This window comes from Borostomias antarcticus (genome assembly GCF_949987555.1).
Source record: "Borostomias antarcticus genome assembly, chromosome: 23".
Lineage (NCBI taxonomy): Eukaryota > Metazoa > Chordata > Actinopteri > Stomiiformes > Stomiidae > Borostomias > Borostomias antarcticus.
The window spans coordinates 10504643-10793000 of record NC_140256.1 but is presented as its reverse complement, the minus strand read 5'-3'; the positions used below and the strand labels follow the sequence as shown (position 1 = coordinate 10793000).

Sequence of the window (288358 nt, the reverse complement as noted above, 5' to 3'; positions counted from 1 at the left end):
TTAGATTGTGTGTTAATAATAATTTGTGATTTCGGTGTAAATTAATGAGTGTTGTGTTTTGTTTTAATTCTTTGACCGTTCTGCAAAAGCACTGTGAGATTTCACTGTATAGGCCTACATATAATAGCCTACCAACAAATCCATGACCATTTCATCATTTGGTGATTGCGGTCACCTCAATTCTACAGTTGGATCTGTGTTAGTGCGCTAGATGGAGAGTGCTGCGGAGAGGGGGTTGTAGTCCGTGTCCCTGGTGTCTGTATCCATATCGCCAGCGGCGCGCACACCCAACAGTGCTGTTGTCACTATTATGGCACCAACGCGCTGGTCGAACTCGGACAACGGTGGGCATGCCGGCCCCCCTCCAGTAGCCTGCATCATCTCCTCAAGATTAAACATTCACGACTCCTTTATTTGTCACATGCAGCCTAATGTCCAGTCACAGTGAAATGTTGCTGCCGGTTCCAAGGTTATGGTCATTAGGCTACAGATGAAACTCTAATACTCAATTTACAAATGACACAATAAGGACCATTTCTATACAGTATCTAGATAAGATCAGATAAGTAGGGTACCTCTTTTGTCAACTGCTAGCGTTGACAGCTGTGTAGGCTATATAGCCTACATTTTTGTAGACTGTAGGCTTAAATATTGTATTCTATCACGTTGACATTTTGCACTGTTCTGCCTCGCTATGTTTATGCACCAAGGCAAATTTGTCATAGTAGGAGGCCTACTTGGCTGAATTAAAATCAGATTTTGATTGCCTATGCTGGATTCGAAACGCACCTGACACAACCCCACCTAAACCATTATGCTATCGAAAAGCTGGCGAGTCGTGTGCGCGAATGGCTGGTATGCATTCAGAGAAGTGACATCCTTATATGGGGCTGGCGGGGAGTTTACCTATGCTAATTCATGTGAGCGGCCACAAGCTTTGAACTTGAGAAACCACGAGATTCGCAGGCAGGTGCGAACTCTTCCAGCGGTTTACGAACACGTCGTGAATTAGACGGGAGCTTTCCTTAGAACCTTTCTTAGGAAGAAATTTAAGAACAGAACTTAAATATTGGTGAATGAGGCCCAATCTCTTTCATAATGATACAGTATAATGCCCTGCTGTGTAAAGCACACTTCTTACACCACTGTGTCTTATGGTAACATAACAGGTTTTGGAGCATATGAGCACATCTAAATGCATGAACAATGGTGCACTTTTATGACTGTAAATTAGTGTTTGGCTGCGAGTGCGTGTGTGTGTGTGTGTGTGTGTGTGGGTCAACCCAGCTGTGTGTGTGTTTGCAACTCAGTTGTGTGTGTGTTTGTTTGTTTGTATGCGGTGTGAGTCACTAGACAGTTTCATAGTTCATGAGGTTCTCTTTAGCACAGTCAGCAGTATGCTGATGCTTTCCACCCTGCCCCGATAACTGCACGTTGAGATCACATTCCACGGCTAACTCTGAATTGCTATAGAAAGCCAGTGGTGTTGTCATGCCAAATAGTGTCCGGACACTATTTGGAATGACAGTGTCATATTGTAGGCACTAACGGATGCTAACTCTCCTCCAGTTTGTTGCAGAGAATCGCGTTCATTCATGGTAATTTTCCAAAATAGCGTTACGTATAGCTGCTGCGCAGCAATGAGTTGGAGCTGGGCATTTTGCAGAGGAAGAGGGAGGAAGAAGAGGAGGAGACAAATCACAAATACATGAGGGTCTCTGCTGGGATCCTCATTATTTAGAACTTCTCAAATTAAAAATATCTGCCTGAAATCCACACAGTACAATGCCTGAGTAGGCATTTATTATGCATCACCCAGGGCTTGAACCCACAATCCCAAGGGAAAGTAATGTTCTTGTTGACCTACCTGCCTAGTGAGAAGCTGGCAATTTGTAGTAATGGGCGAAAATGAATGAACAAATATTTTTGAACGACTCTTATTAGTGTCCAATACGCACTGTACAATCTGTCGAACGTCCGAGTACTACTGCCCAACCCACTCCCTGCTTGCTGCTCTGCTCTAAGCTTGTGACTCCTCTCTGCTGGCTTTAGTAGCCTAGAATCTGCCTGGCTGGCATCTCTGAACGAGAACCAAACAAACAAAAAAGTAGCTAGATTTGTCGCTAGTCGCTTTTCATGAAATAAGTCGCCAGGGGGGTCTGGGAAGTCGCTAAGTTGGCATCACTGGGTGGGGCAGTTAGATGTTAGGTTGAGGACCTCGTTAGGGGAGAGGGGAGAAAAGTGGGATAAGGTGGAACGAGGAGAGGGGGGGGGGGGCGGAGAGGGTGGGGAGGTGAGGTTGGTGCACAAAGCGTTGACCGGGGGATGGGGGAAAGAGGATCTGATATTGTTAATGTAACTTTCTTGTCAAGGAAGTTGACAAAATCGTCTGGGAAAAGGGAGGAGTTGAGAGTAGGAGGTGGGGGCTGGACAAGCCCCCAGGATTCGAAATCTAAAGTGAAGGCCTATTGAACCGCGCCATCTTGGCTAGATTTGTAGTCATTCTGCTATTTCCGGTGACTTTTGTACTTGCGCAGTTGTGCTTTTCTGTCCTACGCGCGTCCACGCACGTTCCCGGCTCTCCCCGCTTTGATTTAGCAATGAAAACCGGCTTGCATATTAAACTGTTTTTGTCAAATATATCCATTGGAGAAATTATTTTTTCATCCAGGCATCTTAGTTTTAACAGGTTAAATATAACTGAACATGTTTTGTTTGCTAGTAGATGGTATTCATTCCGTTCGCGATAACGTTATTGCAGCCAGGCTAAATTCCTCCAGGGAGCCAGTGACCGGCGAGTTGAAGAGCTTCACTCCCCGCCAGCAGGAGCTTTGGCCGCTGCTACCGCATCTCGGATAACACGCTGAGTTCGTGGCTGCTATTTCACATTCGCCCTTGATCAATCCCAATACCGATCCATGGTAATAATGAATCAATCGTTCAGATCGGCAGTGCTGCATGCATGTTACAACATCATTGTTAGCTTTATTAACATAACCATAGACTGAAACCATAAACATTTATCTCTCTAACGTTAGGCTATCCATCTTACACCAGTCGGCCATTCGATAGCTAGAAGCGGTGCCAACGTTGACCGTGGACGTGGACGCGCGTAGGACAGAAGTACAACTGCGCAAGTACAAAAGTCACCGGAAGGCCAGAAAAGCACAACTGCGCAAGTACAAAAGTCACCGGAAATGGTCAAATGACTACAAATTTGCCAAGATGGCGCGGTTCAATAGGGCTTCATTGTTGATAGCGGTCAGTGAATGGAGTGGCTGTATCCAGTTCTATTAAAACATCCATGGGGCTGGAGTAGTGAAGAGAAGGTTTCAAATTGTTTTTAGGACTGGAAGCAGATGTTAGAATTTTATAGAGAAAGAAATCAGCTTTAGTAGCAGATAGGTAGGAGGAGAATGTGGAAAGAATAGATTGGAAATTGAGAAGGTCCTCTGAGAGTCTGCCTTTTCTCCATTCACGCTCAGCTATTCTCAGGCTCCGTCTATCAGTACGCACTGAGTCCGACAGCCATGGGGCAGGTGGAGTTGGGCGTGCTGGCCTGGAGGTGAGAGGACAGAGATTGTCCAGAGAAGAGGAAAGAGTAGAGAGGAGAAGATCAGTGACAGTATCAGAGGGTAGGAGAGAAAATGATTCAGGCAGGGAGGGCAGAGGTAATGGCAGAGGAAAGGTCAGTAGGGGAAAGCGAGCGGAGGTGGCTAGGAGTAGTAACCATGTGGGTAGGAGGAGGAATTACGGGGGAAGAGGAGAGGGAGTAGGACATGAAATAGTGGTCAGAGAGATGGAGGGGAGTGACAGAGAGGTTAGTGGTGGAACAGTGTCTAGTGAAGATGAGATCCAGCTGGTTGCCAGCTTTGTGAGTTGGAGGAGAAGAAGAGGTGAAGATCGAGGAAGGAGAGGAAAGAGAGAAGAGGTTCCAATTTATCACTCTGGCGCCAAGAAGGATCAGTGCGGATCCATCATCAGGGAAGTGCGAAACTAGTGTATCAAGCTCCTCCAGGAACTCACCAAGGGGGCCTGGTGGGCGATACACAACAGCACTGGTGAACTTGATTGGATACGTGACAGAGACAGCATGGAATTCAAAAGAGGGCGCCGAGAAGGATGAGTGCGTCGCCGAGAAGGATCAGTGCGGACCCATCATCAGGGAAGTGCAAAACTAGTGTATCAAGCTCCTCCAGGAACTCACCAAGGGGGTCGGGGAAAACTGTGGAATAGGATGCATAGCCTGAGACAGCCGACCGGCAATTCCAGACTCCCCCTGTCACCACATGCTCACTATGAGTTGAGACAGTAGGATAGATGAGGTTAGAGGGGTAACGGAGTCTGGGGGTGACCCAATGTCTGCGTGACCCCCGGAGAGGGGACACAACAGGAATTGGATGCAAACACATAGTGATAACAAAACAGGTACAGAAGTAAATGTAGACATACTACTTTCTTGACAGTCTTTCTTGACAAAGTCACTCTTGAATAAGTTGCCCAGTGCCTTTGGTCGCCCTAGCATTTGGTCACTGTTCAGGAATTTACATCCAAACACCCAGGAATTTACATCCAAACACCTTAAACCTTTGTCCTCTCACTCCTTTTGTAATTCATCACCTCCCCCAAATATTCACATAGCTGTGCTAACATACAAAATGGCTTCCAGAAGGCCATCTGTCTACAATAGAATAACCATCCTTTGTCCCCAATTGCCGCCCTTTTTCTCATGTCACATGTCTGTACTCTTGGCCACGCCTGCCATTTCATATGATGTACAATGCAGTAGCCAATCACATCCTGGAAAGACCTTACCTGTGTTTTGACTGCATATAAGCCACAGCAGAAGACCAAACGGGCACTTCGCTGACTAACCACTCGTTGTTCAGGAAGTCCTTGCGCTCGTATGTTTTTCACAATAAACCAGACTTAACCTTTTGAGCGAATCTTGGTAAATCCTTTTTGACTAGATCAGTTATATTACTATCACATCACCCTAGCCTTTGGTTGCTCTAGCCTTCTGTCGCACGCCAGAGGGGGCTGTCGCCGTCTAGGGCAGCAGTGTGTAAGGTATGTTGCCGCTGATTGCTAATCGTCTGTCAGGAGAGTAGGCCACTCCTTCAGGGCAGTCACCGGGGGCAATTAATCTATCATAGAGAGAAACTAACTCTCACAATAGAATTGACTATCAAAGCAGGTTCACAACGGCATTGACGACTAGCACTACCTAAGAAAATTATAAGTAGTACATTTTAGTTCAGTCTGTAGATGTTTTTCTTACTGATTGCAGATCGAGTGCAGGGGTGCTCAATCAGAGACAATGCTGGTCAATCCTCCATCCAATCAAATCTCATGGAATGAGATGTCACTGTTGCACTATAGGAGTGTGGGTAGTGTATTTCTGCTCAATTTGACAGTAATAGTTTAAGGGGACAGAATGAGTACAGAATTCAAAATACTGTCAAAAATTCAGATTTTGAGAAACAATTCAGAAAATGTGCACACTATCTACAGTACCATGTAATGAAAATGTTCTTTTTTCATGAGCATTGGAGATTTATTGAGCAAGAATTTGCAGTAGCTGGATACAGTACTGTTTACAGTAAAACATTTTGATGCAGTGTGGGCTCATTTTTTAATATTTCAAAAATCCAGAATGGAGAGTTTGTGGAGTACGAAGATGCTGTGTAGCAAATGTGGTGTCAATTGACCAACACATGTTGGAGGAGATAGGTTTAAGAAAAAATTAGGGATGGACTTCATAATTCCTGCCAGTTAAAAGCATATGGTAGTTTTTGCTAATTTGGGTCTGTACACCACACTTGATTTGTTATGAATTTTCAAAGTTTTAACCTTTAGATGGTAGCTACCATCAGGACTTTTGGCCCACAATGTCAGTTCAGGACTTGTGCCATATAGGACTGGACCTGTCTGATCCCATTCTTGATAGATTTACAGTAGCTACTTTTCTTGTTAGATTTAAAGCTTTCTTTTTATCTCGTGAAACAAGACATCAAGGTTTCGGAAGCCTGTTTTTCTTTCAGAGGGTAAGTTTAAAGATTAAAAATAATTCTCTATGGGAATAATAACTGAAGGAACTGGACATTAGTTTGACCGTGTGTCATGACAAGATGAAACTTCACACTGAGATATGCACAGTTCACCTATTGATGCTTAGGCCTGCATAGTGTACATGTGTACTAGGTCTGGAGTTTGTTGTGTGGCCTTGAAGAAAAGCATTACATTTGTAGTAGTAAGTAACACAGCAAGTGTTGCTTTCATACCCGCAAAGCACCGCTTTAATTAAATCTAATTGTATCTTTGTGTGGTTTCATTATAACAACTCCACCACCCTCAAATAGTTGCCTGACAATATCTCAACTCCAGCAACATCAAATTGCTGTCTGTCGCCTCCTGTCCATATGTCGAAGTGACCTTGGGTAAAACACTGAACCCCAAATTGCTCCCAATGAGCAGGCTAGCGCCTTGCATGGCAGCTGCCGCCATTGATGTGTGAATGTGTGTGTGAATGGGTGAATGAGAGGCCATTGTAAAGTGCTTTGGATAAAAGCGCTGTATAAGTGCAGTCCATTTACCATTTACAATTTAGAACTACCGCATATGCATACTTAACGCTCATGCATTGCTGTGCCCTGTAAACCAGTGTTGATATCAGATTCTTGAAGAGAATAAAATAAAGGATTAATAAGTACTTTCAAACAGAATGGCTTGTTAGTTGCATGAGTCTCAAGCAACTTCACATGCAGAGGTTTTGGGAATCATTGCAATCGTTTCTCCCTTCATAAACAAACATACAAGCAAACATTCATTTGCTTATCCACAACCCCGTTTGTTGCTCTGTACTGTGCTGGTCAAAGTAAATAGAGTGATATATCACTGCACATTTTCATCTTCCTATAAGCATGGAGGACTGTCATTTAATTTGGTATGCATATATTTTACATGCCATGGGGTGGAATCTAATACTATATCCTCCTGTTCAACACTGTGCTGTAGGAGCTCTTTCAAAAATAACTGTTTTTTTTATTTTTCAGTCATAAGTGTTTTTTATGCAAATGTTTTTACGGTAACTAGGGCTGTCGAAGCCAACAGGTGTGGTGGACTGGGATGTATGAATCATTTAAAGAAATAGCACTCAATTACATGTTTCACTCATGTTTGGGTCAGACGTACAGTTTGTCAGAGAGACATTTAGCCAGCTGGCCTGAATTGTTATTGGTTGAGATATACTAGATAGTTCTATGCTTTATTGAATCCCAGGGAGTAATTGTTGTATTAGATTAATGAAAACCTTATGCAGATAGGCTAGTGGTGGGTTTTTGTCCCTATGACATTGACAACCTAATGTCCTGCGTCTTAGAAATGTCAAAAGCACCTTTCTTTTTTTTATGAACACACATTGTTCCTCCCTAATACGGTATGATATGACATGGAAAATGAAGCACATTTGATAAACCAATGGGATTTCCTCCCCATGAATCTCCATTTATTCCAGTAGCCAAGTGGAACATCCGATCTGTGCTTGTGTGAGATGAAATAACCACAAGGTGGTAGTAGTCCATTTCATTAAGGGGGAAACGGAAGTGCTTTGTGTATGGCTGCATTACAATGCATCTGTGTATTGAACCAAATGAACCAACAGTGACACTGTCCACATAGCCATTTGGTTCATTTTAATAATTTCATCAAGACCAACTTCAGTTCTTTGATGTCCTCTCGGACAGTGCCATCCACTCCAAATACAGGCATTCTGAAAAGTTGGCCTCCTCAGAATGACCTACCACCCATTATATTGTGTTTAATTCATAGGTACAGTATAGCACATCCTGTCAGGGAGAAAATGTCAAAATGTCTATCAGCATTTCCTACCTGACGTGCTAACCATGAATTATGGTAAATGGACTGCACTTACTGTATATAGCGCTTTTCCACCTTAGCGGCACTCAAAGCACTTTACAATGGCCTCTCATTCACCCATTCGCACACACATTCACACATCAATGACGGTAGCTGCCATGCAAGACGCTAACCTGCTCATTGGGAGCAATTTGGGGTTAGGTGAATTGCTCAAGGACACTTCGACATGTGGACAGTCCGAGCTGGGATTCGAACCACTGACCCTTCGATCATTGAACGACCCGCTGTACCAACTGAGCTACAGCCGGCCCTAGAATTAAGCGCAATAAAAAAAAAAAAACATTCACATTTAATGGGTTTTAGGACATTCTGATAGACATTTCCTGCTTGACAGGATGTGCTGAATTGAACATAACATAATCATCATTATGTCATCCTGAGGAGGTAGGCCAACTTTTCAGAATACCGGCTGAGAACAAAATCAGTCACCCATTTAGCTATCATCATCATCATCCTTAGCTATCATCATTAGCAATTTTTTTCCTGGCCTTTCAAGAAGTCCCAGACTAGGCTTATATGTCCCGATTAATGCTCTGTATTTTATATTTTGTAGGCTATAATGTATGAATTGGAATTATCACAAGGTTTCGCCTTGACTCTTATATAGATTAGCAGATGAACTTTGGTAGGCATAGCTTCCTATTTGTTAATATTAGATTGGGGTAAAATGATTATGACGTTTGTTATATTAAAACATAATTTATTTTACTTTACAAATTAGCAATTGATGCGCGCAACATCAATTAAAGGACATGTTCGGAATTAACATTATAAGCCATGTACAGGTATAATGTATAAGTAAGGGATAATACACAACAAGGTATGCTGTTATAGAAAAATAATGCCTGATGCGTAAGCTAATAACCCCATGAGGCAAACCTGATCGGAAGCATCCTTTGTGGCGATTTTTTTTCCAGAACATTAATGGATACCAGTGACCACTCTGTGAGTTTCCTGTCTTTGAAAGCAAGAGTTTATGGTGTTTTTGAGGGACTTTGTCTATGTGCCTCAATGGATCCATTGAGTGTGTTAGCGGCGTTAGTGCACCACATTGTGCTATATTCTGAACCTGTCCCTTGTAACCGATACTCTACAAAGGTATTGTTTCATTGTTTTCAGAATGAAAAGGCAATACTTCCACTCTCTATGTTGTGATTTGGGCCGGGTCCGCCCCGGCTCGGCCCCTGCTCCCGGTCTGGACCCGCGTTCCTGCCCTGGACCCCCGATTTGCCCCGGACCCCTGGTTCGCCCCGGACCCCTGGTCCACTCTGCTCGCTCCTGGTCCAGACCCTCGCCCCTGCCCGGGCCCCTGGTTCACCCTGCTCACCCCCTGATCCTGGCCCTGAGCTCCTGTGCCCCCTGGACCTTCCTGGACCCTGAGCACCTCTCCCGGTGACTGCCCCTGCACTGCCCCCAGAGACTATTGTACACTTTGTCACTTGGTTTTGTTCTACCTCCTTGTGTGTTTGGTCTTGTGTTCGTTGTCTTGTCTTCTATGTTGGTTTGTGTCTTCCCAGCCCCAGCTCTAGACACCTGTCCCCTCACTAGTCTCACGTCACTCAAGTCCCTCCTCTCCTGGCCCTTTAGTTCCCCCCTCTGCTTCTGCCCGGTCCCTTTCCCTGTCCCAGCCTCGTTCCCCGTTCCCTTCCATTGTGTCCTTGTTCCTGTGTCCTTGTGTTGGTGTCTTGTTGGAATCCCTCCATGTCCTTGTCTGGGTGATTGTCTGCACCTGTGTCTCGTTATGTCTTGTTGCACACCTGTACATTGTTCCTTGATTGTTCTCCCAGTATATATGCCCTCCTGTTTCCTTTGTTCTCTGTCGGTTCATTGTTAGTGCGTGTTTCCCCTGTGTTTCCTCCCGGTATTATTTGGAAATTAAAACCCATATTTTGAACCTGAGCTGCTTGCCTTCGGTCTGCTTTTGGGTCCCGCCTCAAACCCTAACACTCTAGCCCTAAACCTGTTTTGTATTTCAATGAAAATTACAATATGCATTCTGCTGCATTCTGATTAGCAAGATTCTGATCTATGGCAAGAGTATACTACTCTAAATCACTGATTTCTTAAAGCATGAGGGGAAATATTGAACAAATTTGTTGAGACAGAACACCCAAGTCTGTATAGAAAGACCCTGAAACCAGCATAAATTACTGTATGTAAAAAACCCTCATTTCTCCTCCAATGTGGCCTAATTCTTTGTACCTGTGGGAGCTGCTGAATCTGAAACAGATCCTCCATCTCCCATTCTTCCATGCATGCACAGGCGAGGGTTATGAATACAGCGACAGAACATAAATTTGAGCTTGTACAAGTGTGACCCTTGACACAGCAAGTAGGAACAAGGGTGGCTTAAGACTGTTAGACTTTTAGAGAGATTTAGAGGGTTATGTAAAGCATTTTTCAGTGGCACTTACTGAAATCTAAACACTGAAATCTCAATACAATCTCACAGGTTTTTGGACCACTGTAAAATCAACCCTTAAACCTCATAATATGACATTTCAGAAACTAACTCCTCACCCCTATGTGCTAATAGCCATTCTACGATAGCTGTAAATGCAAATGCAGCTGGTTATTAGAATCATTTTCCTTTCATCATCATCATCATCAGAGATGCAATCAGAATGTTTACTGCTCATCAAACCCCCATATGGTTGCCCACTCATTATTGTCTTTATGAAGACTAATGGGATGTTTCTTCTACAATACCTCAGCATGGTACATTGCTCTGCTATTACTGTAAGAAGCATTAGGGCTGTGATACAGAGATTGCCCCTTCCTTTTCCATGCTTCTGTACACATCAACTGAATAGTGGGATTTCACATTCAGGTACAGTACAGTGATGTCATGTATGGATGCATTGTCTGTAATGTGATAATCCCAGTCTGTATATGTGCATTAGAGTATGGATCCATAATAGTAATATGCCCTAAAGACACTTTCTATTCAATGGGCATTTCCACATAATCCCTTTAACATTTTTGTTCTGGATGTACTGTATCAATACTGTATATAAAAAAATATCGCCATATCCTTCCATATTGTTATTAGGTCAGTGAAACATGCCTGTGTCTTAATTGATGTGGCATTTTTGTTTTGTTTGAATTGAGCCCTCACTTCTGAGAGCAGTTCTCATTTACTATGTGTGCATAAGAAAAACATCAAACCAGGCTGCAGGGTGTATGGACTCAGAGCTTGATACAGTATGCAAAGAGGCACAGCGAGGCAACAGTAAGCCATAAACATGCAAATTTAGGAGAGTGTAAGAGCTACTTATCTCTACCCCCCCCCCCCAAAAAAGTGTGACATCAAAAAGGGCTTTGCGTTGTGTAAAGCCAGGGAACAGAGGCAGGAGTTAGCAGGAATGGTGGATGGTGGGGAATGTGAAGTGAATGTGTTGTGGCTTTTCCCTTCCGTCCACATCTAATCAAATATTAAAGGGGTATTTTGATTGGAATAACATAATCATCACTACTGCCATTAACATATAAAGTGTACACTTTCAATAGAATAATGCCTGTGCCCAGGGCCAGAATACTGTTTATGGATGCTCCCTAGACCTTCAAACTCTTATAAGCTTGAGTGTTTGTGTGTGTGGTGTGAAATACTACTACTAACTGTCCCTTTTATATTTTAGTGATGGGACCAACCCTGTCCACCATTTAAATGCAAAATATGAGAGATTATCCGGTGCGGTTACTATAAGGTAAGGGTGTCCACAATATGGTAGCAGGTTCTGACAACACTATGATTTGTGAACGTCCTTGAGCTTCACATTAGGCCTCATATATCAAACATCAACACAAACCAGAAAGGAGATGTATCCACTGCAGGGGAAAAACAACAATCTGCCACATCATTTGACTTGCACATAGCGTGCCTGCATGAAACTAACCGATCACATGGCAATGAATCACCATCGCAGACGGAAGCTTCCGGACCAAACTAGCATTAATATTGCATGTTCCACCTTTACAGCAGGCCATTCATCATGTGTCAAGGAATTGCCCACATGATGCCACATTTACAATGTGTTTCTAACGCGGCCAAGGCAGGCAGGCATGGACAAAGCCAGACAGTCCTGCCCCTGGAAACTACAATATTATAGCCTGCAGTTAGCCATGACAGGATCACACCCTCTCAACCATGTCCCGATGAGTCTTACATGGTCAGGATGACGGTATTGTGTTGGTGATGGTGGACATTCCGCAGCAACCCACCAAGAGCCCTGCAGTGTTTTGTTAGTCTAGACTTTATGCACTTTGCTCATCTGTTTACTTCAGTTACTCTAGATACCTCTCTTGTGGCCTCTCTCTCACCTTGACCACAGGGGTGCACAGGAACATCATTGGATCTGTGCTAGGGTCATAAACCTGAGACAATCATAATAAAACAGCTATGTGTACATGTAGAGAAAGGGCCCACCATTAGATTAGAACCCGTATTGCAAAAGGTCTAAAACTTGAAATGGATATTGAGTTTACCCCCTGGAGATTTTTGATGAAAGTATCTTAGCTGGAAATCAAAGTGCTTAGTTGTTGTTGCTGGCAGCTGCTACGGAAATTAGTTTAGAGGCAACCTCACAGATTCCCTCTGCTCCACACCTGCCTGAGAGAGATATGGATCAAGATAGAGAGTGGGGATGGAGAGAATGATAGGTGCTTGTATGAGAGAGAGAGAGAGAGAGAGAACAAGGAGTGGAAACTGGCTGTGCGGTGGGTACTCCTGGGTATTCTGAAGAACCCTGTGAAGTTGGGGAGGTTGAGGTCACTAAAACCTCTCTCACTTCCTTTTGCTGCAAGCTCACTGACCAGCTGTATACTCTAGAATGTGATGGGAGTTCAAACAGATTTCCTTTCACGTTTATAGAGCCCCCTGCCCTCCCTTATTCCATTATTCGTCTAGACTCCCAACTGTCTATGAGCACCATACTAAAAAAACTAAAACAAAGAGTGAGACAGAACTTTTTTTTTCTAGACATCACATAGCTGGTTCTAGCTTTATAAGGAATTTGATTTGTTGTATATAAAATACCAAGCTTTCAACTGAAGGGTGCATAACTATGTCTGAGAGATGGAGAGGGGTCAGAGTGATATATATATAAATATACCTTTATTTGCCCTTTGATTACAGGCTGAGACTGCCCACAGAGGCTCTCTAAAGCAACATGTTCACCCCATTAGCTAGCAAATGGTGGTACTCAACCACTTGGGGAGTTGGCAGGGCAGACTAAATTGCAGCACAATGCATTCATGTATTTGTCCTCCTTTCTGCATCTTCATCTTGCTTATGCATTCATTTTTATCATTGGTAAAATTGTTAAAAACTGTAAATGTCTTTAAAATAGTGGTATTTTCCTGAGCAATGCATACAGTACCTTATAATGGATGGAGATCCAATTAAGACTTGTAAGTGCATTGTGATGTTATGCTGACATTAGGCTCGACACTAGAATCAGACAGAACAGCCAATCTTTACGAGATAACATCTGCTAAACAATGGATTGTCAGTATTCATCCCTGTAAGGCCATGTCTTTTTAACCTTCACAGATTCATGATCTGAAAATATGGTTCCATCTTTAAAATGTGGAATGAGTTGAAGCAACATATCTGTTTGCTATCTGTCTGTTAGCTACAGTATGTCAAAATACTGTACTACTGTAGGTAGTTATATCTGGCCCACACTGACTTGACACTGATGATTTTAAAGCTGTTTTGTAGTGATCAATTTTATGGAAAATCAAATTAATATTTAATCTAGTCCTGTGGAATGTAGGGTCATTTATTCTTCAGCTTCAGTATGGTGCATCTCTTGTTGGTACTCTAGTTGATATTCAACATTGGGTTGGTCCTTAGTCAGTATCTCACTGACGAACAGACAGTCTACGTGCCTGCCTGGATTCAGCAAGCAACAAAAAAAAATACTTGGCATGTTAAGCTCAGGAATGTGTATGAATAAGTTATGAACGAACAAACAGATCCACATCATAGACATCTTCCTCTTCCACAGGGCTGAGGCGTGCTGGGTGCTCTCACATTCATCCTCCACTCATACATCTTCAAAAAACCTTCTCCTCTGTTCTCTATTTCTGCTCTGTTTCTCTATTGGCTCCACAGAGAGAGAACACTTGTTTTGGTGTTTGCTCTCTAGCCTGATCTCCAGGTAGATACCTCATACTGTATCATCAAGATCAATCTGCTCTGGTCTGTGTGAGAGCTATAGTCAAGCAGCCTGCTTCATCTGGGGATTCCACGGCCAAGGTTCATGGAATACTGTAAGGTCCATATTGAACATTTCACAACTTCAATGCTTAAAGTCCTTTAAATATGGCCTCTATGCAAAATGAAGTAGCTCTCTCTCCAAGGTACACTCTTGGAAGTAAAGAGCTCCTCAGTCCTAGCAAATTATTAAACTCGCAAACATTGCATTTTCTTTTTAAATTCTCTAAACACCAACAAGTCAAGTTGCCTCATTCGTATATTTCTAGAAATGTTACCGGTTTCAGGAATCAAGTCTTCAGTTTATGTCCCTTGTAACTAATTAATTAAGATAAAGCTAACTGCCCTGCACCATTTCCTAATTGATCTGTTTTGCCCCTGTGTCGTCACCTCAGAGTTAATCATGAACTTCTGGTTTCACTGGTCTGGCTGAGACCCATCAATTCACTGTCTCTGCTATGGACGGTCCTCTTACAGTCTGCAGTGAGCAACATATTACAGGAAATACTCCTGAAGGAATCAATAGCTCCATATCTTCCCCCCGGCCATGAGATGATAGTGAGCAATCCTCTGTGGGAGGAGAGCTGGCTCCCAGAAGTCAGGTCGAGCGAGAAACTCGCCAAGGCTCCCCTCTGGGTTGATGGGCTCTTCTTTACTAGGGTCAGCCAGGGCAGGTTATTGATATCCTGTGTGTTCTTTACTGTGATTACAGTGTAACTGAACTGTCGATAATGAACCGAACATGGGAGGCTGGGCTGTCTTATATACAAGGTAATCTGAGAGAGGTCACTGCCTCATCAAGTCTTTTAAAGAGGTCTCGGACCACCGTGCTGTTTAGATTAACATGAGGGTTTGATAAAGAACATCCTGTTCTAAGTGTAATAAATTGGAATAGTTGGCAACCAATGACCCACGTTTTTCTTCCCAGACACTATTCTGTAAAACTGTTCATGGGTTAGAAAGTTAATGTAGCCTATTGCTGCGGTTGCTTCATAGATTTCATGCTTTACATTTAGCTCTCGCCTTGTATTTAATTCATGTTGGATCCTAGTTGAACTAGCAAGGGAAATCAGACATACTGTGTGTATGTTGATCGACTCATACTGGGATACTCATACAACAATCCCACTCAACATGGGATACCAATTATTCAGTCTTTGTAGGAGAACAGGTCATTTGCTAGTCTGTTTACACAGGTGTGAGTTACAGTGGGGTATTAATTCATATAAAAACTCATATTCTAGTTCATCATGATGATCCATCCAGTATTGCTTTGAGCACTAGATGACTCTTTTGCTGAACAGCTGGAAAGGAATGGGCCTCTCTCTCCAGTAAATACTGCTGTAAGTAAAGATGCTAAGGTGTATCATCATCAAACAAAAGCGAGCAGCTCCCATTCAGGACTATGCAATATATCTTTTATAAAACGGTGTTTTCCTTTTGCATCTGTTTCGATAGAACCACCCTCCTCTGTAGGGGTTGGAGCGTTAATTCCCACAGTGACACGCTTGCGTGAGCAAAGACTTTCATATCAGCCCCCTCTACCCAGGACATGGAGATTCTCCCCATGTGATAGCCGACTGGGGACCCACGCAGCACAGAGCCTAGCCATTTACATATCATCTATCTTGTGTTTACACTGACCCCATTTATCACTGAAGACAACTCTATAGATGGGTTTTTCTTCAGTGTTGGTCATATTAATCAAGAGCAAATCAAATAAGAAAAAAAGGACATCAAAAACATGTAAATACGGGGGGTATAAGCTTCTCATCTGAGTGGAGAGAGGCCACGTCTAGAGTAAATATTGCATGCAGATAAAGTGTAAAGGTAAGCAGAAAAGGCAAGGGTAGCAAGGCCTGTTGGCAGAAAGAGGGTTCCACACACACAGCGTTTTGGACCAGTGTGTTGTACTAGATTATACAGGGAGGGGGGTGACAAGAAATGTAAAAGGCTATCTTCTGGTACGGACATTGTTGTCCAAAGTAAGAGGAAAAAACAAGTCCTGGTGAGGACATGGGTGCCCGGAGTGAGAGAAAAACAAGTCAGACAATAACTGTAGGTGTGCAGTAGTAGTAATAGCAGGTGTGCAGTACTGTAGGTCCCCCACCCAATTTACACTGTCCAGTACCACAGTTTCTGCACTGAGCGCTGTTGCTGCTGTATTGATACGGCAATGAAGAGTACCCTCTATTTTGATTTTATTTTATTAAGGATACCCCATTAGCTAGTGTTAATTAAAACATACAATGATCAATACAAAAACAAAGACACCACTTAGAATAATAAGTTAACCTGAAATATAAAGTAGTAAAACCCAAGTAAACATAACCTGCAAGCGATATTACAGTCTCAGGTGAAGTTTGAGTTTACTTTTAAAAACCCTTTTACTATCGTTGCTACGGATATTATGAGGCAGGCTGTTCCATAGAGACAGATCTATAAATAAATGATCTCAACAATGCATTCCTCTTGGACGAGGGAGCACAATCTGACCATCCCTTGAGCCCCTCGTGTTGTGATCATGCACAGTACTACTTTACAAAATTGCTCAAACAAAAAGACAGGAGTTCCACCACTTGTTACTCAAGTGTTAGAACAAGTGTTAACAAGTTACCTTGTTAGGGTTATGATCACTAGGGATCATAACCCTAACTCCCTAACCCTAACCCACAGTTCAAACTTATTTTTTCTTGACAGACAACTGTTCAGATAGACCTGCTGTGATCTTGAGGATAAATAACTCTTTATCCACATTAGATCAGAGTGATTAAAACCATAACTTAAGTTTCCCAATTAAGAGAGAGTGGTCAATAACATCAAATGCTGTGCTGAAATCTAACATCACAGCTCCTACGAGCAGTTATCTATTGCTTTCAGCCAGTCATCCATTATGTATATAAGAGCAGTGTACGTAGTGGCCAGCTCTATATGCATGCTGATATTCTGTTGTTGTTTTATAAATTTCAAAATAATCCTGAATTTGAGTATAAACACATTTCTCCATTATTTTACTTAAAACAGGTAGGCTGCTTATTGGTCTAGAGTTTACCTCATTAAAGGCATATTTAATATCCTTATGGGTGATTAAATGGACTGAGATGAAATGTGAAAGGAGCTGTGCCTCTTGCTGGGGAGGTTGGCTCAACTGAACGGATGACCTTAGGGCTATAGTGTGGAGGTTGTGATGACCCAAGGGGCAGGGAAAGTAGAGTCCCTCTGGAGACTGTGTTTAAGAACAATACCTCCCACGGTTACTGTCGCAAATCATATTTTCATTTTTTATTTATCCATCCCCTCCAGATGTTTTGAAAATCTTTAAACTTATAATCAAAGACAATCACACGCGCACACACACACACAAACACACACACACACACACACACACACACACACACACACACACACAGCACAGTCCCCTTGGCACCCACTAGTGTGATGTTGAAGTGTTCTCCCAGGAGTGTGAAAACAGTGGGAGAGGAGAAAAAAGACATTACAAGGGTTATGCTGTGCTGTAGAATATGATGCTGCATTATTTCCTTTAGGGCTACCTTCTGGTTTAAAGTCAGGTGTTAATTTATCAACGACATTGAGTAAATGAGTTTCAGTAACTCAAACCATTAGCTACACCTGCCAATCTGGCTTGTATAGTTGGCTACTTGAGAAGGTGGCATAAATATCCACCTGATCTTACCTGGCATTGACCTCTTTTGATTAAGAACATAGCAAATTGCATACTGTCTACATATTAGTGACTACACTCCATGCGCACACACATACACACACACGAGCGTGCATGCATGTACACACGCACGCACATACTGTACACACATACTCTTTTTTCCAAAAACAAGAAAAGAAAAAGAAACCATTAGTTTTATGAGTACATTATAAAATAACTTCTATTAACGATGATGATATTTAAAAAAAGTGTACCTAATGTTCTAATAATTTTTTAGGGCCTCTGTCAGTCACAGGCCCTTAGAATCATCATCCTAACTTTTCTCCCCCATGTGGCGCCACTGCAGCGTCAATACTCCTTTTGGGAATACAGTGGAAATTCACTGAATCCTTCTCAATATTCATACAGTATGTTCTTAGCAAAGCCACACAGAACAATGAGTAGGCATCCTACTGCTGTTCACCAATTAATCTTACACTGTTGATAACCTCCCATCAAGAGGGTAGTCTAGTAGAATTTCAATGTCCCCACTTTGGCAGTAGGCTGGTGTGTGACGTGAGTCTTCCTTCAAGGTGTCAGTGTGGGGAGGCTTGCGTTCACTCAGACACACAACAGAGACAGCCAGGGACAACTCTCCTGGGTGGAAACAGTTAGAAACAATGAGTAACACTGCAGACAACACCATGCCAGACTCACTCAAAGGAAACAGACGGAAACTCTCAGAGCTCTAGGATAAAATGCATGTGTGGGCAGAGACTGAGAGGGTGCAGAGAGAGAGGGGTGTGGGGGGGGGGGTTCCAGACGGCTCCCTTAGAATTCAAAGAACTAAGTCAGTCAAACTCATAAGGAACTCTGGTTCTTTTGATCACTCAGTCCAACAGCTCAGGAAATGGGGACAATAGGACTTAAGAGAGGTGACGGTCCAAATGGCCACACATGGCGTGTAATTACTTTGTGTACTTTGGCAAACCAGTTTCACTCTATGAACCTGAGTAGCATCTTATTCAAAACCGGCCCTTGAGGTCCAGAACACATTTGAGATGGAAATACCGAATACCCATTTGGTTCTACAGCATACATTTCCCTTTCTCTCTCTCTGCTTTGAATGGTAAAAAAAAAAATGCAGGTAGACATAAGGCAAGGTAAAGCTATCATGAGAGGCCTATATTGACAAACAACCCTCATAGTTCTTGAACTCAAGTGAACATCATTACTATGCCGAAGCTGTATTTTGCAATTGTTCAGTGCAATGTACATTTGAACACATCTTTGTTACACAAGTAACACACATTGAGTAGCAAATCAATGGTTGATATTGCTATTATATAACCTTTTATCTCGTATTTACTGAGAGACCTAAACCCTGTGTTTAGCAGACTGTTTAGATAAGATCCATATCAAGCCATCCCACATCCCTGGTATGCCTAATCAATAAAACATTTAGTTTACAAAGCACTGGAGTCATAAAAGCAAAAAGCTCTGTGTGTGTGCATGTTTGTGTGTGTGTGAGTATGTGTGTTGATTTGTGTACATGTGTGTCCTTTACAATTGATTGCTCTCACATTTTTTTCATTTAATATTATGTGGAGCATAATATGGACCATATGGAGGAATAACTAGCAAATGTGCAATTAACGGTGGTAAAGATGCAGAACAAAACTATTAATCTGCATTTGTTTGTCTGTTCACTTCGTGCATGCCCCCCTGAGGTTTCGGGTTGCTGTGGATACGGATGTGGGTGGTACATGTGAATGTGGAGCTCTTACCTGTGGAGACAAAATACCCTGATGGTTGGCATGGTTCGTGCAGCCCAAGTTGTATGAATATTAAGTTGTGTTCTTGTCCTTGCCATGAATGATATATGAACAGCTGATGACCAGAGAATTATTCCTGTCTGTGACGGGTCCATGTGGGATGTTCTGTTTCTGAATACTGAGCTGGTTGAGCCTCATCTCAAATACAGAACGCAGTAAGAGAGAAAGGAATATGTCTGCAATGTGTCTGCAATAGGAATTAATCTGCATAATGTGGGATATGGAACAATTCAAGCTGCTGAACTTCTTTTGACTTTTTACTGCCAATTATCATGAACTGAGCATAATGTGCTGATGTCATGCCTTTGTAATTGAGAAATATGTGAACTATATGAATGGATGATTTGTGATATGAATGGATCGTTTAATGTGTTTCATATGAACAGATTTGTATACATTCTCTGAGGAGGCACATTGTGTGAAAAAAAAAAACGCAAAAAAATACAAAACACTGAACAAGGTGGCTGACTGGGGATAGCCGAGAGTATAAGAGCACCTGCCCTGTAATCCAAGCATCCCAGGTTTGAAACTACTGTAGTCTCCGGAGGCAGTTGTTTTCCACCCATAATGCTTTGCTGAACCGCCAGCGGACTAACAGGCTTCCTGTTGATATAAACAGAAAGGGACCGAAGCTAAAATCTGTCTGTCAGCTGTATCCGTCTGTGTCCGGTTGTGCCCAGTAATCAACATAAGAGCTCTATCATCAACATAACATTCCATTTTAAGTTCCACGTAGGCAAACTCATGATTTGTTGGGAAAGTTATCTGTCTTTGGAGAACCAGTTCCGGAGCATGCAATACGAATACAATGATAACAGAGTGTTATCAATATATATTATTTGAACATCAGATAACTGTAGATTGACAGTTTTTTAAACTTTATGTAGTTTAGGTGCTTTTATCCTGGAGTTTGATTTGTTTAGAAAAGTCTTCCAAGAAAAAATAAAATGTCTCAGAAGTTTACCCCATTCATACCATTTGTGTTAAAACAACTGTATCGCCAACGTTTCTACAGCATAGCGAGGAAACAGAAACAGTCTTCACTTGCTTAATGGAATCTGTTTAGAAGGTCATGTGGCTGAAACATCGGCTGTATCCCAAATGGTAGGCTGCTGCCTTGCTGTCTAGCGAGGCAGTATCCTTTGGAGGCAGTGTTTTTGTCTGAAGTTGCCTGGAAAGGAGTCTGGATTGAGACAGACTTCCAAGGAAACAATGCGTAAGAACGTCATGATGTCATGTCGCTAAATACCTGTCGGTCAATCATCACTTAAGTATCATTCTGGAAAAAGTATTTTCTGTGTAACAGAACATCAGTTGTCAAAATGAAAAGCCAACAAACTGGTTGTTATGCTGGCCAGCTAACGTGTTCACAAATAAATGCTTGTCTAATATGTTAGCCTAGTATTTGACTAGCTGTAGCCATCATGAATGGTCCTAGCTTCAGATGAAAGAACAAGTTTGTTTTTTTGTAAAGACAACAATATAGTAAGCTAATTACTTTAACTACGTAGCTAGCTAAAGATATTGGTCCCCAAATCATTTTACAACTTGTTTACCTATTTGTTCCAACATTTCTGTCAAACCCCACAGGTATCTAGGTAACTGACATAGCCTAGCTAACTAATGTAGCCTAGCTAACGTTAGCCTTCAGAAGAGGAAAACAAATGTCAGATCAGATATATAAACTGGCTATTTTGATAAACTGGACATATTTTGGGAATCTACATGGTTACTTTCTCGCCTGAAAACATATTCAAACTTCATAAAGTGAAATATTCACAGTCATGGAGACAAAATTCAGTGTTTCCCATACCTTAATTCATCCATGCCGCGCGGTCTGCTATGGATGCATCTGTCCCGCCATAGCTGCAAAATTTTGGTTATCAACAGTGGCGATTGCTCCTATAAGCCAGGATAAGCCTGGCTTACCCATACAAATCCAAATAACACTTGATTTTTGCGCTTACTTTCAGTGAAAGAAGGCATGGAATGAAGGCACGGAAATCGACTTTAAAGCAATACATAGCGTTTTCTCTGGTTTTCTCGGAACTGCGTCCCCACAGGCTCTGCGAGTAAGTGCACTGTCGTACTGTCGTAACGTTATCAGATTGTCTTTTTTCTTTTTCTGGCGTCCTCTGTGATGTTTCACTTCGGTTTTCTCACCTCCACCATGATATCATTTCTTGTCTTTGAAATTGAGAGTTTAACATGTTTTTTGAATGATTTTCAAGATGCCCATCCATTGTATGACCAAAACGGTGGTAGAGCAATTATCAACTTTCTCGAAAATGCTAGCTTTGTCAACGTTTTGATCTGAATCATTGTACAGTAGGACCCCACTCATCCGAACTTCAGAGATCCGAACCTCCCGGTCTACCGGACAGGCTTAAATTTTTGTTTTTTTTTGCCTGCTATCTGGTTACTGGTGGGATTTTCATTACAGTACTGTATCCTACTGTGAATAAAAACAGAACTGTATGTAGACCTACATGTTGCCTGTAGGCTGTAGCCTACTGTCACGTTTCATTTCTTTGTTACTCTAATGTCGAGCATAAAACGCAAACGAGTCTGCTGCGCGAGAGCTGCATTCCTTGGTAGCCAGAAAGCGCGTCAGCAACCTGAAGCAGCATCGAGTCATTTTTCGTTCCCAGTTAATGGACTTCAGGAACACAGACGTGTTGTGAGCATGTAGATTAGCCTATACAATACTAGACCTACTGTATTTGTTAAATAATAGCCTACAGCCTAGGCCACGTTAGCCTACATCGGTTGTTTTAGAGACTTTCTTTTAGGCTACAATAGCCTAAGACACGACAACTTGTCTGTCATTTCATTTATTTATTTATTGATTATAATTTGCTCTAATTGTTCTAATGTTGGGTTGTTTTTAGGCTATACATTTTGTTCTACAAATACAGTAGTCTATCGATGCAGCGTACGCCTCATTTGAGAATAAAGTACTGTATTTGATCAAAGCACGCACTCAATTGGAAATTCGGTTATTTTATTATAGGCTACTGTAGGTCTATTATAGGCTAGGCTGTATGAGTTTAGTTGGCTATTTGATTGCAATTTTGATGCATTTTCACAAGTAATTAAGGTTATTTATCGGTCTATTATGAGTCTATATGGAACAAGTATACCACTTATTGAATTTGGTGCATTTTAACATAAGTTTCAGTCATCCGGACATTTCAGAGATACGAACGACCTTCGGTCCCGTTGGGTTCGGATAAGTGGAGTCCAACTGTATATGATCAGAAGTAACCCTAAAACAGGGCTAAACATGCATTTTCCTTTTACTATTCCTTTAAAGTCCCGTCTCGTTTACCATGATTTGTGTATGACTATTTCTTTGCCATCCCCTTTCATAACCAAATGTGGTCCGATGACTAAATTGCTATGGCTTCTTGATTTTGCTCTCAAAGTGCGCCAAATTGATGCATTTAAATTAACAATGTTAAAAATGTTCTCCCGGGGGCGCATTTTGCACATTTTCTGCACTCGCTGTCTATTGCCTGAATGGACGTATACACTTTGATTGATTACTTTATTGATCCTCCAAGGAGGAAATTTAAATAGTCATCATCGCATAAAATACAAAAAATACAACAAAAAAACACTTACGAAGTGCAACATACACACACACACACACAACAGACATTTACATTCCCAAGTCGCATTCCTCCGGGGCATCAAGAAAATGCTAAAACACAATCACTAAGAACCCAATGTACAGTCACTAAAACAACAATCTGCAATATAGAAAATAAAAAACCCTCTCAAGTGGCCTATACATACCGCCCATGTGTACTGTTAAGTAGCCTAATGGCCAACGGCACAAAGGATTTCCTAAAGCGCTCAGTAGAGCACTTTGGTAATAGCAGCACTAAACAAGCTGCTCAGACCACTGAGCACACCATGCAGAGGATGGTCCTCATGGTCAAGTACAAGTACTCAACTTTGGTGCGACTGTTGTTTTTACACCAACGGTATGAATGGGGTAAACTTTCTGTGAGACATTTTTGTGTATGTACAGTACTCCGCCTACGCACCTGTCACTGAGACTTGATTCAGGTGTGCCAGAGACTTTACTTTCTTTTAAAACACATACAGATGTGGGAACATAAGAATGTAACTTGACCCGCGGTATTCTAACAGGCGCTTTACGGCATTCCGCACCACCGCTCGCCTGCCCATAGGGGCGCAGTAATACCACTCATTGACCCATTGCTGTAGCTCATCGCGCACATTAGATGAGCCTACCGTTCTCAAACTCTCTGTTCTCTGTCTGGTTGTAATTTAATTATTACGAACAAAGCCTATCTATTTATAGTTTATATCTCTGTAACTGTCGCCGGGTCTATATCTGTTAACTGTCGGGACAAGTAGAAGTTTAATACATTAGGCTAACTGAGTGTTCTCATATGGAACATGGCATCAGGACGAGTAAGATGGCTAACGGAGATGACCAGAGATGTGTTTGAAATGGTTCACTCACTCCCTATTCCCTATTACCATGGATGTATTGAGTGCGACTCATAGTGAACTACATGGGGAATGATTTAACAGTTTTGGGACACTACATGGAATGTAACTGCGTAAGACATTCATGACTCAAACAAGCAGACGCGCCGATCACTGGTGGCAGCAGGTTGAAATATCAGGTAGTATTCAGGTTCCATGTTTAGTTGAATGATAAATCCCATATAAATGGTTGGAATTCTAATGATGTGCAAGTGTGATTTTGTCAACTTTAGTGCTGTCTGCTAATAGCAGGCTGTGAAGCTGCACGATAAGACCGTGATAGCAAGTTAGCTCACGACAGCAGCTTCCATAATATTAACGGTAGCTGTCTCTGGCTAAAAAGCAGATAGCTAACTTTACAACGATGATTCCTGTAGCTATTTTGATTTTGATGCTATTAGTTCAACTTCTGTTTCTCGGGCAGGAACGGAGACGAACTCGCATTAGCAGCAAAGCAGCTAGAGGAATGATCTTTACATTAGCTAACTGCTTTAGCTACTGATAGCTACCGTCTTCTTCACTTCTCCTTCGGTAAAACATGACACCGTTGTGTTGTGGTATTGTGGAGGGCTTAGGCAGAAGCAGGAAGAGAAACCACTTTTGCCCTATATAAGTAAAATAATGGTCTCATAAGCATTTTTCGATTGTAAAATTGTGTTCACTTGTTTTAGTTTGCAAACATATGCAATTTTCTTAGCATATCTACTGGCTACATGATAACATAGCTTTCAAGTTTCGTGCGAGCAAGTCGTGCAAGACAAATTATTTTGCCTCTTAACTTTTGTCAAACCCCCTGGTTCCAGTCAAGTGGATTATAGGCTATAGGCTACTTTCGTTTACAATGACGTTACCTTATGAACACAAATAGCTTAACCTATAGGCCTACATAAAAACAATAGCCTAAAACCATGTTTATTTACAATGTATTTTCTTTCATTGATAGCATGCCAATAGTTAGGGTGAGGAAAACGACGCGCAGTCTCTTTAGCCCTGAGACCATCAGGCATATTGCGCTCCTTTCGCGCCCTCTTATATCCTAGCACGAACATTACAGTTGATAATAGTGAAGGACGTGCAAGTTGTTTGTCATAAAATGTGGAATCTCTATCTCTATTAATTTCGGAGTAAATGGAATCAAACCAAAAAGTGCAACTTTTGACCCGGTTCTCCCCTACACACCAGTTAGCTAGCAACTACGTGGACACAGGCTGATCTACTATACGGAATTGGACCGAGGAGTGTTCTCATATGGAACTAGGCCAACTGGAGGATGTCGCGTCTGGGGAGGCTCTGCGTCTCTCCACCAGTCCCCAGCGAGTCCAAGCTCCCCCAATGAATAATACTTATTTATAATAGCCTACGTAGCGCGAAACTGTGCATATAATAGGCTGTAGCCAGCGCGAAACTGCGCATTCCCTATAGCCGTTCATGGAACGGCTGGCGGCCGGTATAAATAAATAAAAACATACACGATATTTTCTTATTTGAATGATCTTGAATATATATATATATTCAAGATCATTCAAATAACAAAATATTGTGTATATTGTGCATGTGCACGCACTCACTGTCAAACCTGCCGCTATCTATGCACAAGATAGTTAATGTCCGGATATGATTGGCAATGAGTGATCTTTACTCATGGCGACTATGTCAATTTTGTATGGATCCACAAGTCGATCAAGCTTATTTTTTACTGCGCTCAGACTTGGCTACATTAGCTTGTGCCCCGTCTTCAAATTTACTTCCGGGGTTTACGAGTAGCCTACCAGTTGAATGCGTTTCAGAAACAAAACGCAAAACCCCCACGTTCACCACATCTTTACTAACAAATATATTTACAATACTGTTATTTTGCGCATTTGACCTAACAGCCACCACGTCTTGACCCGACGTCAGTTACCGAGATAGATAGGCTACTGTAGGCCTAGATATAGGTGTTCGTTATAATTAAATTACATCCAGATGGAGAAAACATGTGTTTGAGAACAAGGTAATAATAACAATTAAACGTTATTTGTATAGCACCTTTCATACAGATAAGTTCAGCTCAAAGTGCTTTACAACAGAGCATTTAAATTAAAGAATGTGAAACTTAATGATGCTTCATTCGTAGACTATAGGAGAAAAACACTGAGCCCAGCCTGCTAAATCTACTCAAAGACGCCACCTGGCGGTGGTGCATCACTAAAACGAAATAACACCCGTCTGAAATCCCACGAGATTTCCAACGGGATTTCCTTGCCAAATACCGCGAAGGTGAAATGCTGCAGCATGTGACATTTCTAACTTCCCACATCTGTACCTTTTGCTACGTTCAGGCCTTGGGTCCACACTAGACCCTAGTGCTATCAACCTCCTCAATATAGCTAGGTAAACAGTTGTATGAAGTATATACTGTAGCTGTAATGTATGCTTATCTACTGTAAAATATGTACTGTATTATTGTGGAATGTGAGTGAGTATGCTGTTTATTTATTTATTGTACCAATTGTGTTGAGGACCAAAGACAAATTTCCAACCTTGGCTGAACAATAAAATTGAATCTTATCTTATTTAAAATCTTCCTATCAATAATAAGTAGTGGATTTCTACAGCTCCATCCACAAGCAAATGCATTAATTACCCTGAAGCCTCTATCGTCCTGCTGCTGTTTTCCAAATCAATAAAGGAAAAAAAGAAGCTGATTTTCGGAGGCTTACCCTCCTCAAAGACGCCCCTTAAATTGGAACGGAAAAATGTCAAGTGTGGTTCCTTGCAAAAAAGGGATGGGAAATTGAAAATCCTCTCTTTCCCTATAGCCAACAGAGCTCCTCATTGCCAGACACATCCTCAGCCAAGACGATTGCTAAACCACTGAATTATTTGCATATTCCCCATGGGTACATAAACATCATTGTTTCATGCCTGGCTGGGCAAAAATGTGCGGAAACATTCCATGACAGCTATCATATTACAGTATGTGTGGATGGCTGCAGTGGTTACAGTATGTGTGGATGGCTGCAGACAGTGCATGCGGAGGAAATGGCAGGTCAGGACTAGGCTGAGGGCAGTATCCACCAGGGATGTATATATATATATATAGATCCACCTCCTGGGGTCAATATAACTATCATTCCAGCGTTGGTGCGCACTGTTTTGTGATTTTGCACTGTTCCGTCTAGTCCTTGCACCCTGTCTAATGTTGTCTACCCATCAGTGTTATGCACCAACTGACAGAACAAATTACTAGTACAGTATGTGTAAAAACTACCTGGCAATAAAACTGATTCTGATTGTCAACCTACTCTATAAACATGTGTTCTCTCAATGGTGTGGGTTTGTAAAAGCCATTGTTCTCTGTCAATACCAGTTTAAACAGTCTCTGCCGTTCACTGAGATGTGACGGTATTTGGTTGTCTAACAAAACAAGCTGCTTGTTTCCATTATCCACAAAGTCCTTCGTCTGAAACATGTGGTCATGAAGGACAAGGCTTTTGGCCTGAAGGAGCTTTTCATTCTCTCACAAAAACTAGTAGGACTCAACCACATTTTTGGGGTTGCTCATTGGTCTTGTACCCAGGATTCTATCCAGGTCGTCAAACCATGTGAATTTGTGTTTTTTGTCCCCCGAGCCAAGCCTACCACTTTTCGGTGGAACATCACACACATTTATGTCTGTGCACTCAATTGCCCTTTTTCCAGCTTATCACTGAATAATTTGAAGACCTCTTTATTCTTGTGTTACATTACATTACAGTGATTTAGCAGACACTTTTATCCAAAGTGACTCACAATAATTGCATTTAATGTAGGTAGTTAGTGTACTACTTGCCAGAACACAAGTGCTTCTCCCTTCTAAACCGGTGACTAAAAGCATAATCTAGTGCTAAAGCCAAAGTGCAAGAGTAGCAATGTGTTTCCACAAGCAGCTGTGAAATATTATCGTCAGCCCATGTGATCACATTTTTTTATTTTATTTGTTGCATTGGACACTGGAAACTCAGGAGGTATTCCATCCATTCCTGGCGATTTCCCTTTCTGCATGCTGGATACTGCATCTTTTAGTTCACGCAGAGAGATGATCTCTGCTAAGATATTAGCGTCTCCCTCCGATAACTTAGGAAGGTTTAAACTAGACAGGAAGGCATCACACTTGTCCTTGTTAAGAGCTGCATCTGATTGATAGAAAATGTTCTAAAGGTTTCATTGATTTGTAAAGGGTCTGTGGTAATATCCCCGTCATTTGACCTAATTGTCATGGCTAGTAGGTGACTTGGTCTAGAACTTTGAAAATAATAAAGTTGTCTCGTTCTGTGAATAAGAAATTCTGATCTTTGTTTCAAGATAGCATTTATCTCCCTTTTGACCAATTCGTATTTCATAGCCAAGTGTTCTGAGAAGCCTGCAGGCAGAGCCAGATGTTCAAATTCGTCCTCCAATTTCTGTAGCCTTGTAGATTGTGCCTTGTGAAGGTTAGAGGCAAATACTGTAGAATTGCTCCTTATGAGACCCTTCACAGCATCCCATAATATTCTATTATCGTCCACAGAGCCCACGTTAAACTCTAAAAACTCAGATAGTTTTTTTATGAACTGAGACCTAAATTCCTCATTTTCTAGAAGAGTGGTGTTGAAGCGCCATCTGGCTGCATCGTTTTGGTATCGGTATCAAACTCAAGGTATCGAAAAATATATTGTATCGAAAAACTTTGAACGATACCCAGCCCTAGTCAGCAAGTGTGTCTCCTTTAGAAGAGCAATGTCAGTATTCTTTCTTAGCAGTAGATTCAAATGTTGAGTGGCTGTGTAATACTGTCCCATCAGGTCCCATTCCCCTTCCCACCCTAAAAAAAAACCCTCCCCTTCCTTGCCCAGCACCCACCCCGTGCAAGGGTGCGTGGGCCTAAACTCCCTCCCCCCTCCCCATAACTATAACCCGTGATCATGGATGGCTTGGGGCGAGCTGCAGAGCCTCTGCTCATACTTCCCAATAATATACAAATGTATAACACTGTTTATCCCTTCACATAGTCTACCAAAGACAGAAGAGATAATAAAAAAAAGAGAAAAAGAAAGAAAAAAAACAAGAAAGTCAAACCAAGTTACTTACTCTGCCCAATAGCAGAAATAACAGGTTGAAGCCTGATAGTCTACTGTATACTCGGTTCAGGCAGAACATATCAGGCTCAATTGTTCAGTCTCAATAGTTCTTGTACCTGGTCAGGTTAGCTGATTGAGAAAGTCCTCAGCTACTCTTGGGTCTTCAAAGTCGTGGTTATCCGATCCATTCTTCACCCTCAGTTTAGCTGGATAGAGAAGGGCCCAGTGCCCGAGAGAAGGCCCGGCGACGTTGAAGTGTGTGGGCGCTATAGTCAGGGTAGAATCTTAGTTGTTTGCTGTCTACAGAGGGGGGTTTCTTCCTGGCAGCCGGGAGAAAAGCGTCTCTCGTTGTGTAGCGCAGGGAGCTGAAAATCAGGGTGCGAGGTCTGTCCCTTGTGTCCCGACCATTGTAAATCCTGTGAGCTTGCATGACTTCCAGCTCGCTCTCAAGAGATGGGAACCACCCCAATAGGGTTCTATTGAGATACTGGACCACGTTCGAGCCCTGCACACCTTCCTTCAGCCCTACAAGGCGAATGTTACAGCGCCTGTTTCTGTCCTCCAAGTCCGCTAGTTTGGTCTCCAGTCTCTGCAACCGTTCTTCGTGTTTCTCAATGCTCTTTGCATTTCCAGCTGTCGTTTTTCAGTGCCTTAATTGCAGCATTGTTTTCAGCAGTGGAATTTGTAAACAATGTTAACTGCACCTGTAAAGCATCTAGCTTAGATTCTAACTTATTGTCTGAACTTTTCATCTGACCTTATATCTCCTTCAGACGCGGTTCTAGTAATTGAATCACCAGTTCGGCAGTAGTCACAGCTGTGTTCATTGCTGCGGAGGTTGATCGAGTGTCCTTTTTGCCTTTAACGTCAGTACTCATAGTTTGTGGTAGCGCGTCAACAAACTAGAATTAATTCAGATCACTTTGAAGGGATAAAATACGAATAAGTAGGAAAGTTTGGCAGAGTGCGAGGTTCTACGCCGCCATCTTGTCCAACCGATCACATGGGTCTATCCGTCAGCCCATATTTCTAGAAGAACCATCACCTCATCGTTCCCCCACATTTGTCTATGACTCATTTTCCTGTTAGTTACTGACAGGCTGACTCTGACAATAAGATAAAATCTGATTAATTTAAATAATCCCTGGGGGGATTTGGGCGTTACTGCAGCTACTATACAGAATAGATCAGAGAACAGATTATACATCAGAATAAAGAATAGACATAGAAGAGTACAAAAAAACATCTATATCATATAAAATATAGAATATTTACATACATACAATCTGTACAGATATGTCTAATATATACATATTCTGTACATGGTGACGTTGGAGCAAGGTTATAATAGTTTTGCATTTTTCATTAGTTTTTATTTTCGTTTAGTTTTGACTTTTTTTTTCCATTCCAGTTTAGTTTTAGTTAGTTTTCAAAGCTGGTTTTCTAGTTTAGTTTAGTTTCTATTTTTTGAAAATGCTTAGTTTTAGTTTAGTTTTTATTAGTTTCAGTATTAGTTTTAGTTTTGTAAAGGGGTGAGATTCACGAAGGTCAGAAAAAGTATTTTACGCAACAAATTCTAAATTTTTTAAATCAGTATTGTAAAGAACTGTACATCCAGAAATACTGACATAAAAAACAAAGGTTTTAAACAACCTTTAAACATATTTCCTTTGTATACGTGACGTGTGTGTTAATGATTGTCTGTTATGGTCTGTAATTGACCCCAATCACACAACTCAGAGGCAGCAGTCACAGAAAGCCAAAACGGCACATTTATTAAGGTGAAATAAGCTCAATCTCAATGGTAAGCCCGGAGCAAGAACCAAAAGAATACACTCACTCAGTGTTCATAACGTAGTTAAAGTGGGGTGTCCACCGTTATCAACAGAACAACTCCTATATGGAGCAAACAATATGAACTCGCACTGAACAAAGTCTCTTAAACACTCACTTACAACCTATGAGTATGCATGTCTGTCTGCGTGTTGTGTGTGTGTGTGTGTGTGTGTGTGTGTGTGTTTGTGTGTGTGTGGCGGAGTAGAAAGAGAGATAGGTGTCCTTCAGTCAAGCAACAACTTCTTGTTGATCTTCAGGAACACACGCTGCTCGAGAGATGTTGTCGTTCTGTTTCTCAGCCCAGATGAGAGCAGTCCACACACACTGAAGATTCGCTCCACAAAGGCTTGAGAGGCAGGGGCACTAACCAGATCCTGTGCCACAGGGGCAAGCTTTGGATAGACAGCTTCTCTTGATCTCCAGAACTGCAATGGTGTCTCATTAAACACACCCTGTTTGACATCGTTGACATACTTTTTCATTTCAGTCAACACACTATTGTTCACAGGCTCATTTGTGGATGATGTGTTGACCTCTATACGGGATGCAAGGAAGCGGTATTTCTGAAGGACAGAAGGAGAGGCTCCTGTTGAAGATTGAGTGGCCTGGCCACTTCCAGTGGCAGCATCATGCTGAGAGGCAGTTGCTGGGTTATACTGAGCTGCCAGGCTCAGCACATGGGATTGTGCTGCCCTCCTCAGTAGCACTGTGTCTGGTGACTGAAGGATAAGCGAAACACCTGGATCCATTAGGCAGGCAGCTGCTGGTGTAGCATCAAACTGTGTGGAATCAGGGTTAAGCATGCAAGCGAAACGTTCCCGCAAGGATTTCAGCAGCACTTGAGCTAACTGTTTCCCAACACCAGTCGTCATCAGGTGTGCCTCAAGGTTGAGGAGGCATGGCACTACTTGTGAGAGTGACTGGCTGTCACTCTGAAGCTGGTCTGTGTGGATGGCAAAGGGCTCAAGCAGGTTGTTAAGGTTCTCCAGCTTAGCCCAATCGCTTGTGAGAAGTGTGTCGATGCCCAAGTCCTCAAGTACTTGGTTTAGTTCAGCTTTGGTCTCCAGCAGTCTTTTCAACATATCAAAGGTGCTGTTCCAGCGTGTGCTACAATCCCGGATCAGAGTTTTGCCACACTTCTTCATCATTTCTTCATTTGCCACTGATGATTTCCTCACAGCGTGTACCAGCCTCCTTGCTCTCGTGATGACTGCATCAGCACTTGGGTGCTTCATGGCATCTTTCAGTACAAGCTGAAGGGTGTGGGCCAGGCATGGCATCCTCTGGAACTTGTTGTTCTCCCCATGGTCTGGCAGTTCAAGCTCTGAGCAAAACAAAAATAGAAAAAAGACAAACAAAATGTAACAATAAAATTTTAAATGCACAAAAATACCTAAACAGTTACAATCCAACTTGAGCCATGCATTTGACTGAATCAAAAACATTTATGAACTAGAAATTAACTAAATTTCTAGTTTGTGTGTCCCTCTTGGCTTTGGTATACTATATGTAAAGCGCTTTGAGAACCTTGAAAAGCGCTGTATAAATCAAATGCATTATTATTATTATTATTATTATTGAATGGCAACAAAGTCAATCTCCCATCTTCTTGACTGCCTGTCATAAAAAGAACAACCAAAAGGTGGCGCAGTTGATTATAACCCATAGGCTACTACAAGACGCCCAGTAACAAAAGCTCTAATTTACTTCACTTTGTTTTGACACAGCTGTGTCATTCATAGTTCATGTGGAATGGAATGACACATTTTTTACTTTTCAACTGTGCACATGCACTAATTAAAGCAGAGACTGATGGGCACGTAGCGAGTGACGTTATGTGTGTCGACAGTGTTCACCTGGGCAAATGTGACCCACCCTCTGCGCTTAATAATAATAATAATAATAATGCATTTGATTTATATAGCGCTTTTAAGGTACAGTAGCCTACTCAAAGTGCTTTACATAGACAAAACAGCTATACAATATTTACAATAAAATGAGTATGAAAATTATAAATGGGATTCTTATGATCTTATCTAGTGTTAAAGCAGAGACTAATGGGCACGTAGCGCGTGACGTTATGTGTGTTGACAATGACAATGCGACATTTTATAGGCTATCCAAAATAAAATCGTACATTATTAAGACAAAAAACATATTTCACTAATACTATAGGCCTACTCACCGAGACCTCCATTCTCCTCGCCCTCCGAATCTTCCTCCGACTCGGAGTCTGACTCCATCAATCCATCCTCGCCATCTTCAGCGACTGTTGGTTGATCCTGGCTGAGCGCTTGCTCTCGCCTTCTGTCCCTAAGAAGGTGCATGGCCTTGACTATGTTGGAGCCGTTATCTGTCACAATGAGCAGCACCTTGTCTTCTTCTATACCCCATGCATCTAATGTCTGATCAATGCAGCGTGCAATGGAATCTCCGGTGTGTGGGTGCTCCAGTCGGTGCACGTTGAGCAGAGCATGGTGAACTTGGCCTCCGGGAGGATGGTAAAAACAAGCTGACACACCCATGAAAGACGCTGTTAATCCTCTCTTGCTCCAACCATCTACACATAGTGTCAGCTTCCTCGCATCTCTTACGATCTCTTTCAGTTTCTGTTTTGCTGTATCCATCTTGCCCCCGATAAGGTTGTTGACTCTTGCAGCTCCAGGTGTTTTGAACTTTGGTTCAAGTGAAGTGCTGAACTTTCTGAAGGCAGTCGACTCGCACAGTCGCGTAGACATCCCAGTCTCGATAAACATGTGCACCAATGCTTCCTCCCGCTTCCTGTGTTCCTGCGTATTTACTGACCAGTAGCTATTGCCTCGCCGTTGTTGGAAGCACTGCTGGAGTGTTTTCTGGATGGTTCCGTCGTGCTCCATGCTCGCGTCTGACTCTGGCCTTGGGTTAGCTTCTGCTGTGCGGGAGGGGGACGGCCCGCTCTCCCTGGCCTTTTCGAGGTAAGCCTCGTTAGCCTTACTGTGATAGCTTTTCAAATGTACTTTCAGGTTTGTGGGATTTTTACCTTTGATGAACGACCCACACACTTTGTCACCTTCTACTATACACAGGCATTTGCTTCGGTTTGTCACGCTGTCATGCTCAAAATAATCCCAAATTGGGCTATGGCGCTTCCTCCCTAATCTCGCCGCCATGGTCTCCGTCGCCTAGGCTTCCATGCTATGCGGAACAATCGATCAGATAAAAAAAAATTAAATAAATGTATAGGCCTGCCGTAACCTAAAGACGAAAACGAAAGACATTTTGTCGATTATTTTATTTTATTTTCGTTCGTTTTGTAAACACACAATACAGTTTTAGTTAGTTTTAGTTTTTTGTTTAAGACTCGTTTTTATTTTTATTTCAGTTTACGAAAATGTTTTTTCACATCTAGTTTCGTTTTTCGCTTTGTTTTCGTTTACGATAATAACCCTGCGTTGGAGGGGGGTGGGGGGGTGCGCTCAGACACTGTTATAGAGTCTGATGGCTGGCACAAAGGGATGCCTGAACCGCTCTGTTTTGCACCTGGGAGGGAGGACCCTGTGGCTGAAGGTACTCCTCATGTGCCCCATGTGTCATCATAGAGGGGATGGAAGCAGTTGTCCAGGATGAACTTCAGTTTGTCCCTCATCCTCCTCTCCACCACAGCCCCCAGACTGTTTAGTTGTTGCCCCTTGACAGAGATGGCCTTCCTCACCAGCGTGTTCAGTTTGTGTGCCTCCCAGACCTGATGCTGCCTTCCCAGCAAACCACAGCAAAGAACAGACATAGCCGCCTGCTACACACATCAAAGGACCTGAGCCTCCTAAGGAAGAACAGTCTGCTCTGCTCTTTCCTATAGAAGGGCCCTTGAGCAGTTGCCCCAACCAAAACGAAACTCGAACCAGAAGGCCTTGGGATATGACTGGAGACACGTTTTGGCGCTAGAAATTTGGAGCTGAATTCTAGTGTAATGGGCAGATCCAGAGGCTTTTGAAAAAAACTATAGGAATAGACCTACACTGTAATGCTGGGTCCACTTCACAATACAAAAATCAAACGGATGATTTACGAGTTTCAGCTATATAGTAGGTCTATCTAGTTGGATACTATAGCCTAGTAAAAATCAACTTCGAAATAATAATAACAGGAGTCACGAAGGAACAGTTGATGCATGGAGAGAAGGAGAGCAATACTGTCAGAGGCACAAACCCAAATTAAGAATACAATATTTAAGCTGACACCACCAGTACAAATGACAGCAGTTCAGCACCACTACAGTATAAGCCACAACACACTGGACTCAATTGCCGCTTAGCACACTGTTTCCTAGCGCCTGCTGTTGATTTCTCAAGTTCACGCTCTCGAACCTGATTAAATCAAGAGCAGACAGCGCAAATTGACAGTCACATGAATGGCGGAACAATCATAATCATAATTGTTTTGATTGGATAAACTGTCCCAATGTTAAAATGTCATACTGTATCTTTGTGATCGCTTTTAGATATTGGTGGTTTCCATGTACTTATTTTAATGTAGTAATTATTTTATCAATCAGACGCTGGATTTCTTGAGTATGCTAGTTTTGAGTCTCAGTTGGGAATGGACACTGATAGCTAGTGCTAGCGCGTTGGCTACGGAGACGCTGCTAACAACACCGGCTACGGTGACGCTGTCGGCCTAGTCTGGGAAACATCAGAAACAGAATGTTTTCACTGTGTGCCATCTGTGCCTTAAACGTGCTTAACGGAGGTTATTCCACCGCAGCAAGCCTACTCGTTGGGCCGTTGCTGGTCAGTCTCTTTCCCAGACCCCTACACAGTAGGGGTGCACTGATCTTGAATTTTCATGGCTGATCCGATTTCCGATTGTTCAAATGGCCGATTCCGATACCGATAGCCAAATTTATTATTATTATTTTTGGGGTTTCTTTTTCTAAAAAGCAGGCAACAAACAAACACTAAGTAACAGTTTATTACATTTTTAAAAGCCAAATTTGCCTCAAAACAGCTTGCTTGCTCTGATTACTTGCTTCAGTTCAAACAAATCTGAAGCCTTAATAAAATAAAATAACAAATATGAATCATATTTTCTTTTAAAAATAAAGTATTTTCTTTTAAATTAAAATGTTAATTATGTCATGACAAAAATGGCATGAGGAACTTATGGACCATTGGCAATGGCCATTAGGCCTACTGTAATCTTGAACTATACAGTATTAGTGTAACTATAACTATAACATGACTTGTCAGTCACACACACACACAGTCAGTCAGATTTGATTTGGTCTTGACTTCCGTAAGCCAGAATCCTTTTACCTGGCCTACAATGTTAAATGAATGACGAGCTAGTAAGACCGTTGTCAACGGACCGTAACGTGGACTGTATTTTCATGAGGACTGTAGGGGGCGACGGAGCACTACCAAAATGCTAAACACGGATGAAAATTAAGCGATATGGCAGAATATAAGATGCAAAGTCAAAAACAGTCTGAAAGTCGAATTCTGTGCTTTCTTTCACTGAAAGAAGGGACACAAATCAAGTTTTATTTGGATTTGTATGGGTAAGCCAGGCTTACCCTGGCTTATTCAAGATTCAAGATTCAAACAACTTTATTGATCCCAGAGGGCAATTCATTTGAGGCTTGTACCATCCACAGATAAAACACAGCAAGAAACTATATCATTCGTATCAAAAACATAAGAGGAAATACGATGTACGAGGTCAGAAAATTCCTGGGAATTAAAATTGGCTAAATCCGGGAAAATCGGAAACACTAGTTCTGACAGAGCGTTTGGCAGGTAGGTAAAGAGAATAAAGAATAAAATAAAATGTGTCCGTTTAGAAATATTTTCAGGTAGATGACTCATTCCATAGAGGAGTTCCAAACTGGCCTTCATAACTGGGGAAAAGGAGGTGACACACGCCATCATGACCAAATACCCAGTGTGCAGGCCTCATTGATCAAGGATGTCTCCTCCCTTGTCAATGTGATGGAAGACCTTGGCAACCCCTTTGAGGAAGAACGCCTGGATCTGATTGTCCTAGACTCCAAGAAAATTGCAGGGCTTGAGGCTGTTGAAACAATCCATCAGGTGAAGCAGATTGGTCAAGAACAGTTTTAGGCATTCACTCGGGACTGCCTAGTGGAGAGAACCAAGCCAATCTACTGTACCATGTCCTCAGAAGAAACAAGTTGATGGTGTTTGGCTCTTCCACCCCAAGAAAGTTGATCAAAGGGAAGCAGCAGATAGTTTCTCTGAAGAATGACATGCAACTCTTCTCACGGCTATACATAGGTTGTCAGACAAGGGATGGAAACCTTGATGTGTTCTTTCAACATGAAAACCAGGCATGCCCTCCTGCATTGTCTGCTGGACGAAATCTCCGCCTTGGTGTGAAGAGTGATCTCCTTTCATGCTTAGAAGACATTGCCAATGCCAGCTGTGAAGTTCTTAAAGCCAGCTGCATCATTCTTGATGGAGCAGCCATCGTCCAGATGTTAAAACCAGCTGCATCCAAGAATTTTGAGGAGTATGCCACATATGTCTTCATACCGTTCATCTCCACAAAGCTTCAAGTTGCATCCCGTCTGAACCTGGTATGGGGCCGCTACATTCCTGACTCTAAATGCCCCTACACAAACAAAGTGTAGAAAAGGGGTGCGGCAACGTGTGGTGGCAGCTTTCCCAAGAAACTGTCAGAATTTCCTCCGTGTTGAAGATAGAGCTGTTCATATACCTGTCAGAAGCTCTGCTTAATTGCTTTGACCAGGGGGACAAGCAGCTCGTAATCACTGATGGAGAGGGAGTCCGCAGCAAACCCACACTACTAGACCTGTCATCAATTACACCATGCACCCATGAGGAAGCGGACACTCGCATGCTTCTACATGCATCCCATGCCGTCCAACATGGCCACTCCAGGATTCTGATCAGAACTGTTGACACCGATGTTGTGGTATTGACTGTGTCACTCGCCCAAAAACTGCAACTGGAAAATCAACTGTGGCTGGCTTTTTGAACCGGCAAGAGCTTCCGCTACCTAGCCGCCCATGAACTGGCTGTGGGATTAGGACCTGAAAAATTGCATGCCCTTCCAATGTTTCATGCTCTCACTGGGTGTGACACTGTCAACCGAATACTGCTGCCAGGGACTCAGCGATGTACTTCTCCATGGCCAAGCACTCAGGGGCAGTGAGGGAGAAGAGACGTCCACGGGGTGGCATAGTACCAGGGAGAAGGTCTACGGCACAGTCGTACGCATGATGCGGAGGGAGGGAGGAGGCGCGGTGCTTGCTGAAAACCTCCAGATAGACTGAGGGGACAGTAGACGGGTCAGGGGATTCATCGAGGCAGGAGGAACAATGGGAGGGGAGACGAGAGCTGACCTCAAGCAATGCTGGTGGCAGAATGAACTCCAACACGTCATGGCACCGGTGGCCCAGTTGATAGTCGGATTGTGTTTTTACAACCAGGGCAGACCCAGCACTATTGCTGTAACCAGGGAGTCCAACAGACAGAACTGGATAGTCTCATGATGGTTCCTGGAGACACAGACCCCGTTTACACCTTGCATTAAAATGCGTTTTTGGTGATCAGATTGCAAACTGATCGTTCTAAACCACATGAAAGTACAGGTGTAAATGCACCCAAAACGTTTTGAGGACGGATTGCGATCCAATCGGCCAAACCACCTCCGGAGGTGGTCAGGGACGCATTTCGACCACATTTAATAAAAGTGTAAATTGGAATGTGTTTTTAATCCACATATCAACAACGTGGGCGGAAATACGTAGCCATTGGCACGTGCCGGTTCCAGACCAGAAAGGAGAAGGCTTCCATGGCAGCTAGCAAGAAAGCTTTAAATTGGATCCTGGTCAAGGTTGTCCAGACGAGACAAAAAGTGTCTACTCTCAATTTGGTCGGGCGAAAATATTCAAGCACAAACAGGATGTGACGTTCGATTGTCAGCTGGATAGAGTCGATCGGATCTCAAACGGATCGGGTTGAAGATACTCGAAACACATATGTGACAGCGGCTGGTGATTTGGTCCGCAACTCGGCAAACCCTGAAATGCGCTAGGGGGCAAAATGAATCAAAAAACGTTTTTTTTCGTTTTTTGTTTTTTTGTGTATTACCAAAGTTGAAGTTGTGAAGAACCTACTTACTATAACAGACAACAGTTTTAGGTTCACGAAATACGTTTAATTAGTCTGCAAACTAAGCTAGTTTTTAGCTGATTTCGAGCCGGGCTTGGGGGCGGGCAGATCGATTAGCATGATTTGGTTTCATTGGCTATTGCTTCCGGGTTCTCCGCCCCCCACCCTTCCCAAACAACACGCCGGCTTTGTTTACATTCAGTCCCAACTAACCATGGATGCTACAGCTTTTGCTAAAGAGAAGACGGGGATGGCATCCAGGGCATGGAAAGAGTTTTAAGAGCAGCTAAAACTCCAGCAGAGCAGGACTCGTTCGTACACGGAGTTTTATTCTTGATGACCTGTGATACAGAGATGACTGTATCAGCAAAGCAAGTTGCTACCAAGCGCAGAGTTGCGTCGAACGAGGTACCAGATTCACACCACCGCCAAGCATTCTGCTTTGCTTTGGGGTAAGCTGATCTTTATACTATCTGTGCTGTTTACATTACATTAACGTTAGTCGTTTAGCAGAAGCTCCTTTCTAAACAAGTGACTAAGTCTAGCTAGCATAAAGGCACTAGCACTAACTAACAAAGGCTAGCTAGCTAACGTTAGCTAACATGCTAGTTAGCTGAGCTAGCCCTTTGTTCCTAAACTAGCCAGCTAGTCTATTTAATCAACACATTCTGGTACTATTTTATCTATATGGAGTGCCAGTACTGTGGGCAATAGTTTAATGTACTTTCTTCCTTCTATTCTATTGCAGTTTTGATGCTGAGAGACCTGGCATGGTTGTGGCCAGAGAACACCGTGATGCACCGGCAGTCGAGTTTCAGCTGCTGCGCAAGCCTGATGTCCAGCCCCCCAGAGAAGGTCTTCTTGTGCAAGCCCCACCCGGACTGGACATGGCCAGACAGACGTATCTCTTTGACAAGATCAGAGAGTTCTGCTCTGATGAGGGACGAGACGTCACATGTCCCCCGCCAAACTCCACAGCAGCTCAGAACAAGACTGTCCGCTTGTAGATTCACTGCAGATCATCAGGACGGACAGCACTGCAGGAGAAAGGCCACAGCCTTTCCTGTTTTCCTGTTTGTATACTGAAGCGTTGCTTGTTCTCTTGCACAGACTTGCCCACACTTGCACAGACTGCATTGTTAGAATATTGAATACTGAGCTGAGTACTGTTGTTATTACCTTGAGTACTGAGCTGGGGACTGTTATTACTTTGTTGTACACTTGATCACAATGAACACTATGCACCTTATCTATAAAACAGACAACTGACTGTACACTTTAACACTTAGACTGTTGCCATTTTTTGTACACTTAAATACTTATGCTTGTACTTTATATCATGTATGTGACAATAAAGAACGTTAAATTTGAACTTCATCTTATATTGTTCTTAACTGCATTCACAACACAAGATTAATACTGACTCAAAGAGTGTGGGGTCATCAGTGAGAGAGCACCTCACTTGGCAGCCACTCTCAGGTAATACCCCAAGTTGACAGCCACTCTGACAGATAATGACAGATCGTCCAGTGGGGGAGTGGCTGGGGGTGGGGTTACCAGGCTATTGTTCACGCCCATTACCTGGCAGTCAGAGGTGTGAAAATGTTGGAGAACTTTGGAGGGAGATTTCTCAGCTAAGTTGATTTGGCAGTACTAGCATTCAAATAAGCATATCTTCTTCAAATATGTTCAGATTTCAATGTATGAGACCTCATTTGAAAGCTTACAATCTGCACTTACACAATCTGTAAAAAACTGAAAAATGAAAATGCCTAGTTGAGGACCAAATTACCAGCGGCGGTCACATATTAATGCCAGGTGTAAATGTAATCAGGCTAAATCATTATCTAGATACAATCTCGATACGAGACGCATTTTAATGCAAGGTGTAAACGGGGTCACAGATGCTTAATGGGACAGTGTGGTGAGTGACAGAACCTAAAACCCTCCCGTCCAGGGCACAGACCTCTAGCGGAGACTCAGTGGGCACAGTGGTAATGTCGACTAGGGCAGAGTCAATGAAACATTTGTTGGCTCCTGAATCTACAAAAGCATGCAGGGACTGGACCTGGGTCTTCCAAGTGAGGGTGGCAGGGAGATAGGAACGGGGGCGAAGGGGTACAGTCTAGGATCGGCTCAGCAGTATTCCCCCAACTACTGATGAGCCTGCTCTTTTACTGGATTGGAATATGCAATGTGACCGGGATGACCACAGTAGAAACATAATTTCATCCTAAAATGGCATTCTTTCTCCTCATTGGAAAGCCTGGTGCGTCCCAGTTGCATGGGCTCAACTGGAGAGGCAGGTGAGTTGGCTTATTGCTAGGCCAACCGGTGTAGGTGGGCTTGGATTCTCTCTGACAAATTTGTGGAAAAACGGAAGTCGAGTACACCTAGTAGTAGAGCGAGCTCCCCTCGCCCGCTCACGAGATAATTCCTGAAGCCGGTTATCAATGCGGATAGCCAAGTCAATAAAAGCATTGAGAGTGTCAGGAATGCCTCTCGTTGCCAGCTCATCCTTCAGATTGTCAGCGAGACCTCCCTGGAAGAGCGTGAGGAGAGGACCCACGCCCCAGCCAACTTCAGTAACTAGGGTGCGAAAGTCAATGGCATAATCCGCAACACTGCGATAACCTTGACGGATGGTCGTAAGTCTCCTAGCCGCCTCATGACCGGGTGGTCAAAAACCTTCTTCATCTCAGCCGTAAACATAGTGATATCGAAACACAAATCCATCTCCTGATCCCAAGCCGCAGAGGCCCAGGAGAGCGCTAGCCCTGTAAGGAGTGAAATAATGAACGCTACCTTGGAGCGGTCTGTGGGAAAACAGGAGGACTGCAGTTCCAAAGCCAGTGTGCACTGGGTGAGGAATCCCTGACACTTTCTCGGATTACCATCATAGCGCTCTGGAGGATGCAGACGGATCTCTCTCCGGACTGGTGGAAGAGGGTGACTTGTAGCAGAGGGAGATGCCAGCACCTCAGGAGAGGCTGTAGGTGCCAGAGGTAAGCGCTGCTGGACCGTCATGTTTAGAGTTTGCATTTGCTGACCAAGCGCCTGAATGGCTGCAGCGATATTGTGTAGGTCCTGCGTGTTCTGTCTCACCAGGGCTCCTTGGTTAGTCAGTGCAAGACGAAGCTGCGTAATCTCTGCTAGAGCGGAGTGGAGCTGGTCCATCTCTGCTGGATCCATAACTGGTTCGGTTGTACTGTAATGATCACAAAAATATGATCCAGTGGTGCAGAGAACAGGCGTGAGACAAGGTCTGATGCAACCACAAAAAAATTGATTTTAATCCAAAATACCGGTAACCAAACACTCAGACAGACTGACAACTGAACACTGAACGATAAGACACCACAGGTTAAATACACAGGGGGACAATGAGATGATAGAAGACAGCTGGAGACACCCAGGGACACCCAGTGATGACAGGAGTGAAGACAGCTGGTAGCAGTGAAGGAACAGAAGGTGAGGGAAACAGGAGGACCTCTGCTGGACCTGGGGAGAAACACAAGAGGGGGACACATGAGGGATGAGACAGGGAAAAAAACAGAATGGGAGGCACAACCATGACACAACCGTGTCTAGTGGTAGGCCTATAAACACATGTCTCTCTTCCAAGAACCTACAGATCCAACCACAGACCTAACGGAGTATCTGTCACAAATTACTAGCTGCTTCTACTTAGACTATTTGAACCATGACTGACTTCTATCCAATAGTGGCACAACCTTGAATCACCAAAACAAACACACAGGACAGTTATCTTACAAAACTATAATTTTTTATTGCAAAATCATTAAGATATTTACACATTATAAAAACACTATTAAAATTACCCATGGATAGAGACCGCTGGCATAATGCTACCCCGTGCATACAGGCCCCATCCCTCACTAATCGTTTCCCCCACGCACATCTAGCGTAAGCTACCGCTCGTAATTACATGTGACACTACAATACACCCCATTGCAATGGGCACACACTCGGGTTAAGTCCACTTAAACCACGGCACACACACACACGCACTCACATCAGGAGAAAAGGGGGAGACCTCAACTGTGCTGGCCAGCTTTAATGCTGGAGGGGACTATGGTAATTTGAATTTTTCTGTACTCAGTTTTTACATCACTTAGACATTTTTGCCATTTTTACTCAATAATTCTCTCGAAATGAATTAAAACCACAACTTTTTAGGGCGGGTTGTCAGAAAAGAATGTATGCAAGTAATCTTTAAGTTTATTTTAAATTTTTTACCTAAAACATATAAACTTAACCAAAGGGACACAAAAAAAACAAGCGTCACGTGACCCATATACAGTGCATTCGTAACTAATTCAATAAATAACTGATGGTTGATTAATAGAAAATGATTGGGCTACAAATAGATAAAATGGTTAAGTAGTATATGTCAGTTCAGCAGTATATCAGCTATCTAACTGAAGAAGCCACGACGGACACAGGCCCATTGCTAGGAACAGGGGGCGCTGCCAGCAGGCGAGACAAAAAACTGGCGGAGGGTGTCCCGGACACGATTGGCTTCAAGATATCCACGGTTCCCCTGAAGAGGCCTGACCCTGTGCAGAATGGGCTGAGCTGACTCCTCATCAACATCACCACCGTCTTCAACATCATCTCCATCATCACCTTCGCCGGCAACACCTTCACCTTCTCCATCACTTGGCCGCAGGAAATTGCACATGACACAGGTGGCCTTGATGACAAGGTCGACCGTGCTTGGCATCAGCTGAATCCTATGTTGGTAGACCCTCCAACGCTGAACGAGGATCCCAAACGCATTTTCGGAAATGCGCCGTGCTCGGGATAGGCGGAGGTTGTAGACCCGCTTATCCTCAGGTAGGCGCTTCCCCGAATATGGCTTCATGATGTAGGACTTGAGCGGGAAGGCATCATCTGCCACAATGGTGAAAGGGAGGTCTCCCAGCTCTGGTGCTGACTCCAGTGGGGCAGGGGATGGCACATTCAAGGAACCAGCTGCAAAGGCCCTCCCGAGAGCAGAGTTGGCAAATATTCCCCCGTCACTGTTGCTGCCATAGGCTCCAACATCCACGGCCAGGAACCTGTAATTAATAGCCTATCGTTAACATTTGACATTTTAACATGTTAAAACACCATTTTTGAGACTGCTATGATATGCTCAACTTTGGTTGATTTTTTAGTTTTGAGGAATTTGAGTCCGACTACGATAATGGACCTGGTTATTGAGACCCATCCCTACCTGTAATCTGCATCAACCAGGGCAAGAAGCACAATCAATCAATCAATCAATCAATCAAAGCTTTATTTGTATAGCGCATTTCATACCCAGAGGCAACACAATGAGCTTTACAGAGAACAAGGGAGGTGGGCAGACGTCCAGAGGGAAGCAAAAAAACAGTAATCACCCGGGGGCCAGATAAGTGAGCTGTAAAAATTCTTCCCTGACCCCTCTCAACAAGGTGATCGAGCAAGCTCCTGGAGTATGTTTGTCTACCGGCTAAGAACATTTATAAAGCAATAAATAACATTAAATTACATTTTCAGAGTAAGAGAGGCTAATAACATCATAGGAGAGACATGGCAAACACTGGTGTATGTCTGTGTGTGCGTGAATGTGCCTAGGGCCCAGATAGAGGCAGGGGTCAGGGGTAGGATTGGGGTAGGAAAAGGATACGGACCCGGGTTAGGGTGAGGGGAAGGGGATCTGAGCCCAGGAAATGGGAAATTTCTAAAAAAAAAAAAGCATGGGAAATTTCTAACTTCCCACATCTGTACTTCTTTTCACTGCTCCCATGGAGGACTATGTCCAAGTCATGCCAAACACCTACAAATATTTGGATTGCCATACATTTCACAGGAGAGCATACTGAGACTGAGAAGATTACACCCTGTACTTCCCGTCTCGGAAAAGCACGTTATCATAATTTTTCCAATGCATTCACAGGTGCCCCATTGAGTTCCAGTGTAGACCAGTGAGAGCCTGCAAAAACTGCATCTAGCTCATTACTGAACGATCAGTGAAATTACAGTCTCTATGTTTCAGGTTCATGGTAGACAGACCACAAATAGGGCTAAATGTCCAAAATACAGTAGCACACTACGCCTTTAATGGCCTCCCCAGGTGGGGGTTAAGAAGTTAACTTACACCTCTTAAAAAGAAAACAATCCACTCTCTGCTATAAACTGTATTTTCACTCCTTACACTCTCTTTCCTAGTGTCCTGTGTATCATTTATATCCAGCATTAGATGCATTGTTATACTGTAGCTGCTGGTACCGGAAAATGTGCTGTGTGTGCACTCACAGACACAGAAACACTCATACATGTACATGCAGGCGCAGGTCTGTGAGATTAATGGTGCCACTTAGTTCCACACAATCCAAGCCCAGGTAATCCCTTCATTTGCTGCAAAATGGAGCTTTAAAGCCATTACCTCTGAATGGTGTCTATATGTTCCCCATACAGTTGTGTTTCCACCTCCAGACATTTTTGAATGAGAAGGGTGTTCAGTGACTGACAATGAGAGCAGTAAGGATTTGAAGAGCACATATTTATATAAACACTGTTTAAGAACCAAAACATTGAATTGCACTAATTGAAGCATAACCAGTTCCTCTGAATGAAAACCAAAAACAGCTTTCCCCTGCTCCCTTTGGAGCTGACATTTAAATACACACATACACACACACACACACAAACACACACACACAAACTTACACATGCACGCACACACACACATACACACACACACACAGCACACACTATCTGTCACACACACACACACATTTTGAAATCACTTGCTCAACTGGGAGTCTTTGGGTTATGATGAGCACTTTCCCTTTGAGAGCAGTGGTCTTGACATTAATGTCAAGTCCAAAGGCCTTTCCCTCTGTTCTCTAGACTTCACCAAGCTATGATGTATCAAATCATAAACATTTTGTGGAGTAAGAGTTACAGACAACCATGACATAATTTGTTCTCCTCTGACCTTCACAGCGTGTCGATTCTGGTGCTTAGTTTGGCAGGGATGGCCAAGGTTCACAGTCTTGGTCTCAATGTTTTAGTAGAACAGTGAGTCACATGAGTATGCACTGTCTCAGTCACAGACATTACAGCTACCCTGTGGTACACGGAAAAATACAAAATCAATGGCTAATGTCTTAGTGACTCAAGTCCAGTTCAAGATATTTGTGGTAGGCTACAGATTGCAGCTTTTTACAGACAATTGTCTAGACTAAAGTTAGAAGGGCACATTAGCAATTGTATAGTATGGTGATTATTGTTAGTACACAACATCTCTATTTCCAAGCTTGCAGGCTACATTACTTTGAATGTCTTAATTGGAAGACAAATACAATAGAGATGTGAGAAAAATAAATAAAGTGAATAAATCCACTAGGGCTCTTCATCAGTTTTGACAGTTCAGAGTGCTAGCCTGTTGTATGCCCCAGGAGATAAGTGGCCTCTGCTGTTATCGGTTGCTAACTTACTCCAAATAAAAAGTGCCTGCATGCAGATTTAAATGCAAATTAAATCAAACACACTTTTATTCACTGAAGAGAATGTCAAAAACAATGATCTTTCTAATATTTGGCTCATTCATTCACAGTCTTTACAATGTACAATAGAGGCCTTTGGCTTGTTTAGGCCTGAATTGATCACCTTGTCTGAAGATGGCGGATCCTGTTCTCTCGCACCTCATTGATGATCATCAGGGTTGGGGAGGAGGACGAGGGGGAGGATATGTTCATAACTCACCCAGTCGTGCTGTAAATCTTGCTGTCTCATGCGGGTGCATGGTATATTGATCTTTGTGCTATAAGAAATATTGTCCTCCCAACCCATTCCCCTTTGTTGAAATATGGCCTTGTGATGTAGAAAATGAGTCGCAGAGGCCTTCGGAAAGATGCAAGGCCACTGTAGCCAGGTCCCACCGCAAAGGCCTGGTTCCTCCCACTTTATGAACCTCTGCATTGTCATCATAGGAACAGAAAAAAGCAATGACCAAATAACCAAAGAAACATGTAAACAAACCTCACAGAAGAATAGGCATGAAAGAAGAAAGAAATCCAATTAATTAAATTGACACCCCACTAGGCTTCCTTTTACATAGCGTCTTTTCTGTTTGAGTTAACTGGAGCCTGAGTCTCTCTGACATGCTCCTTGGTCGATAGCAGCTTCATACGTTTGTGTAACGCTTGGGGAAATTTTCTTCAAGCATTGACACATTGTATTGAGTTTCTATCACGAAAATAAAAACAAAAATGGATGTACAGCATGTAACCACAATTGTGTGAATTGTGTAATTGTTTTCAACACAAACTGAAATGTTTGGATAGTCTTTGTGTACACTAAATTATTATGTATTGTATTCACACCTACTGCTTCTCTCACTGGATGTAATATTAGTGGTTTGATTATCTTTGGTGGAGTGAAATCCTGAAACTCGCTTCATGATTTTCCAGTAAGAGGGTTGTTTTGTCAGAACCAAAAGTCAAAGAATGTACTGAATAATACCACTTAATATCTATTATTTTAATATTTTAGGTTAGTGACCTTAGATTAAATATCACAATACCACATATTAAAAATACAGTATATGCAACAACATGATCAGTTGGTTTGTAGTTCTGTGTAACATCAGATGCCAATAAGCAAAATATGCACCGATGAGAAAATAAATAGGGTCATATATTTCTAGATAACTCATTTGAATATAATGAGATATGCCTCTATTTATAATGAGATGGTGAGCACAGACACTCCATACACACTGCCGGTCATGCCTAAAATGATTTTACCACTGTATTATGCATTCAGTCAGACTGACAAAAAGCTTCAGAGCGGAACGTCACCTAACCATAGTTGACTTAGTCAGCAAACTCAGCCAGATATAATTTCCAACCCCAGTTTAAATTGAAAATACAGGTTTTTGGGTCTGGTGATGCTGGCCAAGTGTTTCAAGAGGCTCATTCCCTTGGCTGCACTGCATACACAGTGGAAACAGATGGGCAGGGGCGAGCAGTGGCAGATCGCCCCTATTATGGTTACACGGTGGTGAGGTACGGAAAATGTTCCTCCCAGGAACACATAGGAGTCCACATAGTTCACTTAGACGATTCCTACATCTGAAATCAAGGCTTCTTCCAATGTCCATATCCTTACATTTAGAGCATGAAACGCTAGAAGAGGACTATGGAGTGAAAGTGATATTTTCTTGCATTTCAGCTATACAGTATAACACCTTCATCACAGGCATTTAGTTTATCTCCAGTGACAGAAAATGTAATATTTACTTTCATCACAGTCAAAATCATTATCTATACCATAGCTCACCGTATACGTTATATTTATGATGCAATGACGAGAGAATAAGCAAAATAAAAAGGAAGTACAGTATATGGACACAAGCTGATGCCAGCGGTATCAGTCTACTGGAACTACGAGTGGAGAGAACAGAGGAATGGGTGTGCCAGCCCCAGGAACAGAACACTGCACTGTGAGTCCCAATGCGCAGGGAATGGGTGGGTACTATACAATATTCTCTTTGGAATTAATTCAGTGTCTCTGCTGCAAGAGTATCTAATTTGGTCCTGCATGCCTCCCTTCCACTTTCTATCTGTCCTTCGGCTCTCCCCCCCCTCCTTCCATATTCTCTCGCTACCTCTCTTTCCTTCTCCCCTATTTCTCCCTCTGCCTAAGGCCTTTGTTAGACTGTTGAGTGGTGAATGTGGCAGAGGGAGGGAGGGATGACTTAAACATAATTCAAGAGGCCTGATTGGGAAGACGAGCACAACGACCTGTAGACTTGGGAGATGACACAGAATGAGTGGATTTGAAAAACCTTTTTGGAAATGGAGAGAGAGAGAGAGAGAGAGAGAGAGCATGCACAATGTCTCTGTCTCTGAATGGCAGCACCAAGCAGGACCGGAAGGCCTGCAGAGAGTGGTACGGTTAGCTGAACATATCACCTATCTCTGTACTTAACTCAGTAGCTATACTCAGCAAAACAGCACCTTATATTTATACTCGTTAGAATATACATATCTATATACTGTAAATAAACATGTGAATATACTTATAATATATTCTACTGTATACATAATATACATACATCTCTCTAGATTCATACATATACTTATCTATTTAACTCAACTGCACAATCTCATCTGCTCTCTCAGTACATCCCATTCCTTTTATGTATATATTTAGCTTTTGGTATATATATCGTATTTTTATGTACTTACTTTTTTGTCATGCCCCCGCCTCGCCAGCCCTGCCTTCATCAGGCTACCACGGCCTCTGACTCTCACACTGACTCGGATTCTCCTGGTACATCCCAGAGGGCGCAGCGGGAACTTTGCTCTCACCAGTCTCAGCCACGAGCCGGGTGCGCTCCCACTCCAAACCTGCCTGACTTCACCAATCAGCCTCAGCCACGAGCCGGGCATGTTCCCACTTCACAACTGCCTGGCATCTCCAATCAACCCATCTTAGCCAGGTTAAGAAGCCGGGCTACTCAGCAGTCGGTGCCAGATCGTTGACCAACCTAGTGGGTATCACGTCTCTATCTATAACTTAACCTGCCTTTATCCAAGCCCTACCTCACACTTTTTGTTTTTCTTCATCCTAGTCTGACCTCCCTGCCACTGCCTGAACCTTGCCTGACTGGAGAACCACGTAACACGTTGCCTGAACCCCACACCTGTCTGACTGCCACGTTCCTGCCTGACCCTTGCCTGTTCGACTACCACGTCCCTGCCTGACCCTCGCCTGGCCCTTGCCTGTTCGACTACCACGTCCCTGCCTGACCCTCGCCTGGCCCTTGCCTGTACGACTATCACGTCCCTGCCTGACCCTCGCCTGTCTAACTGCACCGTTCCTGCCTGACCCTTGCCTGTCCAATAAACGTGCCCCAACGTGGGCTTGTCCCCCTACGCCTATCCGGTCTGCTCTTGGGTCCTCCTCCACTAGCCCTAACACTTTTTTATACCTGGCTTATTGTACACGTTTTAGGAGCTAGAGGAAAAACATTTCACTGCATTGTACTCATATGATACCATGGCTCCAACCTGTCTGGAAAGGCCAGTGAGCGATATCTCTGATTGGAATTCCAACCAGGCCAATCAGTGTCCTTTGAATGCCATTTCAAATGCTGTGATTGGTCAGATGAACTAATCGCTGTTCGGCAATGTCCATTTCGGAAAATGGCTGCAATGGGAGCTTGTTCAGACTGAATAATGAAGTGAAACGAAATGCAATTCAGTCTGAGTGTCAGGCTACTGGTATGATGTGGCATGTGACAAATTGTTCTTGAACTTTCAGAGAGAGAGAGAGAGAACAGCGGTCTATCTACCCTCATCCTTAATTCATATAGAAGTTAACCTTACAGCTTTTGGCAGTGCTGAGAGAATGCTCAGGGCATGTCAAAGCATATTGCCGTTAGCCAATAACTTCTGAAATCACACAATCTCAACTCCATTTAATATACTGGTCTCCAAATCCTCCTTCTCTTTTTGCAGTGTATGCCCGCTCAGAAAGGAATGTGCTCAGTATGGATACTCTTTTCCATTCTTAGTGATAGAGTAACGACACAAACCCATGCAGTTCACAGTCAAAATGCATGAAGGTTTCTATTCTTATTGTGGATATAATAAAAACTGCAATGCTGGGGAGAAACTGGGTAAGGTCACTCTGTTTTCCAGTTGGTTGCTCATCTTAAATTGGTCCCAGTTTGTCCTAATGAGGATGGATGGAGCAGAGGTAGGACTCAGTGGTCTGAGCCCAGCCTCTCACCTGGTCCAAAGGAGACAAGGTCAGGGAAGAGAGAGAACCAACCATGTTTACACTTTATTCTATCTTTCACCTATACAGTACAACCGGAAAAAATGTGTTTGTGAACACCGTACTGTTGCGAACGTCAGAGATAGTGAGAACAATTCAGAGGGGGAAAAAGTGTATTTTGAGTTAACTGAATTATTCTAGTGGTATTCTATTCTAATGGTTTACTAGACAATAGCAGGGTGTGTGTGTGTGTGTGTGGATGTGGCTAGAATAAGTAACTGCATGGTCTCCAGTTACCAGCCCAACCTTGCCCATCTGTGTCCAAATGACACAGTTTGACACCATGCAATACATATGCCAAAATCCTTTTTAGCATGCAATGTATAAACCCAAATCAGAGTTTGTAGTTGGTAGTTCACCTGGAAACTGATTCACGATTCAAGAGGGGGAATATATTTGCCAGCGCTTTCGGGGGGGTGTTGGGTGGGTCAAACAACTTTGAGAAGACAACACTGAGTGCAAAACTAGCTAGTGAAACTAGCTAACAACACCGTTTTACTAGTAACTAGCTAACAACAACACTAGCTAGCGAACTACCTACCATTCTTACTGCGTAGCTACTGTTCTTATTAGCTAGTGTTAGCACTTAGCCAAGGGCTCCCTACTGTACAAACTGTTCTTATTAGCTAGTGTTAACTAGCTACAGTCACAGCTAGAATACCTAGCTAGCTATAGCTATTCACAGTGTACACAAGAACCATCCACGTCAACACAGGGGTTACACATGGCCACAGAGATCAGACTTATCGCATATCACAATACCCTAACAGTGCAGGGGAATTCACCATTCGCTAAGCCACACCCCCGGAATGCAGACTGGCCAGTCACAGCACAGTACTGAACAGGCTACGACAGAGGTCTGACACTTTTGTGGCGACGCTCCGTTGACTCCAATGTAAAAGTTTAACATTTTCTTAATTTTCAAGCTGGTTTTGTGGACCTTTACCTCGCTATAAAAACACTGTGCATGGGGCACTTGTAATAGTGATACCTGACCCTGAAAGGTTGGAAGGAAGTATATGTTTTTTTCCCATTTCCAAAACCAATCAAACCCTGAAAAGTGTAAGCTGTGGATAAAGCTATGTGAACGTCCTCATCCAGTTGAACCCCTCAAAGATCAACAGGCACAGCCTTTTCTGCTCCAAGGTCATTAATTACTTTTAACGGTAAAATAATGTTATGCTGTTTTTAGCAGATGTTAGCCTGTTAACCTAAATTACCTTAAGGTACGCTACTACATAGGCCCTATGGCTAGCTAGCTATCTGTGGCACTAGCAAACTTAGCCAGCTAACAGCTCATTTACTACTGAATGTAATGTTATATAGGCCTACTGCTTTTGCTTCTTAATGATTGTAATATTGAATGGAGACCTACCCAGCTTTACAGGAACAGTGATGCTCCTTAATGTCGTTGGCCTCTGAGTCGCCAGCTGGTGCAGTGGTCCACTTTCACTTTGTGGCTCAGTGGTAGAGTGGGTCGTCCAATGATCATAGGGTCGGCGGTTCGAATCCTGCTTCCTCCTGTCCACATGTCGTTCTTGGGCAAGACACTGAACCCCAAATTGTTCCCAATGAGCAGGCTAGTACCTTGCAGGGCAGCTGCCGCCATTGGTGGGTGAATGAGAGACCATTGTAAAGCGCTTTGGATAAAAGCGCTATATGACACTATTGGTCCATTTACCATTCTATCTTTATTTCATTACCGTGATTTTGTTGCTGAGTCAGTTTGACATCCTGAATATATCCTTCAAATGCATATGGTAGACCCTTTTGTCTGAAATTGCTTTTTTGTTTTTCCAAAAATGAAGACACTATTTCTCCAGGGAGTGCAGTTAACGACAGTGGGAGCGCCATGCTGGCTCCAAAAGCTTGTCGGACAACAGTAACTAAGGGGGGTGGGCCTTAGCAAAGGGTGAATTGCTCAATGCTTGCTGCCCACACTCCTTCCACACGTGCGTGCTATGTGGACCACCGGCTGCAACCAGGTTTAACTAGATGGGGTAGGCTACAGCTACAGCTTTGTAGAAGGTAGTTCCCATAACTGCAGAGACCCTAACCCTAAACCTAAGCCTAACCTTAACCCAACCCTATAGCCTAACCTTAACCCTAAACCTAACCCTAACCTTTACCCTAACCTTAACTTTACCCTAAACGTAACCCTAACCTTAAAGTCGCACTGAAATGAAAAAAGCGTTCTGTCCCATTTTGGTTCACATAATTGGTCATAGTGTTCACCTATTCAACGATGTATGCCAAAGAATTTAAAAAATTCTACTTTTGTTGTAATCTTATATAAATGTACATAATTTCTTACTTCCTGGAAAACGGTAGGTCACGTGCAATGACGACAACAGGTACCTTAGATTTTAGGCCAATAATCTCACGACATCCACCTGTCAATCAACGCTATCCTTCTATCGAATCTGTCCAAAGTTCTTAAAATGCGTCCACTTGTCAATGTTCCAATCAAATTCCTCTAAACGCATGTCCCACCCTCATAGCTTGTTTGCGTCGGAAATACGTCAAACTACGGAAGTTAGATGATCTCAAACGTCTGTTTCAGTGCGACTTTAACCCTAAACGGCCTCTGCATCTATGGGAACTATCCTTTACTGCCTTTCTACACCAGGCCATAGCTGTACCCGATCTAGCCATGAACCTGCAACCCAATCTTGGCATTTGGATTGCACGCAGAATTCGACGTCGGCATACTGTATGTATTGCATGGTGGTAAAGCATGCGATTTGGACGCAGATGAGCTGGTTATACAGAGGTAAGGCAAGCCGACAGTTGGCACTGTAGGAGTCTGGATGATTTATTGTTTGTCTTGACCAAGTCTTTATCTACTTTACTCACTGGATCTTTCTCATGATTAGGCTACATCTCAGTTCTAAGCATCTCAAGGTCAAATTGATAACACTGTCAATGATGGCAACGGCTTCCATAGTGTGATACGTGTTCTGTTCTTTTTTTCTGAGTGGTTATTGTAGACATGGGGAGAGTGTTCTTTTGGATAAACTATAGAGCAGGGGTCTCAAGCTCAAATTGGCTTGGGGACACTGCTGTTATTGCCATCTCATAAGGAGGGACACTTAAACGTTCAAGTACTACTACTGTAACCATAAGAAAGTACAATATTTCTGAAAATGACATTTTTTATTTCCATAACTAGACTCACGAGTCAGTCTCTAAATGTTGCAAGACTATTCCATAACTAACATTTTCATCATACAAATTCAAACAGCAGTTTCTATATCGTACATTTTTACATAGGCTATTTTAACAGTTAGTGCAAATATTTTTTTCCTTACTTTTATTTTATCTTGAATAGCCTACATTTGTACTTTATTCTATTTGATGTGCATCACTACTGTAAGCCTGCCCTGGACCTGTACTTATTAAAGATCAAGTTTGCTTCAATTTCTTGCCAGACACTACTTGAATAGCCTACTGTCCATTTGTACAGTAGCATAATTTGCATAGGGTGCATGGGTTCTGTGAACCCACGGGCCCCCTAGAGGATATATTGCAGCGGGAAAAAAGGCGGGTGGGTTGAGTTCAACGATTGAAGCACATGAAAGCAGGGCTATTAATTAGGTAAATATGAACATAGCCTACATGTAAAATCAATAACATCAATGAATAAATACACTGAACCATTCTATGTTAGGCTATGTCCCTATCCACATTTTGCACATTCAACCAATTATTATAGCCTTGGATTATTAGGCTTATAGCCTTTACCATGACATGTTGCCTCTGAGCGAATTGAGTGAAAATACCGCATAGCCCATTGAGCCTAGTGATTTGTCTTTACATTAGTATGGCTATACTATTTGTTGTGGAGTTCTAGCACCTACTACTGGTGACTACGTACGTAGCCTAACTGCAGTTGATGCCTGGAAGTGCTGTGTCATGTTTAGTCTGGTCTCGTCCTTATGATAAAGAACACGTCTTTTGTTATCCCCGGTCCTCGTTCTTATGTAGAAATATGTTTATATAGCTCCAGTATATCACAGCTATATGTTGGTACAAATTAAGATAAATTCAATAGGCTATTTTAATGGATATATTATTAGAAACATATTTTGATTGACAGACAGGCTAGTGGCCCCTTTGAGGTGAAAAAAACAACATGGGAATAAAAGTTACCTACGCCCCTGCATTTGTAGGCTACTATTCTATTTCTTGTCAGACACTTATCTTGAAAGACTGCTGAGGCGTTAGCCCTCTCAGCTGCATGGCTCGTTTTGTCCTCTCGTCTCCCTACGACTCATACTGTTCTCCATGGTTAGTAATGAATGATGCTTGACATTATATTCCTTTAGAATGTCTTTTTCTTGCATGTCAGGCCGGTAGCATTTACATTGAACTCCACAAAAAATGCTGCAATGTCCATCTTTCTTGAAACTGTCTGATCGAGCTAGCTAACTACCTTTAGCTGAATTGGCTCAGTTGCTGGTTAGCGATGAGAGGCGGAGTCCCAGCCCAGTTGATAACCCTCCCTTGCAGTTTTGGGGGATGCAACGGTCGGCTGGGATCCTGCCTCTCGTAGCTAACCAGCAACTGGTCAGTGGACTGTACCAGGCAGACTATGTTATGTCTGAATCAAATAAATAACGTTATCAAACAAGCTTGGGAACTAACTGGCTAGCATAATTGAAGCATAACAATCCAACGCCTAACTCCCCCAAAAGAACCCCTCCACTGCACAAGCTTCTCACCATGCCCAATAATAATAAGCACAAGCTACTGAGTGCAACGTTAGCCCTGCTAACGGAGAGAATGAATTTGGAGGAGAGGGTTGCAGCTGGTGCTATTATTATCAAAGCCATTCCAGTTTGTATTATACAGAAAGGTGAGGATCGAGCCTGCTGGATGACCAACTCCAATGCCTGGCTAGCTCAATATTGTTGTAAATTTAACATGAACCTTATGCGAGCCGGAGCCCGTCACTTTCACTGGATGACTCGAGTAGCATGCTACATTTATCTCGCATACTAAACATGTTTTTTGTGGAGTAGTATGTACTAAATAGCATGTAGTATGCGAGTTGCAGTACAGTATGTACTACATAGTATGTAGCATTTAGTATGGACATTCGGACACAGCCTATATTTTTGACATCGTGTCGTGGGCCGGATGGAAGGGTGAGGCGAGCCAGAAATGGCCCGCGGGCTGGGAGTTTGAGACCCCTGAGACATGCTGTATTGTAGACTATGGCAGTTTGTTCGACTGTAGGCCTACTGTATGTATGTGGGAGGGAAGGGTGACCTGAGACTGAGGCCCACCGAGAAAATGCATGCAATGCAAAACACATACATTTGAAGACAAATGGAAGATGGACAAATTACCCATGGGATAAATCATATCAATAAAGATATATAAATTCAGTTATAGTGATTTATTCAGATTTAGTTAGGCCTATAATCAATATGAATCATGAGGTGTCTACTTCAAGGTCATAAACCCAAGGGCGTAGGTTTGCGTATGGACGGTCGGGACATGTCCCTACCAACATTTTGGGAGGCCCAAATTGTCCCTACCAACTTTTAAGCAACCTTGTTCGCATTATGGGCAACAAGCCCATTTAATGCTCATTTCATCTTCACTGTTATGAAGCACTTTGGGCTGCAATTCTTGTGATGAAAGTTGCTATAGCCTACAGTTTATTAAAACAAGCCCATAAAAGCTGCACAAGCTGGCCATATGAACCTGTATTTGTCCTCTTGTCATTTTCGGCAAATAATGTCTGAGATTCTAAATTTTGGGGAAGAGTAGTATATAGAAAGAGCACTTACTGAAAAACATCTATAAATAGTAAACCATACATAGTAAACCAGAATTTTGCTGTGATCTCATCCTTTCCAGAGCTGTGTTCACCTGTGGTCTGAAGTATAGGCTAGTTTAGATTGCAGACCATACCACTGATATGACAACCAGAGATTGCACATATTTTGTCTCCAGATTCTGTATAAAGGATACACAGGGATTGCCACAATTCTTATTTAGTGATTTTTTTTTTTTATTGAAAACTGAAAATTGGGCATCACCGATCACAACTGAAAATTATTAACCCCCATCAATGGACCCCCGTATTTTTTGGCAGGGGAGGGGGGGTTCAAGTGAGGACACCCTGGATGTGTTTGGGAGGGACGGTGGATCGGACGTGGATGTGCCTGCGAGGGATGGTTGATCAGACGTGGATGTGCCTGGGAGGGACAGTGGATTGGACCTGGATGTGCCCGGGAGGGAAGATAGATCTGGACTGGCCTTGATGGTGGGGTTTCGACGTGCATGATGCAATGAGGACAGGTGGAGTCAAATATGGTTTTGACCCCAGTGCCTCATGCATGCCATCATAGAAGCTCCAAGTAGCAGGGGTTTCCTCTCCCTGGTCAGTCCCAGAGCCAGTTGGTGGAGCTCTCAGCTCCTAAAACAAACGGTGGCATTAGATATCTGCAGCATCTAGAAGGCTATATTCATGTGAAACAAATTTACTGTGTACTTCTTAAAATTCTCCCATTTCTTTGAGGCCTGATTTGGACTTGCCTGACCCTCCAGGTTCATTTTTTTTATGATGAAGTTGTTAAGAAATATGTCCGGGACGATAGTTAAAATGTTTTGGTCAGAATGAGTGCTGTGTGGCCCCTCCAATCACTCCACATCTTACCAAGTAGGCCTACACATCATTTGGCAAGTCCTGGGATACAATCACCCAATTAATCTTCTTACAAGGAATCTTAAACATTAAGGTGTTTTTGGTTGTAGGCCTAATCAGTGAAATGGAACAAGTGAAACTTTGCTTATTGTTTTGGAATAAGATGCATTTCTCTAAAAACAAGTCACTTGGCCTATATCTCACTGAAATGTTGCTTGTTGGTTGAGTGTCTACATTACGTCTAAAAAAGATGTGTTTTGTGGTGAGTGGCAGGCCATTCATGGACTAAACCAATGAAAATAAATAATGCTTCTTTAGTGCTGTTTCTTTTTTGTTTGTGGAAGACTTTTCATTTTCCATTCTTAGTTTGATCAGCTGTTTAGTCTGAACAACAGTCCCAGTAAATATCCACCACTTTACATTACAATCAAATAAACATAATCTACCGTTTTCTGAACTGGAGAACGGAATTTGGTGCGAAATACAATGCAAATGCCGTATAATTAGTGAGGAACTTACATTTGTACGGCGTGTCTTCCATTTCGGACAATAAACACAGCTGCACATGTGAATCGAGCCTGCATCAGTGCAGACTCGCTACCGAGGGTGTTATAAGCCACTTCCACTCGGCACTAATTGGTTTCGGATGGTACTTAATATGGCACGGCCAACGCGTGGACGCACCAACCGAGGGGGAGTGCATAGGGCGAGGGAAGAGGAGCTGGATTCGGAAACCACCCTCGTTCCATTGTCCTTGCAAGATTTACCGCCCTTTCTCGTCTCACGTGTCTCAACTCTTGACCATTGTTGATGATGTCTGTCATTTAATATGACGTGTACAGATGGGTTAGCCAATCACATCCCTGGAAGCGTCATACCTGTGTATTGCTTGAATATAAGGCCACGCAAGACCAGACTGCGGCACTTCTGTTGGATACCACTCACGTGCATTATCCTGAAGTCCTTGCGCTCGTATGTTTTCTCAATAAATCAGACTTAACCTCTTTGAGCGAACCTTGGCAAATCTTTTTACTTTCGATCAGATTTAATTCCACTACAGTTGGCGACGAGTTGTGAAGAGGGACGACTGCTGTGTTGGTTCGACTGGAGTGGCGACAACGAGGTAGCAGACGTGCAGTCTTTTCGAAAGCTATGGAAATTCTTCCCTCTTTGCATCTATTCGCATCGGTTTGGGGAAGTCCGCCTCGTTGCTCCACTCGGCTGAGCTCACGGTACGTTGAGAACGAATCCTCTGTTTGAGGGTGGTATTTGCCTTGTTTTCGTTTCGGATTGTGTTGGTCTGGCATGTTGTTTTGAAAACAAACCTTATTAAACTTATCAAGCTGTTTCTCAAAAGATTTACTCCTGTTTATGTTTATGTACCACTGGCACAAAAACCTGGGGTTTAACTGAAAAGAAACTGGAATGTGTTTATGTTGTATTTAAACTCTGACCATGCAGCTCTGTCTGTGCGTCTGATAGACACACAGAGACAGCTGTATGATGGAACACAAGGTGTTCCATTACTTCACTTGCGACTTCTGAGTTTGTTAACAGAGGAGACAGGCATGGGACCGGAGGTGGAGATGGAGGCTACCCGGCCTGCTTCCCTACAGATGGGTGACACCTGTGGTTCGTGGGATGCATGGCCAACTGTGACCCCACGTCGCCCGGCTCACTGTGGGCGAGAGACTGCTGATAACCATTCCTGACGCAAAAAGAGAGGTTCCTGCATCACACCAAGCCTGGGATTGGGTCCTGATCTGCGACCTGGGGCCGTACCAGATTCAACTCCAATCACATCCCTGGAAGCGTCATACCTGTGTATTGCTTGAATATAAGGCTGCGCAAGACCAGACTGCAGCACTTCTGTTGGATACCACTCACATGCGTTATCATGAAGTCCTTGTGCTCGTATGTTTTCTGAATAAATCAGACTTAACCTCTTTGAGCGAACCTTGGCAAATCTTTTTACTTTCGATCAGATTTAATTCCACTACGTTATAGCGTTCCACTCTTACGACAGAGCCGTGTTCTAGTATTGCATGTTATGTTTGACGTGCTGCTGCTGACGTCACGTTGTGCGTCAACCTGGTCTCACCCGGCAGACTTCAGAATTCAACGTTTGTCCATCGCCTCCAAACGTCATTTCTAGACGGCATCATACAACTCCAAACGTCATTTCTAGGCGGCATCATACAAATGATGCAAATAACGTATATGCGTGGAGGCGCTCGGGCAGCGAGCATTGAGCAGGGGTATTGCGATATGCGGAGCGCGCCCACTAAGCGCCGTCCAAGTAGTTCCACTCCTGGGTCCAGTTTCGTAAATTTGCCTGATCCCTGTGTCCACGTTAGAACACGAGCTATAAGAACAGTAGCTAATGCTAGCTAATAATAATGACATTAAGGGACCAACTCACATTCCACACAAGCAGTGACAAGATCAGGTTAAGACTGCTGTTGGAAAACGATGGGCTGACATTAGCAGGAGCTCTTAACCTAGCAGTCCAGGTTGAATCTGCGTTGGAATGTGCGGCTAGTTTGTCAACCTCTCCCAACCCTAACACACCAGCACAGGCTCCGAGCACGCTCAGTCCACAGGTGCCTCTCCTCCACGTGAGTGCAGTCAACAGCTGGGATAGTGTACTACTAGCCTCTCGGTCACATGACTGCTCACCCCAGCCGTGCGGGAATGGTGGCTCTTCTACACACAATTCAAGAGCTCAGACCTGCCCTGCCCGTGGTTAAACATGCTCCAACTGCGGAAAGCTAAACCACTTCCACAAACTCTGTAGACTTGCCCCAGCTAAAGTCTCCCAGCCACCAACCATAATCATCCACAATGTAAGCTCAGTGCCCCTCCTTCTAGACACTGGAGCCACAGTATCCCTACTGAACTTGGCGACATACTCACAGTTCTTCTCTCACAAGCCACTAGGGCCACCAACCTCCACCCTGCGTGGCTATGCCAACTGAGATTGACATTGTGTGCTCCCTCCAGCTGCCTGTGAAGTATGGGGAGAAGACACTGCCAGTCTTCAGGTTCAATATTGCATGACACAGGGCCAACCTCCTCAGCCTTGGCCTCTTCAATGGACTTGGCTTCTGCCTGTTGGACACCGCAGGCATGGAGGTGTCCAACATTCACACCGTTGCCATCCCCTGGCAGCAACAGTAGTCCGTGCTGTTCAGTGGCCTCCGGGTTTTCGCTCACCAGCCCCTGCTAGACCCGAAGGTGACACCTGTCATTCAGCCCCTGCGCTGCTCCCCCCTGGCTCTCCGCGATGACATATCCACTGAGCTACAGAACATGCTCAATGGCGACATCATTGAGCAGGTGCAGCGCATCGCCCCGGATCTCCAACTTGGTGGTGGCGAAAAAGAAGTCAGGGGGGCTGTGACTCTGCATGGACCTGAGAGCTGTAAACAAGGCCATCATTCCGGACAAATACCCCCTGCCAATGACAGAGGAGCTCACCGCGCAGTTCCATGGGTCCACTGTCTTCTCAAAACTGGATCTTCGCCAGGGCTACCTCCAAGTGCCCCTACACCCAGAGAGTCGCAACATCACCCCGTTCATCACCCACAAAGGTCTTCAGCTAACAACTTATGGCTTTTGGCCTAAGCTCCACTCCCAGTTGCTCCAAGTGTCCTTTGGGCGCATATCAATCACTGAAAAACGGCATCAGGGCTCACCTGGCACAAGGGTGCACACTCACCACCGGTCTCCGACAGACGCTGCTGCATTACCCGGCCACTCACCATGCCACCACAGGAGTCTCTCCAGCCTCCCTCATGCTGGTGCGGGAGCTTCAGCTGCCTCTGGACATACCGACTCAGGCTCCAGTCCACCCGGTTCAAGCCACAGTCTCCATACACCCGCGTCCGATGAAGAACCGAGTATCACTCCTAGGTTGAGTGGGGAGGGGGGAGGTTGAGTGTAGGGGTGGGGGGGTGCTACACCTGGCACTGTAGTGGCAGTGCTATGTTCTATGTTCCATTTTCACGACAGCCATGTTCTAGTATTGCATGTGACGTTTGACGTGTTGCTTCTGACGGTTGTGCGTCCACTTGTTTTTGTGAATGTGAGATTCATTAAATGGAGTAAGCTCCAACTATAGCCTACGCTGCAGTAGCGGTTATTTTACATAATATTATGAAGAGCAGGAAGGTCAAGTTCACCCTACTTCTTTTATCCGGGAGTGATATGCATGTAAGCTGAAATCCAAGTCGACTGAGGATTTCCAGAGAAAGAGGGTGCTTTGGAAGAGCTAAACTTGGGGAACGGTTTTCATCAGTGAGCAGATCAGGGCCAGTGGAAGATAAAAGTGAGCGAGGATGAGGGGAAGGGTTGATCATCATTTAGCTTAGGTCCCACCCCGCCGGTCCCGCGTTGCTCTTAGTAACACGTGCAGAGAGGAGCAGGGGTTTGTCTATCAGTGAGACAGCGCCCCAGCCGGAATGCTGTGACCGACCGTGTAGCGTTCTCCTCCCTCGCCACTGTTTGTACACACGCACACACACACACACACACTCTATCTCACTCTCTCTCTCTCTCTCTCTCTCTATTTTTCCCACCCCCTCTCTCTGACACACGCGCACACTCGTTGAGACCGTCTGCCTGGGACCAGCACGCACGCACATTCTCTCTCCGCTCTCGCATCGCGCGCCACTGCGGTAAGGGGAAGCAGCGCTGGCACTGGCACTTAATTCAACACGACATCACAGGTAGTGCCGGACTGCTCACTACTTTCTCCCGGGAAAATAAGAGGACTTTAGTGACGGGTTTAAGGAGGTGATAAGAGCAGCTCTGAAATAGCCTAATTGTCTGTGGCTTATAGTGCGAGAAGAACGGGAGAACTTGCGTCTTTTGCTCGGCGATTTCACACATTCCATAACCTTGGAAGTGAGACCCGCTATTTGAGAGGATGGGACCGTTACTCTATTCCATCTTCCTCTGTGTGAGCGCCGCTGTCCCGCAGTATGTGAGAGGTAAGTGGAAGAGCGGTTTTTAGGCTACTGTTGACGTGGAATGTCGAGAGCAGTTATCCTTTGTAGCTTGAGTGATTTGTGTTATCACAGGGTTTTATCTAAAATTGGCATTAATTAATGTTTCAGGAGGTGGCCAACGCTAAGCCTACTGTCATATACTAATCAGGTAATAAGCTACTGTTAGGTACACTAAACATACGGTGTGATCTGACCATCTTAGCATGGCGATAATGAAGCCGATATGTTAGGAATAAGCAGTCTCCAGTTGGAGCTATGATCCATGTGCTTTTTTCTCTTTTTCGATCTAATCTGGGTAAAAGTAGCCGTAACATAATTTTAACCTACATTAGTGGACAGTCATCTAGCCTAGGCTATTATACGATTTTAGGCTATAGCGCGGGTAAATTATTTCAGGTAGATTAATGTCAAGTAGCTGACGGACAGCGCCACATGCGAATGTTATTGATAACCAATAATCTTGGAAGATCGTCCCACATGGTTGTCTATCTTACATATGTTAGCCTATTAATTGGTTGCCTCATGTGAGTTGACAAAACACCTTTTTGTAGTCACTATCTGCCCAAGACGTCATTTTAAAGTAGACAGCAGTCTAAGACATTTGACATTTTTCATTATGATTGGAAGAATTGTGTGTTAGGCCTACACCAGCACCACTGTGGATGAAAGACTAAGGAGATGAGAGCAACAACACATTCCTTATCAGAATGTGATCAGATTGAGATTAGGCTACTTCTCTACCGATGCCTGGGCCAATCGTTATTTTCACTGCATCATGAGTCTGGTTACACTATAGGGGCAATTCGGGATGACATCATAGGCCAGAGCTCTTTAAGGGCTCGATGGTACTGTTGGATGTGAAACAACCCCCTTCCGAGTTTGATGTTAATTGGTTGCAGAGAAGATTTGGTTGAGGGTAAGTCGTGAGTCATCAACAAGCAAGAAAACATTTCTCATCACATTGTTGTCAGTGCATTGTTGATCATCTTACAATATCACTACGGATCTTCAAGCCAAGCTATACATTTAAGTGTGAGTATAATAACTGACTGAAGTAGGTTACTCTAAATCTAACCACATGCTGATTATAGGCATTGATGTCGGGTGTTTGTATGGCTTGTTCTGTGTTAAATGTTTTCATTATAGGCTTGTATGTGAATAAGATGGTGGATACTGGGAAAAACAGCTGTAGATGTGGGTCATGTAGACTATTCCTTCCTGTCTCTAGTCACCCACGGTAGCCCTAGGTATCAGCGGTGTCAGGCAGACAGGCTCCAGTCCCTCTTGTGAAGCTGTGCCTGGAGAGGAGATTGCTGGCCCTCCCTGTCAGCTTCCAGCGTCTGCGCTTACAAGACATAATACTCCCTCCTAGGTCGGCATAATCAACGCAGAGCCGAGCTACCTTGGGTCTACTTGTTTTAAGGCTTAGTGAGTTAAAAATACACCCAGAATGAGTTCTTCAATTAATCATATCCCACTTAGATTTCTGGAAGAATACAGTGGGGTTTTGCCCATCTGGTTACTGTCTTTGCTCTTCCGCTGTCTGAAAGGGAATGGAGTTGGGGTAGTTGATGTTGTCTCATATTGGTCTCTCCTCTATATGCCCTCAGCAGGGTTAGTAAAATAATCACATGTTCAGTCAGGTGGACTGGAATCATGAGCAATTCATCAAATGTAACAGTTTCTGCATATACTGTACTGTAGGAGCATTTGAGAATGATTAATTCATCTTCTTACAGGAGCAGAACCACTCAAAAGCACTCAAAGGTCGCAAGGCCTTCTAGAGAAACTGTGCCACAGCACAGCCCACTAATCAGTGCAATATCCCAGGTGTCATTGGCCATGATTTCCAGCTCCAAGTTTGGAAGTTAGATCTGGTTTTAATCTTGAGAGACAAGCTGTGGAACCACACATCAGTTTGGGTGTGAATGAAAACTAAGACAGGCACTCAGTAATCTCAGATCCTTTCATGATTTTTTCGCCGATTGTCCACTTATCCCTCTGTCCCCCAAGATAGTAGGTGTCTTTGAAAATAATTATTACAAACACTCCATTGCGAATGTCACAGGGCAGGTCTGTCCACTGAAACTAATCGATAGGCCTGAAACATATGCCTTCAGGTAAAACTGTCTGCATTGTTCTGTGTCAGTGTGCAATACATCACTTCCTCTGTTTGCTTCCCGGGGCTGATCCCCACCCATTGTCTGCGTACCAGCCTGCCACACAGGACCGGCTCCATGACTGAGAGTTGCACCCGCAGAGTTGACACCTTTTTCTATGGAGACACGTTTGTGTTTGGGCGCGTGTGTGTGTGTGCGCGACGCGTGCGTGCCTGCGTGTATGTGTGCGTGCTTGGCTTGCATGTGTGTGGATGCATGTATAACTATATTGTGACAAGTTATATTAAACTCATGGGTCTATTTATTGTTGGGTTTACAACATTTCCAATTAAACAAATAAAGAGCCACTTCCAGAAAACACAGCCATCTGGACTGGACATGTGATAACCAAATTTTAGTGAATCATCATGGAGCGTGTTTACAGCGGATGTTATTATAGTGACTTAAGGTGTTGATCTCGGCAAATGATGAACAGAAGATGAACAGGCCTCCTGGTTTAAAATGGCAGTTATTATCAACAGGTTACTAAAGTATTTAAACAGGTTATATGTGGTGTTGGTCTTCATATGGGCATGGAGGTGGTAGCTATAACCAGCCCAGATATTGCAGTCTAGAGTGACCTGTTATCACTGTGAAGATCAAGGAGACTACATGATGGGTAGATCATGTATTTCACCGCCCAATTCACCGCCATCCAGGATTACGCAAAAACTATAAGACCGAAACTTGGTGGAGGGATGTAGCATGGGCCACCTTAGAAACTATTAATTTTTGGAACAGATCTGAATCACAGGGAAGATCCACAAGCCGTTTCCTGGTTTGTATGTAAGCAGGATTATGCAAAAACTACCAGACTGATTTTCATGAAACTCGTTGGAGGAGTGTAGCATAGACCAACATAGAACCCTTACATTTTGGAGCGGATCTGAATTACAGGGCCGGTCCACAAGCCACCCAAACACGTCCGGCCATTCACCCCCATTCATTTTTTGGACCAGGATTATGCAAAAACTACCAGACCGATTTTCATGAAGCTCAGTGGAAGGATGTAGTGTGGGCCAACTTAGAGCTCATAAAATTTTGGAGCGGATCCAAATCACGGGGCGGGTCCACAAACTGCCCAAACGTGGCTGGCTATCCACCTCCATTTATTTTTTAGACCAAGTTTACACTAAAACTTCTAGACTTATTTTCATGAAACTCAGTGGAGGGGTGTAGCATTGGTCACTTAACAGCACATTAAATTCTTGAATGGTTCTGAATGACAGGGTGAGTCCACGAGCGGCCCAAACACGGCCGGGTTGGCCATTCACCGCCATTCATTTTTTGGACTAGGATTACACAAAAACTACCTGATCACTTTTCATGAAACTCGGTGGAGGGGCGTAGAACGGGTGGAGGGGTTTGGCACGGGCCAATTTAGAATCCATTAAATTTTAGCGCGCACAGAACCACAAAATGAATTTGGTGCATTCGGTGCAATGTGCTCTCTGAGCACCATTTCTAGTTATCCATGGTTATCCATGCATAGTAAGACACATGAGGCTTAAATGTATGCAGATCATAGTCATCCATCCAAAAGCCCTTTAGATTTTCCAGTATTTCTCTGAAGGTCATGGCTGATGTACAGGTCGCTTTTAATAAACTAATCTTGCAGTCTACCCCTCTGCCCTTCACTCTCGCTTCAAATGGCATGGTCTTCAATCAGCACCGGGGGGTCAGACCTCTCTGAGATCATCAGCCACGATAACCACACAAACCTTGGGCTGCGACTGTGCGACGCCCCACACATATGGAGATGCAACATGGACCTATTCACAAAACAGGAAGGAATATTTGATCAAGTGAGTTTGGCTGTGCTCATTGGTGGGGTTTGATTTGATTGCACCCTTCATTGTCAGCGCACATGCTATTTTATCCTATTAATATTTGGAGGGGAGCTCATTAGTCTCCCATGCTGTCAGGCTTATGGCTGTGGAGGTATTCATCTTTGCTGTGAACTTGTCCCTCTTGTCTTCCCTACCTCTCCTGGCTGACGTATTGGAATGGTACCAGAGGGTGAGTGAAATATTACATGTGCGTATGTAAAGGTCAAGGACACTAAGGGTGAATTGCTGTTGTGAAATGGGCATCAAATTAGAAACAGATGACCTCAATGCAGGGAGTGCATATGAACAACACTGTATGAACAGCCTTTACTGTATAGTCATAGAACTCTAGGCATAGAAAGCTGTTTATAATGGCACTCTACCTGCATCTCCCAACATGAGGAAGCACAATTGAGTTTTAAAAAATACAGGATACAAAATGCCCACCCTCTGCCCTGTGGGAGAAGCATTTTTAGACCTGTCCAGCTTGAAAATAAATCAATGCCTGCTATTTGAAGATCCTACAGTAGCAACATCGAATTAAGTGTTCAGGATATCAAGTGGTACAGCAATGGGTCCATCACCAGAAGCAATGTGTCTATTCATGCTTGGTTGTGGCAGTAACCCCACTCTAATAATGGCAATGGCTTGACTCACGCTATGACTCTGTAAAGCTGGACAGAAATGGTGAACCATTAGGATACAGCCCCTTTGTTAAGTATTTTTTAACTTTGCAGGTGCTCACAGCACAGATCATGAGAAATGTGGCTGGGATTAAGCAAGATGAATGACAACCACTGGGTCCAGGTCAGCCAGCCGTGGCCTCTAATCTCTGAACTATAATCTATAATTATAATTATGCATTAGCCCTTAGGGAACACATTCTTTATCTCTTAGGACACACTGAGACACACTTTGTTATATAACAACATTGCTGGTGTTACTATTATGAATAGCACTGTAATTAATATATAATCATTCTATAGAAAACCACATAACAATGCTACTAACTGTATGTGAAGAAAATTGTTAGAAAAAAAGAGTGAGACTAGAAAGGGTGCTCAGAGAGCACAGGGCTTCACACATTGATGCATTTTGTTGGGGTAACTCAGTTGAAATGATTAAAATCACGCTGTTTATATGTAATAGCTTACTGCAAGATCCAGGCTAAGAAAATGTTTTTTTTTCTAATAGTGAATGAGAATCAATATTATTTTGTTTTACATGCATAGAAAGATGTCTGCTTAAACAGCAAATAAATAAAGTTGATAACTATCTATCTAAAGGTGATTTGGCTCCTCATTGTAACAAAGAGAAAATATCAGGAATTATATGATTTGTATGTAATACCACAGGATCCAGGCTAAAGAAAAAAATTCCAAATACAGTGTTTATCTGATTTGTTTTTCATGAATCAGATTGGTTGTTTAAACAGCAAATAAAGTTGATATCTACAGTAAGTTGATATCTTAAGCTGACTTGACTCGTCATAGTTCTCTAAAAAAAAACAAAAAAAACAACATCTCCATCAGCATGCAAACCCGGGACGAAAAATCATTGCTGCAAAGCCCTCGACCACCAGGCAGTTCGTGTGACCTGGCAGAAGATGTACAGTAAGGATGAAGTGAGGGGAATAGTACAAGTATGGACACATTTTGTTTTTGTCACTCGCGTATCCACCCAGTGATTCAGGTATCATATGATTTATATGTAAAACCACAGGATCCAGACTAAAAAAAACATTAATTTTCCTAATACAGTGTCTGTTTTGTTTCTCATGAATCAGATTTTATTTTGTTTTACATGCATAGAAAAAATAATAATTGTCTGCTTAAACAGCAAATAAAGTTGATATCTAAAGCTGATTAGACTCCTCATTGTAATGAAGAGCCAACGTTCTCTAAAAAAAAAAAAATTCTCGATCAGGACACAAACCCGTGATAAAAAATAATTCCTGCAAAGCCTTAACCACTCGGCCACCAGGTAGTACAGTAGATGGTTTTCTTTTAATTCATATATCCGCCCAGTGATTCTGATCCGCTCAAAAATGTATTGAGTTCTAAGGCAGCCCAAGCTACACCCCTCCACCAAGTTTCGTGAAAATCGCTGCTGTAGTTTTTGTGTAATCCTGCTAAGTAACGAACTAACAAACACATGTGACTGAAAATATATAGCTCCGCCTGACGGTCGCCACGCAGAGCTAATAAGGGACCACAACACAGACACAAATTGTTCAAAGCCATTTGAGGTTTCTGGTCAGTGCTATCTGTTAAGGCCTTGGTTGTGTTTGGGAGATTAAAGTTGCACTTTCATTCTCAGGAGATTAGAGTTTTGCTTGTGATTTAACTTTCATATGTTCTTAAGAAGCTAGCGCTCGGCATTGGAAAGCCAAGTTAGGATAAAATTATTACGCTAAAAAAGGCAAGAGAGAACAACTTGAAGGTCCATGTCTGGGTCTTAACGTGATTATTTTTGTAAGATAAAACTGAAATGTCCACGATCTCTGAACTAGATCAAGACATACCCCCAGTGATAAACAGGAACATGCCTGAGTGAAGAGTACACCAAGATTAATTTTTTTAAATTTTTTATTATGGATGAAATGAGTCCAGGTTCTTTAAGATCTTACCACTGACTTGTCCCAGGAGATAAAAAAAAAAAAAAGAAGATGGATTCAATCTTTATCAGGCTCTCCCAACAGCCTACAGTATATGGGGTCATTTTCTCTTCAGGACCATTGTAAACAGACAAACAGTAACCATCGTTACTGTCCTTCCCTACACTCTCTCTAACCCTTGTATCTTCCCCTTCTCTCACTAGCCCCCCCCCCCCCCCCCCCCCTTAAGTTGCTTTCTCTCAGCCAGCGCTCCCAGCGTGATGTTGTTAGGACGTTAAGTGCATTATGCACAGGCAATATCCCAGGATTGTCTCTGCATCTCATTCCCAGACTCACGAGCTCCTGGTTCACAGCATTTTCCATGCACTGTTAACTTGGTGTGATTGGGGCTGTGACTGTATAGTATGTGAATGCACATGCTATTGGATATCAACCCACATACAAATATAACACATAAACAGATATGCACGCACGCGCACACACACACACACACACACACGCACACACACACACAGTATTATAGAGAGATGTGTGTGTGTGCGTCTCTGCGTGTGTGTTATGTTGGTATGTTTCATGCAGCCGTTTTCAACTTTAATGCTTTGAGAGGTAACCCAGAAATGTCATCTTACAAATAAGAAGTTAGTCTAGGCAGTATTCCTCTTGTGTTTTGCACATTAAGACGTCACTGTAAATCCAAAATGCCTCACTCATTCCGCTATACACATTCAAAAATTTTATTAATTCCCTTGAGATGCATCATCTCGTTTTCGAGGGGGTCCTCTAACACTAACAGAGTAGAAACATTTCAATAAAACACATTTGGATCAAACAAACAATATACAACACAAGACAATTAATATTGACAAAGACATACACATACAGGCTCTCACTTCATCCCAAACCCCTCCCATAGCATCCATTCCAAAGATTATCTGCGGTATATATCTTCCTTAAAATAAATTGTGAAATAAAAGTAATAAAATTAATATATAAATATAGTAAGGAAAAAGATACAGTACATGCAATCAAAAGCAAGAACAAGTAGATTTAAGGTAAGTTAGCAACAATATCTGATGTAGGGACAACAAAAAAGCGGTTTTGAGTGTGTCTGAGTAGGACGATGTAAATGGAACCTAAAGTTGTTTCAGGTTTAAAGGATAGTTAAAGTAAATACATTTGAAGACAAAAAGCAACCAATGAAAATGTCTTCTAGAGTGAAGTGGTAAGTGGTATTGCAATATGCGGAGTGCGTCCACTTAGCGCTGCCCGAGTAGGTCCACTCCAGGGTCCAGTTTCGTAAATTAGCCTGATCCCTGTGTCTACGTCTAGCCCCTGTGTGGATAATGCTTGTGTACATTGTGAATAGCTAGCTAGCTTGCTCGTATTCTAATGCTAGCTAACACTAGGATGCTAGCTAACGCTAAGATACTAGCTAGCTAGCTAACGCTAAGACGCTAGCTAATGTTTAACACTAGGACGCTAGCTAGCTAATGCAAACAGTAGCTTTAAGAATAGTAGCTAACGCTAGCTAATAAATAACAGTAAGAATGAGAGCTAGTTCACTAGCTAGTGATGTTGTTTGCTACTGTAGTTTTTTTTTTTTGCCCAGGTTCTATCTCTAAGTTTGAAAAGATAAATCAAATCAGGATTAATCCATGGTAAATGTCTAACTTTAACTTTCATTGTCTTCAACGGGGCATGTTTATCAATAACAGTAATGAATTCACTCAAAATAAAATTACATGCATCTTCAATATAAGGTATCAACTGAAATCTATCCCAGTCTATTGCAATAACATCTAGACACATGGAATCATCCCTTACATTTCTCATTCCATCACTTTCTAACTTTTTCATGTACACAATGCTAAGTATGTCTATGAGAAGAATATTGATTGGAGAGACTGGAGTGTGTGTGTGTGTGTGTGTGTGTGTGTGTGTGTGTGTGTGTGTGTGTGTGTGTTTGGGTGTGGGTGAATGTGCACATGTTCTTTGAAGAAACTGGAGCCATGATGCATGTTGTCAGCATGTACAGTGTTGAATGTGTAAGTGGAGTGGGCTTTTCTAGTTTAGATTGATCTATGGTGGTATGGTTTGTTTGGTCTAAAATGTAAGCAGTTATTCAAAAGTAGGCCTAAGTGCCAGTAGTAAATTAAAATATTTTGGGTTAAAATACGTAATGTAATAGAATCTCATGCGATTTCAACTTTCTGTCGGACAAAAAATATGAAATGAAAACAACAATGTTTGTAAAAAATGTTTGGGAAAAAAAGGAAAAGGGAAGAAAGGCCTGCAACAGGATGGTATGATGACATAACCTATATTTAAAATGTGTCCATAACACAGTTTGTTTCTCTTCAGGAGTATGTTCTTGAAACACAGTCACTGCCTCCCTCTGCTGTCTGTATAGAGTTAGTGGATCTGCTCAATGCATTTTACACAGTCTAAAACAAGCCCCAAAAGAGCTACTAAACACCTCAAGCTCTGAACCCTAATTTAGAAAGTAGACAGGCTCCTGAATAGAACAGACAATACTTTTACTGAGACACCAAGCATAGTTTTTGTATACAAAGAAAAATATACTTGGTGTATACACGGTGGTGGGCTCTGGTACATATGGGATAGACAAAAGAATGCATGCACGCCAAACACTGGTCAAGTTAATAACAAAAAATATTACACTGAAGACAGGTGTGATTTGCTATCTTAAGTCCAGCGGTGTTAGATTACCCAAGGGAGAATTGCCAGAGAACAAGTTAGGCAGGGGCTGTGTGTGTGGAAACTCCCTGGATGTGTGTGGAGCAATGGTTGGATATCTCTCACCTTCATACCAAAAACAGAAACATCCGAAGTAGATGGAAAATGAGAATTTTCAAATAAATATTTTATTTGTTATGCCTGGCTATTGAAGAAATGCCGATCAGTGGGAAATGTTAGGATTCTGAAGGGAGTTAACAAAGCTTGGGGATAATAAGTCTTTATATTTTCAGGTTCCTTTGAAACATTTCCATTTGAAAGGCACCTACTCTTCTCTGGGGCGGCGTCACTCTCACTTGATTTGAATGGTAATTTTATTTTCAGTTTTGTTGAAAAGCCTTGCACTATGTATTGTAACTTGGTCTTCATTTTCTTTTAAACTGTTGCACAACAGTGTGTGGTGTGTTCTGTCTGGACATCACACATCCCCAGGCAGAGGTGCATACACAGCACAGGAACTCTGTCCTCACAGCAGAGAGGATAAAGCCTTCAGATATTTTTGCATCTTTTGGTCTTCTGCTAGTCCTTCTACACCCCAGGTCTCTCTCTCAATCTCTCTCTCTCTCTCTCTCTCTACTCTTCCCATTCTCTCTCAGATCATCCCTTGTTCCTGAGAATGTTTCTCAGTCCAGGAATCCATCATCACAAAATGAATATGATTCATTTGTAAATGGAGGTGTCACTGTTATGATTAAAATCAAATCGGGAGGGCTATGTATGGAAAGGTGGAAATTGTATTTCTCAATTGCACATTCCTCTGATAAATGTAATAAACAGCCTGATGTACAAATATAGCAATTCACTTCCCTAAACCAAATCCCAGTCCTCTGTGTTATAAAATGAAGTTTTCTGAAAATACTATATAGAAGTGAGGAGAGAAATGAGTGTGGGCTGGTGTTTGCACCACAGAGGATGGCCTTGCATATCCACTGTCTTCTGTAATAAACAAGTGCATGTTAAACATGTTGTCCCCCAGCCACAATGCATTAAAGTGGAAACATGCTATTTTCATGAATATGAAATGTTTTAAGTGTTATTAATTTCATGTGCATAGTATTTTACTCCCAGAGCTGTAAAATCTGTGTGAAAAGTAGAAGGCTCCCGAGCACTTTCTTTCAATTCTGGAAATCCAGAAAACTGCACAAATGACTCTCCTCAATTGGATATGATAATATTAGCATTTAGGACAAGCAACTCACGCTCTGAACTCTGCATAAAGCAAGATGTACTTGGCAATGGGAAAAATGAACTGTGGTGAGTACTCCATAGTGTTGGACACAAACCCGTTAGGCTCTACAATCATCATACATCAATTGTGTTGTTGTGCCCTATTTTTGCCAGACCTTCGGAAACACAAGACACATTTCTTTATCAAATGTAATTGAAAACATCAATTCGGTGTGTTGGGAATTAGACATCTCAGAAATAAAACTGTTTGTGAGGAGTCATTTCTGATTCATTGAAAATGAATGCATGATATTTAGTCAACCATTTAATGCTATACCATGAATACAAAAGAAACTGCATAAAGCAAGATGTACTTGGCAATGGGCAAAATTAACTGTGGTGAGTACTCCCAAGTGGGGGTCTCTGGTACATGTGTGACAGACAGATGCACTGACTAACTAACTGACTGACTAACTAACTAACTAACTAACTAACTAACTTACTAACTAACTAACTAACTAACTAAATATCATGCAAGGGTTGATCTAAAGTCTTCCATCTGATTTAATAGGAGTCATTTCTGATTAATTGAAAATGAATGCATGATATTTAGTCAACCATTTCATGCTATACCATAAATACAAAATAAACTGCATAAAGCAATATGTACTTGGCAATGGGCAACATTAATTGTGGTGAGTACTCCCAAGTGGGGGTCTCTGGTACATGTGTGAGAGACAGATGCAATGACTAACTAACTAACTAACTGACTGACTAACTAACTATCTAACTAACTAACTAACTAACTAACTAACTAACTAACTAACTAACTAACTAACATGCAAGGGTTGATCTAAAGTCTTCCATCTGATTTAATCGGGTGAGGGACAAGTACCTCTTGAGGCATTGCACTGCATTCTCTCAGTCTTCATAGACTACCTAGAAGATCCTTAAGGTAACACTTCTGTATTAATTATTTTGTTCATTCCTCTTTTGGAAAAGTACTATATTTGCCAAGCCAGGTGGCTCTACAGACTTCTCACTGTATTATTCACTAGCCTAGTGTTTGAGGAGTATGAAATATTCACCAGCATGTTCTGTTGAATCTCGTTCCAGCTGCAGTAGGTAGGCCCGCATTACCTAAGTATTCTCTTCACACACTCACAGGCCTCAGAGGCTAAGACTGATCACATGTGTTCTCAGAGCGCTCTAATTATATCACATCACTTCTTAATGTATTGCTTGGCAAGGTGCAGCAGCTTGCATCGTGATGTAGTTTGATGGCAGGAACAAAATGCTGTAAGTAAGACACTTTGTTTTTGTGTACATGTTTGTTTTGAGCATACACATGTTTTGGCTTGCCTTCTGCGTTTTCGTACAGGTATGTCTGCGTGTAACATACTGTAAGTCCATCCAGGGATGCATGTGTTTTTGTGTGACTAGCACAAGCTTGATAGAATAAAATAAATCAAAGTTAATCTACAGTAGCCTATTAGTTCCTAATACTAGATCCGGTAACACTATTCAAGCGCATTCTAGCTCCAAAAATGGTAATCTGTTAAAGGAACTATATATAGTTCACATGTGAAGCTACAGTGGCAAACTACAGGGAGAGAATGGCGTGTCAGGTGGTGTGACGGGACACTGGCAGGAGTACAGTAGATGCCACATCTGTGACATTGATATGGAAGTATTGTATAATCGCTAGTAACATTTGTTGGAGGGACAACTAAGACAATGTTTCAAAACCTGTTCCTTGAGGAGTCGGATGGTGGGTTTTTCTAGCCAAAACCACACAATTGCAAGTACTTGATTTTTAAAATCATTTTACAGCAGTGGAGAAATGTGATGGCTTATTTGGATAGCGGAGAATGTATTGTAAAATGGATACACATATTTTTTCAGTCTTCATGGTTTACCACGTGTTACTGTTACTGTTTCTGTGTCTTCGATATGCTGTCATATTCATCTACAAGAGGTGGGGTGGGTCATCTATCTCATGTTCCTAAATATGTATTTTACCCTTTACAATTACATTGTTGGACACAAACCAGTTAGACTCTACAATCATCATACTTCAATTGTGTTGTTGTGCCTTATTTTTGCCAGACCTTCGGAAACACAATTTCTTCATCAAATTTAATTGAAAACATCAATTTGGTGTGTTGTGAATCAGACTTATCAGAAATTAAACTGTTTGTGAGGAGTCATTTCTGATTCATTCAAAATGAATGTGTGATATTTAGTCAACCATTTAATGCTATACCATGAATACTAATCAATCTTAGATTTTCTGCTGCAGTATGCAATGCATCTCCCCACAGCTCCTCCCCCCAGCCCCCGGTCCCTCATCAGTGTGTATTCAAATCAGATGTGAGATTCATCTCATCACAACTGGGGCACAAGGAGGAATCTGGGAAATCTTGTCTTGGAGAGATAGAGGTACAATAGGTGTGAGGCGTCCATGTTTTTGATAAGTTTAGCTGGCTCCCCTGGCTCAGACCTAAAGTAGAGCATCTGAAATGAGAGAGAGATGAGGAGTGTGCTGCAGAGGGATGAGAACAGTGGCAGAGTGCCATGTTTGATATGGTCAGGTCCAGGATCTGAGATCAGCAGGGGAGTGACTTAAAGGACGGGGTTGAATAGGATGTTATACTGTACATTTGATGGATGCATGACAGCAGGTATAGGGAAAATGATGCTCCTGCCATTTTACAGTGGGAACAACATGGTTTAAAGATATGTATTATCAAGTGAGAGGATAACACTCCCTTGATGTCCCAGGCGTTAAAAGGAGTATACGTTAAAGGGGGTACATTTAACTTACATTACAGTCATTATCAACACTCACCATCTGACTCATCCTTTTTTTTTGTGATCAGTGTTTTAATGAATTTCATTGACAAATAAAAACATGAGTGTAATGTTGTTGTTTTTTGTTGTTGTTTTGTTTGGGTGTATATGTGTAGATGTTTTATGTATTTATGTTTTTTATTCTTACTCATCCTAAGCTTTCTCGTGAAGATATAAATTAGTCCTAGATAAATTGGCAGAGAGTGATACTGTCACACATTCGCCGTCCCTCGTTGCTGTATGCCCAGTTGGCAGTGGAAAAATGCAGGGACACTTCATTGTGAACTTGAGGTGTTGGTTGACAGCCACTGACAACAAACCTTTGGACTCGCTTGAAATGTTTCTTTACCTGTGTGAAGGGTATAATGCTTTCTTTCAATTTATATCATTTGGAGTTTATTTTGAACTAAGTAGATAATCAGAGAGATAAGAGGGATAATGTATTGTATACTGTTCTTCTTCAGATCTACTATACTCCATCCCCATATTCAAATTCCATGAGTTTCATGAAAAATGTGTCCTGATTAATAACTATGTAACATAAAAAGATAAACTGCATATTTTCATTGCTTATTTTACACTATGATTGCAAGCTCAACATATATATAAACCTCAGGAAAATAGTCTTGTCTCCAACAAATTGCTATTTATAATGCATAGTATAGGTTTGCATCAGGCCCTGTCGGGCTCGGGCCGGGTAGGGCTACTTTTTAAAATAAATAATTTGGGCTTGTGCCGGATTGTGCACGGTTCGGATGGAAAAGTGAGCAAGAAGAGCAGTGACAGCGTCGGCGATTGAAGAATTGAAGCAGAAAATAGCAAAGGCTTCTAAAAATACCGAATGAGACTGGGAGGTCTAGCTTGTGGAAGGAACCTAATTGTGAGTAATTCTGATGTATTATTATAAGTTAGGCTATTTGCTGGTTTTTGAGTCTGTCACAAAATGCTGCGCTGTGCACTCTCCGTCAATGTGTGACTGTGACTAGTGATTTATTGTGTTATTACTGTTTTTTGATAATTGCTGTTATGAAGGTATTTACTGGTGTGGGGCCGCCGCTGCCCTGTTCTGCTGTGTTTTAAGGCCTATATGGCTTGTGTGAGTAAAGTTGTGACTGGGGGTATTTGTATCGTGTGTGTCAGTTGGAAGGAAGTTTCAAGATAGCCTTCGATACGTGTTAAATTTTTTATTGGCCTAGTTAATTAATTTACTCCCCATATTCGCAAAACTGTGACGCAAAGCTTTATGGAATTGCAGCATATCCCGCACTGCGTGTGTGTGTAACATTAGCCTGTGTTTGTATTATAAATCAAAAATAAAAGAATCATGTTAAGCCCATGCTGCCACTGTGTCTTTCAGCACTATTTCTAGTATATCTAACAGTCAGGAATGTATTTTGGGTTTTGACTCAGGCTCGGGCTTCAAATGTTTCATTATAGGCAGGCTTATTGCCAGGCTGGGCCTGGGCTTAATTTACAGGCCCATGCAGACCCCTAATGCATAGGACTCACTGGAGTCATGGACCCTAATAAAAATACAGTAGAGCCTGCTACCTCTGATAATCGAGAGAAATGTATTGTCTATTTGTGCAGTATCTATAATATACCAGGCCACATTAGGTTCAATACCAAGAAGCATGTATTCATCCATGTTCTAGGTTACACAGTAAGCCCCTGAACCCGGCAAACCCTGAGTGCATTATCGCTTCCCCTGGCCTGTGATGAGGTGAAGTATTGATCTCTTCCACAGACCAAAGCCCTCTATGTACCTCTGAAGGGCTTAGAGCGAGCCCTGGAGAAGACCAGGCGCTGCACCGTAATGAGGGCTATAGAGGTTACCACAGGCAGGCACCAGCTAAGTCTTAACAAGAAATGAAACCTTTACTCTCAGAGGAAAAGTGGATGGCTGGACAACCTTCATTCCGTATCCCTTCCTTCCACTCTTTGCTTGAACTCTGGGCCTAACCACACAGATTTTGTCCATTTTGGGTCTTCTAGACTTTTAGGTTTTCCCACTTGGAAAGTAATTTTGATTCAATCTTGGCTTTAAGGAAGGAAAGTAGTGAAGGTCCTCCCAAGTGGATGGAAGCACTTATCAGACAAAGTGCTCACTGGCTAAGCTAACTCTGACCAGGAGGATGGGGGGTCTCTGGCTGAGAACAGACCCCCCAATCCCTTTGAATGGTTTGGATGTAGACTTGAAGATTTTTGTGGCCACTGAATTGGTCTAATGACGTGGAACCCAAGGAGAAGGAAGTGTGTGCACAAGTTTGAAGTTCAAGTGATAATTTGGCTCAAGAGAGAAGCCACCTATCTCACAGAGACCGAAGAACAACCACACCACAGTGATTATGGGCTTTCGTTAAGTCCCAAACCTCACTGTGCCTCAACCATGACTACAGCGGTTTTGGTTTGAGAATGTTAGGAGGTGAGGTCATGATGACTACAGGAGAGGAAACAGTAGCATAGTTGTAACCATCATCTTCTGTCTGGTCCAGTTTCGGATGACGAAGAGCATCCATTTAAAAAGGATGAATATCACACAGCATTGTGACCTGAAGGCTCTTGCCACATGAGTCATATCAGTGTATTTTTTCTCGGTTTGAAATGTATCAGTCATCAAAGTCTGAACTCTCAGTGTTAATCCATACGGCAGTTTGGAGTTGTTAGTCGTGGATCAGATGTAGATGCTGCACAGATGTGTTTAACCCAGAGTAGGGGGGCGAGTTTAAAGGATGGCCCCCGGTGATTCACTGTCCTCCCAGCAAAACCAAAGGCACTTCTTATCTTCAAATCCTAGCAAGTGTACACAGCAGATCGATCTCTCTCTGGACTGTGGCTCTCTCAGAAGCAACAGAGCTGTTCTGAGCTGAACGACCGGCCTGCTGCCACTCATTGATACCTGCTACGGCTGTCGCATGTTTGACATGTCTTTTACTGTATTCTTCCTCTTTTGTCTTTTCTCTTGTCTTTTCAATTTCCCTTCCTCTTTGCATTGTTTTCTGGTGCCTTTGTGCACATACTGCCTTGTTCGGACCACAGTGTCTGTCTTTCATATTGGCCTGCGGTTCCAAGGCTTTTTCAGTATTTTCTAAATATTTTGCAACTCTCTTCTTTCTGTCACTCTCTCTCTCTTTCTCTCTCTCTCTCTCTCTCTCTCTCTCTCTCTCTCTCTCTCTTTCTCTCGTATTCTCTCTCCCTTGCCTGTGGCCAAGCCAAGCTCATTCCCTGCAGCCATTACATCCAATTAGCAGGAGAAGTAGTCTTCCCCCCCCTTCCTTCCACCATGTGGAATACAATGGGATGAGTCAGACTTTTCTGTTCTTTGATGAGAACAATGCTCTATTCACAAGGCCTCATTCTGTTCTATCATGGTTGTCACTTTGTGAATTATAGAGACATATGAAATTATGGAGTAACACAGATATAAAATGTGGTGTGAGAGATTCTACTGATATTTTCCCTAGTGAACTATTCAGCCTAGAGAAAGTGGTTTGAGGGTTGTGGTTACTATTTCAGAATGGCTTGGTTGAGGTACAGCACTGGGGTTCTGCAGCCATTGAAAAGAGAGTGTTTGTGACCAAAACAGTCATATTAGTTTTATTTAACCCCTTGGCTATCTTCCTGTGTTTTTGTCTTCCTGTTTTCTACAGGGGAAGTGTGTGAGCCAAACCCTAGTGAGAAGGAAGCTGCCTGTCTCAGTGCTCAGGCTGATGTGGCCTTCTCATTTGAGTGATTTCTTAGGGCCCAAGTGTGCTGGTAGTGTAGAGGTTGGTAAGTGAGTGAGATCAACCCCCCTGGAATAACACAGGTGTGATCTTTGATTGCGTGTGCATCAATTAAGTCACTCAACCCCATAGCAGACTCTAGCAGGCCGTGTCGCTGTTTGTGGAATGAGTCTGGCAGGACACGGGCATCTGTCAGTGTGGTATCAGTGGTGTCATATGTAACTGTTTGCAGGTGGTGAGGTATGTTCCCTTTTTGCATTGTTTAGATGGTATCCCATCTGGCGTGTGACAGCTTGGCTCTTCTGCTCATTCCAGGCCTCCCGCTCTTCCTCCGCCCCTCTGCTAGGTTGGCACACTGGCATCCCTACTCACATGCTTCTGTTAGCTCTTTCTGTCTATCCCTCCAGCTCCTTTTTTCTTTATCTGTCTCTCACTCACTCACTCACTCACTCACTCACTCACTCACTCACTCACTCACTCACTCACTCACTCACTCACTCACTCACTCAATCACTCACTCATGCAGGCATGCAATCACTGACTGACTTAATTTGTCTCTCACTCACACTCACGCACACACACATACACACACACACACACACACACACACACACACACACACACACACACACACACACATATGCACCCCTCTTCCCTCTACACCTCCATGTGCTGCACTGTTTTATTTACACATGCTGTACTGTACAGCTTTAAAAGTCATGAAAAAGTAATATGAGAGAAGCTGTTTTGACCCGACCACATGTTCACCAGAATGGCAACTGTGACTTTTAAAGAAGAGAGCAGCAGCTGACTGACATTTGCATAAGGGCTTTTTACAAGTTTTTATGCAATGAAAGCAATATGGCCCCTGCTCTGTTCTCTCTTAATGTGGGTTTCTTTTGCACAACGTGCATTTGGAAACATACTATTGCAGAAAGTAATTTAAGAATACTGCTGAACAGCACAAAAGCTACTGTGTAACATTTGTCCCGTATATCAGGGGATGTGCAGAGCTTTCTGACAGATTCACAGCTCTGCTCCAGATGAATGTGAGCTTTTAGACCTTGACATGCCATTTACATATGTGAGGTTGAGAAGAGAATGTGCCCACTGTACTGTAACAGAATATGAGCCAAGTAATCAGATGTTAAACCCGGATGGTAAAAGCTGGAGAGGATGTCAGGTCTTAAAATCTGATGCCCCAACAGGATGTTTACATCCCACCAACATTGCTAATGAACACTTCCACACTGACTGACGCTATTGGCTTTACACTGACACACTTTGGAATTGTATTTAGAAAATACATAATTGACTGGAAATGCAGGACAACGATCACACAAGACTGGGAAAAGCTTCTGTGTCAAACCATTTCCTTAGTCTATATGAGATATCTGATATGTTTGGAATTGCAATTTACGTAATAGTTACATAAGTTGCAATTGCAAACATGAGAGGCTATCTCATAAAGACTTGGACAATGTACATATTGACAAAGTTATGTTTTATTTCACCCTACTGAAGATTAATGAGTCCCAAAATGGTTGGTGTAAAAAGCTATTTTACATTTCAAACCATTTTTCCCTCCATTTGACCCTGGCATGCTTTACAATTGGAAAATAACCCCAAGCCAATTAAAATGTTTTTTTTAACATCCTTACTTTCAAAGCATTATTGTCTGTTCACAAGTTTTAAAGACATGTAATGAATGTCTAATTGAAGCCAGATGTGTAACGAGAGAGACTCCCAGCTCATTCTTTAAAGAACAGCTTTTTTCTCCAAGCCACATGTCAACATAGAAGCCAGTAATTTGTGGAGTGTTTTACCCATCACTGCTGTAGGGCTGACAAAATGAGAAAGTGGGGAATGGATGAAGACTTAACTAGACGGAGCAGCATAGTGTCATATTCCCTGCAATACTAAGAGGAAGTCATCTGTATCTGAGGGGAGGGGTATGAGCAAAGGGGTTCTTTTGATGGCACACTATGATCATTGGTCACGTCATGTTGTCATGGGCAGGGGTGTTATCTGAAGTGCCTTAGATACAGTACTTCCCCTTGACTGTGTGACCATCTCCAGCTTACCATCACACAGTTACAATAGTGTATATAGCCGACAGTACATGTAGCTCCCCTCTTCTTTGTTCATTATTTGCTGTAGCTGTGCATGGTCCCTGGTGTTGTCCTGTGCCAACTTGTAAGTCTGTAAGGTTGTAATCTTTGCTTTTTGTTGAGTGTATACCTTGGTTTTATTGTTGGCTCTGCCCAGCGACCGCTGGAGGAGGGTATATTTTCAGTCATGTTATTTCGTTCGTTCGTTCGGTCATCACTGGGCGAATACACAAATTAAAAGAAAACAACATTAGCCATATTTGGACCGGCTTCCTTCCCTTTATATCTACTTTCTGCTTGTTTACAATACTGCCAGTGGCCAAACGGTAATGTATCAGTCTAGCAATGTGTCGATGCGGGTTTGGTTCCGGGTTCGTCTTTTGATATCAACTTTTTTTTTGTTGTTGCTATTGTTGCTTTTTTGTTTACAGCCAATATTGTCTTATGTTTCTATGCATGTAAAACAAAATAATATCTGATTCCTGAAAAACAAATCAGATAAACACTGTATTAGTTAAAGTGACATGTTCTTAGCCTGGATCCTGTGGTATTAGCCTACATATAAATCATAAGCTACCTGCACATCTGGGCTGAGGTTTTGCCCCTTGAGTGTCAGGTTTCACTAATTATGTGTTCTTTTTAATTTGAGTGTTGAAGCTAACAAAGGCCAGGTCCAGCCTGGGTTCTGTGCGTGGCTGGCTTGTTTCTGTGCAGAACTGGTAGGACGGAAGCTAGCCATGCCACTGAAATAGCTGTGAATTGAAATGACATGAAATAATGTCTGATAAATAAAGATGGGTCTTTTCACCTGGACACATCAGTTCCAACGCTTCCAATTCTAATCCAGCACAATAAGGGATAGCCATTTAGCTCATGAGCTCACAACAACTACCAGCAGCTTCCATAATATCAATGGTTGCGGTCAATCAATCAATCAATCAATCAATCAATCAATCAATCAATCAATCAATCAATCAATCAATCAATCAATGCTTTATTTGTATAGTGCATTTCATACCAAGAGCAGAGAACAAGGGAGGTGGGCATACGTCCCACCCTTATATTCCAGAGGGAAGCAGAAAACCAGTGGCTAAAGCAGTTACATTGATGATTCTTGTAACGTTAGCTATTTGCTGCTGTTGGTTCAACTTCTTTTTCTGGACAAAGGTAAGGGATAAACCCAGATAACACAAGGCCAGCAGACCTACATTGGGTCCCCAATGGACAAGCTGGCGGACGTCCGGCCGAATCCACTGGCGGGTTCCTGGCCATTTGCACATCGAATGGCAAGCGGACCTCCGGCAGATTATAAGCGTCAGGGACAGCGGTCCGCTAGTAATCCGCAATGCTCCCGCTATTGCTCCACCACCATTCCACCAGTAGTTTATTGTCTATATCCTAGGCCCATTGGCCCTAGGCTTATGGATTTCTATTGCTAAATTAACTTACTCTGAACATTTTTTGGTAACCATTCCTTTCATAGTTTCCCAATTACTAAACATTTACCTGGTAAATACACGCAAAGTTTAACCTAATATATAATGGTTAATTACTTAGACACCTATACTGTAGGAGTATTTCAAATGTTCAATTACTGCACATTAATTCAATAACTAACATAGCACCACTAGGTAACACATTTTTACACAACTTTTATAACATCCAGTGACAAAAAACTGTCGGAGCCGGACAGGAGCCCTTTCAAGATTGCGCGCACATATTTGGGCTGACGTAGGCTGTAAAAGGGTCTAAACAAATATGACCCACGCTCGTTTATTTATGGGCGATGGCTCTACCACATGAATTCAATAACTGACATACTGTAGCACCACCAGGTCAATAGAATCGATGCATTTGACTGATGGACCTGGTGGCATCCGTAGTTCATTCTTTTCTTGCCACACTGTCTATAACATAATCTGTGCAACGTCATCATCCTGTTTCGACATTGCGCATGCATCGCTATAATGACACCGGTCAATAGATTTTTTGATTGATCTGGACCTGGTGGCATCCGTAGTTCATTCTTTTGTTACCAAAATGTGCACACTTAATTGTTTACCAACAGTAAAAGGGTTTATATATAATGGTAATTAGTGAGACACATATTGTCGGTATAATTTCAAAACAGGAGTATTTCAAATGTTCAATTACTGCACATACATTCAATAATTGACAAACAACCAACAGGTAACACATTTTTACATAGCTTCTATAACATCCAGTGACAAAAACTGTCCACAACACCAGTTTTGAACCCACAAGTTTTATGGGTCTTGAACTTGCAGTTTCAGCATGGCAGACTAGCTCCTTAACCACTAGGCCACCGGAGCTCGTGAAAACCAATGGTGTCAGTCTTTCGTTTTGATGTTCTGGTTAGCGACAGAACTGCAGGTCAACACCAGGACATACTTACAACCCCGCCAGGACATACCTACAACCCGACATTGGCTCTTCTAGGTTTGCTGGCTTACAGCCAACGCACAAAAACAGTATAATCCGTCACATAGCCCTCCCAGAGGCATGGACACATGGCTAGTGCCCTTCTACCCCTCCCAGAGACATGGACACTGGGCTAGTGCCCGTCCTTTTTACCCCCCACAGGAATGAACACTGGACTTAATTTCTGTACAGTATATAGTTTTGTAACTTATGTCTTTTGTTATTTTCTGTAGTGGCTGAAAATTACACAAGTATACAAGTATGTGTCCATACATGACCACCTCTAATGAAAACCACCAAAAAGCTTACTCTTCAATGGTGTAAGTGTGCTATATTTATACTGAGAAGTGAATTTAACCATTTCAACTCGATTACACCAACAAAATGCATTAATGAGCGGAGTCCTGTGCTCTCTGAGCACCCTTTCTAGTTTAGTCTTTGGTTTTGCCCCTCGTGGTGCCTTTATTTTAACAAACATTTTGTGGAAACTGCTGAAACCTCCATGTTGCATGCACCTGCAGGGGCGCCGCCAGGGATTTTGGGTCTCATGAAAAGATATGACATTGAGCCCCACCAGTGGTATCGATTTTAACATAATTTATTCAGATTGTTTTTCACTGCCATAGTTTTCGCGTTTGGAAATACATGGAAGTGAATGAGCCATAGTTATGACTATTAGCCATAATAGTCATCAGCTGTATTCACTTCCATGTATTTTCAAACGCGCAAACAACGGCAGTGAAAAACAATTGGAGTCTGGTAATGACGAATAGTATATTCAGCCTGTTATTTTGACTATTTGGGTTCTTGAAGTGTTTTTTTTAGAGTGAACTTTTGACATTGGAGTCAACGGGCACTTCTGCATTCGTCCCACCAATTACGTCAGACTTGACCAATATGGCAGCTGCGTGAATAAAGTGTATTTCAATGTTTAAGTTATAGTGTGAAACCATCTATGGCTCCTCACATGGCAGGTAGCTCAACAAGAGTTCAAGCCCAGGGGGATGCAGAATAAAAATGCTAATGCATAGGTACTCAATCAATCAATCAGGTACTGCGCTGCCCATCCAATTGTTACACTGGCCCTGAACACCATTCACACACCAATGGCGGCAGCTGCCATGCAAGGCGCTTGCCTGCTCATTGGGAGCAATTTGGGGTTCAGTGTCTTGCCCAAGGATACTTCAACAGGTAGTCAGGAGAAGCCAGGATTCGAACCACCGATCCTACGATCACTGAAAGACCTGCTCTACCTCCTGAGCTATACCACCACCCCCTGACCACCGAGTAATGCATACTCCATTGTGCTGTGTGACATGATTTTTTTTAACACTATTTTTAATTGTTACTGTTGTCTGCTTCTCAATCAGTCCCACCTGTGTTCAATCCAATCAGTCAATCAGTGCGTCCCACAACTGATTCACATCACAGTATGTAGGCCTACTAATACGTATGTTCATGCAGAATTCCTGTGTAAAGCAGTGATGTATATTTTTTTAGGTCAAACTGCCAGCTTCTCATTTGGCTCAACAAGAACATGATCTTCCCGGCCTGATCCAGGGCTGCGCAGCAGCTATACTTATCCTTGTTCTGTACGGCTTCCAGCTTTTGATTGTGTCTGAGCCAATTTAATGCATTGCCAGCCTTCTCACTCAAAGCTACCTGTTGTGGAGTAAGTAATGGAGTAGTGATGCTGTAGTGTACAGTATGTTAGATCACCAGTGTTGTTATATCCATGTGATCAGGTTGAAAGATTACCATTATCACCAATACCAAAGCAATGCTTGCTTCTCCAATGAGCCTTTCATGTGAATAAAGCCTCTTTAAAAGTCTGTATGTAAAGCTAATTGCATTATTGATGAAGCTCATATAAAAGTCAAATAAAAATAATCGGTTCAAGCAACTAATAAGCAGATGTTTCATTAATATCATTTGAAATCCCTTTGGCTGACAAGCCTCCGGAAGAATCCTTTTACAGTATACAGTCTCAGTAGCCTGCATTTGATGATCTGTTAATGAAAGAAACTTAACACTTAGCATAGAAACTTAACACACCATACTGTATAAACATCCTGTACTTAATTGCAATGTAATGCAAGTCATATGTTTTTGTCATTGTGTCATAGTCAAACATATGGTATCATATCAAGGGCGTAGGTTTGGTTTCAACATTGGTAGGGACCATATAACAGTGTAGCCTGCATACACATTTTTTGCTGGGGAAGAGAGGTTAAACCTCTTAAATATGCATATATTTATGAAATTGAATAATACTAATACAGTGTATCACATCCTGCCTGCTGCTGCGTCCCTCCACTCTCTCTCTCAACTGCTGCTGTGTTTCATATATAAAAATGATTTGATAAAAATTGAGATTTTCATTGGATTTTTAGACTGACATTCAACTCATAAATTCTTATGATATGAGATATATCTGTCCATTAGGGGAGTCACAAAATACCAGAAATTTAGTTGGCAATACCAATTGAGAAATTCCACAATCCTGGATACCCAATTGGATACCATAGTTGGAAAAAAATTACTTCAACACTACTTTATCTTACTTTATTCACTTAACACCCTCCGGCCAATATAGTGAGAGGAAAATTATGAGATTCCAGTTAGCAAGTATAGCCTAAGTTAGCTAATAACTGTAGGCCTAAGAAAACAGGCTACACAGGGTAAAGAAAAACAGACCTGAGTCCAAGTAACTTTAACGGCTCTCACGGGCTGGCTAATCTCTAGATAACATTACCTTATGAGTATTCCGTTTCCCCTATAATTGTAACAAGAACCCCTGTCAGGCTAAAACAATGTATTTATTTTTACATCAAAACTTACGACTTTAATATCACTGACGTTTTTTAGCATAAGTTAATGGGAATTTAATATGGCGAAAATTAGCATCACGTCTAGCACAGACTGGGTTTGACAAAGCTATAGCTAGCTAATAGCCCGGCTAGTATGCTGACACTAAAGGTTGTTAGTTGTGAGGACGCCGTGATGTCCCACTCAATTAAATCTCTGGTCGGCAGCTAATGTATAATAATGTAATGGCTGCTGCTATCCTAATGTTACAGGATGATAGAAACCGTCTTAACAGTTTGCTAGCTAGCCAGCTATAGGCTATCACCAGTTGATAATTTGCCACAATGTAAAGACAAGTGATGTTAGTTTAGGTAACGTTAGCTAGCACCAACCTAGCTGGTTTTCATGTGGCTAATGCCTAACGTTAGCTACTTAGTTTACCAGTAGCTAGCTAACCTAGCTAACGCTAACGTTACTTACAGTTGCGGAGAAAAAGCTCCTGATATCCCTCATCCTCTTCGGAGGGGGAGGCGATCGCCTGGCGGAGGCATAAAACAATACTGGGATGGCACATTCACGGTGGAGGAAAGGGGTAGGCGGTCTAATGTCACTCCGAACATAATGCAAAGTAATTAGTTAACTCACTCAAAATGGTACCAATTATGTCCTTCCAAACTATGGGAAGGCCAACTTAATGATCTAATATAACTGCACTCCAAAGATAATGCGAACAAGATTGCTTAAAAGTTGGTAGGGACAATTTGGGCCTCCCAAAATGTTGGTAGGGACATGTCCCGACCGTCCATACGCAAACCTACGCCCTTGTATCATATTCATGTATATTTGTACCTATTCTTGTCACTGATCTAAAACGTCATCCAGCGACCACAAAACAAACCTTTTTTTCACAATTGAGAGACCCTAAATTATTGAACATGCATTCTTGAACTCCATTTCAACACACACAACCATCTGAGGAGTAAACAAGGTATTTGAAAGTTTCAGTGCTTCAGATTGATCACCAGGCCACTTTACAGACACAAACAGGATTTGTTAACCTCAGAGAGGGGTGTCTCGGTTGCCAGCATTAACGGTGACAGCACTGTCACTCCTGAAGCCACACTGCTAAATGGAGATAAGATCCATTATCCAGATTGCTTTTGACCTTGTCTTGGGCCATGGGCGCGGAGGAGGAATGATATGCATTTCTCTGCTATTCCCCATAAGACAATGCTTTTCAGCACTCTTCAGAACTTCAGACAATTCAACAAGCACATTATCTATTCATTGAGGCCATCACTGCCACAGATATTCTTTGAATATCACTCCATTGAGCTGAATTTGCGGTGAAGCATTACAGATATATCAGGCTGGATTTAATGACATGTTGACCATATTTTTGAATCATGAGGGTTTTTAATCCAAGACCATCAATAAGGTGTTTTTCCTACTATCAGGAAACTGCTAAGGAGTGATTTTCTATTTTAAAAAATTGTCACGGAAGGCATGTGATGTTATGGTGCTATAATAGATTATAGTGGACTTTGCAAAGATCGTAGTAACTATACAGTAGCTACATTTACAGTTGGGAGTCAATGTTGTAAAATGTACAGTACATTTGCAAGCACAGTAGAGCATCTCATTTTCTGCACCAGTCCGTCTGGCCTGAATGTACCATATAATTTTCATATGATATTTTTCTTCTCAAATTTTTACATTTAAAGGTGATGACAGCTTTAAAGCACAATACTGCAATCAGACATGCCTTAATATCTTGTATTAAATATATTACATGGCAGTATGTCCATAGGTCCCTTGCTCAAACTCATTTGATTGTGGCCTAGTTTGTACAGTAGGTGTGCATTGCTTATTACTCTGCCTTGTTCAAGTAGAGATGACTCTATGTGACTGTAGGCTGTGGTATGTGTGCTACACATGGTTCCCTCTATCTCCTCTCAACACCTTAGAACCATATCAGCCTCCCGCTGGATGGCCTGCCCGGTTCCTGCTTAGATTATGGATGCTTATTACCTTCTCCTGCTTGTCACTCAGATTAAACCCATATGTCCCAGGGCTCTTATCATGCTGTGGACAAGACCATCTCCGAAAAGAGTAGTGGACAATTTGAATAAGTCATCACTAGCATACCCACCCATATTTCACTGACTGTTTGGCTTGGTCATGCTGTGGAATACATCACAGCTAGCTTGGACGGTCATTGGACTATCTTCACTTAAACATTTAAAAACCATAGCTACTTAAAAGCTATGAAACATGTATTTTTGTATTTTTCTGTGAGCATTATTTTCTGGTAGTGTAATATTTAATTTAACAGATCATTAGACTGTTGTCCCTCCATTTATTAATCTGGCATTGGAAATGTTTACACCTATAATTGCTTCATAATTGTGTGATAACAGTTCACTCTTTTTTTATTGATGTCTTGGGCAGATCTCCACATCACATCCTAAAGTACATCTGGATCTCACCACAGCTAAATTCAGGCCTAGGAACAGCAGAAACATAATTATATCAATGGGTTAATGAATCACAAATAACATTAGATTAGCTTGGCTTGAGTGAAAGGCACTCAAACCTTTGGAGACCTATTTGTGTCTTGTCTGCAAAGTTAGTTTATTTTCTAGGTCTTAAAACACCTCAGTGAACATTTGCTAGCAGAGTGTATTGCATGCATGCTTCCTTCCCTGGTTGCAACTGGAAAGGCAGGCCTTGGCCTCTGGCTCATGTGCTAAACAGCATCTGAAGGCTTTGCTGTAGCCAGCATTGTCAACGTCTCATGGCTGACTCTGAACATTTTACTCTTTCTATGTTATGCTTATTTAAAATTAGCAAGATATGCAGTGTTATCATAAATGTACACTAAATGTAATCATACTGTAATAAGCATTTCCTCTCCTCTCCTATTTGCCCGAGAGTACAACCACTACCAGCCCGCCCTCACCATTACCAGCCCGCCCTCACCATCCTTGGCATCTGCCATCACTCAGAGCTAAGGGAAGACCTGTGTCGGAGTTACGCTCAACACGTCCAAACTCCCACTTGAGAGAACTCCCCCCCCCCCCCTAACATGTCTGTTTCTGGGCGTTGCACCAGGCAGGCCAGTCGGCTCCAGACCAGCATAACAAGAACTGAGCACTACAGGAACTCTCCTCGGGGAGAAGAGCCTGGTATCTATTTACTTCACTGCCTTAAGCCCGCCCCATCATCCGGCTCGAGCCTGTAGAGCCCGCCTCCAACATCTGCTTGCTTTATTTTTCCTTAACCGGTAGTTCTCCTCGCATCTTCTTTTACTATTTTTGTCTGTGTTATGCCTGGTGATGCCCTCGCGAATGTTATCTACTCAAAACTTCAACATGTGCAGCCTTCAGTAAAAACATTACAACAACTGTTCATCTTCCGGTCCAGATGATTATGCGATGCGTCATCGCGCTTCCGCTCTAGACCGGCGAAACAACACCGAACGAGAAAGGCCCCAGACTAATGAAAATGTATAACTTGATACTGTACCCCTCCTTTTAAATTATGTTTAGCTTAATTGTTGATTGATTGTACTGTATTTTCTACTGTTTATTTTGTATTGTATTTTAAAATTGTAATAGGACACATACTGTAATGCATCCTGTGTGAACATGATGCAAGTTGTCCCAATAAAACTCAAACAAACTCACACTCATTGTAAACTGACAACACCAGAGCAATTCTCATATGTCATATCATATTTTTGGACCTTTAAGCGATGCAAACTGTAACACGAGGTGAGAAGCACATTTAGCACCTGTCCTCCAAACGATTCCACAGACACATAATAAGAAGCACCGCCTGTAGCCCTCACCCGTTTCCTTTGTCTCTTGTTGGTGCTCTGACAAGACCACATATCGGAGCCCTGCTGGATGGTGGTATGCAATGGGAGGATAGAGATCGGTGGTAATGACAGCATTGTAGCCAGCCAGCCAGTCCGGACCTTGGCCATGAGACTTGGGGGTGGGATGCAGGCATAAAGCATGCCTCGTGGGGTAATCCCACACTGGTTCAGAATGATGAACACATACTGTATTAGTCAGAGGCCGCTGACCAGGGCTCAGAGGCAGATACAATATGCCATTGAAAGATTTGGGCAAGCTCTAGCTATGGACGGAATATTCTAAGGTGGTCTGTGGTCAACAACCGTCACCTGTTCACCTGTTTCCTTGGAAATATATGTACTGTGTGACATTGATAAGTGATTAGATGGTATTGCTGTATACAGTAGAATGTTGTTTCAGCATTGTTGCATTACTGTACCTCAATCAAAGTGACAAGAAGCCTGCTTAGTAGTAATTCTCCATTATCCTCTCTTTCTCTCTCTTTCTCTAACAGCAGCAGATGGTGAGGACCCAACATCAGCAGGTGGGATATATCTAGATTTGCTAACATTTGTTTGTGTGTGTGCATCTGCACTTTTGTGTAGGTGTATGTGTGTAATTATTGTCATCATTATTTCCATCTGGCCCCAGTCTACACCCCCCCATACATACACACACACACACACACACACACACACACCTACTGTACCCTCTCACAAACACAGAAAGGAGAGTGAGATAGAGAGCATTAGAGAGGGAGAGAGACTTTTTTGTTTTACTCCTTCTCCATTTACTGATGTAGTTCATTAATTGATTGATTGATTGATTGATTGTTCATGCTTGGTCAGCACTCACTTGGTTTGACTGATCGCCAAGAGTGTCTCTGCAGACTCCCAATTCTTTGAAGATCTCCTCATACTTTTTACAGTACCACCTCTTACTTTGCATCATTACTTAATATTCCTCCTATTCTCTCTATCCCTTCCTCTCTCTATCTTCCTCTATCCCTTTCACTCTCCCTCTTCCACCTTACATGACCTCTAGTCTATGAATCTTAATTACTTCAGATAGTTTATTCTCACAAATGTTTCTCTAACACCACTGATGTGTGACAGAGCTCTGTGATCCCATAACCTCTTTGGATAATGACACTGCTGCAAACCAATGGAATATTCTGATATGACATAAAACATTGTATTTCTAAATTTTATTATTATTATTTAACAGTTTGATCAGTAGATGGGATTTTATTTTAGCTTTCTTATTTATCTGACTTGTATGTGACTGTCTCTCATACAGTACTTCTTGTACAGTCATGTATATGTGTACTTAAATACATATCCTTACTATTATTGCTCATTGATTTTTTAAGTGCAATCTCTATAAGAGCCATAAGTCAACATGTTCCAGTACTTCCTAATGAATGAGTTATTTTGAAGCACTTGGAGTACTATGCAAATCAATCTATTCAGGCAATGAGCATATAGGCTATAGATGACAGGCACTGGTTCCAAATGTGTATTGTGATTGGCCAGGAGGCATTCGGAGCCGTGGCAATAACCACAGTATACCAACGGGTAAATAACCAGTAAAAGTATCACTCTGCTCTGATACATTGTATTGTGGTGTGATAGGGATTGTGAGCAATAAACATACAGAAACTGGAAAGGTTATTTTCCTTCATTTGAAAGGTGAAAGGTAACACCTTGGGACACATACTTTCATAAAGTTTAGATCAGCCACTAGCTAGCTTGCTCTGTTTATGTTAGGGACCAGTCCAGCTGGTGTTAAGTTGCCTATAGCAACGGTAAACAATTTCGGATTGCCGAGGGGTGAAAATATTTAAGCAAAATTTAAAAGTACTAACCCATCTTTAATTTTTTTTTAAATAACGACAGTGCAGTGCTGTTGTATAAAAGCAATAACCCAGCCCATTTCACGTCATGCCTATGCCACAGCACAGCTATGCCAATAACCGCACTAAAACACTCGTTCTGGTTTGGTACCATTATAGTTGTCCCTGAGCCCTAAACCCATTATTGTCTAGTTGACCTTCATCAGTGCTGTCTGACATGCATCATGAGATGGAAATACCTCAACCTGCATGAAACATAATTTTCCTCCTCAGTTGCAAAAGCCTTGAGGGATTCTGTATTGAACTATACTCAAAGGACCAAATACTGTAGCTGACCCTTAAGAGCAAGCCTGGTGATTATTCTTAATCGGTTGTTCTTTGCCTGAGATTGTAACGGGTGAAATAACTAGAATCAAAATTGAGAGGAAATTAGTTTCTGTTTTTATCTGGAATGTTTGATCTTTTTTTCAGGGATTTCAGGTCAGAAAGAGAACTTTCTGTCATGCCCTCGGAGCATGCGTTTGGAAATGTAATTTACAATTAGTATGACCATTATTGTGTTGCTATAGTATCATACCGGAAAAGGTATACTGTAGTACTGGCAAAAATCCTTCTTTTTTTTCTGACCCAGAATAAAAACTAGGGGAAATGTCTACAGTACTTCGAAGCTTCCCTACTCTATGAAGATGCCGCCATTGTAAAAGTTCATTGAGAAGGATTGATTAAGAGAATGACATGTAAACAGACAGTAAAAAACAGTCTCTACAGTAATCAGTTACATTTTTCAGTAGGCAGTTCTATTGCTCCTCTAAGCTATGAAACACAACTTTTAATTACAGCACAACCCCTTTGCTCAGTTTAGGTTTTAATTAATGATGTATTTGATATGTATTTTTAATAATGTGGTAAAAGAACATTCACTTTTTTGCCCATGGGGGCCTTATTAGTACCCATAAACGTGGGTTATACATTAATTATATATCGTTGGCTTTTAGAATTGAGAATAGTTGCAGTTTTTATGTCCTGCCATTAGGTAACAAAAGACTGGACTCAGATTAAAGTAGCACTTAGGGAGCCTACTGGGTAAGCAAATCTGTGCTTAGTGTCAACTCTTAGACCTTAGTCAACTTAAACTTTGACATGCTAAAAGCTCTACAGCACTTTTCAGTGTGAGATTTTGCACTGTGTCTGCATAGCCTGCATAGCCTTGGTACCTCTAAAGCATTTTCATTCAATCTGTAACGAATGTGTGAGAATCCAGCCCAATCTCCCCCATCTTTGTCCAAATGGCACGGTTTGACACTGCAATACTAACTCCAAAATCCTTTCTAGCTTGTAGTGCATATGCCCAAATCAGAGTCTGTGGTTGGTTGTTCACTTAGCTGGCCTTTGTCCAAAGGGCAGAGCATTTGGCAGTGGCACTTCTGTACACTGCTTTGGACTCTGGGTTTGTTGTCAACCATTTTTCAATGTCATTAGTTGAAATAAGATACAGGGGCGAATTCACTAAAGGATTGCGCAGCTTTTCCTGACGCAAAGCCTGTGCAAATAAGTCAAAAATTGTGTTTGCTATTCACAAAGCCCTCGCAAAGGGTGAAATACGGTGTTAACTGCGTTGCGTTCGTCATTGCGTTTCTCTGCGCCGGTGTTATTAGCTCATATTTAAATTAGGTAATATGGGCGGAGAATGTTCCCCTTTCTATGCAAATGAACATTATTGCAAAACCCGCCCAATTCACAAAGATCGGCGCAAATTGCCTCACGCAGTTAAAGTGAAATTAATTGCGTTTTCAGAGACGTGGTGGTATTTAAGCGCAAGGGGTGTGTCGCGGCCAGCCTGTCCGCTGATCATGGCAGCAGTGATTGTTGCGAGGCGAAGGCATCGCAACGCCAGGCGTGTTGTTCGTGAGAGAATATTTAGAAGAAGGTCACTTTTTGATTTAACACTAGAACCACCGCGGTAGCTGTTTGGACACCAGAGCGCGCAGCTCTTCAGCCAACTGGAGGATGAAGTCGCGTCTGGGGAGGCTCAGTTGACTATGCGTCTCTCCACCCGTCCCCAGCGAGTCCAAGCTCCCCCAATGAATAATACTTATTTATAATAGCCTACATAGCACGAAACTGTGTGTATAATAGTCTATACGCGAAACTGCGCATTCCCTATAGCTGTTCATTGAACGGCTGGGGGCCGATATAGGTATAAATAAATAAAAACATAGCCTACACAATATTTTTTTTATTTGAATGGTCTTGAAAATATTTTGCTTTTGTATCATAGGTGACGGCAGGTATCATCTTCAGCCATGGATGATGACTCCCGTGCGTAATCCTTCCAACGTTGGAGAGGCGGCGTACAACTGGGCTCACATCAGGACACGCGGTGTGATTGAGCGCACATTTGGAATCCTGAAAAGCCGTTTAGATGCCTAGATCGTACCGGTGGGGCAATGTTATACACTCCCCCAAAAGTATGCCAGATCATCGTGCTGCAACTTGCATAACAATTGCATAACAAAACAATTTTTCCTTTGTTCGTCTTTTCAAATCATTCCACCTCCGTTTGCAGTCTTCCGCGTTTACACACACAAATGGCACTGACTGATTGGGAAATTAAACCCCAAATATGATTTTTTGCTGCAGTCGTGATATGTTTTGCGGATGTTTTTGAACCTCGTCCGTGAGGCCTTCAAGTTCGCTGTCTGAAAATCGTATCTTTCTTTTTCTGTCTGCCATCGTCCAATGATATGCATACGAGTTGTATGCGCTGTATGCGCAGTATTTATAGTCATTTCCTATATCAGCAGCAAATTGCACTCAGCCGCAAACACCGAATGGGCGTGTTTGCGCTGGGATATTATTAGCGCAGTGTCTTTAGTGAATAGGTTATTAAAACGGAGCACATAGCTGGCGCAACTGACGCGCAATGTAATGGTGCAATTAGCGGGCGCAATTTGCTTTAGTGAATTCGCCCCTAAGTGTGTGCGATGCACATCTCAAGTGAGGGGGGAGAATAAACTGTCCTTGGTCTTTATCGGAGGAGAGCACTCCTCTAACATCCGTGAATGTCACCTCTTCATCCTCCCCCGACCCCTCGTTCTCAGAATCTAATGCTGCTGCTGGCTGAAGCTCATACTCCCTGAAAGCCTTGACAAAATTTGATCCATTGTCTGTGACTGTTGCCGTTACCTTGTGGGACAGTCCATACGTTGAATGAATTTGTTAAATTTCACTCGCAACAATGTCAAAAGTGTGTCGTCCTATGATTCTCTTGCAGGCAAGTGCTGCTTTCTGACGATGGAAGTCGCTTGGGTTAATCCAGTTGGCCGTCATGCCCATGAAGCTTCTATTGTGACTGGTCCAAATGTCAACGTTGGTTGACACATATTCAATGCTTTCAAATGTCTTCCTCAGCTCAGTTTCCATCTTGACGTAACAATTGTCTAGATAAGTTGCAAAAGTTTTCCTGTCAGATAGCGGCTGTCCGTTCCCTGCTATCTGTATTTTGCGAAGTATGTTTCTGAAAGATGGCGATTCTATTGTTGAAATAGGCAACATTTTGTCTACTATGTACGAGGCAACAAGCCTGTTTACCTCAGATTTTGATGGTAAATGTTGAAAAGAAAGCTTTTGCAGCTTGCTTGAGGTCTCGTTGTGGCTCTGCGGGTCTTTCGCAACTAGCTTCATGTGTGTGTGTGTTGTCTCTGCAGGCGCTTCGTTAAATTTGATGTGTTTGCGGCGGTAGAGAGCAACTTCTGACTTGGACAAAGTTTGCACCTCACTATCACATTATTTTCCTTCCGTTGAACAAATTCAAAGTAATGTGAATATCTCCACCCATCAAAAGTGGCTTTAGACGGCGTTAACGAAGGCTCTATGGGCGAGGCGCATGCCGCTTGTGTAGGTGCTGCCATCTTTATCCCATGGTGTGACGACTCTGCCTGAACCTAACCAATTGGCAATTGTTATCATCCCACGTTATATTGTCTCGATAATCTTGCGATCCTGTTGAAAATGTATGAACCTATGTAACGCAAGTAACGACTTAGGTGTTTGATTTGTAACGGTAATGTGTTTGCATTTAGGAACAGTAGTGCCTTACACTACTCGTCACCGACAACACTAATGTGATTACAGTAACGCGTTACTTTGTAACCCCAACACTGCCTGGCACCCATGTCCAGTCAGTTTCCTAGATTATTGTTCTTAAAAGTACTTGAAAATTTTAACCAAATGTGTTTATTTTTTTTAGATGCCAATTTCTCCAGCATCTTAAATTGGATCTTTTAGCTGTCAACACCTTATAGGAAGACATGTACCATATATGTACAGGTGAGATTTCAGACCATTGGGACTTATAGTTTATGGGGCGTTACTTAATATAGGTTTTGACAAATTTTCAACCTGCAGAAAAATCCATCTTGGTGGTTCTTGGGGCAAATCTGTTCCCCATGAAGAAAGACGTAAATGTAACAGTTTCATACATTTTTGTCAAACGGCGTGGAAATGTCAGCATTTTGTAATGTTCATATTGAATCGGTTATTATAGCGCCACCTATGGATGAATCATGGTCATTCTTTCTGGTATCGTGGCACTCATGGTCTCTAGTTGCAGCATGCACATTTAGAGCACTTTTGGTCAAGAACATTTTTAGTTATCCAGTAAAAGCTTTTTGGACCAACCGACCGACCAACCAACCAACAGAGCGAGCTATAGAGCTGCTGGTCACAGCTAATAATCAAACAGGTGATTAACGAGTTTGAGCTATATAATAGGCCTATCTTAATGGATACTATTGCCTAGTTAGTATCAACTTCGAAATAAGAATAGCAGGAGTCATGAAGGGACAGTTGACGAATGGAGTCAAGAAGAGCAATACTGTCAGAGGCACAAACCTAAATTAAGAATACAATATTTCAGCTGACACAACCAGAACAAATGACAGGGCAGTTTGGCACCACTACAGTATAAGCCACTGGACTCAATTGCCGCTTGGCACACTGTTTCCTAGCGCCTGCTGTAGCTTTCTCAAGTTCACGCTCTTGAACCTGAACCTAAGTCAAGAGCGGACAGCGCAAATTGACAGTCACTTAGGCATACAGTGCAAGAGGATTCTGAAGTCTTAAAATCAACGGTCCCCAACCTTTTTTAGCCTACATCCATCAAAATAATTTAAATAAAATAAATGAAGTTGCATGAACTGCCATTACATATTTTAATTCTATAATAATGATCTTTACTGTGGAATCATGGATTTACTGTTCCCATTTTGTCAGGTAGACTAACATGAGGCTGTTATGGATTTTTAAATGGTAAAATCATGAAGTCATATACTATTGACTACTACTTTCACAAGTTTTGTCAGCATTAAAAAAAGAAGTCCTTGGGTTGGGTTCTACAAACAAAGAGGAGAATGGTTAGCCTAGCCATCTAGTAGTTAGCTAGCCAAGACAAACCCAGTTTTCCTTATGAGGAGGTACTCCAAAAAGCAAGCGTAGACAGTCAAATAACTTTCAAAGTTTCTACAAAATATGTAGAAATTTAGAACTAGCATCATTATGGGTGGCTGAATCACATTCCTAGGCTACCTTTGTAATCATGTGTAAGTAAACGCGTCAAATTAAGTAAGTAAACTAAGTAAGTTAAGTAATGATGAAACCATGTAGGCTATATTTCCTCTGCAGATATTAAATTAATATTAAATTACTAGTAAAACAATTTGTTTCCGTAAAAAAAGAGTGATGATTCCCTACACCCTGACTACATACTGTGGGAAAATAGTTGTCAACACAAGTAGACAGCTAGCTGCCACAGCTCTTCTGTACTTGCATCAAGGTCCTGCATCAGAAGCCGCGGTACAGATTGTTGAGGTCCCAGGCACTGAGGTCCAGACAGAGGAGACACAATGACATTGTCTCATTACATGAACAGAGACACAATGACATTGTCTCATTACATTAACAGATTACAGTAAATCATTAAACACTGAATGTCAATCACTGAGGGATAAAGTTCACAAATTAGAAAGTGAGTTGAAACATCGTTCTCTCGACACTTCACGATTTTATGACAGAAATTGACCTGTCTGATGAATTTTCAGGCCACCTCCTCGGGATACATCAGTCAACAGTATCAAGAATCCTTCGCCATTGGATACATGTAATGGCAAGAAGGCTTCATCCCCTAATCTTGTTGCCAGACAGAGAAGACTTAAGATGCAGCTTACCAATGTGTTTTCACACCTTTTTAAGAAATGTGTAAGCATAATTGACTGCTTTGAGGTGTTCCTAGAGTGTCCTTCAGATAAACAAGCTTGAGCTAAAAAAAAAAAAGATCAACTACAAGCAAAGCAACACTATAAAGTTTCTTATTTCAATCAAGGAGGCATCTCCTATGTGCCAAAGGCCTGGGGTAGACATGTGGCAGACACACCTTACCGAACATAGTAGGTTATTTGACAAGTTGCTGCCAGGGGTTTCACAATAGAGGATAGGTATTATCTTATTTTGTGCAGAATTAGTAACACCTCCATTCACACGTGGGAAGAAACAGCTTAGCAAAGAGATTGAATCTGCTCGAGACATTTAGCATGTGAGAATCCATGTTGAAAGAGTGATTAGAATATTAGGCAGGAATATACAATTATGAGCACAACTCTGCCTGTAAGCCTCATTAGAGTGGGACAAGATGGCAAAGTGGAGGACAGCCTTATTGACAAGATTGTGTTAACATGTTGTGCTCTACAGTATGTAATCTGGGTGAAACCATAGTGCCTTCAGATTGATGAAATGAATAACAGTTAATGTAAAATGTCATTCAAATAACATATCTTGACTGATACTAAATACATTGTCAGTCTTTTTACTTTGATTTTCATATTCAGCCAGTCTGAAAGTAAATGTTTAACCTTAGACATGATTTTCAGAAAATGTAAACATTGGAGTCTAAAATACAATTGTCCACCTCACATGATTAACAATTAGACAATGGAAAACAATGGTACATTTTGAACAAATTGAATCTGTATTTATTTCACATTAATGTACAGTACACATTACATATCCCTGTAATGATCTGGAAAAATGTGTCACAAATGTGTGTATAGCAAGCTTGACAAATAAAAGTGATACACACTGCAAGATGGTCTGCTGAAGTTTTTACAATTTCAGTTTTCAGTTTTTACAACAATGGTCAAGTCAGTTTCTAGATGTGTTAAGTATGGAAGAGCATTAGAGCCAACAACATAATTTTTTTTAAGCTTCTGAGTTTAAAACTTTCTTTCTCAGAAGTTATTTCTGACTTTTTTTCTCCGAAATTCTGACTTTAATTTCAGAAGTTATTTCTGACATGTTTCTCAGAAATTCTGACTTTAAAGTCAGAAATTATGACTTTAAAATCAGAAGCTTAAAAAAATAAAAACAACTCCGTTGTTGGCCCTAATGCTCTTCCGTAGTTAAGGGCTCACTTAGGCATTTAGGCTTTTCCCATTTTAGATAACAGTAGTCCGGGAAGAGAGTCCCTATGAAGCCCATCATTCTCAACAAATATATATTTCAGATAACATGTAAAGACTAAAATGACAAGAAGAAGAATCAATAGAAAACCTTTGGTTTAGGACAAAATTGTAAAAGCTTTCACAACAATCACATCACTAATTGTGTTTTATCTTCTAGTAAAAATGTATTCTGTGTAATGTGAGTTAGAAACATACCAGGTAACATAACACAAGCTGCAGCAAGTAACTTGTCCAGTAGTTACCCCACAGTACTACAGTTGTCCATATAATAATTAATTAATTCATTTGTCGGACTTTTCCCCCTGTGCAACTTGAGCTTCAAATCTCCTCTGTGGGCAATATGGGATTTCTATTCCATTTTGAATGATATTTGTTTCCTTAGTTTTGTTTTGCTTTCTAGGAAACAGGAATACAGATCAGATGTTACATTCAGCACTGCATTTCGTGTAAACCATATTCCTAGCAATTCCAGCAACACGCTTGAAAAATGTTGTTGCCTTCATAACATGTCTTTCAAAATTTGAATCTGTAGTTATTTTCTCAATATATAATTCTGAAGGTGTCCACACACTAAAGTCACAGAATGGTGATTTTGTAACATGAATCTGACACTGTACTTGAAAGTAATAGTTGTGTTGTCTGTTAAGTTCCATGTCACATCTGAGGTTGAGGATGTAACCAAGCAAGTTTTTTTCTTTTTACAGCTCTAATAGTGTCTTGTCTTTTGCCAAGTAGGGGCATTTGATTTCCAAGCACCCAGAGCCACAACAGTCACAAGACACCTTCCCATCTGGTGATGCGCCGAGATGAGTGTATTGTGATGAAATGTAGAGTCTGGTGGGGGCTACATCAAAATTGAGGTGTCTTGATGACATGGTCTCGATGTATGCCTCCTTTGCCTTGGTCTCCTGCTGAATGCCCCACCTGAAAATATTTAATAAAACATTGTTTGGTGCGTAAATATAGGCTACATGTCCATAATTACTCTGCAATAGTTGTTTGTTTTAAAGAAGTTTTATCATTCCCCATCTTAGCTCCATACTTTTGATTAGTGAACAGCAACTTTGAAATGTCATAATTTGACTTTAATATTAACATGATTATTTGAAAAGTAATAGCTTGTTGCTGCAGTTGTAAACTGTACTTGACTCTGGATAGCATATGGTGTTCACAGGTGATTTGGGGGGATGATTGTCATTTATCTTTATAACCCCACCAAAGTTAGAAGCAGTTATTCTGCCACATCTGTAGGTGTACTACATCTTTGATGAAGTGTATCCCTTTGTCTGCTGTTCAACAAGCTCACAATGAGCATATGTGATCAATAAATCCTCTAAAACCTTTTCAGATTTGTCAAGAAGCTCTTTGTGGATCAAACCAAGATTCCAAAGACCAAAAGTTGTCCTAATGGTTTAGAAAAGCCATCTTTCAGAGCCGTAGGGACGTCTTGGGAGTATTTTGGAGCTATACAGAGAATGGCAGCTCTTGAGTTTGCATGTAGGAGCTTATCCAGAAAGTCTGCCATTTCATTTTCTGTAGGTTTAGTTTTAGCATCACAGGGCCCTGAGTTCCTTGGTCTAAATTCCCTGACCACATTCTTGTCCACTGGATGCAAAACCTTTCTACACCGAGTTCTGGGGCAGGTCATATCTATGACATATGGTCATATGATAACAATACAATAAATTTGTTTTGAAGTGAAGGGCTTAAATAATTAACGTAACTTCTTTTATCAATTAACTCTTGCAAAATGGGATCATATCGAGCTAACAACTCTATTACTGACAAAACGTTCCCACTCTTGATCTCACCCAATTTCTCACAATGCCCTCGAAAAGCAAGATTACAAGAAGCTAATGTCAGTGTGATGTCTGTGATTCATTTTAAGACTCGAGTCCAAAAATTAAACTGACGTTTGTTCTCGCTGTCAAGTTGTGCATCCACTGTAAGGTCGTTTTTCCAGCTATTAAATGCCACACATGCTGCTAGATGAGCATGCAACGATTTGTGTTTCTTTATTATGCTAGAGAGGCCTTACCAGGCATTATTCCCTACAGTCCAGGAGCACCTGTCTGCAAAAAGCCAACACAGTTCACAATACACATGGCCCATCTTTGGAGAATAGTGTAGCCTGTTCTAGGGTTAGAACGATGACTATGACCGGTATAATATATGATTATGCGGCAGTTATCACAAATATGAAGGAAAGTGGATTAAATACATTAAATCAACTCGTATATGGGGCACCACCCTGTTCTGTACAGGGAAACATAACTTTTATCAATAGTCAAATTTATCTATCAATATCTGCGGGATGAGGTCTTGACTCAATCAAGTGACCTAAAGATCATGTGATGACGCTCGGATGTGATCAAAAATTTATAATATTTATTAAAGTTATACTAATCAATTATCAAAATAATATTATAACACAATTCAATAATAGATGGAAAAACACATGTGGCAATATGAAGACAGCAGAAATGAAAAGAATGATGTCATAGATTCTCACAGCCTTTCCTAAATCTTCTAAGCTTAAACAACACTTTGGCATCACACCACATCAAAATTGAATGCTGGGTGCAACCTTACAGTGGTCTGGAAGCGCGTTGTCCGGAGGTGTTGTCTGGCTCGAAGCATGGAGGAGGCACGTGACTGATGGTCGCTCGGTTCGATGAAGGGGGCAGTGCGCCTGCGCTCCCGTTGAAACAGTGATAGCGAGTTCAAAGTTGCAAATGTCTCATTCAAAACCTCTACTCTCGCCAGAGGTGGATCGTTTGAAGAGTTTGTGGAAATTCCTAAGACCCTGGAGTTGACGACAGATCTTAGCTAGCAGTTCAGCATTCCACGGATACAGGCTGATTTTTATCAACCGGGCACAAACTTGGAGTTACTGGAGAGGTGAGGGAGCACTACAGAGTGCACAAGAGCTTAAAAAAAGGAGAGGACGAGTGAAAGACTTCCTGTCTGATATATATTTAAGTAGGGAGGAGATGAGGCATGTCCTGTTTGCATAGACAGGCACCTGATCGGTGACTTGATTCCAGAGTGATCCCCACTCCCTGTCATAAAATGGGGGAGCCAAGGTTGTCTTCGGGGCCTGGAATCATCACATATCCTTGTTATGGTTTCAAGATGATATTACATTTCCCCAACAAGCATAATCAACTGATTCATGATTTTACCTACAGACTGATACCAAACATGGCTATATGGGCTTAGCAGCATATAATCCATTATTTATAACATACATTAACACTTGGTTACAAATACAATGCATCAACACTATAACTTTATTCCCAGGTCTTATTCTCGTGGTGTTTGCATTAGATGGTTGGGATGAAGCAATTTCACTTTATTAAAGAAACAAGACCAAGAAAGTCCTTTCTTTGTCTCACTGTGTGAGTGGTCTTGCGTGGTCTGCATTGGAATGTGGCATGGCCTGTCGCGGGGGGATTGGGGAGAACAGGAAATGATAGGTTGAGGGTCCTTATTAGTTTTCCCCAACATTCCAGTGGGATAGTCTCACAATATGGTCTGTAGAATTTGTCATGTCCTACTCCACTACAATAGCATAGTCATTTACGATGGATCTTACAACCCAGTCTGGACCGATTGCAATAATATTATTTTGAGAAACACCTGCCATTTTTATCCCTGGGAAAGGGTCCCTTGGGTTTACACGAACCCAACTCAAGTATGGTCCTCTTCACCTTGGGATCCGTTAAATCAACGGGGAAATGAGCTCTGTTTGATGGATACTGTTCACTTTCTGTAGACCTACTTGTGGTTGCTGTTGCCTCCTCTTGATTAGACTCACTCTCCTCGTCTACCTGTGGATCAGTGGGAGTGCATCTTGTCTGGTCAGGAGGTGGGTCCCTGTCTGCAGGGTCAGCCTGCACCATGCCAGCTGCATCCATGTTCATCTCAGTAGTGCTGCTAGCAACATGTGCTTCGACAACGTTCGTCGCTGACCCAGTGCTAACTGCATCCCTTCCTGTATTGGTCGCAGCTCATTCATTCAATTTGAAAGAACAGAAGACATCTTGGGTGGTTTGGGTATATTTTGTTCTTTTTTGTTGTGCTCTTGTCGTTTTTGTGCTCCACTGAGGTACTTTAGCTTAATTTTGCTGCAGCTAGGGTCTCGTGTATCGCGTCTCGTCAATTTAGCCTACTACATGAATGATAGCATCAAAATCATGTGGCAATTGGATAAGGCCGGTAGGCTACCATCTTTTTTAATTTAAATATATAGATTTTGTAAAATTTTGGTTGATGACACAACAAAGGTTGATGGCACAATAAAGGGTCACCTCTTGACTTTTTTTTTTTTATAATAAAAAAGTTTGTATCCGATGTTAGGGGGCCCCCTAGAGGCTGGGCGGTGCGTTGCTTGCGGGCCCCTCCCCTACGCCAGTGCCCTTTTACATTTAGTTACTAACTCGCCCGTCCTTCTCTAACTCTCATCTCCAAAGACTTCCCAAAGTGATGCTTCACTTTAGCTTGACCGCCCGTAGCAGGTCTTTGACAAAGTTCAGTCTCAGACCGTTCTGTATTTTGCATCCTTGATGATTTTATACTTATTATTTTTATTTTGTACTCATACATGCTTGTCTGGCACTGTCAAATGTCAATGTGTCTGATCCATTTGGTCATGTCAGGGTACATGGGCTCTAATAGAAAGGAAAAAGCCAGGGTACCACCGAAATGAGCCTCTAAAATGCATTAAGGGAAGGAATCATGCAAAGAGGGCTGCTGTGGCCGGTTCCATGCCAGTTGCTATCAGAGTGTGCTGGGAAGGGTGTGTGCAGTGACCATGAGTAGTATGAGTATGTGAATCCGTGGAACCACAATGAGAGGCTGCGATAGTGGGGTTAAATAAGAAGATGTGACATAATCAGGCCAAGTTAGAGCCTTCGACCATCTCACGGATTATGCAGTACATTAAGGGCTGCGGCTCTCACTTGGATGTTCTAAAATTAACCACCTACAGTATGAATGAATGTGGCCAGTAACTGAGCTGCAAAATGCATAGGGCTGAGGGTGCATAGTCGGTGATGAATGCTTTTTGAATACTGTGTACATTCGTCTATATCTCTAGATACTGTAACTGTGTTATTGCCGTAATATTATTTTTTCAGGCCTGAGAATGTGAACTTAATGTAATGTTAAACCCTGCCATTATTTATGGGTCAGTGATATGCTTCTATGGATAGCTATAGACACTGTCTCTCCTTTTTAGTTAATCTGCTTGCTAGTGATGTCCTTTGGCCAGTCTGCATCCACTGACCTGCATGTTTCTGTAGCTACTATATGTGAAGATCCAGCCTGGTCTCACTTGGCAGACTTCAGAATTCGACGTTTGTCCATCACCTCCAAACGTCATTTCTAGATCTAAATGTCGGCAGACGACGTGGGATAGGCCAAAGTTTTTGATTGGTTGTTCTCATGCTGTGTTCACACCGGGCGCAAATTTAACCGGCCGCGCAGCGAGTTTACATAGGAAGTCAATGCAATTTGCGCGACTTGGGCGGCGCAAATCAGGCGAACCCGGCGGCGCGGCGGCCTGGATTCGCCACGTGGCGACATTCGCAAAAGTTTTAAAAAAAAAAGTAACTTTCTGTGGCGGATTCGTGCGCCAACCCATTGATCCTGCGGCGAGATTTTCAAGCAAATTTTCTCGCCGCGCCCGGTGTGAACGTGCGGGAGGCGTGCGGGCGCACATTGCTCAATGCTTGCTGCCCGAGCGCCTCCACGCATATACGTTATTTTCATCATTTGTATGAAGCCGTCTAGAAATTACGTTTGAAGGCCGTCTAGAAATTATGTTTGGAGGCAATGGACAAACGTTGAATTCTGAAGTCTGCCAAGTGAGACCAGGTTGGAAGGTCGCACCTCTGGACGTCTGTCCATAGATTAACCCAGGGTTGGGGGTCTTCTGGCTTCCCTGAGTACAGGTATTCAGCTATATAAAATGTAATCTCACCCCCACAGTCTTGACCCACTTACTGGGATCAGTCCAGATTTTAATCAAGAATCATGCAGTCAAGATGTCCAGTGCGCTAATCTGACTGGAGTGTCTGACCCTGAGGTGACCCCACACAAAGTACAGGTCAAAACAGAATTGCTTCCTAGGCATAGCAAGCAGGAGACAAACACTATATCTTCCTTTCAGTGAAATGTATAAAATAAGAATAAATTAAAGCTGAGCACTTTGTAAAATCCCTTGTAATGCTGCCAAGTGACTCAGTGGCTGAGCTCAAATATTGTTATTCATCTTAAATGGTGCTTGAGTAAACACTGTAAACAAAACTGACTAGAGACTTTAAATTGCAGAATGTAATGTATAATCCATCTTCCTAATGAAGTTTACGTTGGTCTTATGTTCAGTCCCTTTGAGTTGGCATGAGGTATGTCCATACTGTAGGCCTATAAGCTGCCAAATAGGATTTAAAATTGAAATATAGAAAACGCCAGTCTATGGTGATTGATCATGGAGGAAACTGGGACGTTTTTCTGTGTTTAACCATTGGCCAGGTTTTTGGCGCTGATTGATTGGGTTCTCTTTGCAGCCTTAGAAGAAATAGCAGGGCATGCACAGGCTGTAACGCAGCGCACATCAATCACAGTCCTAGGGCTTGCTCATACAAGAGAACAACGGCTGACATTCGCATAGCAAAGCCCCCTGCCTCTTCCCAACTCGCATACCCACACACACATACACACAAACAAAGCACCACCAAAGAGAACAACGGCGTAGGACAAAGCCTGTTTCAGCAGGGTGACGTCTCGGAGGACACAGTGGTAATATAGACTGCTTCTTCCCCTTCTCTCTCTCTCCGTCTATCTCTATCTCTCTCTCTCTCTCATGTGCTTTATGCTGGGATGCTGCATTCTCCATTAGAGAGGCTGTCAGTAAGCCTTTGTGCCATTATAGACTGTCAGGTCAAAACAGACCTGACGCCTGTCACCCCCTCTTCTTTATAGAGCAGGACCTCTGTGAAAGCTATTATACTTCCCTCTATTCAACTAATTAGCCACCAGTCTCATTATTACTGATACAGGGCCGGGATGGAATGGCTTGACTTTGATAAGGCTACCTCGTTTGCAATTAATTTCCAAAGAGCCACTGCCGACTTCATGCAATAATAGCTGATATGTTTTCCCCCCTTATCCCTAAAATGTGTTCTATAAGCACCAACAAGCTCATTTTAAAAGTATTTCTCCATTTGTTTTGTAGGAAGTATTGTTAGGTCTCAACTTATTACGGTATGAGAGTGAACACTGTGCTTGTTGTCTGGAATGATAGTGCTGATATTGACTCTTCATCCATCAAAATGGCAGGGAGGGCATTATTGTCTTACCCCTTCAGCCTGATATCACTTCTTAGAGATACTACAGAAGAGAAAGAAAGTGGGTGTTGAAGTATGCGGTGCAGGTATATGATAAATATTTACTGCCCTCTGCTGGTGTGCAATGATATTGTGGTCTAAATCACATGCTATGAATGAACACACAGACACATACACACACACAGACACACACACACACGGACAGACGGATGGACACACGCCATGTATAGAAGTGGTTGCACCGCTCAAACATTAAATAAGCAATCTGTCAACAATATGGTTGGATAAAATACAACTCTTGAAAACAAGTAATGTGGATCAGGACATTTCTAATAAATAAATATTGGCTGTGGTGACTTCAATTTCAACAAATAGAACCCAAATACTCTACTTTAGTAATGCTATTAATGGCCACACCGTTATTAATGGCCACACGTTTGGCTTCTCACCATGACCACATACAGTTAAGTTAATCACAGGAGCACAGTTACTCACAATTACTCACACATCTGTCATAGAATACACTGCTGTTGGCCTGAGGCAGCTACTGTATCTGCATGAATTTCTCCTCTGTGAGAGATCACGCAAGTTTTGGAGTCAGACTCCACCCTGTGAAGTTTGGACAGCAACAACTAATGTTTAAAACATGAGGGAGCTATTGGCAGGCTGTGAGTTATGAATTCAATAACCCTTCATCAAGGCTTTGTCGTTTACATTTGGCCCACACTGCAGGTACACTGAGGCAGTCCGGGGAGCTTTTTAAGATGGCAGTGTTATGGGAAAATGTTGTGGGCCCTGTCACTGAGGTAAAATATTGCAGTGTCATAACTGCTTGTCTGTAATAACTTTGACTCAAAGCTTTTGTTGTCATCACTGTTCCCTAAGAGATAACATAAAGGCAAAAGAGAATTGGGGGAAAAAATGCCAGAGGCTCGAGGAAAGACAAGTGTGTTAACTAAGTTATTAATCATCATCAGCCAAGACAGGGTAGCTATAGGCTCTCCATGATTGTAGTGACAAGAATGTGCTTTTTCGTATTGCGATTCTAGCTTAGACTTTTTTTTAAAACCTTTTGTTTGTATGTGGGTATAGTGGGTGATGTACATTAGTCTCACTGCAGCAAAGCAGACTGCACTCTGCCTTGTGTTTACTGTGAAAATACTGCCTTCCTGGAGAGGACATATTCAGAACTCATTAGACCCTGCATGCCTTAGGGCGGCCCTGCAGTACCAAAGGACTACAACTCCCTTGATGACAGGCACACATCCAGCACATCCCACTCTCTCACTCTTCATCCATCTGTTTACCCATCTTCTCTGTTAATCTCTGACGCCTATTGCCTCTGTCAGTGCAGTCCAGTCCAACATTTGTATTCATTTCATCATTCACACTGTGTCTGAAAGGGGAACGATGGAATTACAGTGTGAGTTATATTGGGATAGACTGTATCTCCTAAAAATGGTTGGGTTTACCAGTGGACAGTATTGACCCCACTTTCTATTTTCCTTTCTTCCTGAATCTAGGACCTTGCCATCCAAATCCGTGCCACAACAGAGGAATATGTGAAATCAGTGAAACCTACAGGGGTGACACGTTCATCGGCTACGTCTGCAAGTGTCAGCCAGGCTTCAATGGAATCCACTGCCAACACAGTAAGTTGGACTACTGTATCACCTTTAACCTCTTTGCTAATGCTAGCCTACTAACGGCACTGATGCAATGATATCTGTCAGTTCCAAACATAGCCTTTATTTTTTGAATGAAAAGTAGGACAAAAAGAGTCATGAGAAATGTCTCTGTTTTGGGTGATTTGAACACTACATTTTTCCTATACAGAGTGAGATAGTGATGACTCTTCATTGTAAATAGGCCATGTCATAACAGCATGAGGCAATACCGTGTTTCACAGAAAACAAGGTCAGCAAAAGGATAGGATAGTAAGTCAGGTACAGAAAATACAAAGTGCTGAATGTGCTTCTCTTTGTTGAGAAGGCTATGCACTTAAAAAGGTTAGTGTCAGGGAATCTGTGTAGCTACAGTATAGCTACCACACGATGTAAAACCCTGAGTGGGAGTGTGTGTGTGTGTGTGTGTGTGTGTGTGCGTGCATGCATGCGTGTGTGTGTGTGTGTATGTATGTGTGTGTGTATGTGTGTGTATGCGTGTGTGTGTGTATGTGTGTGTTTGTGTGTGTGTATTGACCAGTGCTACAACACTGTAATTTACTACTAAATATTCTGTAGATCACAGGCAATCTTCAAATGGAAAGAAAGACTAGCGACAGAACACAAACAATAGTGACTTTCTCTGACATGCCTCATGTTGTGTCAAACAAACAACCTGCTTTGGCTGCTGACTATTAAGTACACAATGCAGTCAGAGCTCCAATGAGGTGTATCAACGACGGGAAAAGCTAATTTATTGTCAGAACACGATCATAAGTCTCTACATTATCAATCTGCAATTTTTTGGATTTTTTTTCTCTAAACGTCACCTGTCTGAACACACCGGTGGATTTGTGAGCAGCGTTTAGGCCATGTTTGTGAGTGCTAAATGTCCCTAAGTCCTGCATGATGATATGTAGGCCAGCTCCTGTGGCTCCCCTGCCTGTCTCTGCTTGGCTGAATGCCGCATTAGCTTGCCCCAACACAGTCGGCCCTCCTCACAGGTGTGTCTGTAAATAATGGAGAGGGGCTTAAATGTATTCAGGTGAAGTCTGGGCGGGATGAATGTTAGCTTGGAGAGAGAGGGAGACATAGGAGGGAGAGAGAGATGGATAGAGAACAAGAGAGTGAGATAATAATGCTTAACCAGATGCATGTGGCTCATAACTCTGAGTCTTTTTCCACGTACCTCAAGGTTAAACAAGACCTAGAAGATAAACAGAGACATGGCGGAGAAAAGCCATTCTCACTTCTTTTTTTCTGTGGAGCGATAGAGCGAGAAAAAAAGACATCCCGGGGAATCGTAGAGTCATGGTTGTATCAGGACATTATTCTCTTAAAGTGGAGATTCATCTCTGACAGTGTAGCATTTTCTGAGTTAGTAAAACCTTGGAAGTTATAACTACCTGTCAATGTTGGCTCTGACTTTTATTCAACTACAAGGCTCTAATTTCTTCTTCTTACTGTAGTAGTAGTAGTAGTAGTAGTAGTAGTAGTAGTAGTAGTAACTTTATTGATCCCCAGGCACTGTTACAGCATCAAATAGGAGAACAAAGTAACACAATAACACAATCCAGACCAAATAAAAATTTACAATAGATGCAAAATATACAGAACACCAGAGTATAAATAAGCAAGTGGGTTGATTCCTTTCCATGCATATTAAGAATGGTACATCCTCGATAGGTACAATCTAAAAGTACATCCTCGTACTCACCTTGAAGTGTAGAACTTTACAAGGCTCAACTGGTTAACAGTAGAAAAACGTGCAACATATATGAAAATGCTGCTTACGTTCAAAATCATATTAAACAAGGTGCCGAACTATTTAAGAAACTACTTTTCACTAGTACGGGAAACCCATCAATATTCCACTCGAGGCAGGACAACTGACTTTGTACCTTGTAGTTTTAAAACTCTGATGGGGAAAAATAGTTTTCTCTATAGTGCAGCAGTGCAGTGGAACAAATTACCAAATGAACTAAAGACAAGCAATTCATTAAATTGTTTTAAAAGAGGCCTTAAACGCTGGCTCCAGGACAATGGGTAAGGTAATAAATACCTTTATAGTATATAGTAAAATAAAGGTTATTAGGATTAAATAGTGTAATTATATCATATTTAAATATTATAGTGTATATTGTGTTTTGGATAGTAGTGTATATTTAAATTGATAAACTGAGACTGATTCTGTACGCTGACCCTGTATTTTATGTCTTATTTCTTCTGTTTTTACATGCGGGGACCACAATGGAAATAAGCCTTCTGGCTTTATTGTGTTTTAATCTTCCGTGATATATGTTATGTTTTTATTGTCGGCAGTTACGCCCTTCTTTATCACCTAATAAACTGAAACTCAATGTGCAAAGTGCAAGATTCTAATGAAGTAGGTAAGTATGCTATGTCTCCCTCCCCCTCCAACGAAGAGCCGTCCCATGGGACCTTATTTCGGAAAAAATATGTACAGTAGTCAATGACGATAAACAAATAATGTATTGATCCCATTTGAATTGTGCCATGACCATACACATATGGTGATTGTCAATTTAAAACATTATTTTTTAAGTCAAGAAAGTTGCAGTTTGTCGTAATACTGTAAAGCAGTTACAGTATTCCAGAATGATTTTAAAAATATTAAAAGAGGCTAGAATCACTATAAGTCTGGCCATGTTGAGAGCTGCAGCTATGCAACAAGAAAGTTAGTTCTGTAAGAGCTGGCATGCGAGATTGGCTTTACAAGGTTTTGGTGAGTGTTAAATGAGTGTAGTGTTCGCTAGCTAATATTAGCTAACTTGCGAGTTAACCGAGATGAGTAAAAAGTGTTTTAAATTGACAAACATCATATGTGATGGTCATGGCACAATTCGGTCAGGATCCAAAAATTATTTTCCTCACGCTGTTCATTACCATTTATATTCTTTCTGATTTAAGGTCCCATGGAGGGTTTCTCTTCCTGCTTCCGCTTAGGCACTCTATAGAAGGACAGCAGGCTTCTTCAGGAAGTAAAGTTGGCTCTTTCCCTTCTTGTATATAGCCTCAATGTTTCCAGCATATTCCAGCCCATTTCTCCTAAATTCTTGTATGACTGGACCACATCAACATAGACCCCCTGAAACCACATCTCCCTGGTCTTCCCTACATTGGGCTTTAGGTTGGTCTGCCTGCACTGCTCAACAAAATCCTCTACTAGGCATCTGTATTCCACTTCCTGTCCGTATACATCCAAGTCATCCAACAACTTCTGCAAATGGACTTTCTCTAAGTTGTATATGAAGTCCGTAGTCAGGACAGTTCCTTGTGGGGCCTCTGTGTTGCTGACCCGTCGCTCTGACACACAGCCCTGAAGCCTCATAAAGTGGTCTGCCAGTCAGGTACTCAGTAATCCAGGTCACCAGGCGGCATCCACCTGCATTGTCTGTAGCTTGTCTCCCAAAATTAAGAGCTGTATGGTGTTGAAGGCACTGAAGAAATCAAAGAACATGATCCTCACAGCGCTACCAGGGTGGGCTCTGTGTAACTGGTAGAGTGTCGTGAGCCAGGTCTGTCTTCATCAGGGATCTGAGGTGAGCCAGGACGAGCATGTCCAGGCTCTTTGTGATGTGGGATGTAAATGTCACTGGTCTGTAGTTGTTTAAGATACTGGGGTGTACTTTCTTGGAACCTGGGACCAGGCAGGATATTTTCTACATCTCTGGGACCTTTTCCAGACTCAGGCTGTTGCGGTTACATAAAGGGGGCAAGGTTGGACTCAAATGCACGAAGATAGAGGCGGGCAGAGAAGGAAGGTCCAGTGCTTTTTTAATCAGCAAGGAGCAGAGACACAGGAATGCAACAAACATCAAACACTGAATTGAAGAGGGAACACAGGATCTGGACTGGTATATAAAGGTACGACATGTGTGAAACTACTGTCATATTTGCCAGGCAAAAGACCATGGCCTTCCTAGGTGAAATTTGCCTGTTGTGTGGTCAGTGCTGGATGTGACGCTCACAAAACCAGCTGGTTTGTAGTCTGTTTGGGTTTGAGTCGGCAGCCATTGTTGTAAATTTGGTTCTCACGACTGATAATACTGTACTCACTTCATTAAGTTTTGATATGTTTTCATGTGATCAAGTAAACAGCAGATTCAAACTATGTGGTCAGTTTATCAAAATGTTTATAAAAAAATTCTGCGACATGGCATAGCTAGCTAGGCTCACTACCATAGAAAAACTACAGCCAAGACTGATGTCAACCACACCAACATATTTGCAATTGGTTGAGACTGCAAATTTGCCGGTCAAAGTTCACCAAAGTTTAACTCCACGCGAAGGAATGAGGCAAATTCATTTTGCTACTAGAAGCAAAGGTTTTTTTCACCTTGCATAGAATGGAAGTGAATGGGTGGTTAATATTAAATTGGCCTACTGTGCAGTGGAGGGATTTTTTGAGAGAATTAGCCGTTGGATTGTTATGCTTCAATTATGTTAGCCAGCTAGTATGAGTTACCAAATCACTTCCTCTTTCTTTTGCTGTCACTTCTAAGGTAAGTGTTGTATTTAGTAGGCCTATTTTACTATTAAGTATTGTACTATCTTAGAACACTGTGATGCCTTGTGTAGGCTATGTTGCGTATTTGCATTAGCTTCATGAGTGCTGCAAGGAGAACTCTAGTAGGCCTAGTATAGCGCAGTATTTCAGTATACTGTGATGACTCGTACCTTATTGTATCTATCTATACTACTTTGCCGCTGTGAAAATCCAAATTTTCCCACCCTGGGGAATCATGAAGGCTATTCTATCCGAATAACCAGCAATATTCCTAATTCTCTGAGGTAATGCCCACACGCCCACTCGCTACTGTTTGTCATTCAAACACGTCTGCAATGAATGGATTATAACATCCATTCATGAATATCATGAATTGGTCCATAGGCCTAATGGTGAATGTGTGTGAATAGGCTATGTCGTCAATAGCGTAATTAAAAAAGGATCAATGTGGTCATTGCATTCCTCCCTGGTCAGCCTCTTGTACCAGAAGGTCTCTATGGTGACGATCAGCTCCTCTTTGGTTGAGGGCTTTGCCATGCGCCGGATGAAATACTTCAGTTGGTGCCATACCGTCTCGATTGAGTTGAGTTGGTTGACATCAGGAGACCTTCAAATGAAAAGATGAGAAGTATAAATCATTTTTTAAAACATTTGTTGCTGCTTATTCTGGGCAATACAATATGAACGACAATAAACAATTAAATAGCCTACTTACTCTGCTGGTGTTTTGACCCAGTTGATGCCCTTGGCTGCGATGCATGCTCTAGACACAGTGTGCTTTGGGTCATTGTCTGAATTAAGTTATGTGAAAACATATTTGTCAAGTCAACCTTAGGCTTAACATGACACGTCGCTGATTAAAAAAACACAATTGTGCTTGCATGGTCTAACCTATGGTACCTTGAAAAAATGGATGCGTTGATCCCAGGAACTCACTCATGATTTAATAGAATTCTAAAGGTAGGCTACTATCTACTCAAACATCAAATGGTGGGACGGGGAATTGAATCTGCAAGTCTTATGTTACAAGCCTGCTGCACTAACGATTAGAGATGGGTCTTTTCATTTTTATCGATACTGATAACATTATTGAGACTGCTTAACGATTCGAGTCTTTATCGATCCCACTATCGATACCCTACTTTTCTCTTCATCTCCCTCTCTCCCTCCGTGTCCCCCTCACTACAGTATACTTTACTGTTATATAAAATATTGGCTAAATATATATCAAATCACTCATAATTACTACAATTCATCTGAGGACACTAGCAGACTCTGAGTTCTTATAAAACTAAAGACCTAGGCTAGTAAGGCTACTTATTTAGAAAAGCGTTTGTATGTAATGTTGTGTATATTTTATATGTAGGCTATTAATTGTGTATCTATTTCCTTTGGTTTCAGCACATTGAGGTTGCTTTCAAATGGCTTTATAAATAAACTTAATGAGTATAACTCATCACTATGCTACTGATACTAGTACTACTAGTACTAGCCTACTACACTGTAGCAGTTTACTGCCCCTGTAGCAGTGCTCTACTGCCCCTCATGGTTGAGGGTTGTAATATTGTTATACCGCTGCTGTCCTTGTCGTTGTTGCTCTCACCATGTAGTAGGACAAAGTATTGCAGTTTGGCTAACTGTAAGAGTTTGCACTTTATGACAACACTAGTATGTTAATAGTGCACAATGCATTATATTCAGAACCAGTTGCCAACAGAACTTAGAACAAAACTGTTCTTTTTATATGTGTGCGTGGGGTGGGGGGGTGACAAGCATGAGTAAAATGTGATGATTGAGTGACAGGGTCTGTGTCACCACTGTGCAACTGAGATTTGCCCTGGGCCGGATTCAGCATTCAGTTGTCATGCACCATAATTCAGATATTGTTTCCCATAAGCCCTGAGGGGTATAAACCGATTTGATATGGCTTGAACATGCTCTAATAGCTGCCAATTCTCATTTCACTCATTACAGTCGAGCGAGGGAAAACATTTTTTTTTGAAGATATTACTAAACAAAATCTAGTGTCTGTATAATCTGTGCAATTAAATGATAAAGGCACAGCGATAATTGTTCCCTCAGAATGACTGCTTTGCTGGCTTTGTTGAGGTGCGGTTGGGCCATTAATGGCTGACAAGCTTAATGGAAAAGATAAAATTGAGTCAATCGGATTGTACCACGGAGCAAACCTTTGTTGAATGTCTGCCCGTGCTTCCAATAGCAATGGGAGGAATATTTGCAGGGAATGTAAAAGAAGCGGAAAAAACAGCTGTCTCAAAGGAGATGGGGGATAGCCGCATCTAAAGAACTTTTCAAGACTCGTCCTGGAATGTCAGTTGTTCAGCAACTCTTCATAGATTACACTTTCAGTTGAATGCTGGAATACCACAAGGGCACAATTTATTATTTCTGAATGACCACACTCTCTAATAACACTTTCCTGTATTTAGCATGCATATACATACTGTAGGCCTACATATATGGAATCATATCATGTACTCTGCACCATTAATGTGGCATGAATGTTTTCAAACTACTGTAAACACACATCTTCTTGGCTTTACTCTTACCTGTTCACTCTGTCAGACCCCAAATTCAATTTCATACCCTGGCACATTGTCCTAAACACAGACAGTGTTAGGCAGCTTTGGAAATGCACACTGTCTTAGGGCCTTGTGATGGACATTTCTTCGTGCTCAATTATTCAAGAGACACGTTGAGGTGCTGAGATGTCAGAAACTGTGTCGGATCCTCTCAGCCCTGTGACAGATTCACAGACAGCCTTGCAGGTCCACTGCGTACATTCACAGAAGCTAAGGATCATGTTGTTTGCTTGTGTTTGCACCGCAGGGCACCTCTGACTCATGGGGTAAGCATAAAAAAATTATATGTTTAAAAGTTAAGGTATGTGTTTTTTGGTGTCTGAGAAGTACTCCACAAAAATCCCCGGTAACACTTTATAATAATGATCAGTTATAAGGCATTTATAAAACATTTAATAATAATGAGCTAATCATTAACAGATAATTTATAAACATGTGTATTGTAAATTATTCATAAATGATTTGTAAATATACTAGTTAAACATTCACAAATGATCTGTAGATGATTTATAAAACATTATCAACATTACTTGTAAATTATGTGTTCAACATTAATTAATGTTAGTTAATATGTAGTAAAACATTTGTAAATTATTTTAGGAATGCCTTATTTATTTGTTTTTCATGTTATCAAATTATTTGTTAAACATTTACTAAAAGTCTACAAACCATTTGTAGACATTATTGCAGCCCCAAAGACCGTTATAAACTACTAGTTTATAATGAACTAATCATTAACAAATAATTTATACATGTTTATAAATTAGTCATATATTATTTTACACTAGTTTAACATTCAAAAATGATCTGTAGATGATTTATAACACATCATCAACAGCACTTGTAAATGATTTGTTCAACATTAAATAACATTAGTTCATGTGTAGTAATAGTAGTAGTAGTTTTTAATTGCTTTTAAGAATAACATTTTACACCAATTACTAGACGTCTTTGTTTTTCATGTTTAACAAATGATTTGTAAAGGTTTTTGTATGCGCTAATCTAAAGTGTAAACAATTAATGTCTATAAAACATCTATAAATCATTTGTAGAGTTTTTTGCATGCGTCAATCTAAAGTTGAAACTATTTATCATTTACAAATGGCTTATGGACTTTTTCTTCACCTGTTATAAATTATGTGTAAATGTTGTAGACAGCTTTGTTCCTTTGTGACATAAAAAATAACTACAGAATGATGAAAATATAATTTTTACAAATGTCCATGTTTTATAAATGCCTTATAACTGATCATTATTATAAAGTGTTACCAAATCCCCAGACATAAGCATGGTCTAGTTTGAGAGACGGTTGCATTGAACTGTTCTCATATCCTATCGGCTTGGAATATTGTAAGTGTAGAAAAACAAAGGCCCTCCCTTTAGTATTCAGTGTGAACCATGCTCTTCTCTAACAGATTAAATAAATTAAGTATTTAAAGTAATTAAATACTTCAGGTTATTGTTAGCATGGGTGATTCTAAAAACACAGAGCATATTTGAAGCATCCAGAACTCAATATTATGGAAGATTGAAACTACTGTACTATCAGTGCAATAAGATAATTTTGCGGTCAGCACTAAAAGACGTTGTAGGACTGTGATGTATTATTTGAGTATGACTGGACGCTAGTTGGTTTGAGACCCTTGCAACCAGTGGCGTTTTGGGGGGCAGGTGCTCAGTGAAAAATTAGGGCACCTTGCGCGGCGAGATGTTGACTGGGGGGGCTGCTGACAGTTTTTTTTTTTTAATTGTCGCATGAGCTTAAGTATACTTAGTACTAAGTAAGTATACTTAGTAAGTATAATAAGTAAGTATAATAAGTAAGTAAACTTAGTAAGTAGGTATACTTAGTAATGAGTATAGTAGTACTTAGTATACTGATAGCTTCACATGCTGTACCAACAACAAATTTGACCGACATTGGTCATGTGGTGATCATCATTATGTTAAATCCTAGCGTCTAGCTTGTTAAGCAGGTGGGCAGTCGGCTAATTTATGCTCAGCTGTTTGGCGCTGTATGAGACTTACTTCACAACAGAGACAAATAAATGCAAGTTATAGTTTTGCAACTGAGGCTTAGGGAGCAAACAATACACTCGTTTTGTTTATGTGTTAGTTACCTGGCTGGTTAGCTGTCATCCCTCGGGTACTCTGGATAGGGAAAGGATAGTGGAGGAGTAGCGTGCCTCCGTTTGTGTCCGCTTTTCGCGTTTACCGTTGACAAAGGAAGAGAGGGAGGGGCACGGTGTTTGCCGCGGGCACGTGTGTGTGTGCGGGTGGGCTGGCAAAATTACAACGCATTTTGGGGCATTATTATTACACGCTTTTAATCGAGAATCGATCGATATCACTATGGGCCACATACAGTAGGCCTAAACTGTTAAAGAAAAAAAAAGTAACTTTCAAAAGGGCACTTGCCTTGTCCAGAGGGCAAAGGGCAGGTGCTCTAGCACCACCTCGTGTCTCTGTGCACGTCCCAGCTTGCAACGGTAGGTACAGTACTGATGGTGACCTTGTACAAGTCTCCTCGCCATCTGTAAGGAACAGTAGCAGTTCTCTGGCAGTTTGGGACATCATTATCACTGTTATTATCAGAGCCCTTATTTTGAGAAAGTGGCACTGCTTTGCCATTACTCAGATGATGCACTGTCATGTTCCTGTAGTGATAGGAGGCTGGCTGGCACCGGCAGGCCACAGTATTGGGAAAATGGCCAATTATTGTAATGAACTGTCACATAGGCAATTGGGAGTGATCGCCCCTGTGGATGTAAGGTCATAGACAGGCGTTCTTCAGCAGATATAGTCTCCATCTTCAAGGTTAGACCAAGTGACAGTTACAAAATGTCTGGTTTTTCCTGTTTTTTTCTGCTCTTATTTGTGATCTCCATCCAACATTACTCTCTTTCTCTGAAGCCTAAGGTAAAGTAAAAGCCTAGATATTGAATACAAGCTTGCGGTGAAGCTGCTGGAAGTGAAGCCTAATGAGGCCTTCAGCTTCCTGAAATAATGGAACGTAGGCAGACAGGGCAGAGAATAGATCATGTGACCCAGCAGGGTAGGCCTAGCAGTGATAGACTCAGCTTTGGAAGCTGTCCTCACAGAAAACAAGGTTAAATGTGGATTCATCTATGAGTGGGCTGCAGGGGCTCCACTTCGACTCTGTCTCTTTATTTCTAGACCTGGAGTCTTTGAGCAGATTCCAGCCCCTCCTTTGATCGATAAGCAGTCCATGCCCTTCCTTTTGAAGCATGCCAGCAGTGCAGGATTGATCAGGGCTAAATGTGGGATGTGTGGAGTTTTTAAAGAGTGGCTCCATATTTGATCATGTATTGACAGGTGCTATCATGGCTTGTTACCCCTGCGTCCTCCTTGGCTCACAGCTATATGATAATCAGGGAGTCTTTATGGCCATGGTCTAAAGCCAGCCATAAGGAGCCATTACTGTAAGCCAATACACCTGGGCAGCATCCGAGCCTCCTTTTATCTCCACAGCGCTGAGATGTACCACATTCAACCTTGCTCCTGGGTGCTTCAATTAGTGCTGCATTAGAGCTGTTTCATTCTGATGGGCCTCTCTGTTTTTGTTTCTTCTTGGTCTCTAACTGGTTCAGTGTAAAAGGGAGAGAGACTGTGTGTGTGTGTGTGTGTGTGTGTGTGTGTGTGTGTGTGTGTGTGTGTGTGTGTGTGTGTGTGTGTGTGTGTATGGGGTGTGATTCGTGCCAGCGTAACAAACACTCAGTGCTTACGTCGCCTGCATTGCGTGTATAAAGGTACTTTCGCGAGCTGATTAATAGGCGTGCATATACGCACGCGTTACGAGTCGCTCGCATTCTCAGAGGGTGACGTGTCAAAACTGCCGTGCCATTTTTGCGCACATGCATGTAACGTTTGCACGCTCGTGTTAAGTCAGCGGGCACTAGAAGCTGCGAGCGGGGCTCATTTGTCCATATTGAATAAAAATTAAGAATATTTATTTGCACTCAATCAAATTCCAGGACCCTCCTTGCATAACTTTTCCTAGATATGTGTCGTTTTATCTCCACTATCGCTACATTTTCAAATAGGTTGTGGCTGTTCGAACTGGTGCTGACGGTGCTGCAGCGCCCTCTATTGACAAGAAACACGTGTATCTGAACATTTGTTTTAAATTGCGAAGAAAGAGTCATTCAGATATTAGGCTTTATTAAAAACAAGTTGCTTAACATGTGCGAATTCCATTTATTGAGAATGCATAACCAATTGGCAAGGACGAGATTAGAACCAGCTATGATTTAAAGGCAAGTGACCTTACACGTGCGGCCGCTAACACGTCTGCTGCGCTTGCAAGGCACTGGCACGTTTGACACGTCGCTATGCAATTTCTGCACACATTACAAGCGAACGTACGTACGTTCATCTATGATTTTACCAAACTGTCATGTGTAGTGTTGGTGTCGCATATGTGAGGCGCATCTAACCTGTAGTGTTGCCGTCACGCACACGATGCGCAATTCGTGTAAACAACATGTGCACTGCGTCTGCGTGACAGGTACGTTACAGCTATGAGACGTCTGTCTCTCCATTGTTTGTCAATGGAAATTATACACGTGCGTTTAGACGTTTGATGTCATCGCGTCTTCTTAAGTAGGCGCAAGTCAAGCGTTTCAGTATGGTGTGCTGGCACTAATCACACCCCATAGTGTGTGTGTGTGCGTGCGTGCGTTTGTGCGTGTGTGTGTATGCGTGTGCATGTGTGTGTAAGAGGAGGAGAGAGTGATAGAGAGACAGAGAGCAATAGAGAGAAAAAGAAGGAGAGAGTGAGAGGAAGCACATACTTTATTCACACATATATTCACCTCACAGCATCTCCCATCTCCATTAAATGCTCTCAGTGAGCCGTTCTCCACTTCGCGTCCATTTGCTGTGCTCTATCTGCTGCTCAAGAGCATGTGCTGATCTCATAAGCACAGCAGCAGCACTCCATTTCAGCCAGGGAGTCAAAGGCATCTGGTGTGTGTGTGTGTGTGTGTGTGTGTGTGTGTGTGTGTGTGTGTGTGTGTGTGTGTGGCTTGTGTGCACACTGCATGTGCATTTGTATGTGTGTCAAGTCTGTCAGTATGTCTTGAAGGACAGGGTGAGCAGTTTTCCCTACCCTATAATCTTAAGCAGGGTTGTAATTTCTGAGGGTCGTGCCTCTCTGTTGGTCTCCACAGATGAGGAGGGGGAGGTCTGACAGAACCCTTTCTTACGGCAGGCCCCTCCTTGGTCGTTCATTCCCCCCTGACTTATGAGCTCACCTCAGACTGGTTATCTGCACCTTTTCAAGCGAAAAATGACTTTCCCTTCTGAAACAGGTGAGTGAGCCTGTCACTGTCTTGCAGGAGGTGACTTTGTAGATGGGAATTGAGGTGGAGTGATGGCAGACAAGCTCTCCTTAGCCAGTATACCGCTCCTCTCCTCTCCCACGAGGCACCAGAGAAACTGTCGAGAGAGAGAGAGAGAGGTGAGCTGAGGTTTCTATTCTCTCTCTCTCTCTCTCTCTCTCTCTCTCTCACACACACACACACGCATGCGCGCACACACACACACACAGTTATTATCTTATACTTCTGTGCCTGTGCTACTGTGTCCTATGCCTCTGTGTTCAAGTCAACCATTCTGTTGTTTGCCTTTAGTAGAATGAGGTTGAAGGTCTGTTGGTTTGATGTATATTCTGGCTGTATTCTTTAGAGAGAGAGAATGTTCAGGACAGAGAAAAAAAGAACCTGAAATGTGAAGACTTTAGTCATGGTGCTGAGATCTGTTCTTGTAGGTGTGGGGATCAGTCTTTTCCCAAGAGCTGCTAGGTTGGCAGAGGATGATTTTACTTGAAGTCTTGCATGGATTATGCACATTCTGATACTCTAAACTTTTATTTGTTTGTAGATTAGCATAGGCTACATTTCTGCATCAACAAAATGGTGGTTTGTTATGCTATTTGCAAGTATGATTCATACCTTAGTTTTTCCTTTGGGGCTTTGGTAGCCTTTATTTTTTTTATTTTGTTTTTATTTTTACAAAAAACAAAAACAGTGAGACAGGGGGCAGCAAAGCAATGGTTGTACCTATCTGGGTTTTCACATTGACATTGTATGGTTGGCATAGTTGTCGCAAAGTGATTTTATACAGCAGCATTGAGGTAGAAGTTATACTGTGCCTAGATGGGAATGATACCTGAGTTCATGACATATAAATCCATGTGTGAAAATAAGAGCTAATGAAGCCCATGATCATGGGTTATCCCAGGCTTTATTGTAGCATTACTAAAAGTCTGACTCGACTGTGGCCCAGCACTCGTTCCGTTCAGCAGACTTGCTCTGACCACAGTACGCCTTCTGCCTCTCCCTACATTAGAATGATGCAGTGCTGTGTGGAAGACATGCTGGTCTCTAGACACACGCCTTCACATCCACAAACCCACAGGCCACCCAACTCTCACAGTTTGTGGCCAAAGAGCTCATTTTACAGTAACAGCAAACTCTGTGAAAGGGGCAGTCTTCCTCTTGAGAGAGATGGGAAGGTACTGTAGCAGAATACCAGAGCCAAACCTCAGACTCCACATATCAAACAGCTAGAGAGTCTGTGTTTATCTCCACACAGGGCCAGGGCAGCTTAGTGATAGTCTTGTCTGTATCCTGTGAGATTGGTGTATGTAGCATGCATGACCCCTCGTCTACCTTCAGTGACTGAGCATAGTCTTGCTTGTGAAATCCCAAGGGAAGGACCTCTCTAATGGTTCTCTCTACTATTGATCCTCCGTCACGTACAGTATGAGCGGTTCCCCGTGTAGTTGTGTGCTGTACAGTAGTTGGACAGGGAGGAAGGCTTCTGAGAGATGGACTTCAGGTTGTCTGGTTCTGAGATGGCACTCAGGGACATGCTGTCAAAGTCTGAATTAGATCTGAAATAGAAAAACAAACAAACAAATAAGTGAAACTTTATCCCGGCTAACCCTTCACTGTTCAGGCCTCTAGATTTCGAAAAGACAATCTAAAATTAGGATAGGGGTATAAAAGCACCAGTATTGGCTGTCAACAACATAATGAACTATTCAAATAAACATTACTGGGAAAGTTATCCCATCCATCGCTTCTCGCCAGGAAACCGCATTGACTGATGAAGAAAAAGAAAAGAAATACAGTTCCAGTCACATGGTGGGGGATATCTTCAAACAGGCCATTCACTTCAGATGAGTTGGCTTGTAAATTAGTCTGTGTCTTCTTGCAGGGTACCAACGCTGGTCTCTGGTGGCGGTAAAAAAGAAAAAAACAGAGAAGAGGTAGATCAGGTTTGTGATTGTAGACCTATCCGTCCTAACGCCGGGATATCTTAGCTTGTCCTCGTGGGGAGTCGAAAGTGTGTCTCACACCCTCCAGGTTGATAGCCAGGACCGCGGGATAAAACAGGCTGTATTCCACTTTGGCTTCCCGTAGCTTCGATTAGGGATTAGGTAGTCCGTAGCTTTCTTATCTCCACCGGTAGATCAGGGTATATGTGGATCGGGGAGCCCCGGTATTTGAGGGAGCCCTTCCCCCTGGCAAGGCCCACAATCCTCTCTATCTGCGTGTAATAATGCAACCGGGCGATGATGGGTCTTGGTCGTTCTCCACTCTTGGGCTTCGGCGTAAGCGATCTATGAGCTCGGTCTACTATTACTGGAGAGGGGAAATTCTCCTTCCCCAACATCTCCAGAATAAGCTGCTCCATAAATTTGGTGGTACTCGTACCCTCCGCTCCTTCTGGAATGCTGATGAACCTCAAGTTCTGCTGTCTGTTTCTGCTTTCAAGGTCGTTGCATTTATCCTTCAGTGTTTTAAATTCTTTCGTCCTCGATCCGTCTGACTGTCCCAGTTGTTGAATGCGTTCGAGGGCATCCATGAGACTCTGCACCATGTCAGCTTGCTCTGCTTTCACCTGGGTCTGGTCTTGTTGAAATTTCCCCATTTCCTCTCCCATTTCTCGGCGCAGGCCTTCCATGCTTGTTGTTGTTTCCGAACGTATGGCCTCCATTTCCTGTCTCATCTCCTCGCGGAGGGTAGAGATCTCCAACCTGACTTCCTTAATAATAATTTCCTGAGTGCGTTTGTGTTCTTCCCGCCTACCGCCATCTTGTTTCCCTCGCTAATTCAGTCGTCTTTTCTTTTCCCATGGTTCTTCACTATCTGACCGCCAGAGCTCTCTAACTGGGCTAGGTTAAGTAGACTTTGTGTTCTGTGATTCACAGCCAAATTAATTAATTATGTTTATTAAAATGTGCTATATAAGTGACAAACTTGGGAGCCGTTCTACCACGTCTACTCCATATCTAGGCCCCGCCTCCCCATTCCACTCAAATGACTTTTATCAGTTTACAATCTTTTCCCATAATGGAGTTGGATGACTAATATAATTTTCCAATCTTTTCAGGTAATGAAGTTGGAGTGACGTCCTCTATATTGATAAATGATCTCTGTTTCAAAGTTTAGTATACATTTATTTATACAGATGTTCATTACTCTCCTTTGTTAAAGGCTAACAATTGCAGCAACATATTTTACATTTTATGTCGAGGTGAGTCTGTTAATGAAGCCAGTTCTGATTTGATGTAGTGTAGCTAGGAGCTACGGTGTAATAGGGTTTGGTTGAATGTGATCCGAAACTCCCAATTACACATCACTTTCCCCAAGCAATAGCAATGAATAATTCACAATTAGGTGAGAGGAATTTCCATAGAAAACATAAAAAACATGGCGGCAGGCAAGGGTATGTGGGGAGCTCGGTTATTTGTTCACTCTGTTAATGGAATTATGTTTTACTGCTGTTTCTATCATTGTGACAGATATTGAATTATTAATTATCCAATTCTGCATGCATGTATGTATGTATGTATGTATGTCTGTACAGCTATATATGTATGTACTGTATATATGTACTGTATGTATGCACTGTATGTACGTGTTTGTGGGTACGCCTGTGTTTGTTTGTACAGTATGTTTGTGTGTGTGTGTGTGTGTGTGTGTGTGTCTGTGTGCGTGTGTGTGTGTGTGCGTGTGTGTGTGTGGTGTCCGGATGATGGGCTTGAAAGGGGCCAACAGGGAGACATCAGCGTTGTGCTTGCCTCTGGTCTCCCATTGGCCGTCAATGAGAAATGATCTTATCTCCGCTTTGTCAGAGAGTTTCTGGGATAACAAGCTTGGGAAGCAAGCTGGAATCAAGGTGCTTATGGGAACACTGAGTCCTGCCTCAAACCCAAATGTCTTCAGGGACGCTTAAAGTCCCAAGCTGCAGGCAGGAGGAGCTGCAGGCAGGAAGAGCTCCCCTCCTGCATGCATGCAACAAAAAAAAACATACTTACATTCAATCAATCAATCAATCAATCAAAGCTTTATTTGTATAGCGCATTTCATACCCAGAGGCAACACAATGCGCTTTACAGAGAACAAGGGAGGTGGGCATACGACCCACTCTCTACATATTCCAGAGGGAAGCAAAAAAACAGTAATCACCCGGGGGCCAGATAAGTGAGCTGTAAAAATTCTTCCCTGACCCCTCTCAACAAGGCGATCGAGCAAGCTCCAGGAGTATGTTTGTCTACCGGCTAAGAACATTTATGAAGCAATACATTGCATTGAATTACATTTCAGAGTGAGAGAGGCTAAAAACATCATAGGGGAGAGAATATTCTACGGACATGCTACATCATCCACAGTAGACACAGGGGTATCTATCGGACTTCGTGAGGTCTGCTGGTGACAGTGGGGCATCCACTGAACCTGGTTAGAAGATAGGAGGGAGAGAGAGAGGCACCAGGGAGAGGGTTATATTATACATTATACATTATACATATATTAAACATTATAATTTTGCTTTGGGGAAGAAAAGAGATTTTGGAAAATGTGTTTATTAATTTTCTATGGAAGTTCCAGATCTTCTATGGAAGATCACTATGGAAGTTACAAATTCAATTGCAAACATGGCAAGAGTTGGCTGACGGACAAAGTAACCTATAACATCTCTGATTGTCTCAATGCCAAAAATGCTAAAACAGCCAGGACCTTCTACTACTGTGCTCGCCGACGACCATGCTGTATGAGCCTACTGCAGACAGTGTAGCTAGTGAGTTTTCTACTGTATGTGTGTGCGTGTGTGCGCGCGTGCTTTATAGTAATACTGTGCACTGGAACCTGTCATAAGTGTGTGCATGTGTGTGTGTGTGTGTGTGTGTGAGCGAGCGACAGACTGAGAGAGGGAGGGATATTTCCCTGGCAAATATTACCCTAGATTATAGACAACACCTCAGCACCCCCACTCAAAATACCTTCCCGCGCCCCTGGATGTCTTGTTCAGTCAGTCAGGCAGAACCCCCACCGCCCCCCCCCCCCCCGCCTCACACGAGATCAAGAGTGACCTTTCCATCTCTGAATGCGGCCGTCTACTAGTGGCACTTTTCCACCGCATTGTACCAGGTCAACTTGATTTCAACTTGACTTGACCCTACTCACTTTTATTTTTTTGTGCGTGGCGACACTCAGCAAAGATAGTAAATGTCGGGTTGTCCCGTTGTTGACTTAAGCAATTGACCACTCAAGGCAGTGTGTTACACAGGATTTTACAACAGCTATGGAGTGTTGTTAGGCCCGACGCAATAGCGGAGGGCCTAAAACCCCCGTAGCTGTTGTAAAATCCCATGTAACCCACTGCCTCGAGTGGTCAATTGCTTTTCGACAACGTTTACTACATATATATATTCACAAAAAACACAGTAGTAACATTCAATCATTTATTTACCGATCATTCTAATAATTTTAGTATTTACATAATCTTCCGTGATAGGCTATAGTTCTGAATTAAATGGTTGCCAGGCAACATAGGCTATCTCGCCTATTTGGGTAGGCCTTGTTCACATAAGACTATATAGGCATAATTTACAAGTTGGCCACTTGTGCAGAATACAGGGTTGTGGCAGAGACATTTGGTGTCAGCAAAACAACCGTTCACCGCTGTGTGTACGTGGTGTGAGTTTCAAGATGTTGAGCCAATTTGTCAAGCCCGACGTGGCTGAGGCACAGGCAATAGCTCGCCGCAACTCCACAGCGCACCTTGTGCCACAGGTGTACGGCGCACTGGACAGGACCCATATCCCCATCCTTCCACCATCCGATGGATACTGGGATTATGTGAATCGAAAAGGGTGGCCCTCCATAGTGTTACAGGCGATTGTGGATGATCAGTTCCTAATCAGGGATATTTGTGATTTTATGATTCCACGCAACCAGTTGGTTATCTTGTTAGTAAACTTGAAAAGCAAATGGCTCTACTCGTATGATAGCCTATTGTGTAGGCTAAATCTAATGTTTACAGGGATTAACGTTCTCAGTCGCTACAAGTGATAAACTAAATATAAAGTGTAGGCTAAAATAAGAATTTGGCTTGATTTCAGTCAAAATACTTTTTTTCTTTAATCCCTGTGATTATATTTCAATCTATTTTCAATACATGTCCTGAGAAACACCCCCAAGCCAACACAGATGTAATGAGTTGAATGTTCGCTACGTCAGAGTTTTATTCGGTAAATCTGTTTCCATTTAACATGTTTCGCATTAGCTCTGATTCGCAAATGGCAAAACTCAACCACCTCAAGTGAGTGTACAAACTTTTTAGCTAATAAGAGAAAGTTTATTCGAATTTTGCTGTTTCCATAAAACGCAATGCAAATTTCTAATGCGATTTATGCTTCAAAATGCACATAAAGGCTTGATGGAAACGCACCTAGTGAGATTGACGGTGCATTAATACTAATTGTTATGTGGTCGCAGCTGTGGGTAACAGATTATTTTACAACGGCTGCTAGCCAATCAGAATCAAGTATCCAAACTCTCCGTTGTAGAACTGCATTTCTATGTTACCACCACAAGAGGCAGTGGTCACAGAACACCAAAATAAAACCACTACGACTGCCATGCCAAAGGTCTGGGGTTCAAGCACAAGTGTGGGAGATATTTTGTCACTGGATGTTATAGAAGCTATGTAAAAATGTGGTTGCCTGGTGGTGCTATATCAGTTATTGAATTTATGTGCAGTAACTGAACAATGAACAATGAACAAACTGAACTCCTGTTTTGAAATTATACCTACAGTATAGGTGTCTCAGTAATTACCCATTATATATTAGGCTATACTTTGCATTATATATTAGGCTATACTTTTCCAATGGGCCTAGGATATAGACAATAAACTACCGGTGGAATTGTGTTTGAGCAATAGCGGGAGCATTTCGGATTACTAGCGGACTGCTGTCCCTGACGCTAATAATCCGCCAGATCTCCTATTGCCATTCAATGTGCAAATGGCCAGGAACCCGCCAGCGGATTCAGCCAGAGGTCCGCCAGCGGATTCGGCCGGAAGTCCGCCAGCTCGTCCATCGGGGACCCGCTGTAGGTCCGCTAGCCATGTGTTATATTCCACCGGAGGTCCACCAACTCATCCATCAGGGACCCGCTGTAGGTCCGCTAGCCTTGTGTTATCTGGGTTTATCCTTTACCTTTGTCCAGAAACAGAAGTTGAACCAATTGCAGCACAATAGCTAATGTTACATGAATCATCAGTATAACTGCTTTAGCCACTGACCGCTACCATTAATGTTATGGAAGCTGCTGCTGTTGAGAGCTCATGAGCTAACTGGCTATCCCGCTCTTATTGTGCTGGATTAGCATTGGAAGCATTGGAACTGATGTGTCCAAGCAACAATTTATTAGACATTATTATACTAATTTATCAGACATTATTTCATGTCATTTCAATTCACAGCTATTTCAGTGGCATGACTAGATTCCGTCCTACCAGTCCTGAACAGAAACAAGCCAGCCACACACATAAACCAGGCTGGACCTGGCCTGGTTTTCCCTCTTTGTTATCCACTGCAAATAGTCCCGTGAGAGCGTGGGTTAAGGCAGAGAGAGAGAGAGAGATTCAGTAACAAGGAAGTCATGAGCCTTGCAGGTGAAGGATCAAAACACGCTGGGTTCAGACTGGATGTGAAAGCAAAGTGTTTCCTTTCCGTGCCCATGTTAACTGTTAATGTGACTTCACACCGGTCCGTGCTCTGTAGCAGCAGAATCGGCGTCTGCTCTATTTTTCCGTGAGCCACAAGTGAATGCGTGTGATTAAATTGCAGAGGACCATGGTGTGAACAGCCAGGCTCCTGCTCGCATGATTATTGACGCTCCACGGCACATTCGCATACAGTCTGAACATGGCATTAAGAGAAGGATGAACAAGATTTTTTGTTTTTATTTTCTGTTGACAAATAGGAAGAAGGTGAAGCTGAAAAAGAGTAGCATGTGATCTAATTGAATGCCATGGAAACTGGAGGGGGGATAAACAGATAAGAGAATTAGCCTATCATGGATCCCAGGACTGTCTGTTCCAGTTGGAAGCTCCACTGTATAACAAGCTCCCCCTGCCTCACTCGTTGTCTTTGAGCATTTATTTCTCTGGTTTATCTCTCCTGGGGAGGAGCCTCCTAGTGTTTATCGAGCCTAATTGTGTGATGCACCCTCGGCCACTTGGGCCACGCTGTCACCCCGGCCTCTGCTGCCGGGTGGCCTGCTGGCCTGCCGCCAACAGGCATAAATAGAGATACCAGGTGCCAGGGAGAGTTAGAGCTGGACCAACCCTGGGGCACTGGGATGGTACCTATACAGACAGCACAGAGTATCCGTTTATCATCAGGCTGACCAGCCAGGGCCATATCTCAGGGTGAGTACCTTGTAGCCATGTCTCAGGGTAGGCAGATACAGTATATACATTGACCATTCATTTGACTCCAAACAAAACCTCCAAACCTTTGTCAGACACTGCCATTCTCCCAGTTTTTTTTGTCTGATATTTAAATACCATAGACACATCAGGTGGGGCTCTCTGTATGTTCATTAACTACTTAAAGAATATGCTCAGAGAGAGGGTCATGAAGGAGATAACTAAATTGGCCAAGAATATATTCCCTGGAGCTGCCAGTGGAGCGTTCTAATTTGACATGGCAACATCAATATTGAAGTCTGCATTAAACCATAATATGGATCATAATGGAATCAAGCTATGACACGCATGAACAGGTGTCAAATGATTGCCGGACAGAATATGTACGATTTACAGAGACAACATGCAAGAACATTCCATCTGTCCGTCTCTCTACCTCAACCGCCTCCCCGACCTCGCACCCTATCTCCATCCATCTGCCGTATGTTTCTCCCCAGCCGGGGCCTTCGTTCAGAGGCGGCTGGGGTTAATATATATCCATGATGTCAGATGTGCGGGTGGCGCATTAGACTCTCTTGTTCTGCGGCACATCAGTATTCCTCTCACACGCCTGATGGATGCTCACCCTCTGAGCAGGAGATGACACTCAGCTCTCTCTTCAGAGAGCTGTTGTGCCTGAGTCGAGGGCTCTTTACAGTCGCCTGGATCCCAGGCACCGCTGCCTGCTGGTCTGCATCTCTCGCATGGGCATTTTGACTTGACTAAAACTGTTCGCCCGGCCTTCTATGATATCTTTCACTCACCGACACAGGGACCTCTGAATAGCTCCTTGGTACCCTAATCCTACTTCAGAAGGTGTGTCCTTTGTACAGTATACGCTCGCCTTAATCCCTCATTCACCATTCAATGCAGCATCATGTCCCCCTGCTTGAATCTCATACATGCCCTTTAAGCCGTGTATGTGATGGTGTTTAAGCCATTTCTCTGTGAGAGATTGTTCAAAGAAAACAGTATTGATGCTGAGCCTCAATATCTAGAAGGAGCCATTGTGACTGAGAATGCCAGGAAAGGCATTTCAAGGATGTCTGAAAAGACAGCATAGGGGTACGGTGCTGCTAATTATCTCAGACAACTCTATCATCATCCCATAGTACTAACGCTGACTCAGAATATTTCACGCCATGGGGACCTTGGTTAGACAAACCAACCCTGACAGATGTAGATTGACAGCAGTCAGAGTAGACAGGAGCTACATATCTTCCCTCTGATATGAGTGGCAGAGACAGGCTGTGCCCTGGCCTTGTGTCTGTATATTTCACCTCCTCGTAAGCCATCACCAGACACCACTCAGAATTGAGAGCCTTTGAATTAAAAGGTGGCAACTATGAACATGTTTGAATTAATCCGACTGCTGAGCTCAGCCATTAATTATTAGATCAAAAGACTAAATTGGAAGAGTGTGTGTTAAGCAACACAATGGCCCTCATTTATTAATGGAGCATAGAAACCAACAGAAATGATGGTTTGACAGTGTATCACATGTGATTCATGAATTTTTCGAATATCGCTGATCACAGCGTAGGAATGATTGGGCGTGTGGCGGCTGAAAACAGCATCAACGTCAACGTCATTTAAATATTACGCCCCTACAGTGGCCTCACCCCTACAGTTTACCACATGGATTTGCGTAATACCAAGAAGAGAAATGTATCCGACCACTCGTCCAATAGTCTAGCGCTATATAAATAAAGCTTTGATTGATTGATTGATAGTCGCTCATCAATCTCCATGAAAAGATCTCTGCAGTCCTGGAAAACCCTCTCACGTCTTACAATTTCATCCCAAAAGGAAAGAGGCTATCTTACAGGATGACATTCACACATGTAAATTCACAGATTCAAGATGTTGGCGAGTGAACGTGAAGTAGGAGGAGCTACTCTCTGGACCCAGGATGTTAAGGTAGCTTCAGAAGAGGAAAACAAACCCGATTCAGTTGATTTATTATTTCTTTGCAGGTTTGTACAAATTGTATAACTGGGTATCTAAAAGGGTCATTTGGAATTAAAGTGATCATTAGATGCCTATAGACAAATAACCATATATATGTGCATTTTGAACGGGTACATTTGTATGCATGTATGTATGTATGTAATAAAGTCTCTCAACCCCCAGCTACAGTATGCTATCTCTGAGAGATGAGAGAAGAATACTCTTTCAGATACTTCCTTTGAATGACTGTTGTGTAACATCAGAACTAAGTGAAATATATTCACAAAGGAAAGAAATAATAAACAGGGTTGAATCTCTACTATCACTTCTATAGTTATTTTATCACATAGACAAGTGAGGAGAGCCATACATGAAAGTGTAATGGACTGGGGAGTCAAACTCATGTAGCAAACTAGAAATGGTGCTGAGAGAGCACAGACCTCCACCCCTGAATGCATTTCGTGGCTCTGCGCACACCACAATTGAATGGGTTCTAAATTGGGCCATGCTACATTGCTTCACGAGTTTCATGAAAAATGTGTAATCCTAGTCCAAAAAATGAATGGAGGTGAATGGCCGTCCGGACCCTGTTTGGGCAGCTCGTATTTCACTGGGGAAGAGGTAATAATGACTGGAGGTTCTATTTAGCTGGCTCTGTGACACCACCCTCGGGTCACAGCCAGCAGGGAGCAGAGCAGTGCACTCTGGGCTCTCCCCCCGCACAGCCAGTCCAAACCCTGTGTCTCTAGCACCCCCACACAGGGAGCTGGCTTCGTTCTAAGTTTCGTTCTAAGTTTTGTTTTTATTTGTGGATCTGGCCCCTGATTTGGATCTGCTCCAAAATTTAAAGGGTTCTAAGGTGGCCCATGATATACCCCTTCACCGAGTTTCACAAAAATCTGTAAAAATTGGTTTGGTAGTTTTTGCATAATGATAGTCCAAAATGAATGGAAGTGAATGGGAAGTTTGGCTGTGTTTATGCAGCCCGTGAACCCAAACCGTGATTTGGATCTGCTCCAAATTTAAGAGGTTGTAAGTTGGCCCACACTACACCCTTCCACCAAGTTTGAAAATCGGAATGCCATGGAAATTGGAGGGGGGATAAACAGATAAGAGAATTAGCCCATCATGGATCTGTCTGTCTGTCTATCTGTCTGTTTCAGTTGGAAGCTCCACTGTATAACAAGCTCCCCCTGCCTCACTCTCTGTTTTTGAGCATTTATTTGTCTGGTTTATCTCTCCTGTGGAGGACCCGCCTAGATCAAGTGTTCAAATCGGTCGAGGTGAATGGCCATCTGTGTTTGGGCGGGCTGTGGACCCGAACCGTGCTTCAGATCTGCTCCAAAATGTAATGTGTTCAAAGATGGACCATGCTACACCCTTCCACTGAGTTTTGTGAAAATCGGTCCAGTAGTTTTTGTGTTATCATCAACAGACAAACACACATACACACGCATGCATCCACACACAAAGCAAATCACCTTTAAAGCAGCCAGGGACCTAGGCGACCAGCCAAGTATTATCCCTGAAGAAGCCTCCAGTAAGGACACCATGCAATCTTTATCTTTTCTCCAGACCTGGCATTCCTGTAATTTATGACTACTATCTTTCCTCACATCAAACCACACCTCGGAATAGCGGATAAACAGGATGATATGTGATCCCAGCTGCACAGCTCAAGATGCCTGTGAACACTTGGGCTGCATTGATGCAGCTATGCACTGATCAGATACGTATGGCTTATCTGTTTTCATTTCTGGAAAGGATTTATCTCAGTCACATGGGGAAGGAGATGATTTGCAGTGCAGCATTTTTCAATCTAGAAATTTGAAAAGAAGCTTGAGGGACCACTGTGAATCATATCTCCAGCCTGTAGGTCAAGCCCACACTTTACACTCTGATGGGGAATTGATACTGTACCCTCCTTCAAACAGAATAGTTGATTTTTAGCCATGGCAAGCATGTGATGATAAAATGTGCTTGGTGGTGATATGGGAAGGGGGGGATTACCTTTCATTTTGCTAATGAAGTATGGGGTGTTTACAAATGTAACCGGCATACAAGATATTAGCAGCTGTTTATTTTAATGAGGGCCACTCCATTGTTCTCCTTATCCACCTTTCTGACACCTTTCTGAATATGCAAAAGTAAATCACTTCTCTAGCCTCTTACTGTATACGAACGGAAACAAAGCCATGAGAATTAAGTAGTCAACTAAAGTAGCAGCTGTACTTGATTACCTCTGTGGTTGGTTCTATTTAAAGAATAGAATGGTTTCATTGGCTACCATTTTGTTTAAAGATCTGGAGGTGACTGAGGCTTTCCTGTCTCCTGCAGTATCAGGATGATGGCAGGTGGAGGCTCAGTAGGGGTCAGTGCAGCCCAGTAGAGAGGGCAGCGCTGACCCCTCCCCCACGCTCTCTGCTGGCCTGTTCCTGGTCCCTAGACATGCCACAGCCAATTTAGTGTTCGCCGCCAGTGTCCCTTCCTGTCACAGAGAGCTATTCATCGCTCTCATTATCGCCTGACTGAGAAGTGCTTTGTTGGGAGCAGGAGGGGGGGAGGCAAGGAGCGAGTCATTGGACAGGACCAATCAGAGCAGGGCCCGGGTCTAACTATAGACTAAGGTTTTGTTGAGGGCCAGATGGTATTTGTCATTGCAGTCAGTCATTGCTGAACTATATTTTACAATGTGCAATTAATACTTATTTGAAGCTTAATTCATTATTTTGAGAATGGGAATGTGTGAGTGTTGACAGAGTTTTGGGGGAGATGCAAAAGTCTGGAACTGTGAACAAGTTTCTGTCACTCAGAGACAGAAACAGACACTCTGTCCTCCCTCTTCACCCCTCCTCTCTTGGTGTTGACAGCGTAAAATCAGACTGATGTGCTCTGAACATCAAATCAGATTAAACCTTGGATGTCTCCGCATGACAAGAACTCTTCATGTCCTAGCCAGTCCATCATTTCAGGACCTCCATGGGCCTCCTCTATCTCTCTCTCCCCTCCCCCTCTCTCTCTCGCTCTCTCTCTCCCTCCCTCTCTCTCTCTCCCTCTCTCTCTGTCAGTCTCTCTCTCTTTCTCTATCTCTGACTTAGCTCTCAGAGATTATTGATAAGTTGTCACTTGGGTTCATGGGTATTTCCTGTCTTACTAAAACAATATAGCAACAATGCATCATTTGACATTGGAAGTTTGCCATGTAATTACAAACAGTAAAGCTCATCAAATAAGCTTAGCAGAAAACAGTTTGGCAATATGCAATGGCAAACATGCTCTCGATACATTAATGACAAAATTAGATGCAAAAAGGCAGACTTGGCCTCTTCCCAGTGACTAAGCCTTTGGAACTATGCCGAGTAATGTTCCTGTTGTGTAGATGGAATGTGTCAGAGTTAATTTACCTGACCCTATGGACCCTATGCCTCTCTTGCTGGGTGGACTAACTGCATTCCCCAAAGTAATCCTCTATCTCTCTCACCTCATTCATTGACACCACACCACTTTAGAGACATACTTCCAGGGGTGGCTGGCTACACTCAAAGGAGTGTATCTTGAGGCTGGCTGAATGTGTTTGTCTCCCTGTGGTTGTGGTATAGACACACCCAAATTGGTGGCCTTGAACTTTTCACTGAGAGTAGACCTTGAGCGGGGACACATGGACAACAGCCGCGGTGACTCAGGTGCACGGTCTCCTAAGGTGAACGCGTTGTTAACACTATCAATGACAATGATCTGACAGATTTCAGTTTGTAATGTGCACTTGGCTACTTATATATAACTTATGGAAAAGTGGGCTCTTGGGCCATTTTGAAAATCAAAAAGCTGAACAGCTTAATGGCCATTTTGTTGTCAATAATTTTAAGTCTAGTCAGGGTTATTTAATAGTTTGTAATGAGATTGTTAGGCGTCTCTTGCTGGAATCAATTAAAACATAATCCCCCCTTGATTGCGACAACCACCCGCTATCAATATGGTGTCCCTACAAGTGCTTGTTTGTTCCTTTCTGCACTAATCATATGTTTGTCAGTGGGGGAGAGGTTCTCTAGTGGAGTGTTCTTATTTCAGTCACCCTACCCTTTGCAGAGTTTGATAATTACCTCTGATTGTTATGTGGCACTACCCCAGAGCACGGTTATACCAAGGTATCCTAGAGGAAGATAAACAGACAGCAATATATATGGGTAGCTAAAGATATCAAGGCTAGCCTAACTACTGTAAGTTTACTACTTCATAAGAGAAAGTACAGTAGCTTGCCAATAATCCAAGTGTTATCTTGCTCCATTTACTGAGGATGATTCATCCATAAACAAAAGAATAGTGTATTCATAAAATGCTCCTTGTCCTGACCTAATACATGCTCATAGAGGAGGTTTACACCATTACTTGGTAATATAGACACTCATTTAAATAATAATTTAACAGCAATACAGTACAGTACATAAACATATAGGTTTGCCCTTTAGCATTGGTAATAACAACATATTTTCATATAGGCTTGCAATTCCAAAACATTTTCAGACATTGAAAGTGCAATCTGTATTTTTCACTGATGTTAATAGTCATTTCAAGTAATGTTAACTAGCAATTACTATTATGATAACATAAAATATTGTTTTATTCTTTAAGAAAATAATTGAATAACCCAAGGGCGTAGGTTTGGTTTCAACATTGGTGGGGACCATATAACAGTATAGCCTGCATACACAATTTTTGCTGGGGACGAGAGGTAAATATGCATATATTTATGAAATTGAATAATACAATGTTGTTAGTGTATCACATCCTGCCTGCTGCTGCGTCCCTCCACTCTCTCTCGACTTTTGCTGCTGCGTCCCTCCACTCGTACACACGAAATGGGTAGGTTAAGGTTAACGGTATAACCCCTTGTTAGCTTGCACATGCCTTTGCCTGAACTGTTTACTCTCACCTGGAAGGGAAGTGGCACTGTGAGAATCATTTTTTTTTTTATTTCTCCAGCGCCTTCAACTCCATACAGCCCCCTATAATGAGAGAAAAGCTGGTCAGGATGGTAGTGGACTCACACCTCGTGAGCTGGATCATAGACTAACTTAATGGCAGACCACAGTATGTCAGGCTGAGGGACTGAATATCAGAGACATGTGGTCAGCTGCACAGGGGCACCACAGGGGACTGTGCTCTCCCCTGTCCTCTTCACTCTATATACTTCTGACTTCAGGTACAACTCGGAAACATGCCACATGCAGAAGCTCTCGGACGACACTGCTATTGTGGGGTGTATTGGAGGGGACAGGGGCCTTTGCTGCATGGTGCCGGTCAAACCAACTGCAGCTGAGCACATCCAAGACCAAAGAGATGGTGGTGGACTTCAGTAGGTCTAGACCACATACGGAGCCAGTCTCGTCTCCATTGAGGGGGTTGATGTGGAGGTGGTCAGGACCTAGTAGTACTGTACAAGTACCTTGGGATGCAGCTGGATTACAATCTGGACTGGTCAGACAACTCGGATGCTCTATACAGGAAGGAGCAGAGCCCGGCTCTATTTCCTGAAGAGACTAAGGTCGTTCAACATCTATGGAAAACTCCCTGGGAGACCCTGGGAAAACGTCGGCCCATCATGAACAATGTCAAACAAATGCCACCCACTGCACACCACCATAGTGAATTAGTCTGTTCAGTGGCATGCTGCTGTCACAGTGCTGCTCAATGGACAGACTCAGGAGATCCTTATTAGGATCTTTAACCAGGGGGATGGAAGGAAGTGGAGTACTAGCGCTGCATTCCCTTTGTATCGGATGTCCGGATTTGGTGCCCAAGACGACATTATATCCCAGTAGAATGTGTTCCAGAAACAAAACAAAACTTTCACCCCATCTTTGTAGTTCTAGCTAAGTTAGCCATTGTTTGCAACACCAGTTGATAACAATGAACTATGCTATTTTGCGCACGTAAACTTCATAGCAACATTGTCCACTGATAGATGAGGGACAGTACTATGTGTATGATTGATTTAATAAAACACAAATAAGACAGAAGCACTAATAAAGTCTTATTACAGCTTCCACTAATTGTTGATGCATAGAGTAGCCATCTTGATTGACATCAGCAGCAGACACTGATGCAGACATCTGCCCCTTCCTGTATAAAGAATGGCAAAAATCGCGAGTTCCCTTCTTTTTGAAAAGGATGGCCCTTTATGGATATGAGAAGAAAGCTTTGTTTTGATTTATCTAATCATAATCACTTATTCAATCACTTGCCCAGCGATGAGAACATTTGTGAAGTACAGTAGATCAATGGGACAAGAAAATAAAGAAGCTGTCAAAGTTCTGGAGAACCTTGTTAGTAAAGGTCAAATTCTGACTTCTGGTAGTCATTTGAATTTCCTGTACTTTGGGGCTTTTCACAAGCCTTTTCATTTTAAACTCTTATTAATGTGTGAGGTACAGTAGCTCAACAGAGCTGAAATACTAAAGAGGTTGTCAAAGTTGAGAATTCTTGAGAACCTTGTTAGTGTAAAGGTCAAATTACAATTTGATTGAAATGTCTTTTGGGGATTTCCACAGCTCTTCACTTTAAACTTATATGTCTTAAGACATGCATGTTCAGGCAGGCCTTCGGCCATCTATAACTCCCTGCTGCTCGCAATGTTGTTTTTTCTGTTCTGTGTCATTTTAATTTAATGTAAAGCACTCTGTGCATCCGTGCTGTGAAGAGCGCTATATAAATAAAGCTTACTTACTTACTTACTTGTATTAAATATATCTCACCTACTACTACATATACATACAGTCAAGCCAGAAAGTCTGCACATCCCTTTCACCTTCTGTGTTTTATTACATTACCGACTTATTCTACAATAGATTGAGTTCATTTTTTGCCTCAAACATCTACACACAATAGCCAATAATAACAAAGTGAAAACAGGCTTTTAGAAAATATGCTATTTTATTTTACTGACAAAGATAGGTGATTCAGGGGTTACATATCTGTACACAGCTTGGCGTTTTGGGAAAGAAGCTATGAGCTTGGCACACTTGTTTCTGAAGATTTTTGCCCATTCCTCTTGGCATACAGTATCCTTGCAAGCTCCGTCGGGTTGTATTGGGAGCGTTGGTACACAGACATTTTCAGCTATTTCCAGATGTTCACTTGGATTCAGGTCTGGGCTGTGGCTAGTCCACTCAATGACATTCACAGACTTTCTTCGAAACCACTCCTTTGTTCTCTTGACTGTGTGCGCTTTGGGTCATTATTTTGGAAGGTAAACCTTTGCCCCAGGTCCAGAGTGCTCTGGAGCAGGTTTTCTTCAAGCATCTCAGTGTACTTAGCTGCATTCATCTTCCCCTCTATCAGGATGCTTCACTTAGGGATGGTACTGTATTTGTTTGGTGAAGAGCGGTGCCTGGTTTCTTCCAGAGTGTCTTCCGTCTGGCCACTCTCCCATAAAGGCCTGATTGGTGCTGCCTGTATGGTTGATCTTCTGAAAGGCTCGCACATCCACAAGGATATGCTGGAGCTCTGTCAGAGTAACCCTTGGGTTCCTGCTCACCTCCCTGACCAAGGACCGTCTTCCCTGATTGCTCAGTTGGGTCGGGCGGCCAGTTCTAGGAAGATTATTGGTGGTTCCAAACTTCTTCCATTTACGAATGATAGTGGCCACAGTGCTACAGTATTTGGGACCTGTAAAGCAGCAGATTTTTTTCTGTACCCTTCTCCAGATCGATGCTTTGACCCCATGGCTTGGAGTTTGCTCTGACATGCACTGTCAACTGTGGTACCTTATATAGGCAGGTACTGGCAATCCCCAATCATGTTCAATCAGTTGAATTTACCACAAGTGGACTCAATTAACTCTAACAGTACTGTAGTTATCACAGTTAAAAGATAAAGATGGTGGTTCAATGTAACACTTTCCAGATATCTTTAGGCAACAAAAAAACAAATGTGTATAATTATTTCAGAATTCATCCATAAACATATTTCAAAGCATGTATTTCTAGGTCAGAATCTGCCACGCAAAAAGTTCATTCACTCAAAACTGGGCATGATCCATAACAACTGATTGACAGTTCTCTGAGCAAATGACCAACTGAAATCATTATGATTGACAGACGTGTGCCCCATTAGCATAGCTACCACCACTACGAGCGTAAGTAAAACTTTATTTGTATAGCACCCCTCCCAGCACGAATGCACAGAGTGCTTCACATAAGAACATAAGTCCACTAAAAGTATCACAAAATCACCAAACAATAAAAGTGCACAAGACTGCGCAAGAGTTAGATCGCACAACAGCCAGATCAATAGCCAACATACAGAAGGTGACTTGACCAGTAATGTTTTTTGCTATCTAGCTGCTAACCAGGAGAAAGCACACCTAATGTATTTATGAAAGTAACTAGCTTAGCTGGCTAGCTAACTTCATGATGAACATATGGGGAATATACAATTAGCTAACGTTAGCTACTAGCTAATAATCCACGAACGTTTGCTGTCACCATTCAAACGTTTGATAGCTAATGAACTTAGGTACAGTATGTTCAGGTTTAGAGCTGGCTTACCTTATTCGATAGATGGTGAAATGGCGCAAAGACAGCAGGTGCGTGAGCCAGACATATTTCTGTTGGGGGCGGGTGTAGAGGAGTGGGGGCATGTTTTTCACACTTGTGTGACGTGTAGAGCGGGAAAAACGTCACAAACGGGAGGCTTTTTCAACCCGAGTGAAATTGGTCTGAACATTTTAAGATTCCAGTTTCTCCAAAACTACAAAACTGATATATTTAATGTTTTTTTTATTATGTTTCTTCAATGTCCTCTTGTGCAAATAGCATGTACAAACAAAAAAAAAAGTGAAAATTGCTATGTTATACCTTTAAGTGGTAGAAATATCTCAAGCAGTATCAGTGGAAACAAAATGCACCTCAGCTCACTTTTTGGTGTCATATTAAAGGGTGTGCACACTTGTGTACGTATATTTTGCTTTTTAATAAATTAGCACAAATGTCTAAAAACCTGTTTTCACTTTGTCATTATGGACTATTTTGAGTAGAATATTGAGACAAAAAATTAAATCTATTGTAGAAAGTCTGTAAGTCTATGTGTGCTTGACAAAGACACAAATGGTGTAAGAAGCACACAAAAAGAACAATATTGATGTTGTACCGTCTACATTTTATTTCCTGATTGCATGCTTGTCCAATTTTTTCTTTAAACTCAACACAGAGTTTGATCCCAAGAAACCATTTGATTTATTAGTTTCAGAAAGCAAGCCCCTCAACCCAGTGAAAGCATCTACTGGGAGGCAGAATCAAGTAGCAAAGGGAGCAAATTCAATATATACTCCTCACCAATGCATTCTAATGAGGATGACGTCTAGCTAATTGCCAACATGTCTGCTACAAAGAAACAAATGTGCCTCTTTTCTTTTTCCCTCACTTTTGCAGATGTTAACGAATGCGAAAGAGACCCATGTAAGAATGGGGGTATCTGTACAGATCTGGTTGCCAACTACTCCTGCGAGTGCCCCGGGGAGTACATGGGGAGGAACTGCCAATACAGTAAGTGTTGCATTTCTTTCTCTCTCTCTCCTCTTCTATCTATTTTCTGTTGTGTCTGTGCTCTCTTGGCTTTGCATCCCAAAAACCTACATCGTGGGAGTCAGACTAATTCAGCTCCAATTACCTAATTAAAAAATCTGACCCTCAATACTGGTACCAAGTGCCAAGTATGAATGCTGTAAGTCTGACAGTGCCCAAGGAAAATGGAAACAGACAGACAGAGATACAGACAGAGGTTTGCTCATTTATCGGGGCGGCTGTAGCTCAGTTGGTAGAGTGGGTCATTCAGTGATCGAAGGGTCAGTGGTTCGAATCCCAGCTCTGACTGTCCACATGTTGAAGTGTCCTTGAGCAAGACACCTAACCCCAAATTGCACCCAATGAGCAGGTTAGCACCTTGCATGGCAGCTACCGCCATTGGTGTGTGAATGGGTGAATGAGAGGCCATTATAAAGCGCTTTGAGTGCCGCTAAGGTGGAAAAGCACCTATATAAGTGCAGTCCATTTACCATTTATATGTTTCTTGTGTTAGATGTTAAATTGCACCAGCTCATATGCGTTAGATAAACACAGTCCTGGCCTTATCTGTAGAATGGTTGTAAGGGTTCAGTATTGCTCACAAGATTAAACTCTGCCATTGACAAAGGCTTCAGACAATCACACTCCCCCCACACCTAACCCCCCCCCCCCCACACACACACACACACAAACACACACAAACACATATGCACACGCGCACACACACACACACAATAAAACACATTTCTATCACATTTAGTGTGCATGGTGATTCTGTGATCACAGATTACTTTTTTGGGGGGGCTGTCATTTCTTCAGTTTGTTTAGAAACCACTCTCAAATTCATATTCTTAATCCTATCAAAAAGATGCAGTCCTATCAGTATACAGGAAATAAATGCTTACACAATCTCTCTGGTTCTAAGGGTATGGGTTATATGGGTTCTAGTTTTAAGTAGTCCTGTGGGAGCTGAACTGAATATTCTTTATGTGTATTGGAGTGTTTTTGGCAACCAGAGATACTGATACAAAGGAGGCTTGAGCAAGAGGTTGCTCAAGCCACTTGCCTTCTATTGAAAGATAGTTATTTTGGTGTTAGACTTTCATGCCAAACATAAATATCAAACAAAATGTTTTGGGGGATGAGAGGCCATTGTACAGTAGGACCCCACTTGTCTGAACCCAACGGGACCGAAGGTCGTTCGTATCTCTGAAATGTCCGGATGACTGAAATTTATGTTCAAATGCACCAAATTCAATAAGTGGTATACTTGTTTCATATAGACTCATAATAGACCGAAAAATACCCTTAATTACTGTTCTCCCTGTGTTCTCCCTGTGTTCGCAAGGGTTTCTTCCCAAAGAACCCAATACGAAAAACATGCAGAAGAACATGCTCTTCAGAACACTTGGACTTGGTCCCCTGGCGCCATGAACAATTGCTGCCCACTGCTCCTGGCTGCCCCAGGCAAATGCAGGCAACAATTTCCACCGGCGACACCTGAAGTTGCATGTGTCATACCTGCAAACTCGTCGCCTTCCGGCTACAATCGCCGTATTTAGTGTCAACTAGGTCATTCACGTGAAGAGGGGGGCGGTCCACTAAGTGAGTGAGGGGAGAATGATTGTGATTGCACATTATCTGTTTTTACTATGAGATTGTCCTTCTCACCAGTGTTCAGGCTACAGTAGTATCAACCTTATTGGATAATGTAGTTTTAGTAGTTCTGTGGCATTTCTATTGGCCAATCGGAACTTTGATCTCATCTGCTAAGTGAGGTCCGCTTGAAGTCGAGACACCTTCTACCCTTGAGCCTTGAACCTGATGAATGGAAACCTTGTCTTAAATTGAGGTAAGCTTTTTGTACAAGAAACAACTTAGTTATTTATTGGTTTGCTTAGTTCAGTTACCAGTATTGTGGCTTGATATAATTTTATTAAGGTGATAATTTTAGGAACCAAACATGTACAGTAGCTATCATTTCTGACTGTTTCTCCAGAATGTTCCAGCTAGCCTAGCTAGCTAACGTTAGCCATGTAGCTCAAAGTATATGCTGACTAATGTTAGCTAACTGACTAACTGACTCGCAGGCTTAGTTAGGCATCCAATCACAGAACGTGGAGGCTGGTCCATAGAGGCAAAGGAGGTTACCAAAGTAAATTACCAAGTACTATTTTCTAAAATATTTGCTCTCTCTTTTTAGGAAAAAATCCATTATTATTGAAATTCTGATTAAAATGCTTCAACAGGGATATATCTAATTATATAATATGGGATGGATATACTATGTGCCTAGCATGAGCCATGTATCTACTCACACACTGAAATTCTAGATTCAAAACGCTCCAAAAAGCTTAATTTGCATATTAAAATCACTAAAATGTTCTACCTGAACTTAGTTTCTGATCTTGTCACCCTTTTCCCTTTACTCTAGAGTTTGCATGTCTGATGTGTGTGTTGTGCGCCATGTCACTGTGAGCAATGTGTGTCACTGCTTGGCCAAAATAAAGACACCGCCCCCCCCCCAGGTCCTGAGTTTAATGCGCTTTGGATAAAAGTGATACATAAGTGCTCTTGATTTACGATTAGTTTTTCATGTGTTTACCTAATCTAATCATTCAGTATGCATGTCTAAACAGAAAGCATTTTTAACCTGCTACTGCATGTGACTACTGCAGCATGAGATGCTAGCTCTATCAAAGGATATGTCATTTTGGAGCCTAACAAATTTCAGAGGTTGTTTCCTCTGTACGATTAGGGTGGATATAATTCTAATCACCCTTCACAATGCTGCATACTGTATTAACAGTTATTAGTTTTATGAGGAAAAAATGAATACACATACAATACTGTGACTTATTTTATGTCAATATGACAAAATACAGGACCTTGAACACTTTCTCAATTTGAGATCTAAGCTCCGCTGAAAAGTTGAAACTGAACTTAAACGTGTTTTTGCTTGAACTGTAGTTTCATTGCTATGCACTCTTACTAGATAACAGAGGCATTTTCCAACTGAGTGGATGTCAACAAAATGACTCACAGTTACAGACCTTGAACGTTTTGCACTTATGATTCAGACACTGCCTCAATTTCCATTATGTTCACATTTAGGAAATGATTATAAGATTGTGTCTTTTTTTGTTGTTTTGTTATCTTACTGGGGGCTTTTTGGGGTTATATTCAGTTCATTCAAGTTGGCTGATTTTGGCTGAGGTACAGCATTCTGTGGGCACTTTTGGTGTGAGGAACTCATCCAGATACCTTCCCTTAATCTACATGACTGAATCAAATCAATTGGCTGCTCAGCACCCACCCCCCACCCATCTTCAAAAGAGGCTTGTTTTTCTAAACCCATGAAACTGTCAGCTCAGGAGGCATTGTTCCCTCGTTAGGCCGTTTTAGGGGAAATTTGTCTCCTCTCAGACATGGTACTCTACAAAGCACTCTGTCACTGTATAGCCCCAGGCTGATCAAGATGTTAGCCTCAGGGTTAAGTGCCTGTTCACACCCATACAATCTAAAGTGGGCTAGCCATGACTTTAGCCCAGGGCTAGCTGTTACCACAAATGTCTTTTAGGCTAGCATCATATATAGTCCAGTAAAAATGCATGCTCACTTGTTTTTTAAATTGTTCAAACGTAAAGAAACAGTTCCCTTGCCTTTCCTCTCGTTTTTCCATTTCCGCTCCACAAGTGTGAGTCCTTAACCCAGGGTTGACAAATGTTTGTGTGAACACAGGCTAAGATAGCCTGGGGCTATCATTTTCAGTACAGTGGAGTGTAAAAGCCTTTATAAAGTACATTATTTCAAGTCGTCTATACTGTACAGTATGTGGATAGATGTTAAGAAATTCCTCAGATGGCATGTCTAGGCGTAGAAAATTGGGGAACTATTGAATTCATAATATTGATTATGAATTCAGCATTTAAAACGTTTTTAAGGGTCTGACATGGATGCAGCGCCGGCTCTGGAACCTTATTGTAAGAGGGGCATGTGATGGCCACAAAGAGGGAGCATTTCCCACAGGTCTCACATGCATTGCCAAAATTGATAGGCCTATTATTATTAAAGGAAAATGCTCGTTTTTGACAACCTGGACCTTATTTACGACATATTATAAGAAGTTTGACTCACCGAGATCACTTTTGTGTTGTTCGGAGGCCTGTAGAAGAAATTTAAAATCCAGCGCGAGCCAGTATATCCATGTAATGGCGGCGCACGGGGCACTGAGAATGCAGTTTCTCAAAATCCATTTTCGGCCACTAAACGGTGGTTTTCATCAATCAGATTTGATGAATCGACAGTTGAGATTCCTCAACGCGAGCCATTGTTTCGGTTTTCAAATACGTGGTCTGTAGCCTCTGTAATATGATCTTTACACGCCTTTCCCCACTTGCTCCAGCACGCATGCGCACAGGCCAGCGCGCAGACTGGCTATTCTCCGGCTCACATTCTCTGCGCTAAGATCGGATTGTTGCTGACGAATGACGACGACAATATTCTCGGCACCAATTACGATCGTAGCGCAGAGAATGTGAGCCGGAGAATAGCCAGTCTGCGCGCTGGCCTGTGCGCATGCGTGCTGGAGCAAGTGGGGAAAGGCGTGTAAAGATCATATTACAGAGGCTACAGACCACGTATTTGAAAACCGAAACAATGGCTCGCGTTGAGGAATCTCAACTGTCGATTCATCAAATCTGATTGATGAAAACCACCGTTTAGCGGCCGAAAATGGATTTTGAGAAACTGCATTCTCAGTGCCCCGTGCGCCGCCATTACATGGATATACTGGCTCGCGCTGGATTTTAAATTTCTTCTACAGGCCTCCGAACAACACAAAAGTGATCTCGGTGAGTCAAACTTCTTATAATATGTCGTAAATAAGGTCCAGGTTGTCAAAAACGAGCATTTTCCTTTAACTACTAGTGCAAATTTCACTTAATCGGAGTCAACCACTCAATAGAGCTGAATTCAGCATCTCCCTGCAGAGTTAAGTCTCCTCATTATTGCTTCCTTCCATTCATTACCAAGTATATTTTCCTTAAAGGGATATTACAGTTGTTGAATGTGACATGCCAGTTGTCTTTAGGAAGTGAATGTGTCCATAAATGTTGTTATTCCGTCATTTTTAAGTATTCTAAAACTTCTTTTTATATGGCCAAATTTCCCCCTCTACAAGTTGACCTCATTTTGTGGGTGTGTCAAAGAGAGCTGTCAGTCAGGAATGATTGACAGGCCACGGCCCCAGCTTCCACACCTTTGCTGTTTGTAACCATAGTTAACATGACACCAGGGCCCCGTACTACGAAGCTCGTTCAACATATCCAGGATAACCTTTCGCTAGCTTGCTCGAGTAAACTGGACAACCGCAACCACAGATAAACGGTACTACGACGGTGGCTATCAACTCGTTAAATCTATCCAGCTGGTCCAATCTACAGATGTGGGAAGTTAGAAATGTCACATGCTGCAGCATTTCACCTGCGGTATTTGGCAGGGAAATCCCTTCGGAAATCTTGTGGGATTTCAGACGGGTGTTATTTCGTTTTAGTGATGCACCACCGCCAGGTGGCGTCTTTGAGTAGATTTAGCAGGCTGGGCTCAGTGTTTTTCTCCTATAGTCTACGAATGAAGCATCATTAAGTTTCACATTCTTTAATTTAAATGCTCTGTTGTAAAGCACTTTGAGCTGAATTTATCTGTATGAAAGGTGCTATACAAATAACGTTTAATTGTTATTATTACCTTGTTCTCAAACACATGTTTTCTCCATCTGGATGTAATTTAATTATTACGAACACCTATATCTAGGCCTACAGTAGCCTATCTATCTCGGTAACTGACGTCGGGTCAAGACGTGGTGGCTGTTAGGTCAAATGCGCAAAATAACAGTATTGTAAATATATTTGTTAGTAAAGATGTGGTGAACGTGGGGGTTTTGCGTTTTGTTTCTGGAACGCATTCAACTGGTAGGCTACTCGTAAACCCCGGAAGTAAATTTGAAGACGGGGCACCAGCTAATGTAGCCAAGTCTGAGCGCAATATGGCTTCAGCACGATACAAAGAAAAAATAAGCTTGATCGACTTGTGGATCCATACAAAATTGACATAGTCGCCATGAGTAAAGATCACTCATTGCCAATCATATCCGGACATTGACCATCTTGTGCATAGATAGCGGCAGGTTTGACAGTGAGTGCGTTCACATGCACAATATACACAATATTTTGTTATTTGAATGATCTTGAATATATATATATTCAAGATCATTCAAATAAGAAAATATCGTGTATGTTTTTATTTATTTATACCGGCCGCCAGCCGTTCCACGAACGGCTATAGGGAATGCGCAGTTTCGCGCTGGCTACAGCCTATTATATGCACAGTTTCGCGCTACGTAGGCTATTATAAATAAGTATTATTCATTGGGGGAGCTTGGACTCGCTGGGGACTGGTGGAGAGACGCAGAGCCTCCCCAGACGCGAAATCTCCAGTTGGCTGAAGAGCTGGGCGCTCCTCGCAGTGTCCACGGAAGAATACCCCCACCAAAATACCTGCATGGTGAAGACAAGCTGCAGCAAGAACAGAACTGTCTACCAATGCATGAAGTGCACCTAGCTGTCTGTGAGAGGCTATAGCAGAGGATATGTGCGAAGTGTATTTGAGCTGCCGCCTCAACCGTGCGTAAGAGCAGAGCGCATCAACTCGTGTATAGCTACAACTAGTAGCCCATAGCCATTAAAACGGCTTATTGTTTTATTCATATATCAACTAGATAATTCGATAATAATGAGTAGCCTAGGCTATAAAAGGAATTCAATAGGGCCAAGCCTTAAGTTGTAGCCTAGGCTACAGTACAATCACAAGACGCATAGGCCTAGCCTATCGTAAAAAGCGTTGCGTTCTCATAGGCCTATATTAACTTAGATAATTATTAATTATGCTCAGGTCATAATGTCCGTTGAAAATAATTCCCTCTAAGCAGAATTTGAATTGTATTAAAATAGGCTAAAATTAAATTTCCACATATTCTGATTCCTTCTAGGCCTTTTTTAAAAAAAATCATTTTTTTAATGTGTAGCCTAGGCTAAAGGCTTCTGCGATGAACAAAACAGCCACAATGTAGCCTGCTTAGCGAGCGAGAGGGCAGTCTACCATAAAGTGTAGGCTAAAGCCTAACCATAATGTAATATATCTAGACTACATGCATTGTGGTATTTCTTTATATAGCCCAGCCTGCAATTGTTTCTCAATAAACAGTTATGTCATCCTCTGAGTCCGAATGTAGGCTAATAGACCGGCAGCTCTAAATGCCTTCCCAATCAATGAGACATGGTTGTAAAAATGATGTTTTATTGATGAAAAGGGTAAAACTGAAAAACATGGAGAGTCATTGCATTGATCGATGCAGTCCGTTCAAATAGGCATCAAAAGATAAAGTAGTCCCATTTAAAATGACCAATTACATCTTCAAATCCCTTCTAATCTTGGCCTTTGATAGGGTTTTTTCCCGCCCTACTGCCAATTATATCCGAACATTAACTATCTTGTGCATACAGAGCACAAACAATGAAACAATGAAACAAATAGATTTACTCCCTGTCTGTCTGTGGCATTCGCTACCAGCAAACACTGAAAATACAGGTCCTCAATTTATTTAGATTAGACTAGCCTATCCAACTGGACCACTCCAATGAATGTTGAACGTAGCCTACTTTTATTCTTTAGGTTTTACAGAATCGGCCTACAATGTCCACACATGCATGCGCCATCTGACTAGCTCGTCACTGGCCAGCGAACCTGGACTAGACTATTGTAACCCCCCCCCCCCCCCCAAATTATTTTATATTCAAATAAACTGGATGAACCGGTTTCCTAGCCCTGGATCGTGGGGAGGGGGGTAGCCTGCGTTAGCGGGTGCTTTGCCATGACCGGCCATTGAATTCGCTAGTTTGATTGATGGATGGATTTAACGTCCAAAGTAGATTGTGCAAGTATTGTATAGGCCCATGTGTAAGAGATGAATGGCTGTAACCATGAACTCAGCTAGAGGTAGGCCCTACTGTAGATTATCAGCATTATCACCAGTCTCAATTTATGTCTCAATTTATGTGTTGCCATTCATTTAAACCACCATCTCATCTAGACTACTTCTGTTGCTGCATTTTTACATTTATGCTTTCATGATTTTAGAGCGCAATAAACATTTTCCAGGATTCCAATAAGTCCATCCATTCATCCAACTTTGTGCTGAGCGCAGCGCAGGCTGGTAGCCTACTGTCAAGGATCACGACTGATGCACTCCCTTAACACGTCTCGCAACTTCCCTGACCATCAAGAGAATTTCAATATGAAAGACCTTGGGATTTCAGGAGTCAAGGCCGTTTCAGACGGGGAGCGACATTCCGCCTATGTTCTCGCTCGGATCAGCGGGGGACGCACGCGTCCTGCGCGCAGCGGGGAAAGCTGACTACAATTCAACTCGTCGCGGGAGTGTGCAGCCTAGTTCCATATGAGAACACTCCTCGGTCCAATTCCGTATAGTAGATCAGCCTGTGTACTTTCAACGAATGTATTATTAGACATAATATCATAATAATATATATTTATTATGATAAATAATGTCCTCACCCTAACTATTGGCATGCTATCAATGAAAGAAAATACATTGTAAATAAACATGGTTTTAGGCTATTGTTTTTATGTAGGCCTATAGGTTAAGCTATTTGTGTTCATAAGGTAACGTCATTGTAAACGAAAGTAGCCTATAGCCTATAATCCAATTGACTGGAACCAGGGGGTTTGACAAAAGTTATGAGGCAAAATAATTTGTCTTGACTGCATTCAAGATGTATCTTTCACATTAAAACTACATACAAAGCTGGGAATGCTAAGAAAATTGCATATGTTTGCAAACTAAAACAAGTGAACACAATTTTACAATCGAAAAATGCTTATGAGACCATTATTTTACTTATATGGGGCAAAAGTGGTTTCTCTTCCTGCTTCTGCCTAAGCCCTCCACAATACCACAACACAACGTGTCATGTTTTACCGAAGGAGAAGTGAAGAAGACGGTAGCTAGCTGTAGCTAAAGCAGTTAGCTAATGTTAAGATCATTCCTCTAGCTGCTTTGCTGCTAATGCGAGTTCGTCTCCGTTCCTGCCCGAGAAACAGAAGTTGAACTAATGGCATCAAAATCAAAATAGCTACAGGAATCATCGTTGTAAAGTTAGCTATCTGCTTTTTAGCCACCGTCAGCTACCGTTAATATTATGGAAGCTGCTGTCGTGAGCTAACTTGCTATCACGGTCTTATCGTGCAGCTTCACAGCCTGCTATTAGCAGACAGCACTAAAGTTGACAAAATCACACTTGCACGTCATTAGAATTCCAACCATTTATATGGGATTTATCATTCAACTAAAGATGGAACCTGAATACTACCTGATATTTCAACCTGCTGCCATCAGTGATCGGCGCGTCTGTTTGAGTCATGAATATCTTACGCAGTTACATTCCATGTAGTGTCCCAAAACTGTTAAATCATTCCCCATGTAGTTCACTATGAGTCGCACTCAATAAATCCATGGTAATAGGGAGGGAGTGAGTGAACCATTTCAAACACATCTCTGGTCAGCTCCGTTAGCCATCTTACTCGTCCTGATGCCATGTTCCATATGAGAACACTCAGTCAGCCTAATGTATTAAACTTCTACTTGTCCCGACAGTTAACAGATATAGACCCGGCGACAGTTACAGAGATAGAAACTATAAATAGATAGGCTTTGTTCGTAATAATTAAATTACAACCAGACAGAGAACAAGGAGTTTGAGAACGGTAGGCTCATCTAATGTGCGAGATGAGCTACAGCAATGGGTCAATGAGTGGTATTACTGCGCCCCTATGGGCAGGCGAGCGGTGGTGCGGAATGCCGTAAAGCGCCTGTTAGAATACCGCGGGTCAAGTTACATTCTTATGTTCCCACATCTGTAGCTATGAGCGCGTTCACGGTAAAAGGGGAGGTATTTGCTCGAAATGACCAATCGCATACCTTAGTAGCCTATGGGTATTCGGACACGGTCATGGACAAGGCAAACAACACGTATAACCAAGTTCCGTCCACTGCATTTTACACAAGAGGAGCAATATTATATAAATATGAACTATAGGCACAACATAGTCGCTACTGCCAAAGGCAGGAAGGAAAGCTGGAAAAATACTGCCTACGTTCCATCATTACATGAACACGAGTGCTAGATCATTGGGCTATGCCTATGGTGTGTAAAGCAATTGTAGCCTATATCAATAGGCTATATCTTATTCTTTCAGCTGCAGGTAGGCAAAACGCAAGCCAGTGCATAGCCCACAGTCTACGACTGTAAATGCACAAGGCAAAATATGGCTCAAGCAGCTGTCATTCTGCAATTTTCATATGATATCGGGGTAAGCCAAAGCGGGTTTTGTCGGTTTGTAAAAAGTCTTCTTAAGAACCTCTCACTGTTCGTGCACTGCAGATTATTTTTTTAATTCGCACACTGATGTTCCATATAGATTCTTAACGTCCATATGCCTTTTTCCAAGTGAATTGATAGGTCAGCAGGCAGTGCTTCATACGTTTTGATCCATAATCTGGAACTTACCCTGCCCCGGAGCAGGTTAGCTCCGGGTTAGGGTTAAGTTACCACGGTGATATAGCATGGTGAAAAGTGAACCACCTTCGTAGTAGACCAGGCTTCGTAGTAAACCAGGCTTGAACCTGAAATTATTGCGCTAACCCCGTAATCCTGTTTCGTAGTACAGGGCCCAGGAAGTGTAGAGGTGTTTACAAATTCCTTAATATAAGAAAAGTGGGATGTCACAATACTTCTTAACATCTGAACATTATAATGATACAGTACACGTTATCTAACAGGCCATCTAACATTCTGTGGAGCAGAATACCACTGTAGTGATTATTAGGCTTACACAACTTTCCCATGACAGAATGTTTTGCAGAATGTATAATTCTTTGGTTGTAAATTATGAAAGGAAACTAATAACTTGGCTAAATATCTTCACCCCCCACCTCAAAATATAGTCATAATTCTACCACAATAGCCCCTACATGCGCAGCACAACAGAGCCATACAAAGCTTTAGGACATACGATTCAGTACACAGGTGTGTTTGATCAAGTGAAAATGATGTCATGGTGAGAAGTAGGCTATTACTGTAATTTCTAGAATAATACATGACAAAATATTGCACTGGTCCTGTAGGCCTACATCTTTATTTGAGAGGTAATTGTTTTGCGCATACAACATGACATAACATGAAGACATACTCATAAAACAGGGGGATGTTCTAAAATATTTATAATAATATCATTAGGTGACATTGGCTGCAACCTGCCCTCCAGGACATGCACACCTCCATAGCCCTGAAGCGCTGGACCTCCTGAGTCCAAGTATTGGAAATGTAGTTGGTGATTGTGCTACAAGAAAAGGGGACAAATCATAAAAGCAATTAGTAATAGCATAGTTATTTTGCATATACAAAACAGCATACATTACAACAATATGCTATTTATCGGTAAGTCTACAGAATATCAAATGTAGTTTGATAGAGAGAGAACAGTTGGGAGATTATTGGGGAGACAAACTGACTTCTAACTTTGACTTGACTTGAAATGTTTCTGTACATATAGGCCTATACTGTACCACACAGAATACTCACAACAGTTCTGGTAGGCTATCACTTCGGAAACCTTACAGTACAGTTTGCACCTGATGAATTCGGTATTTAATAACAGGGAATGTGTACAGTATGTACAGTATACAGTAGTATATAGCTGTGCATGTTACTGCCATTGCACAGGAGGGTTAACGTTACCAAAAGCAAATGCATAGGCTACTGTAGCCTAATGTCAGCAGGACAACTGTGCTTTAGTTTGAGCGGGATATATGTGGACACAACTTCGATTTTGTTATGGTAACGCTATCAAGCTAGCTATATAGCGACATATGCTCAGTCAGCTAGCGGGCTAACGTTAGCCTAATTTGATCTACCCTTGTGTCAAGCTTGTACGTTGGTTAGCTATTGGAAAAAGTCAGCACACGGGAGAACTGTGCACATAGAGGAAGGAGGAGAGAGAAAACAAACAACAAAAAAGGCAAGAAGAATTAATAACTGAACGAATCTTTGCACTACGGGGAAGCAATTGCTCAATTTCCTTGATATTGTGGCATCACTGGCGTACATGATGGATCTCACATGTCTACCGCTAACATTAACTCAATATCAATATTCCCATTTGTTTATCCCGTCTATGTAAACATATGTGCGTGTGTGTGTGTGTTTGTACTTACGTGTGCCTATATTGTTGATCAGGTGTTTCTCCACCTCAGGGCTGGCCAGACAGAACCATCAGGGACCATTGGGCTGAGCTGAGGAGAGAGTGACATGTTAGAGTGTATGTGTGCATATGTATATGGTGCTCTTCTGTTAATACTCATGAGGGCATTTAACTGAACAACAAGACAGACTCACAGAGCTTGTGGGGCTGTCCCAGGACTGCCCCTGGCCACGCCTGTCCCCGTCCTAGGGCCTCTTCCTGTCCCGCTCACCTGCTTCTTGCTCAGTTCAAACAAAAACTGGCAGGCTGGCTCCCGAGAGCATGGGAGGGTGGGAGGGAGGAAGAGTGAGTGAGTGACCCTCTCGTTGGCTGACATGCACGCTCCTTCAGGACCACGTGATTTCTGACACATTTAGAGGAAGAGGGCAACATGTCTACCACCCTTCACCCTCAGTAATTAAATACATTTTGCAAGACACTATATTAGTAGTCCACATCATGAGTACCTATTATGCAAAATTTGGATTTGTATGTGAAGGAAAACGTAGTACACAATTCTTTACGCGTTTGACGGTACAGTATGAGCAACCATTTCAACAGCCAAAACCACCACACCACAAAGCAAAGATGGCTGCTTTAACGAATCTTGCTAGCTTGCCTAGTTCAATTGTTGGGGCTTCTATTGTGACGTTAAGTTCGGAAAAAATGAATGCTTTAAAACGAATACCTACTAACGGTGTTGTGGGTTAATGTGAAATCAATGAGTAATTATCCCATTTTAGGGGAGACACTACAGTCCAAATGGTGTTTTTTCTTTCGAACTTAAATGTTCAGATTTTTTGATATTCTTCTACTATAACATGTATACATTTACATTACATTACATTTACATTACAATACTACATTAACAGAGAAATTGCGAGACTTGATTAAAAACTGCTATTTTTCAAATTGTTGTACCTGTGAAATAAGCATATGAATTCATAATGCTTATCTTTATCGGCCATTTTCTTAAAATTTGTTTTTTCAGTACCTGACGTCACTCGGTACCTGCTATCTCAACTTGTAGGGCAGGTGCACTAAACTTTACTGATTCTCAGATGTATTCTGCAAATATTTACAGCTGGAATTGTTAATATCTTGTTGTCTTTTCATTTTAGGTTGCATTTCCTGTCAAAAAATATGGGTGGGTGTATGCAGTATTTTTTTCAATATCTCTTGAAAATAAGCTTGTATTCACAAACCCAGCTGTAAATATGTACATTTATAGATTACATTACATGTACATTAGTATATTGTCAAAACAAAAGTAAAACTTTAAGCCCGACTTTATCCCTTGTTTAGATAGTAGGTACCAAAATATATGCAAATGTACGCATATTTAATGAGTTATTGCTGAGAGAGAAAGTGTAATGCAAAAAATATTTGTCTTGATGTGAAGATAAAACTGGTAAAAAACGGTACGAATGTGCAGGAGCTTGAGCGAGTCTAGTGCTAGACTCGAGAAGAGAAATCTCCACTATTGCCTGTAAGTTAGGCAACAAACAAGGGCCCACCACAACCCTTCACAAAAGTTCAAGAAGTGTCCACAACTGAAATATTCCCAAGTTGCCAAGCCAACATTACAATTAAAGCTACTGTACAATTTACAACAAAAAGCGAAAGTTATAACAATCATGAAGTCTTATCAAGTTAGCTAGCGTATAAAGTGGTTTTAACGCCCGCACTCGGGATGGATGGTCGTAACGCCCAAACAAGACTGATTTCTGGGTTTGTTTTGCAACATTTTAAACTGCAATGGAAAAGTAACCGACTCCTACAATTACATATCATAGAGTCTACCTTCATATTTTCAGCTTGTTATGTGCATATTTAGTTAAATAAAAACGACAACAAATCATCACTATGAATTCTGTGAAGTGTTGCCCTGAAAATATTGCTTGGTGATGCCTCGTCATTGTATGATAATTCCATATTACTGTACCAACGTTACTGTACATAGGAGTTGGTGGAATGGGAAGCTGCGGGCATTAATGCCACTCATTCTGTTGAGCCAGAAATTGCAAGGCTATTGTCAAAATTAGCAACACAGTAAAAAAAAAAAACATAACACTGTTAGATTTGAAAACCGGAATTGTTTAGAGGACATTTTCAGTTACAAATTAATCTACAGTGTAATTACCAAATATGATCTGGTTTTGTACATTTACTTTTTTAGTTTAAAAAAAATGGTGATGCTGTTGCCTCAGAGTGGCCGTTAACATAGCCACTTCCACTAGCTAGTTAGCTAACGTTGGAAAGAGAGCATCTGATAGGGAATCATTACAAAAGGGTAGCTTGCACATACATTGGCATCATTTATCTGGGGCGATAACAAAATACATAGCTAGCTATGTATACATTGAAATTGAGATACTTACAGTACAGTTACAGGATCTGTGTTGTCGCAGGGACAAAGACAGGCATGTTGGTCTTTCTCAACGGTTCTGTTTCAAACAAAACGTTGTCTTCTACTTTTTCGTCTTCACTGGGTTTAGTAGCGGATCACAAACAACTTTAATGTGCATACTGCCACCTACTGTACCAGAGTGTGTAACTTGTAATTTGCCAGAACAATCTTGGACATATGTGAGAATTAAAATAAAAGTATACAATAGCTAACCAATATTTTATGAGCTAGGTCTACATCAGCTTACATCGATCTTTTACACTTTTTTTTTTTTTTTTTTAATCTTCAGATAAACTGAATTCAATCAATCCAATTGTTGCCCAGGCCTATATAAATATATACAGTAGGTTGGCAAACAAATTATTTCTTGCCTATCATTAATTCAATGCCATTTTTGTGCCTTCAAAGCATCAAATCCATTCACTATTGACACAAAATTAATGCTTAAATTATGTGTTGGCCTTCTTAAAATTGCCATCGTAGCCATTTTCCTTCAAGAACAGAAAAGGAATTACAAACGGGTTTGAAAGAATCCCATTCATACATTCATACATTGGCAACGTTAGCTAGCTTATCTTGTTGGTTGTGCAAGGAATTTTCGCAACAAGGTTTCTTAAAGTTAGTGATTCTACTACTGACAGAGGTCGCATATCTTCGACAACATGCTCTGCTATGGGGCGGCAATTAGTCAGGAGGTAGAGCGGCCGGCCGGGGATCGCAAGGTCCCTGGTTCGATCCCAGTTTCCAGAGTGTGGCGAAGTGTCCTTGAGCAAGACACTGAACCCCCAAATTGTTCACGGTGGTGCAGTACCTAGTACTGTTGCCTCACAGCAAGATCTCCGGGCCTTTCTGTGTGGAGTTTGCATGTTCTCCCCGTGTTCGCAAGGGTTTCTCCCATAAAAGAATGTCACAAATGAACATTCCATAGACCCATTTTTGAATGTGTGCATAGACCCGCGTTACCCGCTGTTTAGAATCGTGTGATATGTATGATTGTGATGTTATGTTGACCCTCCACATTCCTCTGTATACTCATTAGTATGGATTTGGTGGCACTAATTCCAGCATGGCTCTAATTCATTCAAGCTGCAGGTAGGGCTTGTGGGAGATGGATTCAGCTGTCATAAGGTAGTGGCATTGGCATTAGTGATGTTTGCTGTCGGGGGGCTAATGTATGCACGGGGAGCAAAAGGCCGAGGCCTCGTAGGCAGCAGCTCCAGTGATGGACGGATGGCAGACAGCTCATTAAAGGTGGCCTGTCATCTCTGCCAGGTGAGTGTGGTCACTTCGTTACTAAAGACGTTGCCCTAGCATTCAGATACAGTAGATATTTTTAAGACTGCAGAGCAGCATTACATTAAATCATCCTGCAATAGTGAATAGTAACATATTTAAGGGCGTGAAAGAGGAATGAAATATAAAACACGTTCTAACCTAGATGAACTCTGGATCACAAACAGTTCAGGAACAACAGCAAACAAATCTCATTGGCAACTCGTCATGAATTATTATATAATACAGTATGTCATAGGTTTATCCTGTGATGTGCTTTTCTTTGATTTCTCCCAAACCATCTTTTGATTGAGGGATAAAAGGATGAATGAAAATATAATTGAATCTCTGCAAGGAGATGGGTATGCTCCTATGTAGGGAGACATTTGTATTCATAACCTTGGATCTGGGGGATTTGGCCAGATATTGTCAACCTGCACATGGAATTGGGATTATCTCAACACAATGGTGTATGGAAAATGCTTATCCATCACTTTAACTTGAATCTCTGATAATAAAAAAAGGGTCACCCTCCAGATGTGATGGAGCTATTGTAACTTTGTTTCAAAAACCAAGTACGTTTTTATCAAAAACAAGACTATTCCCAAAGACAGGGTGTTGTTTTGCCATTTATGCTGTTATAGAATTGCAGGTACACCTTTCAATGAAGCAGGTATTGAAAGCCTTCATTTTTGAAACATGGATACATTTGTGTGATCAGTGTATGTCATTCCTGTTTTTTAAACCACAGCACTAACAATACAGTTTGTACATTTATATAGTACTTCACCCATGATCAGATCTCTGATGAATCAAGGCAGGAATCCAGTCATACCTCTAGACACACTCTGGCTCATTTTCCCAAGGACTCCTCATAGGCTTTACTCTTACCCCATTCTCTCTCCCTCTTGTCTTCTATAGGGTCACCATGTGGCTGATATGATCTCTCTTGGCTCTTCTGGCCAATCATAGTCATTGTCTGTTTGTGTGTGTTTGAAACCCATCCGGAAGTGTTTTGCTTAGTGCAAATTGCACCTCTGACTATTGATGACCATAGCTGCAGGCTAACTCTGCGGTCCAGTGATCACTAACATTTGTGAACAAAGATTGATATACACTGTATTAATGTTGTCCAATCAGACCCACTGACTAATGTTCCCCTATGACAGTTAAAAATATCAATAATGTCATTCTACTCTAATTAGTAGAATCTTTCAATATCCAATCATGCATGCAAGGGATTTATGTGCTTCTAAGGCCAGATATCTACTTTCAACCTGGTCTCACCCGGCAGACTTCAGAATTCGACGTTTGCCCATCGCCTCCAAATGTAATTTCTAGACGGCATCATACAACTCCAAACGTAATTTCTAGACGGCATCATACAAATGATGCAAGTAACGTATATGCGTGGAGGCGTTCGGGCAGCGAGCATTGAGCAATGGCCTGGGGGCGTGCGGGCGCGCAGGGGTATTGCGATATGCGGAGCGCGCCCTCTAAGCGCCGTCCGAGTAGCTCCACTCCTGGATGGATCCAGTTTCATAAATTTGCCTGATCCCTGTGTCCACGTTAGAACACGAGCTATATGAACAGTAGCTAATGCTAGCTAATAATAATGACAGTAAGAATGTGAGCTAGTTGGCTAGCTAGTAGTGTTGTTTGCTAGTTGCTTGTAAAACGTTGTTGTTGTTTGCTAGTTTCGCCAGCTAGTTTTGCACTCTGTGTTGTCTCACCAAAGTTGTTTGAGCCACCCAAGCCACCCTCATAAGCGCTCGCAAATGTATACCCCTCTTCCATCACGTGTTCCAATGTGAACAACCAACCACAAAACTCTGAGAACAACCAATCAAAAACTTGGCTTATCCCACGTTGTCTGCCGACGTTTATAACTGTATGATGCCGTCTAGAAATGACGTTTGGAGGCGATGGACAAACGTCGAATTCTGAAGTCTGCCGGGTGAGACCAGGTTGCTACTTTTGGATATTAGTATCCAAGCAACATTTGTGACTCACCCAGACAGCATGCAGACTTTTTTTTTTTTTCACATCAAAGTCTCACAAATTGGCCTCCTTTAAGAATTCAGCTCAGTATCAAAATATCTTCCTTAACTGCATTAGATGTTTTGAGAACATGGCTGCTGTGAGGCCAACTATTTACTGTGAAAACCTCTGTGCAGATGGAATGAGAAACAAACACACAGCTTCCTATTCCATGGCAGATTCATAAAAACAATATCAATACAAATGTTTACCTTATCTACCAATATAACACCTAGACATAATGGGAACATAGCAAGCTCAGAGTACAGTAGGTGGTTGGGTATGTTTTGGGTATATACTGTACTTTACTGTTTTGTTCATAAATACTGTTGTGTAATAACATACATACGTGAATTATGTGCTGAATAGAAAGCACCCATAACAGAGAGAGAGAGAGAGAGATGCTGCTCCAACTGTGTTGTTGCACAGCATGGAAGCACTCCCCTAATATTAACCAGACTTGCATGGCCGGGAGCTGGGACACGCAAGAGTTTTATTGACACAGGCCTAAAAGGCACTCCACAAGGCAGAGCAGAAGACTCTAACAGCATTAAGAGTTATGTAGTTGCAATGGACTAACAGCAGGGAGATAGAGAGAGAAGGGCTGTTGCTGTGCCTCTGGTGTGCCTCTTCAACTCCTTCAAATCCTCTGCGTAATCTCCCATGACTTGGTCTGCACTGAGTTATCACACATGAGACACAAGGTTTATTGGGAGATGGATGGATAGGCAGTGTCTGCAGTGGTTACTATGACCCCATGGTCAGTGTAAGTTTGTACATTAATTGTTGTCTGCATTTTGTCACTGTTCTTGTATTTGTCTGTACTCTGCTACTGTGTTATTGTATATGTTCTTTGTAAGCATCTATCTATCTATCTATCTATCTATCTATCTATCTATCTATCTATCTATCTATCATCTAACTGTCTGTCTGTCTGTCTGTCTGTATCTATGTCTGTCTATAGTTAATCTTTCAGTCCTAATGCATAATATGGCTTTGACTGAATGGACCCAGAGTAGGTGATCAATCTAGCACAGCACTGTGTGCTCTGAGATCAAGCCAGATGCTCTTTCACAGCAGCAAACAATTAAAATAACCCTCATCAACAAATGCCAACAGAGTGCTTGTGTTAAAATAGCAACTATTGCTGATTGTTTGCTCTTCAAATTCCTACTGCTAATGTGACTGGATTGTGACATTACAGTACCTTGTTTGTAGAGACACATGCAATTGCACTGTTACAGAATATACAGGCTACATGTACAGTATCAATGCTTCATACAGTAGATTATTGTACATGTATGCATACTATTTTTAAGTAGGTTTCCAATTTCCCATATTTCAAATTTGGCTTCATGAGATGAGACTCAACTATGTAGGTTTTTAATTAATTAGACACTATTGAGGTGGGGGATTAGCAAAGGGGAGAATTTAGTTCAGAACTTCAGGCATTGTTTTTGTTTCTGTTCCACATATAGTATGTGTCTCTTAAAGCGCTCCTATTCTGCCTGGAGATGCTACTCAGTGAGGCTTGGAACAACGAATAAACAGTAGATTGGTCTGAAGGATTGAAACACTGAGTAATGTCATTAGATGCATATTGGTGTCATGCCACTTCACTTAAGTGCTCCAGTCTTGAGGGTATTTAAACCTGCTGCAGCATGTTGACTTCGGTGATGATGCTGTCGAGACATAGCAGTCGCGGCTCCCTGGGAGCTAGTTTCAGGGCCCTTGTGGTGATAGAGGAGCTCGAGACACCCACAGCCCCTCTGGGTCTGCAGGGGGTGAAGGCCAACAAGAAGAGCCCTCTCATCCAGAGCTATGATGATGATCGTGGGCTGACTTGGCATAATGCAAACATCGGGGAGATCCTTGTGATGAATCATAGTAATTATCAGAGCCTGATGAACACAAGTTATGGCAATACATCTCTGGATAACATCATGCAGAGGACGTCCGTCGGGGAGAGTGGCAAAGATTTGGCGTCGATTTGCGAGTACAAAGACACGGTGTCTACGACCGACACCCTGTCTGATGTGTCAGAGGAGGACACGACCAGGGATTACGTCTCGGAAATAGAAGGAATCAAGGACAGTCACTATGAGGTTGCATCGGTGAAGAGCGGTGTGGTAGAGAAAGAAGATGTGGAGGATGAGATTATTCCCATCAAGAAAGAATGCTGCCCATTTGGTACTTTTCTTCTCGCTCCGAATGTCCTAGCCATGAAAAAGTCCATAGATGTGTTTTATGGAGTATCCTAACCCTATTTCTCTCTCTCTCTCTCTCTCTCTCGCTCTTATCTACCTTCCACCACCCCACTCCTCAGAGTGTTCAGGACCACTCGGCATGGAGGGAGGCATCATCTCCAACCAGCAGATCACAGCCTCCTCCACTCACCGGGCTCTGTTTGGCCTGCAGAAGTGGTACCCTTACTTCGCCCGGCTCAACAAGAAGGGCCTGGTCAACGCCTGGACGGCAGCCGAGAACGACAGATGGCCGTGGATCCAGGTAAGCCACGGGCACAGTCGCAAGCGCAGGCCAGGAGACACACGATGGGCCCGTTTATTAGACACAGATGAATGTACTGTAGCTATCCCAAACATCACTAGACATTAAGGCCCAATCCCCCCTTAGCCCTAGCCTTTGGCCCTACCCCTATATTTTGCATGTAGGGTAGTGTATTCCATTCCTTTTAGCTTCTAGGGCTAGGGGGCATATCGAGGGCTGGTGGACGTTCAAACAGCCCTCCAAAACGAGGGTTTTCAGATGCTGATTTGAAGGGGTAGATGAAAACTCGCACAATGCTTTGCAATAACTTCGCAAATATATATTTATTTTTAATCTGTGGAATATATTACTTTAAAGTAGATGCAAAGGAACATGTCATCGGATCGTTATAACACGCATTTCAGAAAAAAAATGCTATTCACAATGTCACTACATTTCATTGATATCCTAACTTAACAGCATTTTGATGTTCCAGTAGGCTACGGTGCAATGTTGAATCTAATCTGATCAATAGAACTTGAAAAACAATGATTTTTGAGTGACAGTTGATTCCATGTCCCATTCATGAAGTCTGAAAAATAATCCAGCAGTAGCATTTTTTCTGCACTTCTCTGCTCATCTGATATCAGTGCATTTCTATGGGCAGGACTAACGTTAACAGCCGATGTGTAAACATGCTTCCTGGCTGTACAATTGATTAATCTGTCTTGTTCTGTCCTGGAATTTGGTCAGATATTTGTCACTATAATAATAATAATCATACTGTAACATCCCAGCGACTCCACAGACTCAGGCAACTAATAAAAATCTGATTGAAGACGCAGCAAGTGGTGTCCCAAAGATTTCAACCCCTATCCCTTGTGGCTCCGTTCTGAGGGGCCACTACCCAGTCGAGGGCACTCCAAAACTAGGGGCTAGGGCTAAAGGGGAGTATTGGGATTGGGACATAATCTGTGTTCACCTGCACATGCTATCATTGCATGTGGGCTTTCCTGTGTTTCCAGTGATGTGACTTCACCTTTAATTACAGTTTCTGCAAATGTATGTCTGGGTGCTGATTTGTTTAAGTGAATAAATTAAAGTGTGAGTTCCAGCCAGGACAGCTGGTGGGTCTACTCTAGTGTGAATTACCAGTATGGCTGCTATAGAGACTCACTGCTCATATTGTTGCTTCACCCATTTGGCTCTGCTGTCATGTTATCGTCTCCAGTGTTCTCACAGTTGTCAGGTGCATCTGCGACAGATGCTTGCTTGCAAAGATGATCGCCCCCCACCTCTCCCAAAAAACAAAAATATAATCACTGTATAGTTACAAAATGGATTCAGAACATTTTTATTTGTTTCATGTTGTTAAATTGACTTGAATGTAAGGTTCAGATGTCGATCTTAAGGAGGTGTGTGAGATTTTTCCTTTATCACCACAAGATAATCTGACAGTGGCTTTTCTCTAGGTTAGTGAATAAACTAGTTTGACTTATGGTTTTCGCCTGTCCTTACAAAGTGTGTCACTAAAACAGAAATCTGCAACAGATAACAGAAGTGAAAGCATCTTGTAGCGGCACCTTCTCCCTTTGTCTAAGCGGGCCTGTGTAAATCTTCCAGCAGGGTATCTTTGACAAGCCCATAAAACCACCCCGGAGATGGGTGAGATGGAATCGAGTTAGCTAGCAGTATGGTAGACTGAGACAGTGTTACTGGAAATGCAGGTGGGGCCTCCAGCCATGGGGCCAGACAGAGCGTGAGAGAGAGAGAGAGAAGGAGAGAGGGAGGGAGACAGACAGAGAGGGAGGGAGCCAAAGAGAGAGAGGGGGAGTACAGTACATCATCCATAGGGAGGGAGTATATCATCCAAATAGATCAACTGGGGAGACATACAGAGCCAGAGAGGAGAAATACATATGTTTGGAAGGACAGGTGAAGAGAGAAAAAACAGAGAGAAGACAAAAAAGGGGGGAAAGAGCCCAGCACAGAGCGTACGTAGTGCTGTGGAGAATCAGACATGAAACATTCATGGGGTTTGTTTGGGTTTAATGACGCCATGTGGGATGGTGCAGAGGATGCTGGGGAGCTTTGGGTTTCTGGAGAGGGTCTGCTGGGTAATTGGATGTGCAAATCCAATACAGAAGTGTCCTATTCTCTCTGTGCTTTGTTGCTAGGTTAAAGGTAGGATAGGTAGTTTGCTTTTGGCTTTATTTGGTAAAATTGGCATAATATCCTTTCAGCTATCAGTAACAGAAATGCTCTGAGAATAAGCTTGGATCTGTTTACCGCTGTCTCTATATTTTGGATTCAAAGAATGCACCGCGCCCAAATGTATTGACCAATCAGGGTTTCTATCTCGCCAAACCTACCACTCATGTTTGGAGGGAGGGACTACATCATGATTGACAGGAGGGAGGGGCGGATTATTTTGAAAAAGATGACCAATCGGAGGCCTCGTTGACGTCAAACTACCTACCCCACCTTTAAGGGGTTGTGTGTTTTTTTGTGTGTGTGTGTGTGTGTGTGTGTGGGTGGGAGGTCCTGTCTGTCTGTCTGTCCATCTCTCTGCTGGTCTGTCTATCTGTGTGTGTGAGGGTGTGTCTGTGTGTATGTGTGTGTGAGAGAGAGAGGGAGAGAGAGAGAGAGAGAGAGAGAGAGAGAGAGAGAAAGACAGACAGTCCTCACACATATTGGTATGTAAGGGAGACATGTTGTCTTATCATCACTATATGGGCTTCCCACACAAGAAATTGCTTTGTGAATCTCCCGGGAAATATGTAGTGCCTGTGTAGGTACGACATCAGCAAATAACTCTTGTGGTTGGGGATGAATTGACACAGTGTGATGGTTGATAAATGGCTGAAACAAATAACCCCCCTGTTGAATATCAAGAAGGCTACAGGTATGAATAATTGCATAGAGGAACTAGTATTAATCACTGAATGTATTATGAAATTACATAAATTTACAAATCGTCTGCTCTAAGATTTAAGAATGTTTGCTAAGACAGTTTTTCGCTTACAGCTATTGCTGACTGAATTATTCGTATTTTTAATGCAGCACAATCAATGAGAATCAGTACTTTACCAGCTTTCATGGTTTGTTATAGGCCTTGGTTGTCTTGCATTACTGGCATGTATTTAAAATATCCTCCCCGGATCCAGATTCTTGCTCATCACACTACGATGATTATATTCTGTCCACCATGAATAGTCAGTGTCTTATGTCTGGGGGTTGACCCACTTCCAATTTCCCTAGTAGTTTTAGCACTCCCTCTCTTTGTGACCCACAGCAACAGCAATAGACAGGTGAATCGTCGCTCACCTTGATGTCCGTCTTTGATGAACTCGCTTCAGGCTGTATGGTACCTGTAGGGAGTAGGCATATATTTAGAAAAAAAGGCTATACGGGTTGAGAGAAAAAGGCATACGATTGAGATCTCTTCTTTTTTTCTCCACCCGTGGGGCTTTTTTTGGTTGTTTCAAGGACACAGGCCAATCTGATGGCCACAATGCTGGCAATTCCCTCAGCAATTACACTCTCCATTCAATCTAGATCTGGGAGCCTAATCAACACACACTGGCTATTCTGTTGATGTCTGTAGGGCCCTTTGAGTTGAGTTCTGATTGGTTTAGAGGGGGGGGTTGGTGTCATCACCCTGTGGTATCACCCAGCTCTCTGTTACCATATAAGTTCTTAGCTCTTAACTCTGCCATATTTCAAAATCCAAAACTTGAGTCTATCCGCTAAGCTCAAAAAGCAACAAAACTACATTCACTGACACACATTATTAATTTACTGTGTAATTTGGAAAGTATGGTCTTAACCTTGACAAGCACTCGACATGTAGTCACTCCAGTCTGCCTCTTAGGGAGTATTAAGCACCCTCATTAGAGGGTGTGAGAATGGCTCCAGACTGGACAAGTGGCACGATGTCAGCGTGATGGTGAAGGGATCAGCATGGCTCAACTGATCTGCCAAATTAGGGGCTTTAACTTACCCCTCCCTTTATCAAGGCTGCTCCTTCTGCTGTTTCAAAAGACTGTGGAGAAAAAAAGAAATGCTCGTCAAGGAGACCATTATTTAAACTAATTGACCATTTTGAAACAATTACTGTATAGAGAGTGTTGTCAAGAGCACTGAGGGGTGTGAGAGGTTGCAGTAGAAAGCCATAGGACTCTGAGCTGACGATCACACCTTCTCTTCTCCCTCTCAACACAGTTACTCCTATTGAACCGTAGGCACAGGATATGGGCCATGAAGACACACTTACCATGTGTTTAGCGTTTATGTCAAATGTTGACCCTAGTCTCAGACTGGCCTGCCTGTACAGTATGCTATCACAAGAGCATGGTTCCAAAAACCACATCTTCTACACACTACACTGTAAGCTGATGTACCATACCCAGTACAAGGCTGGATGGAAGGCCCTCCACCCTCAAACCTCCCCCCAGTCACAGTGGTACTCATCTGGGTTATCTCCTGCACACATCCCCCCTCCCACCCCCTAATCCCACAGAGCCCCTGTCAGTGCAAAATTGAGACCATGATTGGGAAAATGATCCCCATCTGAGGCAGTGTCATTTTGATATATGACCTGGGGAATTACTGCCTTTGTATGTCAGTTGCCTCACACTGAATCAATTTCTGCAAACTGACAAACAGCAGCGAGTAGGTCCGTGGCAGATGTTTCCAACAGTGCCTCCATCACACGTAATGGCGGCCTAAATGTATCACTATCAGCTGAAGTGACTTGGACGTTGTGTGAGTGGTCATTAACTACGTGAATGATCGCAGCAATTACCTGAAGAGTGGCCCTTTTAGATGATGCCGCAAGCCTAATTAGTGAGAAATGTACTGTACCTGTTGTTTCAAGAGTTCACCAAACAGGAATGAGTGGATAATCAGAGCAGCAATTCACAATTCACAGCAATTTCTATGCAGATGCTCAAGTGTGCCAATTGTATGTATGTAATCATGCTTAAGACACTCTGAGCAGCGATAAAGATTGGCCTTTGCCTGTTATGTTCCTCATGTTTAAATCTCACGCTCTGTGTGTGTGTGAGCTTGCGTGTTTATATTCACATACATCATTAGTCCATATTGACTACAGTCTTCCCTCTGTATGACTGAATAAATGATAACTCGGGAGAACATGCACACACACACACACACACACACACACACACGGATAAGTATACCAGATCAACATTCAAAAAGTTCTCACATGTACATATGATGATATCATCCATCCATGACTAAGCAATGGGCTCTCTCGTGCCTCTGTCATTCAACTGCAGTCAAGCACTCGGCTCCTCCCCTGATCCCTGAACTGCTTTAGTCTGGCAGGTTATTGACAGGCTACATGTGGATCTGGTGCGTGAGGATTGATTGTTCCATTCTCTCGCAGGCTTCCTGACTAAGATGGATGACCCTAACAGAACAGATATACGGGGGGCACTGGGACGCATGACCCCTGGGTACTCACACAAGCATAACATGGCAGGCCTCTTGCCCCTTTATTTTCCCTCCACAGATCAACCTACAGAGGAGGATGCGGGTTACAGGCTTAATTACCCAGGGTGCAAAGCGCATCGGCAGCCCAGAGTACGTCAAGTCTTACAAGGTGGCCTCCAGTGACGATGGCAAGATCTGGAGGACGTACAAAGTCAAGGGCACAGACGAGGATATGGTAAGGAGCAGACCCTTACATCGTGTCCTTCTTTCTCTCACTCTCCTTTTCTGCCTCTCTCTTTGTCTGTCTCTCTCTCTATTTCTCTCTGTATCCCTCTCCTTCTCTCACACATACACACACAGGCATGCACACGGCAACTGGAGGAATGAAGGGCAGAGTGGAGGACATGATGAGATGGCTTTTTAATTAGCCGGCTCACACCGGGCTCATCTCCCTGCCACTACCCCCCACCAACTTTATGACTTTAATATTGAAATTTGAATGGTATTTGGGGATAAATGGCCACCAAATAGACTTCCTAGTGTTCTATCATTTTTGATGATATAAACACCACTTTTATCATTTAACTTGTCCCCCCTTTTGACCACAGCTGACAAACTGCTCATCTAATTCACTGTCTTATCGAATGGCTTCTCAGTTACTCTGCTACTTTACATTGCCTTCCTGTCTGTCAAAGAATTGACTTTAAAATACTGCTGTTGGTTTATAAAGCACTGGGCCGCATTTCCCAGATGCGATGTACCTTGGCGATCTACGACACTTCTTAAGGTATACCTTGGCGAAGGGACAGTTTTTCCTACGAGTGTTTCCCAGACTATCCATTAGTGGCCGTCTGAAAATACATCGTAAGATACATCGTAAGGTACATTGTTAGTGTTGCTGTCCCTTGTTGATGACGTTTTCAAGCGTTCTCATAATCATTTTAATTTTACCCCAATCTAATATTGACAAAAAGGAAGCTATGCCTACTAAAGCTCATCTGCTAATCTATTTAAGAGTCAAGGCGAGACCTCGTGATGGTTCCAATTCATACATTATAGTCTACAAAATATAAAATAAAGAGCATTTATTGGGACATATATGCCTAGTCTGGGACTTCTTGAAAGCCCATGAAAAAAAAAAGACATCTTGAATGACATCAATGACAGCTGAATGAGTGACTGATTTTGTTCACCCTGAAAAGTTGGCATATACGTCCTCAGGATGACCTACCACACATTATGTTATAATCAATTCATGGGTAGCGCATCCTGTCAGGTAGGAAATGTTGATAGGCATTTCAAATTTTCCTACATGACACAATAGGCTACTCATGATGAATTAAACACAATATTGTTTTAATGCAGCCATGATGTATAGGCCTACACGACGCACGAGTTGGCTGTGACACACTAAATAGAAGGGGCTCTTGATTAATTACCTGTATCTACCCTACTATAGGTCTAGAAGGTCTCATTTGATTAATTAATTCGCCTAATATCTGTTGGTATCCTATATAGCGGTGAGGTAGCCTACAGACAGCCAGAAAAGCCATATGCCATCAAATTGCTCCTTTACATAAGAAAATGTTGCTTCTTTACATAAGAAAGTGTTGAATTTACAGGGCATTTTGGATAGTCCCTATATCTTATTTGGCTCAATACAATTTTAAAAGACAACATTCCTGTGATGTGTTATGTAGGCTACAAATACATTGTTTTCATCATTAATTGTCATAACGTTTATTGTACATTAATGATTTAATTCACGCAAGTAGGGTTGATAGATGTGTGCTATAGTATCCCTTGGCTAAGGTATACCTTGGCTAAGTAGGCTCTGGGAAACTAATCAGCTCAAGGGAAAGCTAACAATTTATCTTCAGAAGGTACATCGTAAGGTCGATTCACTGCCCCATCTAGTGGCCGAAAAAAATCGAACTGAGCACCTTTAACATATCTGAGGGAATGTCACATTTTTTTCCCTAAAAACATAAATGTAATAAAACCAGATATTTGGTGATAACAATGTAGCTTACTTTGTAGCTCAAAATGTCCTCTAAACAATTCCGGTTTTAAAATCTAACAATGTTGCTAATTTTGACGATAGCGCTGCAGTTTGGAATTCTCTCAGAAGGACTGTATTAGCGCCATCGAAGGCGTTATGAATGGAATGCTCACTCAATGAAGCGGCATCGCCAAGCAACATTTTCAGGGTGAGACTTAAAATTAATAGTGATGATTTGAGATCGCTAAATATGCACATAAAGGCTGAAAATATGAATGTAGACTCTCTACGATATGTAATTGTAGGAGAGTCGGTTGTTTCCATTGCAGTTTAAAATGTTGCTCATACAAGGCAGAAATCAGTCTTGTTGCAGCGTATCTTGGCTTTGATACATCCTATCTCAAGGGTTGGCATGAATAGATCCACCTAGCAAATAAAGTCAAATTTAGTTGTATCAAGTTGGCCCGGTAGCATGCTATGGAAAGATGCCATATAAGGCACAAGTTGGCACCTCGCCCGAGTGCAGTCTAGTCTGCTATTGTGTCTTTATACAGTTGTATGAAAAAGTTTAGGCACCCCTCTGAGGCATTTTCTTCACAGAAAATGATCACAGTGGCATGCCATTCATTTTCAAATAAAAGCTGAGTACTGGGGTGTTTTCCAGACACAGATTTTTAATGTAGCAATATTAAGTTGTATGAAATTAAATCAAATGTGAAAAATAGGCTGTGCAAAAATGTGGGCCCCCTTGTCATTTTTTTTTATTTGAATACCTGTAACTACTTAACACTGATTAATTGGTTTGATGAGCTCATTAAGCCTTGAACTTCATAGACAGGTGCATCCAATCGAGAAAAGGTATTTAAGGTGGCCAATTGCAATTTGTTCTTCTCTTTGACTCTCCTCCTCTCCGCCAACATGGGGGTCTCAAAACAACTCTCAAATGACCTGAAAACAAAGATTGTTCAGCATTATGGTTTAGGGGAAGGCTACAAAAAGCTATCTCAGAGATTTCAGCTGTCAGTTTCCACTGTGAAGAACATAATGAGGAAATGGAAGGCCACAGGCACAGTTCTTGTTAAGGCCAGACGTGGCAGGCCAAGAAGAATATCGGAGAGGCAAAGGCGAAGGATGGTGAGAATGATCAAATACAACCCACAGACCACCTCCAATGACCTGCAAGGTCATCTTGCTGCAGATGGTGTCACTGTGCATCGTTCAACAATACAGCACACTTTGCACAAGGAAAAGCTGTACGGGAGAGTAATGCGGAAGAAGCCTTTTCTGCGCACACACCACAAACAAACAGAGTCACTTGAGGTATGCAAAAGCACATTTGGACAAGCCAGCTTCATTTTGGAATAAGGTGCTGTGGACTGATGAAACAAAGATTGAGTTATTTGGTCATAACAAGGGGTGTTATGCATGGCGGCGGAAGAACACAGCATTCCAAGAAAAACACTTGCTACCCACAGTAAAATTTGGTGGAGGTTGCATCATGCTGTGGGGCTGTGTGGCCAGTGCCAGTACTGGGAATCTTGTTAAAGTTGAGGGTCGCATGGATTCCACTCAATATCAGCGGATTCTTGAGAATAATATTCAAGAATCTGTCACAAAGTTGAAGTTACGCCGGGGCTGGATATTTCAACAAGACAACGACCCAAAACACTGCTCAAAATCTACTCAGGCATTCATGCAGAGGAACAAGTACTGTAATTTCCGGACTATAAAGCGCACCTGAATATAAGCCGCACCAGCTACATTTAGGGAAAAAAACAAATGTGTACATATACAAGCCGCACTGGACTATAAGATGTTTTAATATTTAATTGCCATATGTAAGGGTTCGTGCACAGAGGGGATTATCGGGAAAGAGATGGCTGTTTGGGGAAGCTTCCATTTTATTAACATTTCAACAAACAAGTTGCATATTTGCATAACTTATTCAAGTGTTACCATTTAGTGCAATAGTACGGAACATTTACTGTGCTGTGTAAACTGTACTGTATCACATAGCATTTCAGACACACAAACCTTCACATGTTTAACAGCATTCGAAACGTGTACACTCACTGTGCAGAAATAATACCGTAAACGGTGCGCTCCCAGCGCACGTCCCGGCATTCTTTTTTTTCTTCCTTTTTAAAAGTGCTAAAATGAAAGTGCCTGTAACACGGCAGTAGGCCTAAAGGTGCAGTAACATGGCTGCTTAAAATATAATTAATGTGCAGCAGCTCTATTTCCTTCTTTGACAGCCAGATCGACTGCCTTTAACTTAAAAGCTGCATTATATGCATTTCTTCGTTTGTTTTCCATAATGAGGGTTTGTGCATGAAAACTTCCTTTGCGCAAACTGTCGCTCTCGTAATGTCTGTCTTGCTCTCGTTCTGTCTCTCGTACTGCATTTGGTTCCACATTTGCTTTCGGTGTTCGCGCAAACTGCCTGTGTCACACACTTTTCTGGCCTCCGACCTTTCCTGCTGGAGCCCGCCGCTTAAAGGTGGGGGACGTGGACCGGCCATAGAGATAGGTTTAGAAGGTCCCCTAGTGGCCGTTATCTGTAAAAATCCATAGATTAGCCACACCGTTGTATAGGCCGCAGGGTTCAAAGAATGGGGGGAAAGTTGCAGCTTATAGTCCGGAAATTACGGTGCAATGTTCTTGAATGGCCATCCTAGTCTCCAGACTTGAATATCATTGAAAATCTGTGGGATGATTTGAAGCGGGCTGTCCATGCTTGACAACCATAAAACCTAACTGAACCAGAGATGTTTTGTAAGGAGAAAACAAGCTGCAAACAATCTAACAAGCAGCTATGGTTCATGTATCTGACTGGTTAATTAACTCATGTTTATATCTGAATGTCAGCAAAACTGTCTGTATGTATTTTTCATGCAAAACCTCTAAGACTCATCAACCTGATGTTCTGGTGAAGGGGGAGAAGCTCCAGATAGTGTCCGAGTTAAAACATCTTGGAATCATTTTAGATTCAGACCTATCTTTTAAAAAGCACGTGAAAAAGGTGGCCAATACTATCAAGTTCAATCTGGCCAGGTTTAGGCATATACAGTAAGGCCTTATACTGTATAACAACCGAAGCAGCCATCCTCTTTATGCATGCTATGATCTTCTCCCACATAACATACTGTTTCATCAGCTGGTCGCAGGCAAACATCACAACTTTGAAATCAATTGAGTCGCTCTACAAACAGACACTAAAAGCCCTGGACTGCAAGAACAATAGGTACCACCACTGCAAGATAGTACAAAAGTACAACTTATTTAATTTTGATAGTTTTAGACACTATGTAGATGCCTGCCTCATCTTTAGGGTCCTACATGGTCTTGCACCTCCCCCACTCAGCCAGTTCATAAAGCAGAGGGATGGTAGCAGCAGGGCAACAAGGGCAACCATCAGAGGGGACTGCGTTGTTCCTTACAGACGCAGTTAGAGCCACCCACTACTGGAATAGTCTTCCTGGCGAACTGAGGGAAAGCCCTACCTTTCCAACTTTTAAACACAGACTTAAGACATGGCCTAAATCAAACCAGATTTGCAATCACTGAGTAGGCTATCATCTTTGGAACTCTGTTACATCTTTGGATACTCTGTTGTGTTGTGCTGTATCTTATTATACTGTGTTGTTTAGTACTATGTTGACCTGCTGGGGGACTGCAGATGAAAATTAGCTTAGGTCTACTAGCTTACTCTGGTACATTTACATTCATGTGGAAACTGATATGTTGATTAATGTGTATTGTCCCTTTTAAATAAATAAATAAACAAATAAACAGAAATGGTCCAATATACCTTCATCCAGGATCCAGACACTCATTAGAGGCTAATAGGAAGCATCTAGAGGCTGTTATTTTTGCAAGAGGAGGCTCTACTAAATATTGATGTGATTTTTCTGTTCTGTCCATCAGTTATTTGATAGATCAAAATGAAGCTGCGGATCCAAACACCCAATGATTTATAAATGAAAATAATGGAAATTGTCAGGGGTGCCCAAACTTTTTCATACAACTGTAGCTATTTTCCCGTGTGCCTCCTCTGTGGGGTCTTTCAGATGAGCGTGGGTTAGCCAGGGAGGAAGAGTTTGTGTTTTAAGGCAGAATCAGTGATGCTCTGGGACCTCCCTGTTGAGTTTGCTGCTGTGCACTGCAGACCTAAATTCATCCAGAGAGAACTCCGGCCGACTGCATGGCAGTAACACACACACACGCGCACACACTGCATCAACTCACTATGGGATTATTCAGGGACACTCAAACACTCCATAAGGTGTGGCAATAGTAATTGGTCTACTAATTCAGAACACACCAGTGTGCTTATAAATTACCAGCTTAAATGGTGCAAGAAATTGTCTATTTTTCCAGTAATTCGTGCTCATTGACCTTGAATGGCAGCAATTTGTTGAGTGCAGAGCAGATGCTAGAAACACGTTGAGAGACTGTTACATGAGCAGATACATGGTCCACTCCTCTGTCTCCTCTCAAGTAACATATTTGCCTCTGCTTTTATCCCCTATCCTCTTCCAGATTTTCCGTGGAAATGTGGATAACAACGCTCCCTCCGCCAACTCCTTCACCCCTCCCATTGAGGCCCAATTTGTCCGCATCTACCCCCAGGTCTGCAGGAGGCACTGTACCCTGCGCATGGAGCTGCTCGGCTGTGAACTCACAGGTGACTATGAATCAGTCATACACACACAGGCTACACCTCCTCTTTGTCAAAATATACCCAAGCCCTAGATAAACTGCATCTTGAGGGCTCGTACTTGTGTCGTAGATTTTACATCTCATAGAAGACACTCCACACATGGTGGTGTAATGTTAAAAGGCAAAATGAAAAGGAAAGGAAAGACATTTGTAGTTGTATAAACAGTTAAGGAGCATATGTGATGTTGTTGTTGTTGTTATTTTGTCAGACTTTGTCAGGCTAAGAATTCTTATTTACAGTGGCAGTCTGGGAAGTGACAAGCGCCACTTAAGGGGAAGGGGAGGTGGTCTAGAAGATTAAAAAAAACATGTTAAATGCACAAAATGCATCAACAATAGCAACTAAACAAACATGAGAGCAACAATAATAGCAACCAAACATAAGCACACAAGGACACAAACAAGCAACAACAGACAGTAATGTAGAAAAGATTTGATTATGGTAACATTACATGGAGGAAAATCAGTTGCAGGAATCATTGAGAATGTATGAGATGGCATCTTTGAAAGCAAAAATGTGGTTGAGTTTGTCCAATTTTTGTTTTTTTTGCGGAACATTCCAGTAGGAGGCAACAGCAGACAGGAATGATGCAAGACTGAGGGAAGTGTTGGTTTTGGTTGGATTTTGAATTGGTTGTGTGGTCTCCAGGTTGCTCTGAGCCCATGGGGATGAAGTCAGGCCACATCCAGGACTATCAGGTCACAGCCTCCAGCATCTTCAGAACGCTCAACATGGACATGTTCACTTGGGAGCCTAGCAAGGCTCGTCTGGACAAACAGGGCAAGGTCAACGCCTGGACATCAGGGCACAGCGACCAGTCCCAGTGGCTACAGGTAGGAGCCTGTCTCCCCCCTAAGTGATATAGTGATTCAGTAGATGTTTATGCACATATCCATGTCTCCTTCCAGTGATATACTGTAGTTGTCTATACATTTAATAAGATTGTTGAGATTGTATTTTAATTTAGCAACACACACTCATACATATACACAATTTATGTCTAAAGATCTGCATAATGTAAGCCACAACTCTGGTCAGGTTGCCATACTCCAGCCAGTGTAATCATATGAACTCACTAGACCTAAAAAAAAAACCTGAGAAAACCCTTTGGACAAGGCATCTCCACAGACTAACACGCATCACTCATCTACCATGCTTGTGAATGTGTTGTAGCCTAGCCTCGGGCTTTCCCACCACAGCCATGTATCACCCATTACTAGCCTTGACCAAAGAGACATATTTCAGTGGAGGCATACACCAGTACACCATATACATCAGTCTGTGGCATTGTTCTATGTAGAGTGTTGTGGAAATGTCTGTCACAGAGTATTGTTCAGCAGAGATTCAATGCCAACGTTTAACAAAGTTTATTACCAAAAGAAAATACAAAAACCCAACTGCAGAAGAGGTCCGTCCAACTCAGCTTGCTTCGTGCGCTCAGCAGTTCACAAAGTGAGAAGTCTGGCCCCAGTTAGGAGTCACAACAATAATTTATACAATGAAAAACAACTTTCGTGTCTGGGCCTATTCCTAGCCCTCGCTTCCCACCCCCGATTCCAGATGGAATCCTGTTTTGTTGACAGAGAGACTGGCATGGCTGGGGTGCGAGCAGAGACAGTCACTTCTACAAAAACATATTCTTACAAAGTACACAGCATTCTATCTCTAGCCAAGGTATGAGAGGCCAGTTATGTGGCCTAAACAGCAGACAGAGAGATCTAACTCAGCCCTAGTATGTAAAATTAATTAAAATAATAACTAATACCACATAATTTCCATTACAAGATAAATAGGGGTACATTATTTATATTTGCCTAAAAGGAATTGAAATCTCTTCACTACATTATGCAACCAGCTGGAAATATGGATTTCCAGACATGGAAAAGGTCCAATTCTTAACAGCATCAGCCAATTAGCCTACATCATGTTTTCAGTATCAGCAGCATGTAACCGTATACAATAGTGATTATATCATCATCATCACTCTTTATCTCAAGATAAAAAATACAAAAAGTCTTTCTTAATGGGCAAAATTCCCAAGCCAATGTTCCCCTGGTAATTTTCTGGAAATTTACAGGAAACATTCCACCCCTTTGCAATTCTAGTCATGGATAGCAATTAGAACACCCAATGCAGATGTTTGGATTTCTCGTGACAAAGCCAGATGTGAACAATAGAACTATGGATTCAAAACTGTTTGTCCACTTTGTTTACAACACTGTCAGTAGTTGACTTTGGTTGTTTGAAGTTCAAAGGCGGTAGATATACAGTATAAAATTATCCCAGTGGACCAACCCATGATTTTCAGTTATGGCTGTTCCAGGGGGAGCGGTCGGTAAAAGTTCATTTTTACAAAATGTGCCTCGTGCTGTGCTACAGGAAGCAATACGGAATAATTTGTTTCATGAAGCAGTACAATAAAAGGCATGTTCTATGTTTTAGGTTTCAGTTTAGCTTAGTTACCTCCTCCCCAGCGACAGTGCAGGGTGACTGAGAGGTAATGTTTTCGGTGCTGTGAGTCTGTTTGTGTGTTTGTTTGTTAGCAGGATTACGCAAAAACTACCAGACCAATTTTCATGAAACTCGGTGGAGGCGTGTAGCAGGCCAACTTAGTGGAAAAGGTGGAAGTGGAAAAGAATATATGTGTTGTGGTTGACAGTTCATTAGAGTTTCACACTAACATTTCTGAAAAAGTAGAAGAGCTACTAAACTAATTCTGGGTCTGAAAGAAATGTCACATGAAGAGAGCCTACGAACCTTACAATTACCAACCCTAGTATATCAGAGACATCAAGGAGACATGATTGAAATCTACAAGCTTGTTTATAGAATTAAATTATGATTCCACAGCTGAGACTGTCATCCAGTTCTGGAATAATAGTTACGAGTTATGAGATAATTCCTTAAAATTATTCCCACAATTGTGTCACTCGGAAAAGAGGACCTCCTTCAGTTAACTCTTTTTAAAAGTAGATCAGATAAATTCTGGTCAGCAAAGTATTTTTTGTTGTATGTATAACTATAGGGCTGGGGTGTGATTGTGTACTTGGTAAATCATGGAATTTCAACTAACCATATTGTGGTAAGTAGGTGTGTATGTGTATTGAATAGTGATATGCAGTGTTGGGCAAGTTACTGAAAATTAGTAATTAGTTACAATTACTAGTTACTTCTTTCAAAAGTAAATGAGTTTCTTTACTGATTATTGCATATAGAAAGTAACTAGTTACTGGGGAAAGTAACTTTTGCATTACTTTTCAGTTCTCTTATTAATGCACACACTATAATAATAATAATAATAATATAGTATTAGTATTATTGTTATTATGATGATGATTAATATGATTACTATGATTGATTATTATTATGATGATGATGATTATTATTATTAGTGTGGTTGCCCCAAAGGGCAACACACTCTAGTACTTGGTTGATGTATTTGTTTGTTTGGATCTAGAGCAACCCCAAAAGTTTGCCATGCTACTCCTCCCACAGTTCTAACGGCACACACACGAGTCATATGTCAAATCGACCGGCTTCATCAGGAATCGTGTGCTTCCATTTTGCTAAGCAATATCTTTGATAGTTTAATTTATTAGTGATTTAAAATTCCCCATTGACTTGAATGGGAATAGGGAAAATCTCCAGTTATGTTTTTAGAGTGGTGGCAGATGTTGCTTTGGAAATATTCACACATTTTGTACTGCTGGCACTCCTACAGTTTTAACAGCTCATACACATATTATACATCAAATCATTCATACAATAGTTTTTTGGTATGATGATTTGTTCGGCAACTGCGCTCCCCATTGAAACGTATGGTGCTGCACTCTAACTTTTGAGCTGCTAATTTTGCATTTTTACCCTTTTTCTAACTTGTCACCATGGCTACAGTTTTTAAGCTACACATACATATTATACATGAAAATGTTCAGCAAGTTCCCAGGATTCATACAGTGTCAATATCTAAGCTGTAACATGTATACTTTTTGAGAGAGAGCTGTCTGAATCCGGCATGCCTTTACATTGAAGTGAATGAAGGGCTGCTCAGAGTGTCAGTTGGGATTTGAATTTGGGGACACGAACAGGATCTCTTAAAGGTACAGGCACACTTTTATGACTACAGTGGTAGCATCACACCACAGACCACACACCTCCCCTGAGTGTGGTAGAGACACACGGCCTTCACCAGTGGGGGAAAGTGGGTGGCCCAGAGGGGGGTACACTGTCCATGACCAGCTCTGACCTGAAGGGTCGGAGTCTCGCCACCATGCCACTATCCATGCCACGGGCCCCACAACTCAGCCCCTGAGTGGGCTAGAGACACATGGTCTTCACCAGTGCGGGTGGGTTGGTGGGCCGGAGAGGGGTACACTGTCCCCGACCAGCTCTGACCTCGCCACCACGCCACTGTCCATGCCACGGATGCCACAATTCAGCCCCTGAGTGGGCTAGAGACGCACGGTCTTCGCCGGTGGGTGCATGGAGATTGCCCGGTCTGTAGTAGTACTAGCAGTAGCTGTTACATACAGCTGCAGCAGCTAGCCCACCTCACATTTTCTCCAGGAAATATACTTTCTAGTTTGTGTGGCTGCCCCAAAGGGCAACACAATCTAGTACTTGGTCGACTTTATTTGTTTGTATGTTTGGTTGATTGGTTTGGATCTAGAGCAACCCCAAAAGTTTGCCACACTACTCCTCCCACAGTTCTAACCGCACACACGAGTCATATGTCAAATCGACCGGCTTTATCGGGAATCGTGTGCTTCCTCATTGCTAAGCAATATCTTTGATAGTTTAATTTATATTAATTTATTAGTGAATTAAAATTCCCCATTGACTTGAATGGGAATAGGGATCTCCAGTTCAAATATTTTTTATCTCGGAAACCTTAAGGCCTACAGTTACCGAAGAAATACAAGTGCATGCACGCAACATCCAACACACATGCACACACTCAAGACACACACACACCATACACACACCCAACACTAAGTAATAATGACAGAATGGGCAACCACACTTGCAATTTCCCCAAATTGCACATTTCTAGTTATTATTATTATGTGTATCCTAATGCTTAACAAAGGGTACCCAACTTTCAATGGGTTAACAAAACCTCATTTCTGGCCAGTGAACTACAACACTCCAAGCCTTCAAACCAATGTAGGCTTACCTCAAGAGAAGCTTCTCAAACTTTTGAGCTGATGGCCTACAGTATACAGCATGTTAACAAACTTATTTTTTCCCCAATATTTCCACAGGGATTTTGAAATGGGGGGAGATGAACACATATAGCTAAAACTACAAGTTAAGCGTAATGTTGATGTATAGGCCTAGATGATGATATAGAACAGTCAGTAAAGCCAAAGCCAGCTCCTCGTGTGGGGGTGCTAGATACTTGGCTTTTGGACTGGGTGGTGCAGGGGGAGAGCCTGGAGTACACCGAACTGCCCCCCGCCGACTGTGACCCAGGGATGTGATTATTTATGTAAAAAAAAAGAAAAAATATGTTAAATATCTTTGTATTGCCTGTTTGAGTCTGGTATGAGTCTGGTATAGAGGATTTTATCCTGCACCAGAGATGTCATTAAATTAGAACAAATTAACACGTGGGTTGGCATAAAGCTCTTGACCGATCAAATGCAGCAATGCCAAACATGTCCTGCCTGCATGCACATGCCCATGCACAGAGCCACAAACTGCATTCATGGGCGGAGGTCTGTGCTCTCCGAGCACCTTTTCTAGTTTATTACATTTATCTGTCAGGGACCATAAACAAAAAAATGTATCTCAAACAAGGATAAGAGACACATTGTACCATATTTAGCCACTAGACTATTTCCATCATCTCTTAAATGTGGAAGTTGGACCTCCTGGTCTCTCCTCCTATCATCTCTGATTATAATGTACGTTAGAGCTCCACAGTCGCGTCTGCTTGTCTAGACATAATCGGATCAGCTGGGCCAGGAGTCAGATATGTTTTTATCACAGTGAAAGTCCTTTAGCCCAGGGAGAGCCCATGTTGATCAGTGGACAAGAGAGGTACAGCGTTTAGGCTGGCACCAGGCAAGCCATGGAGCTCAGTAAAATTGATTGTTGTGGCTTGAAGGAAACTTGTGATCTCATATTAAATGCTGTGCCGGCAGGAGGAGGGAGCAGCTATGGAGGCAGTGGTAGAATCGATGGTTTCCACTGACAACCAGAAGTCTGTGGCATTGCTCACTTCCCTCCACACGTACCAGATCTGTTGCAAGAAAAGGGGAAATAAATGTCTGTTTTTCACTCTCATTACTGTATTTGCCAAAGGAATTATTGATGTCTATGAGTATGCTCTGAAGTGTACATGGATATATATGTATGTGGGTACCTAGAGGGTATAATATGCATAGATGGTAATACCCCTGCTCACAGTTCAATACCTTCACCACACCAGTTGCCATGGTGAATAATTGATTCCCAGTGACATTACTGAAGGACTTTAAACTTGATAGATTAATGGAATTAATCAGTCTAATGACAAATTAAGTATTCCAATTAATCAGGACAACTGCAGTGCAGCAGCAGTGGAAAACACTTTACAGACTGCAGACACATCAGAGAGAAAGCTTGCCCATGCAGAAGACTTAACCAGGTCTCAACTAGCTAAATAACAAATTATGTGGGAAATGTTGGGATTGTGGACTACAGAGCAGTTTTGATGCCAGCATAGCCGGAACTGCTGTATTTTACGTTTTTTGAGCATCTGACTTTGTGAATCTGACTTTGAGGTTATGATCAGTGCAGTGCAGAAATAAATCCAATATTTAGTATGTATATTGTTTTCTTGTTTTACATAGTTTGACATGGTGCAAACAAATATTCCTTTACAAACTCAAATCAAACCCACAGTTGCACTTATTTGCTTTTAACACGGCCTGTTTATGCATTGACACTTTCTGAGGTGATAATTATGCTGGAGCTTCTGGTTTGCAACTAATTATGCGATCCCATAAATAGACTACAAGCGCAAAAAGCTATTTGAGAAACTACTGGATCAGGAATTTTCGGGCTTCCTCTTGGATGTCCTGAGTGATAGATATCTTCAGATTTCCTTCTTTGTTACCCTCCCAAGTTTGTCTCTGCATCACTGCCACACACTTCTCTGAGACTACTGAATCAGGGGAAAGTTTGGCAGCCAGGCCTACAGCATGCAGAACACAATGCTCAGAAACATGGACTTTTCAGCCTTCTGCATTGATCTCACCTGTCTAACTTTGTCAGTTCCAAACCTACTCTCCTAGGTAAGAATTAAGAATGCTAACAACTTGTTAATGTTTCCTCTTCTTTCCCCTCCTCTTTGTCTGCCAAATCAGTTTAGTATTCTTGTTGAAGATGCTTTGGGCGTGGGCAATTAGTAATTAATTGGCTCCACGCAGCGACCGCTGGCGGATGATGTATTTTCCACCGTGTGTGTTAATTCGTTCGTTCGGTCACATTCTGTAGCAGGATTATACAAAAACTACCAGAGCGCTTTTCGTGAAACTCTGTGGAGGGGTGTAGCATGGGCCAAGTTAGTACACATACAATTTTGGTGCGGATCAGAATCATTGGTTGGTTACACAAATTAAAAGAAAACAACATTTGCCATACTTGGACTGGCTTCCTTCCATTTATATCTACCTCTCCTACGCATTTACTACACCGCTGGTGGCCGAGCAGGAACGTATCAGTCTAGCAATGCAAAGACCTGGATTCGGTTCCCGTGTTCAGCTTTTGATATCAACTTTTTTTTTGCTGTTTACGCCCAATATTGTCTTATGTTTCTATGCATCTAAAACAAAATCATATCTGATTCATGAAAAACAAATCAGATACACGCTGTATTAGGAAAAGTGACATTTTCTTAGCCTGGATCCGGTGGTATTAGCCTACATATAAATCATAATGTGTTGCCCCTTGAGTGTCAGGTTACACTAACTATGTGTTCTTTTTAATTAGAGTGTTGAAGCAAACAAAAAAAAACAGTATTATCCATCACATAGCATCTACTAAATGCACTCTGATATCATATGAAAAAAGACAGGAACAGTCAAACCTTGCTACTTTCTTATCTATTTATTTTTTTAAATCAACTTATACATTCATGTGCGGAAACCTGTGCTCTCTAACCACCCTTTATAGTTTTTACTTATTTTGCCAGGCTTATGTATTGCCTGGTGGCCGAGCGGTTAAGGTGTTAGTCTCATGATTTTCATTGCGGGCTCGAGACGCGATGAAGATGGTGATTTTTCTTCTTTAGAGAACGTTGGCTCTTTGTTACAATGAGGAATCAAGTCAGCTTTGAATATAATCTTAGATATCAACTTTATTTATTTGCTGTTTAAGCAACTAATATTATCTTATTTTTCTATGCATGTAAAACAAAATAATGTCCAAGGATTACACAAAAACTACAGTACCAGAATGATTTTCACAAAACTCGATGGAGGGGTGTAGCATAAGCCAACTTAGAACCCATCCCAGAGACATGGACACTGGGCTAGTGCCCCTCTGTGCAGGCCAGTCAAATTATTCCACACCAACCCCATCAAACCATGCCTTTATGGACCTTGCTTTGTGTACTAGGGGTGTACTGTCTGCTGGAACAGACTACTGGAATGCTAGAACAGAAAAGGGCCTTCCCCAAACTGTTCCCACAAAGTTGGAAGCATACAAAATGTTTTGGTAAGCAGAAGCATTAATATTTCCATTCACTGGAACTAAGGGGCCTAGGCCAACCCCAGAAAAAACAACCCCAGACCATTATCCCTCCTCCACCAAACTTTACAGTTGGCACAATGCAGTCAGGAAGGTAACGTTCTCCCTGCATTCGCCAAACCCAGACTCGTCCATCAGACTGCCAGATAGAAAAGTGTGATTCATCACTCCACAGAACATGTTTCCACTGCTCCAGTGGCTCCAGTCCAGTGGTGGCATGCTTTACACCACTCCATCCGACGCTTGGCATTGCTCTTGGTGATGTAAGGCCGTCTTGTCCAACATCAATGTCTGACCTCACAAATGCTGTTCTGGATGAATGGGCAAGAATTCCCACAGACACACTCCAAAATCTTGTAGAAAGCCTTCCCAGAAGAGTGGAAGCTGTTAATGCCTATGAATTTAGAATGGGATGTCATAAAATCTTCTGTACTGTAGGTGTAATGTGTAGGTGCCCCAATACTTTAGTCTATATAAAGTAGTGTATATTGAAACTAACCTGACACGCTAGATGGTTTGTTCCATTCAGCCATCTGGGAAAGCTTTGTTGGAATGTGTTTGGAAAAGTGCTGGCACTTTCAAAATTACTCTGCAGGTGATTGGATGAACCAACTGTCTATCACCGTCTATCACAGCTAAATCAAATTCTTACCAAAGCCAGTCCGGAGAAGAGCGAAAACATATTTTCCACAGAGAAAAGTATTTTAATTTTAAGTTTTGTTTTAATTACAAATTACTCTCCAGTTCAGATATAACTGATGCAGCATCTACACTAACCTCTGCCATTGTTGTTTTAGAATGAACAGTTGCTTCTCACTGTTGTCACCTCTAAAGCGCACCCAGCTTAGCTGCTTGTATTCCCTCAAAGAGCACTAATTGGCTAGATCGTTTTCTGATCTAGCACAAACAGATCTCTATCGAGCTTTGCCAGACTGATGCGTTGAGTGAAACAATGTGAAATTGTGAGATCAGGATGGTTAAAAAAAATGGTGGTTAAAACGTAAATAACTGCTTTCTAATTTGCTACACATCATGTAGCCTATTAAATAAGCATAAACATAAGCACCTCTTCTGCTTAGTGTCCAAGCCAAATCTATTCATGGCTAGTGGGAGATGAGATTATACACAAGGAGATTGAACCAGAATCTTTCAAGATGTTTTCAAGAGCAGAGCTGTAAGCCTTCGGAATAAGCTGCCAAGTGTTCCAGCTGGCATAAGCTGATTAGTTAATTATGCACATTAATGTGTCGGCATAGAAAATAGGAGATGCTAGAGATGGTGCTTTTCAAATTCCACAATGTCCCTGTTAGATACAGACCTTCCAGTAAGTGCCCTTTCAGTAAAAACTTGGCTAATTACTATGCACGGCTACAAACAGAAAATGAACAAAGGTGGAACAGAATCCTGTTCCAAGTATGCATCTTACAGTACCTTCTTAATGGTTCATCATTTCTGTGTCTAACAATGTCCAGTCATTTTTTTCAGTTACAGCATTCAGAATTATATTTTGAGGCCAATATTCTGTAAGTGAAACAACATCAGTTATATTAAATTTTTGCTATTTTCAATTTGTCTCAGGCATAATGAACTCTAGTCAGGGTCTTGACTCAAGTGGCTTTAAAGGCCTGTCAGTTATGTAAACAAAAATAGTCTGCCTTGTATAAAGTCTCCCAAAACATCCCAACTCATTATATATTCATACTGTCCTCCTCAACGCCAATTATCTCTCTTCCTTTACAAAGTGGGCATGCTGGCAAGCAGAGCGGTGAGGGAAAAAAAGTGTGATCTCGGTTGTGATGGGCCGAGTGAGGAGAGTGCTTGATGCTGGAGTTGTTAATGGCGAGAAAACTTTTCTCATCACCAGGAGATGTTTATCATGGCCATGAGCAAAAAGGCAGTAGAAAGTACAAACAAAAGAAAATATTTTAACAATACTTGGTTTTAAATCATGTCCACAGTTGTGTGTGAATGAGTCCACATGAGTGTGTGAATGATGAACAGCTGTCTCTAGAGCCTGATCAACCCAGTGTTGAGTTAATCGCTGTCACATAACAGATCGCCACTTCAGGGGGATTCCACCACTGGCTCCAGCTGTGTCTGTGAGATAGGTGGAGATTGCATGTTTTTAACTCTTAACTCCATGTGAATCTGTAACCTTAATTACATGACTGCCAAGTTATGCAACACATCAATACTAGGGCTGGGTATCGATACAGATTTCCAAAAATGAATGAATGAATCATTGAATGAATTAATGAACTATTGATTCCTTCATTTATTCATTCATTCATTAAATAAAAGATTGATTCTGGGATTCATGAATCGATTCAGAATCATTTGATTCAGAATCGATTCAGAATCGATGAATCGATTTTTTAAACCCAGCCCTAGTTGTCTCTTACTGTGGTATGTCTGGTGCAGAGCAGAAGCATTTCTAGGATTCAGACATTAAAAATACATTGCGATATCTGCACCTTTACAAACATGTCTGGTGCTAATTCTCCAATTAGATTTACTAAAAGTAAGCTGAATTGTCCAAACAGTCTACTCAGAAAGATAATACATTGACATTTATTACCTTTTAAAACGCGCGCGTCCTGCAGCATTCAGTCGAAGTGCGCATGCGCAACGTTGGGCTTAAACAACACAGTAGTAGCTAACTATTCCGCCGTCTATGGATATCATGTGTTTTTCAGCTCAATTATATCATGGCGGAGGTGAGAAAACCGAAGCGAAACATCATGGAGGAAGCCAGAAAAAGTCAAATGATTTTCTAATTCCATTTTTCCCTGTAAATAGGCAATGTAAAAACAGCAGATGTGTATGTCCAAGTAGTAGTTTAGGCTATTTCCAGTGCCTGTTGTGTCAGCTAATTATCAGCATAGTCTAGGCCTCAGTGCAATGAATGCCTTGCTGCAATATAATGCAATATCAGGGGTTTCAAGGAGTAAAACGGGAAGAATAAAATACAGGATATACACTCCCCGGCTACTTCATTAGGTAGACCTAGCAAAACGAATGCAGCCTAATACAACAGTCCTGTAATAAATCTCTCTTCCTGATTGTTATAATGTTCACATTATGTGGAAACAGTTTACGAGAGGTGGTGATTCAACTATGATCATTTTGGAGGATGTAGCTAGTGATGCTGTTGAATTGTATTGCATTGCATGTGTTCCTGTTATTTTGGCCACCCCTTTGATTGAAATAGAAAAGCCTTCTCAGGCTTTCCTTGCGTTACTGGCAGTTACTGCATGAACTGCAAACAAATAAACAACCTTCACCTCAGCCGAACAGGCTTAAGCCCCTCTTTCCAAACTCTTATGAGCTTATTACTCTATGTCCCTCAGGCAGACAAGAAAGGAAATATGGTCTGTCTGAGTTCTCCGCTGGTGCAATGTTGTCTTTTAACTCTGCAAGGAAGATTAAACATTAATACAAGCCCCTTGTGTTTGTCCCAGAGAGCCCAACTGGAGGTTGTTAGGTAGTTTTGCCACCTCTTGTTGTGGAGGTACTGTATACTATTCTTCCAGACAGTACACTGCATCCCTGCTGTGGACTTGCTACTTGAAATATGAAAGGTGATGCGTTGAATCATTCATTAGAAATAGTGATGGGGTGAAATTAAGCACTAGGAGACCATGTTAAATGAAGATGAGGTCTAGTCAAGCCTTGCCGCTTTAAGGCAAGTCTGATTGATGCCGCACATTTATATCTTCCTTTTGAAGTCGACCAGATCTGCAAAGCTTGTTTCACACCGGCTAGGATTGGCCACAGAGAACTTGTACATTACATTGCTTGAAGCTTAATGGTTTTGTTTCTCCACTTATCTTAGTAGGAGACTTATGAGCCAACTCTCACGCTTCTGAAGTGGTTCAAGCTCTTAAGTGAGAGGATATTAACTGGCATATCAAACTGTTTAACAAGGACGCGTCTCATCTGGTATTCATTCAGAACCACCTAGACAGTGTTCTGGTCGTCATACTTCAGTTCAGAAATGTATTTATTTTGGGGCCTCAACAGCCTTTTGAGGTTACAAACAAGCTATAAAAGTAATCCCACTCTGGCGGCTCATTTGTCATCGCCTGGCCCCTTAGTTTTCACAGCCAATTATCTCCTGTACTGTGATAAATATGTGTGGCGCGTGTCTGTGGCACCCTGATAATTACATCTAGCTCTGATGATGGGGTTGGGGGGGAGGATGGGGGGTAGAGAGAACTTCAGTGGCAAAACTTCAAGAGTACCACTGCAGACTTTAATTGGCCTAGTACTGTCCCAACTGCTGTAGGATTGACCTCCTGTGGTCTTCTGCTGCGCTCATCTCATCCAGGCGATGGGAGCCTACCTGCACCAACAAACCGGGGCTGCATTCTGAATCGCATACTTTCATACTATATAGTATGTCAAAAATTGATGTAGAACAGTATGTCCCAATACATAGTATGCCACATGCAGTATGAAAAAAATACCAGGATGTCCTACTACTGTACATCCGGTTGTATTTTGCAGTATGCAAGCCAGCTCATTTTTCTAGCTATTCGGACCCATAATCCTGTGCTCAGAGGAAATTAGGTCACATGTGCGAGTCGTGTCAGAGGTGATGAATTCCAGCTGTAACTCAACGAATGTTGCTTCATGGACAGCGACGGAAGTGGTCAAATTTCAAGGTACAATGTGACAAGGTATTTATTTATTTGTATTTATTTTAGAAAATCAGGACAGTGCATATTAATGAACATGCACAGCAGTACACGTAAATATGCCAGATTGTAGCCCGGAGGCTAATTTCCATCTGTAGTCCATGTAGGCAGGATGATGTTACATAATACACAGAAAGTAAGGGCAAAAAAAACAATAAACAGAGAGAAAGAAAAACATAATTAAACAAAAGTACAGAGCATCATGTTAAAACATACATCTATGTGGTTAAAAATGATTGCAAAATGGTAGTATGTGCCAATTGGATGCATACTGCGTGCAAAGTACGTACTTTCCAGGGTCAGCTGTAGTGCATACTGGTAGTAGTATGTGATTCGGAATGCAGCCTTGGGGGGCCCTGGGGGTGTGAGAGGTAATCGTTCGAGGGCAAAGGGATTCTTTCCAGTGGGGAATCGGAGGACTTGAATGATAAGCACACTCCAACCAAAGAATGGATTTCCGACTGGTGGATACCCTAAGAATAACTTCACACTGTTGGTAAAGGGAATGTCAAACAGAGAATGGTCAGTAGGACAGATAAAACATTCATGTGTATCTGCCAAGCCAGTTGGCAGCGGTCCATGCCATCAGTGGATTTTGACAAACCACACAGGGTATTTGCCCATCAAAAAGAAGAGATAAATGGCAATAATTAAAAGTAATACCAGATAGATTACTGCTCAGTTGCTGTTAATGTGCATTTGTAGTAATAAAGCATGGCATTATGATTATACTGATGTTTGCAAGGCACTGCTTGCTAATGAAATTGCTTCTCTCACAACAAACTCAATTTCTGTAATCGATAGAATTAGTGAGATCCATGGCATGCATGTAGAAGAACAGCTTTAATTCTGCCAATTGAAACTCCTGTCTCCCCTTGAATGTTTATGCAGCAAACAGCTCTAAAGGTGAAGCATCCCCCCTCCTGTAGAAGGGATGCCTGCGAGAGCTGAAGAAGACACTCTGATGTTAAAGCATTTAAGAGGGATTGTAATGGTCTTGGAGATGAATGATCATGACCAGATTCTAAAGTTGTTTGGATGAAATGCCATGCATTGAAAAAATGGAAAGACAGCAAGTCGTTGTGACTTTTCAAGGGTGAGCAGACCTCTATGTCCTTTAGGACTTGTTCTCCATGGGACAACTCCAGGCCTCTGGCGGTGGATTCTCAGGCAGAGAAGTATCAAAGGGGAGGCCGCTGCAGCCTGACACTGCGGTTGCCAGCTTCGCTATTGATCTACTGCAAACTATTCATCATGGCAGTTTGTCCCCACAGACATGGGAACCATGAGCGTTCAAAAATTCTAATCAGTTTAAATGCATTCTTTATTCTACGCGTTGCCCAACATTTTATCATTATTTGTCTTATTATTCTGCACGCGTAAGGGAATCAATAGGAACACCACCTGCGGCCAAGTCGCCTTGCCAAACTAATTGAAGAAACAGTGTTACAGAAACAAAGTCTCCAGGTGGTTTCCAATGCAATCAGAGAGAGGCACACAACCATTTACCCACAGCTGTGATATCCAATGAAGATGGCAAATATATGCTTGCACATTTCAGGCCTAAAGTGCAACCGACGTGTGTTTGTGTGTCTGTGTGCATGTTAGGGGTCTGCACAGGCCTGAAAATGAAGCCCGTGCCCAGCCCAAGTCTGTGACGTTCAGGCCCAGCCCAACAATAGAGTGCCTAAGCGGAAACAGGAAGAGAAAGAAAGAAAGAAGAAATATATGTACGGTAGTCAATGGCGATAAACAAATCATTTATTGATCCTGTTTAAATTGTGCCATGACCTGACCATGACATGTGTTTGTCAATTTAAAACACATTTTCAATTCAAGAAAGTCGCAGTTTATCGCAATACTGCAAAGTAGATGTTCGAGAACGAGTTTCAAATTATTTAAAGAGGTGAAAATCACCTCTGGCAATGTTGAGAGTTGCAGGAATATGAAAGTTGAGTTAGTCAGTTCTGTAAGAGCTGGCATGTGATATAGGCTTCACAAGGTTTTGGTGAGTGTTAAACGAGTGTAAAGTAGGCTAGCTAATATTACGTAGCTAACTTGCCAGTTAACCGAGATTAGTGAAATTGATGTTTTAAATTGACAAACATCATGTGATGGTCATGGCACACACAATCACTCGGGATCAAGAAATAATTTTTCTCATGCCGTTCACTACCATTCTTTTTTTTTGTGATTGAAAGGAGTAGTAAAGGGAAAAATCATGTTGAGCCCTGTTTTAAGGTTACTTATGATCATATACAATGGTTCAGATCAAAGTTGACAAAACTAGCACTTTTGAGAAATAATGATAATTGCTCTACCACCGTTTTGGTCATACAATGGGTGGGCACCGTGAAAAATCATTCAAAAAACATGTTAAACTCTCAATTTCAAAGACAAGAAACTCACCGAGGTGTTAGTTGGCGTTCTGACATATAATTCACCATAAAGTAAGATTCTAGTTAATTTGGAAAGGCTTTTTAAAAATATTTAGCATAGAACTATTTAGTCGCAGCACATACATGTGTAGACGCAAACTAGGTAGCCTAGCAACATAAACAATAACAATAGCTACCGTAAGTAGTTCCGCTTCCTGAATCCCCTCTGCGGATTGATCTACACATCTACAATGGTGGTTTTCTCTGCCTGCTTCCGCTTAGGCACTCTATAAGCCTGACTGTAATGCAACATTTGAAGCCCGAGCCCGATTTAAAACCCGGATATATTACTGACTGATTTAAGATATCAGAAATAGTGCTTAAAGACACACAGCAGCAGCATAGGCTTAACAGACTTATTTTATTTTTGATTTACAATACAAACACAGGCTAATGTTACACACACACAGGGCAAGATATGCTGCAATTGCATAAAGCCTTTTGTCGCTGCTTTGCGAATATGGGGAGGAAATTAATTACAGGCCAATAAAACATTTAAAACGTATTGGCTATCCTGCTCATTTGATTGACTTAATGTAAGCTTCCCACAGTATGTTTGTTTTTCTGTGCTGCAGGTGTAAACACATTTGACTAGTTGCTCTGCACAAACAAAGGTAACCAGTTCAACCCATCCCAGTTTATTTTAGAGCATTGGCCACATGAGCTGTGAATCCTGATTCCAGCAGCAATCTTTATAGCAACTTAAACTAATTTGAAAAACATGTCTGATGATGCAAATTTCATTACAGCATTATCGTTACTGCCTCATTTTAAGCCAGGGCAATATGGCCCTTTGCTCAATTTTATTAAATTTTCCTGCAGCTAGAGTACTAATTCAATTAGTCTCCAAATGAAGTTACTGTGGGGACCCTAGATCCATCTGCCTCTCTGATTCAATTGGGTGCTTTTTAGTGTCTCCTTCCCCACTGCGTGTTTAAATGCACATCTCAGCTTTGTGCTTTAAACCTGGATAATATTACACCTCACCTCTCCTTTCATTTCATTATCTCCTTACCCGTCCTATATCTCCTGGCATGCGTCCACTCGCTCTCTCTCCCTCTTGCTTTCTTCCCCTCTGAGCTGATGTGCGATGCATGTATCTGTTTTGTCTTGGGATGATTGATTCGCAAGTCTCCTGCGGGGCGAGCTGTAATCTGGGGATCTGCCGGAATGTTGAGGATTGAAGGCGCCTCGCCTCGAATCAGTGCCACTGAGATTGTCTCCTATGTGTTGGGCATGTGTATCTCACATGGGTCTGAGGCACATGAATATCAGCAGTGAGCTGTTCTGTTTTCGCCTCAGTACAGCTCTATCTGAGATCTTGCCTCATACTCACGGACCCAGGCTCCACGTAGTCAGTAACCTGGTGGTAATCTGATTCCTTTTAAGATGACCATATAGGGCCAGAGTTTAACACGAAAGTAGAAATGGTATTGATCGACTCAATGGGATGAGGGCCCTGGGGTTTATTTATGATCAATAGTTTTTAATGAACAAATGTGTTAAAACACACTACCTTACCTCACTGTCTTGGAAGTGTGTTTGTATGTGTGTGTGTGGGGGGGGGGGGGTTGTTTCTCACTTATGTTGACTTTTGTTGTCTTTTATTATTGTCCTTATTCAGCTCTGCTTTGTGTTTTTAGTTTCAATAAAAGACGGCACCCAATCTCTCACAATACCACACAGTCCAGTGTCCCTTTTCCAGGTGTATTCCAAAAATGAATCTCTCCAACACGGGATTTGAGCGACAATCAAAAGCTGTTTATTACAGGAGGTGATAGCATACAATAGACTTTGGCATCCAGTCTAATGTGTTGGCTCCCTACCTGCGTCGCTGTCTACCCAAAATCAAAGCATCTGAGCTCGAGCAAAGCTCTTATGGTTCGGGGGTGTAACCCCCCCCCCCCTTCCCCGATCAGACTGGTCTGGACTGGTGTGGTCTCTTCTGCAGCTTACGGCCTTGAGTCGAGATAACCAGACGATGGTTCTGCGCCCAGGTCTCTATCTCTAACCACAACAATTGGTGTTGTCCACAGAATGTACCAACCATGGAATGTCACCCTTATCTCCGATGGGATGTATGTCTATGCAAAGGGAGACACTTTTCTTCCATAAAACTCCGGCCGACAGCCACATTCAGGGGTCAACATCATAATTAGAAACAGCTAACAGGATCAGGTTTTCATTCATCTGTCAAAATTCTTAATTTCAACATAATGTTATGTTTGTCTATCTAAAGCAAAAAGAAAAGAAATGAGAAACATTCCAGATTTCTGTGTATGTTGGCCTCTGAAATGATCAAAGTGAATATGTTTTGGGGAACCATGAGAACTTAATGAAAAAGGAGGCTGCTGTCTTCAACAAATGGAGTGCTGAACTGAAAAATGTAAATGTAGGTTACCAAAAAACATGTTACAGTAGCATATCTCAGTTTCCAGTCAAGGGAGGACAAAAATACAAAAATTACACATATTTATTGTCTCACATCAAGTATTGTAGGAACATGCTGACGCGTTTCTTCTTCAATGCTCTGAAGAAGGCTCTATGCTGAAACGCGTCAGCATGTTCCTACAATGTCTCGCGTTGTTTTTCTCTGCACCCAGAGTGAATTATAGGCTCTCAGATAATTTAAAGTACAGGCCTGAGTTCTGTCCTCTGTGTGCATGTGTGTGTGTGCGTGCGTATGTATGTGTGTGCGTGTTTACGTGTGTGCATGTGTGCATCTGCGTGCGAGAGAATACTCTGTGTACAGGCAGTGTAGGCGGCCTTAAAGGTAGTACACAAATGCAGGCAGAGGCAGGCAAAGTAGTTTCAGTGAAGATTTAATTCCCTAAAAACAACAGAGACACCCAACATGACAAACACAAGGAACTAACAGAGGAACAAAGGAACTGGACTGCTACATAATTTCATCATGTAGTTTTATATTTTTTTGCATACTCACTTTTTTTTTATACATACTTTCTATTCTCTTACTTTATATTATAGTTTACCATACAGTATATGATTTGCTGTGTTTTATTCTCTTATTTTTTCTCGTATCTACTATTTGAACTGTTTTTAATTTTTCTGTAAAGCACTGTGTGCTACATTTGTTTGTATGAACAGTGCTAAATAAATAAAGTTGACTTTTATTTAGAAATGAAAGCTAACAAGGGAAAGGAAAGCTAACAAGGGAAATGAGATGCAGGTGAGCTAAACATGACGAGAGAGGTGAGCACATACAGTAGAATGTGGGGGAGAACCAGGACACTGGTTCAAACTAGGACTTGTTGGACTTGAAGTACTGCTGGAATCAGCTAGCTAGCCCATCCGGTACAGTGGCGGTACGCAGTAATCAATCGCAAGTAGAAACTGTTAAAACACAGTAGCTTTTTTTTTTGTCTAAGTAGTGTTAGCTAACTACTAGCCTAGCTACTGTAGCCACCGTCCAACTTCAACGCGCGTCATCATCCCACCAGAAAAGGGAGAATCAGCGTGTCCAGCCGGGGATCGTGTTTAAATTGCTGCTGATCAGAGCTGGAGCCGAGAAATGCCTGTCATTAGTCACAGGACTGAATGCTGAGTGTACTCTTCCACACTGAAGACAAATTCCAGATGTTAGTGGGTGTTTTTTTGTACAGTACAAAGGAGAGGAGGAGTTGATATTGAATGGAAATGAATCCTCTGCCTTTGCACACACACAAGCAAATTGATTAAATGAGCAGTTCATGAATGCTGTGCTACTAGTGACAGCTCAAAGTTTGACCTGCATTACATTACATTAATTTACGTTATCCAGTTACTTATCTGTGCTACCACTTGCAGTGCAGATGTCTCTGTGTAGTGTTCCAATAGCATTCTCTACTAAAAATCATTATACTTGTATGTAGCTGGGCAATGCAGAGAGAACAGAGACTCATCACAAATACCACTATAGCCTGTTTGTAGTGTATGTACACAACATGCTAACACACTATTCACACTGTTTCTGAATCTGACATCCATGGTTTTGGTTGTTCTTGAATCGAACAGATCTTTGATGAAGAAAGAGAGAAAGCAAACATGAATGACTTTGAGCTAAATACCTTTGTTGCAATTATACAAAACACAGGCCAATATAGAGTAATTTTCAAAGCTCGTCTTAATTTACTTTCCTTCAGAATGATTGGACAGTGGATAGGCTGTCAGGGAATTTAGACTACAGGCTTGAGTTCTGTCCTTACAAAAAGCTTCCGTGCAAGAAGCGCCATCTAGTGAACATAATATGTCAGTAACAGCTTACCATTCTATAGACTCTGGAGTCATTTTACCACCGAATGGAGTAGATAAAAGAGGCTCAGTGTGTCTAGTGTTAATAGCATACGTGGCAAGAAATTTCCTACAAAGGACAATAAAGTAATCAAATCTAGTGTTAATAGCAGCATTATTGCGTACCACTAGGGGCAGTAGCATTTGTTAATAGCAACATCATCACTATAATGAACAGTAGATTATCATACCATCTTATTGTAGGGCCCTTTTATTTAAAAAAAAAAAAAAATATATTAAATTTTTGTCCTACAGAAAGTTAATCACTTGAGGTTATTTTTATATTATTATATAAATAATATAAACAAATATTATATTATATTTATACTATTAAAGGTATAATATGTTATATGTGGATTAAAATAAACATTTTTTCAAAAAGAATACATCCATAGCGCTTTGCGAAGGCTGCAGAGTAAAATATTGCTTTTCCATAAAAAAAAATATTTTGTCTGAAATAATTACATTATGAAATTTTGACGGCCCGATAATGACACTCTGTTGATATTCATGTTCTGACATCAAATTCGCTGCAAAGTTTGAATCCTGTAGGGTTTTATTGATCATTTTATGAAATCCATTGACTTGTATTGAAGCGACCATTGTAGATGTGTAGATCAATCCGCAGAGGGGATTCAGGAAGTGGAACTACTTACGGTAGCTATTGTTATTGTTTATGTTGCTAGGCTACCTAGTTTGCGGAAGTTTACACGTATGTGCTGCGACTAAATAGTTCTATGCTAAATATTTAAAATAGCTTTTCCAGATGGACTAGAATCTTACTTTATGGCGAATTATATGTCAGAACGCCAACTTATACCTCGGTGAGTTTCTTGTCTTTGAGATTGAGAGTTTAACATGTTTTTTTGAATGATTTGTCAAGGTGCTGACCCACATCCATTGTATGACCAAAATGGTGGCAGAGCAATTATCAGACTTTCTCAAAAGTGCTAGTTTTGGCAACATTTTGATCTGAACCATTGTATATGATCATAAGTAACCTTAAAACATGGCTAAACATGCATTTTCCCTTTACTACTCCTTTAAGATCAAACAAAAATATGATGGGCCTATATGCTAGCTCTATAAATCTAAACTAGAAAAGTCCACACCACTTATACATTCAACAACTGTTACATAATAATGACATGCTTCATGGGTGGGGGATGACAGGTTCACTGTGCACTTGTTTATATTATGTATGAGGCAAAACTCTCCGTCTAAATGAAAAGCTGTCAAGTCTGTTCTAACAGTTGCATTTGATTTTAAGCTATTTCCACACACTCTTCACGGACAGACCTGTCTCACACCTACATGGGTCGACATGTTTTTCCCACCTCAGCTATGTTTAGCAATGGATAGAATTGTTGTTATTCTTGACAAAGGAACAGGTCTGAGCGGAAGGTAAACTTTATGCAGGTTGTGAGGAATGGAGGAGAGAAAAGGAGAGGAAGTGAGATGCATACTGATGCCAAGGCCATGCGAAACTAATTGGTCCATAGCTCAGTCCCTTTCATTTGCAGCGTGTTGAGGTGTACATTACATCTACTGCTGCGGTTGAATGATGCATGCTGTCAGACGGATCCGCTTATAACACAAAGCCGCGACTGCCATCCATCTATGTCCATCAATTATCGTGCCTCATCCTTACAACGATAGAGATCCGACAGAATCCCCCCCACCCCCCACTCTTGCCGAAATTGATCCATAAACCCAAAAGCCAATGGACCATGAGAATGAGGTTGGTTACATTTACAGTAGCACCTTTAAAAGCATTGCACACTGGTCAATTTAAGAGACGGAGGAAAGTTCCATGTTAGCATGACTGGCCGGTGTCACGCTGGCTCCGGGAGCTCATGGCTTCAGAGCCTCATGTCGTGACTGTCTCACAGCTGAGTTCAGTCGTCAGGTGTCTCCGCTGCTAACTCAGCGGGAGCCTCCACTCGTGGTGTCAGTGCTCAGTAGACGCATGATGTGATTTGACATTCAGCTGGCCCAGATGGAAACAGCAGAGTTTTGAAAGGTACTGGAGCTGTGGAGGAGTGTTTGTGGGTATATACATAAGTGTACTGTAAGTGTGTGTGTGTGTGTGTGTGTGTGTTTAACTCCAGCGAGGGCTGGCCTGAGTCTCAGTTGGAGTTAAGTGTCAACACTGTGATAAACAGGCTTAAGGCTCAACATGACCACAACTTCACAAACACACCCTAATTCACTTATATATACCTACCTATATAATATAATATAATATATACCTATATAATATATATATATATAATAAAATAATACCTATATAACCCTGTACCATAAATGATAGATACATGACATACATGAAACTTGCCTTAGGTTCATGGGCATACAAATGTATTTATTGTGTGTCCAGAACTTGGCAATACTTCAAAATGCAGATTGTCCTGTGAAGATACACTGCTATAAATGAGCAGAGTCAAAGCGAAGAGGAGTGAGATGTGCCTATTCCTGCTGTCACCTCAGCTTTAAGCTTTAGCCCTGTGGTGGAGTTAATGGGCTGTGGTACGATCGTGTTGAGTCAGCTCACATGTGTGAGCTGTATGCACACTATCCCAGCTCCTCTAGGTCCAAACACACACACACACACACACAAACACACGTCCCGCAGGCTATAAACTGGGTCAGAATATACACGTAGTGTAGATTAAACAAGTCTGCAACACACACAATTAAATTAGCACAGCTGGAAGCAGCCTGTTAGCTGGGCGCTATACAGTAAACAGCACAGTCTACTTACAGTATGTGCCTTTAAAAAAGCCTTGTCCTCTTTTCATCCTTCAACGATGCTACAGTGGCACTTCAAATACGGATATGGGGTCACATCTTAATGAGCAGAAGACGGGGTCTTTCTCTCTTTTTCTGTCTTGTTGTCATGATTTCCTGTGAATATAAAAATGTTCACTCATAGGGAGAACAGGCATTGTTGCTTGTGTCATCTCTAATACCCTTGGTGATCGGGGGAGGTGGGGCAGGTTGGGGGTATTTTTTTTCACAGTCTATCTCCGCCCCAAGCATCCTGAGGTTGTCGCAATAAAGACCTCAAAAGCTCCTGATGCTCCTGGGTTGAGCGTGTTCGGAAGAGGACTGAGGGTACAAGGGGGGAAGCCTCGCTCTAACAACCTTATCTTGGCCCCTAAATTGGTTTTGGGCCATCAAAGTGTTGGGAGGTAGCGGCACTGGGGGGCTGTTGTATTTTTTGACCGCTACCTGTGACAGCAATTACACGTTCCCCTTCAAGCGTGCCTTTGTTTTGGTGGCAGACCTGACTAGTTGGCCAGAATGAGATTACCTCTGCGCTCGGCGTCTGGAAGGGAATCAAAGCCTCGCTAAGGGCTTCTCCCACAAGCAGGCAGCGTCTAATTTTTTTCCCTTTATGCGGAACGCCATCGCAATTACTGTATATCGTCATAGTAATTAAAATAGCTGATGTTTAAACCCATTTGCATGCATCAGAGGAAACGGCTGTATATGTCCTTCCTCAGAAACAGATGGACACTTCATCAAACGAAGAGGTGAGGGTCTGTTCCTCACTTTGAGGACCGAGGCTCATGAATATTATATTGTACAGTGAAACAATGCAAGCCCAAAGCTGCATCATTTCATGCATGACATCAAGGCAGTGTCCCATTACCAGCCTGTATCATAGGGCCATAGCTTATACTACACATATTCCTAGTCTACCTGCACAGGGTTATTTCAGAACCCAAGAGATGACTGCTTACTCCAGATCACCTAATTGTCTTCTGTGAGAGCGGATAAATAACACTGAGAGTGAAGTGTCTCCATATCAGCCAAGGGACCCAAGCCTTCCCCGGGGTGGATGCACACCAGGCCATCCACAGGGGAAACAGTCCCTGATGAGTGGTCCTCCAATCTCTGTCAGGAGCTGGAGAGTCCAGCAAGAGGAAACACAGTCTCTGCGCCTCATGAGAGGAGAGAGGAGTGGGCTTGAATATAGTATTATCCCCAAAAATGGGGACAATGTATTTTTGTGTGTAATACATGATAATGTATTGTCTCTTCATAGCAGTGGGTTGATGCTGGCTGAAGCGTAATGCGCCACCCAATGTCTCTGCCTTGTGTACCTACTTGTGTGTGCCTTCTTGTATCTATAGTGCACTTTTATGTTGTGTCAGAGGAGGGTGACAGTATACCACGTCTGTAGTTTGCATTCTGTCCAGGTTAATTAGTGTGATATATGGGGTCTGGATGCTGTGAATTCAGCATGGGTAATTGCACTCTCGTTTTGTCCCTCTCTATTCTTGTCGTTCACCCTGTGCAATATGCCTCATTGTGGTCCACATATACAAGGATGAGGAAGTTAGTCCGTGCACGTGGCATTCTGGCCATGAGCTGTTGAATCTCCACCACATAGTCGAGCAAGATTAGAAGCTGACATCATGCATTGATAAAGAGGTTTATGGTTCAATCAATCAATCAATCAATCAAAGCTTTATTTATATAGCGCATTTCATACCCAGAGGCAACACAATGCGCTTTACAGAGAACAAGGGAGGTGGGCAGACATCCCACCCCTACATATTCCAGAGGGAAGCAAAAAACAGTAATCACCCGAGGGCCAGATAAGTGAGCTGTAAAAATTCTTCCCTGACCCCTCTCAACGAGGCGATCGAGCAAGCTCCTGGAGTATGTTTGTCTACCGGCTAAGAACATTTATAGAGCAATAAATAACATTAAATTACATTTTCAGAGTAAGAGAGGCTAATAACATCATAGGAGAGACATGGCAAACATTGGTGTATGTCTGTGTGTGCATAAATGTGCCTGGGCCCAGATAGAGGCAGGGGTTTGGGTAGGGTGGGAAAGGATACGGACCCGGGTTAGGGTGAGGGGAAGGGGATCTGAGCCCAGGACTGGTGTATGTCAGTGTGTGTGTGAGTGTGCCTGGGTCCAGGTAGAGGCAGGGGTCAGGGGTAGGGTTGGGGTAGGAAGAGGATACGGACCCGGGGTAGGGTGAGGGGAAGGGGGTACTGGACCCAGGCCTAAGGCCGGAAGTGGACTGTTGTATGTCTGTGTGTGTGTGTGTGTGTGTGTTAACTAATTTGCTACGACATCTGCAGCAGATACAGGGGCATCCATCGGACTCAGGGTGGTCCATTGGCGACAGCGGGGCATCCACTGGACCTGGTTAGAAGATAGGAGGGAGAGAGAGAGGCACTAGGGAGAGGGGAGGCAGAACAGGGTTAGTAGCACACGGAGCCATATATAGAGCAATACATTACGTCAAACTACATTTTCAGAGCAAGAAAGGCTAAGAGCATCATGGGAGAGGTGTGGCAAACACTAATGTGTGTGTGTGTGTGTGTGTGTGTGTGCGTGCCTGGGCCCCGATAGAGGCAGGGGTTGGGGTAGGGTGGGGGGTAGGAAAAGGATACGGACCCGGGTTAGGGTGAGGGGAAGGGGATCTGAGCCCAGGACTGGTGTATGTCAGTGTGTGTGTGAGTGTGCCTGGGTCCAGGTAGAGGCAGGGGTCTGGGTTAGGGTTGGGGTAGGAAGAGGATACGGACCCGGGTTAGGGTGAGGGGTAGGGGGTACTGGGCCCAGGCCTAAAGCCGGAAGTGGACTGTTGTATGTCTGTGTGTACGTGTGTGTGTGTTAACTGATTTGTTACGACATCTGCAGCAGACACAGGGGTATCTATCGGTCTCAGGGTGGTCTGCTGGTGACAGTGGGGCATCCACTGGACCTGGTTAGAAGATAGGAGGGAGAGAGAGAGGCACTAGGGAGAGGGGAGGCATAGCAGGGTTAGTAGCACACAGAGCCATATATAGAGCAGTATATTACATCAAACTACATTTTTAGAGCAAGAAAGGATAAGAGCATCATGGGAGAGGTGTGGCAAACCCTGATGTGTGTCTGTGTGTGTGTGCGTGCCTGGGCCCAGATAGAGGCAGGGGTCAGGGGTAGGGTGGGGGGTAGGAAGAGGATACGGACCCGGGTTAGGGTGAGGGGGAGGGGATCTGAGCCCAGGACTGGTGTATGTCTGTATGTGTGTGAGCGTGAGTGTAGGTGTGCCTGGGTCCAGTTAGAGGTAGGGGTCAGGGGTAGGGTTGGGGGTGGGAAAAGGATACGGACCCGGGGTAGGGTGAGGGGAAAGGGAACTGGGCCCAGGTCCAGGCCTAAGCTGGGTGTGGACTGGTGTGTGTCTGTGTGTACGTGTGTGTTAACTAGGTACTACAACATCCACAACTGACACGGGGGTAACTATTGTCTGCGGGCGACAGTGGGGCATCTACTGGACCAATGTATATAGAGGATTCACAGGTAGGTTTGAGGCTGCCTTTCTGTGTCTCAAGTTCCTAGCTAGTGATTGTAGGCTAGGTCGAAAAGGTATGTCTTGAGGTCTCGCTTGAAGACCTCCGTTGTTTCGGCCCTTCTTAGGCACTCCGGTAGGGTGTTCCAGAGGTTGGGGGCATAGAAACTAAAAGCTGCCTCTCCGTGTTTCTTGGTCCTGGCTTTTGGAACTGTTAAGAGTTCAGTACCTGAGGATCTGAGTGGTCTGTTGGGCATGTACTTAACAAGCATGTTTGAAATATATTCTGGTGAGTGATTGTGGAGAGATTTATAGACTAGTAGTAGTATTTTAAAGTCTATTCTAGAGTTGACTGGTAACCAGTGTAGTGATTTTAAGGCTGGTGTGATGTGTGCCCTTCGTCTAGTCTTAGTGAGGACTCGTGCTGCAGCATTCTGTATCATTTGTAGCTTAGAGATTGCTTTCTTTGGTAGGCCTGATAGTAGAGCATTGCAGTAGTCCAGCCTACTTGTGATGAAAGCATGCATTAATCTTTCGGTGTCAGCCTGAGAGAGAAAGGGTTGCACCTTGGCAATGTTCCTTAGGTGGTAGAAAGATGTCTTTGTAATATTCTTTATGTGGTTTTCAAAATTAAGATCTGAGTCAAGTATGACACCTAGGTTTTTAGCCTGGCAATTGGTGTCAATTTTCAGAGTTTTTAAGTGCGCAGCTAGTTTCTCTCTTTCAGCTTTTTCTCCAATGATCAGTACTTCTGTTTTGCCCTGGTTTAGTTGGAGGAAATTATGTGACATCCATAAATTTATATCTGTAGTACACTTGACAAGGCAGTCAACCAAGCTGTAGTTACTGGGTGTTACAGAAATATAGAGTTGGGTATCATCTGCGTAGCTATGGTAGCTAATGTTGTGCCTCCTGATGACACTGCCAAGGGGCAGCATGTACAGGCTGAAGAGTAGAGGTCCTAGGATCGATCCTTGGGGCACCCCACAGGTCATTGGGATCTTTCCTGAGCTATAATCACCGAGGGCGACGAAGAAATCCCGACCGGTTAGATAGGTCTTAAGCCAATTTAGGACTGGACCAGAGAGGCCAACCCACTTTTCCAGTCTTTCGATGAGGATTTCATGATCTATAGTATCAAAGGCTGCACTCAGGTCCAGGAGGACGAGGACAGAAAGCTCTTTGGAGTCAGCATTAATTCTGAGGTCATTTACAACTTTGACTAATGCCGTCTCTGTGCTATGATGGGCGCGGAAGCCGGACTGGAAAAGGTCAAGGGTACAACTTGTAGCTAGGAAATCATTAATCTGTTTGAAAACTATTTTTTCCAGAATTTTACTCAAAAAGGGAAGGTTGGAGATTGGTCTAAAATTGCTAAAAACTGAAGTGTCTAAGTTGTTTTTCTTCAGTACGGGTCTCACCAGAGCAGTTTTAAGTATTGGTGGGAAGACACCTGTAGATAGGGAGTCATTAACAATGGATAAAATGTCATAGGATACAGAGTCAAAAATTGTTTTGAAAAAATCGGTGGGGATGGGATCCAGCAGACATGTGGAGGTTTTGAGTTTGGATACTACTTTCCTCAACATTTCTGTGTCAATCAGTGTAAACAGGCTCATATGTCCATTGCATGGAGGGAGAGGATCTGTAAACGGGATGCATGGCCTTTCCTGGGTGATATTTCTCCTAATATTCATAATCTTATCTCTGAAGTAAGCTGCAAATTCCTCACATTTGGAGGTAGAGAGAAGGTTATCTGGTGTTTTTACGGCAGGGTTTATTAGGCTATCAATTGTTGAGAAGAGCACTCTTGAATTATTTCGATTGATAGATATCAATTTTGAGAAGTGGTCTTTCCTTGCATTTCTTATTGCTTTATTAAAAGCAGAGAGATGATCTTTGAGAATATCATGGTGGACCTGTAGCTTGGTTTTTCGCCATATACGCTCCGAGCTTCTGCAGGTTCTCTTTAGTTGATATGTTTCCTTATTTCGCCATGGAGCTTTATTATTGGTTGTGATCCTTTTCAGTTTAATAGGTGCTACAGAATCCAAGGCTGCCCTTACTCTGGTGTTAAAGGTGGTCGCCAAGTCTTCAGTATGTCCTAAGGGCCCCACTTCTGGAGTTGATAAATTGTTTGTGGTCATTATTTCTCTAAAGCTTGCGGTTCAGTAAAGTGAGGTGAACATACAGTACATCACCCAACCTTTTAGACATTTCCAGAGAGTGCAATGCCTTTCCTAAATTTACTTATCATCCATTAAATTAGTTTTCCAATGTAAATTTTTGTTTATCTGTTTGTTAGAGAGATTTTCTCTATGTAATGTTGCTGTAATCTTTAGCAGAAAACTGAATTTATTGTCCTCTGAGAGCCAGTTTGTGTTGGGCAATCATTTCACAGACAGACAGACGTACGAACGTGCGTACACACACACACACATACACAGACACAAACACACACAGGCTTGTTTTCTCATCTGCAGCGAATCATTGCTGGTTCATCCTCAAATACTGTAAGAGCGATGAACTTAACACTGCCTGTGAGTTCATAATTCTTCTCATATATAACTCTCTTGATCTCCTTAAAATGAGCAGTTTTATCTTACTCAAATACTAATCTCAATCTCTCTCAGGTTCTTCCATTTAGAATTCAAATGATTTGTTGTGCAAATTCACATACATTATTCATTGGACATAATTAACCCAGTAAAAATATATGGAGCCTAACCCAGACAAACCATTGGCTTTATTGGCTGTAATTGCACTGAAGATTTACCTTTGTAAAATATTAGTTAGGGTGAATAGTATTTCTTTTGCGTGTTGGGGTCTTAATTTCAGTCCCAAACCAGCGGTGTTGCGCAGCTGTGAATCATGAAGCATAATTTAACTTTTAAAAGTCAATAAACCTAACAGCTATGTGTTTACAGCCTAGCACTGTAAAGAGTACGCTACAAATGAGAATGTATTAAAAATTAACCCAAATGGGTGGCCAGGGTCTCAGAAGCTGCTGTGGCCTGCAATTTCCGTTTTGCTGAGGCAAGGTTGTGGGCTTAGTCTTGTTGTTCAATATTCTGTGAATAATTGAAGCTGACTTCTTGCACCCAAATGTACAATGTCTTTATAAATCTTCCCAGATAGGAAAGATGCTGACTGGATTGAGAAAACTGAGCGTCTCGGACACTTTTCTTTGGCTGTGTTTATGATGCAATAAAAGTTTAAAGTTTCTCCCTCTCTCTCTCTCTCTCTCTCAGCTGGACCTGCTTGTGTCCACTAAGATCACCGGCATCATCACCCAGGGGGCCAAGGACTTCGGCCACGTCCAGTTCGTTGGCTCCTACAAAGTGGCGTACAGTAACGACGGAGAAAGGTGGCTCATATACCAAGATGAAAAACAGAAAAAGGATAAGGTGAGACATCTATACTCGATGCCAACACATATATTCGGTATACTTAAATATGCAGGTAGAATACCGATCCTGAAGATGCAGAGCCAAAGTACATGTTTATAAATGAAAAGCTGCATGAATGGAGAACAGGATAGACAAACTGACAAGCAAACAACCAGAACACAAAACATCAATTGACAGAATGATTGAAAGAATCAAGCCATTGTGCCCTCTGTATGCCCTGGCCCTGTCTCTCTGGCTTCTTTCAGAACAGCATCTTCTTATCTGCCACACCAGCACAGCTTGCTGAAGCCTCGTGCTCTCTCTGACTCGGTCTGACTGGGATCAGATAAAGCAGCGTTGTCTTGCAGTTCTGGCCAGTACTGCGGCTGAAATCTTGTTTATGGCCCCTCGACAGAGTACACGTGTTCGTTCCAGTTGCCCACGCCAGCGCAGACAGAGGATTCTATGCCCCACAGGGGAGCGGCAGCAGCACTAGTACTGGAGCTTGCCGGCGTTGTTTTAGAAGCCTGGGAGCGAACACTGTTTACCTCACTTGCTCTGTTCTCAAAAGATAAGGAGTTCCATAGGCCTGCTCGGGTGTTTTATGATGATGGTTAGAAGCCTCATGCCTTACATAGTGTGGAACGGTGCTTTGCATTGTTGCCTCACAGCAAGAAGGTCCTGGGTTCGATTCCCTCATGGGGTGCTGTTGGCACTGGGGGGCACGTTCTCCTCAGGTCTGACGGTGCTCAGGTGGGCCCAATATAAAACATGCAAAACTGATCACTGTCCTGTCCCTGACCAAAACATGGACATGAGAACTTGGAATTGGTCCCCAGACATCAGCTGGTCATGGAGGACAGGAAGGACAGCATGAATGGGAAAAATGCAGAGAACAAATGTATTCGTCAACTACTCCTGCATGTGTGCGTGCGTGTGTGTCATACTCTAAGAGAAAAAAACTGAACAGACCTTTCTGACATTCATAGCATAGCAGATGTTATGGACTGACTCAACTCAATGTGGATTATAACTAGACCCTGGTAAATGTCAGATCTCTTGATCTTTTTAAGGCTGAAGAACACACTGCATATTTCATGCCATGAACATGGAGCAGGCTACAAGCGCAAAAGCATAGGTCGAGTACAGTTAATGACAAGTCACCAAATTAGCAGTTTTAAAAGGGTGTTTTTCTTGAGGCTATCCTTCTCTTTGACAAAGTCTGGGACAGGGCTGAAGATTAACAAATACACGATAGTGATTTGTTACAACACAGATGAGCACACAATTTATGACCTGAACTGTCCATAAATCACCAGTTTAACCACCCATGCCTGAAAACACTTCTACATCCCCACGGCTCTCATGCTTTGCTTGAAGAGTTTATAATTTCAATGCCAGGATGATCTTTGGATGTGGGCCACCGCTTACTGAGTGTAATGTTCAGCCGAGCAATTTCAATTCAGAGGATCGCTGGAAGACAATGATTTGGCAAGTCTTCCAGGGAGAAAGCATGGGAGAGAAAAGAAAAGATTCAGCTAAGATTCACTTGAAGGGGGTTTGTGAAAAACAGTCTTTGTTTTTGATTTGCAATGTAGTGTACATACAGAATATTGATGCTGTAATAACATATTCAGCTCATGCAAGTTGCATAGATGAATGGATACTGTGATTCATACTGTATCTACAGTATAGTATGATTTTCAGAACAGAGCCACGGATACACACTCCATTAGAGCCTCAGTATTGGAAAGCCGGCGTCTTTAGCGAGGCCTCCAGGAATGTTCAGTATTTCCCTGGACAGAGCTGAGGGACTACTCAGAGCTCTCAAGGTGTTTTCCCCTTTCAGTCAGTCGTGTGAAGCAGCCATTAATGCTGGAGGACACATTAGGCTGCTGGACTCTTGAGGCTACTCCCCTGTCACGCTACAAACTGTGTGTGTGTGTGTGTGTGTGTGTGTGTGTGTGTGTGTGTGTGTGTGTGTGTGTGTGTGTAAGGGAGAGAGAGGGAGTCAGTCTGGGATCGGGGTATTCTCCTCAGCTCACCTCTTCCCTCCACAGACCCTGCGTGGAGGAGGCTGAAAGGAGAAAGGAGGCGCCTCTGTCAGCATACAGATAGTCAGAGATAAAATCACATAAAATCTCCATGATTAATTTGAATAATTGTTAACATATTAATATTACATATGAATACCTTCCCATAGCATGCATCTTATATGTCCATATGATCTGTGCTGGCAGGTAATCATGGTATTGTCAGAAACACAAAGGTCTTTCACTAATACTTTGAAGAGCTCAAAAATTTGACACCCTCATAGTCAACCTAATTCAGCTTGCTACAGTTTGCTGGGTGTCAATATATACACAGTACCTTGATGGGGGGAAATCAAGCACAAAAATAATTGATTCATGTTTAATGGTGTTCCACTTAGGTGCCATGGTGTTAATTAGCCACGGGAACCAGCAATTCCCTCCAGGTCAGAGAGTAACAGCATGTTAGATGGTGGTAAATACAATCATAGCTTAAGATTAGCCAATAATGGCTATGATTCGTCCGCTTTAGAGGGTATTGGCGGTTTGCCATATGCCGCAGCATCTGAGACTCACGTGCTAGGGTCAAGATTAACTTTGATTGGATCTTATTGCCTCCTGCTTGAAAAAGCAGTTGGCTTGTGAACGTGAGCTTGATTGAGCTGAACTCTTCTATGGCTGCCAGCCCTCTTATCGGCTTTCCAATAAAAGCAGAGTTGAGCCGAAATTGCCTGGTCCTTACCCTGAACAGGTCTGGTAACCCAGGGGCAGCCAGCTGAAGCTAGACTGGAGGACCTGCACTCTTGGCCTCTACAGCAGTTTTAAATAATGGAGTATGGCCAGTGGTCAGCCCCCAAAGCGCCTCCAAGCTCCCCCAGTAAAGCACGTCCTTGACTGACTCAGCCAGGAAAATCAATGCTCGGAAGCCATGCAGACTCCTGGATCAAATGGAAGGCATGGTGCAGAACAGAGGGAGACTGGCCGTTTGGTACGCAGCCACCAACTATTGAATTAGCGTGGAGGGAAGGATGGACAGTCACCCAGAAAAGGACACACAACAATATGCAATTATTGAGAGCAGAGAGGAAGTACTGTGTACTAACATAGCATAGTCAGGGAGGACAGGTGAGGACATGAGTTTACAGTATGTGTTTGTTGTATGGATGTTTGAGACATTATGTCTCCTCTGAGGGGATAGCAGCAGATATCTGGACTTTTAAGGACATGGACCCAGACTGATAGCAACCCTTAAAGGAGTAGTAAAGGGAAATATCATGTTTAGCCCTGTTTTAAGGTTAGTTATATCATATACAATGGTTCAGATCAAAAAGTTGACCCAATGGATGTGGGTGGGCACCGTGAAAATAATTCAAAAACATGTTAAACTCTCTCCTGTACTCTGGAGTGCCAGAAACTTCCATTCAATGGTACATTATACAGTATATCAAAGAGTAAAAAATAAAACATGGTTTAAAGATGTAGAATTGGATTTAAGACCTGAAATAGTTTTACCTTCCATTCCAACTTTTTTCTTCCATAACATAATAAGAATCTCTCTCTCTCTCATATATATATATATATATATATATATATATCTGGTGTATAGCTGTTACACCTGGGCTATGAATTGCTTTCCTCCACAGACACTCAATACAATTCCACCACTCTGTTTGGCTAGAGGTGAATAGTCATGTTCCCCTCCTTTGGTCAGAGGAAGGCGATTCAATTGGACAGGCTGCAAAAGTGAGTTTTGTAACCTTTGTAAGACCTTGACTGAGATGGCCTCGCTAAAGCATACAGTATGTTGCTGCTAAACCAGCAATAACATGCAACATAAGTTATAAACATTAGTTACAGTAACAATATTAATTCCATAACATAAGTAAGTATGTAAGTAAATACATTTTTTATAAAGCACCTTTCCAAACAGGTGCTGTACAGTGAAAATGTTAAAATATAGGGAAAAAATGCAAAGTCAACACAGAGAATAATAACAATGCAACCGCTAAACTATACAATAGAAGGTTAAAACAAAAAAGATAGAAAAGGTTGCAGTTGTTTCCCTTTCTCTGTACAGTGGGAACATGAACCAATTAATCAGGCTGCTATTCACAGCGGAACACCTATCCTCTCACCTTATGTTATGCAGCAACCCCTTAGCACTTCAGTGTTGAATTAACATCCTTACAAAAGAGATGGGAGGTAATTAACTACATTCAGGGTCTGTTCCGAGTCTTCCGAGATTCACTCAGTGGGCGAATTAGAGATATGGGAGCGCAGACTGAATAAAAGTGGGTAAGGTGAAGAAAGGTTGAATATACTATGCTCTTTTGGGTGCTCGACTGTTTTAAGATCTGTAATCAAGTATGCAGTGGATATGGGCTGAGGCAGACAGAGAATGAAGGCGAAAGATGACAGAAGGAGCTGAGCTGTGATGAATTGTTGAGGTTGTTTGTGTTTGTCTGCAAACGTTAAGATAGCAAAGATCTCAGATTGGGAGACAATGAGGGAAGGGATGAAAAAGAATGGAGGATGAAGTCAAGTCTAAGTCAAATTCTTTCATTCTCGGAGCATTGAGCTTCAGCATGCAGTTACTGTCTACATTGAGTAGAAAAGTAATAATAATAATAATAATAATAAACATATCAACAGGCAATGTACTACATACACAGACATGTAGACACACAATGTGAACACTATGGACATATTGACATATGATACATTGGACATAATAGACATAGGGTATATTAATACACTATATGCTGATGGCATATAGAACTGTACACTGTCTCCTACAGACCAATTTCACTACTCAACGGAGATCAAAAAATCCTAACATCAATAATGGCAAATAGATTAGCAAAGATTGTACCGAATATAATTATTAATGACCAAACAGGACTTGTCTGAAATAGATTATTAAGTGATAATATTAGACGTACATATTTAATATTACAGAGTATGCCACAAAGTTACAAGAACAAACACTACTAACCTTGGATGCAGAAAAAGCCTTCAATAGGGTAGTCTGGCCATTTATATTTGAAACATGTAGAAAATTTGGATTTGATGAAAAATTCATTAGTTGGTTACAAATTATGTACAATAGCCCTAACGCCTCAATAAGAGTGAATGGCACAATGTCAGATTCCTTTCAACTTTTAAAATGTACGAGACAGGGTGACCCCCTTTCTCCTCTTATATTTATTTTATGTATGGAACCAATGGCAGAAAGAATAAGAACTAATGAGAAAATATGAGTATCAATTGGAGACGACACCCATAAAATGGCATTATATGCTGATGATGTTATTCTCTTCTTAACTAACATAAATGTATCTCTACTGGCCTTAATGGAGGAAATAAAAGAATATAGTACTGTCTCAGGTTATAAGCTAAACATAGGGAAATCAGAAACTATGACAATTGGACCACCAATAAATCAGGAGATAAAATCTAACTTTAAGTTTAAATGGGACTTGACAAAAAATTAATATTTGGGGGATTTTCATAACTCAAAATGTCACACGTATTCCAATGTAATTATGGACCCCTAGAGACCCAAATTAAACAGGATTTAAATAGATGGTGGTTGTTACCTCTAACACTCTTGACAAGAGAGGAAACCAAAAAAATGAATCTGCTCCCAAGATTTATTTTACTTTTTCAAACCTTGCGCTCGAAAATACTCCCCCAAAAATTTAAAGACTGGGATAGAGCTATTAGTAAGTTAATCTGGAATGGGAAAAAAACTAGAGTAAGATTTAAAACAATTTAATTATCTAAATAAATGGGTGGACTAGCATTACCGAGTTTGACAAACTATTATTTAGTAACTCAAATAAGACCCATCCTCACTTGGATGAATAGAACTGCACAAGCTAAATGGAGACAAATCGAGAGTTCCCTAATAGAAACTCCTTTGAGTGATATAATATCTATGGGTAAAAGTGCAGAATGGGAAAGAGGGAACACCTTCATTAAAAGTACAATGCAAGCATGGCGTAAGATCTGTAAAATTAAGAAGATTAAACAGGATTTTATATATGTGAACGGAAAACACACAACTTTAAACCAAGCACCATAGGAGACGTGTTTAAAAGGTGGCCAGCAAAAGGATTAACTAGATACTATCAAATCATGATGGAGTGGAGTGGATTCTTTCGAAAATTTGAAAAGTAAATATGACATCCCGGACACACAATTCCATAATTATTTACAAATCCAAAGCTATTAAAAAAAAGACAAGGCTGTAACATAGTAAAGGATGATATACACCCACTAATTAAGTATATGGCCAAGAATTTATTTGGGGCACATATATAGAATATTACAAAATGAAAATAAATTGGGACCAAATGCTAAATGGGAGGAAGAAACTCTCGGCAACTGCTTTAAAACAACTAGCTCCCCCTTCTGGAGAGAATTTGCATGGAAGGTACAAATTAGATATTTTATAACCCCCATAGTACAAGAAAAATATGATAAGAACTCAAACCCATTATGTTGGAGAAACTGTGGGGAAAGGATCACACACCATACACATATTGTATATACATGTCCTCAACTTAGTATTTTTTGGAATGAGGTGAGAAACACAATTGAACGATTATTTCAATTAAGCCTCCAACCAGAACACATGCTCCTTGGTATAGCTCCACGTGAACTGATCCTCAAAACGGATAAATATCTCTTTAGAATATTGAGACTTACAGATCTCAAACAGATAACAAGAAATTGGAGGCAGCCAGATTTAACAAAAATAGAAAATTGGTTTAAAACAATAAAGGAGATATACACCATGGAAAACATAACCCATAAAATTAAGCAACAAATAACATTATTTGAGAAGAGATGGGCCAAAATGGATACAGCCCTTTTGAGCCCCTGAGGGACACACACAAGCACTTGCAATATTAATTATTTTTGTTATTTGTCTGTGTATTATTATTATTATTATTATTATTATTAGTCTTTTTTTTCTTGTCTGTCCTGTCTGTCCTTTTTTTAATTATTTTTTATTTTATTTATTATTTATTTTCTGTTGTTGTGTGTTTTCTTTATTCTAATGTCTGGTAAATTTTTTTGAATTATATTATGAGAAAAAAAGAGAAACATTTTTTGAGGCAAATGGAAGAGAATACAAATTCAATGATGGGGATCCGCGCAGAGTGTAAGGTCGTAACCCCACAATCTAAGGAGTCCATTGCAAAGGAGTGTTTGTACTTGTACAAGAGGTCGCAAAGTCTCTGCCGGTCAGCTGTACTGTGTAGGGCATCAGCTTGGTCAAGGACTAGTTGTACTTGGGTTTCAAACCCGCGGTACGGTTCGTCGTCTCCCTGATTGGGGGTGTTTGATGTCACTCTCTTGTCTGTCTCGCCGGTCTCAGCTCCAACAGCGGTGTGGCCTCTAGGCCGAGGTTCAAGAACTCTGACGATGGTTGGAAAAACGCCAAGGGGTAGTCCACCTTTTGGCTAGGTTGGACATTGAGGCGAACCTTAACAGAGGTCTGACTGGGGACGGTGGTCTCGTCCTCATTCACCACTGTGCAGGCTTCAGGGATCATCTGCCCTGACTTGAGATGCCCTGTGTCGGCTTTGGGCTCACTGGGGTGGTGCTGTTTCAACGACCATAAGGCACTATTGAGGGTGTCCACCTGAACCGCGAGCCTGACCAGGATATCGGCGCCAACGTACACCATGTGGGGTAGGTCAGGAATGACCAGGAAGTGGTGGACCAGTGTTTGTTTGTTCCACTGCATCCGCAGCACGCACATCCCCTGGCTTTGGTCATGCTTGGGGGGTGGCTGCTTAGCGGAAAGCGAAATGACTTCTTAGCGAATAGCAGCTCTGGCTGGGTGGCCCGTAGGGCGTGGAATAAATCTGCAGAGATTGCAGACTTGTCTGCCCACAGGGCCAGGACCACATCCTGAGTGGGCGTGTCCTGTAGAGTGATGCCATTACCTACCCGAGGGCAGTACTGGTCTTGGGTAGCGGGCTGTTCAAGCGTGCACAAGAAGGTGTCCGCTTGTCGGAGGACCTCAGTGGGCGCTCGATGCCCTTCTGGTGGGTTGGTTCTATTGTTCCCCACGGTCGTCCCCAGACCACTGGTTGGGGTTTGGGTCCCGGTGGCCTCCGTCTCTAGGACGTAGCATTGTGCTTCCGCACGGCTAGAGCCAGGGACCGGCAGCGGTTGGCAAACATGTGACCAGATGGTGAGACGTTGAAAGTCTATCAGGGGCTCGAAGCGGTTGAGCAAGTCTTTGCCCAAGAGCAATGGGACAGAGTTGAGAGGTGACACATAAACGGGATGTGTCAGGGTCATTGGACCAAACGTAAGCTGAAGTAGGACCAGTTAGCTCATTCTGGTGCCGACGGTGGAGTACGCCTGAACTTCAAGGTTGCACCGTTTTAGCTTCAGGTTCCTGTATGACTGGACCGGCTAGTTTCAGACCTTCTGTTCTACCACTTCTGTGGCTGTGCCACTTCGATCATACAGGGACAAGGTTTTAAGTTTGGGGTTTCTCCTGAGATGTCAAATCACTGCAATGATTTGAAAGGCTTGCACAATGCCTGGGGGAAAAATCCCAAAAAAGACACAAAGGAATGGTAGGTGTGTCCACAGGATGAGGATAATTGTTGTTTAATTGCTTTATTCCTGAAAGGGTTAAAAGCAAATTCAATTATAAGAGTGGAAATTAAAAGCTTATTGTTGATGCGTGATTCCAGCCAATACTGTTGAAAAAGGGATGTAGTGTCAGCTTCGGTCACAAGGGGGAGCTCTGGCTCTGCCTGTGTGGATGAGGCCTTGGACACGAGTGGGCTAGCGGTTAGCTGGAAGCTATTTGGCTAGCGGTGGCTTTATACCAATGAGTTTGGAGGAGGTTAGCTGTTAGCAAGCGGTTAGCGGTGTGGCTAAAGCTTAGCTGGGGCTAGGAGTGGTCTCTAAGCTAATGGCTAGCTCGGGGCTAGTTAGTTAGCTGAGCAGCTAGCGGGGCTAGCTAGCAAGCGGTTAGCTGTTAGCGGCTAATGGCCTTCTGTGTTAGCTAGCAAGCTAATGTGCTGGGACAATGGGTTGGCTAGCCTCCCTGCTAGCGGCGTTCTCTGTTAGTGAAAATATCTCAGCTTTGAATTCACCAATAAACAAGTACATGCACATGCAGTTAAAACACTGCTATGGTCACTAAGTGTGGGGGAACAAGGAGGTAACAGCTGATTACTAGGCTCGTAGCTGTGTTAGTATAGAGTTATTCTGTCCCGCACAGGTGACGTCTAGACGCAACGCGGAGCGCTAGCTCGGCCTACGTTACAGGATGAGAGAGCAAGTTTCGTCTGCTCCTCTGGCTGTTTTATGGTCCCGACCTCCAACAGCCTATAAGATGGGTCACAATTTGCTAGGTAGCTAAGCTAGCATTTACGACATGGAGGTTAAAAGCCTTGGCTATTTGAGCAGTTCAATGCTCCCTTCACGTGAACGTCAGTGAGCACCACAGCGTTTGAAACGGATTCCAGCCGTTCTGTTATGCTACACCCTTCCGCACCGATTCACCAACTGATGCGGGACAATCGAGATAAATGCTCTTGGTCAGATCTGTGCCATGAAATGATCACCAAATACCACTGTAATCAAACACGTCTTGAAACAACTTTCTGAGTGGGGAAAGGGGGATACCCTTAAAGCGAGTTTCACCGTGCACACAAAGGGAAGTCCTTTACACACAATCTGTAACGTTACAACCTTAATCTACAAGGTTTTAGCTGAGCCTCACCACTGGGCACCAATATATGTAGCAGTTTAGGAGCTTATAGCTTTATGGAAGTATGACTATGACTTGGTATAACATATGGTTATACCGCGGCTATCACAACTATGAAGGAAATGGATTTAACTACACTAAATCGACTCGTCTGGGACACCACCCTTATGAAAGGGAAACAGATAGCCTATCAATAGTCTAATGTAATATCAATCTCCGTCTGAAAGTAAGTCTTTGACTCAATTAAGTGACCTACAGATCTGTTGATGACACTACAACGACGTGATCAAAGCATGGAATATTTATTGAAGTATACTAATAAATTATCAGGATAATATGAACACACACAATTTAACAATATATGGGAACAATAATGTGGCAGGATGGAAACAAAGCAGGAAGGGAATAAGTGATAGGTGAGTGCAGCCTGGCCTAAGGTCTAAACTCAGCAACACATAGCAACCACAACACATCAACCGAGCAGCGTTAGTATGGACCTTACCACCTTACGTTTGTGTGGCGCGCGGCTCGCTTCGACTGGACAGCTCTCGGTGTAGTCTTGAAGACCCGCGTGACCAGCGCTGTTGGTTTGGTTGATGGGCGTCGTCGACCGGCTCGTTGCATCACAGTTTTGTACTGCAGTTGGGGAGAGAGGGAGGGGGAGTGAGAGAGAGTGAGAGGATCGTAAAGTTGGGCCTGTTCTGGGCGAGTCCTTTGATGTGGTTCTTAGGATGTCGGTGTGAACAGCCCAGGTTCTCTCTTGTGTTTGCACAGGCCCCCCATTTAGTGTGAAAGGCCTTATCTGGGGTCTGTGACCCCAGGAAGCGGGCCTGGATTGCCTGCGCAATGGCTCAGTTATGATAAAGACCTAATTCAACTTGTTTATCTCTAAAGGAGCACACACACACACATCGATTCCAGATAGGAAGAAGACAGGGTATCAGCGAGATTGAGACAGACCGTTTTGGTGAGGGGTGCATGTGTGTGGCCCACAGAGGAGTACTCTGGTCCATGCAGTCTGGGTTGTGGCACACGCGGGGGCTGGGTTGTGGGATTTGTGTTGCGTGGTGGCGTGGTAGCGAAGCCCCGCCCCCTTGGGTCGAGGGTGGTTGGGGACAGTTTGGTGCACTCATGGCTGTCCATGTGGAACCTCGGTGCGCGCATCATGTGTCTGGCACACGCGGGGGCTGGGTTGTGGGCTTTGTGGTGGTGGTGTGTGGTGGCGTGGCTCCGCCCTTCACACGCCCCCTCAACCCCCCCACCATTTCACAATTCCCCTCTCCACCCCCTGTTCAGGTATTCTAGTCTCAGGTAGAAAGAAGGCAGGGTAAAGGCATGCAGAAAGCTTTTTGGTCCTATTCCAATGTTCACACTCAAGCTGTAGTGTAGGCTACTGTCCTACTGTATTACATTGGTGGACCCCAACCCCTTCTGTGTGATGTAAATGTGTAGGGGGGGTGTAGAGTAGGCGCCCCCCCAAAAAAAGTTATGTTCTTCACATAAAATAAGCCAAGGCCACCGAGTTTCAGGTACAATACAAGGGTTAAAAGTGGCAGAGGGGATGTTTCCATGTCGATCGACCGCAGGAGCCTCGGAGTGACGGGGCAACCAGTCGCACTGAGGTAGCAGAGCGTAGCGGTCGGGAGGGGGTGTAGGCTTTAATGGCTGACGCCGGCGCCCCAGCTAGGAGGGAGTTGCAGTAGTCCAGGCGGGAGATCACCAGGGCCTGTATAAGTGAAGGAACAAGGTATTAAAATCCAGCAATTCCCTCTTAACATACCTATCGGTATATCTATCTCTGTCTTGGAAAAAGAATAATCGGCAAAAGAATAATAATGTGTGCGTAATCGCAGGAGAATATGTGCATCAGTCAAGTGCAAAACAGGTTGTTTGGTGCAAGCACACTCAGCTGAAGTGGACAAGACAGGCTCAGACTTTGTCAGACAGGGAATTTCCAAACTATGGGGAATCTACATGGTTACTTTCTCGCCTGAAAAAATATTGTAATGCTGAGACGTGAAACAAGCGCATTAATTTGTGATTTGTAAAAACTGTGATGAGGCTCTAGCTGTGCATTTGTCGAGAAATAATGCACACCCCTCCAGCCAATCAGAATCAAGTATTCACCATGGTATAAGGGACAATGAGACCACATAGCCAGGGGAACTCTTGCTCCCTATGAACATCTACTGTATGCTCCTCCACCATAACCTCACATGCCTCTCTATGGGTACCGGCTATGGTCTGTAACATAAGCCTGCCTTCTCTTCAAACCAACACACCGTATTAACTCTGTACACACTGTTGGTGCACATTGTAAACTAATCTACACACTATCTCACCATGGGTTTGTGCTTCCAAACCGCCTCCCCTACATCGACTTAGATCAATCAATCAATCAAAGCTTTATTTATATAGCGCATTTCATACCCAGAGGCAACACAATGCGCTTTAGATGGCTATCAAATAAATTAAATGTTTGTTTCATTAAGCATGCAAGGAAATATGTTCAAACTAATAGTAAAATCACAGAAGCAATAAAACTAAGAAGATGGTAGAATTATATTTCCCTCAACTCCTTTATACAGCTGCATTATATTACTTTATTTTTTTTCTGATTAACAATTAAGATTCATTCTAATCTTCAATACAATTGCGTCAAGTAAAGAAAACTAAAGAAATTAATTTCACACTACAGCATGGAGGCGCAGTACCTCGTACTGTCACCTCACAGCAAGAAGGTCTCCGGGCCTTGCATGTTCTCCGGAGTTTGCATGTTCTCCCTGTGTTCACAAGGGTTTCCTCCCAAATAACCCAATAGAAAAAACATGAGAACAGCAGATGCTCTTCAGTCCGGTCCCTGACCAGAACCTGGACTGAGCACTTGAACTTCATCCCTGTGTGCCATGAACGATGGCTGCTCTCTGACTCCCCCTGGAGGAGGACAGCTCAGTATGGGATAAATACAGGGAGCAATTTCCACCGGCGGCCCCCGAAAGCTGCATGTGTGTGCTGTGTGCTGTGTTGCCACTCACTATGTAATGTGTGTGTCACTGTGTGGCGGAATAAAGATCCCCCTCGGGTCCTGTAATAAAAAAAGTATCTTATGTCTCAAAACTGTGTTCAAGCAGTCATTTGTTCAAAGTAATCACCCGCCCCCCATCTAGAGAACATAATTGAACACTTACCCCCACCTTCACCTACACAATTCTAACCCCCACCCTAAAATAACATACCACAATATAACACTGGTGTGCACAGACATTTTGGGGGGCAGGTGCTCAGTGAAAAATGAGGGGAACCTTGAGCGAGGGGGCGGGGGGTGCTGACAGATAATTTGTATTTTGATTGCCGCGCGAGTTGATGACCGGGGGGGGCCTGAGACTTGGTTAAGATTACTACATAATACTAAATATTCATCTTAAGTATACTGAGAGCTTCACGTGCTGTATTCTTCACATTGGTCGTGTGGTGGTCATCATTACGTTAAATCCTTTAATTGATTATGACTAGCGTGTAGCTTGTTAAGCAGGTGGGCAGTCGGCTAATTTAGGCTCAGCTGTTTGGTGCTGTATGAGACTTACTTCACAACAGAGACAAATAAATGCAAGTTATAGTTTGGCAACTGAGGCTTAGGGGGCAACCAATACACTCGTTTCGTTTATGTGTTAGGCTACCTGGCTGGTTAGCTGTCATCACTCGGGCACACTGGATGGGGAAAGGGCAGTGGAGGAGTAGTGCGCCTCTGTTTGTGTCCGCTTTTCGCTTTTACCGTTGACAAAGGAAGAGAGGGAGGGGGGGGGGGGGCTGGCAAAATTACAACGCATTTTGTGGCATTATTATTACACGCTTTTAATCGAGAATTGATCGATGTCACCATGGGCCAAATACAGTAGGCCTACACTGTAACAAAAAAAAACAAAAAAAAAAGGAACTTTCTCAAAGGGCACTTGCCTTGTCCAGAGGGCAAAGGGCAGGTGCTCTAGCACCACATCGTGTCTATCTATGCACGTCCCTGCCTACAGAACATAATAGAACCCCTACCCTCAACTTCACCTACAGACCAAAATATAATCCTATCCCCAAAAAATTACACTGCGGTGTGGGGGGAGAAAAAAAAGAGCGTCTATAGAGTGCTCAAGCGGAAAATGGAAGAGCCGTCCCATGGGATCTTAATTTGGAAAAAATATATATGGTAGTCAATGGTGATAACAAATAATTTCTTGATCCCGTTTGAATTGTGCCATGACCATCACATATGATGTTTGTCAATTTAAAACATAATTTTCCAAGTCAAGAAAGTCGCAGTTTGTCGTAATACTGTAAAGCAGTTATTCCAGAACGAGTTTAAAATTATTAAAAGAGGTGAAAATCACTGTTAGTCTAGCCATGTTGAGAGCTGCAGGAATGTGAAAGGAGAGTTAGCTCTGTAAGAGCTGGCATGCGAGATCGGCTTTACAAGGTCCAAAGAGTGGAGTTCGGCGCGCTTCAGACAAGTTCTCAGTAGAGGGTTTGGTGCTCAACAGTTGAGGACAATATGAGAGAAAGGTTTACCTGGGAATTTCCATAGGACTATCCAGAATAACACAAACTGGACCACAGGTAGTCGTTTTAATGGTGACTGACGTTTTGACTTTCGTCTTCTTCAGAGTCAACAAAGAACAAAGGGAAGGGGGAGGTATATTTAGCCTACCCTCCCATATAATTAGTTCAGGAACACCCATTTTGAAAATAATAATTAAAGAAAACTATAATAAATGCAAACAATATGTAATGAAATAATTAATGGTATATGTTACGTTCCAAAGATAATAATGACATACATTTTGTCAAGTAGGTCTATTTACAAGTACTGTATATACAAAGAACTGAGATCAACTAGAGAGAAAGCAAGAGAGGCTTGGTTGGTCATTTACTCCTCCAGTGGATGTACGAATCCAGAGTGTCCTTTGCATAGAACAGATTTTTCAGTGAGTGATTTTTCACTGGACAGATATATTTTAACTACTTCCTTCTCCGTAGGGAGCGTTGCGGGGGTCCGGGAGGTAGATCTTCTACACCCGCGTGTCCCCCGCCTCGTTTGCCGCGTTGTCTCGTTGAATTGGCTAAAAAAGGAGGCTGGTCACATCCATCTTTGCCGTCCGACGAATCCTGTTTGCTTACTGTCGACATCCAGAAATCCATATTCCTTTTACTGTAGTTCAGTTTGGGCGGGTTCTGGATATGAATCTGTGCCGCGTAGTCTGCCTTGCCAGTTGTAGACCGTCCCGTCAGAGTAGACTTTTGCAGGGCTGCCAATTCTCACGCATTGAGCGTAAGACACACGCATTTCAGCCTATTCTCACGCTCACACGCCACACTTCACAATTATCACGCAGGGAAATGACCAAGCCCTAAATACTATTAGTTCAATGTTCATGGACTCTTATTTTCAAATTACTTGAATGAATGCTATTCTCGCCCCCCAGTTGTCCTTACCGCCCAAGGAACGCTACTCAAACCTAGGGGTCTGGGGGGGGGGACATCTCGGGCGGGAAGGGGGTGCTTGTGGCTAAGTGGAAAAATCTCACTCCAAACTTTCAGCCATGCCTTTGTGTCTCTTTGATATTTATGTAGTTTGTATGCTTTGATTTCTTTTTGAAACGCAGCGATGGATATGGTGAGGTCGTCTATATCCACCTTTGTCTTGATTTCATCCTCTATGCATTTTATCTAGATGTTCACTTTCTTCATTTCCGCCTTTGTCTTTTCAATGGCAAGGAGCATTAAATCCAGAGAGCACTTATTTAAGATTAGTTCCCATTTGTGTAGGAAATCTTTGTCCTCTAGTCTGAAAGCTGAGGCTTTTTTTTTTTATTCTGAGACCTCTTGGGATTCTCTTTTCACGCCAGTATTCCGATAGTGTCATGGAATGCCAGAGTAGGCGCATCTCTTTTTTTGGATATCCTCTAGTTACGAACGTAATGCAATTTGACATGGTTCGTTTGGTTGATTCAAGTCTTGGAATAGACCATGTGGAAGGACAATATACAGACCTTGTTCGTCTGTATAAGACAAAATCCCTAACGTGCAGTTGTACTTTTGTCAATTTCAGAGAAGGTACTAATTTTGTACCCTCACTTTTAGGGGCAAGCAGCGAGAACAAAAGAACAGCCCAAGTTCAAATAGTATCAGAGTCCAAAGAGTGGAGTTCGGAGTTCTCAGAAGAGGGTTTGGTGCTTAACAGTAGAGCACAATATATAATAGAGAAGTCATTATTATCTTTGGAATGCAACATATACCATTATTATTTCATTATATATTATTTGCATTTATTATTGTTTTCTTTCATTATTATTTTCAAAATGGGTGTTCCTGAACTAATTATGTGGGAGGGTAGGCTATATATACCTCCCCGTTCCCTTTGTTCTTTGTTGACTCTGAAGAAGACGAAAGTCAAAACGTCAGTCAGTCAGTCAAACTGGTCCAGTTTGTGTTATTCTGGGTAGTCCTATGGAAATGCCCAGATAAACCTTTCTCGGCTTTACAAGGTTTTGGTGGGTGTTAAACTAGTGTAATGTCGGCTAACTAATATTAGCTCATTTGCGAGTTAACTAAGATTAGTAAGGCAAGGCACGGCAAGTTTATTTGTATAGCACATTTCAGCAACAAGGCAATTCAAAGTGCTTTACATGAGACACAAGACAAAGTGCAACACATAAAAGGTCATATAAAAAACGAAATGCAATAAAAACGACACTCTTTATCACATACTGAAACCTCTCTCTCCACTCATTTACATACAGTACAATGTCCTTCTGTTAGGTTGCTCGCTGGCTTTTCACCAGTGCCTCAAACATCCTTTCTGAGCAAGGGACTACATCAGCTGTTGTGTCACTAGGCACACCTTGCACCAAAAATCCATCTACTCCATTTTCAACATACATTTCCTTCTTTCTCTTCCTCCCTCAAGTCGTTCTACTAACGACTACAGAGTACTTCTCTGTACTTTGCAGATGCAGATACTAAATTATAGTAAAATGTATGTTTTCAATTGACAAATGTATGTGATGCTCATGGCACAATTCAATCTGGATCAAGAAATAATTTTTCTCACGCCGTTCACTACCATTCTGATTCAAGGTCCCATGGCGGTTTTCTCTTCCTGTTTCCACTTAGGCACTCTATCGTAGAGCAGGTTACCCCGACTGGCTCCACCTCAACTGGCTCCTTTCGACGCAAAGGAGCAGCGGCTCTACTCCGAGTCTCTCCCAGATGACTGAACTTCTCACCCGATCTCTCAGGGAGACCCCTGCCACCCTCTGGAGAAAACTCATTTCGGCCGCTTGTATCCCTGATCTCGTTCTTTCGGTCATGACCCATCCTTCATGACCATAGGTGAGGGTGGGGACGAAGATAGACCGGTAGATCGAGAGCTTTGCCTTTTGGCTCAGCTCTCTTTTCGTCACAACAGTGCGGTAAAGCGACTGCAGAACCGCACCAGCTGCTCCGATTCTCCGGCCAAACTCCCTCTCCATGGTTCCCTCACTCGTGAACAAGACCCCCAGATTCTTGAACTCCTTCACTTGGGGTAAGGACTCATTTCCTACTCGGAGCGGACAGACCACCCGTTTCCTGCTGAGAACCATGGCCTCAGACTTAGAAGTGCTGATTCTCATCCCAGCCGCTTCACACTCAGTTGCGAACCTATCCAGAGAGTGCTGGAGGTCACAGGCAGATGATACCATCAGGACCACATCATCTGCAAATAGCATTGATTGGATTGGATGGCCCTAAGTAGGGATCCCCTCACCCCATACTCCCGCATAACCCTCCACAAGACCTCTCGAGGGACCCGGTCTTAAGCCTTCTCCAAGTCCACAAAACACATGTAGACAGGTTGGGCAAACTCCCAAGCCCCCTCTAAGATCCTTGCGAGAGTGAAGAGCTGGTCGGTGGTTCCACGACCAGGACGAAATCCGCATTGTTCCTCTTCGATCTGAGGTTCGACTATCGGCCGGACCCTCCTTTCCAGCACCTTGGACAACACTTTCCCTGGGAGGCTGAGTAATGTGATGCCTCTATAGTTGCACACACCCTCTGGTCCCCTTTTTTGAATATTGGGACCACCACCCCAGTCTGCCACTCCTTTGGCACTGACCCGGTCTTCCACGCGTGTCAACCAAGACCGCCCCTCAACACCCAGCGCCTTCAGCATTTCTGGACGGATCTCATCAGTCCCTGGGGCTTTGCCACTGTGGAGTTGTTTGACTACCCCAGTGACCTCCTCCAGGGAAATTGACGATGACCCCCCATCATCTTCCGGCTCTGCCTCGATCGTAGAGGGTGGATTAGTCGGGTTCAGGAGTTCTTCAAAGTGCTCCTTCCAATGCTTAACAACCTCCTCAGTTGAGGTCAGCAGTGTCCCTTCCTTGCTGTATACAGCTTGGATGGTCCCCCGCTTTCCCTTCCTGAGGTGTCTGATGGTCTTCCAGAAATACTTTGGTGCTGACCGAAAGTCCTTCTCCATGGTTTCTCCGAACTCCTCCCACACCCGCTGCCACCAGGCGCTCGCAGGCGGGCCCTCCATCTGGGCCTGGCTCCAGACGAGGGCCCCAGGCTTCCTCCGGGCCGGGTCTCTCTTCCTTGTATGTTGTACTCCATCTGGGGTTTTTACCTGTAACCCCAGGTAGGGGGTCTAGGGGGTACTACCACTTGCCCAAGGTGGACCCCCAGACTAGTGGAGGGAAGGAGGCGTCTTACTTCTCCATTATAGTTTGCACTGAAACTAGCCACTGCCCAGCAAACAAGCTATGAGGGTGGGATATATGTGTAGAGGAATTTGATTGGAACATTGACAAGTGGACGGGTTTTAAGAACTTTAGACAGATTCGATAGAAGCATAGCGTTGATTGACGGGTGGATGTCGTGAGATTATTGGCCTAAAATCTAAGGTACCTGTTGTCGTCATTGCACGTGACCTACCTTTTTCCAGGAAGTAAGAAATTATATACTTTGATATAAGATTACAACAAAAGAAGAATTTTGTAATTTTTTGGGCATACATCGTTGAATAGGTGAACACTATGACCAATTATGTGAACCAAAATGGGACAGAATGCTTTTTTCATTTTAGTGCGACTTTAAGGGATTCAGAGGAAACAGGGACAGAATTGAAGCCATTTTCTTCAATTTGAAAAAGGAGAAGTGGGTTGTATATAACCCAGAGATAGCACTGATCATTTCATTTCCTGACTACTACCTAAAAGTACCTGTGGATAATGGCAAAGTAAAAAAAAAAAAACAGTGCACAGAATAATGGTGAACCCCCCCCCCCCCCCGAAAAAAAAAAAAAAATCCTTTCTGCGGCAAATCTCTCATTACCCTCACCTACAGACCGCAATATAACACTAACCACCACAGTACTGTATCTCTGTTAGGTACTGTACTTGTGCACTGACTGTCATTCTACAGTATGTTATAGATCAACTGTATTCTCACAACTCAGCCCATATATTGTTCACATTTCTAATGTTACTGGTGCATGTAGTGTGGGTTTCCTCCCTGTGTTTTTCCCATAACTGTATACAGTAGACACTGTACACTGTAGATACACATTTCTTTGACAGTGAGATGACTTGACAGTTTTTTATTGTGGTGAGATTCACACATTTTTATATTCACACTTTTGAGTAGCAGTGTTGGGGTGCTGGAAGAGGAGGCTATGAGACAAAAGGTGTCAGAAAAACTGTGGGAGTTTGTGAGGAGACAATGTGTGACATTTGCAGTATTGCATTCAGAGATGAATTAGTCAATTTTCCTTGAAGTCAAGTTTAATCATAAAGCACATGTTCATACTGTACAAGCAAAAAAATGTACCACACAGTGCTTTACAGAATGAAAAGAAAAGATAATTTAAAAACAGTACATTGTAAAAAAATAATAATAATAATAATAATAAATAAGAAAGAAGAAAATACATTGTGAGACCAGACAATACATGGTTAAATTATCTGGTAAGATATTCCAGAGGTCTGAGGTCGTTGACAACATTGACCAGCGCTGTCTCTGTGCTATAATGAGGGTGAAAAACAGACTGAAAAGTATCAAGGATACAATTCGCATCTAGGAAGTAATTTAACTGTTTGGATACAATCAATCCACAACCAAATTGAGGCTTATGCAGACCCATAAAAGTGAGATTCATGAATGCTGGAAGTCATGTTCTGTTTAGGATTAAGTCTTTCAGACTTAAGAAACAACCTCAGGGCCGGATTGCACTGTTTTTCCACTCAATGTTTGCATAGCAATCACAGTTGGGGAAAATATAAAAAAATCGTCTTATAGCTGGAGGGAAACCAACCTTTCAATGTTAATAGAGATTCACTTCTAATAGTTTCACTTTTAACACAGGCAACTGAGCCTGTGTGGAGCTGCAATAATGCTACTGTTCAGCGTTGACACCCAGAGCTTCCACTAGGTCTAGCCTGTGATAAGGACATGAGATGAGTACTATTTCTGGTCACACTTAGGGCCTCAGAAAAAGCCATTGAGACCAAATCCTCCCAGGAGAGGGAATTAGCTCAGTGCGTGTTAGAGCTTTCTGGAACAGTTTGAGAACTGAACAGTCTGAAGTGGCCATGAAGTGGTCTGCAGTGAGAGGCCAATGCAGGGTTTCTCCCTGCTCCCTTGTTTCAGTGGGTCACTATACTAGATAATGATAACATATGTATTTTGAACATGATCTGCTGTTCGGGTGTGTTAAGTGTTGCAGTGTCACCAAAACATGCTTATGTATCCAGGAACTGAGTTTGAGGCCACTGCTGTTGGACATGAAGAATTGTTAGGGGTCATAGTCCACTGATGTCACCCTCCCAGAATGTTCTCAGCACCTGCTGGGGTTTAGCCACATGTTGTAATATTCTACTTAATGAGGACAGCCATTACATCTCAATTACATAGTCATAATCACGCCTGTGTAATTGAAATGATCACGGCCTTCAATTAAGCTGTCCCCGTAGGTACATCTCTCTCTCTCATTACACTTCATTCTACTGTCAATTAACCACACTCAGGCACAAGGCTTCTAATTATCAACACTGGATGCATCTCAATTTGTCCATTATGCTTGTTTTGTGTTTGGGTAAGTTCTACTCTTTCTCCTATTGCTGCAAATCACTAAAAAGACTACTGCCTCTGAGTTGTCAAAAAACCTGTCCAAAGGGTCTTGTTGGTTGTTGAAAGACTGTTAAACTAAAGACTTCCAATCACAGTTTTCCACAGCTCTGGGTAACATCAGAACTAACATTAGAACCGTTCTGGGGTACGGACTCTGTTGCATTGCCTTTCCAGCTCACTATAGAACTCTCTTTGTCTTGCTGTAGACCACTTGCCCTCATTTTCTCACTGTCTCCAATGAGGTTCAGCTAATGATCTTGCAATCGTGTGTCTGCGTATCAAATGATTTGGACAAAAACATGATCACATTATTGTTGTCCTTTCACAGGTCTTCCAAGGAAACTTTGACAATGACACACACAGAAAGAATGTGATAGATCCACCCATCTACGCCCGGTTCATCCGGATCCTACCCTGGTCGTGGTATGGAAGGATCACCATGCGGGCGGAGTTACTTGGATGCACAGAGGAAGAGTGAACCCCCCTCCCTCTCTCCCTTCCTCCCTTGTATACTGGAGTATCTATCCCAGATCCAGTATTTCAATAGAAACTGTGCAACCTGTAAAAAATAAATCGATTTCCAATGGATTTTTCAAGAATAAGTGTTTGGTTTTGGTGGGTTTCTTTTTTCCTTTTTTATTTTTTGTACAATGATTTAAACCTGCCGTCGTGTTCCACATTTGTTTTTCCATTCCCTCTTTTTTGTGGTCGATGTCTTTATATTCCTCTCAAGATCTACATCATGTTTGGAATGAACCTGTGTAACATATATGGGAGGGGGGTTATGTCACTGTTGTTTGAACTTGTTGCCATGAATCTACTGTACAGTGTCACTTTTTAACCAAGACATGAAACCTGTCCTACATGCCTCATTTGACATGATTAACCTACTGCATCATTGCAAAGCTATCAAGCAAATCACTAAAAGATCACAATTAAATACTTCATTAAGAATTATATTTTTTACTTTTGATTAAGCTGTGCTTTTACCATAGATTGACATTAAACTATGATCAAAACAATAACAATGCTCTTGTATTATATGTAAAACACAAAATAACTGCATGGTACATGAATTATGATATTTAATGTATAGTATGACAAATCATCTAATTAAAACTCCCTCCCTAAGAACAATCACTTCAACTAAGGGATCTATTTTTACGTGTATTTTTAATGGTTCTGATACACACTGCAAAAGCTTACAGAGTGACTGATCTGCTAGAAGATAAAGAATGCTGCAGTTAAAAAAGTGCAGCCTATTGACTCTAAAGTGTATGGACTCTAAACTCTCTTATTGAAGTGTCCTAGTGTTCTTATTTCATGTCCCATATTTTATTTATTTTAATGTAATAAACATTTAAAATTCTTATTTGCAAGATATGGGAATTATGTCACTGTTTTGTAACTGTATACTTTATTTCACATTTTGTTAGCTGTTGTTTTTAGCATTTTTTTGTCCTTTCTGTTTTTGTTTTGCTGTGGAGATCTAATTTTGACTCAATTTGAAATGCTCAGGATGATGTCATTCTCACACACCACCATAATTTGTACAAGATCCATGCCCTCTTATTAACAATGAATGAAGGATTACAAAGGATTAATGAAGGATTACAAATCATGTTGCACGGAGACATCAATATGTATTCTGTTGTTTAAAAACAAATAATATAAATACATTGTTTTTAATCATGCATTAAAAAAATACATAAGAAACATAAGAAAAAGAGTATTTAAATATATATATAGAGACATCTTGTTTTTATTTGAAATAACAATAATACTGCCTTTCAGTGTTGTATTTGAAAGTTTGACATGGTTATTATCTTTACGATAAACTGAATACAATTAGGGAATACTGGGCAGCGTTCAAATTCAGCAAACAGAGGCGAACGTTCATGGCGAACATGTTTTCTTTGAATGGTTACATTTGAACGGAGAGCCCTTCTTTGCTCAACCATGATTTTCTGGATGATATATTTTGGCTGTAGTCCCGCTACTACAACCTAATTCAATGCTAGTTAGAAGTAAAAGGGCCTCCATTATTCAATTAATTCATTCAAACAATCATAGTTACATTTACCTCAGTCAAACATCCATTTTTGTTCACTGCAAACTACCTTTTCAGACAATCCACTTATGTTTGCAAACATTTGCAGCGAACACAAAGCTAACATAATTTTTTTTCTAAATAGTTTGCAAGCGTTCATGAACATTTGCCATGTTCACTGAATTTGAATGCACTGCAGGCAGGCCTATATTGAAATAGTGATTTGTCACAAAAAAACTATTTTGACAATATCATTGGGAATATAGATACTTGACTGTTAAAAGCTTTGTGCAATGTTCATTAGATGAATCCAAGATGAGTTTACAATATAATTGTAATTATATTGTTATTATTGTCCTCCAAACAGATCATGCATCATGTTGATAATCTCAAACCCCATTCATCCTGATGTAAAGATTTTGTGGGTACTTCCAAGGTCATGTGAAGTGGTTATTGGTGTTGATCAGTGTCTGTCATTTCGTAGATACATGGACACAGCATAAGCATCATGTAACTAACCCACTTTTTTTCTAATGGATGTATTTGGCTAGGCATCATGTTATTTAAAAAAAAATATTTATTGGCTTTTGTTCGAGCTGTTTACAATATGTCTTGTTCAGCGTTTCGTGTGTCAATGAGGTTCTCTGCTTGATTGATCTTTGTAGATGATGTGCACTTTTCACAGAGTAGGATTCATACAGACCATTGGAGATGTCTGCATGACATATGACTTATGTTTAAAAAAGGATAGAGTATCAAAGATTAGGTTTAATGTCCACAGGCACATTTTTTTGTTTGGATTAACTAGGTGTAACATTTTCTACTTTGCAATCACATTCCTTTGTGGTGTGCATTGAAACCTCTTATCTGGAAGCAAGAGTTCTGATTCATCCTCCATTTTGTATTTATGTGTGTTTCCAAATTTTATTGGTTTTTATCTCCTCGGTCTGAGTAATCAAGCGCCAAATGTACCAGTTATAAGATGGCAAGCCTGCAGAGGAGAAAGCCAGAAACAATGACCATGTACAGAAAAAAAAGATGTTGCTTCAAACTAGAGCTATTTCAGTTTGACCAATAAAAAGATGTCTGTGAATCAATCAGCTTTCATGCTTTCTTGCTTGCATCAAAAATACAATGTACAGAAATACATTGTGATATGTCACATGTCATACCAGTACTTTAAAACTTTAAAATCCTTATGCATAATTGTGACAATGCTGTACTTTCTCCTTCCAAAAACTCTGGCATCACCAGATCATGTCTCCATCATTGATTTACCTTGAGCATGCCATACCTATTTCCTCCATCACCCTTCCAACTTCAATCTCTTTGCAGTGACAGGGGATCAAAACATGAGTCGAAGGCCAAACATTTGAAGCTGCACTGTCCAGTAATGTTTCGATTATCTGAGTGTCAGTGTGGGGAAATAATTGCCTTGTAACTCAGGTGATTGAAGTTGCGTTGTAATTGAATCCATCCTAATTGGAAAACAATCTGTTTAGTCTGCTTGACACATTCATTAAAGCATGAACGGTTAAACAAAAGATGCAATGTTGAGGGGCAGGTCCAGGCAATGCCAGGTAGCCGTGATTGCTTTTTCAACTGCATCCAGATCAATACATGGATGAGAATGTCCAAGCACTATAATGTGGCAACATCTGTAGCAACAACACTGTATAAACTGCAATGTAATCACATTGTATGTACCTGTAAGCACATTGTATGGTTTAGTTACCATACAATGTACTTACATTGTATGGTAGGGGGGGGGGGGGGCTGTGTTAGCAGGGTTGGCAAGGATTCACATGGATGCGTGCCATGGTACAGTAGCAGTGATGGTGGCGCTTAATACTGCTTCATAAATAATCCATAATTTCCGGACAATCTCTAAGTTTGCTACGGTTTGTGAAGTACATGCTTACTGTTTTACTCACATTTAGGGTGAGACACGAGTCGAGTAACCATTTAGTAACATTTTCCTTTTCCTTGGACAGTATCTTTGCCACTTCCCGTTCGTTCTTTCTGTGTGCGGAATATTACATAATGTAAGGTATTCCGTCATTGGCTCAGTATTTTTAAGCGGTGCAGCTGCTCCTACATACGTGACGTGTGTCCGTCCGTCCGTGTCCATGTGTTCATTCGTAGCACAGAATTTAGACCACTATACCATTGCACACCTGCAAAAGGCTGTAAAGATTGCTCATACACCTGCACCGCTCACCTGAGTGTGATTTTTATTACGTTCTTGGGAAGTCATTAGTTTCTTCATTGCCTCAAGAGGTTCATACTGACCTGTTGTAGCTATGCCTCAGAAAACGGGCTGTATGTCTGGCAGATACTGACAAATCTTCTGAGTGAAGGGAGATAACGTCAATCTGTTTCATTCATCCAATGCATCTAGGGTCTGACAGTAGTCTGAAAAGCAGACAGTAGTCTGAAATAGATGACACTGACAAACACACAGAGGAACAGCTGTCTTCTTGAAAACACAGTATAGTATTATTCATATTCCACATTCCCATTTATCTTACACCATTCCAAACTCAAGCAGTGGGAATACCTTTAATTCGATTTTTATATTCACAGTTTTGGGCAGTAGCTCGCATGATTAAATCCCTCTAAATGCCTGAACTGCACAGCCTGAATGCATCACCATAATCCATCGTTATATTCAGATGGTAATAATGACAAAAAGAAAAAAATATTCACTATGGAATTTTTGTTCCAGTAAAGGTGCGTTTGCCAGGATCCCACGCAGTTTGCCTTAAAGTAGGTGGAGCTGTTCATGGTAGTGTCCAGGTAAAGCTCATCCATTCTTGCCATCATGGAGGAGGAGCAGGGAGTGAAACATTTTTCACAGGGGGTGTGGGAAAATAAATGAATAGCCTACATTCATTATATAAAACTTTCCTGGGAATATTTATTATAATTATTTGGCTCTGTTATTTGTGCTCTTGTTGATAGGCTACTTTACGTACAAGGATATTGATCTCCTGTGCAGTCTAAAGCGTTTGCTTCTTTTCTCTATGCTCATTCATCCATTCTCACACCTAGCCTGTTTTTTTATACTATGGCACACCTGAATGGCTTGAGAAAGGAACACCTGTGCTGCTTAATTCAATTATTCCACCTCTTTATTGGACGCACACTGAGTTCCGTACACCTGTGCAGCAAATTCACAAAATTAGACAATTATATCTATTGTTTTTGACTATTGACAAATAGCCTTTGACTGTTTGCGTGATCCAATTAGAGTCCTGAGCTAGATGTCTTGTGCTCATCAGGAGTGTGTCCACCCATATCGGGAGGCTGTGAAACAGCCTTGTATCAAGTGAACATAAATGACAGGCCTTGTAGCACAGCAAAGATTCTCCGGCTGTTGTGCCAATCAAACTGTTAAAAGCCCATCAGCTCTGCCTGCCAGGGCACATGCTCATGCCCATGTGCCCTGACCGGCAGAGCCGAACCTCATCGGCCCTGCCTGTCAGGGCATATGTGGGCTGACAGGCAGAGTTGATGGGATTTTAACAGTTCAATTGACACAAGAGCAGAGGAAGAGTTGAAAGTTGGTCAGGTTAATACAGGTTTTCAGGTCATTCCATATTGTACATGTATCATTCTAGGTTGGGTTAATGGCAGTAATACAAACACATAAGTACTTAAGGCGTTTTCAACAATGGTATCGTATAACATGATGATAAGAAGATGCATGGTCAGGTTGATTTGATGAAATTTACTACAACATACATTTTCCTGCTACACACAGACAACCAAAGTTATACTTAATGATATTTTGAGCATCAATATCAGAATGTAGCCCTCTCTTTGGGCGCCATGTCTGAGTGAAGTTAGTGAATATATCTTTGGTGATAAAATTGAATTCTTCAAGATCAAGATGAGTGAAGAAACAATTGATTTTCATACACAGTGAGAATTGCTGTATGGTTGGAAAAAGTACATTTTGTTAGGAGTAGTTTTGTTTTGAGTAGTTTACTTTGATCGTTGAGTCTCAGCTCTGTGGACAAAGGCTAGGCAGTCTTAGGTTAAAAAGCTAGTCAAAATAAACATACTCAAAGTATCAATAAGGACAGCATAGCTTTTTTCAGAAGGGATTGAGAGAATGGATACAGAGAGCAATTTAAGCCATTTATAGCAGCTTTGTTGCAAACACTTATGTCATTTGTCTGCATGGCTCTGTCAGAATCACTATTGAGGCCACATGAGTTTCACATACCATCTGAGATTTCTCTCATTATCTTGTTTGTGTAGTCTGTGGGGAGTCCTTGGCAGAACTGGGCCATCCTTGTGAACAACATTCACCTCTAATGAAATTGTTGCTAATGTTATTTGGGATTCAGTTACCAATGGAACATTTAAGTGGGTCAAATATGCCACCAAAATGCTTCAGAGACTGTCAAACAAACTCTTCCTGTATCTTATTTTGTTATTTAGGTCAGGTCCACTGCAAGGCTTTGAGATATGCTACCTACAGTTGTATCTCAGAGCAGTGTGACTTGATTAACCAACACACAACGCCCTGTCTACAGTACAGAGGGAGAACACACTCACAGAGAATGTATACAGCACATTATAGCACAATGAACTTTCCATTGAGGTACATGCTTTCTCAAGCAAATGTGTAAAATGATCTCCACAATGTGTATTGCAGTTTGTGCTTGCCTTTCCTGCTAGCACTAATGTCTATTTGTGTCTCTATGTCAGGAAAGGCTATGGGAAGACAGAGAACTTCAGGGTAAAGCCAGTAGTTTGCCTACATGTTTGTCTGTTGGAGATTGATGCTGCAGTAGAAGATGAAAAGCAAAAAATAAATAGTTCAAATGATTAATGTTGAAATGAATGATGAGGGTTATCAGGGAAACAGCCAATGCAAAATGCAAAGGTTACTGGAGAACATTGTTGTAATGCCCAGATTAATTCCACCCATGAATACAGTAATGTTTCAATGTTGAAATTGAACACAATTTAGATGTGGGGATTAATGCTTTATACATTTAATTTTGTGCTGCTAAACCAAGGACCTGCACAGAGCATATGAACTCAGGGAATTGCCTCGGCCAAGAGTCAATTAGAGGAAAATGTATTATATAATAGTAATTAGAAGATGCCATTATATTGATATGAAATAAGCTTCCCGGGACCATTTGTCTACTTGTACAATATTCTTGCTTTGTGTGTGGATCCACAGGGGCCAAACCTTTGGCAGGTCTTAATGTGATGAGATTACCAGCCAGGAAAAGTCAATGACATCAGTCAGTATCAGAAGATAATTACGAAAAGTCAAGGTTTTAAATTAACATTATGTCCTTAATGGAATGAGGATACCAGAGTTCACAGGAACTTATAAGGCTGTTCAAAGATACATTTTAAGGACAGCTCCTTTGAGAAATAGTTGGGGGGCGTCCAGAAAAATTGATTAAATTGACAATTTAGATGGACAGGGATGGCAGCTGTAGAGTCTAGACACAGGTTTGTGTTCCAGCAAGGCACCCACCCATCAGACATCTGTACATACGATCAGGAACAACAAATATAGCACAATGGGAATTAGCATCTCTGCCTTGTATATGGACAACTGGTACATATGCGCAGAGGCAGTGGCGATTTTACATTAGGGGCAGGTGGGGCAGTGCCCCACCAGGTGGCGCTGTTGTGCAAGATGCATCTTAGCCTACAACTGTGTTTCGGAAAAATCAAATTTATAATTAATACAAAATAGTGATTCAGTGGTTAAAATAGCATGTATAAATATAATAAACCTGACTGACACTATGTATAGTGCTGTTTTGCAGTAATTCCCTTTGTATGAGTGTGTCACAGACTGCTCTGACTCGGCAGAGGGGCACCGAAGCGTTCTCCCCTACTGTTGCTATAGCGACAATGTGAGCGTGGTCGGGAGTAATGTGAAAAAATATCACGCAGATTTTATCCGGTGGAGGGGCAGAAAAGTCTCTTCCCCTACGAAATCTACCTGGCAACAGGTTAAGCCAGGGAATAATAAAACAACGTTGATCAAAGTTGAACTACTGGGTCATTGTCGATGTCGATCTACGTTAGCCAATGCTGCTAGCTAAAGTTTTGTACAGATTAAAAGTGTTTTCAGGTGCAACAATGAATAGTGTAGATTATTTGTTGAATGTGCGGTTTAGTACATTGAAACTTGAAGATAAACTGGAAATAAAACGTTTAGGGCCATACGACCAGAAGAATTGGTGCTGCTCCAGGCTGGAGATAAGGTAACCCGTACCTTCAAACAGGAATGGTTTGAGAAAAATAAGTCGCTAACTGCTAGCACCTCGAAAAGTGCGCTGTTCTGTTTCCCTTGTATTCTTTTTGGTGAAAACTCTGTTTGGGCATCGTCTGGATTCAAAGACATTAAACATCTGTCAGAAAGAACCGCGAAGCATGAAAGCTCTGCGTCCCATCTGAACTGTGCCATGAAGCTGGGTTTACTGGGGCAGCTCAACGTCCAGGCACAACTAGATGATGCGTTTCGCCGTTCCATCGCGGAGCACAACAAACAGACCGAGGAGAATCGGTATGTTCTGGGGAGGCTGATCACTTTTATTAAACTCTGTGGGAAGTGTGAAATGGGTTTGCGTGGTCACGACGAGTCAGCAAACTCACTGAACCCAGGCATTTTTCGGTGCATTTTTGAGACGATGTGTGAGGGGGACTAATGTGGACAGTGCGCCTTCACTCTAGTAGACTATTTGGCTGTGATATACAGTAAGTGGAGTACTAATAGGTTATGCGTAGTGCCCAGGTCTGATGGGTGAACACTTGTCACTTTCAGAACCCTGGACCGGGCATGCGCTCTCTAATTAGCCTACTCTGCGTGTGTTAATGTGTCGTTATCTTTGTGTGTTGTAGCCTCTGCTCTGATGTACCTACCGTAGTCTAATTGGCTTTAGTTCTTGTGATGGTGACATAATATAAAACTGCCCCTCCAGAAATGCCATGCTAAAATCGCCACTGCGCAGAGGTAATGCATAATCATGTTTATTATTTTAGCTGGTCTTGCTGTTTCTCACAAAGTCATCAACAGCGAGAATCATTGTATTTTCACTACAAATCCATATTAGAATCAAAATAGAGATTAATCATTCAGAATCCAGAGGCCATAGCCTGGCGTCGCCAGCGTGATCACGTGAGCTCATTTTATTTCACTACGTAGATCAATCTGGTCATCCACCTGTTCAAACTAACTCCCACTCGACCCAATATTCATCGGGCTAATCACAACCGCTTATCTAATACCGGGTTAACTAACCCTTTTAGACATATAATTCACAAATAAGAATTGAGGCAGAGACGGCGAAAATGTTCGGCAACAACAGATCTGTTGTTGCCAAACATTTTGCTGTCTCTGCCTCAGTTCTTATTTTAGTGAATCAAACTTAGGTGTTACAAGCAAGGGATCACTTCCTATTCTGAGGAACAACTTGGCTACCCATAAGGCTTTTCTTAATCTAACTATGGTAAATAACAAAGCTCAAAAAATAACAACTTCAATATATAACAGGGTGTGTTTGATACCACGATTGTACCCACTTCATAGATGATAGGAAGACTAACTCATGTTTTGTTGCTCTGATTCGTTGTTGGTCTATCCAATTGCGTCCAGAGGCATTTGCTCTGTGCCGACTATTGATAACGCCCCTTGGAAATAAAATAAAAAAAACTCTGGATTTCCAGACCCTTTGCATTTTTGCAAATTGGGTCTGACTAAGCCAGGCTACAGAGATTATATCAGATGGTATACTCTGCTTCATGACATGTGTTCCACACGGACCTGTGGAAATAAGCAGAAGACTCTACCCAAGTTCATATCTATTGAAAAATATGGTCCAGCAGCAATTTACTTGAAGTGACTGAATGTGCTGTGGAGAGGTATAGGTGTAATGGAAGGAAAATAAATGTTTATCCACATGGAACTCTTGTCAAGACTGACATCCACCCAGGGGGCTTAATGTTGATGTGGTCATACAGTACAAGTACTTAGAACAACAGGCTGGAATGGGGAGGAAACACCAAGGTCATATTCAAGAAGGGACAGAATTGATTAGTTTGTGAAGGTCCATCGGTGTATGTAGAGTAGGGATGAGACGGTATGGATTTTTCATTACGGTACGGTATGGTACGGTATCTAGTTACATGGTACGGTTTACGGTATTTCACCTCCCCAACACACATACAAAAAAACAAGTATTTTACTTTGAAGGAAAACAGCTTTATTGGATATAGAAGGGCCCAGTCTACTTCCTGGATCGAATAATAGGACGTTTTTTATCGACTAGCCACAGGCGTTTCAATAGGCTGAGTTCTAGAGCCCTACAGTGCAACACATGATGGAAAATACACACTATTGTAATTAAGCTGTTTATTAATAGCAAGCTTATATTAAATTACAAAATTAACTGTTGCAAGCAACTTCAAATGTGAAGTTTCAGCAGCGCATTATTGTGTAATACCGTAAACGTAATACCGTAAACACAGGGAAGGTCACGGTTCTAATACCGTGGACATTTTATACCGAGGTTCACGGTTTTATGATATACCATCTCATCCCTAAATATAGAGCAATGCTGAACATGTTCTACCAGTCTGTTGTAGCGAGTGCCATCTTCTATGTTGTGTGCTGGGGCAGCAGCATCAAAGCAGCGGACCAACAGGTAGGACTAGCGCGCTTCGTCCTGAAGGTCAACCTGGACTCAGTGACTGTGGTGGCAGAGAGATTAATGCTGACCAAACTGCTGGCCATCATGGACAATGTCTCATACCCTCACCCACACTCTGCTCAGGCACAGGAGCACCTTCAGTCACAGGTTGATCCTGCGTGCTCGACGGAGTGCTTCCAGAGGTCCTTACCTGTAAGTACCGGTAAGTACTGGGTAAGTACCGGTAAGTACCAGGGTAAGTACTAGTAAGTACCGGTAAGTACCGGTAGGTACCGGTAAGTACCAGGTACATACTGGTAAGTACCCCGTAAGACACTGGTAAGACATGGTAAGACACTGGTAAGACACGGGTAAGACAGTGTAAAACACAAGTAAGACACTGTTAAGACAGTGTAAGACACGGGTAAGACACTGGTAGGACAGTGTTAAACACGGGCTCTATTATAAAGCGTTACCATGTCTTGTTTTGCCCATATTTCATATCTCCATGGAGTAAACTACAGGGGCGAGGCCAGAATATGTAGGGGCATGATATTTAAATGACAATTGTTTTCATCCGCACCGCCCGATCATTCGTATGACATGTGGACACCATACGCTTGGATCTGTGCTCCTTTGATGAATGAGAGCCAATGGACCTGAGTCAGCTTAGAGGGTGCTAAAGCTCTTGGACAGGTGTGATGGTATTTTAAACTGATCTAGTCAAAAGATTTACCAAGATACGTTCAAAAGGTTAAGTCTGGTTTATTGTGAAAACAATACGATTGCAACCGGACCTCAAAGTAAAACACAGAGTGGTTCTAACAGAAGAAGTCAATCAGATCGCCAATTCTTCTCCTTATATCTTGCTCAGGCCAACGAGGTAGTACAGGCGTCATTTGATTGGCCACACAGTGGGCGGGGGATGAAACTCACTTTGAATATCACTTTGAATATAGACAAAGAAAACAAAAGGTCTGAGCCAGGGCAGGAAGGACATAAGGTGTGGCCCTTCTGACTTAAACAAAGAAAGGAGGAAGAGCGAGGCAGAGGAGTTGTTTACATTTACAAAAGGGAGAGTTGAGGTGTTTACAATTACAAAAAGGGAGATTGAAACTAGAGGTTGCAGGGGACTTGATGAATAGGTATAGAAACATGAATCTGAATAGTCTTGAGACTGTGTGTTAAATTCCATGACAACTCACAGCTATGTGAATACTTGGGGGGAGGTGATGAATTACAAGAGAAGTGAGAGGACAAAGGTTTAAGGTGTTTGGATGTAAATTCCTCAACAATCCCCCATTTGTGCCTGAACAGGTACACAAAAATAAAATATAAAATCCAAACACAGTGTAAACAGTCAGCTATGCTATACATGTGGAAAGGAAATAATCTCTCCACTAGGTGGAGCAAAAAGCGTTTTTTTATTTTTTTATTATTTTCTTTCCACGTGCAAAATCACGCACCAAAACCCCTTGTTTCAGAAATTTGACAGGAAACAAGATAAAAAAGATGACATGATTATATACTATTTATAGTCTAAGAGTGGACAACCATTCACCAAAAAACTTGATTTAACAAGGCAAAAAAGATAAATGGTTACCAGTGTAAGAAGGGCAAAAAACCTCTTGGTCAATTTAGAGGAAAAACCCAAACTTATTTATCAACTCATGTTTCAACCATTGTAACTCTTGTAAACAAATATGATATTTTTCAGATTATTTCAAAGTTCATTTACTCTTGTTGTGAATAATCGCATGTGATGTCCTATGGAACATAGCTTCCATGTGTGCGTCTCTGAATGTTTAATGTAGGTTCCAGTGTGTGCGATTAGAGGTGCAGTCATTGTTGTTGAGATTGTCCACGTTGTCATACCACAACCACAAGAAGGAGGTGACCGGCAAGGTCAGTCTCCGATTGCTCATCAGAGGAGAGGAGAGTGTGGCGGTGACTGTCAAGGTCACTCTCCGATTTCTCATCGTCTTGGATTTTGACATCTGTAGAGTGTCTTGTTCACAGTGTATATCCAACAGTCATTTAGGTGACACTTCTCTTTTGGGCAATAGAATGTCACTGGGGAATGCAAGGCGTCTTCTCTTCTAGATCGCAACTTCAATGTAGCGTTGTTTGAATCAGTTATGTTCAATGTTAGTTGCAGTGTGTGCAGGTGTGTGTGCGTGTGTGGTGCATCTTGTGAGGTCATGGCTGTGGAGTTTCTTCATGTTGCCATCATAACGATCATGAGAAGGAGGTGACCAGCAAGGTAATTTTTCCTCCGATTCCTCGTCAGAGGAGAGGACAGTTGTGGCAGCTCATGGCTTTGGCCTCTGAGCCCTCTGGTTCAGCTGCATCCTTGATCTCCTGGTGTTGGCGATCCCCTGGTGGACCGTCCTCTGCTGCTTGGACCCGTCGGCAATGGCTTGCATGGATCCACGAAGTCCTCTCAGATCGCTGTCTGCGTGGTGAGTAGAACCTGGTACGGCCCGAGCCACCTCGGCGAGTTCCAGCTCCTTCGTCTGTGGTCGCGGACCAGGACCCAATCCCCAGGAGAGATGTGATGCAGGAACCCCTCCTTAGCCTCAGGAATGGCGGTCCTCACTCTGTTGAAGACATCCTTCTCTTCCATGTTTTCTGGCCTGTTCTCAGGCTGCTCATCTGCTCCTGGTAGTCTCTTGTCTCCTCATTGGGCAGGTCCACATAGAGCGGTCAGCCAGCGAGCTCTCGGAAGGTGAGGAGGGAGTCCCTGTCCTGGTTCAGCAGGGTGAAGGTGCGGTGGGACACCACACAGCCAGGGCGCCAGCAGCACGTACAGGCTCTTGAACTGAACCCGGTCCATCCCTGTACTGCTCCACGTAGGGCCGGCCCGGGTCGTGCTGCTGGAGGGCCACCTCGGCGCTCCCGCTCCCCCAGTACAGGCTGATGAAGTGCTCCGTCTGTGGATCCACAGATGAGAGAGACAAACAGAGACAAAACAGAAGAGCAAAAGGAGAGTCCTCTGGTCTGGTCTCCCTGTTCCCCTCTTTGGTCAGGAACGGTTATTCGAAGTCTGTTGGAGATACTCAGAAACATGGTTAAGCGCAAGCTCCTGCTTTGGGGAAAAATGTTGTTATTAGAGCCAGTCTGCAGTAGCCTACAGTGACATCAGGGGCAGTGTTAGAATGACTTTAACACGCCCAGTCCCCAGTCATGATCAAGGCAATTGGATTTGGCTCAAGAATTTCTCTCGCGATTTTATGAAAATAAAATAAAATAACCACATTCTCGTCTCAACAAAACAACACCCCCTAAGGGTGAAAACAAAATTTCCTGAAGTCAGGATAAAAATAGAGATGGGGCAAAGAAAATGACACTAAAATGAACTGGCTTCATTTACAATTAACTAATCAAAAAATCCATCAAAGCTTCATTTGTATAGCTAAAATTTGTATATCTAAAACCTCCCTCTTCTGCATTTGAGGACAGAGTATTGGGCACCGCTTCGGACAAAATGGTCTCTTCCCTGTTTCATACTTATCTGTCGCTCACAGTGAGTCGGTGACATGGCGTTGGCCTTGCATCTCACGAACCCCAGATCGCCCATCTGTAGGGAAACAGGCCGGTAACCTCCATCTCCACCTCCGGTCCTGTGCCCGTCTCCTGGTTCGGCATTCACCCATCACTCCCGGAACGACAGTTGTCTGTAAAAAACACTCAGAAAAAACACTCAGGCCTGATGAATGTGCCTCAATCTATAAACATGAGATATTTAACAAAAACATTAAACACATACAAATAACCAAATCATCACACAGCAGCAAAGCAAATCGGGGGCCAGAGAGATAGCCCCATCGAAAGAGAACAGCCCTCAGCGCTGTCTCATATCCTTTTTCCATGCTGGACCAAGAATGACCCTCAAGTCATTCGTGACTCCACACAGTTCATAGCTTCATGCTGGCGAGGGGCAACCACTCCTTGGTAGCCCACACAATGCACTCCAGGAAAATCTGAAAACATCAACACAGAACTTCACAGAAACAGAACATCCTATAGAAATAGACTAAACCTAAATTACTACAAAACAGAACAATCTAACCAAGGAGACGTGTACACACACCTGAATCAAAAACACAGGTGAAATGTAGGCGACATCCTCAAGCTTTATCGAACAAGACCCGCTTAAACAGAAATGATATATAATGCTAAACATCCAGTAACCTCATGTTCCTACATATCAGAAAGAGAGACAAAACAAACAACAGTTAAACAGACAAACAGCAGGTTCCAAGCAGTCCCCAGGAAGGCATGATCCAGGCTCCTCAAAGACCTGCCGCCCAGGGTCCATAGTACCTGAAAAATAACTCAACAGACTGGGGTCAATATAGCAGAGGGGAAGGCCTAAAGTCAACTCCTCACAAACACATCATCATTATGTGAATGAAATTCATACAGTAGAATGCATAAAACGAACAGCTTATGGCCATTCATTGACTTATTGAAACAAACTCCTGAATCAAACACACATTCAAAACCCTGTCAGACTTTTGAGTTCGCACCAATACCTAAAAGATCCGCTCAGAAACATTCTTAATAACTTAAGACTCAAAGGCTCTACATCTATTTCATCCTCCCACCATCATGCACAAACCTTACGTCCTCAGCTACATCTGTCTTCTTCTGTTTATTTACCTTAAAAAAAAATCTCTCTATCTTGGCTAGTTAAAATCTCCCTTATGGGTTGTTCAAGGGAACTCCAGCAGGTGGCGCTTGACCCCAAAACGGAGGCTCTTCCTTCCTGACCTGTTCGGACGAATACCTCGTAGAAAGGGGCGCGCTTAACTCGTAGAGAGAAGGGGCGTGGCTAATGGCGGGGGCATTGTTAGGGGGTGTGATCACGGCGCAACGAGTCGAGGGGGGAAAATATAATTTTAAATCAGAGTTATTCTGCTGGGGAAATGGCGGAGAGACAGTCTGCTGAACCTCCTTATCTTTCCTTCCTGATCTTAAAACCTCTCTCGTGCTACTCTATCCCACATCTTAAAAACAGACCAGTCTATAGAATTAACAGGCTTTTCCCTTAACCCTCTAGCTGAGCCCGAATCTTAGCTTAAGAATTTAACACTAAATGTCAGATGGGGATGTAAGAAATGGAAAATGCTTTAGCGCATAACGAAATCTGCCAACAAACGCTCGCAGAATAATGCTTCAGCGCAACAATCTCCTCAGGGCTAGACAAAATGCAAGTTAGCAGTAGAATCCTGTTGCATATAGCATATGTTAGTAGCCGGTGTTACAGGGACACCTAGTGGTGCTCCCAAAATGTTGCATGTAAGACCCGGATGTTGTCTTTGAGCGTGCGCGGGGAATTCAGTTTAATAAAGGCTATACTGCGAAAATCCCTAATAAACACGACGCAGCCTAAAACCCCAAAACAGCAATGAAAGGAAACCTTATAGTTAACTCACGGCGGGAAAGAATACAATTTCGAAAGAAACAAAGACACATTAACCCGCTTAGTACTCACCCAGTCAGGAAGTTCTTTGTTCTCTGGCTCAATGGCGGATCACCGGGAGAGTTGTTTTCCTGCGTCTCCTAGACAACCAGCTAGCCTACTCAGTTACGAATTTTAACAGTCTAAAAAGTGTACAAAAATACTTACAATACTTTACCTGGATCCATGGCGCGCGTAACAAACAATACAAAGCAAGAGCCGAGGCTCAAACAGTAAACACATACCAACACCCCCGTGCACATACAAGACAGAAGACAGCAGACTAACACGGGAACGCAAAACAAAGAACGACCAAAGACGAACAACGACTAACATACGACTAGCATGCTCGAACTGCACCAGCCACTTGGTCAAGGCTAGACCGGATGTCTAGATCCTACCAAATACTGTACAGCCACTCTCGAACTGCACCAGCCACTTGGTCAAGGCTAGACCGGATGTCTAGATCCTACCAAATACTGTACAGCCACTCTCGAACTGCACCAGCCACTTGGTCAAGGCTAGACCGGATGTCTAGATCCTACCAAATACTGTACAGCCACTCGGTCAAATCTAACTTCTCGTTAGGTTTACCAAACCACCCGGGATCAAAGGGACAAACGCTTCTACCAGAAACGCGGATTGCAAAACTCTCAATCACGCCCTGTAGCTACCTCCATTGTGCAAAACTCTCACAACGGGCTCTGCGGTTTTAATCTCACCCGCGACCGGCCAAAGGGAAACACGTTCTGTGCCAACTCTTTGGCGTATTAGACCAAAACTCACACTTCTTATGAACTGCTTAACCCTCGTAACGAAACAAGGACGAAGTCAAAGGACAATACGATATAAATATCTATTGCTGTTCACAAAATCCTTAGATAGTTACTTACTAAAATACGTACTAAATACCCACGCTGGGGTTTCTGTTTTCAACAATCCAGACCAACACAAACTGAACCAAATCAAGGCAAATACAACTCAGAACCATAAGAGGGTTCGTTTAAACGTACCTGTGAGCTTCAAGAATCCAGTGAAAGAACTGAGGAAATAATCTCGGCGTGCGCTCTGGCGCAAGAGAGAAGATTGATTTTCCAACGCCCACTATAATGGACCGACACGTCTGTCACCAGTTCATCCACTGGAATCCCGAAGCAACACGCAGGCAGTCCTCCCTTTCATCCCCGTCGCCAACTGTGATGGTATTTTAAACTGATCTAGTCAAAAGATTTACCAAGATACGTTCAAAAGGTTAAGTCTGGTTTATTGTGAAAACAATACGATTGCAACCGGACCTCAAAGTAAAACACAGAGTGGTTCTAACAGAAGAAGTCAATCAGATCGCCAATTCTTCTCCTTATATCTTGCTCAGGCCAACGAGGTAGTACAGGCGTCATTTGATTGGCCACACAGTGGGCGGGGGATGAAACTCACTTTGAATATCACTTTGAATATAGACAAAGAAAACAAAAGGTCTGAGCCAGGGCAGGAAGGACATAAGGTGCCCTTCTGACTTAAACAAAGAAAGGAGGAAGAGCGAGGCAGAGGAGTTGTTTACATTTACAAAAGGGAGAGTTGAGGTGTTTACAATTACAAAAAGGGAGATTGAAACTAGAGGTTGCAGGGGACTTGATGAATAGGTATAGAAACATGAATCTGAATAGTCTTGAGACTGTGTGTTAAATTCCATGACAACTCACAGCTATGTGAATACTTGGGGGGAGGTGATGAATTACAAGAGAAGTGAGAGGACAAAGGTTTAAGGTGTTTGGATGTAAATTCCTCAACACAGGACACTTATCTACACTACAGTCCCTACTCTTACTTGATATATTGATACATTACTTGAATCTTGCACAAGCATGTTTGCACAATCTAGGCATTCTATGCAATCTACACTTTACACTTATTTACTCTTGTATATTTGGATTCTTGTATATTTTGTATACTGTACAGTATTTGTATTTAAATGTGGTCTTGATTGTGCTTGTATACTGCTGCAGGTTTATACGGCTGCACTGCTGCTGTAACACCGCACGGGATCAATAAAGTAATACAGTACTACTTTCCAGCTACCTATATGCAAATGACCCTGCTGTCAATTTGTTAAACTTGTATACAGCTTGTCTCATGCTTGTATCATGCTGTACGAAAGGGACCTTCACTGATGAACAGTATATTGTCACCTGACATGTAGTGCAAAAAGCACACATCTGGATTGATAAAAAAAATATACTGTAAACAACGCTGTTTCACCTGACAAAAGTGTTGATTAGCTTCTGGGTGTCAGTGTTGTGCTGATTAGGCTAACACCTTTCACACAATACTGTATGGTGTATTGGACAGGACATCCAAAGACACAATGAAGAGATAGCAAGATTAAAAGAGTAGGAGATTTAGATTTAGAATGACAGAGGGACAGAATAATAATAGAGACAACAATAGCAGTGTGGATAGATATTAAAATTATCATTATAAGAGCTAAAGAGATAGAGACAGCGTGAGAGAAAGAGAGAGAGATAGGTAAGAAGAGGGGGAGTGATAGAGAGAAGGGTCCCTTCGTACTGTGATTGTATGGTGGACTGTGACAAGAGCATGATGAAAGATGCATGAGCTGGGCTGGTAAGCTCCTGGTACATGTCAGGATGAACGTGCCTTCTAGGGCCTGAGAGACTCACCTCCTAGCTCCCAGTTTCGTTTAGAAAAGCGGATATAATATTTTCCCGGCCAGTCTGTTTAAAGCTTGGTGAGAAAGATTCAGTGTCTTAAAATTCCCTGGGGCCTCCATTCTGTTGCACCCCTTTAATGTCAGCATTTCACAGACTTCAGTGGAACTTTTTTTTCTCCAAACTTTTGTGCAATGGCCTCATTCAAACCCTATCTGCAGAGAATATGGGAGTTCTATTTTGTGGAGTTCCGCCCCACAGGGCTTGCTCCTTATTGGCTTGACCAATCGTAGCTATCTACGTCTACTGAAAAAAAGAGAAAACATACATGCACCTGTGACCAATCAGAGTACGGTACATATAAGCAGAGCCAAACTGTTTATCTTCTCCTAGAAACGTTCTGCTCGCTGAAGATTGAAGAGAATCAGAGAAGATGGCTAGCAAGCTCACCGCTGAGCCAGCAGCGATGCCTGACTCGCCCGGCCCAGCACTACACGCCGGATGCCCATTCCCAGGCTTGGGATAAGAAGTGGTGCACCAGGATTCATGACTGGTCTGAGTTTTCATTCCCTGGCTCCCCGCACCCTTCTAAAGGCGACAGTGTGAACGTTTCCACCCAGAGAGAAAGACCAAATAAAGGTTATTGTGTTACTGTTATTCCAGTTGTCATGTGCATGACCATGAATTTATGGTAATGTGCAGTCTGCATCTCATGTTATGCCTAGTTTAGCTAGCAAACGCAGAGCCGGGTTGTAGCTACTTTGCATGAGGAGAAGGGCATGTATACGATGGGGCCCAGAAGTCTGCTACCATCCCAATTAAAAACCTTGAGACCTCAAGCTGGAGCAGCTAGGGATGGGGATCGAAAACCGGTTCTTGTTGAGAACCGGTTGTCAGTGAATCGATTCCTTGGAATCGTTAGCCAAAATCCTTAACGATTCCGCTATCGATTCCTGTCGTTGCTGCACATGCGCGATGACGTCACACGCATGCTGCCTTGTTTTGTTTTATTAGACTGCGGTAGAAGAAGCCAGCAACATGTCGTCTAGGCATAAACGTTCAAATGTGTGGTTACATTTCACGTGACAAGATGACAACACGGCCACTTGCAATCCTTGCAAAAAAACCGATATCATCAAAGGGGGGAAATACCACAAATATGCAAAAACATTTGGCCACACAGCATGCGATAACTTTGCAGGAATGTCACATTTTTGATGCTCTCCAGAGTGACGACAGCAGGGCAGCTAACATTAGTGTAGTCAAAAGTAAACTCCTCCAGAGTCCCTGTCTATTGTGTTAGTGCCAGCCAGTTGCCGCTGCTAGTTTTATTTTTCTCAGCTCAGCTCATATACCCTTTTTAAATGGAAGGAGTATTGTAATTTCTACTACTAACATGTTAGACTGTTATTGGATTTAAAATTCAACAGAATATTTCATATTTTATTTTCTATATTTGATTTCATCTTTATTTCTATAGAAAAAATATTGACTTGTTTATGTCAGTTGTATTTTTAGTTCAAGGTGAATACACCTAAAAAACACTGTGATTGGCATGTTCAAAGTAGATATAAAATAAAATTAATGTTAATAAGCCTGTTTGTATTCTTTTTTTCCCAATGAGAATTGGAGAATTGATAAGGAATCGGATCGATAAGCAGAATTGAAAATGGAATCGGAACATTAGAATTGTGAGGTTGTCCGGAGTGAACCCCCCATGTGTGATTGTGAGTGCATGTGTGTGCGTCATGTGTTTTTGTTGTTGTTGTTGTTGTTGTTGTTTTTTTCCCCTCAAAAAACCTGAAGCCAATCAATCAATCAATAGAAATGGTTTGATAATAACTAGTTCATTATTAATGATTTTCTCAGAAAGTATTTGGGCTTCTACAAAGACTCAACACATGATTTAAAGAGTCTCACTAAAGGTTTAACGAATAATTTATGGACCATGAAAAAAAATCAATACATGAAGCTTTAATCAAAGAATATTTTTGTAAAACCATTTACAAATGTGTTCCTACACATTAGATAACATTATTTAATGTTTATCAAATCAAGTACAAACAATGTTGGTAATGGGTTATGAATAATATATAAATAATTTGTAAATTTTATACAAATCTTGTTATAAATGATTTAATAATCATTTATGAATGTATACAAATGGTTTGTTCATGATTAGTTCATTATCTACTAATGCATTATGAATAATGTATAAATCATTTGTAAATTTTATACCAATATAGTAATAAATAATTTATTAATAATTTACAAATGTATACAAATGGTTTATTCATGATTAGTTCATTATCTACTAATAGCTTTTAAAGGCTTTATAGCTGGGTGTTATTATAAAGTGTTACCGGCAGATGTTTTACCGGCATCAGCTGAATATGCAAATGAGTTTCTGAGACCATCCCGATATTGCGAGCTCACGTTGTGACTTGCAGATCAGTCTGGAATATTCTCAATAGAGAAAAAATTGAGCCAGATCGGAAAAAGATTTCGCCAATCAGTGTTGGTTCTGAGGAATTTGAAATATTAACAGCTACATGGGGCAGGTTTATGACAGCGATGAGCAGTTTCAGATTTTTTTCAGATGGTTAATCCAATTACCTGCCAAGTAGTTTTGAAAGTGCCTGCCCTTTTCCAACAGTTTCCAATGGAGAGTTTGCAAACCACAGCTAACAGCTGTGTCAAACCAAGCTGACCAAAAACACAAAGGTGTTTTATGCTTGATCTTTCTGCTTTGGGTCACTGATATTAGGGTATCAATACCAAAAATATACTGGTGGTGTTGTAACTTGTTTTCTCTCATCAGAGATATTTTTGCCCGCCTTCTTTTATTTTATTTTTTTAATTAGATTTTGGGTGTCACTGCATCATGTTCACAGAGCGTTGTGGGATTATTTCTTGTGGGCTCCCATCGAAGTCTGCATCAATGTCATATCAGCAGAATAAACCATGTAGATGACTCCTTTTTTTCTTTTCTTTTTTACACTTGCTTCCACTGCTTCATCAAAACAAAGGGGTGATACAGTACATCATTGGTGGGGGACATGTTTACTGTGTACTTTATGTATATGTTTATTATGGATCTGAATACCATTCAAGGGTTTATTTGACAGCTCTGCAGTCTGTACTGAAACATCATACACTAATGCCGCAAATATCTGTGAGCGTGCATGTCTGTGTCTGGATTTGCTCCACAACCAAGCACTGTATGAAGTTGATAGCTAAGTGGCAGGTATAGTAGGTATATTGCTCAGGACCAAGGACATGCATGTGTTGTATGTGAAGTTGTTTGTATCAGCGGTTGTAAAGAAAGCTGGAAAAAATCAAGCCAACTAGCTAGCTAGCTATCAAGATAACAATGATTGATGCCTTCTGTTTAGTTCAAATGTTACAGGGGTTGTGTTGGCATGTGATTGTTTATGGAATATCTTATAAAACTGCCCCTTTTTTATTGAAATCACAATAAACATCCCTCCTTTTTGGATGCAAAATGGGATATGATTTGATCAAAAAAGGAATTCCATCGAAACACTATGTAGAAAATGTGATTTGTATGTGATATAAAAAAAGGATATGCTGATCTGATATGCTCTCTCTCTCTCCCTTAAGTTGAAAGCTCTTTATAATGTGTTTTTCATGTTCTCAGTGACAGTGCCTTTTTCTAGTGGAAACTTTTCCTTTGGCAGCATTTTGATAACAGAGGGAGAACATTTCCAAGGGCACACACACATTGATCTATTTGTCATGTAATGATTTTAATAGGTTACACATTTATCTTCCTTTTATCTTCCTTTGACACTTAGGCTTATGAAACTCAGCAAAAACATTCAAATAGATCGTTTATCTCAGCTTTAAGTATGTATGCTTATTTCCACTCACAATGGACCCAATTAAAATCACAAAATAATAAATAAAATACCCTCAAGACAACATAGTGAAGTTTCAATATGTTTGACTGTGTCTACATTTCAAATGTTCCTGCAAAAGTTAGTCTTAACTCTGGTGTAGTGGAGGGGCCATGTGCTGTCAAAACAGACATTACACAGCCCACGGTCTCCAGTGGGGCAGAGCAGGATGGACCACCACTAACCTCACCCTCCTCTGAGTGGGACCACTAAGTGTGAAACTGCCCTTACCTCTTGATTCTAGGCTGGCTGCCTTGGCTCTCTCTCTCTCAACATTCCAGAGCACCCAGGTCAAATGAATGTTCAACTCCTAATTCCATGACAAACTGCTCATTTAATCATGAAACTGAGTTATTCCACAAGTACAATTGTTAATTCTATAATGTGAAGCATACCCGTGTAAATAAACAGGAGCTGGGGATCGAACGGGCTCAGAACAGTATTAAAACTGTAAATACAACATGTGGATGTGATTAAAGAGGTTATATTTGGACTTTATTTGCTCTGACTAATGTACTGAATATGAATATGCCATCCTTCATGATATCCTCCCAATGTGTTTTAAATGAGATTGAATACTCAGGGATTAAAATATAACATGAGAAGTGCTGGCAGTCTCCCAGATACTGAGGGAGGGGTCAAAGATGGCCTGGCCTGAACCAAGGGCGAATCAATCAGCTGGGGGTCACAAGAACCCACCCCCCGGTGAATCACAGGTATATATTCTTGAAAGTTACATGCCTTCTCTCTCTTGATTTTCCCCTCTTGTTTTCTTTGTGTTGCTTGTAACATTACGGATCCTGTGTGCCATTGAAAAAAAGGTAACTTTGTCTCTGTGGAATTGCTCAAGGAAACAGCCTGCTAGGTACCTGCGAGTATCTGCTGAAATAGTTATCCACAGCTGTTCTAGGATCCACCCTCTCGGCAAGAGTGAGTGAACAGTGAGACCTTTTGCAACTTAATTCCGAGCCTTTTCAGTTGGCGGTACACCGAACAGCACTGACACCGAACTGTGTACTCTCAAGTCTGAGTGCCAAGTCCAAACCCTGAGTCTCTGCGACTCCCAACGTTCGCCAAACAGCCTACCTTCAAAGCTTCATCGATGGAAGAGCTCTGCGCGGGAGAGCTGCCAGAAACGCGAGCCAGCGTGCCACACCAATAGTCGTGCCCAAAAAGCTCTCGTTTGGTGGGTTGTGATGCTATGCTGTTGAGTCTAGGGGTTTGGGACAGGCTGCAACCTTATGATATCATTCATTTCCTTTCTGCTTTGTTTCCATACTGCCACATTTTTGTTTCTATCTATTATTGAATTGTGTGTTTTCAAATTATTTTGATAATTGATTAGTATAACTTTATTACATTTTAAATGCTTTGATCACGTCGTTGTAGCGTTGTCAACTGATCTTTAGGTCACTTGCTTGAATCAAGACCTCTTTTTAGACTGATGAGATTGATAGACTGATAAATTAGACTATTGGTTACCTGTTCCGTGTACAACAGGGTGGTGCCCCATACGAGTTGACTTAATGTATTCCATACATATCCCTTAATATTTGTGATAACCGCGGTATAATCACACATTACCTAGTCATATCTCCATAGTTCTAACACCTAGAATGCTACACTGGCCTGTTTTTGCCCCTAGAGATTCAACCCTACCATTGAAATTCCTGACATAGAAGCACCTTTATGTGGTCTTTCCCCATCTCAGGGGTGGCTCTGTATGAAATATGCAGCCAGCCAGATGGTGGTACCGTTCCACTTGAATGCTTTTTGCTTTTGTCAATACAAAGGGAATGGGGGAAAAGCAGAAATTGGGGCAGATAGTTGCCTACTGATGTGATTAAAACATTTTAATGAGAATGAGAGAGCATGAGCTGGAGATGAAATCTGGGTTTTCGCTGCCCAGTCCATCTCTGGAAGCCAGGGCAGCTGTCGCTCCACTGGTTACTTGTTATGGGACAGGAGGTAGACAAATGATGGGAGCTGTATAGCATCAAGAGGGTACTTGAACACTACACTGTAAAAAATAACCCTATTTTTTAGTGCTTTTTCTGCAAATTGTAGTTTTTTTCCTGTATTTTGGAAATACAGTAAATAAAAAATGCATTAAAAGTTTTTTTAACCTATTTTTTAAACTTATTTTACTGCTATTAATTCAATTTTTGAAGAAATATTACTGTTAAAATACAGAATATTACTTTATCAAACTACCTATTCATATCATAATTTTACAGATATTTACTTTCATTATAAAGACAAATTACTTCTTAACAGAAATTGATGTAAATAAATGATGAAAAACTGTTAAAAGCAAAGATAAAAAGTATAGAAAACAAGATAGTCTCTGCTATTTAACCTAAATTGACCATTTATTTAAATTGATAAACAGTAAAAGGAAAGGTATTGTGATGGCCTTAAAAAGTGAATAAATGCACTTTAACTAAGGCTGGCAGTGCCAGGCCTTCCTTCTCCACCATCTTTAAATAAATAGTAAACTCCAGCTTTTGTTGGATCAAACAAAGAACATTTGATTCAAACGACCACGAAGATATGTAGGGAAAAGAACATCACTACATTCGCAATAGCTGAGGAATAGGCTACAAGCATTTTCAATCTGGCTGTCAATCTTCTCTCCTATGTAACAGCTGTGGTACCCTTTGTGAACACGCACAACAAACGATCAGTACCAAGCTACTCTATAGAGCTGCTAAATGTGTGCGCAAATAGCACAATAAAAATGCCTAAGTATCATCTTGCCCACATTATCCATCTACTTGGGATGTCCCCTTGTTATGCATTGTTTCATAGCCTCATGTCACCTCTCTTCCACTCCCTAGTCCACGTTGGTCTCCTCCTTTCACCTCTCTTCCACTCTCTTGTCCATATTAGCCTCCTTTCAACAAATTATATACTTTTAACAGAACATAATAATGCGTAGGCTACTGTGTATATATATGCACACTACCTACCTACCTACCTACCTGTCTATTTGTTTATCTATATACAAACATACAATTTATCATATCACTGTGCTTTTCCCATCAAGTGTGGACAGTTTACTACGATCATCATCACCTCTATTTATTTTTATTTTTAATTTCAACATGAATTTAAACCATTTACACATTTCATTGAAGGTTTATCAGTCTACCATTGGAATTAATAATGAAAGCCCATCCTGCCCCTAACCCTCCCATCCAATCACTGCAGCCGTGCTCCAAAACAGGTGCCATGCCCTCTGATCCAATCATACCAATCGGCGTCAAATTGCACAGTTGGTAGTTATAAAGCAACATAAAGCTAGTTTATATCTCGACAGTGTCACAACACTTTGAGATACTCTGCCGCTAGCTGAAGTGAATCATAAAAGTCTGGTCTGACGAGTCGACCTGACGAGTCTGTACAGCGAACTCCGTCCTGTCCAGGGTGCCTAGATTCACGACATTCGATACTCTGACATATAACACTGATGTGATGTGTCTGATGAGTTGACATGTTGTCATTGGCCTTGCAGATGGGCTGGCCTCAGTTTAGCCATGCTCTGGCTTCAGTCTAGCCATTATAGTTGACATGTAGTCGTTGGCCTTCCAGGTGAGGGGCTAGATTGATGGAGAGCTTTGAAGCTCTTTTACAGTGACGGTTAAATAGCCAACCTCACTAAAGGTGGAGAAGAAAAGGGCTGTCCCACCTGAAGTGAAGGGTCCTGTGTTGATATCATCAGATCCAAGAGAAATGATAAAACATGAGAAAAATACAGCAGTGAAGCTAATCTAGGCACCAGAACTACTACAGAGCTGTCACTGTGATAAAGTAAGCCTAGGCAAGTGCAAAAATAAACTACTCCTAAAAACACACTCACGCACGCATGCACACACACACACACGCACATACTGTAGTTAGCCATGATAATATGAATAAATATACTTGCATCCTTGCATGCTCTGCACTCTGTATAGTTTCCTGTTATTTTGTCCTTTGCCAATCACTTTCCTGCACAATGTATTATGATCAATGCATTCTAGAGTCTGAGAACAACTTCCAAAAGAGCTACTAAAAACCTAAAGCTCTGAACTCAGTAGACAGCATTCTGAGAAGAATACCTTTACAAAAATAGTCTTACATGCAAGAGTACACTATTAGGAGTAACTTGTCAATCTCCCCTGAAAGCAGTTGCCAGCAAAATAAAATAAGTTTTACTTTTGCTTTTCTCAACAGATGTTTATTCCGTATAAACTGCAAACTGACCAATAGAGACAATGGACCGGATCTATACCGTTGTATAATCCGTATTAATCCGGACAAAGGGTCCATAGTAGTGAAGGGATCCAGGTCAGTCAGTGCCAAAGTTATCTCCCTCAGGCATTGACACTAACGGTTGCCCCATTGCCCGGGGCAAGTCAAAATTATATTTGTGTAAGTGTGTTTGCTTCCTGGTTGCCCGAACGGGCAAGTGGGTTTTTGCAGGTTTTTTTCCTTCTTTCTTTTTTGAGTGTTTTTAGAGACTGGGAAGCAACCTTCTTTTGTTCGCTATGAGATCTGTCAATAAACAATTGAACGTCCTCGCGTGCTCCGTCTTTGGCAAGTGCCTAATCATCCACTGTCAGGCGACTGAGGCGGGAAAATCAACTGGGGGTTTGGAGGACTCGACATTATACTTTGGCAATGGCAACGTGAGCTACAGTAGGCTATAGCAGCAAGTTTGTTTTGGTTATTCATACTAACTTAGTTAAGGTATCTACTGTAGCTACTGTACAATATCAACCTACCCTCCGCTGGCTAATCTGCTTTTGATAGCTACAGTAGCTAACGTCGAGCTAGCTAACATTGAGCTAGCTTGTCTGTAGCGATGAATTTTCTGAAACCCCAAAATCCAGGCCAGGTGCCTGGCAAAAAGAATAAGTTAAACAATACTGACACAAGTGCTGCTAGGAATAAATATGAAGCAGGAGGACGTCAGCATAAATTTGTTAGCGACTGGACCGAAGAATTCTCATGGCTGGAATACAACGCACAAGATAGAGTTCTCCTCTGCAAAGTGTGCAGAGTCCTTCCTGCCATTGCCGATAGGTGAGTTCTGTTTTATGGGTACCATAAACATGCCACAATGATGATTAAGCTGCAAAATACATTTATTGGTAGTCTATTCTATGTATTTACAGAACATCATCATTGTATAATGGGTGTCAGTCATTTAGACATCCGACTCTGAAGGTACACGGCAGGGATTTTCCTGGCTCAGAATGGGTCTTTGGGGTGTGATGCACACACAATTTGGGGGGAAACCTCAGTTTTATGCCGAGTAGCCTAACAGCATATATAGGCCTATATTCTTTGCTGTCGTTCTGACTGAGCTCACTTTTCACAGTCGCGGGAAATCTCCCGACATGACACAAAATGGATATGAAGACTAAATGTTTAAGATACTGATAACCTGTCTAGTAATTATCTCGATTACTAGTGGTCCAAACCATGGACAATGCAAGAAAGAGGGATGGGCTGTACTTGAAACAAGCTATCAAACACATTTCGAAAGGATTGGAATTGCTATTTTTATTCTAAATTTTTAGCATTTTGGCACTGGTGATTTTCCTTTTGCTCTGGCTAAAATCTCTTTGGGGGGCGCCAACAAATCCTTTATGCAGGAAAAACCCTGCATGGTAAGAGTAAGCGTCATCTAATATGCGAGAGTACTCTACAACGGGCACAGCTTGGAAATAATGCACCGATGCCTCTGGTAATGAGGGGTGTCCTGCGAATGGAAAACTCTGCGAGAAGATGGTGAACACTGTGCACATAGCATATTATGTGGCAAAAAGAGAGCAGCCATTCACCGAATTTCCCCACCTCTGTGCCCTGGTTGCAAGAACAGGCAGCAAGGTGTCTGATTGCTATAATAGCAATAATGCATGAAAAAGGTCAATTCATTGAGGATTAATGAGGAGGAATGCTTACTACTCTACCCCTTTTTAACTCTGTTTTACTTGATTGTTTATAAATAAATATCTTGACTGACTATGAGCAATTCATAAACTCAATATGTATAGGCCTAAATGGTATTATTTAATTGATATTGATAATATTAACTCTTGAGAAAGGCACTTAAACCTGATAGTAAAAATTAGGGCTGTCCCCAACTAAGAATTGACAGTCGGATCTGACTGCACAAGTCTTGCCTATTGTCGACTGATTATTGAATCATGTTTTTCTATTTGCATAGGCCTACCTGTATTGCATTTGTCAATTGGAAGTGCAGAGCAACATCCATGCAAAATAAAATAAAAAACGTAATAAATTAGAATTGAACAAGCCTGTGTAATAAAAAATAGGTTAAATACATCGCAAAATAAAAGTCAGAATAACGACATCAAAGTGAGAAGGTGCATAAAATAAAGTCAGAATTTTGGCATTTGCGCAATAGTTTTTGGCCCACTGCAGCGGTAGGCTATGTGAGCTCTCGTTAGTCTGCAGGTGCATCTGAGAGATGTATTCAGTGTATGATGTATAAGCCCCTCAGTCATATGATCTGCATATTTAAAAATAACCAGAGAGGGACAGGACGATAATCTTGATTTAGCCCAGCGCCTAAATTATATAAAGCAGCCCAGCCAAGATGCTGCTCCGATGGTGTTGCTGCTCCCATATAGGCTATTGCAAGTTAGTCTACCATGGTGATTTATCATTCCTGTACCTTTAAGTCAAACTTTAATCTGTTTCAACTGAAATTGGCTGAGTAACGGCAAGTGAACATAACCTTTGGGCAAGTGGAACATGAGCTGTAAGTGCTTTTGAGATCTTAGTGTCAACCCCTGTCCCTCATCCAAGAGATTGCTTTGCACATATCTCAGTTGAGCTAAAGACTAAAGAGCTGTGCATTTGTTTATTGAAGCTACACATTTCTCTTCAGAGCATGACCTATGTGCACAAGGCTGCTTGTACTTTTGTTTATACAAGGAAGTAGTAGAAAACTGTACATTCAGTTGATTTGAGCTAAATGACAAAAGAAGAATGTATTGCATTTGTTTATTGGAACTACGTGTTTCTCTTCAGAGCATGACCTACAGTATGTGCACAAGGCTGCTTGTCTTTTTCTTTATACATGGAAGTAGTGGAAAACGGTACACTCAGCTGATTGTGCATTTGTTTATTGGAGCTACACATTTCTCTTCCGAGTATGACCTATGTGCACAAGGCTGCTTGTATTTTTGTTTATACATGTATTGAGTCAACCACAAATATACAGTAGGACCTCACTCATCCGAACTTCAGAGATCCGAACCTCCCAGTCTACCGGACAGGCTTAAAATAATTTTCTCTTTTTTTTGCCCGTTATCTGGTTACTGGTGGGATTTTCATTACAGTACTGTATCCTACTGTGAATAAAAACAGAACTGTATGTAGACCTACATGTTGCCTGTAGGCTGTAGCCTTCTGTCACGTTTCATTTCTTTGTTACTCTAAATGTCGAGCACAAAATGCAAACGAGTCTACTGCGAGAGCTGCATTCCTTGGTAGCCAGAAAGCGCGTCAGCAACCTGAAGCAGACATCGAGTAATTTTTCGTTCCCAGTTAATGGACTTCAGGAACACAGACGTATTGTGAGCATGTAGATTAGCCTATACTAGGCCTACTGTATTTGTTAAATAATAGCCTACAGCCTAGGCCACGTTAGCCTACATCAGTTGTTTTAGAGACTTTCTTTTAGGCTACAATAGCCTAAGACACGACAACTTGTCTGTCATTTCATTTATTTATTTATTGATTATCATTTGCTCTAATTGTTCTATTGTTGGGTTGTTTTTAGGCTAGGCCTATACCATTTTGTTCTGCGAATACAGTAGCCTATCGATTCAGCGTGGGCCTCATTTGAGAATAAAGTACTGTATTTGATCAAAGCACACACTCAAGTGGAAATTCCTTTATTTTATTATAGGCTACTGTAGGCCTATTATTAGGCTAGGCTATATGAGTTAAGTTGGCTATTTGATTGCAATTTTGATGCATTTTCACAAGTAATTAAGGGTATTTATCGGTCTATGAGTCTATATGAAACAAGTATATACCACTTTTGGTGCATTTTAACATAAGTTTCAGTCATCCGGACATTTCAGAGATACGAACGACCTTCGGTCCCGTTGGGTTCGGATAAGTGGGGTCCTACTGTAGTTTAATTAATGGTGTATGTGTCTACTGTGTGAGTCGGTGTGGGTTGGTATGCGTGTGAGTGTGGATGTGCATGTGTGCCTACTTATGGGCATGTGTGCCTGCCGTTAGTGTGTGTGTGTATAAAATAGTGTGTGCATGCATGTATGTATGTGCGGGTACTGTATGTGTGCCTGCCATTGGTGTGTGTGTGGGTATGTGTGAGTGTGTGTATGAGTGTGTGCGCGTGCATAGTCACGGGCATGTGTGCCTGCCTTTAGTGTATGCGTGTGTGTGTGTGTAAGACTGTGCATGCAGTGTCTGTGCGGGTATGTGTGTAGGTGTGAGTGTGTATACTGTGTGGGTCAGTATGTGTGGGTGGGTATGTGTGCCTGTGTGAGTGTACACATACTTACGGGCATGTGTGCCTGTCTTTGGTGGGTGTACTGTAAGAGTGCAAGCGTGTGTATGTGTGGGTATGTGTGCTTTCTTTTTTTGGGGGTGGGGGGGGTGGGTGATTGAGAGTGTGTGTTAGATTTAACTAAATAGGCTCTTAAACTCTTGAATGGTGAGCCTCTGTTGTTTTAATTCTTTTTTTGTAAACAGAAAATGTGTGCACATCAAAAGTTGCTGTAGGCTACGGTGCATTTAGATGGATAGCATGTGCTTAATGGAGAACAATAAAAATGTCATTGGGAAATTTGAGTCATTTCTTTTTTGCATTTCAAGGCTTATTGGTGTTATTATAGGCTAGAATAATGTAATATGACAATTGGTTTTCTGACTTTATATTAGATTACTATTACAGAAGGGGTCGGTATCTCTAATGTCATACCTGGATTATGAAAGAGAATAACTTTTTTTGTGGGGGGGTATATATTCACTTTGATGAAATTATTTTTCTCTTTTTTAACAGATATGTTTGTTTTAACACGGTTTTATAATGTTAATTTACGTTAGAATATTTTTTTGGGGGGGCATATATTCAGCTTTACAAAATGATTTTTCCCTTTTAACAGATATGTTTGTTTCAAGAGTGGTTTATAAAGTTAATTTATGTAAATTAAAATATTTTTTAAATGCAAATGATCTTAAAGTTACATTTTGTTGTTGTTAAAGTTATTGCAATAACTGTTTTTTGTCCTCAATTTTCCCTGGATATTCAGGACAATTATTACATATTTTTACTTGGATTTTCTGTCCTACCTTTAAGAAGAGTTAACTGACAAATATTTCACTGACAAAGAACAGTATTTAATGTAATAATACAAATATCTAGTATTTCTTCCCTGGATATTTAGGATCATTTGTACATATTAATATGTCAATTTTGATGTCTTCTTACATTTTTAGTAGAGTCAATTTCACTGCTGAAAAACAGCATATTGAATGTAATATTACAGAGATATCCCGTATTTGCGCTAGTTGAAATTCCTGTTCTTTTACAGGGTTTTTGTGTCACAGTTTTTTCCTGTTATTTTACAGTTAGTTTTGGAAACTCAGCTGCCAGAATATTCCTGTTTTTGTACGTTTTTTTTTTTTTTTTTTTACAGTGTACTCAAATTGAGTGTCCTAGTGTTTTTTTTGACAATAGATTAACTGCCAAATGTGGCATTTTACCCCAAAAGTAATCAAATTAAAACCTTAAAACCTAGCCCCTTTTTAAGCGAATTTGTAGTGACTCCTTCTTGGTCACAAACATCCTTGGGAGTTTGTTGTCTTGATCATGGATGCTATCCATGTCCATTATCAAGCAGAGGTCATCTCGGGCAGACAGAAATTGACTCCCAGGGCCAGTTTGATGTATGTAGTGTAGTCCTCTTCAATAATGGTTCTTCACCATCTCACCTTGCACCTCCACTCCTGAGATATTCCTTGATTAGAGATAGCATGAGAGACTGAAGGTAACCTTTGAGGGTTTTGCCATGGTGATCTGTATGTTACATATTGTGTAATGCATGCTTTATAGGAAAATCAAATCGAAATTGCATTGACAGATATCTTCAATATCCAATGTTAGGTAAATGGAACTTAGCTCTTTCTCATACATGTTTGTCTCAGTGTGTGAGCTTTACTGTACATAAAGTGCATTCCATGCATATATACTGTACCCTAAAGAATATATTTATTTTTCTTCACATTTTATGTTTTGATGTGGCAGACAAATTGACATCAAAGCTCAGAAGGCTTGGATACACTGAGGACTAGATGTGCAATTCATACAGCAGCTCAGATGATGTTTCCTCCTACTGTAAGTATACATACTGCATATTCCATGAGGATCAGAATGATTTTGCATGTTCCCTTAATTTCTTCTAGATCTGAGATAGCAAAGATTATAACAAGCTGGCCTCAAAGCCACGGTGAGCTATTGCATGTTGAACATTTCAAACTAGCCGCCCTCTCTCATCTCCTCCAATGAAGGCTCCTTGTCATGGAAGTTTAATGCCCAGACATTTCCAGGGCCTCTAAAGTTATATCAGGAGTACAAACTAAAGTATGATTTGAAAATGACAGGAGTTGGGGAGAAGAGAAGAAGAGAGAATGAACTGGTGAGTGATATGAACCCACAGAGTACTTCATAGACATTGCACCAAATTAAATATTAATTGTTGAAATTGAATTTCAGAAGAAAAATAGATCCATACGAGAAATATATCATCTGACTCTTCTGGAAGGTACATGTAGTCAGAAGATGTCTTTGAACAGCAGGCACGATGTATGCATTGCGATATCTCTAGTGCTCTGTCCTGTTTTACTGTAGCTGTTACTTAGGCACATACAGTAGTGAAGACACCTGTTGGGAGTTTCTACAGTATGTGTGTGTTGTACTCCCACACCCTCTAAATCATCTCTAGTGAACTTCCATCTGTGGATGAGTTTGAACTCTGGGAAAGCCTCACTGGTCTAGACTCTTCCTCTGATGGCAAAGTTCAACCGCTTTGCTGCTGATGTCAATGCAATAAATCAGCAGTTTGTTCCAGAGCTTTTTTAATTGCACAAGAGAGATTAAAATGAGGATAGTGTGCCACGCTGAACACAGGGTACAATCAGGGCCATGCTGGAGCAGAGAAGATAGGAAGTGAGGAGGAAAGGACAGATAGGCTACAGGGAGGGAATGGGTGATCTAGGGACTATAAGAGGATGTGACTGGAAAGAGGAAGTTCTGAGTAGAATGATAATTTGCTCAATCATCAATCAGAGCTCATAGCTGATGTAATGGGGAGACCCACAGCAAAGCTCTCTCTCTCGATAGGGCTGAAGTGCAGTATGGGGCATTGAGAGCAGGTGTCAGTATGGAGAATGATCTTGAGAAATAGAAATAACTGTAAATTAGAAACTTTTATATTGAAACCAAGATGCCGAGGGTAGCGCATTTTGCCAGAAAATCAGACAACCTTCCCATTGCATGATATGTTTGAATATTCACCAAATACCAACTTCACTGGTTTCACCTTACACCTCATTGGAGGTAGAGTGAGTTTACCTTTCACCAGTTTTGAACTTGAGGTTAGTAGCCTAACAACTCGACTTTGGATGAGGTTTGTCTCTCAAAATAGCAACCATTATTTAATTAAACAATGGATATGTTTAAATCAACAGATGTGTTTTGAATGGTACATGTGATGGTTTGCAACTGGCTGAGATTTAACATAAGCGTGTTACACTGGTTAGTGATAGCTAGCTATATAGCCAGTAACATTGCCCTGACTGTGACTTATGGCCAAGCTGGCTGGCTAGCTACAGTAGCTGACTACAATTCATGCCTATAGGTGTATTGACCATTAAAGGAAAAAAAAGAGTTTTTTTTCATATTTGAAAGCAATACAGAATGCCTGAGAGCCTTACTACATTATATTCCATTACATTGAATTATCACCTGGTGCCTGAATTTTGTGTTCGGGAGGTAGAGCAGCTGGCTGGGGATCAGAAGGTCCACGGTTTCTCCCTGCTACTATTTATTTTGGCCCTGGAACCACTTGCCTGCTCGATTCATAAACATAAACATAATAACATAAACATCTCAGGAGTCAGACTACTGTATATGACCATAATTTCAAACTGAATTTATATGCTGATGACATCTTGCTTATATTAAGTAATCCTTCTGTTTCTCTACCCGCTCTCCTTGAACTGGTTGAACATTTTGGTCACCTCTCAGGATACAAGATAAACTGGAACAAAAGTGAGGCAATGCCTTTGAACCACCAAACCTTAAAAACAGACTTAGCAGGAACACCCTTTGTCTGGAAAAACCAAGGCATGAAATACCTGGGCATCTACATTACTTCACCAATTGCACAAATATTTCACTTGAATGGCCCTACATTGCTTAGTAAAATTAAAGACGACTTAAAAAGATGGTCAATGCTACCTATATCACTATGGGGGAGGATTGACACACTTCAAATGAATGTGTTACCTACTGTAGGCTCACATATGTAATTTCAGCTATCCCACTCCAATTTCCTATATCATGGTTCAAACAAATTAACTCCCTCTTTACTCAGTTCATTTGGAACAATCAGAAACCAAGAATAGATTACAAAAAGCTCTCAGTACTAAGATCCCAGGGAGGCCTTGGGTTACCAGACGTATACCGCTACTATTTGTCATATAACTTAAGATACCCTCTAACCTGGGCCTACAAAAATGACCTAATGGAGGGCAGATGGGAGTGGTTGGAGGGGAGAATTATCTCCAGCTATAGACTTACTACATCTTCACTATTCTACTCAGCCAAACCTCCTAAAGCTCTCAAGAACATAATAATAGAGTTGTCCTGTTCGGTTGTTAAAATGCTTCATAGAAGACTGCAAATAATGGACTTATGTTGCCGTCATGTCCCATATGGTCCAATACCCTATTGACTGCTGGGGAAAACCCCTTGAATAACAAAATATGGCAACAACTAGGTATCCTATCCATTGGACAACTTTATAATGAAAACGGCTTCTGTCTTTTTTCTGACTTGGAAGCAGTGTATGGCTTACATGCATCATCATTCATGACCTACCTTAAAAATAAATCGATTATTATCAAAATGATGCACAATAACACCTATCCTGCATCCAAATCAGCCCTTGACCACAGCCTAAAGCTAGCTGTTACAACAAGTGGTACAATCTCTAGTGTCTACAAACTTCTATCCCTTGCTCTAACCAACCCACTCATATCCACTCAACAGGCTTGGGAACAAGACCTCGGTGCTTCGCTCTCTCCAGAGCAGTGGGGCACCATTTGAAGGAAGGGCATTACCCTATCCAGGTGCACTCGATACAGGGTCATACAATCCAAAATTTTGTGTAGAGCTTATATTACACCCTCCCGACTATCTAAAATTAATAGTGAGCGGTCAGGTCTTTGCTGGCACAACTGTGGAGGGCCTGGATCCTTGATACACCTTCTTTGGGACTGTCCTGCCATTATGGCATTCTGGTCTGGAATAGTCAGGATTTTAGCTGACATGCTTGAAGTACAAGTACCCCTCTGCCCTATTGCATGCCTCCTGGGCCATAGACATGAACACATTAAATCCAGTGTTGTACACACTCTTTTGAACTTGGGTTTCCTCTCGGCAAAGAGAAATATACTTATGAACTGGAAGGTGCGGAAGCCCGCTTGTTTTGCACTGCACAAATGGTTTAAAGACTATCTGGACTTATTGAGCATGGAACGTGCTTCTAACCTTGACATCGATAGAGGCATGCAGGGACACTGGGACAAAGACCGTGCCTTCATGGTCTCAAACAGATATGCTAACATGATCGTGTAGGTTTCAGAGGATATGCCTTATCTTATGTCAATATAGACAATGCTCTTGCCTGCTTCTCTTTCTTTACTTAACTTGCCTGGATTGTTTCTCTTCTATTTCTTTTCAAAATGTTCCTTGTCTGGAACAAATGTAATGTGATCTGCACGCATTAATCTGTGTCTATTGTCGTTGACCCTTGCACTGCTTGACCACTGTACTTACCATTGTACCCCCTCTCCCCCTCTTTCTCTGCTTCCTCTTTCTTTGTTTCTTTCTTTCTCTCATTCTTTCCTTCTCTCTTCTTTTTGTCTTTGTGGATGTTTTGTTATGTATTGTGCCAGATAAAAATAATAAAATGTATACAATTTTGTAAAAAAGGTCCACGGTTTGATCCCAGCTTCCAGCAGTGTGCCAAAGTGTCCTTGCGCAAGCCACTGAACTCCAAATAACTCATCTGCTGCATGTTGGCACAGTAGGCTACTTAGCACCGGTGCCCCACAGCATGAAGGTCCCGGGCAGTTTGCATGTTAGCTACATGTTCGCAAGGGTTTCTCCCATCCAATATGAAAAACAGATGCTCTTCAGTCCAGTCCCTGACCAGGATTTAGACTGAGCACCTGGACCTGGTCCCTGGGCACCACTCAGGAGGCTGTCCACTGCTCCTGGCTGCCCCTGGAGGAGAACAGCTTGGATTGGTGACATTGTGTGACCGTTGAAAAATGCATGTGTAAAGGTGTCTCTTCATTGAGTGGAATTCTCCTGTAATAATTCAGAGTTCACTTGGAGCTCAAAATGAGAGGACCAAGTTCATAGAAGCAGGATCCTCATGGTTACACTCATGTACAGGATTCGAATCGAGAGTTCTTTAGTTGGGACAAAGCGTGCTTTTCATGGGTGCGCCACCCTCTGGTAGAACCATGAACATACACCTCTAAATTACATATTATACCGGTTTAGTTACCATATACTCCATATGGGTTACACATGTGTTTGTGTCCTGTGGGTTCCATGTCACTGCTCACTCATGCGTGTGTTACTGTAAATTGCCGTGTGGTCATTAAGACAACCTTCGCGGGTCCTGTGTAATTCAAGGTCCTGTGTAATAAAAATTCACCAGAATGCAGGAAATGAAATTCAGTACTTGATGCTGCAAAATTCCTTGGGGAGGACGCCAGGCCCCCCGCTTAATGTGTCCCCCCCGCCAATGTTCAAATTAAATCTACATGACTATGCAGGAACCTCATGTCCTTTTCCCTCCTAAACAGTCCAGATGAACCCATCAGTGATTGAGCTGCTAGCATGCCCCTGTGTGCCAAGTAAGCACAATATGGCATCTCTTTATTGGTGTGCATGTGTGTGTGTGTGTGTGTGCTCTATCTGGGCTTGACAACAGTATGTCATCCTCTGCCATTTGGGGGCTGCCTCAGCTACCCAATACAATAACATGGACGGTTAAAACCTGCCACCGCTCCCCAAATGCGGCATCTGTGCCCAGCAGCTGTCCACTGCTCCTTTTCTCATCTGCTGAGGTCAGGCCACCTACCAACCCAACGGCTGGCCAGAGGAACCATGCTATCGGGTGCAGAGTTGAAGGTTGCTCAGCCACCCGGACGGATTAATTGTTCTGGCACGATCCGGACATCACTCAGGCTTTTGATCCCTGCCCCTGTGCTGTGGGAACAGCTACTGTAGCACTCTTGACTCAGCCAACTCTGCCATCTCTCAGCCATCTCTATTCAACAGCAGGCCAGCTCTGAGATGTCGCCAGTTAAACTGGGTTATTACTTTCCAACAGTCTGTAGCAAAAAGCTGCAATAGACAATGAAATAGTTCACTGCACTGTATCAAAATGAATTTGAATGATTAGAATGGGTTTCCTCTCCCATCTCTCTCTCTCTCTCTCTCCCCCCCCCTCCCTCCCTCCCTCTGGTTCCTATCTCTCTCTCTCGTTCTCTTTCCTACATTTCATTCAGTGTCAAATAAATTGGACTGATAAATCACTTGCTACTAAAATAAATAATAACATTGATGTTGAGCTGAGTTTTCCAATTCCTCTCCTTCCAGTAATAGATAGCTGAGAAGAAACAGTTGAATAATGATATACTGCTGGGTTATCAGCTGTGCTCTCTGTCTTGCATAATTTTGGCGTTTAAAGCTTGCTAGAGAGAAGATGAGAGGATTCCATTTGAATCCTCAAACATCTGCACAGCAATCCAAGGATGGATTGAACCTGCTATTATGACTGATATTATGACTGCAGCATAGTGCCTGTAACAACTACATACCAACTGTATCTAGGAAGCACTGGGAACTTGACTCCCCTTGAATCCAAATGCCAGGTCAACAATGACCCATATACCCAATTCCTGTGGAATTCAATGCATTGCACCATTATTGTTTCTACATCAATAAAACCAGGGTAATTTATAGAGTATTAATTAAATATCTTGTTTTTCAATATTCACTAATCACTGATTTAATTTCTCCTTTTTAACATTATGAGTAAAAAGGTGTTTACTAAGACAATATGCATATGTCGGGTCAAAAATTACCCTTATACATTTACTATAGTATATATCTTTTGATCATGGTCAACCTTTTACAGTCAGGAACATAATTACTGTAGACCTCTAGAGTAAACGATTTCACATGTTCTATGGATACTCATCAATTGATTGATGTGCATTAAAAAATTGTATTGCTTTTTGTGTTTCTTTTTTCAGTGTTGCCAGATACACAACCGAATGGAAAACAGATGGTGGATGAAGAGGTCATACTGTACTGTAGCTGACTCTACTTGGGGCCTAATGCTGATGACCCTGACTATGTACTAGAGGTTGCACCGGGTTATCCAGATCCCATAGATGAGTTTATAGATAGGAATAGTCATCTGAAGAGGAGCATGAGCACCAGTCAAACAGACCCCTTGGTGTCAAGGATCTGCTGCTTCTCTTTGTCAGATAGGCTGAACAGATTGAGCCACTGCACCCTCCCCTGTGTTCACGAGTTTCAAGACCACACCAACGAATATATAAGGATAAATGAAGTAATGAACAGAATGAATGGTTGACAATGAATGAAAGAATGAATGAATGTGCTGATGTGTTGCATCCAGGCAGGAGACTCTGGGTGTGGCGGATGAGTCATCATGCATACGAAAATCGCGATCTAGCTCAATTCATTTCATTTCAAGCCTTTATTTCGGCCCAGATTATCTTGTAATGTGAGGGGTTTACAGATCCAATCTTAAACCTTCCGATTGGCTCGTAGACCCATCGGGGTGGCCCGGAGAATATCAAACATGTTTGATATTTAAGATTATTACGTCACTACTTTACAAGTGAGATTGCGAGACCAGTGGTTTGTTGCTCTCTCGGGCACGGTAATATCCTGTAGTGTGTGATGAGCTGTTATTTTCAAATCTTGAAAAATTGTTTAAGATTTGCAAGATGAACATCTGTTAAGATTATCCTTATGTGCGTGATGCAACCTGATTTCGAAATCAGTTAGGATTTTAAATATCCTGTAGTTTGAGCCCGGCATTAGCCAGGTGGCCAGAATTGGCCACCACCGCTTGCCCCACCAGCATCACTCACATCCTCTGTACGATCCTATAAATATTTCTCTCTGACTCAGTGTCAGTACTCTTGACCAGGATACACTTCCTGTTTCGAGTCCGACTTGCAAATCGTAACATAGAATAAAACTATTGTCTTTTGTTTGAAACCAGCTTGATTCGACCACATCGCGTGTTCTTTTGAAATCTACCTTAAACCAAGTATATAAATATTTTCATAGTCCGACATGGTGGGCTTCCGAGCCGAACCCAAGGCGGAGCAGCCAGGCACGAGGATGGCGGAGAGCCCGTTGTTATAGCTTGGCACAGCGGATCTCTCAGCGATGCAGGATGCCCCTATCCTCTCTCCATGAATGCCTCCAGGTCAGGCATGTCGGAGAGGAGATGAGACAAAGGTCTGGAGGTGGCACCGTAGCAGACAGAGCTCCAAAGAGGTAGACCCACTACAGCCTCTAACTCCGGAAGGGGAACTTGCAGGTGATGCGCGGCTCTCTCTAACAGCCTAGGGAGGTCGCGGTGAAACAACCCGGACCTAGGATCATCGGAGACAGAGCCACTCTCATCAGGAATGTCGGAGGTGATGTCGACTTCTGAACCTCTCCCTTCTTCTTTGTCATAAGCGGGGAGGACGAGCATGGCGGTCTGCTGAGCAGAAACGCCGGCATCCTCCTCCTCATTGGAGCCGCCCTCCGTGGAAGCTTTAGACCGGCTTGAGCATGCTGCGACCCATACACAGGAAGTAGAGGAGATGTCTGTCGTCGTGGTTGAGGTCGCCGCAGCTGCAGAACTTCTCTGGAAGATTAAGCAACATTAGCTGGGGCGCCCTGAGGGATGCCAGTGGCTCAGCAGTGATCTTGCCATCTTCTCTGCTTCTCTTCAATCTTCAGTCTTTAGCGAGCTGAAAGTTTCTAGGAGAAGATCAATGGTTGTGCATTGCTTATATACCATAGGGCACTGACTTTTTTTCAGTGGATGTAGCTAGTTACAATTGGTCAAGCCAATAAGGAGCAAGCCCGGTGGGGCGGAGCTCCATGAAACAATTTGGACATACTATCTGGCCACAGTGTATGCCAATTCATTCACAATGTAATGATGAAAATGTCTGTCAAAGCACAGCATTATCAATATGTGTGTATATGCGTTCGTGCTTGCGTGTGTGTCTGCGTGCCTGCATGAGTGCATGAGCATGTGTGAGTCTGTGCATTGTACAGTATGTGTGTGTGTGTGTAAAAGGCAATTGGGTTGACGAAACCTAATTAACTTTTCAATGTGATATTTGTAAGAAGCAACAAATCAACAATCAACAAATTAAATCCAACATTACACAGATGAAATGTAATTGAGTAATTGTCAAAGCTCCATGGGGCATATCTACTGTACTAACATGTATGTGTCAGTTTTTGGCGTTATTCCGTCGCAACGTACACCTGACAACATGGCATAGTATGTATGAACAGACTGCACATGGGTCAAACTTATTTCTGCCTGGCGCAGTCCCACAGAAGGGTATGTTGCGCTTTCTTACTCATGCATATGCATTCATGGGAGGGTCAAGGGAAAGGTGGGTGTGAACGCACACAAAACGGGGAGGAGATGCACAAGGAGGGATTGGCACCATTCATACACAGTTTTGTAATTAAACAATTGGCTTTAGAAAATGAATAATGCCATGGATAGCCTACAATGCACCTGCAAATAAACAGCAATGACCAGCCTAAAGATAGCCTACCACATCAGCCCATATAATTTAAGCAGTCAAAGAGGTAGCTTTATTATGTACAAAGCAAGACTGCGCGCCACAAGTCGCTAAATTTTCCCCACGCACATTACGGTTGAGGCGCAGGCTTTGTACATCCACCACAAACTGAAGACGCACAGCGTGCGCTTTCTGCGGATTGCCTAAGGTGCTGTTAGTACTTCTTCCCCCATGTGTAGTGTTTTCAGGAAGACACACATCCCATTATATAAATGTGCTGACAGAAGTCTGTAAGCAGCATGTGTTGGGCCTATGCACATACTGTATACTGTACCTGCTACATCCTCTTACACACATTAAGGCCTGTCTGGGAGGCCAGATATGAAGCCCTGGAATTAATGACATTTTAATTACAGAGCTGTTCGGATTGTCTGCCTTTGTCTTTGAACAAGAACCAAAAAACGTACCTCAGGCTACAGCGGTATAATATCTTTGGCACCCAAGCTGTCCCACCAAAGACAACAATGACGATTGACAGGTAATGGAATGTGCTCATTTCAATGGAAATTAGTACATCAAATAATCCAGAGGAGAGCAAAGAAATGACTGAGATTCAGTATTAAATCTTAAAATAAATTTGAAAAAAATAAATAAAAATGTAGGCCTATCTAAGGCATGCAGAAGGCTCTGAGCAATTGCAACAACCTCTTTCTATGGATGTAGCACTTCCTTTTTAAAGTGATTTTTGAGTCTTGTCTCTGATACTAACCAAGTCATTTCTCTCTTGATGTCCCTTCGGTTCACTCCATCAAACTTTGGCTGCTCTTCCAAATCCATCTGTCTGGTCACCTAGTAATTCACAGAGTAACTTTAATATCAATTTGTTCCAAATGTTGAATTCTGTCTCTATCTGAGCTATAGATATCAATCATTCATAATATGTACAAGAATATCTCTCTTCTAGGGATTATGATTCACTGTGTGTGTACCTACAATATTTTGTCCTTTACACAACACTCTCAGTGTTAGGAATTTGGAACGCCTAATATCAATTCCATGCTTGTTTACTGACCAATCTGGCTGCTTGATAAGATGTTGATACTGTACTAGAGAGACTTGGGTACTGTAGCTTAATAACATGCTGTAGCTTTGACATGCTGTTCTGCTCAGCATGCATAGAACATCGGTTCAAAAGGTAATGGAAATAAACTGGCTTTGCCAGTCAAAACCCATTATGTCATGTGTTCAGAGCATTTTCATACACAATGAGGATGTTAAAATGGCCTAAATGTGCCGACCTCTCCCTCTCCATATTCATCCTGCCAGCGTAAATTGATTCTCTGGCTGGTGTGTACAGCGCTAAGTGGCTGTTTGCTATCTCTATGCCCTCCTCTGTGTTCCAGCATTAAAACTGTGTGCAATGTGGCTCCTTTGTTCCCAATTTGCACTTTAAACATTGAACCAATTTGGATTGAAGGTAAGTTTGCATTCAACTCATTGAGAGCTGAGATGAAGTCTAACTAATTAACTTGGCCAGAAACTCTCCAAAATGATTGATACTATTTTGAACATAAAGCATATACAATAATTAGACAAATTGCATACTTCAATTGCTGTACTGTTCGTACTCCAGCTTTCTATGTATCTGCCACTACTGAATCAAATAATGGGGGACCAGATCATGTCTGTCACAAGTAGTGTTGCACGATATACTGGTACCAACGGTCTTCGCGGTGCCAAAACGTCACAATGCCGAATATACTATAGGCTCTAAACAACGGTACTACCGTGGAATGTTACCTCTGTTCCCAAATTCACTGATTTCTGCTAATGTGAAGACTGGCTCGCGATACTGTTGTGCAGCTCCCAATTTGTTGACTCGCGCATCTCCGCAGTCACTGGCTGGCGACACCGTTGTGGCAGCTCCCAATGTGTTGGCTCGCGGACACATGCAACTCCGCAGTAGCCTAATATTGACGTTATCTGTATGTCTGGGCGCGAGCCAGTCTTGTTCTCAGTAGGCTATTGGGTAATGTCAGAAGCGTTCCCTAGCTCCGAGTCCGCACCATTAAATGTAACATTATTGAAGAAACATAACTCTAATGTACTGTAAATACATTGCACGTTCATAAAAATAAAATGTAAATGCTGTGGTATCGTGATACTACTTGGTATCGTGATACTTTGGCTAGTATAGTATTGCAGGTCTGGGGAGTGGCTAGTTTCAGTGCAAACTAGAATGGAGAAGTAAGACGCCTCCATCCCTCCACTAGTCTGGGGGTCCACCTTGGGCAATTGTTAGTACCCCCTAGCCCCCCTACCTGGGGTTACAGGTAAAAACCCCAGATGGATGACAACATACGAGGAAGAGAGACCCGGCCCGGAGGAAGTCCGGGGCCTTTGTCTGGAGCCAGGCCCGGAAGCCAGGCAGAGCCGGAAGATGATAGGGGGTCATCGTCAATTTCCCTGGAGGAGGTCACTGAGGTAGTCAAACAACTCCACAGTGGCAAAGCCCCAGGGACTGATGAGATCCGTCCAGAAATGCTGAAGGCGCTGGGTGTTGAGGGGTTGTCTTGGTTGACATGCCTCTCTAACATTGCGTGGAAGTCCGGGTCAGTGCCAAAGGAGTGGCAGACTGGGGTGGTGGTCCCAATATTCAAAAAAGGGGACTAGAGGGTGTGTGCAATTATAGAGGCATCACATTAGTCAGCCTCCCAGGGAAAGTGTACTCCAAGGTGCTGGAAAGGAGGGTCCGGCCGATAGTCGAACCTCAGATCGAAGAGGAACAATGCGGATTTCATCCTGGTCGTGGAACCACCGACTAGCTCTTCACTCTCGCAAGGATCTTAGAGGGGGCTTGGGAGTTTGCCCAACCTGTCTACATGTGTTTTGTGGACTTGGAGAAGGCTTACAACCGGGTCTCTCGAGAGGTCTTGTGGAGGGTTATGCAGGAGTATGGGGTGAGGGGATCCCTACTTAGGGCCATCCAATCCCTGTACATCCAGAGCGAGAGCTGTGTCCATGTCCTCGGCAGTAAGTCGTCTTCCTTTCCGGTGGGGGTTGGCCTCCGCCAGGGCTGCGCTTTGTCACCAATCCTGTTTGTGATTTTCATGGACAGGATATCGAGGCGTAGTCGTGCGGAGGTGGGTTTGCAGTTCAGTGAGCTGGGGATCGCGTCACTGCTATTTGCGGATGATGTGGTCCTGATGGCATCATCTGCCTGCGACCTCCAGCACTCTCTGGATAGGTTCGCAACTGAGTGTGAAGCGGCTGGGATGAGAGTCAGCACTTCTAAGTCTGAGGCCATGGTTCTCAGCAGGAAACCGGTGGTCTGTCCGCTCCGAGTAGAAAATGAGTCCTTACCCCAAGTGAAGGAGTTCAAGTATCTGGGGGTCTTGTTTACGAGTGAGGGAACCATGGAGAAGGAGTTTGGCCGGAGAATCGGAGCAGCTGGTGCGGTTCTGCAGTCGCAGTCGCTACCGGTCTATCTTCGTCCCCACCCTCACCTATGGTCATGAAGGATGGGTCATGACCGAAAGAACGAGATCACAGATACAAGCGGTCGAAATGAGTTTTCTCCGGAGGGTGGCTGGGGTCTCCCTGAGAGATCGGGTGAGAAGTTCAGTCATCCGGGAGAGACTCGGAGTAGAGCTGCTGCTCCTTTGCGTCGAAAGGAGCCAGTTGAGGTGGTTCGGGCATCTAGTGAGGATGCCTCCTGGGCGCCTCCCTAGGGAGGTGTTCCAGGCGTGTCCGGCTGGGAGGAGGCCGCGGGGTAGACCCAGGACCAGGTGGCGGGATAACATCTCCGCACTGGCCTGGGAGCGGCTAAAGATTCCCCAGTCAGAGCTGGTTGATGGGAGGGAAAGGGATGTATGGGGCCCCCTGCTGGAACTGCTGCCTCTGCGACCCGACCCCGGATAAGCGGATGAAGATGGATCGATGGATGGAGTATCGCAGGTCACCAAGGTTATAATAGTTTTGCTTTCGTCATTAGTTTTTATTTTTATATCATTTGAACTTTTTGCTTTCAATTTCAGTTTAATTTTGATTAGTTTTAAAGCAGGTTTGCTAGTTTAGTTTATATTTTTTTGAAAATGCTTAGTTTTAGTTTAGTTTTTTATTAGTTTCAGTATTAGTTTTCTTTTTTTTTCTTCTGCGCTAGCCTCATGAGACTATCCTGATCTCGCGAGCTCACGTTGTTTCACTGTGTGAAACAAGCCATCTGGCGCACGTCAGGTTACTTCTGCGCAGGGGCACAGCTAAGAAAAAATGGAGGATAGATTTCATATCCACCCAAAATATTAGGCTTATGTATGAAATGAAAAAGACTAAAACTAAGGACATTTTCTCAATAATTTTAGTTTATTTTAGTGAGTTTTGTAAACACACAATACAGTTTTAGTTAGTTATCATTTTTTTGTAAAGTCTAGTTTTTATTTTTATTTCAGTTAACTAAAATGTTTTTTCACACCTAGTTTTAGTTTTTTAGTTAGTTTTCGTTAACTATAATAACCTTGCGTGACACTAGTCACAAGTCATCAGTCAGGTAAGATGTTTCCATTATTCCTCTGTATTGATGTTAACATTTTAATATAAGAAAAAACAGATGACCATTTCCCCTGCCTTATCAAAAACACATTTTTCGGAATGCTACCAATGCTCCACTATCTCTTGAAGTCTAGAATGGTATCTGGCTGTTCCCTCTAACGTATAACCAGAGAGGGCTACATAGCTGGCACCTCTTGCATTTCATCTGGATAAGGGCAAGAGAAGAAAAAACATTTGCATGAAAATGACCATAATAAAATTGCAATCAGATGGAGCTGGACCATGCTGAAATGTCATCCCCCTGAGACGAGACTGGGGCTGTTTCTTCAATTGGAGAAAAAGAAAGGGGGATAACATATTTTGGAGGTAGGCTGATCGAATGCTTTCATTTTATTTCACCTTTGTCCTCTTATTGTCCTCAGTTTATGTCTCTCCACTCCGCGTCTTTCATGACTTATTCGTCTCCTGTTTCTGCCTGACTGTATTGGCATTCCTGCTTTGTGAATTGAATTGATATGAATTAGACAATGCATGGTGCCATGGCATTAGCTAACCTTTTAGACAAAACAAATACACCTATTTGATATTTCAAGGAGAGATATTTGATAAAAAACGCTGAGCTAAAATGCATGAATCAAGAGTAATTTTAGTCTATACTTACGATGGGTGGATAAGGCTAAAGGAGGTTGATAAAAGATAAAAAGATGAGGACTCCACATTGCAAATCTGGTAAGGTGTCAATGGATGCTCTCTGAAGACTATGCCAAGGTACTGTCTGGCCTCCAAAGGTGTTTGTGTTCAAACAGTTCCCCTGGGACTTTGTTACACGAAGCCCTTGGGTGTCCAGGTGTCAAGATGGAGACAGGCAATTAATATATTATGTAATAGAATTTACCAAAATAAAGCAGATTTTAAAATCCCCTGTGTGTGAGGGTGTGTGTGTGTGCACACATTCCAAGCTTGTTTGTGCTGCTGCAAGGCTACATGCACAAACAGGCCAAGTTGGTCCATTGTTCTCCTCTTGAAAGATGAAAAGCAATTCCCAGACGCACTGTCTCTGAATCACTGATGCCTATTAGGACACATATCATTCGTCAGGAAAATGAGAGGAGGTTCATTCTGCCCTAACGAGCCATCCGTGGTCTGTGGTATCACGGCGGGCCATGCGGCCCTGTCATGCAGTAATGAGGAGTGATGATCGGGGCATGAGAAGAAGCCAAGTGAAGTGGGGAACGTTGCTAATTCCCCCTGCCTGGAATAGCAGATAAGACACAGATTAGGACTAAAATGCCCAGCCTATTGAAGGCCTGATTATTCGTGTGTGTGTGTGTGTGTGTGTGTGTGTGTGTGTGTGTGCGTATTGTCGAGCTTTGGGGTGTTAGCCATGCTTTCTCAGCCTAGGGGTGGAAAAACACCTGAAATCACCAGAAACATCTCTGATGCAGGAGTTTGGCCTTGACACTTCAGCCACTCCTGAGTCACTGGACAGGTGAAGATAAAGTTTATGCCAGTAGGCCTGGACACTTCAGCCAACCCCTGCACACTTCAGCCAACCCCTGGGCAAAAGGAGGGGGGTACAGGTTGGTGCTTTGTTCAGCTTTGTTCTAGAAAGTCCCCTTACATATTACATTGCATTCCATTAATTGTAGAGACTTTAATTAAAAGGGACTTGCATTAAGTAAGTAATTTACTTAAACTGCATAAGTATCAGTTGCTATACTGTATATAATGTGTGAAAAAAATATTTTGGGGGGGGAGGGGTTGGGGTATTGGGATTCTGTGTAGATTTGGAGGACCCTTCTTGCATTTCTTTTGTATTTATACCTTTTATAATAAAGAAAACATTTAGATTTTTTCAGATTTCTGATGAAACAGACGGTTTCTAGATAGTAAGACAACAGTTCTTCACACAGCTGTCACTGAGTGACAAGGGGGTGCACACAGTAGCAGGGTGAGATCTAATCAATCTGTATTTGGGGTCAGCTTCCACCACACTAGCGGTGCGCTCACGGAGTGATTGGTACACAGGTGTGGGCAATTGGGGTAGGCCTACGCTTTCCTTCCCCATTTTTCCTAAAATGGTAAATACGGGTTGAAATGAATTAGTCTTCACTGGTTTAGCACTATTTATTTATTGATTGTATTGATCGTAAGGCTACTCTGACTGCATAGTTGAAAATAGGGGTTGAAAATGTGGGATAAATACGGGTTGAAATGAATTAGTCTTCACTAGCGCTATTTATTTATTGATCGTAGTGTCGTTACTCTGACTGCATAGTTGAAAATAGGGTTGAAAATGTGGGATTTCTTTGTTTCCGGGTTTGAATCTAAATAATGAATGAAGTCCGATCAGTTGGTAAAATGATAGCCCTTTAAATAACCAATTTTATGTCAGCTACTGTCTCTGCTGTAGCTAATCCAAAAGAGCAGTTCGCAATTCAAACTGAGAAACGTAGCCTACATTAGTCTAAGTAACGGCAACCAGATTGTCAGACAAACAGCCTCACTGTAGCAGTGCTTTACTGCCCAACGTTGCGGGTTGTAATAATATGTTGTTGTTGTTTTTTTTACCACCACTGCCGCTAAGACTGTATGTCTGCAAGTGCAGACTTTTACTTCTGAGGACTGTAGGTGCGGGCAGACACTGTACTGTACCTTGTCCCTGTCTTAAAAATGAATAAAATCGATCAATCAATCAATCAACAAAAGAATGGTGGACCATCGTGTAGTTGGTGGGAGCAGAGCGAGTCGAACCTACAGCTGGTGTGCGATCCTGGGTGGGTGATTCGCCTGGTACTGCACGGGAGAGAAGACCAGAGCGCCGCGATTTGCAGGTATTAAGGCCTTTGCACAAATTTTTACATGTGCAAAACTTTAGTATATAAGGCCCTAAGTCACTTGTTTTAGAAAGGAGATGTACTTCTGGCAAGTAATAGTACATTGGCTTTTCCTACGTTAAATGCAATTATTGTAAATCGCTTTGGATAAAATCATCAGCTAAATGACTAATGTCATGTACGGTAATGTAATATGTTTACTGATGTCAGTGACAAGCTAACTATTAGCTCACAGCTCCATGTTTTTAGCAACCAATTTTCTATAAATGATCACAAAATGTTATTTTAGGAAATTGTTGGAAAAGATCTAGAGGGTAAGTGGGTCAAATTTTAACAATTTAACATTACCCTACTAATACAATCCGGTTGCGGGAACATCGTACTTACGCGCTTTAAAGGTGACGCTTCATCCGCTCCATGTGACAAATTTACGTGGCCATGCATGTAAACGCGGTATCTGCCGATTAGTAGCCGCTATGTAAAAACGTCACGTAGTGGATAAGTTGCAGCTACTGTACGTACTAAAAACGCACGTGATGACGTGGGCAGGAAGTACCGTCATAGACGTACCTGGCTGAGACTTGATCTACACGTGTATATATATATATATATATATATATATATATATATATATATATATATATATATATATATATAACTTGGTCTGCATGTCTTCATTTGCACATTGCAGATATGGTCATTTACTTACTAAACGCTGACCACTGGCTACATTTAGCATTTGCATTACAAAAACGAATTAATGCTATATGGTCAATGCAGCAAGCATTATGATACAAACTAAGATGAGACTGAACACCATTAACAGTTTAGAACTATCATATAAATAGTCAAACAAATAATTACTGTACAATGCAAAACTGATTTATACTATACATATTTACAAGGATGAGGTGTACATACAGTCTGTCTCATTACACATAGCCAGAAAAAAAAGTATGTACAATGTCTGGCTTGCAACACATTATCTGACAATTCCATATAGTTAAGTTATAAGTTCTAAAAAAACAAAAATCAAAGGGGAACAGACCACAAACAGGGAACAGACCGCTGTATCCCACACACAAAAAAGGGTACAATTATTTACAAAAATGATTTACAAAAAAGGCATCCATCTTGACAGGCTGGGGAGGGAGGTCTGGGGAGACGGACTGGGCTGGAGGTCACCCTCATCTGGATCGAGGGTCTGGGCCGGAGAGGTCATCCTCATTTGAATACTCAGCTGTGGTCAGACGGGCTGTGGTCAGACCGGCTAGGGAGGTCAGCTGGGCTGGAGCTTCTACAGATGCCTAAGGACATAATGAAATTGCTGTAAACACACAACTCGCATACATTCACAAAAAAGTGTTACCAATTCATTGGAAGCATGCCGTGTCACTGGATAGGAGAAATATATATTTTTTAAACTGACATCACATACCTTTTTGCATCGAGCAGGGGCATGTTTCAGCGTCGACTGCAGCTGGGCAGACACCTCTGTGACAGTAGTATTTGGCCTACAGGCCATAACTGCACTTTTTATCAAGAAAGGGAATGGTTTCAATTCACATAGCATTAGTTAATGTTACATTTGCTTATGTTAACGTCAACCATATCGATACTGTATATAGGCTAGGTAGCTAGGCTAACATTAGCTAATGTTATTTAGCTGACATTACGTTCGGAAGTTTGAGATGTACAGTATCAATTTCAACTTAATGTTGAGTATATTCAATGTAACATTGATCATACATTGATTACAGTCTGTTTCTGTTATCTAGTTTGTGTGTGGCATTCTTTAGCTATAATGGGCTGATGCTTGAGTAGTATTACCCAAGGGCGTAGGTTTGCGTATGGACGGTCGGGACATGTCCCTACCAACATTTTGGGAGGCCCAAATTGTCCCTACCAACTTTTAAGCAACCTTGTTCGCATTATCTTTGGAGTGCAGTTATATTAGATAATTTAGATGACCTTACAATAGAAAGACAGAATTGACCGTACCATTTTGAGTGAGTTAGTTTGCATTGTTCGGAGTTACATATTAGACCGTTAGCCTACCCCTTTCCTCCACCGTGAATGTGCCATCACAGTATTATTTTGATATTTTTTAAACTCACGTTTGATTGGCTCATTTGCCTAAGATAGATCATTGCATTTTTTTTACATTTTGCTGGATCTGAAGACCAACAGCCTTACAGATAGACGCTGACAGCAAGCCACAGTTGTGATTCTGACAGCCGTTCAGGTACATCCACCACAATGTCGCCTCCCCCTCCGAAGAGGATGAGGGATATCAGGAGCTTTTTCTCCGCAACTGTAAGTAACGTTAGCGTTAGCTAGGTTAGCTAGCTACTGGTAAGTAGCTAACGTTAGGCAGTAACCACATGAAAACCAGCTAGGTTGGTGCTAGCTAATGTTACCTAAACTAACATCACTTGTCTTTCCATTGTGGCAAATCATCAACTGCTGATGCTGTCTAGCTAGCGAACTGTTAAGATGGCTTCTATCATACTGTAACATTAGGATTGCAGCAGCCATTACATTATCATACATTAGCTGCCCATCAGAGATTTAATTGAATGGGACATCACGGCGTCCTTACAACTAACGACTGTAAGTGTCAGCAATGAAAACTAGCCGATAGGCTATTAGCTAGCTATAGCTTTGTCAAACCCAGCTAGACGTGATGCTAATTTTCACCATATTAAACTCCCATTAACTTATGCTAAAAAATGTCAGTGATATTAAAGTCGTTAGTTTTGATATAAAAATAAATACATTGTTTTAGCCTGACAGGGGTTCTTGTTACAATTATAGGGGAAACTGAATACTCATACGTTATCTAGAGGTTAGCAAGCCCGTGAGAGCTCTTAACGTTAGTTTTATGAGGGCTCAGGTCTGTAGTTCTTTATACAAGCCTGTCCCTGTGTAGCCTGGTTTCCTACAGTTATTAGCTAACGTATACTTGCCATCTGGAATCTCATAATTTTCCTCTTACTATATTGGCTGGAGGGTGTTTTAAACAAAGTAGTGTATGTTGAAGTATTTTTCCCCCCCCCCAACTATGGTATTGAACTGGGCATCCAGGATTGTGGAATTTCACAATAGGTATTGCCTACTGTCTGGTATTTTGTGACTCCCCTAATGGACAGATATATCAATGTATGAGTTGAATGTCAGTTTAAAAATCCAATGAAAATCTCAATTTTAATAAAATCATTTTTAAGCATGAAACACAGCAGTAGAGAGAGAGAGAGCGGAGATACACAGCAGCAGCCGAGAGAGAGTGGAGGGACGCAGCAGCAACCAAGAGAGAGAGAGAAAGAGAGTGTGGAGGGACGCAGCAGCAGCAGAAGTCGAGAGAGAGTGGAGGGACGCAGCTGCAGGCAGGATGTGATACACTAAGAACATTGTATTGGTATTATTCAATTTCATAAATATATGAATATTTAAGAGGTTTAACCTCTCGTCCCCAGCAAAAATTGTGTATGCAGGCTACACTGTTATATGGTCCCTACCAATGTTGAAACCAAACCTACGCCCTTGGTATTACCTGAAGCCATTCTTACCATCTTGCAAGTAAGCATGCCATGTACTTTGAATTAGTGTACTTTACTCACATGTTGCTGTTTTTGGCCTAAAAAAATTATATTGAAAATCTAATTAATATTGTAACTCTTCTCCCGTCACAGCTTGTTGTACACTGATATAATCATTCTCTTTGCTTTTGCTAATACTCAGCTCTATTATCAAACTTAATTCTAGGAAAGGAATCTGGGTGTGATATGGTGCTTGTGCTCATCCAGGCCGTTGTCATCTCCCGCCTGGACCACTGCAACTCCCTGCTTGCCTAAAAAACACAAGCCCCTTCCTTTCCAGAAAAGTCCTGCAATTGTAACAGGTGTTGTATTGATGCTACCCTGCTTGCCCACACTGGGTTCAAACTCAGGTCCTCTGACTCAGGAACGCACATGACCACCTTTCTTGAACACTGCTACCAGCTACCCCTATGAAAAGCTAGCGATTCAATTGTGCGCATGGGCGGTATTTATACTGATGATAGAGTGATTGTGAGTGTTTGTCTACCTCTACTCACTCTATAGGGCTCTATCTAGAACCCTACAGTCTCTACTGTGCCTATCATTGTACATCACACTGTTTGGTTGCCTTGATGTGTTTTCTTGAAGGGGCTGATTACACCTGGGTCTTCCAGTTATAGATCCATGGTGCATATGTACTGTAAGTACTACTCAGCTATATTATGCTGGAGAAATCCATGTAAACAGAGAACCTAACACGTCTGCACAGGGCAGGTACTGTAGAATGCATTGGTTTACTGCTTCAGTTAAGCCCTTCTGTGGGACTGCGCCAGGCAGAATGTGGTTTGACCCATGTGTGGTCTGTTCATACATACCACTGCATGTTGTCAGGCGCACGTAGCGATGGAATAATGCCAAAAACGGGCGCGAACATGTTAGTACATCTGCCCCATAGTTCTATGAGACTGTACTTGAATGTAGTACGTTTCAAAGGTCAGTTTTCATACTGGTTGCTTTTTTCTGTTCTACTGTATGTCCTAGTCGCATAAAGTCGCATGGTGACATGGCTACTTTTCTACTAGACTGCAAGCTAGCTAACTAGCTATCGTTATCTTTCTTGGAATCTGCATAGCCACACCTAACGTTATCTCCACACTACAGCATCTAATGTAACTTATTACATGGCACTCTGAAATACTTCATTGTGATTACTGATTAGTGTAACATTATGTTCCTCTCGGAGTGAAGATCTTATCACAGTATGACTGAAACAAACAGTGCATTCTCTGGCATTTTGGCAACCAATAATTGTGTTTTTGCAGTTCTTATCTTTAGACACTAGATGGGGGAAATAATCCACATATTACATATTATACCTTTAAGCTACAATCTAATTTACATATTACTGTCATCTTTATAGCCTACATACTGTACAGTATAGCTATAGCTGCAGACTGAAATGACTTAATCCTTCAGTGGGTATGGTGTCCCATCCCTAATTAATCATACACAGCTAATTATTTATACCTGTATCAACCAAGCATATTTTACACTGCCAACAACATCAATCAAGCAAACAAAGGAGGACAAACAAAATGTTCCCAGAGTGTGCTGGGGAGCCAGGAGCAGCTGACGGCTAAATGCACCACCGCTGACATCAGGTGGGTAATTTTTGATCACTGAAGCAATTTTACTGAAGCACGCGTCACCTCACCCGCAACATGAACAGAACAACAGATGGTGAGACCTGAGAGTTCCCCTAGCTGCTCTCTGATGGGTGGTAGTAAAGTGCAACTTAGGCTGCGCTCCAAGGTAGTGTGGTAGTGTGTATTTGTGCGTGACTGCACGTGCGAGTTTGTGTGTGTGCATGTGTGTATTTATGTGCGTAGCTGTGCATATGTGTGTATAGTACTATATGCCTTTATGTCTGTGTTTTGTGGACTTAGAATGCATGTTGTATACCCCTGTGCTGCATGTTAAAGTGGATATAGGACCACTAATGACTATGCCATTGTCTTGGAAGCTTGTGAACCATGAATATGTGAGTATTCTTTTTATATCATGTGCGGCTTCCTCTGCCTCTCCATGCATAATGCATGGCTGTCACCTGTGCACTGTCTGAGCCAGAGCCTCTGTATATCAAAGGTGTTTCTGACCCGGGGAGAATTTCTCTCCATCCAGGCACCAAACAATCCAAGGACTGCAGCCAGCAGGGAGCACCAGTATCAGCCAGGAAGAGCCACAATACCATGCCCTGGGCAGGGTTGCAGAGGCAGAAGGCAGAGATATATCCAAAGAAAGATCCCTCCAAAGAATAGAAAGTATGCATTTTGTATGTCACTGGAGTAATGGACATGAATATCAGGTGAGAATAAACTAGTTGTTTTAATGTGTTAAACATGATTATTTTATTATTAACCTTCACGGTGACCCCTGACCCTTACAGGACGTCACACGGGGAAGTGCATGTGCCATGTCATTGGTCAAGTTCTGACTGTAGAGTGTTGCAATCCATTCATCTAATGTTGTATGGTTACTCTTTGATTTATCCTTAGAATCCCTACACATATTACTTATTAGTGTCTCTCTAATTAATAATATTTCTCCTGTTTCCTCTCCACTCGTGCTTTAACATCTGGATGCATTAAGTTCAGGTGTGACTTTCCTGCCCATCAGCATTTCAGCAGGTGTGAGCCCTTTAGTTGTTTGTGGTGTGATGTGATACTGAAACAGCCCACATCAGAGCTTTGTTGGAACAGATTATCTTCCTGTCATACGTTTCAGTCCTTCCTTGACCATCTTCACGGCTTTCTCAGCTAGCCCATTTGAGCCAGGATGGAATGGTGCTGTGCGGATGTGGTGGATACCGTTCTTTTCCATGAACTCCCTACAGTGGCATAGCATAGTTACGATGGGCTCCAGTGCATGTTATTATGACAGTTATTATTATTATTACAGTTGAATTAGTTATGTAGAGTATTGCATTGGCCAAGTAGAGATTCATAGAGAAAGCTATCGTATTGGCAAAGTAGATCTAAGGGTAACTCAAAGACTAACCATACAATGTTACTTAAATGGATTGCAAGACTCTACAGTCAGCTTGCTCTCAGAACTTGACCCATCACACAACGCATGCACTTCCCGTGTAATGTCCTGAAAAGGGTCAAGGGTCACCATAAAGGTTAATAATAAACTAATCATGTTTAACACATTATAACACTAGTCTTATCAAAGGTAATGTCAAGGTAATTTTGGAAACTTTAGAAAATGGTCCTCTTTAACCCTGGAAGTTGAAACTCAATGTGGTGTGATAGGCAAAATGATAAACAGATCTGTCATGTAGCCTTTCCTTGTTGTCAGCATACTAAGGGGCAGATGTTCTAGCATGTTAGCGCCCATTTTTGGAGTTATTCTGTCGCAATCTGTACCTGACAACATAGCATGGTACACAGTATGTACGAACAGACCGCACATGGGTCAAACCGCATTCTGCCTGGCGCAGGTCCACAGAAGGGCAAGTAGCGCCTTCCTGCTCAGGCATATGCATTCATGGGAGGGTCAAGGGAAAGGTGGGTATGAACGTGCACAAAATGTTGAGGGTATGCACAAGGAGACACTGATTAATATCCCGTCGTATGTATGAAAACTGCAGGGTAAAGCGCCTGTCTGTTCTCCGCCTTTGAAAAGCAGGTGTAATCCAGTTGCGCATAACCCACCAGCCTACACATAACCATATCCCCCTGAACATACAGTTTTATGAACTGCATACATGGGGAAGCAATTATGTGTTCAATGTTCAATAATTTTGATAATCTGATATTTGTGCAACACTGATATTTACGAGATCACATAACCTACTAATCAAATTGGTCTCATATAGATTTAATATGTCCCGATGTATTAAGGCCTGAAATTATTCAAATGCAGTAAATTATGATTATACCGTGGACTGGAGCATTCACAATCCAGACATTCACTGATTACATTTGCCATCATTCAGAGCTAAAGGTTTGTAATTAAAGAATTGGCTTTAAAAATGAATATATATGCCAGTCAATTACACAGAGGTAGCCTAATTATGGATGAAGCAAACCGCATACTGCAAATCGCTATATTTTCCCAGCGCACATTACTGTTTGAGTCCAGTGACATGTGCTGATTGCGCATTGAGGAGCAGGCTTTGTAAATCCAATGCAAACTGAAGACGCACCGCGCACACTTTCTGCAGACTGCCTAAGGCACTATTTACACTGTGCTTGCAAATGTTAGTATATCTTCCCCTAAATGTACTATTCACCACAGCTCTCTGTTGTGGGTGGACTATATTACTATGTATGTGTTTGCTATTTTCTGCGAGGAGAGTCTACACACCGTCCTGGCAGATAACATGGGTTTTAGTAGACTGTGGAGAGAGAGCCTGCCTCTGCTATTTGGATTTTCACTGTTAAGTAAATTAAATTCTGGTCAAAACTAGGTTGCTTTAAACTCCTATTTTCCCCTCCCGGACAAGCAGAACCATTTTTATGCTCGTTCTGAGGTTAGCAATAACATCAACCTCATGGAGAGAGCTGCTATCACCACAGACACGACTCAATCGCTGAGGCCGACGAAGACCTACACAAGGCGCTCATACTCGTCAACACCCGCAAAGTGCCCGGCCCAGACGATATCCCAGGCCAAGTGATCAGAGCATGCGCGGCGTACCTGGCTGGTGTGCTCACAGACATATTCAATCTCTCCCTTTCCACTGGAATAGTTCTGTGTTACTTCAAGTCATCCATCATTGTCCTGGTGCTGAAGAAAAGCAAGGTAACAGGCTCAAATGATTGGTACCCTGTTGCCCTCACTCCTATAGTGAGCAAATGCTTTGAGATCCTTGTTAAATCTGTAGCATGTTCTCGCCCACCGTGGATCCTTACTAATTTGCATACAGATCCACAGACAACGCCATATCCACAACACTCCACACCATCCTCACCTACCTGGAAAACAGGAACACTTATGTGAGGATGTTGTTCATTGACTATAGTGCATTTAACACCATAGTCCTACTCAGATTTGACACCAAGCTCTGGGATCTAAGGCTTAACCCCAGCCTGTGCGGCTGGATTCTGGACTTGCTGTTGGGATGATGCTAGGTGGTGTGTATAGGCTCCAACACCTCTGCCCCTTTGACCCTCAACACAGGATCCCTCCAGGGTTGTGTTCTGAGCCCTCTCCTCTACTCTCTCTACACCCACGACTGCGTGGCCATGCACAGCTCCACCAGGGTGATGAAGTTTGCAGGCAACACCGCAATGATAGGCCTGATCACCGACAACGACGAGTCGGTGAACAACCTGATACAGTGTTGCCAGGAGAACAACCTTTCTCAATGTCACCAAGACCAAGAAGCTGATTGTGGACTACAGGAAGAGAAGAGAGAGGTTCCTTGGTGTCCATATAACTGAGGACCATAACCTGGGATGTCACACTGACCATGTGGTGAAAAAGGCAACACCTCTTTCACCAACACCTTTTCAAAATTCTATGGGTCTTCTACAAAGGCACAACAGAGAGCATCCTGACTGGGAATATTACAGCATGTTATGGGAACTGCTCTGCCTTCAACCACCAAGAGATACAGAGGGTAGGACAAACTGCCCAACGCATCAGTGGATGTGAGATTCTCTCTATCAAAGGGCTACATTATATAATGGTCAGAGTGCCAGACTTAAGCCCACAGGATCATCAAAGACCCCAGCCACCCTAATCACAACCTGATTTGGCAGCTGCCGTCTGGCAAACAGTATCATAGCCTCAAGGCCCATTCTGGCCCATTAATTTTTTGGACTAGGATTACACAAAAACTACCGCACTGATTTTCATGAAACTCAGTGGAGGGGAGTAGCATCAGCTAATTCAGAACCCATAAAAATTTGGAGCGGATCCAAATCACAGGGCAGGTCCATAAGCCATTATTTGGTTTAATTGTTTGTTTGTTAGCAGGATTCTACAAAAACTACCAGATCGATTTTCATGAAACTCGGTTTAGGGGTGTAGAATGGGCCAATTAAGAAGCCTTTAAATTTTGGAGCAGATCCACATCACGGGGTGGGTCCATGAGAAGCCCAAACATGGCCGGCCATTGACCTCCATTCATTTTTTGGACTTTTAGGGTCAGGAATGAAAAAATACCCCCATTAATTTTCAATAGGGAGAATATCTCGACATGGGAAGGTCACAGAGACACAGGGTTTGGACTTGCATGAAGCTCTCGATCTAACAAATGCATCAGTAACAAACATGTCCTGCTCGCTTGCACGTGTGCGCACAGCCACAAAATGCATTAATGGGCGGTAGTTCATTTCTTGTACTTTATTACTGATTACACTGTTTTTTAGGGGGCCAAGCGCTAAAGGTACGAGGCACCCTATTGTAATTGTTAGGTTTTTTTTTCTTTTGAAGTCTTCTTTTGAAGTCAATGGCAGCACCTATAACCGACTGGTGGATTTTTTTTCTTTTTCTTTATGAAACTTTGCACAGTGGTAGAGGGTAATGCCTAGATGCCATGGACCAGATTTTACATTGATTGGCCAAAGGAGGTCACTATACCAATACAAACTTTGAACAGGCATATCTCATGCCTCGTTTGACCTTAGAGTCAAAAAACTTAGCAAACATGTCTCTCCTCACGATGAACACATTTGCCTCAAGAACATATAAATTCTTGCTGTGGATATTTTCCCCCATTTTGCATTTTTTGGAAAAACACAAAATCTATCTCCTCCTAGAAAGTTTTAACAATCTACATGAAACTTGGTAGACAGGATCTAGGGACTAATATCTAAAGTTTCATCTTGGCAAAAGTTTGAAAAGTGGCACTATAACAAACAAAAAAGTGGCTAAAATGCAATTGCTGTAGAGTCCCCCGTGGCCAAATGGGGTTCATATGTTTTGTATGAGTATGTCATGGAATGCTCTACAACTTAATAATTGGACACAAAATCACCAGATAAAATGTTGTTGTCAATATAAGCGTTTTTTTTTTAAGCCTCCCATCGCGCTTTTATGATATTTTCATTGACATTTTCAAATGTGGCTATGCCATGTTTCACTTGTTGTCTTTGATGCGTTTGTTGCGCTTGGCCCCTGGTATTGTATATATTTTTTTTAAATATTATTTATCTTGTACAGTATATTATTATTCTGTTGATCGTGTATTATCTTCTCTCATATGGATTAGGATGGTCTGGATATTCTTGCTAAAACAACAGATAATGTAACTACATACGCGGCTCACATTCTCTACGCTATGATCGGCTTCCATCATATTCTAAGTCATCTTCTATATCCTCAAAATCTGATAAATATTCAGCCATATTGCACACAATATTCCAGGGACCAACAAGCTGATCGTAGCGTAGAGAATGTGAGCCGCGAGTGTAGCCTACAGATGGAGAATAGCCAGTCTGCGCACTGTGCGCATGCTGGCTGGAGCAAGTGGGGAAGCTTTATTCCGTTTCTAAAGATCATATTACAGAGGCATGTGAAAACCACAACAATCCCTCACTCTATGGAAGCACAACTAGCGATTCATAAAAATAGATTGATGAAAACAATCGTTTCATGGCAGAAAAAAATCTTTTTAGAAGCTGCATTCTCGGTGCCCCGGCCGCTGCCATTACATGGATATACTTGGCTCGCGCTGGATTTTAAATTTCTTCTACAGGCCTCCAAATTACAACAAAGTTATCTCGGTGAGTCAAACGTCTTATAAAATGCCGTAAATAAGGTCCGGGTTCTCCTTTAAAGTGATCTTAAAAAAAACTGCCTTGCAGAACCAATCCAAAGTCTTTAGGGCGTAGGTTTATTCAGGTTTGAACCAATCCAAAGCAGTAGGCGTAGTCTTGTTACCGGCTGCTCTCATTGATGTTCTAACGACTATTTCAATGTAGAAATCCCCAGATGTTCAGAAGGCAGAGATCTTGTTTGGTATTGCAAGACTAAGCTGTTCCCAGGTACTGTATGTGGCACTGCATCATCAATCCATCTAGACAGGTTGTGAGTGGCACATGTACAGTTATGGTTATCATGAAGACCATAGATGACATATTATAGTCTTTATGGTCTTGCAGCCCTTTATTCACTCCCTCCATGTCCAGGACTGACTCATTTCACTCTAAGGTAATGGCATTCTATCTCCTGGTGACTCGGAGCAGGTCAAAGGGTTAATTGCCTTGGCATTCCCGGCGATCCCTTTGCCACAGGAAAACCACTTATGCATGGGCTTCGCTACCCTGAGTTTCGACAGGAAATCCTGGAACTGATGAGTAAATCTTGACAGGGAAACCGAAACTACCCTGCAGCTACCCTATCCCAGCTACCCTGCAGTACCTGTACAGAGAGATTGTACTGTACAAGAAGGTACTACTGTATCTAGAACAGTGTTCTACCAATTCATACCGTACCAATAGTGCCGTATAGGGTTAGTAGCACTGTATGAAAACAGAACGATATACCCCACCCTCCCCAACCAGTAACCCTAACCCCCACCTCCATTTAAAGGAGAGGATTCCAGTGTGATTGGTTAGTATGATGTGGTTTGTATTATGGAAGGGGAGACAGGCACACACTTGCATGATGTGGTTCCAGCGTTGATAGAGCAGGACCCTGATGCTCACAGTGGGACCATGTTACTGTGTTTATTATTATACCACAGTGCGTGTTTCCCATTAAAAATAGGAATAAAAACAAAACGTCTGTGTCACGTTGGGAGTTCGACCTGGACGCTTTGCAACCTGTTTTTTCCATTAACTTTGCTATAGATTAAACAGCATGCACTGAGCATTGCTGATTCTGAAAGGCAAAAACAATCAAACTCAATCTGGGAGGCAGCTCAGTCTCTACCTCTCATCCTCTTGACCCCCAACCTCAATCACTGCCCAGCCACTGTCCCCAGGAGTGTCTAATTCAACACAGTCTGTGTTTTAGAGTGTCTGTCTTCTATACATGGACCATCCAAACCTGAACATCTGTATTTTTATCTAAGACAATATTGGTAGCACTGAAACTCAGCTAGCTTTGCTAACATTGCCAGTGACATACAGCACTGCTGCATTCCCATGTCCATCGATACTGGTTATCTTAGTCATTCCAAACTTAACCCTAAAACTGATTATGTACTGTACACTGCAGCAAAGTTTTGGACCTGGAGCTAGATTGTCTTTGGCAGGTGATTCTGAGGCATTGACCCAAACCAGGTCTCCTGTCTGCCACACATCCCGGGCCCTCCTCACCTCACCGTATAGCAGAACACTCAATATTGCAGAGCCAGAGAGCAGTGGTGCCTGGTGAGCTCACAGTCCTTCCCTCCTCCATGGAGGGGTACGGGCCAAGGAGGAGAGAGAACAATGGAGTTGAGGGAGAGACATGGCGGACATGAAGAAACAAAGAGGAATGCAGGAGCACTGATAGAGATAAAACCAGATGGATTTAAATGAAATTAACCTTTATTAGCTATCATACAGTTTATTGACACACACACACACGTGCAGATAGCGGTGACACCGAGAAACACACATACATGCAGGAGCGATCAGCCAACAAAATTTGTTCTCTAGTTTAATCCATCCGTGCAGGAGCAGTGGGCATTGTCTACCGCACCCAGAGACCAATCCCAGTGATCGAAGGAATCACATCCAGGACCCTGCTGTGAAGCAATAGTGAAAAGCACCGGGCTTTTTTCACCGAATTAAGTGCCTGGCTAAGGCTCTGTCACCAGTTTGGGAGGACATGAGGTGAAAAGTTGTCTTATAGTATATGTCACTAGTCTCACTTGGCAGACTTCAGAATTCGACATTTGTCCATCGCCTCCAAACGTAATTTCTAGACAGCCTCCAAACATCATTTCTAGACGGCATCATACAAATATGCATGGAGGCGCTCGGGCAGCGAGCATTGAGCAATTCCCCTGCGCTCCCGCACGCCCCCAGGCGGGAGGCACGCATCAGTCCGACGACCCA

At 42.2% G+C, this 288358-nt stretch overlaps 2 protein-coding genes across 2 annotated transcripts; one reads left to right on the top strand and one right to left on the bottom strand.

Annotated features, from left to right (window-relative positions):
* Window positions 1-31322: 31322 nt before the first annotated feature.
* Window positions 31323-33974, bottom strand: LOC311324379 (zinc finger BED domain-containing protein 4-like; the record flags this gene model as incomplete). Its single annotated transcript, XM_084456840.1, has 2 exons — window positions 31323-32422; window positions 33284-33974. The coding sequence occupies 2 exons, from the start codon at window positions 33972-33974 to the stop codon at window positions 31323-31325; spliced, it is 1791 nt and encodes a 596-aa protein (XP_084312966.1).
* A 28697-nt stretch (window positions 33975-62671) lies between these two features.
* On the top strand, window positions 62672-225957 carry edil3a (EGF-like repeats and discoidin I-like domains 3a; the record flags this gene model as incomplete). Its single annotated transcript, XM_084457687.1, has 10 exons — window positions 62672-62735; window positions 91599-91628; window positions 109329-109457; window positions 141776-141889; window positions 162334-162515; window positions 168034-168189; window positions 174499-174643; window positions 175328-175512; window positions 204399-204554; window positions 225808-225957. 10 exons carry the CDS (start codon window positions 62672-62674, stop codon window positions 225955-225957), a joined length of 1311 nt encoding a protein of 436 aa, XP_084313813.1.
* Between the last annotated feature and the right edge of the window lie 62401 nt (window positions 225958-288358).